This window comes from Cavia porcellus, unplaced genomic scaffold (assembly GCF_034190915.1).
Source record: "Cavia porcellus strain 051 isolate PalLab524CR breed Dunkin Hartley unplaced genomic scaffold, mCavPor4.1 scaffold_25, whole genome shotgun sequence".
In the NCBI taxonomy this organism is placed as follows: Eukaryota; Metazoa; Chordata; class Mammalia; order Rodentia; family Caviidae; genus Cavia; species Cavia porcellus.
Genome location: NW_026947508.1, coordinates 35,109,601 through 35,345,298, shown reverse-complemented (window position 1 = coordinate 35,345,298; position 235,698 = coordinate 35,109,601). Strand labels below are relative to the sequence as shown.

General features: G+C 40.3%; 2 protein-coding genes, 1 long non-coding RNA gene, 2 pseudogenes and 1 gene segment (V, D, J or C); 4 read left to right on the top strand and 2 right to left on the bottom strand.

The window, feature by feature from the left end:
- Positions 1-22,352: 22,352 nt before the first annotated feature.
- Positions 22,353-187,747, bottom strand: LOC101788419 (uncharacterized). Its single transcript, XM_063235128.1, has 7 exons — positions 187,709-187,747; positions 187,060-187,639; positions 156,393-156,537; positions 111,161-111,202; positions 107,953-108,000; positions 87,892-87,934; positions 22,353-24,081 (listed from the first exon to the last, which is right to left on the bottom strand). The coding sequence occupies exons 1-5, from the start codon at positions 187,745-187,747 to the stop codon at positions 107,979-107,981; spliced, it is 828 nt and encodes a 275-aa protein (XP_063091198.1). The 3' UTR covers positions 22,353-24,081; positions 87,892-87,934; positions 107,953-107,978.
- LOC134473037 (immunoglobulin kappa variable 2-29-like) lies at positions 32,141-33,880 on the top strand. The segment is given in 2 exon segments: positions 32,141-32,324; positions 32,715-33,880. Coding segments are annotated over 2 exon segments (465 nt in total).
- Positions 128,934-130,430, top strand: LOC100716854 (cell division control protein 42 homolog). Its single transcript, XM_063236235.1, has one exon. The coding sequence runs from the start codon at positions 129,002-129,004 to the stop codon at positions 129,575-129,577; it is 576 nt and encodes a 191-aa protein (XP_063092305.1). The 5' UTR covers positions 128,934-129,001; the 3' UTR covers positions 129,578-130,430.
- Positions 187,748-187,803: 56 nt separating the features above from the next.
- Positions 187,804-207,632, top strand: LOC134473039 (uncharacterized). Its single transcript, XR_010043121.1, has 4 exons — positions 187,804-188,501; positions 190,300-202,217; positions 206,092-206,166; positions 207,142-207,632. It is a non-coding gene; the product is annotated as an uncharacterized LOC134473039 (long non-coding RNA).
- On the bottom strand, positions 189,821-231,107 carry LOC134473035 (lysine-specific demethylase 4A-like; annotated as a pseudogene).
- LOC134472851 (S-phase kinase-associated protein 1-like) lies at positions 221,570-223,711 on the top strand (annotated as a pseudogene).
- Positions 231,108-235,698: the final 4,591 nt, after the last annotated feature.

Below are 235,698 nucleotides of genomic sequence, written 5' to 3'. Positions count from 1 at the left end.
ACAGCTGTCCCACGGAACCTGCATATGTGAGATTTTGAAGCTCTGGGAGGTGATTGTGCTTGAGATGCAAATATAAGAATAGAGTTGAAGTCACCAAGAAATGAAAGTAAGTAGGTGAGAGCAGATTGGTCCCTACCAGGCAACCCAGTTCTCAGCAATCAGGACACAAAGAGAAACCCACACCGGAGGCTGTCGAATAGCAGTTACCGGTGGGAAGGACAGAGACAGAGAAAAAGAGAGAGAAACAGAGACAGATACAGAGACAGAAGCAGAGAAACAGAGAGATGAGGGGAAAAAAAGAAAAGGAGGTTTTAGAATCAAAACAGAGTTTTAAGAGACCTTTTACATTTCACAAATGTAAAATAAAGTGTTGAATGAATGTAGGAATGTCCTTAGGGCAGAGTGTTATAAATAGCCCAAACATTGTGCCTCTTGGATCACAGCTCTTTCTGGGCAGGGACAAGATTTGAAAGGTTAGCTTTAAAAGAGACGGCCCTTTGCTTCCACCTATTGGTCAGTACTTGAAGGGCAAGTTTCCCTGAAAATTGCTAACATTCCCCTTTCAGGTGTCTTCAAATATTTTTTCTACCATGCTGTTGCAATAGCAAACAGAAAAACCAAAATGACACACAGGTTTAGGAGGCTGATTTATTTATAGTGTTGGGAAGTGACAAGAATCAATCCTTGTAAGAATGTCAGAATACAAAGACTCAGGGAGAGAGGATTTTATATATTGCAAAAGGGAAGTACACAGGTAGAGCACTTGGCTGTCTCTCATTGGTTCTTGCAATATGTATCAAAGTCACCAGCTGTGCATCACAGTGACCATCCTTTGTAAGAAGCAGAAGTAACAGAAACTGACAGGAACTGCTATCTGGGCAAGAAACAGTAACTCAGGTACCCTGGCAGGGAGCGCAGGGCTGTTTCTGCTGCACTGTGATCTGCTTTAATAAGTGCAGATCTCCTTGCCTTAAAGCTGTGAAGAATCTGATACCGCACATGTACCATTATGTCTTCAGAATATGATGTTCAAGCTCATTTGCTTAGTTCAGCAAGTTTCATTCCCAGTGTTCTTCCCCTGATTTGAACCCATTCTCTTGCCTACCCACAACCCAGGCAACTACAGGTCACAAGGCATTCTGTGCCTTGCAGCAACTCTCCTCTCTTGTACCTGATATCACAGGCTTCTTACTCTCTTCTCAACTGATCTGATGGCTACACCTAGTAATAAAACTAATCTCTATCATAAATTCAAAGAGTTGCACAAATACTAATGAGTTCCACATGTACAACAGAGCCCCTCTGACACTTTCTCTGGGATGTTCTCTAAAATAGAAATTATACTTCTCATAGAACAATCTAAAGTGTAGGTAACTGAACTGAAATTATCCCATGCATATTATCAGACCATGTAATAATGAAATTTGAAATCAATGGCAAAAGAAACCAAAGAATTAGCTCACAGGTATAGCTTAGAGGCATAAGTGCCTGCCCGGCCAGTGCAAAGTAGGGAATGCCATTCCAGATATCGAGAAAGAAAGAAAGAAAGAAAGAAAGAAAGAAAGAAAGAAATCACAAGAACTTCATAAACATATGGAAATTAAATAACACCATCCTGAACAACCAAAGGGTCACACATGAAATTAACAAAGAAATTAGACAATTTCTAGACTTAAAAGATAATAGTAGTACACCATACTGGAGCTTGTGGGATATGATGAAAGCAGTCCTATAAAGGAAACATATAGCAGTGAATATACATATCAATAAACAGAGCAAGCTCAAATAAACAACTTACTGTTGAACCTCAAAGTTATAGAAAAAGAAGAGCAGGTCAAGCCTAAGATCACGTGAAAAGAAAATTACATATCATGACAGAAATTAATGCAATGGAAACTAAGAAATCAAAGCAAGATATCAATGAAAGATTAAATAGGATGGAAACAAAACCCTAGCCAGACTAATCAAAAAAAAAAAAAAAAAAAAGGAAGGAATCAAAAGACTAACATCCATGCAATTAGGAATCAAAATGGTGAAACTGCAACAGATCCCACAGAAATTTAAAAGTTATCTATATCTACTTCAACAATTTGCATGCCAATAAGAGACAAATGGAGTAGAAATACACAAAATTTTTGATACATAAGAGGTACCAAAGCAAAGGGTCTGGGGATTTAGCTCAGCAGCATAAGCACCTGCCTTGCAAGCAGGCAGTTGTGAGTTGCATCCCCGGTACCAATAAAAAAATAAAAATAAAAATAAAAAAGAGTTACCAAAGCAGGATCAAGAAGATATAAAAATTCTAAATAAACCAATTTCAGTCAATGAAATTCAAGATGTAATTAAAGATATAAACATACAAAAAACCCCAGGGTTCAATTCTATAAGAAATTTTGACAAGACTTAAATGCCACTACTTCTTAAACTCTATAATGTTCATTGCAGCTAGATATTACCAGAACCTCTCCTCTCTTTGTTGCTCAGTATTTGTTGTAACTATTAGCAAAAAGTTCTAGTCCAACTGTCCTACAACATTGAGCATAAAAACAGAGCAATGAAAAAAAAAAACGAGCTACTAACATGCCTCAAAATTTAATAGTTCCACAGTAGCTATCTGGCAGTCAATAAAGTAAAGAAAGTGTGCAGAAAAGAACTCAGAAAACAAATGGTTAAATGTTTGAAGACATCAAAGAAGAACATGCATATCATGTTCAGAGCTCAAAGAGAAGGCAAACAAGCTAAACATTTTAATTAATAAGACATCCAACAAGAAGACACAAGCACTGACTGTACACCTCAGACAATGCAGGATGTGAATGAGGGACCTAGGGAATAACTAACTGATGGTTATAAGAAAGAAGAAAGCACAATTCCTGGAAGGGAAAAGCACAGCTGAGCACCATACCAGCAGACACCAGCAATTGGAAGAGAAAACATCAGAAATTCAGGACAAGAATGCGGTAGCACATGGTGCAGATATGCTCCATGAAATAGAAGAAGTCATGAGAAGTTGATCTGAGAGTGATAGATTACTGTTAGTTTTTATTAAAAATAAAATACAGAATGAAACAAAAACCAGTAGAAGAATATAAAAAGATAAAAAAACACAACCCCTTAACAAACTGTCAGCATAATAGATTAATATTTTGATTCTTACATTTCTGTAAAAATAAAAGTCCCAGAATAGTCTAAACAACTTCAACGAGGGAGCAAAATTAGAGCTGCAACCCTCCTCCACATAGATGGCTCAGAAGACATAACCTAAGCATTACAGAGGTCAATGAAAGGCTGGAGAAACAAGGTGAAGGTCTAAATATGTTATTCCCCCTGCACAACACTTTCAAATCTAGACACTGAAAAAAAATCCAAATAATGAGGCATTTAAAGCTCCAAGTAGCTACAACCAGAAAAGAATCTCTCCACAACACATTATAGAAAACTCCAAGATATCAGAACGAAGAAACAACACTAACTGCCACTAGAGAAAAATATCAAATAACTTCTAAAGACAAACCTATCCAAATATCACCAGATTTCTTAACACAAATTTGGGGACAAGGGAGCTTGGAGGAGAGTACCAAGTAACAAAAAAAACCAATGCACATAATAATTACCTACCAAAATATATTTCCAAATTTAGGAAGAAATGAAGAATTTCTATGATATAGAGTCATTTAAGAAATTCATGACCAGCAAACCAGTTTTAGAAACACTGAGAAGTTAATCAAAAGAAAAAAAATAAAGAAGTCAGTAACAGAAAAAAGAATAGAATGGTGAGAATGAGACAGTGTCTTTCAGTAATAACTCACAATATAAATAGCTTTACAAATGATTCTGTAAGGGTCATAGACCACAAAGTCAGAGACTCTAGAGATTCAAAAGCAGAGACAGGTGCAGTGACTTCCACATGAAAACAGTGCTGGGAGAGGGGAGAGGAAGGAATTCCAAGTGGTTACAGGAAAATTTCAAACGCTGTACATGTGTTTTCCTTATGACCACTGGGGTGATGTTTTCTATGCATTACAGAGGATGTCTGCCATACAGTCACCACATGCTGTCCTGACTCACTCAACTATGTTTGCCTGAAAATCAGAACTAAACAGGAAAAGATTTGATAGTCTAAATCTGCCTATTGCTGTCTTACCTGATTGATGGATAAAAAGATTCTTACAATCTTAGATAAAGAACAATAAAATAAGTAACCATCCAGATTAATTTAGTATTAAGAGAAAGAATGGGCCATGCAGGAGGGGAGACTGGCTAGGGGGCCTAGGGCATGGAATCCTAACAAAAGACCTCACTCCCTTGGGAACCCAGCCAAACAGAACTTGGATCCCCTGTTACTAGGCATCACAATGTAGTGACAGCAGCCTGCTGAGCTCACTTGGCCAGAGATACTCAACAAGGAGCACACTGAGCAGCTTCCCCACATAGCCTGTGGCCTCAGAACCCCAGGTAGGGAACGTCTATGTGAAAGCCTGTGGAGATGGTTCACTCCATCCAGATGCCACAGGCCACCATGCAAGGGTGATTTGACCTTAAATGACTCCCTAGGGAGAGAAGGCATCCTTAACAGTGACCACGTTTGATGAAGAAAATCCAACAAACCCATGTGAAGTCTCCCAAAGCCCAAATACCTATGGGACAACACAGCAATGGACCCCAGAGGAGATTTCACTAGGCCAGGAGATTCCCAGTAGCTCTGGACAGGTCTGCCAGAACTGGCCACAAAAACCCTAGAACACCAAAGAAGTCCACGCTGGGAGCATGAAGTCACAGCCCCCAGGCCATGGGAAACAAAGAGGAACCTAGTGTCCTTCCATGCTGACCCAGGCACCAGTGGAAACCATTTCATAAAAAGCTGTGCTGAACTCCAGGCACTGTGGTCAGTGCAGCTAGTCAGGCCACATGAGCTTCGTGAGCCCTTGGTGCCAGGTTGGCTGGACAGAGAAACCTATGACCATAGTGGTCCACCCTGAGCACTTCCACCACCCACACCTTCACATGGCAGGCCCTGAATATGGGAAGAGCCATCACAAGACCGTATTTGGGGACTTCCTTCTCCTTTATGGGGCTCCATGATACAGTATGAGATGTGTGGGTTTTGAACAATAAACCGGTGTTCATCACAGAATGGGCAGAGGAGGAAGGAGGAGCATTACTGGGTCTCCTCAGTTGGAACTAGAAGAAGACTTTGGGCTGTGTCACCTGAAGAATATTTACAAAGTGTTAATCCGTGCATTGCTTGGACATCAGAACATCCTAAAATGTCTCATCCAGAAGATGTGTCCATCCCCCACAGAGCCTGGGCCTCTGGAGAAAGTTTTCTTGAGCCAATGGCCATAGGTTTCAAGCCAGATGCAGTCACTCTGCCACTGGCACAGACCATGTAGGGGACTTGAACGCCAGGGAAACTCTTGACTGTAAACTCTTCATGCATAAGAAGGGTAACACACTTGTTACCCTTGAATGTGGGCATCATTCTTTGCCACCAGTTCCCATGATGCCAATTATGGAATGACATGCAGCTCTGGACCCTGCACAGACAGGAAACCCCTTTGGTCCTTCACATCACCACAGTGTGGAACAAGCTGTTGAAGACCAGGGAAAGGCACAAGGTGTCACCTAGGTTAGGTTTCAGGACTTCAATTTGCTCCCTGTGATATGGAGAGGAAGTTATGGGAAAGTATTATTAGTTCCACTACAAAAAGCACATCAAATTTTTGCAATGAAAATTGTACAAAAGAATGCATGAATTTTCATCAGGCAAAGACTGTGAGGTATGTTTTGGAGCATGGATGGAACTATCCTTTTCTTCTAGAGTGTATTCTTGCTTTCAGATAGAAAGCAAACAGATTTTCCTTGAGGACCATGTCAGCAGAGGAGACCTAGGGTTTCACATAGAGCCACAAAGAATCCTCCCTGAGCCATAGGCCAGGTTTTACTCTGCAGAGATCAGCTTGGCTTTCAACTCTCTTCACCATCGAGGGATCCTTTACAGAAACCTGAAACTGGACAATTTATCACTGGACTCAGAAGAAGAGCACATTAACTCACTGACTACTGCACATGTAAGGAAGGACTAGGGCCAGGAGATGTGACCAACCAGCACTTTCTGTGAAGGCACTGCTAATTACTGAAATTATAAGAGGAGAAGATTATAGTTTCAGTGTGGACTGGTGGATTCTCCGGGTGCTAATATTTGAGATGATGGTGGGAGAACCTCCATTTCATATTGCAGAGAACTCTGACATCCCTGACCAACATTCAATCACTTATCTCCTGCAACTCATTGTGGAAAGAAAAGTTCACATACCACATGGTCTGTCTGTAGACCACAAGTGTCCTGCAGAGTTTTCTGGACAAGGACCCAAGGGAACAACTCAGTTGGCATCCTCAGACAGGGTTTACCACGGACATTCAGGACCATCCATTCTTTCGGATGATGACTGGGACATGATGGAGCAAAAGCACCTGGTGCATCCCTTTAAACCAAATCTTTCTAAGAAATCAGTTTGGGCAACTTTGACCTTCAGTTTACTAATGGACCTGTCCAGCTCATTCCAGATGACAAGGACATTGTGAGCAAGAGCGATGCATGTGAGTTTTCAGGTTCTCAGTATATCAGTCCTCTATCGATGGTGAAAAAGAATGAATGTGATCCCCATTTTCCAACTGTGCATTATGCTTATGTTGCAATTTAATGCACAGAAAAGCTTGTTACCAATATGGATTCAGTGAGCCATTTCACAATTGTTTGGTGGCTAATTTTAATGGCTTTTTTGTACATATATTTAGATGTAACACTTGATTCTGTTAGTCTACAATCTATAATATAAAATGCTGTGTATTTTGTTGTTGATAGAGTTGTTTATGATTTGGCTTAACAATGATGCAACTGCTTGTTAACAAAACTTGTGAACACATTCCATTTGTTCAATGTGCAAAGAATGTGTATGATTTTTCTTGTTTTCTATGATACGGGAAGATAACTTGAATTTTCAATAGACGGTCTTTCCTACACTTCTTTCTTTCCAAAGTTTTAACTGTACTTTGGCTACCAGCTTATGTAGTCTTCAGGAAAATCTAAAAGTAACAACAATTTTGAATACATTTGCAAAAAACACATATATTATTGTCTATTCCCTTGTTAAGTTTTTTTTACTAGGATAACAAATATGTCATATGTCTTTTACTAGGATAACAAATGAAATACATGGTAGGATACATTTTATGAGAAGAATTCTTTAAGTCAATTTTATTAAAATCAGAGCTCACATTTTAGGAGAGAGTTGTCATACATAGCATTGAATTTCATATCATATTTTATGCAATGAACTTTAATATTAACTATTATCCTCTAAACAAGTTAATATGGTACAATCTTAGGACAATTCAGTTTTAAGTATTCTATCAAGTTTCAGTGTAGAAGATTTTAACATTGTAGGCATTAAATAAAATATATTTTTATCTTTGATGGAGGCTTCATTTATTGGAAATATTACTTTCCAAAGCTTATAGTCATACATTGTCTATCCTTCCAATAGCTACATTTGAAAGTCATGAAAATACTAAAGGAAAATGTTGAGATACAGTCACATCACCATTTGTAAGATATACATGTTCCCATCCATGAATGAAATGTGTTTTAAAACAAAAAGCATTATTCACAACATGCACTTGTAAAGAATTCTGCCATGCAAGTAATTTGCTTGTTATCTTGCTTTAATGGTTCTTTTTCCTAGAGGGCTTCTCAGAATCTTTAATAGTCACATGGGGAGCTGGTTTAAAATGTTTATTACTCATCCTACATGAGAATTTTTTGAGCCTTTGACCTTCATTTTGAGAAACATTTCCTTCAGGTAATTCTTTTGTCCCTAGTGAAATACTTGACAGCAGATCCATGGCACACAATTTTAAGATGGTATAAGCAGCAATATACAACCTTATGAGAATTTTTTGAACAAATTTTAAATGAATAAATATGTCATATGTCTTCCTTGTTCCCTCACCCAAAATCTTATCAGTCTTCTCATAACGATATACAAACAAGGAACATTTTGCTTTCATAAGGTTTTAACTTTCAATCTGGATACCCTTGTGCTTTTAAAATGTTTAGGTAGCAAGATTTACTGTGTGTATTTTGCACAGAATTGCATTATAAATAAGTTCTTTATTGTGTTCAAGGTTTAGTCCTTAAGTCTCAAGACAGTTCTTTTCATGCTATTAAGATTTTCTCTCAAAAGGAAATAAGGCAGTTTACAGCCATAATGGTTGGCATTTTCATGCTCTAGGCAGTGATTTACTTTGCAAAATCCTGTACTCAGACCATTTCATGTAAATGCAACTTGTATGAAATTTGACCTACCTTGTTCAGTGATGGTATACTTACTTTATAGATTTGTTTTGTTATGATTTTTGTTATATGGAATACTGCCTTGCTCATCCCAATGTAATGTCTATTTCTGTATCTTCTTTTTCTTGTTAAAACATGTAAACAAAGGATTTAACTCATTCACCAAAAATTTTTTTGTAAAAAAATGCAGAAAAATAAACTTCTTTAACTTTATTAATAAACCCCATGAAATGCACATCTTGGGCCATAGATACACCAAGTGGCACAGTGCCTGCCTTACAAGAGCAAGGACCTCAGTTTGATTCTCAGGACAAAAAATAAAACTGTTATCACAACATATTTTGCATGCAATATAAACTGTTCAACTGATGTTGAAAATGTTGCATGAACACATGTTCATTAACATGGTCTTCCCTTTTATTGTGCTTTAAATTGATAATGGCCCACAAATTCTAAAAATCATGAAAGTTTAATCCAAAACTGCTGAAATACCATACTATAACAGTGAAACGCCACACCCAATGAACTCCAAGCAGCTAGCAGGACCTAGAATCCAGTCCAGGCCCTGAATGTGGCTTGAAACCCAGAACACAGAGAAACCTTGGAACATATAACTCCCCGGCAGTGAGACCATGCCCTGCATCTGAAATCACCAGAGGATGGACAGGTTGTCCCTTGTTGGCTTATCTGGTTACATCCAGCAAACTTCAAGCAGCTAGCAGTTGCCTGCAGTCTTCTGTGGGAATGAAAATTGGGTAGATGATCCCCAGTGCATAGTGGAAACATGGAAACATCACTCAAAAATCAGAATTATAGGAAAATAAAAAAAAAAGCAAAATGCAATCTGAAACTTCCAACCCAACCAGAGCAAGCATAGGAGACATGGATACAGGAGAAAATATAAGACATGCACCTGAAATTCCTGAAATGATAACAACTGAAATAAAGAAACAACCCCAGAAAGCTATAAAAGAACTCAAATCAGAAATAGTCTCTCAAGTAAATGAAGAACTGATAAATGTAATGAAAGATACACTAAGCACATCTAAAAACACACAGTTAAAAACTATAGTAACAATGGAAAAAGATGGAAAATCTGAATGAACAATATAAGCAACAAACAATGCATGAAGCAAATTCAAAGAGATATACAGGAAATCAAAAATTCCATTAAAAGCTGGCAAAGCTGCCTCAACAAAAGTAAAGATAGATTTTCAGACTGCAGCTAGTGAACAGGAAAGGAAAGATCTATTAAAAATAACAAGGAAGCAGGAAATAACAATTCAACGACTGCAAGATGATGCAAAGAAAAACAACATATGTTTGATAGGTATAAATGCAAAGGAAGATGACAATACAAGTGATATCAAGAGGTGTCTTAGTTACTTTTTACTTGTCACTGTGGCAAGACCCTTGATGTACAAAGCTGGGAAAGGAAAGGTTTATTTCTTACATTTTTTAGAGGTTTCAGTCAATACTCAGTTGGCTCCAAGTCAGAGAGGTATGGTGGGGCAACAGTTCATGGCAGCTGCAAACAGCAAGGCAGAAACTGGCAAGAGAGAGACACACACACACATTCTTCCTGCCATTACATTACTTGCTGGCTCCATCCCTATGTAGGTGTAGCACTGACACCACCAATCCAATCACTATACAATAAACCAATCACAAATGCATAATGCAATTGCATGAAGCCTGAGGCCACAGACATAAACTGTGACATTCCACTCCTGGCCACTAGGACTTATGTACATCCTTTATACAAAAAACATATAGGCTCTCTCCAAGAATTTCCAAATTCCTAACAGTTTTAGCATTGCTTAAAAGTTCAAGTCCCAAGTCTCCTCCAAGATCTATGGCTAACTCTTAACTGTAACCCCCTGCACAAATGAAACAAGGTTGAACACTTTTGAAATGAAAAGGCACAAGATAAACATTACCATTCCAAATGTTACAAACGGAGGAATATAAAGCATTGGAAACAAAGCAAGTCCAACATCCGGCAGAGCAAACATTAAGTCCTAGAATTCCGTGCTCAGCAATCAAAGTCTCAACTCTGTCTTTACAATCCACAGCTTTACTGGAGTTTTCATTCTGGCCAAACTCACGGTGTTGTAAATTATCCTTGTAGGCTCTTTGCTCTTGATTTGCAAAATAAAGCTGGCTAAAAGCCTCCAACAATAGCCATGCCACGGCCTCAACATTAGACTGCCTTGAAATTTCCTGTGCCAGACTAAGTCAATCAGTTCATTGCCCTTAGTTTCAGTCTCAGACAAAAACTCTGGGCACGAGCAAAATGCAGACATAATTTCTGCCATGCCATAACACACAACATGGGGAGTCTAACCACCAATACAGCCCTTCTTCCCAGCAGAAACCACCCAAGCCTGGTCTTTATCATCAGGCTTTTCTATCAGTCTTCTGGTCTCCTGAGCTCTGATCAGAATCTCCTCTACAGAATAACCTAAGTTGTTCCAGCTCTACACATCCAGCCAATATGTCCTAATCATTCCAAACTCTGCCCACAAGCCATTTCCAAAGCCTCTCGAAAAAACATGGTAAGGTATAGTCACAGCAACAACCTCACTCCTCTGTACCAAATTCTGTGTTAGTTACTTTTTACTTGTCACTGAGACAAAACACCTGATAACTCAAAATTGGGAAAGGAAAGGTTTATTTCTTACAGATTTCGGAGATTTCAGTCTATACTCAGTTAGCTCCAAGGCAGGGTGGCATGGTAGGGTCACAGTTCATGGCAGCTGCAAACAGCAAGGTAGAAACTGGCAAGAGAGTGAGACACACCTGCGTCCTGCCATTACATTACATGCTGGCTCCACTCCTATGTGGGTGTAGCACTGACACCATCAATCCAAGCACTATACAATGAACCAATCAAATGTGCATAATGAAAATGCAGGAGTCCTGTGGGCCACCAACATAAACCATGGAAAGAGGCTATTTACAGAAGTAATAGATGAAAATTTCCCAAACATAAGAATGGAAATTGACATACAGATCAATGAAACATATAAAACTCTAAATAACCATAACCAAGGGGAAATTACACCCAGACATGTAGTAATCAACATCACTGAAATGCAACATGGGAACAAAATATTAAAAGCTGCTAGAGAGAAGAGACAGACCACCTATAAAGCAAAGCCTATCAGAATCACAACAGACTTCTCAACACAAACAGTGAAGTCAAGAAGAGCATGCAGTATTTAAGATACTAAGGGAAAATGACTTCCAACACAGACTTCTGTACCCAGCAAAACTATCCTTCAAAATGGATGAAGAAATAAGATATTTCCATGACAAAGAACAGCTGAACAACTTCATGACCACCACATCAATCCTGCAAATAGTACTGAAAGACATTGTAGATAGGCATAGGAAAAGCACACTAAGGCAAACAGACAGAATGGAAAGGCAAACAGAAAGATAACATGTCAAAAGTAAATCAATATACATCAGTTATAGCCATTAATACCAATGGCCTCAATTCACCAATCACAAGAAACAGACCAGCAAAATGGATCAAGAAATAACATTCAACCATATGCTGTATACAGGAAACCCATCAAACCCAAAAGAAAACTCTTAGATTGAAAGTCAAAGGATTGAAAACAATATTCTGTGCAACAGGATTCACCAAAAAAACAGGTTTAAATATTCTGTGTGCAGACAGTGTGAACTTCAAACCAAGAATGATCCAGAGTGATAAAAAGGCCACTACATACTAGTGTTATAACTCGGGCCCCGGTATAAAATTCAAGGAAACAAGAGTCCAAAAATTTAAGTAGCAAAGGCTTTATTGAGCCAGTCCTGGTGGCACAGTCTCTCTTAGATCGACCCAAAGACTGTGCGCCCAAGACTGGGGAAAGGGGTTTTTAAAAGTAAGGGAAAGTGGGGGGAAACCTGCAAGGCCATTAAACCTGTTGACCTGCATCTGGAAACTGTATTGCTGTCCACTTAGCTCTGACAATCTCGGGAGTTCCTGGTGTTCCTCAAATTACTCCCATCCTGTAGACTGACATTCTATCTCAGAGTGGCACATCTGCAGCAATATTGGAGAAGAAAGTGGAGAGTTAATTATCCCAGGACAGCTTGTCTTCGCTAGTGAGTGTGAAGGGGTCACGAGTTATGAGACGCTGGAACTTAAGTTTTACAAAGATCTGATATATAACTCATTTGATACATACAGAACAAAAGGAAAGCACTGATCGGTGTTTGGGCCATAGTATTACCCAGTAATTTCTTTTAAGTAAGCAGTTCTTAAAATTGTGGCAGGCTCATTTTATGACAGATCATCACCGGGTCGGGGAGAGGTCACCAGAAACCCAAATTCTTTATGGCCCAGATAGGTGGGGGGGGAGGCAATAAGGCACGCTACAGAACAGGAAAATGGCGGGTATCTATCTTGTGGGAAAAGTAACTAAGGTTAGGTAAAAAGGTTAAACTCATACGCAAATCTCCCTGCATATAAACAAGTTACTTCAAACAATGTGTAAATTAGTGGGCCTTCTAGTCTTCTTTAGCTCTTTAGCGAAGAATAGAGGTGCCTAACAGTGATTAACAACCCTTGTTAGCTTGTTTTAGCACCACTCTTCTTGTTTGTAGAGGGCCACTCTGGTTAACATCTCAATTAAGTGAAATTCTTGCAATTCTTTACAGAGGAGAGTATTGCTCAACATATCAATTGGGTCACTTAACATATCAGTTAGGGAAAAAGGATAAAAAGTAAGCCATGATACAGGTTTGCTATAATACACAAAATGATGAAGCTACTTTCTTAGAGTACAACAACTAGTTAGGGAAAACTTCAAGAGGAAGAGATAATAATCTTAAATATCTATGCACCAAATTTGGAAGCACACGGTACACAAAAGAAATATTAACAAAAATGAAATATTTGAATAAACAGTAACAAATATAACAGTAGACCTTAACACACTATTTACACAGGTCAACTGGACCTGTGTAAACAGGTCAACTGGACCTGAGAGACAGGTCAACTGGATAGAAAATCAGCAAAGAAATAACAGAACTGAATCATACTTGTGAACAAAAGGACTTAGTAGATGTAAACAGAGTGTTCCACCCAACATTAGAATATACATTCTTCTCAGCATCACATGAAACATTCTTTAATATAGACCATCTACTAGCCCACACAACATGCTCAAGTAAATACAAAAGAATTGAAATTATCCCATACATGTTTTCAGATGACAGGACCTTAAAACTAGAAATTAGTGACAAGAGAAACTACAAAAACCCCACAAACACATAGAAATTGTATAGTACAGTACTGAGCAATCAGTGGGTCACAGAGGAAATTAAAGAAGAGATTAAATCATATTTACAGGCAATCAAAAATACAAATACATCTTACTGGAACCTGTGGGATGCAATGTAAGAAGTCCTCAGAGGAAAATTTATTGCAATGAACTCTCATGTCTGGAAAACAGAATGATCACAAATAAACAACCTGATGATACACCTCAAATATCTAGAAAGAGAAGATCAAGTCAAGCCCAAAACCAAAAGAAGGGAGGAAATTATAAAGGTCAGAACAGAAAACAATACAGAAGAGACTAAGAGAACAACACAAAAATCAATGAATCAAAGAGTTGGTTTTTTGAAAGAATAAATAAAATTGACAGGCCTCTAACTGACCTTATTTTAAAAAGAAAAGAAAAACCTGAAATTCATGCAATAAGAATGAAAAGGGTGAAATCCCTACAGACCCTATGGAAAGGCAGAAGATCATCAATACCTATTTCAAAAACCTGTACTCTCATAGGCTTGATAACACAGAAGAAAAGGACAGATTCCTAGAAACATGAACTATCAAAGTGAGTGTGAAGATGCAAAACTCCTGAATAAACCAATTTCAATTAATGAAATTGAAAATGTAATTGAATCTTTACCTACAAAGAAAGGCCCAGGCCCAGATGGGTTTACTGTGGAATTCTACAAGAAATTGAAGAAGATTTAATGCTGACCCTCCTCAAACTCTTCAATGAAACTGAAAGGGAGATAAGTCACCTAACTCATTCCTGGAAGCAAACATTATTCTAATACCAAAACACAAGAAAGATCTAACTTAAAAAAGAGAAGAACTACAGGCCACCTCCATAAGGAGCATAGATGCAAAAATTCTCAGTAAAATTTTGGCAAACAGAATGCAACAAATCATCAAGAAGATTAGACACCACGATCATGTGGAATTCATGCCAGGAATGCAAGATTGGTTCAACATATGCAAGTCAATAAATGTAATCCACCATATCAATACAGCCAAAAATAAAAACCACATGATCATTTCTATAGATACAGAAAAAGCTCTTGATAGGGTCCAAAATGTATTTATTTATGATAAAAACCTTACAGAGAATTGTAATAGACGGTCTTCACCTCAATATGATACAAGCCATCTATGACAAACCAACAGCCAGCATCATATTAAAGGGAAAAAACTGAAAGCCTTTACTGTAAAATCAGGAACAAGACAGGAATGTCCATTATCACCACTCCTATTCAATATAATGCTAGAATTACTTGCCAGAGCAATTGGACAAGAGAGAAATAAAAGGATTACAGATAGGAAAAGAAGAAGTTAAATGATCATTATTTGCAGATCACTTGATATTCTACATAGAAGACCCCCAAAGCTCCTATAAAAGATTACTAGGAATAATAAATAAATTCAGTAATGTAGCTGGATACTTAGTCAGTACTCAAAAATCAATAGCATTCCTATACAACTAACAGCAAAGCCACTGAGAGAGAAATAAGAGAATCCACATCATTTACAATAGCATCCAAGAAAATGAAACACTTAGAATTAAACTAACAAAAGAAACAAATGATCTCTTCAGGTAAAATTACAATACTCTGAAAAAGAAATCAAAGAGAACCTCACAAAATAGAAAGACATCCCTTGTTCATGGATAGGAAGAACAAACATTGTGATAGTTGCTGTTCTCCCAAAATTGTTATATGTCCTGACCTGCGGGTAAGTCAATGGAGATCCTAGAGAGGGAGTGGGGATTGCAAGAGACAAGAGATACAAAGAATGGAGAAAAGACAGTGCTCTGATCAAGTCTCATTTATTCAAAGAAAGAGTAATGAATATATAGGTTATTGGGGAAAAGGATAGGTTCTGACACATCAGCAGGTAACTTAGCAACAGCGGGAAGTTCTAGCAAGACTTGAGGCTATAGGGTATTTCGAATCTCCTGCGAGTGGGTCCATAAGGCAGGCTAATTTGCATAATCACTGTACGGGCTGAACCATAGGAACATGTGACAGGGTAGGTGAGGTGAGATGGAAACTTAACTACCAAATAGAAACTTAACATTAAAATGCTTGTTGTCTTATTAACATAAAATGACGGCCAATTGCAGGGTTTCCCACAGTTATACAGACTTATTGCAATCCAAATTAAAATGCCACTAGCTACCTCACAGATCTAGAGAAATCAATGCTGAAATTCATCTGGAACCAGAAGAGAACTAGAGAAGCAAACACAATTTGTGTGTGTGTGTGTGTGGTACCAGGGATTGAACTCATGAACTCTTGCTTGCCAGGGATGCATTTATGCTGCTGAGCTAAATCCCTGGCCTCTCAAAGGCAATTCTAATCAACAAAGGAAAAGCAGAAACATCACAATCCCTGACTTGAAGTTATGCTACAAAACTACTGTTATAAAATCAGCATGGTACTGGATTAAAAACAGACCTGAAGACCAATAGAATAGATAAGAAGATACAACCACAACCACAAACACACTCAGCCAACTTATCTTGCATAAAGTGGCCAAACACATTCACTGGAAGAAAGATAGTCTCTTCAATAAATGGTGCTGGAAAAACTGTCTCTTCATACGCTGAAAACTAAACCTAGACTCATGCCTATCACCATGTATTAAACTAAAGTCTAAATGGATCGAAGATCTAAATATTAAAACAGAAACCCTAAATTTGTTGCAAGACAAAGTAGGTAGAAATCTTAAAGACGTAGGGGTAGGTAGAGAATTAATGAACAAAGATCAAACTGCATGGGAAATACACAGAATCAACAACTGGGTTCATATCCTATTAAAAAGTTTTTGCATGTCAAAAGAAATCTCCTGCATAGTGAAAAGAAAATTCAAAAATTGGGAAAAAATCTTAGTGAATGATCCCTCAGGCAAAGAATCTATGTCCAGAACATATAAAGAATTAAAATACTTCAGATCCCCAAAATTCAAAGAGTCATCCCACATATGGGCATCTGAGATGAATGCAAAGTTCTCAGATGAAGAAATACAAATCTTAAATAAACACGTTAAAAATTTTCAGCATTATTGGTCATTAGAGAAATGCAAATTAAAACAGCACTGACGTTACCTCTCACTCCAGAAAAAAATGACCAGCATAAAAATACTACAAACAGCAAATGCTAGAGAGGCTGTGGGGAAAAAGGAACTCTCCTGCACTGTTGGAGGGAGTGTAGACTGGTGCAACCACTGTGGAGGTCAGTCTGGACATTCCTCAAAAATCTGGAATTGGAAATTCCATTTGACCTAGCTATTCCACTTCTCGCCATATTCCCAGAACTGAAAATATCATACCACAGTGATATATGTGCACCTATGTTTATAGCAGCACAATTTGTAATAGCCACATCTTGGAAACAGCCTAAATTCCCATCAACTGAGGAATGGATGGATAAAAAAGTTGTGGTATTATACAATGGAGTACTACTCTGCTACAAAGAATGTTCACATGGAGAAAATGGATGCAACTTTAGCCCATTTATTTCACTCATAAGTGAAATAAATCAAATTCGCATGTATAAATAACATTTAGTTTCCAAAGTGTAAGAAATGATAAGAGCACATAAGATACAAAAATAATAAGCACAGTTAAAGGACAAGAATCTGCTTAAAAGGGAAAAATAGTATCTCAGGAAAACACGAAAAATAAAGGAAAGGAAAGGAAAAAACACCTAAAATTTTATAAACACACTGAGGATAGCTAAGACAATTGTGCTACAAATTCTATAAGTTCTTGAAACAAAATAGTTAGCATTCCTAGGATTGGAATAATTTTGCATGTTATTGTATGGTGATCTGAGGAACTCATAAAGATTGTTATGTAAAATAATAACCCTAGCCACACTCATACCACCTTTATTTGAAGGCCTATACCGTCAGTGTTCTGGGCTCATTGCTATTGTTGTTTATATTTCTTTTTCGTTCAGTGTTTTTCTAGGAATTTGTTTTGTTTTGTCTTCTTTTGTTTTGTTTTCCCTCCAATACAGAAAAAATAGATATACATGTAGAGACTCATGCATGCATAGAACTTCGAAACAGTTTATAAGAATGTATTATATAATGCACAATGAATGGAACAGCTACTTTGAAGAAAAAGAGACACTAAGGTACCCAGTGCTGATCCTGTAGCATCATGATGTGAAATCCAGCAATATTATTATTCTTTGTTCAGATCAATTTTAGTCTGTTTTGTTTTCTTTAATTTCAACATACATAAAGGTATGGACAGCTATTTAGAAGAGAATGAGAGACACTATGGCAGGCATTGTGGACTTCCCTATTGTTTGCTCTTGAAGACCTAAAATGCATTCGTCATCCTACTCTGATTAATTTTATACTATTTTTTCTTTTATGAATTCGTTGTATGTGAAGGTATGGAAAACTATTTGGAAGAAAACAAGAGACAATATAATAAACAGTGGAGACTTTGGTTGTCTTGCTTTGAAATCTGTGTCTCATACATGGTTTTCTTATGATGTTTTGTTATGTTAAATTTTACCATGATTAAAACAAAACTTAAAAATAAACAGTCAAACTGTACACAGATTTGGATCTCTTCAATTTCCAGTGGCAAGAACATTAAAAACGACTAAATCTGCCCAAGTTGTTTTGCAGCAGGCTTTTGTATCCACTCTACACCTCTGTGAGATATTAGAACTTTGCTCTGTGCCTGTTCTAGTGACCTGCAGCTTACTGTCCTTTATGTTAGCTGCTACTGGTAACTCATGTTAGACACAAAAAAATAGACCCTTAGTAATTTACAAATGAGATGGAGGAGAAATAGGAATTAAGATATGTCCTGAATATGGACCCATTCTCCACGATGAATGCAATCATTATGTACTGCAAGCATGCACTAATAAAAAAGTATGAAATTTTAAAAAGAACTACACCAAGGTCCAGAAAATCCAAGCAAGCCATCATACCAACTTTTCAAAGTGCTTACAGAGATAAAAGCACTCAGAAGACAGAGACATCTAAGCCAGATGGCACATAACTGTAATCCCAGGTTTCTGGAAGGCTGAGGCAGGAGGATGTCAAGTGCAAGCCTAAACTGACTAACTTAGTGACTTAAGGAGATGCTGCATCAAAATACAAAAAATAAGGATAAAAGAGGCCGAGGATATAGCTTAGCATGAAGGCTATGATTTTAACCTCAGGCAAACAGGGAAAGAAAATACAAAGAAGGTAGGAGAGAAGGGAAAGTAGACGTACTGGAGTATTTATTTATAAAGAGAGTAGACAGGAGCTCTGAGAGGATGTGCCAGATTTCTTGGACTGTCATTAAAAAACAAATACCATGGACTTCAGTCTTTCAACACAAGGATTCATCTCCCTGGCTTGGAGGAAGGAATCTGAAATTGAACTCCCGCAGCAGATCGGACCCTGCACCACTCCCAGGATCATCCTGGCCTAAGCTTCTCACTCATTCACACTGCACAGAGACAGGAAGAAGCCTGGGGTCACCCTGATGTCCTCACATGGGCTCCTTTTAACACTGAGGCTACACAGTGCCTAGGAAAATAAAACACACTGATGACAAGGACTTTATGGCCACTTAGAAAATGAATAGTGTTTCCCTGTACCATTTCTGTCATTTTTCTGCAAAATCATCATCAGAGGATATAGGTCCTTGTTCCCACTGGAATCCTCACCCTGTAGACCCACACCTCTGAAGAAGTCCATAATGCAGGCCAAACCTGCCATTCTCACTGTGTTCTGAGCATATCTGGGCATCATGGGGCATCCAGAGCCAACCTGGAAATAAAACCAGCTATAAAATTATACCTCCTCCATCCTGAGCAGGGATTTTTATATTAAGAAACATTTTTATTAATCTGATGTGAATATATACACATCTGACATTTATATAAGGATATATAATTTTATAAGTAAATATATATTAGAGTTTATACTTCAATGAATATAATTTGATAAATATTAATGGAGATAAAGGTGACAGAATATTCACAAATTTTTAAAATATACATTCATGATAGAAGGCATATTTTAAAAAAAATTTCCATTTAATATTCATAAAGTTGTAACCTATTCTTCAGAAAGAAACATAATTTCTTTCAACATGAGTGCTTTTCTTGAGTTTAGCTACCAAATTCAGGAATAATTATTTCTAACATGATTTTAGTCCTCACAGAGTTTGTAAGGGAACAGCAGTGGCCAGAGTCTTTACAGCCTCCGACCATGTTGTTGTGGTGGAAATCTCTGAAAATCACTGTAAGGTGCATTTTCCTTCAGAGCTAGGGCAGACGCTGAGCGGGGTAAGCTTTCCCTCCTGGACCCTGATTTGAACACACATGCATGTGTCCTAGGGCCGGGTGCTGCGCTGGGGTATTTGGGCTCCTGTGGGAGGTGCAGAATTACATGCTATGGACCTCATGCCCACAGCTACACAAAGCAAGGAATGTATCTCTACCAATTCCATCCAAACACAGAAAATATTTTCCATCATTCTGTTCAAAAGAAAGGGCTAGTGCTATGCCCTTCACCACTGCACCCACCAGGGAATTTGCATCTTGCTCCTCATAGAGGAACTGCCCATGCAAGTCTGAGATAAGAGCTCCCTCGTCACCTCACTCTGGGTAATCAGGACTTCTCACTCCAACTTCTCAAAATGAGGCACCATGTTCAGCTCCTGGGTCTGCTCATGCTCTGCCTGCCTGGTAAGGACATGGGGAGCCTAGGGGGAGATGGGGTGACAGGTGGGCCCTGGATGCCCCATGCTGCCCAGGTGTTCTCAGAACACAGTGACAATGGCAAGTTTGGCCTGCATCATGGACTTCTTCATCATGCATCATGGAGGCGTGGGTCTGCAGGATGAGGATGCCAGTGGGAACAAGGACCTATATCCTCTGATGATGATTTTGCAGAAAAATGACAGAAATTTTGCAGGGAAACACTGTAGGTTTCCTTGTGGCTGCTAGTTTAGGGGCCTGTTCTTCAAACTGAATATTTTGTGTGCACATCAAAATGGCAAAAATCATTTAGACGGATGTATATGAAAAAGTGTAAACAATTGAAATGGCTCAAGATGTTTGCATGTGGCCTTGACTTCATCATTTTAGAATCCACAGGAGAGGTGATGACCCAGACTCCACTCTCTCTGTCCATCTCACTTGGAGAGTCAGCCTCCATCTCCTGTACATCCAGTCAGTCTCCTGGCTAGTGATGGAAAAACCTATTTGTATTGGCTTGTGCACAAGCCAGGTCAGGTTCCACAGGAAATGATTTATCAGGTTTCCAATCAAGACTCTTTGAGTCTCTGACAGGTTCAGTGGCAGTTTGTCAGAGACAGATTTCACTCTCAAAATCAGCAGGGTGGAGGCTGAGGATGCTGGAGTTTATTATTGTTGGCAAGGTATGTATATTCCTCCCACAATGCTACAGCCCCAAACACAAACCTCCCTGCCTGGGGAGGCCCAGCTGCCCCCCGTCCTGCTGTCTGGTGAGCAGCACAGCACAGACTTCTCTGTGTGAGAGGAAGGGGCTGAAGAATCAGAACAACAAGTTGCAACTGGGGCCTCTGCCCTGGAGGAAGATTGAGGAAGACAACAGTGTAACAAGAATATGTTCTTTGCTGAGGGATCTGACACAGAGGGAGAAGGATGCAACTGAGCACTACAGTTTCTTTAGGCCTTTAAAATTCTGTTCCTTTGTGAAAATTAATAAAACCAAAAGAAACACATAAACATGAATTTAGCCAAAAATTATTAATAAAATGGAAATGGCTTAAAAGGTTAGTACTTTATCTTTCACTGCCCTTTCTCTCTCTCTCTCTCTTTCTCTCTCTCTCTTGGTCTTTTTTGTTTTTATTGGTACCAGGGATCGAACTCATGACTGACTGCTTGCAAGCAGGCACTTATGCCACTGAGCTAAATCCCCAGTCCCCTTTCACTGCCCTCTTATCATGTTACCCAGGAGGGAATTAACAGCCATACATTGTCTTCTCAGGATGCCCATCACTCCTGGAGATCTGCTCCCAGCTCACAAGGCCAGAGGGGACAGATCACATCTGGGCTACCAAGTGTGGTTCCATTGGCCCTACATGGATCCTGATGCCGGGCTCTCAGTTGTTACAGACTCCAAGATTAATAAAGTTTTCAGCTCAAAAATAAAATTTGGGTGACGCCACATCTTTCTGATCAATGCAGCAAGGGAAAGGTGGACATCCAAAGTGGGGCTCTGCATCATTGTGCACTGGATCTAACCAGAGAAGTTGGAGGGTGTTCATTTGGTGATATGCAGGCATATAGCAACCATGGGATAGGAGCAAATGAGTCCTGTGAGAAAATTTCTCACAGCATTTCATAACAATGGGAAACGGAATTTATAAATGTTTGTTCCTTTGTTGTGCATTATTACTCACTAAGACACAGAAGAGTTTAGTCACTACAAGATTCTTTCTTTCTAAGATTTTTACAAGCTAACAGGAAGTTGCATCCTACTTCTAGGATTAAACAGCCATCAATACAACCTATCCTTGTGACACTTGATAAATCTCTAGGCCCCAGTATCTTCCTTATTGTTAAAATCCCTCAAGATATCTGCTTCCCCAAAATTAAAAGTAGACTGAGAGAAAGCGACAAGTTTGTTTTTAAATTATTTTTAAAGAGAATAAAACAGAACAAAACCAATAAAAATAAACCAATGTAAGTGATACAACATTTTAATACATTACAAAATCAGCAATAATTAACAGAATGCCTTTTGTTGTCTTCAAAATAGCTGAAGAGATCTTTGGACATAGTAAAAATCAAACAGAACAGAGTAAAATACAAACAATAAAAACAATAAATGCAATAAAGAAATTCAAAACAAGCCAATAGTAAATCCAAAATTGCTACCATAATACATACTGCTGTCTTTGAAACAGCTGCTCTTGCCATCCGACTTAACATAATCAAAAAAAAAAAAGAGAGAGAGAATAAAACCTAACCCAACAAAAGAATGGAAATAATATATGACTTTCAAAACTAGACCATAGAGAATCAACAATGGATGGAACCCTCAGAAGGAGATCCTCTCTAGCTGTCACCTTGTGTACAGCTATCCCCTGAACCTACGATCAGACCACTGGCCCTATATCTGCAATATCAGTGAAACATCAAAGCACCACAGGCATCCAATTGCATTTCACATTGATAGCTATCATGACAGCCTGTGTTTCTGGGTTGGGGAAATTGTGGGGGGTGCACTGATACTTCTTGTTTGTCATCCTGCAAGCTGGAAGGGGCTGAGGACTGACTGTCCACAGACCAGTGGCAGCCTGCAAGGCACTGGTTCTCAGATGGTGCTTGTTTCCTGGTGTGGCCTTTCAAAAATGAAGAGTTTGATAATGGGACAATAATATCTGTTCTAAAAGTTGGCCTTTGGGCCCTACTTTCAAAGTAATATTAAAAAGTCCCATTCACCTCCTCTGATACTTTTATCCATGTCTGAATGTGCTCACATGTCAGAGCTTTGACCCATCAGTAGATGTATTGAAAGGCGGACAGATTCTGGTCATATTTTAAAATTAGAGCAAATAAGCTTTACAGACATATTGAATGTGAGATGAGAGAGAAAAGTAAAAGGAGGATAAGTGTCATGTACTTGAATGAGTCACAAGAGAGTTTGTGTTGATGTCTATGGGAGACTGCCAAGCTGTGCTCTCCAGAGAAACAAGCCCCTTTGCCTGTCCTTCAACTCTATTCATTGAGATATGCTGAGCTGGTTATATGGAGCTGGTGGTTTCCTTATCCAGCTAGAAGAATGAGATCAAGCCCAGGTAATCATTATCCACAGTGTTGACACCTGGAATGGGGGCTCCAGGAGTGGCCTCTGCAATTCCAGGGCTAACACATAAGACAGTATCTCAGCAGAAGCATTGGGACTAAGGAAGAATTACACCATCCAAGAAGGAAAGGTTCCAGATTTGCAAGCATCAAATATCCTGTCTAATTGGAGAGCCTCTGTGGCTGGTACAGCCAATGCCTGCAAAGTGTCTCTTTCTAAACGCTCAGCCATGACCCCGACCCACATCTCTGATTGATACTGATAAAAGCCATGAACTTTTGGAATTCATGGCCTCTAGTTCCATGAATAACATTGGTTCCCAGAGCTCCTGAACTGTAGGATTTTCTCTCTTTGTCATTATCTTGCACCAGTGTGCTGTATTGCCGGGTGGAACTGCCTGATAAACTCCACAGGAGATTAATAAATGTACATGGAGTGGCAATAGGCATGAGGAGTGGAACTTCAGAATTTCAAGATGCCATCAGTCTTCCAATCTTCAGTGTTCTAGGGACAGATGAATTGTGAGATTCTGGAGGTCAGGGATTCAGTCTTAGCTGCAGTCTCATCAGGCAATGAATATTCACAGAAGAAGGCAGCCTGGGTCCTGCAATGTAACCCAAAATGCAGAAGTCAAAACAGGAGTTAAAACCTGCACTGGAAACTATAGATGAGGGCTAACAATGTAAGTATTAAATGAAAGCAGGGAAGATTCCTTTTCAGCTCCCAAAGAGTGATATAAGCCTTAAATGTAAAGGCAAACTGCATTTCTTTGAGTTTTCTCTTTCTACCTAGTTCACTAAGAGGATGTCAGTTATGCTTATATCTTTTCTCTAAATTAAGGAGAACTTAAATAAATGTCTGAATTATGATATTAGTTATTGAGATCTTTCTATTTGAAGGCTCCTGTAACATGCTCACTTATAAATACGTTTGCTGGACACATACTTTCTGGTGGGTTCTGCTTCCATTTTCACTATTCAGTTGGTATGTTTTCTATTTTTTGGTTTTTTTGTTTGTTTTTCTTGCCTTCCCTTGATGTTTTTTCAATGATCAACTACTTCTTTCTTTAAAAGTGCATCATTGAGGTCTATTCCAGCTGCAGTCCTGAGGAGTCAGGGAAGGGGAATTGCCCAACAACTAGAAAGGCGGCTTTTGGCGGGGTTCCCCATCCAAGTTCAAGAACAGGACCAGGACTCTGGAGTTCTGGGCCTGCCAGCCTCAACAATTCCAGAGGCTGGGCAGCCTGGGGTGAGTGTGCCCACACCATCCCCTGAGCCCAGCTAGTTTGGGATCCTAGCTTGGCCCCGGACAGGGAACTTTACTGCTTCCTGTGGCACTGGACCAGCTCAGTGCATCTTGAGCTGACCTGCCCCGCCCCCAGTGACCCTTTCTCAATCTGGGGACCTGGGTGGCCAAAGGCCCAGGAGCTGAGGGGATAGAAGAGGATTTCCAACAGGCCCGGGGGAAGCCTTGCAATAACACTTGAAACACAGAAATATAGGAAAATGACAAAACAAAAGACCAAAATACAATCTGAAAAATCCACCCATCCCAAGAAACCCTAGGAGCAATGTACACAGAAGAAAATATATGCCATACACCTGAAATAGCTGAAATAATAGCAACTTAAGTAAAGAAGCAACTCCGGGAAGCTTTAAAGGAATTTAAAGTAGAAATAATCTCCTGAGTAAAAGAAAAAATGACCAGATGCAGATGTCTTTGTAAAACCTCAGAGTCAAAACTGATGATGAAGAACCTGATGCCTCCCATGTACTATTATTTCCTCATAATAAGTTATGCAAGGTCACCTGCTCAGTTCATAGAGCTTGATTTCCAGTGCTCTTCCCCTCATTGAACCCATCATCTCACCTACAGACCAGTGACAGCGTGGCTTTACTCTCTCACAGCTTTGATGGGACTCTCAAACTGACCCCTTTCCACGTGACCACCTCAGATACCCTCCAGGGCCATGTCAGTCACTGGCTCAAATTACTCTGAGATGGTAAAACCTTGATTCAATGGTGACATTCTGACGTTTAGAATATTGCTTTAAACTATGGGCTGTAGCTGTGTAATATCTATTAAAAGGAACAGTAGATATGAGAAGGATATTTTATGATCATTCTGAACAGTAGTACAATTTTTCATTGTATGTTAAAATCAAGAGAAATCTTTCTTCAAGAAAGGTTTTGATAAATCCAGAATGTGTGTGTTTGTGGGCAACTGTGTGTATACATTTCTACAAGGAAACAGGCATCCTTAGAAATTTACAAATTTCAAAACCTATTCACAAGCAAATTCACATCCACTATGTAGGGCATATATTTTTTTCCTTTTCCCTTTTGCGTTCCATGGAGAAGCAAATTTACAACTTGAAGATAAATATTTTACTCTGTATCATACTTCTTTTAACTTTGGTGCTTTTATATCATTTAATTTCTAGATCATATAAAATATTTTTCTAATACTTATAAATATAAGATGATGAGAGTTTACCTGCTCCTATCAGATCTTACATTTAAAAAAATATTAAGATGAGTTCTCATGAAGTGAGAATTTCTTTGTTCCCAAGGCTAAGAAGCACGAGCCTTCCCCTCCCAGAAACTGATCTGCACACGCCCCCATATCCTGGGGACTTCAGTCCTGTCTGGGATGGGCACAGCCCTGAATATTCTGTACCTGATGGAGACTCGGACACAGCATGGACTGTAGCTCTATTGTTTTCCTCCCAATGCAGAGATATTTTATACCACTGGGCTCACATGAGAAGCCTCCCACCATGCTGTTTTCTCTTTCTACACCACTGCACCCACCATGGAATTGGCATTTTGTCCCCAGGGAGGACCTTCCCAAGAAAGTTTCAGATATAAGCTGGCTCTAGCTTTCCCTTAACTGATCAGGACTCTTCAGTTCAGTTTCATGAAATGAGGCTTGCTTTTCAGCTCCTGGGGCTGCTACTGTTCTGGATCACTGGTAAGGACACAGGGATATCAGGAGGGGCATGAGGTAAGAGGGAGAGCCTCGGGGTCCCACTGCCACTCAAATGATTTCTGTCCACACCTGAGATGTGCAGCCCTCACTTGAACCATGGGTGTGTGAGGTTAGATCAGAGTGAAGAAAATTCTTAAAGGACTCAGGACCTGACCTATCAGGAAGACTTCCAAAAAAGAAAGAGAGGGTTGCTCATACCAATTCTAGAGGGATTCTTGTGATTCTTGTGATTAGAAAATATATATATATATTATATATATATAAAGTATATATTTATATATATAATATATATATATATAAAGTATATGACAATACTCTAGCTTGATAATGGCAGGAAAGAGAAAACCATGATAGTTGATTCATGATTTTGCATTTCTCTTTCACCATTTTAGGATCCACAGGAGATGTGATGACACAGACCCCACAATCTCTCTCCATCTCTCCGGGAGAGCAGCCTCCATCTCCTGCAGGTCCAGTGAGAGCCTCTTGCATAGTGATGGAAACACCTATTTGAGCTAGATGTTGCACAAGCCAGGCCAGGCTCCTCAGGGCATGATTTATAAAGTTTCCAGCTGGTTTCCTGGCATCTCAGACAGGTTCAGTGGCAGTGCCTCAGGGACAGATTTCACACTAAAAATCAGCAAGGTGGAGGCTGAGGACACTGGAGTTTATTATTGTTTACAAGATACAAAACATCCTACCACAGTGACACAGCCCTAAACAAAAACCTCCCAGCCAAGAGATGCCCAGCTGCCCTCCTGCACTGCTCTCTGGGGAGCAGCACAGCACAGACTGCACTGTGTGAGAGAGAGAGGTTGAAGAACAAGTTGCAGCTGAGGCCTCTGTCCAGTAGTAAGAGTGAAGGAAACAACAGAGCAGCTGGGATGTGTGCTCTGCTGAGTGTCTGGCACAGAGGTAGAAGGATGGAGAAGACTCCCTTGGGGATATCATGAGTATGCATTGTCCCCTCAGCCTGTCTGTCACTCCTGCAGAGCCATCCCCCTGTCCTGAGACTCAGTGGATCATCTGGAAGTGATGCATCATGCAGATCTCTTGGTCTTACTGCCTCCATGAAGATTAAAGCTCCTGGACAAAACAAACTTCAGTCCTGTCACATCTCTCATCAATGTAGCACAGCATATGTGAGCAGCCAAATTGTGATTCTGCCTCATTATATACTGCGGATGACCTGAGAGAAGCTGAAGGATCTTCATTTGGTGATACCCGGAAATAAAGCTATCATGCGATGATGGCAAACAACTTGTCAGAAAATGCTTCATAACACTTAGCAGCAAGTACACAAGGGTTTTTTTGGGCCATTTTTGCTTCCATTCTTCAGTACCACTCACAAAGACATATGCAGCTTTATTCTCCACAAAGATCTTTCTTTCCATACGTTTTACAAGCAAACAAGACATGCAGACTAATTTCTGTCAAAATTAAGGCATTCATCTCACAACACCACCCATCTTCCTAAGTATCATTAGCCTCCATTTCTTTCTTTTCGAGAAAATTCTACAGGGCCACTTCTTTTCAGAGAGAAAGAGGGAGAGGGAGGAAGGGGGAAAGAGAAACAGAGACAGAGACACACAGAGAGACGCACCAAGAAAAGGAAAAAAAAAGGAGATCCTATAGAGCCAAGACAAAGTTTTAAAAATGATTCTCTTTCTCAAATGTAAAATTAAACTGCTGAATGAACATCAAAATAACTTCTAGGACAAGATATTATAAATGGCCAAAACATTGTGTCTTTTAGGCGGTCACAGCTCTTTTGGGGAAGGGGCCAGATTTCAAACATTACTTTTATAAGAGTTGACCCCACCCTGCCATGTGTTTGTCAGTCCTATGAAGGGCAAGGAAAGTTGCTAACATTCCCCTTTCAATTACCTTGAAACTCTATGCAAGAGGCTCTCACTGGACCTGCAGGAGGTATTTCTTCTACCATGCTGTTGCTATAGCAAACTCAAACACGGCAGCAACACAAGATCCAGAGATAGATTTGTTTGTGTTTTGGGGCAGCGACAAGAAATCAGTTCTTATAAAAATGTGAGATCCAAAGGCTCAGGGAGAGAGGCTTTTGTGAGGTTACAAAGGGGAAGTACAGAGGTAGGGCACTTGGCTGTCTTTGATTGGTCCCTCAATATGTGTCATACTGACCACCTGGGCATCACAGTGACCTGCCTATTCTGAGAAACAAAAGTATCAGGAACTGTAGCAGGCACTGCTATCTGGGCAACAAACAGAAACTCAAGCTGTGGGTATGTGGGCTTTTTCTGCTACACTGTGATCTGCTTTAAAAAGTGCAGATCTCTTTGCAGTATCTCACAGCACTGAAGCAGTGAAGAATCACATACCACGGGTGTACCATTATTTCCGCAGAATAAGTTTTGCAAGATCACTTGCTTAGTTCATCGAACTTCATTCCCAGTGTTCTTCCCCTGATTTGAATCCATCCTCTTTCCTACCCCCATCATCAGGCATCTATAGCACACAAGCCATTCTGTACACTGCAACAACTCTCTTCTCATACCTGATATCACAAGCTTATTATTCTCCTCTCATCAGCCCACTGGCCACACCCCATTAAAAAATCAATACCAGAACATGCATGAAATCAAAATAGATATACTGTCAGACAGTAGAAAGCAGGCAGGGAAGAACACACTGGATCTACTTGCAGCTCAGGAAAATCCCAATTTCAGGCTGTAGGTGTAATTCACAGCAGTGATTAACTAGCAATGCAGTGCAGAGGTCCTGAGGTCTGTCTCAAACACACCACAATAAAACAAAAGAAGCTAGGTAAGAAAAAAGAACAAAAGAAAAGGAGAGAGAGAGAGAGAGAGAGAGAGAGAGAGAGAGAGAGAGAGAGAGAGAGTCTAATGTAGATCCATAGCCAGACCAGTGTTCCCTGAATCTGTGTGCATGGATCATCGCGACATGAGGAGTTTTCAGAGTCCTGCCCCAGAATCCAAGAATGGCAGCCAAGCATGGGGATAGGGACCGTGACAGTAAATCAGGGCTAAGAGATCGCTGCATACTTTAGGCAGAGAGTTAGTTTGATATGAGATTTTTTTCTTTTGTTTTGGGGAGAAAAGAGTTTTTATCATTATTATTCTGTGTTTTACATGAGAGTTGGATCATATCTAACTTCAAATAAAAAATCACGTCATTGGGGAAAATCAGTGACTTACACAGGATGGCTAAGATGATGAGCTGAGGATCTCACCGTGGGTCTGAAGTGATCACCGTACCTCCTCCACAGGGGGAAAAAAAAAAAACAGTGGGCCTGAGAATGACTCCATCATTCTGGTACCACTCAAATTCAAAGCTCGAGCTTGTTTGCACATAGCCTTGGGGCAAAGGTGCCCAAATGACAACCTGTCTGGAGGGGGACATAGCCAGGAAATTACACAGAAATGCTCACGAATCCTATTTAAGGACCACAAAGTCAGACCCTTTGGGAATTAAAAATAGAATAGATAAACTAAGTACCAATGAAAGTATCAGACAGCAAAAGGCTCTTTCCGTACTTCTGATTTGGGACTTCTGAGAGGATAGCAAGGAAATAAATTATAAACCTGATATTACATAAAAAGAGAAGGAAACTACAGGAAAAAAATTAATCAGCTCAATACATTTTATACACATTGTAAATCATTCAAATCATCCTTATAATCCAGCCACACGTATTATTCACAATCAATTGGTGTTTTACTTTTATTTAATCAATGTAATATTATCTGTTATTTTGCTGTCAACAGACTATTGCTTGTTATTTTCTTAGGTATGAAATATTAAAATAAAATCTTATACTCTTTTGTAGTTTCATCTGAGGCATTGGAACACTTCCATAGAACACAGCCAAACTTCATGTGCTGTGTAATTTTTAAAACTTTCCTATTTCCAGGGAAAAAAATGTGAAAGCTGACTTAGTGTGTCCAAGTCTGAACTTAACCACTTGTGGTCTCCTCCGCATATGCATTAAGCTTTAGAACTTGGTATTGTGACTGCTCCAATGAGATGAAATTTATTTTCTTTAATTTCATTTACTAATGATTCTTGTGATACAAATGAGGAATGGGGGTTTAAGATACCAGATCAGTCCAACAAGTGAACTTTCCAACTTCTCAGACTGTTTGGAAAAAGCCCACACATTCAGAAGACAAAGTCACCCAAGACAGATAGTGAATGACTGTCAGCCCAGCACACTGAGGCTGAGGCCCAGGATGGACAGGGCAGAAACTGGGCAGTTGAACAACACAATGAGACCCAGTCTCAGAGTCAGAGAAATACAAAGGACTGGTGACGTAGCTCAGTGTGAGCTTCCTCGATTTAAGCCCCAACACACACACACACACACACACACACACACGCACACGCACACGCACACGCACACGCACACGCACACACACACACACACACACATAGTGATAAGAACATCCAGAGTCCTTATTTACAATAAAATTGCACACTACAGAATCCTTATTTACTTCTTTTACCACAAACACACTTTCCCAAATGTGTGAGAGGCACACTGCAGCTCTTGGGCTGCCATACACAAAAACGAACTTACAGACTAATGACAGCATGGCTTTACTCTCTCACAGCTTTGGAAGAAGTCTCAAACTCACCCCCTTTCCACAGTGACCAACTCAGAAAACATCCAGGACCATGTCAGCTTTTGGTTCAAATTGCCCTGAGACATTAAAACACTGGATTCAATCGTGACATTGTTATTGAGAATGGCTCTTTAAACCATAGACCATGGCTACCCAATATCTATTTAAAAAATGTAGATATGAGAAGGATGCTTTAGGAATATTTAACAAGAGAGTAGCATAAATTATTCCTCATTCATTTTGGATAAAAGCAAGAGAAACAGTACCCTAACAAAGATTTTGATAAATCTGGTGTGTGTGCGTGTGCATGCGTGTGTGTGTGTGTATACATATCTACAAGAGAGCAGTCTTGACCAGATATTTACTGATTTCAAAATCTATTCACAGGAATTTTACATCCACTATGTAAGTTCTATTTTTTTGTCCTTTCCTCTTGCCTTCAAAAGAGTTACTGATTTCCAAGTTGAAGACAGCTACATGTATGTGTATCATAGCTTTTGATTTTACTGCTCTGGTGTCATCTAATTGTTAGGTAAGCTTCAAGACTATTTCTAATACTTGTTTGTAAGATTATGAAAGTTAACTGGTTACAGCAAAATGGCTCCTCATCTCTGCTACCTGCTGCTCAGGTAGAAAATGCTAAAGACGAGTTCTCATGAAGAGAGAATTGCATCTTTCTCCTCCAGGAGGCTAAGAGCCATGACACTTCCCATCCCAGAGACTGATTTGCACATCCCCTGTATCCTGGGACTGCAGTCCTGTCTGGATGGGCAGAGCCCTGAGCAGTGTGTCTGTGTTGCAGACACACGTTTTCCAAGGGATCCTTGCACTCACTGCTGCACACAGCATAAATTGTAGCTCTATTGTTTTCTTCCCCATTCAGAGGACATTTTAGAACAGATTTTGGATTGTTTATTTTTGTTTGGGACCTGGAATGGAACTCACATCTGCATGCTCACAAGGCAGACACTTATGACACTGTGCAAAACACCCAACAAAGAGGATATTTTATACCACTAGGCACACAAGGGAAACCTCCCATCATGCACTTCACTCCTTCTGCACCACTGCACCCACCAGGGAATTTGCATTTTGTCTCCAGGGTGGACCTTCCCAAGCAAGTCTCAGATAAAATCTGACACTAACTTGGCCTTGCCTGATCAGGACTCTTCAGTTCAGTTTCTCAAAATGAGGCTCCCTCTTCAGCCCCTGGGGCTGCTACTCTTCTGTATCACTGGTAAGGACACAGGGGGATAAGGAGGAACATGAAGTGAGGGAGAGTTTCAGGGATGCTCTGCTGCCTGGCTGAATTCTGTACATAACTGAGATGTGCATCCATGACTTGAAGCATGGATGTGTGAGTTTAGATCAGCAAGTGAAGAAAATCCCCAAAGGACTCAGGAGGTGTCCTCTCATGAAGACTGCCATAAAGAAAGATAGGGCTGCTCAGATGAGTTCTAGAGGGAATCATGTGACTAGATATCCTGTCAATTATCTCAAAATTTAAAAATTTTCTTTTTAAATTAATTACAAATATAATGTAGCTCAATACTTACAAGAAAACAAAAGCTAGGTAAATGACTCATGGTGTTTGTATGTGATTTGCCCTTTTTCTTCATCATTTTAGGATCCACTGGAGATGTTGTGATGACCCAGACCCCACTCTCTCTGTCCATCACCCCTGGAGAGCCGGCCTCTATCTCCTGCAGGTCCAGCCAGAGCCTCCTCTCTAGTAATGGAAATACCTATTTGCATTGGGTTGTGCACAAGCCAGGCCAGGCTCCACATGGTGTGATTTACCTGGTTTCATACCGGTATTCTGGTATCTCAGACAGATTCAGTGGCAGTGGGTCAGGGACAGATTTTGTCCTCAAAATTAGCAAGGTGGAGGCTGAGAACGCTGGAGTTTATTACTGTGTGCAAAGTACACATGAACCTCGCACAGTGCTACAGCCCCGAACACAAACCTCCCTGCCTGGGGAGCCCAGCTGCCCTCCTGCACTGCTGTCTGGGGAGCAGCAGAGCGCAGCCTGCTCTCTGTGAGAGGAAGAGGCTGAAGAATCAGAACAACAAGTTGTAACTGAGGTCTCTGCCCTGCCCAGAGAATGAGGAAGACAACACAACAGCCAGGATCTGTGTTCTGGTGAGGAAGCTGACTCAGAGAGAGAAGAATGGAGCTGAACTCCAGAGCTTCTTTAGTGCCTTAAAACTTCTGTTGTTTTATGAAACTGAAAAAAAAATGCAAACCAAATGAACCATGAATTTAGCTAAAATGACCAACAAGCTAGAAATAGCCTCCACAGTTGGAAATTTCTCTTGCAATTTCTCACATCATGCTAATCCAGTGGAAAACGGTCACCATGGACCATCCTTTCAGCCAAGCTGGTACTCCTATGATGCTGCGCCCATTTCCAGAGGGCAGCATTAAAGGGATCACTTCTGGTATTGCAATGTTGGGCTTTGTGTGACTCCATAGATCATCGGAAGTGGTGCCTCATGCAGGGCTCTTGGTCTTACTGACTCCATGGTGAGTAAAAGTCCTGGCCTAAAGAAACCTCAGTCATGTCATGTCTGTCTAGTCAATGTAGCACAGCAAAGGTGAGCATTCAAATTGTGATTCTGCCTCGAGGTACCTGAGGATGACCTCAGAGAAGTTGGGTCTATCCTTATTTGGTGATATCCAGGATTACAGCTACCTATCAAGGAGACAAACAAATGCTCAGAAAATTTCTCACAGCAATTAGTAGCAATTTTCCTTGCTTTTTATGGGCAATCTTTGGCTCTGTTCTCCATCACAAGCACATATGCAGCTTTAGTTTCCACAAGGATCATTTGTAAAAAGATTTTTATTGGAAAAAAAGACATGCAGACCTGACATTTTCAGAATTAAGGCAGATGCCTCTCACCTCCCCTCATCCTCATGAGACATGCTTGATAAATCTCAATAGGCTCCATTTCTTCCATTTGTGATAATCCTCCAGGACCACTACTATCCTCAAAGTTAAATGTTTTTTTTTTTTTTGTGGTGTTCTTGTTTGTGGTTTTTTGTTGTTGTTTTGTTTTGTTTTGGTACTGGGAATTGAACTCATGACCTCGTGTTTGCCAGGCACACATTTGTGCCTCTGCACTAAAACCCCAGGTCAAAGTTAAATGTAAGATAATAGAAATGAAGAGTCTGATAATAGGAACAATTGATATCTCTTTGCTATTTTTGGCCTTTCAGACATCATTGAAAGTGAACATTAAAAAGTTATCTAATCCCATTATCTAAGGCAGCATGTGCTTACTTTTCCAGACCTTGCACCAGCTGTTTCAAAAGGTGGGAAGGCTCTGGTCATGGTTTAAAGGCAGAACAAGTAAGTTTTCTGACATCCTGGACATGAACTGAGGCAGAACAAGCAAATCATAGACTGCCTTATATTTGGAAAGGATCCATCACAGAATTTACAAGAAGCCTCCTTCAATGGGAAGGCAGAAAAAGCAACACTGGGTAACAAGGGGAACTAAGGACTTGCAGGGGAGCATATTTCCAGTGGTGAGATGGCCCCAGGCCTCCACTCAACCCTTGTATATGTGAGATGCTAGATCTCTGGGAAGTGATCTGAACTAGAAGATGCAAATATAGGGATAGAGGTGAGGTCACCAGGAAATGATGGTAAGTAGATGAGGACAGACTGGGACCTAAAAGGCAGCCCAATTCTCAGAAGTCAGGACACAAGGAGAAACCTACAATGGAGGCTGTGGAGTACGAGTAACCTGTAGGAAGGAGAGAGAGAGAGGAGAAAACAGACAGAGACAAAGACAGAAGCAGAGAGACAGAGTGAGACTGAGAGAGGGGGACACATAGGAAGGGTGAGAAATTGAGATCCTAGAGCCAAGACAATGCTTTAAGAATCTCTTTTCCTTTCACAAATGTAAAATTGAAGTGTTGAATGAGCATTAAAATGACCGTTAGGGCGGGTTGTTAAAAACCTTCTAACCACTGTGTTTCTTAGAAGAGCACAGCTCTTTCCAGGCAGGGCAAGACTTCAAACATTACTTTTAAAACAGACAGCCCCTTGCTGACACCTGTTGGTCAGTCCTGTGAAGCACAAGTTCCAAGTAAAAAACATTCCCCTTCCAAGTTGCGTCCAATTGTTTTTCTCCCATACTGTTGCTCTGGTAAGTAGAAAAGCCAAAAGGACACACAAGATTCAGAGGCAGATTTACTAACACTTACAGGCAAAAACAAGAAACCAATACTTCTATCAAGTCAGCCACGAAGCCGCAGGGAAAGAGGTCTCTATCGGGTTACCCTGAGGAAGTACAGAGATAGAGCACTTTGCTGTCTGTGATTGGTTCTTACAATATGCATCACAGTGACCTGCCCTTTTTAAGAAACAGAAGTAACAGGAACTGTAGCAGGATCAGGGCAAGGGACAGAAACTCAAGGTAAAGAGCTTGCGTGGGGGCTGTTTCTGCTCCTCTGCAATCTGCTTTAACAAGTGCAGATCTCTTGGCAGTAGCTCAGAGCACTGAAGCTGTGAAGCATCGGATGCTTTGCCTATGCTGGTATTTCCATAGAATATGATGTGCAGGGTCACATTGTAGTTGTACAAATATTAATGAGAGCCAGTATAAATACAATAGATCCCCCATTAACACTTTTTCTCGCCCATAATCTGAGTTTTTCCTCAGGCAATTGGAAGACTTTTAAGATAACTTTTATAGCGCAATGGCTACGTGTTATGCAAGGTTAAAAAAAAATCTACGCAGGAAAATGCACAAGGGCCGGGGACACCACTCAATGCACCTCTTGTATGAGGCAGGTCCAAGGTCGTGAATTTAATGCAGGTACCCCCCCCCAAATAAACAAAACAAACACTTGTTCAAATACTATAGGGTACCAATATAAACATCCACAGATCTTTCCCAGGAAAGTGGAAGCTTTTTACTTTACAAAGAAATGGGCACATGCTGCCCTTTACTCCTCATTCTCATGCACAGAAAATTCTTAGGGAGATATTTTCTCAGATTTCATCTTGCAAACATACTGAAATATTTTATTCACTATCCTGTTATCCAGTTTAATGACCACAGAAGAGACTGAATGTCTCACAGCACTGAACCTCTGGACTATTTGATGAGTCGTGAGTACCATTATTCCTATTTAACCTGTTGGAAACAGCCTCTGAGGAACATGCCAAACCATTTGCTTTCTTCATCGAGCTCATTCCCAGTGCTTTCCCATTATCTGAATGGCACCTCTGACCTACCTGATCCTCAGAAAATTAGGGCAACCACACCAGATCTCTGCTGCCTGTGCTCTGACATTATAGGCCTGAAATTCTGCTGTCAGAATATTCTGACGACTACGTACAACTACTGACAAAACACACATGTGCACATATGCACACACACCTACAATCAGATGAGTCCTCAGATACTACAAAGCCACAGTGTACAATAGCTAATGATCAATCATTTGCTCATAACTAGAGTTACTAAACAAACCTAGATGCTGAAGTTAAAAACATCAACAGTTTACTTTATCTAAAACATTGCTCTTTTGTATGAAATCTGATTCTTTCATACTGAAGTTGTTGTTATACTAATTTTGGCATTTTTTATTCTTCTATCAAGATTCTAGGCAGCTTTGCTAAGGAACATTGACACCCCTGATTAAATTTTGCATTAAAACAAATGCTGCATGACTGACACACTAATCTGGATCAAGAGCACAAAGGGCAGAGATCATTGAACAGAGCTCATAAAGAGGAGCCTGGAAGGTGATGGGCGGCACGTTGTCACTGTTGCAGTACTCATCCTGGGGGAGGAAGCACTCTAGCCTGAAATCACAGAGTGAAAGCTGGCAACCCAGAGACCTTTGCAGAGACACAGATGCTATAGACTGCACATCCTGGTGAGTGGTATGGATTTGGTCATTTGTGAGAGACTGGTCATTTTCAAGAGAGGCCAACTGAGCTTCAAACTCAGAAAAACCACTGTCTCCTCTCCTGGCTTTCAGTTAAGTTCAAGACCACAGAAGTGACACTGACTGCTGCAGGCTGAAAAAATCTGGTGTCACCCTCATGAATGGAAAGTGCCCTGAACGTCAATGGCAATAAAGTTGAGGCTCACTGAGATTATGCACTACCTCACCATAAAGCAAATTCTGGCTTGTTGGGATAAATCAGCATGGACCTAGATTCTGTCTACACATTTTCTCTACCAGTGATAGCAGAGATGCAACTTGGGGAGGAGAGTTTCCTTCTCTCTCTCTCTCATTATTTGTTTTGCTTTTTATGCTTGACCTTTTCTTTATATGAATGTAAACATGGTTTCCGGTTTTCTGGTGATTGTGTTTCTGTTCTGTTCTTTCTTTAATTTCTTCTTTTCCTTTCCTTCCCAGACTGACATTGCCTAATGGTCACTGAAAACGCTGTGGGCCAGTGTAAAGTGACCAGAGGATGGGCCAACAAGGCAACAACTACTCAACTCATAAATTGAAGAGGTAGGATCTTACAACACAACTGAAAACACAAAAGCGGTCTACACCTGGAAGACACTTTCAGTAGTCATTTCCTAAAGGTTCTAAATAACAGCAATCAGGATATCCACCATAGGCAATTCAGAAGCATCAACTCAAGAATTAAACTAAGAAAAAGAAAATTAGAAAATGAGAAGGCAATTCCACAAGTGCAACTCCAGACAATCAGTGAAACAAAGGCAAGACAAGGGGGAATGGAGGTGGGACCACTCAAAAGCCAGCTACCGTGACTGTCTGAAATGATCACATCAAAATAAATTAACAAGGATCTAGATCAAACTAAATCAGAGATGATTTGATAGAAAACAAACAGATAGTGGCCATAATGGAAAACACCCCTAGGTACTGTACACCAGATACAGATTAATAAATAGAGGAACTTAGGAAAATGAGAGAAACCATGAAGACCAACATAGATACATAATGGAATTCATACAAGAGACTCAGGGAGATATCCAAAATATTGAAACTTTCACTGAATGTATAAACAGCAGAATAAACCAATGTGAGAACAGAATGTCAAATACCAAACACATGTTTTTGGTTAATAATTATGAAAAGAAAGATTTCCTAAAAATAGAAAGGAATGATAAGATGTCCATCCAGAAGGTGCTATATCATGTGAAGAAGTATAACATAAGAATGGTTAGAGATGATGAAAATAGCAGGAGATAGCACAAATAACAAAAAAAGACTTATCAGAGGCACCATGGCAGAAAACTTCTCACCAAGATAAAAGAATCTGACACACCTATAAGTTAGTCAAATAGAACTCTATCTATGACTAGAAAACCCACAGCAAGGCATAAGACGGTCAAGATTCAAGAAATGCAATTCAAAAACACAACATTAAAAGCTCTTAGAAAAAAGAAACAAATTACATACAGAGGAAATCCTATCATAAGCACAATTGACTTCTCAACATAAACCCTCAGGTCAAGGAGATCCTGGAGTGAAAAGTGTCAAGTGCCTTGCTCCAAAAGATCTTAAATCCAAACTGATATCTGTTGCAAACCTATCTTTCAAAATCAATGGGAACATAAAATATTTCCATGACAAAGAACTGATAAAATACATGAACACAAAATTAGGACTTCAAAATTTTCCAAAGGACACTTTAGAAACAGAAAAAAAAGTATAACTCCACGAAATCCACAAAATTAAGCTGTCAGGCAGAGCAAGTGGTAAAGCTCAAGGGATAAAAAGAGAGCCTATTTTAGGAAAATAACATGGTAAGGACAAGTCAATATACACCTGTTATGATGATCAATGGGCCTTCTATTCAGTTCATCAGTCAAAGGAAACACATCGATACAATGGATCATGAAGTAAGAAACAACAGTGCACTGCACAGAAGAAATGCAATGAATTCCAAAATCAACTCATAGACCAAGAGTCAAAGGATGGCAACCAATAATCCATGTGATAGGAACCTGAAAAAAACAGGCTCAGCTACTGTGTCTGCAGACAAAGTTGATTTCAAGCCAAGAAGAATTGAGAGAGAGAAAAAAGGTCCCTACATCCTTGGAAACGGAACAATTCAACAGGAAAGCATAATCAGCACAAAATATACACAACAAACAACATCATAGTCAACTATATGCAACAAATCTTAACAAACCTGAAAAAGCACATAAGCACTAATATGGTTACTTTGAAGATCTCAATCATCCATTGACACAAATAGACAGGTCAGCTAGACAAACAGCCAACAAATAAGTATTAGAACTGAACCAAATTTTGAAAAAGTGAATGTAGTGGATATATACTAGGTGTCCCACCTTACAGCATCACTTTCTTTTCAGCTTCTCTAAAATAGAAAGCATACTTCTCATAATCAAACTTGTGTATATGTAAACAATTTGAAATATTCCATGCAAATTACCAGATCACATAGCAGTGAAATTGAAAATCAATGACAAAAGAAACCAAAACAGGAAATTTTAAGATCATCACTCCCAGTGGTTAAGTCCCTGCACAGCTTCCAGCCACACTAGACTTGGCTCTGAAGGTTTCAGGCCTGGGTGGGCCATGGCCAGCAACCTTTGTTCAATCTGGGAAACTGGGGCTCATGAGGTGAGTTCCAGCACATCAGCACGGGCCCAGCTAGAGTTTAAGATTTTCACTCCAGGGCTGGGGAATTAGTTCAGCAGCATAAGCATCTGCCTTGCAAGTGTGTGGTCGTGAGTTTGATCCCTGGTACCGATAAAAATGAAAAAGACAAAAAAAAGATTATAATTCCCAGTGGATAGGTGGCCACCCAGCGTCCAGCCACACTAGACTAGGCTTGGGAGGTTTTGTGGTCAGTCTAGACCACACCCAGTGAATTTGGTCCATCAAGGGAGCTGAGGGCATATGAAATGAGTTATAGTGCATCAGTGCTTGCCTGGGGAGAGCTTCAGGCTGTAGCCCACAGTTGTTAGAGTCTGCCCAGCTTTCTGAAACACAGGAGGTGGCACAGGAGGTCTTGTGAGTCTGAATAGACAATGCACAGCAAACTCCATTCAGTCCCAGGAACCAAGGGCATAGGAGAAAATTTCCAACAGCTTTGGAACATCACTTAAAACACAGAAATATAGGAAAATGACAAGAAGAATTACCAAAATAATCTCAAAACCCTGGTCCATCCCAAGAAAGCCTAAGAGTCATGCACCTAGAAGAAAATACATGTAATATACTTGAAATACCTGAAATAATAGCAACTGAAATACAGAAGTAACTCCAAAAAGGATTAAATGAATGCAAATTAGAAATAATCTCCCAAGTAAAAGAAGAAATGTTAAAAGTAATGAAAGAAATGCCAAACATATTTGAAGAAGACACAGTTAAAAATTAGAGGAACAAAGCAAAAATAAAGAAACCCTAGATAAAGAATATAAGACATAAAGAGAATAAATGAAGCAGATTCAAAGAGATATACAGGAAATAAAAAATACCATTGAAAGTTGCCCAAACGACCTCAACAATATTGAAGATAGAATTTCAGACCTTGAAGGCAAGAATGCAGCTAGTGCACAGGAAAGGAAAGGTCTTTTAAAAATAAGAAGGAACCAGGAAATAACAATACAACAACTGCAAGATGATGCAAAAAAGAACAACATAAGATTGATAGGGACAAATGAAAAAGAAAGGGACAATACAAATGATATCAAGAAGCCAATTACAGGACTGAAGCTGAAAATTTATAAACATGAGAATGGAAACTGACATTCAGATTAGTGAAGTATAAAGAATTTCAAATAGCCATAACCAAAATAAAACTACAAGCAGACATATAATAATCACCATTCTAGAACTCCAACATAAGAATAGAAAATTAAAAGCTGTTAGAGAAAAATGACAGATCACCTATAAAGGAAAACCTATCAGGATTACAGCACACTTCTCAACACAAACAATGAAGTCAAGAAGAACATGGCGCAAGGTATTGCACATCTTGAAGGAAAATGATTTCCAACCTAGACTAATGTACCCTGCAAAACTGTCTTTCAAAATGGATGGAGAAATAAGATACTTCCATGACAATGAACAGCTGAAGAACTTCACGATCACCAAGCCAATCCTGCAAAGAATACTGAAAGACAGTTTAGATGCACTTAGAAAAAATCAACTAAGCAAAGCAGACAATTACACAGAATGAAAAGGTAAAGATTCAAAAGCAGAAATATAACATGTCAACAATAAACCAATATATAACAGTTGTAACCATTAATATAAATGGTCTCAATGCACCAATTAAAAGAAACAGTCTGGCAGAATCGATCAAGAAACAATATCCAACCATATGCTGTCTACCAGAAACCCATCTAATCCAAAAGGAAACTCATAAACTGAAAGTCAAAGGATGGGAAACAATACTTCACGCAACAGGAACCCCCCCCCAAAAAAAGCAGGGGTAGCTATTATGTTTTCAGACAATGTGAACTTCAAACCAAGAATTATTTGAAGAGATAAGAAGGTCACTACATACGAATTAGTGGAAAATTTCAAGAAGAAGAGATAACAATCTCAAATGTATAGGCACCAAATTCCAGAACCCAAGCTATACAAAGCAAGCATTAATAAAAATGAAAAATCAAGTAAACAATAACACAATTATAACAAGAGACCTTAATGCACCATTGACACCAAGGGATAGATCAACTAGACAGAAAATCAGCAAAGAATAACAGAACTGATTCACAGCTGTGAAAAAATGGACTTGATATACGTATACAGAGTGGTCCATCCAACAACAACATATGCAGAGTGGTCCATCCAACAACATCAGAATATGCATTCTTCTCAGCAGTACATGTGACATTCTCTAAAGTATACCATACACTAGGCTGCGCTTGGCAGGATTCAGGCCTGCCCAGGACACGCCCAATGACATTCTCCCAAACTGGGAAACTCAGCTGGTGGCTAGGGTAAGTCCACATGCCACCATGAGCCCCAGGAGACATTAAGATCATCTCTTCTGAAGCTCAAGGGCCCATTAAGAGCCCAGGAACACTAGACTAGCCTTGGGAGGTTTTGTGGACAAACTACATTACACCACAGTGACCTTCTTCAATTACAGGATTTGAGAGCAAGTGAAGTGAGTTCCAAGGCATTGATCTTTGCCCAGGGAGAGCTTTTAGCTCATCATCAACAGTGGTTAGGTCCCTGCCCAGCTACCTGGAGCACTGAAGGTGGCATAGGAGGGCCTGAGAGCCTAAGTGGACCAGGCTCAGCAACCTCCATTCAGAACCAGGAGCCTAAGGCAAAAGAGACAATTTCCAGCACATCAACAGGAAGCCTTGGAACAATACTTGAAAAACAGAAATATAGGAAAATGACAAAGCAGAAGACCAAAATGCAATCTCAAACCTCCAGCCCATCCCAAGAAACCTTAGGACTTATGTAAATAGAATAAAATATATACCATACAACTGAAATAAGAGCAAGTGAAATAAAGAAGCAACTCCAGGAAGCTTTAAAGCAATTAAAACTAGAAATAATCTCTCAGGTAAAGAAGAAATGATAAAAAAAGAGAGAGATGTTGAACATATTTAAAGAAGACACAGTTAAAAAATTGGAAGAACCAAACAAAAAGGTAGAATCCCTGGATGAACAATATTAAAAAAAAACACAATACATAAAGCAGATGCAAAGACATATACAGGAAATCAAAAATTCCTCTGAAAGTGGTAAAAGCCATCTCAATGAAAGTGAAGATAGAATTTCAGACCTCGAAGACAAGATTGCAGCTAGTGAATAGAAAAAGAAAGATCTTTTTAAAATAACAAGGAATCAGGAAATAACAATTCAACAGCTGGAAGATAACACAAAGAAAAACAACATAAGATTGACAGGGATAAATGAAAAAGAACAGGACAACATAAAGGACGTCAAGAGGATATTTAGAGAAGTAATAGCTGAAAATTTCTCAAACATGACAATGGAGACTGACATCAGGATCAGTGAAGCTTGTAGAACTCCAAATATTCATAACCAAAATAAAACTACATGCAGACATATAATAATCACTATCCCAGAATCCCAATATAAGAATACAATATTAAAAGCTGTCAAAGAGAAAAGACAGATCACCGATAAAGAAAACCTATCAGAATCACAACACACTTCTCAACGCAAATGATGAAGTCAAGAAGAGCTGGGGGTATTTCAGATCCTAAAGAAAATGATTTCCAACCCAGAGTGATGTACCCTGAAAAACTGTCCTTCAAAATGGATGGAGAAATAAGACACTTCCATGACAAAGAACAGTTGAAGAACTTCATGATCATCAAGCCAATCCTGCAATGAAAACTAAAACACAATTTAGATACACTTAGAAAAAAAACCACTAAGCAAAACAGACAATTAAACAGAATGGAAAGGTTAAGATTTAACAGCAGAAAAATAACATGTCAATAATAAACCAACATATAACAGTTATAACCATTAATGTAAATGGTCTCAGTGCACCAATTAAAAGAAACAGACTGGCAGAATGGATCAAGAAACAACATAAAAACCATATGCTATCTACAAGAAACCCATGTAACCCAAAAGGATACTCACAAACTGAAAGTCAACGGATGGAAAACAATACTATATGCAACAGAAACCCAAAAACAAGTGGGGGTAGCTATTCTGTTTGCATACAATGTCAACTTCAAACCAATAATGATCAGAAGAGATAAAGAAGGTTGTTACATCCTGGTTAGGGGTAAACTTCAAGAGGATGAGATAACAACCTTAAATATATATGCATCAAATTCCAGAGCACCCAGTTATATAAAGCAAGTATTAACAGAAATGAAAAACCATATTAGCAGTAACACAATTATAACAAGAGAACTTAACACACCATTGACACCAAAGGACAGATCAACCAGACAACATCAACAAAGAAATAACAGAACTGAATCACATATGTGAAAAAAATGGATTTGATAGATATATACAGAGAGTTCCATCAAACAACATCAGAATAAACATTCTTCTATTAACCCACAGAACATATTTAAGTAAATACAAGAATTGAAATTATTCCATGCATGTTTGCAGATCATAGTACCATGAAACTACAAATTAATAATAAAGAAACTGCAGAAGCTCCACAAATCATGGAAATTGAATAATACACTTTTGAACAATCAGTGGACCACAGGGCAAATTAAAGAAGAAATTTAACAGTACCTACAAAGAAATGAAAATACAAACACAATTTACCAGAATCTTTAGGATGCAATGAAAGCAGTCCTCAGAGGAAAACTTATTGCACTGAGTTCCCGTATTAGGAAACATAATGAACCCAAATAAACACCTTGGTGCTACACCTCAAACATCTAGAAAAAGAAGAGCAAGTCAAGCCCAAAGCCAAGAGAAGGCAGGAAATTATAAAACTCAGATCAGAAGTTAATGCAATAGAGACTAAGAAAACAATCCAAAGAATCAATGAATCAAATAGTTGGTTCCTTGAATGAATAAGTAGAATTAATAAGCCCCTAGCAAAACATTAACAAAAGAAAAGAAAAGTTCAAATACATGCAACAAGGAATGAATAAGGTGAAATCACTACAGACTCTGTGGAAATCAAGAAGATCATCAACACCAATTTCAAAAACCTCTACTCTCATAGGTCCGATAACACAGAAGAAATGGACAGATTTCTAGAAACACATAAACTACTATATCTGGCTCAAGAAGATGCAAAATTGCTGAATAACCCATTTTCTACTAATGAAATTGAAAATGTAATTAAGTCCTTACCTACAAAAAACAGTCCAAGCCCAGATGGGTTTACTGTGGAATTCTACAAGAAATACAAACAAAATGTAATGCCGACACTCCTCAAACTCTTCAGTGAAATCAAAAGGGAAGCAATTTTTCCCAAGTCATTCCTGGAAGGAAATATTTCTCTAGTGCCAAAAACTGAGAAAGACCCTACTATAAAAGAGTACTACAGTCCATTATCCTTAATGAATATAGATGCAAAATTTCTCAGTAAAATATTGGCAAACAAGATACAGCAAATCATCAAGAAGATTATATGACATGACCAAGTGGGATTCATACCAGGTATGCAGGGATAGTACAATATACATAAATCTGGGAATATAATCCACTATATCAATAGAGCCAAAAAGTAAGAATCACATGTTCATTTCTATAGATGCAGAAAAAGCTTTTGAAGGTCCAACACTCATTCATGATAAGAACCTTACAGCAAAATGAAATAGGTGCTCTTTACCTCAATATGATAAAGGTCATCTACTACAAACCAACAACCAGCATCATTATAAATGGCCAAACACTGAAAGCTTTTACCTTAAAATCAGATACAAGGCCATAATATCCCTTATCACTGCTCCTATTCAACACATTACTAGAGATACTACACAGAGAAATTAGACGAGAGAAATTACAGGAATAAAGATAGGAAAAGAGGAAGCTAAATTATCATTATTTGCAGATGATATGATACTCTACATGGAAGAACCCTAAAACTCCTTTGAAGGACTCCTAGATATAGTAAATAAATTCAGCAATGTAGCTGGAAACAAAGTCAATACTCAAAAATCAATAGCATTCCTATACACTGACAACAAAATCACTGAGAGAGAAATAAGTGAAGCCACAACCTTCACAGTAGCATCCAAAAAATGAAATGTCTAGGAATTAATCTCATGACAGAAGTAAAAGATCTATACAGGGAAGATTAGAATCCCTTGAAAAAGAAATTGAAGAGGATCTCAGAAAGTGGAAAGACATCCCTTGGTCATGGGTAGGAAGAATAAATATTGTGAAAATGGCATTCTCTCAAAACTTGTATACAGATTAAGTGCAATCCTAATGAAAATACCATCAACATACCTCATAAATCTAGAGAAATCACTCCTAAAATTCATCTGGAACCTTAAGAGACCTAGAATAGCAAAGATAATTCGAAGCAGCAAAGGCAAGGCAGGAGGCATCAAAATCCCTGACTTGAAGTTATACTACAAAGCTATAGTAATAAAATCAACATGGTACTGGAATAAAAACAGATCTGAAAATCAATGTAAAAGGTTAGAAGATACAAACACAACTGCAAACACACTCTATCACCTTATCTTTGATAAAGGGGCCAAATATGTTCACTGTAAGAAAGACAATCTCTTTAATAAATGGTGCTGGCAAAACTGGTTTTCCATATGCCAAAAACTAAGACTAGACCCATGCCTATCACCATGTACGAAACTAAAATCTAAATGGACCAAAGATCTGAAAATTAAAACAGAAACACTATATCTGTTGGAAGACAAAGTAGGTAAAAAATCTTGAAGATATATCGTTAGGTAGAGAATTCAAGAAGAGGAATCAAATGGTATGGGAAATACTTCCCAGAATCAATAACTAGTATCACGTCTTATTAAAAAGTTCTACATATCAAAAGAAATCTACAGCATAGTGAAAAGAAAACCCATAAACTGGGAAGAAATCGTAGTGAACTGTCCCTCAGACAAAGGACTTTTGTCTAAAACATATAAAGAATTAAAACAATCAAACCCATGAAATTCAAAAACCCAGTCCAAAAAATGGGCATCTGAGATGAATACACAGTTTTCAGATGAAGAAATACAAATGGCAAATACATACAGGAAAAAATAGTCATCATCATTAGTCCTTAGAGAAATTCAAATTAAAACCACACTGAGATTTCATCTCATTCCAGAAAGAATGGCCAGGGTCAAGAAAACTACCAAAAAATGCTGGAGAGGCTGTGGGGAAAAAGGAATTCTCCTGCAATGTTGGTGGGAGGGCAGACTGGTGAAACCATGGTAGGGGTCAGTCTCGACATTCCTCAAAAATTAGGAATTGGAAGTCCCATTTAACCTAACTATTCCACTTCTAGGTATATTCCCAGGGAAATGAAACTATCATATCACAGTGATATATATTCTGCCATGTTTATAGCAGCATAGTTTGTAATAGCCAGATCTTGGAAGTGTCCATCAACTGAGGAATGGATAAAAAAGTTGTGGTTATTTTTATACTATAAAGTACTACTCAGCTATAAAGAATGATAACATTAAGATATTTATAAATAAATGGACACAACTTGAGACCATACTCATAAGTGAAATAAATCAAACTCACATGTATAAATACCGTATGGTCTTCCTAGTGTAAGAAATAGTAAGAGTGCATAAGATTTTATGGTTATCATGATTCCCCATTACATTGCTTTGAAGTCTTATAACGTTTTCATTGATTAGTTGAAACAGTTTTATTCTGTTTTGTTTGATTTTACTATCTGTGATTGTATGAACAGCTATTTTGAAGAAAACAAAACATTATGATATCCACTGATGAGTTAATATCATCTTGCTTGGAAGTCCTATCATGCTTTTGTTTTTCTGTTTCCATTGGTACTATTATGTTGCATCTTACTGGATTTTAAATATGCGTGATAATATAAACTAATTTTTTTGGACAATGAGACAATATAGTAGCCGTTGTTCATTCTCTATTACTTGGTTCTGCATGCCCTGTAATACTTTCATTCTCTTTAATGGTTTTAAACTATTTTGTTATGTTTGATACTATTGTATGTGAAGGTGTGCTCAACTATTTCAAAGAAAGAGACATAATGGTACTACTGTTAATATCATGTTGTCTAGTGGTGAAGTACAGTGTTGCTTACATTGTTCTGTTCTGTTTTGTCTTAGTATCTTTTTAAAAATTTTAAAAAGAAACCAAAACAGCTGGTCCATGGATATAGCTCAGTATATAAGGACCTTCCTGGCAAATACAAGACTCTGAGTTTGGCTACAGGTAGAAAAAAAAAGAAACCACAAGAAGTTCAGGGGCCGGGGATTTAACTCAGCGGCATAAGCACCTGCCTTGCAAGCAGGCAGTCGTGAGTTTGATCCCTGGTACCGATAAAAAGGCAAAAAGGCAAAAAAATGTTCATAAACACATGGAAATTAAATGACACCAAGCTGAATACCCAGTGAGTCAAAGATGGAATTTAAAAAGAAATTAGACAGCTTCTACAATTAAATGATAATGGCAATACAACATACCAGAATTTATGAGACACAGTGAAAACAGTCCTAAGAGGAAAATTTATAGCACTGAAAACCCACATCAGGAAAACAGAGTAAGCTCACAGAGAAAACATAATGCTGAACATCTAGCTTAAGGAAAAACAAGAGCGTGTCAGATTTAAGATCACATGAAGTAAGAAACTTTCAGTCAGAACAGAAATTAATGCAATGGAGACTAAAAAAACAATGCAAAGAATCAATGAATGCAAAAATTGGCTCTTTGAAATATTAAACAGGGTGGAAAAATCCATAGCCAGAGTAATCAAAAGAAAGAAGGAAAAGTCTCAAATCCATGCAATTAGGAAGGAAAATGGTGAAGTGGCAACTGATCTCCCAGAATACATACCTCTTTCAACAGCTTACATGCCAGTAAAATGGAAAATGGAGTAGAAATACACAGATTTCTTGATATAGCAATTACCAAAGCTGAATCAACAAGATATGAATATTAAATAAATCAATTTCAGTTGATGAAATTGAAGATGTAATTAAAGACCTACAAGTAAATAAATCTGAAAGCCCATATGGTTCACACTGAATTGTATAAAAAAATTAGAGAGGACCTAATGCCACTGTTTCTCAAACTCTTTAATGTTCTTTTCAGGTAGATATTACCAGAAACTCTTCTCTTTGCAGTTTGCTGTTGGTTATCTCTAACAGCAGAAGTTTCTAGCCCAACTGATCTACAACATTTATGATAAAAACAGGAATATAGAACAAGTAACTCAATAAGATGCCTAAAAAGGATGTAACTCCTAAAAATCTATCTGGCAGTCAATAAAGTGGAGAAAGTGTCCAGGAAGCAACTCAGAAACCAAATGGTCAAATGTTTGGAGAAATCAAAGAAGAAAATGCATACCATGTTCAGTGAGCTCAAACAGGATGTAAACAAGCTGAACATTTTAATTAATAAGACATTTGGCAGCCTTCAAGAAGACACAGACAGCTGACTGAATGCCACAAGACAATTCAGAATATGAATTAATGACCTAGGAAATAATTGATGGTTGTAAAAATGAAGAAAGCACAGTTCCTGGAAATGAAAAGCACAGCTGAGCACCGTGCCAGAATACATGACCAATTAGAAGAGAAAGTACCAGAACTTCAGGACAGGAAGGGTGTAGTAGATATCTCAGGGATTCTTCTTGTAACAAAAGAAATGATGAAAAATCGATCTTAGAGTTCATCAATGACTCTAAAGACACAACCTGAGCAGTACAGAAGTCAATAAAAGACTGAAGAAACAAAGGAAAGTTCTAAACATTTTCCCCCAAAATTATTGCAGAAAATTTTCAAATCTAGACACTGAAATGAACATCCAGATAATGAGGCATTTAAAACCCCAAGGAGATACGTTCACAAAGGAATCTCTCCACAACACATTATAGAAAAAATCAAAGAAAATCAGAACAAAGAAAGAGTACTAAAAACCCCTAGAGAGAAATATCAAGTAACTTCAAAAGATAAACCTATCAGAACAACAGCAGATTTCTTAAAATAAATTTTAAAGCCAGGAGAGGCTAGAGGAGTTATCAAGTTCAAAAGCATTTCAATGCACATTATAATATCCTACCAAAATATATTTCCATGTTTAGGAAAAAATACAGAAGTTCCATGACAAGGAGTCATTAAGGGAATTCATGACCAGCAAACCAGCAACACAAGAAATTAAAAATAAATCAAAAGGGAAAAAATAAATGGATTAGTGACACAAAAAGAAACAATGATGGGCAATAGTTGGCATCATTCAGTGATAACTCACAATGTAAATAGTTTATAGATAATACTTTAAGAACAAAAGACCACAAGGTCAGAGATTGTCGATATTCAAAATTTGAGCCAGGTGTTGGAGCAACTGCCTATAAAACAGCATTTGAGAGGCTGAGGCAGTAGGGTCACTGCAAGTTCTAAGTCATCCTAGACCACAAAATGAGTTCCAGGCCAACCTGAACTGCACAGCAAAATCTTATATCAACAAAGACCAAAAAATTAATAATTCAAGTATGAATGAAAACAGTAAAAAATACACATAGCAACATGCTCCAACCAGAATTGGGAGTTGGAAAAACTAATTCAAGCAATGAATTTTTAAAAATGTGTAAACAACTAGAATTTTCATTTTGAGTGCTAAAATTTTTGGATGGAGGTGGCAGTTACCATAATGTGCGCCCCCAGAAAATTCCAAAAGAAATTTGTTCTGCACAGTTTAACTTTGTAAAATAGTTTTCCATTTTATTAAGAAAAGCAAGACAATTGTAGATAAGTCTTCTGATCTTTTTAGAGTAGAACTGCTTGACTTACTTTAAATGGCATTTAGGATGTCAGGTGTTTGTCTTTTATTACAAGAAATTCAAAATTTTTCCTTTGATCCAAATAAGTGGATGAAAATACTCAAAGTGTTATTGAGTTATCCTCAGCAAGTATACTCACTTGCTGAGTGAAGGATTTGATGACACCCATATTTCTTCACCGTGAAGCTAATAATCTGCCTACTGAGGGACCATGGTGAGAGATAAGACCTTACAAATCTTTGTTGGTCGTGGGCATGGAGTCCAGAGCCTCCAGTAAGCTCAGGTAAATGTACTCACCCTGACTGACAGCCTTAGTGTTTTCCAATATTTTTCAAAATAATCTTCTTAATTTCTCCAAGTAGCCCCAAAACCCAAATGGAATTATAGGAATGTGCCAGTCTACCCAGCTGGCTTTAGGCTTTTATATAGACAATAAAAGTTGGTGTAATTCTCAGGGTCTGCAAAGCAAAGGAATTAACACAGGACACATAATATACAGCAATATTTTATCATATGCACCCAAAGTTTCAAATGAAAAACTATGCAGGAGATCCATCCATACACTAGACATGCATAGAACCCAGCTAAGGGCTGGGTCTCACAGCAATGCTCTCCACCTGTCCAGTTATATACCTAGAGCCCATGACAGAGTCCACTCATATCCAGCTAATGCTTAGAGGACATGACAATACATCATACAAGTCTGCATCAAGGATCTGCACTCAGTAGCCCAAAGATCAGTGGTGGAAACCAGAAAGACTTACCCAGAAGGGTGAAGGACCAATGCCAGCAGATGTGGGCCTCTGCACTGGAGCCAGGAAGCCACACTGAGGGGAAAGACCCAGTTCTCTTGAAAAGAACCACAGCTGTCCTCAGTGACAGGGAGGACAGGAGCTCCTCTAACAATGAGGACAAGTGAGTTCGTATCAGGAAATCCAGTGTGAAAACCTTCACCAGGAGAAAAACAGCATCTTCCCCTTTAGTTCTGCTTTGATGTTGTTGGTAGTAATCCTCAGTTAGGTGTGCCGCACCCAGAGCCATGCAACTCAGTTCAGCTGGAAGTTTCAAGTGGTCCATTCCTGAGTCCAGCACAAGTGCACTCTCTCACATGGTGTGGACTGAGGTGCTGGGCTGTGTCTTTTCCCTATCATTGACAAGGTCACACAGATTGTATTTGGCCTTCAAACAAGGAAAAGACTATGTGCAGAAAGGTTGCACCTTCCTCATATTGAGAAAAGGCGAAGAACCATATGGGAGAGAGGATGGGAAGGGATTCCAAGTGGCCACAGGAAGGTATCACATGCTATAAATGTGTGTTCTTTATCATCACTGGAGTGATAGTTTCCAGATATTTCAAACAATTTCTGTCTTACAGTCACCACACACTATCCTCAATCTTCTCTACCATGTTATCTTGAAAATAAAAACTACACAGACACACACACACACACAGACACACACACACACACACACACAAACACACACACGCACACACTCAAAATCTGACTGTCCTAATCTGCCTATTGCTGCTTTGCTTGCCATAACAGAACAGCAATCAGCCAAGAGAATGGTGAGGAATCATCTTGTGCACCACACAGGTCATCGCCAAGGTAATCATCAGTGAGGGCAGGTTCCCCTTAGCTTATTCTAGTTTTGGAAATCACAGCTGTATATTTACCCCTGTATTTCAGGTACAGGACAGATCTGGCACCTCGTATATTTTGCAGGTTCCCTGAAGCACTTTTTGCTTAGGCTTACCTCATCACAAACAGATCTCAACTGCACATCCGCATGGACAAAAGATGCAGGCTAAGAAACATGAATTTTCCCCTCCCAGAGAGTGATCTGCACATATCTCTGTATCCTGGGGACCACAGTCCTGTCTGGAATGGGCACGGCCCTAAACACTGTGTCCCTTATGGAGACACAGGTTTTCCAAGAATTCCTTGTACCCACTGCTGCACACAGCATGGACTGTAGCTCTATTGTTTTCCTCCAAATACAGAAGAGATTTTATACCACTGGGCTCACATGAGAAGCCTCCCCCCATGCTCTTCACTCTTTCTGCACCACTGCACCCACCAGGGAATTTTCATTTTGCCCCAGGGAGGACATTCCCTGGCAAGTCTCACATAAAATCTGGCTCTAGCTTTGCCTTACCTGATTAGGATGCTTCAGTCCCAATTCTCATAATGAGGCTCCCTCTTCAGCTCCTGGGGCTGCTACTGCTCTGGATCATTGGTAAGGACACCAGGAGATGAGGAGGGGCATGGAGAGAGGGGGTGAGTTTTGGGGTTCATCTGCTGCCTGGCTAAGTTCAGTACATACATGAGATGCACATCCCTGACTTGAAGCATGGGAGTGTGAGTTTAGATCAGTGAGGGAAGGAAATTCCTGAAGGACTGAGGACCAGGCTTCTCATGAAGATTGCCTCAAAGAATGAGAGGGCTGCCCAGATGAATTCTAGAGGGAACCTTGTGATTAAAAACCTTGGATACAATCTCAAATTTGAAAATTTTCCACTGCACTTTAAAATAAAGATACTAACTTCACTTGATAATGATAAAACAGAAATCTATCAAAATGGCTCATAATGTTCCTTCCTGATATTTCACTTCTCCTTCATCATTTTAGGATCCACAGGAGATGTTGTCATGACCCAGACCCCACTCTCTGTGTCTGTGGCCCTGGAGAGCTGACCTCCATCTCCTGCAGGTTCAATCAGAGCCTCCTACATAGTGATGGAAACACCTATTTGAATTGGGTGGTGCACAAGCCAGGCCAGGCTCCAAGGTATATAATTTTTCTGTTTTCCAAAAAGTTATCCTGGACCCAAGACAGGTTCAGTGGCAGTGGGTCAGGAACAGATTTCACACTGAATATCAGCAGGGTGGAGGCTGAGGATGATGGGGTTTATTATTGTATGCAAGATTTATATATTCATCCCACAGTGCTAGAGCACCAAACACAAAGCTCCCTGCCTGGGGAGACCCACAGCACAGGCTGCTCTGCATGAGAGGAAGAGACTGAAGAATCAGAACAATAAGTTGCAGCTGAGGCCTCTGCCCAGGCCTGAGAGTGAGGAAAACAGCAGAGCAGCCAAGACCTGTGCTCTGCTGAGGCCTCTGACACAGAGAGAAGGCTGAAACTCTCTTCCAGGGGTTCCTTTGAGCCCTCAAATTTCTGGGTATTTTTTTTAAAGAAAATGGATAAAGCCAAACAAGACACACAATAAATTTAGCCTAAAATGACTATTAAATTGTAGTGTCTTATGATTTATAATCGATATTGCACCTTCTTTATACCACATGATAATCCAATGGGTATATGGTGACCATGCTTCTCTCAGCCTGTCTGCAACTCCTGGAGAGCTTCCTGCATCTCAGAATAGCAAAGTTGAGGGCTGGCAATAGTGAGCTCCTGAGACTCCATGGATCATCGAGAAGTGATGCTTCTTGAAGGGATCTTAGTCTTACTGACTCCATGGTGATTAAAGATCCTGGCTAAAAGAAACTTTAGTCCTGTGACATCTCTCTCATCAATGTAGCAAGGCAAAGGTGAGCATCTAAATTGTGACTCTGCCTCATCACATATTGGGGTTGACATGAGAGAAGTTGAATGATCCTTATTTTGTCGCCATCCTTTCCTGCTTCCTGGTATCCCCTCCGCCTGGGTAGCACTTACACTCTCCTATACACCGGGTCATCAAGCCAGGATCAAGAAAATAAGTATGTGATTTAATAGGTAGAACATTAAATACTTTGTGGAATGTTTTTAGGTCTAAGCTTGTATTGTCATATGTTATGTTTATTAATGTGCACTTGCTGTACTTCTATGCACAGTGTGGGTAGTTGGCATTATGTACATAACACATTTTAATTATTTTTAATTCCTCTTGCAACCTTTATCTTCTCTTCCCTGTCTCTCTAGTTTCCCTATCAATTTGCAGAGCATTTAGCAGCTTATTTTGTATTATCTGTCTTATTTTGCTATTTAATCTATTAATACTTTGGATTTCACATCTAAGAGAAACAATGGGATATGTACGGTTGTGTGTTGATATATTTCATCTAACATAAGGGTCTCAAGCTGCATTCATTTTCATACAAATGACTCATTCATTTTTATGGCTCGGGAGTACTCCACTGTGTAAGTACATTTCTTTATATCCATTCATCTGTCCATAGTTATGAGCTGCATCCAATATTGAGTGCTTATAAGTTGTGCTGCTCTGAACATGGCTGTGAATGAATCATTGTAATTAGATGTCCTGAACCCTTTGTGGAAAATAACTAGAACCAGAAGAGTGGAGTCAAGCTGAATTTCTATTTTTAGGTTTTTGCAGGCTCTGCATATAGAGATCCATGCTGGTTGTACTAGTTTCCATCTCTACCAACCAAACAGAAGAGTGTATTTTTCCCCACAGCCTCACCAATATTTCGTGCTATTTGATTTCTATAGGGTGGCCATTTTTCCTGTGAGAAAATGTAACCTCACTGTTGCTTTAATTTGCATTTTTCTCAGAGCTGGTAATACTGAAAATTTCTTTATATATTTACCATTTATTCTTCTTCTTCTAATAACTTATTGTTCTTCTTCTAAAAACTTATTATTCTTTTTCTAAAAACTCTCTGGCCCTTTCATTTACCCATTTTTGATTGACTCTTATTTAGGAGGTCTGTTTATTTTAGAGTTCTTTACATGTTGTCAGCATTAATCTCCTTCCTAATGAGCATGGGGCAAAGAATTCTCCTCGTTCTACATTTTGTTTTTTCACTCTTTCAGCTGCATCTTTAACTACACAGAAGCATTTTAATTTAATATAATTTAATTTGTTGTTTCTTGATGTTATTTCTGGTACACTGGGGTTCTGTTCAAAAAGGCTTTATTTATTCTTATGCCCTCAAAATTTTATCTATATTATTATCTACCTGAAGATTAAGTGCTTCTGTATTAAAGTCCAGGCTTTTGATTCATATTTATTATATTTTACTGTATGATGAGAAATACAGGTTTAGGCTGAATATTCTCACTGTGTAGCCAGTTTTCCTAATGCTATCTGTTAAACAGGCTGTCTTTCCACCAAGCACAGATATTTGAGGAAGCTCTGTACATTTAATCTGTCCAATTATTGAAAACAGGCTCACACAGAACAGTTTTTGTGCAAGATCCTTTCTGTTGTCTTCCTCACATGCTCTTCTAGTCATAAGAATCCAACCTCACACACAACCCTACCCCAGCCAAGTACAGAACACAAACCATTCTCCATGTTACACAAAACCCAGTGTCTAATGTGGGCTAATGATCTTGTGATATCCGCTTATACTCCTGCTCTCAACCCAGCACCTGATCACAACGGTCATGATTAAATGCTCCACTTCCAGATACCACCTTATAAGTGAAAGAGCCACCACACTTTCATCAGGGTCAGAGTCACAATGGGGAGCCTGCTGAGCAGGGGCAATGGTACCTGGCAAGGAAGTGAGGAGGAGAAGAATTCAGCAATCCATGGGTAAAAAGCAGGCCAAGGGAACAGACATTGGGAGAAAGTAGGTCTGGTAAGATGTACAGTTAGTCAGTAGAGAGCAGGCAGGGCAGACCACACAGGAACTCTTTGCAGAGCTCAGAAAAGTCCCAATTCCAAGACTGCAGGTTTAGCTCAGTGGCAGAGTGCTTCATTAGGATCCTGAGAGCCTGGCTTCACTCTTAAATATCCACAAACAGAAGAAACAGATAGAAGAAAGCTCCCATCTTCACCCATCACCAGACCAGTCTCCTCTGAATCTGTGGACATGGATCAGGACATGAGGAGTGTTCAGGGTTCTGTACCAGATTCGAAACTCAGCAGCCAAGGATGGCAACCAGGCTTGGGTCTTGGGGACCACAGCAATAAATCACTGAAAACTTTAAGAACATAGCTGATTTCATGTATTTCTTTATTTTGGGTGAATTATTTTTATTATCATTATTTTGTGTTTCATATGAGAGATGGATCATTCATACATTCAAATGAAAAATCACAGCATTGGGGACAATTCCTTGACTTACACAGGATGGCTAAGATGAACAGCTGGGGATGTCATGCTGCATCTGATGAGATCTCCTCCATACCTCCTCCATTGGGAAGAAAACCTCTGGCCAGAGAAAGATACCCTCAAGCATTCACGCATCAGGATTGTTAAGTTTTTTGCCAGCAAATGAAGACTTCAGCTCTTGAAATGCTCTAATCAGCTCTCAGACAGGTTCAGGACCTTCACATCACCCGAGGCTTAGGAAGTCCACAAATCAAGTGACATTAGGGCTCATTGTTGGGAGACCACACTCTGTCCACTGATGAGATTTTGCACATGAGCTCAGGTCCATATTCCAGTCTCACCATTTAACACTGTGTATGCACTGTCTCCAACTGTAGAGCAAAATACCATGTAGATCTTACTTTTGCATTGTCTACGAAATTATAGTTAAGACTATTACTCAACTCAGTTCACTCCCATGCAATTCCCTGAGAGAAACATGATCCTCAAAATTTTGCACTACAAAAACAATGAGCCAGATTTAAGAACAGGAATTCTTCCACAAATGAGAAATCTATAACATAATACTTTACTTTCTTTGCACTGGGGTCCAAGAAGCTCAGTGTTAGAGCATATCCACGGTCATGGGACTTTTTTTTCTTTTAGGATAGTTATGTAGTATTAAAATTTATGTTTATGAAAAGTAAACATTTCAGGGCATATTTCTATTGATTTTGATACATACATACATACATACATACATACATACACACACACAGACGCACACACACACACACACACACATACATCTTCAAAAACCTATTTGGTCTTTAGAGCAGGTCCAGCATCCTTAGACATTCCAGGGTGCACTCTGTTCACTCACCACAAACACACCTAAGACTCACTGCTTGCCTACACCCTGCATAAACTCTCTGGATGTTTCACATGTTCATATGCAGCTTTCCTGTAATGAGAACATCACAAACTATTTGAATGGTTGTTTTTCTCTATAGAAAAGGTTGTTTTAAGCTTTGTAGAATATATATCAATTATTCTTGTTTTCATAATTCTGTGGGTTTCTCAAGTGTAGGTGAAGCTCTCATCTTGGTGCATCCCCATTACATCTGTGCATGGCACCACCCACATCACCAGGTGCTTTACCTGATACCATTCAACATGTCTGTTATCGCAGTAAACACCTGCATACCAAGCAAGTAAAGAAAGGCCACTTCATAGAGAGACAACTTGAAGATCCAGTGCAGAACTTCAACAATTACAAGTGGTCCATGAGACTCATCTTCATCGCTTCTATGCTTCAAAGAACAGTCAGTGCTTATTTCCATTTGAAAGTGGATGCATGAATGGAATTAGTTAGCACATTGCAAGTTTTTCTTCTTCAGAAACAGACTTCTTTTAATTTGAAATTAACTGACTGTGAAGTAGAATATCTGGGGAACCCTTAATTCCTGTGGACTGAGGATCTTCAGTGCTGACATCTGGAAAGCACACAAAGAGGCAGCACACACAGGAGCAGCCTAGAGAGGGGCCGGGAGATAAAATTCTGACAGATGGAAAGGTAAGGGACACAGTCTCAGGCACACCTCTAGGAGCTGAAGAATCACAGATTCCCTTCTAGATCATCCAGAGTGAGTTCATCCTGACAGCATCCTGGCTCTATCACACTAAGGACTGAGATGTACTTATGACCTCCAGAACTGTAAAATGATGACTTTTGAATGTTCAAGACATAATTGCATACAAAGTCTTACTGTACAAATAAAAAAGTAATGTGAATGTCTTTACTGAGTTTTCCTGTAAGACTCTTCCATAATAAAGGATGTAAGGGACACCAATCATTTAATTTTCTGCTGAACGCTGTCACCTTTCTTATCAGGAGGAATGGGCAGACTCTTTATGTAGACAAAGAGAGTGCAACTCCTGTGTCACATGGTAAGCAAATAGCAAGACAGACACTAAAATGAGTTTGTCCTCCAGGGTGAGTCACATATGGAGAATCACTACAACATTCTTGACAGTCATTATGTGCCATATCTTCAAATTAGAAGTTAATGATGGCAACAGTGAAATCTCTTCCAGACCCACATTCAATGAACTGAAGAGAGACCCCAAACTCTAAGCTATCTGTGCAGCGAGCCAACAGTTTCTGATGGAACCAGGATGAGTGGCTGACCTGCTTGATCCTAGCCTGGGCAACACAGTGAACTCAAGGCCAGCCTAAACTACAAAGTGAGAACCTGACTCAAATGCCCCAAACAAAAATAGATTTTAAAGGACTCACTTCCCTAAGAACAATTTTAATTAACTTAATAAGTGAGTATGTACACATATGCATTTATATATAGCTATGTGTACACATTTATAGGTGTGTATTCACTCATGTGTGTATATAAATACAAATTAATATATAAATACTTATATATGGATACATTTCTGCACATAAATATCTATAATACACACATAAATATGTTAACATGTATTCAGACTTACAGTTAATATCTCCATGTAGAGATAGCTAGGACAGTATATTCACCACCGCCCAGGAACTGCATACTTATTAGCTAAGGCACAATCATTTTCCCCTTCTCCACTTGTCTTCAACAGGACACCTACTTCCCTAGCTAAACTAAGCATTTTTTTAAATCTTCCTTCCAATCCTTTTGAAAGCAGTGCCCTTATGGAGATTAATCACTGGGCCAGGAAGCTTACGGGGGAACACATTTTCTAACATCAAAGTAGTTCACCTGGAAATGACAGTTGCTAGAAATGTTTCCTAGATCCACAGTGTTACTAGCAGAAAGTTGCTCTGATGAGCAGTAATTGTGATGTCGGGGTGGTTTCTCCTACTGGGGAAGAGAACTTTGCACTGTCTTCCAATAGAGACTCAGCCTGTAACAATGGAATCCTTGCTCCCGAGATGGATGCCACTTAGACTTTTTCTCTATTGCTTTTCCCCCAAATACACAGGATTTGGATGAGATGAAATTATTTTCTTCTGTTTCACTTACTGCTGATTCCTGTGAGACAGATGAGGAACAGGGCCTTAAGAGTCCAGACAGGTCCAATAAGTGAACTTTTCCACCTCTTGAAGTATTCAGAAATAACACACACACTCAGAAGGTAAAATCATCCAAGACACTTGGTGCACACTTGTACCCACAACACAGTGGTGGCTGAGGCAGGAGAATAGACAGTTGGAGATGAAGCTGGGTGAGTGAACAGCACAGTGAGATGCAGTCTCAAAATCTGGGAAATGAAACAGACTGGTGTGGCTAATTGTGAATGTCCCAGGCTTAAGCCCCAATGCACAAACACACACACACACACACACACACACACACACACACACACACACACACAGAGAGAGAGAGAGAGAGAGAGAGATGATGATGATGATGATGATGAGCACATCTAGAGATCCTTTTATTTACAATAAAAGCACACATTACAAAATCCTTATTCGCTTATTTTCCCATAAACTCAGTTTCTCAGATATGTAAGGATACACTGCAGCTCTTGAGCTGTCATAAAGCATACCATGTACTTACAGACTGGTATCAGTATGGCTTCGTTTTCTCATGGTTTTAGGAAAAGTCTGAAAGTGACCCTCTTTCCACAGTGACCATCTTACATAAGTCCAGGAAATATCAGCCACTGATTTTAATTACACTGGCACATTAAAAATCAGATTCAATAGTGCCATTCTAATATTTAGAATGTCCCTTTAAACTATGGACCATGGCTGCTCTGTATCTGTTATAAAAGTAGAAATGAAAAAGATGATTTATGATTACTCAGAAAAGAGTAGCATAGTATATTATTCCTTATTCACTTTATATAGTCAAGAGAAATTTTTTTCTTAAAAAAGTTTTGATTGAGGGGAAGGAGCAAAGATGGCAGATAGATAACAACTGGCTACAGATGCTCCCTGAGATAGTCAACTTAGAATTCAACATAATACAGTGTGTGGAGTCCCAAATAGAAGGAGATGAATTCTCTTGTCCCAAGAAGAAATTGAGTTGAGATGAACCAACCAAACATACAATCCCGGTGCTATTATTGGAACAGTAAAGGTTCAGTGTTCCCGCTGCAGCAGGCGACTTACCAAACATCCAGGGTCCCACCACGACTTGCTGAGCTGTCCAAGGTCCCACTGCTTTGACTCACTGGAGGCACACTTACATTGAGTTTGGGGGTCGGTGAGCTGAACAGAGAGCTGAGTAGACAGGGTACCTACATCAACCTGTGGTGAGTGACAGGAGGGGAGCCATTGCATACAAAGGGGGCTCCAGCAGATGACATTCTGGAGCTGTGCAGGACTGGCAAGTACAAGGGGCAGCAGTGACTTCAGTCAGTTGTTCTCTTGCCGAACAGGATTGTTGGAGTGAGCTAGGCCTGGGTCACATGATCTGGCTGAGACCCAATAAGTTATCTGAAATCAAGTCCTTACAGTGGTGGTGCACACTAACCACACTAACCCAGTGGAGCCTCAGAAGTTTGACTGATCCAGAGGGGAGGCGGCGCAAAGTAATATGCAGTTCAGGCCACAGCAGCATGACTGACCTAGGCGGAGGCAGCACAGGGTAATACAGTGCAGGCTACAGCAGCTTGACTGACCTGGAGGGGAGGCAGTGCAAAGTAATACAGTGCAGGCCACAGGAGCATGAATGACCCAGAGGGGAAGGGCCAGCATACGCTGTCCCCGTGTGCAACTCACTAGCACACAGCAGTGGGAAGGGTCATCTAACAAGTGCATTTCAGAAGAATTGCAACCAACAAAGAAAGAAACTGGGGCCTCCTGGAAGAAGTAAAAAATATGGGAAGAGGAAGCAACAACAAAAAGTCCCCAGGTCCCAACCCTGAGAACACTGATCCAGGAAGGGTAAATACTAAGGGAAATGAGAACATCAAACATGCAATATCACACACGGTGCCAGTAGACATAAAGAGACATATTCAGGACCTCATAGACGAGTTCAAAAGTGAAATATTTAGCCAAGTAAAGCAAGATGTAAGAAGACTAATAAAAGAGATATTAAGCACCCCTCAAGCAGACACAGATAGAAAAAGGGAAGAACACAAACAAAGGAGAGAACCATTTGATAAAGAACATAAAAAATAGAATATATGAAGCACATTGAAAGAGATTACCAGGAAATTAAAAACTCTATGGAAAGATGCAAATCAGCTTGTAAGAAACTAAGGATAGAGTATCTGAACTGGAGGACAATATTTTAATGTGGGATTATGAAAGGGAAAACTTTTTTAAAATACAAGGAAGCAAGCAATAACAATACAAAGGCTAGAACACAACAAGAGGATCTATAACTTGAGAATAAAGAATGTGAGTTACTCACAGAAATAATTCAGGAAAATTTCCCAAACATAGGAAAAGGATATGATATTCTGATATATGAGGCATACAGAACTATAGCCACATACACCCAAAGAGAGCTACACCCAGGCATATAATAATCAAGATCCCAGAAATTCAGTATAAGAACAGAATATTAAAAGCTGTTACAGACAAGAAACAGATAACCTATAAAGGAAGGCCCATCAGAACAATGGCAGACTTCTTGACATGAAACATCAAGTTAAGAAGAGCATGGAGCAAAATATTCCAAGTCCTGAAAGAAAATAACCTTCATCCCAGATTGATACACCCTTCTAAACTGTCTCTAGAAATTAATGGAGAAACACGATGCTTCCCAGACAAAGAGAAACTTGGAAGCTCACAAGCACCAATCCAACTCTACAGAGAATACTGAAGGGCATTCTACAGAGAGAGAAAAGTACTAGGATTCCAGGAATAATGAAACAGAGCCTTCAATGAATGGAGCAGAAAACAGAATGAAGAAGATAAGCAGACAACTGATGGCAAAAAAAAAAGCATAACAGAAATGAGGCAAAGAAGATTTTATTCAAAACTGATATGATTGATAATATCAAGTCTGGGAGTCTAAGCAGCTACACTGAAGATGACAAGACTCTACGATACGCATTCTGGTTTGATAAATGCCACTTTTTGAAGTTCTATACTATGTACAAAGTTATGTTTTTATTAATACTGTTATGTACTGATATATACAATTATACTAGGTCTAATGATATAGCCAACTCTATTGGAGACAGCAAGAGGCAACACAGGAACCATGGTAGAACTTTTGTACAATGGTCTTATATGTTTCTTTCATTTCATGTGTTTATAGCAATATGTATGTTTTAAATTGCTTTGTTTTGTTTCTCCCTCTAATATAGAAAAGATAGGAATACATGTTAAGAATCATGCATGTTTAGAATCTATAAATAGTTTATGTGAACTTATCTTATGACACATGATGAAATGAACAGATATTTTGAAGAAAAAGAGACACAAAATTTCTCAGTACTGATCCTGGAGTGTCATAATGCGAGACTCAGGAATAATATTATTCTTTGTTCAGAGTGAAATTAGCCTGTTTGGTTTTATTAAATCTCAACATAATTGAAGGTATGGCTGACTGCATGTGAGTGTATAAGACTAATTAATCATGTTTCTAAGTTTTTGTTTGATAGTTGAACAGAAATGCTTCAATCTCACTGTTTGAATCCCCGCTTTATATGATCTACTTTAGTATCTTAAATAACTATTTGTAAGACACAATCATCAACTAGCGATTTCTTACTCTTTTATTTTTTCTATGAAATTATATATGATTTCCACCCATTTTCTGTTTTGTTTAGTCTTTCTTTAAATTATAATTTTAAAAAAAGACACTACAGTACCGTGCTGATCACGGAGTATCATAATGTGAGATCCAGCAATACTATTATTCCTTATTCAGAATGGCATTAACCTGCTTTATTTTGTTTAGTCTAAGCATAAATGAAGATATGGATAACTGCATGTATGTTTAAGTGTATAGGACTGACCACCATGTTACTAAGCTTTTGTTGGACAGTTGAACAGAACTGTTTTCAGTATCGCTATTTGAATTCCCACTTTACATGTTCCATTTTTGTATCTTGAACAACTATTTGTAACATGACAATATGTAAACATCAACAAGTGATTTCTTGCTGTTTATTTTTTCCTCTGAACGTATATATTATTTCTACCTATTTTCGGTTTTGTTTAGCCTTTCTTTAAATAAAATTTTAAAAAGAAGTTTTAATAAATTAGACAAATAGATAGATAGATAGATATCATAATATATAAACATATATATATATCTACAGAGAGAGAGAGAGAGAGAAACATGACTAGATATTTACTAATTTCCAAATCTACTTATGAAGAATTTTATGTGCACTATATAAGGCATATTTTTTTCCTATTAGTCTTGCCTTCAACAGAGTTACTGGTTGCTAACTGGAAGACAGATATTTTTTCTCCGTACACATTCCGTTCGATTTAGTGCTTTTATGCTATTTAATTTCTAGGTGAAGACAAAGATTGTTTTTCATCTTTTTTCGAGATGATGAGCATTTACCTGGCTAGAAGGACTTCACAGCTCTGCTACTTGATATTAATGATAGAAAAATTTAAAATGAGTTCTTATGAAGAAAGAATTGCGTCTTTCCCTTCAAGGAGGGTAAAGAGCATGAGACTATCCTTCCCAGAGACTGATCTGTAAACCCCTCATATCCTGGGGTCTGCAGTACTGTCTGGATGGACAGAGCCCTGAGCACTGTATCCTTGCTGCAGATGTAGATTTTCCGAGGGAGCCTTGTACCCAATGCTGCACACAGCATGGACTTTAGCTCTATTGTTTCCCCCAGATACAGAGGACGATTTATACCACTGGGCTCACATGAGAAGCCTCCCACAATGCTCTTCACTCTTTCCGCACCACTGCACCCACCAGGGAATTTGCATTTTATCCCCAGGGAGGACCTACCCAGGCAAGTTTCAGATAAAAGCTGGCTCTAGCTGTGCCTTGACTGATCAGGACTCTTCAGTTCAGTTTCTCAAAATGAAGCTACCACTTCAGCTCCTGGGGCTGCTACTGCTCTGGGTCACTGGTACGGATACCGGGAGATGTGGAAGGGCAGGGGACGAGAGGGTGAATTTCTGGATCCCACCGCTCCCTGGGTGAGTTCTGTTCATACATGAGATGTGCAACGCGGACTTGAAGCAGGGCTGTGTGAATTTCCATCAGGGAATTAAGAAGAAAATTTCTAAAGAATCAGGAATAGTCAACTGATAAATATTGTAACAAAGAAAGATATGGATAAGGAGATGAATTCTAGAGGGATTCTCGTTATTAGATATTGGAGTTATCTCAAAATTGAAATGTTCATTGTATATTAAAATACGAAAAAGTTAAGTTTGATATTTGCAAAAAAGAGAAAAGAATAAAAATGCATCATGTTTGTATGTGATGTTGCATTTCTCCTTTATACTTTTAGCATCCAAGGGAGATGTTTTGTTGTCCCAGACCCCACTCTCCCTGTCTATCACACCTGGAGAGCTGGCCTCCATCTCCTGCAAGTCCAGTCAGAGCCTCCTGGACAGTGATGGAAACACCTATTTGCATTGGGTTGTCCACAAACCAGGCCAGGCTCCACGAGGAATGATTTATTGGGTTTCCAATCGGGAATCTTGGACTCCAGGGAGATTCAGTGGCAGTGGGTCAGGGACAGATTTCACACTCAAAATCAGCAAAGTGGAACCAGAAGATTCTGGAATTTATTACTGTTATCAAGGTACACATGCTCCTCGCACTGTGCTACAGCCCTGAACACAAACCTCCCTGCCTGAGTAGGCCCAGCTGCCCTCCTGCACTGCTGTCTGGGGAGAAGAACAGTACAGCCTGCCCTGTGTGAGAGGAAGAGGTTGAAGAATCAGAACAGCAAGTTGCAGCTGATGCCTCTGGCTGGGCCTGAGACTGAGGAAAACAGCAGAGCAGCCAAGACCTGTGCTCTGCTGAGGGCTCTGACACGGAGAGAGAAAGATGGAGCTAGATTCCAGAGGATTGTAGTGGCTTAAACATTCGGTGTTTTATGAAATTGAAAAAAAAAAAAAAAACTAAACCAAATTAACCATGAATGTAGCTAAAAATAATAACAAGGTAGAAATGGATTCTAAGGTAGATACTTTCTCTTGCACTTTCTCGTATCATGTGAAAATCCAGTGGAATACAATCCCCATGCACTGTCCGTTCAGCCAATCTGGGATTCCCAGGATGCTGTGCCCATTTCAGGATGACAGAATTAAAGGGATCACTTCCGTTATTGCAATGTTAGATATTCTATGACTCTATGGATCACTGGGAAGTGATGCTCATTCATGGCTCTTGGTCTTAGGAGTCCATGGTGAGTAAAGATCCTGGCCTGAAGTAACGGCAGTCCTGTGACATCTCTCTAATCAATGTAGCATGACAAACTTGAGCAACTAAATTGTGATTCGGCCTCATCATAACCTGGGCATGAGTGATCCTTATTTCGTGATATCCAGGAATACAGCTACCAATCAGGGGTCAAACAAATCCTCACAAAATTTCTCACAGAAATTAGTAGCAGTTTGTCTTGCATTTTATGGCAAATTTTTGCCTCTGTTCCCCATCACCAACACATACGCAATTTTAGTCTCCACAAGGATCTTTGTTTCCAAGATTTTATAGGCAAACAAAACATGCAGAACTAATACTTCCAGCATAAAAGCAGGTACCTCACACCTCCCCCTCATCCTCATGAAAACTGGTAAATCTCAATAGGCTCCACTTCTTCCTTTCTGTGACAACTGCCATCCTCAAACTTATATTTAACATGAGACAAGTGAAGACTGATAATAGGCAGTGTTGACGCCTGTTTGCTCCTCATGGTCTTCCAGACAGCTTACAAAGTAGACACTAAAAATTTCCTCTAATGCCATATCCCAAGTCATCATGTGATTTTATTTCCCCGTGCTAGATTTTTTGAAACATGGGTACATTCTGGTAATATTTTAAAGTAACAAGAAATAGAATTTCTGTCATCCTGGACATGAACTGAGACAGAAAACCAAATCAAACACTGCTTATAATTTGCTATGAAGCCTCCCTCGATGGGAAGGCAGAAAAAGCAACACTGGGAAACAAGGGGAAATAAGGGCTTGCAGTGGAACATATTTCCAATACTGAGATGGCCCCAGACCGCCACTCAACACTTGCATACGTGGGATTCTGGAGCTCTGGGAAGTGATGTGAACTGGAGATGCAAATATAGGGATAGAGGTGAGGTCACCAGGAAATGAGGGGAAGTAGATGAGGACAGACTGGTCCTTAAAAGGCAGCCCAATTCTCAGAAGTCAGGACACAAGGGGAAACGCACATTGGAGACTGTAGAGTAGGAGTCACCTGTGGGAAGGAGAGAGAGAGGGGAAAACTGACAGAGACAAGGACAGAAGCAGAGAGACAGAGTGACACTGAGACAGGGGGACACATAGGAAGGGTGAGAAATTGAGACCCTAGAGTCAAGATAGTGTTTTAAGAATCTCTTTTTCTTTCACAAATGTATGATTAAAGTGTTGATTGAATTTAGAAATGTCCTTCAGCGCAGGTTGTTATAAATGGCGGAACCACTGTGTCACTTAGAAAATCACAACTCTTTCTGGAAATGGCAAGACTTCCCAAACTGTTTGTAAAACAGATGACTCTTTGCTGCCACCTGTTGGTCAGCTTTTGAAGGACAAGTTTCACGGAAAATTGCTAACATTCCCTTTGTATTCTTTTCAATTTGTTTCTACCACGCTGTTGCTATGGCAAATAGAAAAACCAAATGAACACACAAGATTCAGATGCAGATTTATTTGCACTTATTGCCAATGACAAGGAGTCAATCCCTGTAACAATGTCAGCCACAACGGCTTAGGGAGAAAGATTTTTATGGGGTTACCAAGTGTAAATACAGAGGTAAAGCACTTGGCTGTCTTTGCTTGGTTCTTGCAATACTTATCCCAGTGACCAGCTATGCATCACAGTGACCTGCCTTTTCTAAGAAACTGAAGTAACAGGAACTGTAGCAGGATCTGAGCACAAACAGAAACTCAAGGACACAGGCTTGCAGGGGGCCTGTTTCTGCTCCCCTGCACTCTGCTTTGAAAAGCGCAGATCCCTTTGCAGTATCCCAGAGCACTGAAGCTGTGAAGAGCCCGATGCCTCGCGTGTAGCGTTGTTTTTTTAGAATATAATGTGCAAGTTCACATCCTAGTTGTGCAAATATTGATGAGAAGTGATACAAATACAATGAAGCCCTCATTGACGCTTTTCTCCCCCAGAATCAGAGATTTTCCTCATGTAGTTGGAAGACTCTTAAAATAACTTTTATAAAGCAATGGTTACGTGTTATGTAAGTTTAAAAAAATCTACACAAAAGTGTATGAGGGCGGGGGACACAGCTCAGCTCAGTGGCCCCTTGCCTATGTGACAAGTTCAAAGTCTTGAGTTTAATTTCTGTACCCGCCCACCAAAGCAAACACTTGTGCAAATACTGTAGGGCACCAGTGTAAACTACTATAGAGCCCCAGCTGTTCCTCTTTCTTCCTTGGGATCAGATTTTTCCCAGGCAAGTGGAAGCTTTTTACTTTACAAAGAAATGTGCGCGTGCTGCCCCCTCCTGGTCATTCTCATGCACTGCAAATTCCTAGGAAGATCTTTTCTCAGATTTCTTCTTTCAAACATACTGAAGTATTTTATTCACCATCCTGTTACCAGGTTAATGACTACAGAAGAGATTGATTATCGCACAACATTGGACCTCTGAGTCACTGGATGACTCGAGTGTACCGTTATTCCTATTTCATCTGTCGGAAACAGCCTCAGAAGGAACATAGTGTGCAAGACCATTTGTTTTCTTCCTTGCGCTGGATCCCCAGGGCTCTTCCCATCATTTGAACGGCACCTCCCATCCTCCTCATCTTCAGTCTATTAGAGCATACGCACCGAAGCTCTGCTGTCTGTGCTCTGACATTATAGGCATGGGATTCTGCTGTCACTGAATATTCTGGCCGCGGAATACAACTACTGACAAAACACACACAAGCACACACCCACAGAGAGAAACTCATACACAAACACACACAATCAGATCGTTCCTCAAATACTACATAGCCACAGTGTAAAATAGCTATAACTGTAGTTATTAAGCAAAATATACTGAAATTTTAAAAAAATCAATATTTTACTTTATCTAAAACGTTGCTCTCTTGTGTGAAATCTGTTTTTTCATATTGAAGTTGTTATATTAATTTTGGTATTATTTATTCTTCAATCAAGATGCTAGTCAGATGACCCAAGGAATATTGGCATCCTTCCTTCAATTTTGCCTTAAGATAAATGCTGCATGACCCACACACTAATCTGGCCCAGGAGCTCAAAGCACAGGGATGATTTTACAGAGCTCATAAAGAGGAGACTGCGAGTGATGGGCAGTGCCTTGTCACTGTGTCAGGACTCACCCTGGGGAAGGAAAACTTCTAATGTGAAAACACAGGGTGATTGATGGCAACCCCAGAGACCTTCACAGACACACAAAGTGCATTAGACTGTGGATTGCACTGCCTGGTGAGTGATACAGATTTGGTCATCTGTGTTTGGGAAGGAGACATTTTGCAGAGGAAACAACTGAGCTTCTGACTGAGAAAAACTGTGCCTCCATGTACTGGCTCCCACCTAATTTCAAGCCCACAGAAACAGGCTGAACAAGTCTGGTATCAGCCTCAAGGTCAGAAACCATCCTGAGCTTCAGGGAAAATAAAGTTGAGGCTCGCTGAGTCTATACACCACCTCAGCATAAAGTGACTGCTGGCTTGGTGAGATAAATCAACATGGATCTGGACTCTGTCTCTACATAGTCTCTACTAGTGATAGCAGAGACACAACTGGGAGTAGAGTTTTTATCTCTCTATCTACCATGACTTATTTTTTCTTTATTTTTTGATTTTTTTATATGAATGTAAACATGGTTTCCAGTTTTCTTGGGGTGGAGGTTCTGTTCTTTTCATTCTCTGATTTCTGCTCTTTCCTTGCTATCTTTTGCACCACGTTCTGAAAATTGGAGTGATTCTCCTTTGTCTACCAGCCCTGCTTCTAATCTCTTCCTTTCCATCTGTTTCTCTATTTTTTCTACTAACTGCTCTTACATTTTCTCCTCTGAAATTTACATTAATATATTTAGAGTTTATACACTGCATACATTTTTCTATTCGTTTAAGATTTTGTAATATAAGGTGCTGGGAATTTAGCTCAGCGGTGTAAGCGCCTGCCTTGCAAGCAAGCAGTCGTCAGTTTGATCCGTGGTACTGATAAAAAGGAAAAACAGACACACAGACACACAAACACACAAAAATGGTTTTGTAATATAGCCAAAAATCAAGCTCACACAAGTAAAGGTGACAAGTTTGTGGTTACCTCAAGTTGACATTTTGCTAGGCTTTGTCTGACACTACTGTAAATTGTGAATATACCACTTTAGCCAAGGTGACATAATTGTGCTAACCAGCTGTTCTGCCTGGAAAACCAGGGCTGATATTGCATAAGGGGCACTGAAAACATTGTGGACCAGTGTCAAGGGACCAGGAAATGGGTCAAGTAGGCAGAAACTACTAACCTCATTAATTGAATAGCAGGATCTTACAACACACTCACAATGCAAAAGCTGTCTACACCTAGAAGACACTTCTGAGTAGTCATTTCCTAAAGGTTCTAAATAATAGCAGTCAGGATTTCCACCATAGGTGATTTATAAGCATCAACCCAAGAATTAAGCTGAGAAAAATAAAAATAGACAGTGAGAAGACAATTCCACAAGGTGCAACTCCAGATAATCAGTGAAACAAAGGCAAGCCAAGAGGGAAATGGGGTGGGACCATGCAAAAGCCACCTCTCTTGACTGTCTGAAGTGGTAACAACAAAGCAAATCAACAAGAATCTAGATCAAATCAAATCAGAAATAAATTCACAGATAACCCACAAATAGTGACCATAATGAAAAACATCCCTAGTTACCCCACAGCAGATACAGATTTAAAATGGAGGAATTTAGGAAAATGAGAGAAGCCATAAAGACCAACATAGATATATAATGGAATTCATAAAAGAGATTCAAGGAGATATTCAGGAGATTGAAACTGCCATTGAAAGTGTAAGCAGCAGAATAAGCCAATCCAGATGCTGCTGTATCATGTGAAGAAGAACAAAATAAGAATGATTACAGTTAGTGGGATAAGCAGGAGATAGCATAAATAACAAAAATGACTGCTCAGAGACACCATGACAGAAAACTTTCCTGCGAAGGAAAAAGAATATGGCGTATGTATGAGTCAGCCATATAGAACTCTAGTTATGACCAACAAATCTACAGCAAGGCACAAGAGGGTCAGGATTCAAGAAATTCAGTTCAAGAATACAATCTGAAAAACTACCAGGGAAAAGGAAAAAGTACCTATACAGGAAACCCATCATAATCACAACTGACTTCTCGACACAAATCCTCAAATCTAGGGCACCTTGGAGTGAAGGACATCAAGCAGCTCACCCCCAAAATTTTCATTCCAAGCTAATAGTCTCTAAAAAACTATCTTTCAAAATTAATGGGGAAATAAGATACTTCCTTGACAAACAACAACTGATGAAATACATGATCACAGAGTTAGAACTCAGGATGTTCTGAAGGACACTCTAGAAAAGATTAAAAACGCATCATGTTTGTATGTGATGTTGCATTTCTCCTTTATACTTTTAGGATCCACAGGAGATGTTTTGTTGTCCCAGACCCCACTCTCTCTGTCTATCACACCTGGAGAGCTGGCCTCCATCTCCTGCAAGTCCAGTCAGAGCCTCCTGCAGAGTGATGGAAACACCTATTTGCATTGGGTTGTCCACAAACCAGGCCAGGCTCCAGGAGGAATGAAGCAAAAAAGGAAAGCAGGGAGGAAGAGGCAGGAGAGGGGAGAGAAAAAACCAAAGACAAAAGAAAGGGAAAAATTTGGGATCCAGTTTTATTGTTTGTCACCAAGCCTGCCTGAGCTGCCGTCACTTTCATCCAGAAAGTCCTGAAGAGCACAGCAAACAGGAGCTCCAGTCCCGCCCTGGGCATGGGCCAAGCACCAGAATCCTGGGCCAGAACTCACTCTGTGCAGACTCCTGGGCCCTAAACTAAGCAGGCTCACAAGGACTCTCTGTGAGTGAAGTGAACAGCAAAGGGACAGTAGAAATGACCCTTCCCACAGCAGCTGTGAAGCGAAAAGAGGGCTCTAAGTACACTGGGGAATAAGTAGATTTTTTTAAAAGACAAGATATCTTTTAAAGTCATGAGTGCAGATCAATACAGCCGAATATCTGTATTTCAACAATGTCTGCTTCAGAAGAATTGCGAATTTTTAACTTTGAAAGTGGTGGATGAGGTGCCCAAATGAAACCCTGCCTGGAGGAAGATACAGCCTTGCAAAATCCTCAAGAATGCTCACAGTTCCTAGGTAAAGAGCCATAGATTACAGTCAGACACGCTAGGTACTAAAACTCAAATAGAAAAACTAAGTATCACTGAAAATGTCAGACAACAATGGGCTCTTTCAATGCTACTGATTTGGAACTTATGAGAGGATAGTGAGGAAATAAATTATAAACATGATATCATTTAAGAAGTAAAGAAAACTAAAGGAAAAATAAAGCATTAATGAGCTGTGTAAAACTGACATCCCAATACATTTTATACACATTGTAAAATCACTCAAATCACCCTCATAATCAAGCTAAAAACATTCAGAACTCGATTTGTGGTTTATTAACTGAGTTAATCAGTGTAACTTTACCTTTAATTTTGCTTTCAGAACACTATTGCCATAATTATATTCTTAGTTATTAAATATTAAAATAAATTCTTAAAATCTGATATGAGTCTCACCTAAGATGCTGGTTCACTTCCACAGAACACGGCCAAACTGCATGTGATTTTTAAAGCTTCCTTATTTCCAAGGACAAGAATACGAAAGCTGAAACAATTGTCAAAGTCTGATGCTAACAATTCATGCTCTCCACCTCATTCGTCTTAAGCTTTAGAACTTTGTCATGTGACTGCTCCAATGAGCTGAAATTTATTTTCTTTCATTTCATTTACTACTGATTCTTGTGAGACAGATGAGGAACAGGGCCTTAGGAGCCCAGACAAGTGCAACAAGTGATGTTTTCAACTGCTCAGACTGTTTGGAAAGAGCCCACACATTCAGAAGACAAAGTCACCCAAGATAGTGAACAACAGTCAACCAAACACAGTGAGGCTGAGGCAGGAGGATGGACAGGTGGAGCTGAAACTGGGCAGCTGAACAACACAGTGAGAACAGTCACAAAATCAGAGAAATACAAAGGACTGGAGATGTAGCTCAGTGTGAATCTCCTAGCTGTAAGCTCCAACACACACACACACACACACACACACACACACACACACACGCACACGCACACACACATACACACAAACACACAGGTTGATAACTACATTCCTAGGGGTCTTATTACAATAAAAGCAGACAATGTAGCACCCTTATTTACTAAGTTTACCCCAAACATTATTTCCCAAATGTGTGAGAGGCACACTGCAGCTTTGGGCTGCATAAAAAATAACACAAACTTATAGATTAAGGACAGCATGGCTTTACTCTCTCCCATCTCAGATAAACTCCAGGACCATGGCAGCCACTGGTTCAAATTACCCTGAGGCATTAAAACCCTGGATTCAATGGTGACATTCTGATGTTGAGAATGTCTCTTTAAACTGTGGACTGCGGCTGTTCAACATCAATTAAAACAGAGTAGCTAAGAAAAGGTTGCATTATGATCATTCAGACGTGTCAATTATTTCTCACTTATTTTGTATAAAACCAAGAAAAATCTTTGCCTAAAACATAAAACTGGAGTGGTGTGTGTGTGTTTGTGTGTGTGTGTGTGTGTGTGTGTATGTGTGTGTGTATGTGTGTGTATCTGCATGATAACAAGCTTAAACAGATATTTACCAATTTGAAAATCTAGTCACAAGGAATTTCACATCCACTGTATAAGGCATAATTTTCGTCTATCTCTTGCCCTTAACAGAGTTACTGGTCCCCAACTTGAAGACAGATATTTTTCTCTGTATCATATTCTTTTGATTTCAGTGCTCCTATGACATTTAATTTCTAAGTCAAGGAAAAGATTATTTGTAATTCTTGCTTCTAAGATGATGAAAGTCCCACTGGTTACAACAAAAGGCTTCTCAACACTGCTGCATGCTTTTAATGCTAGAAAAAGCTAAAACTGAGTCCTCATGAAGTGAGACTTGCTTCTTCCTCTTCCAGGAGGCGAAGAGGCATGAGACGTCCCCTCCCAGAGACTGACCTGCACACCCCTATCCTGGGGACTGCAGTCCTATGTGGAATGGGCACAGCTCTGAGCACTGTGCCCCTCCTGCAGAATCAGATTTTCCCAGGGATCCTTGTACCCACTGCTGCTCACGGCATGGAAAGTAGCTCTATTATATTCCCCAAATGCAGAGGGTATTTTATACCACTGGGCTCACATGAAAAGCCTCCCTCTATGCTCTGCACTCTTTCTGCACAACTGTACCCAACAGGGAATTTGCATTTTGTCCCCAAGGAGGACCTTCCCAAGCTAGCCTCAGATCAAAGCTGGCTCTAAGGTGGCCTTGTCTGATCAGGACTCTTCAGTTCAGCTTCTCAAAATGAGGCTCCCTCTTCAGCTCCTTGGGCTGCTACTGATCTGTATCATGAGGACACTGGGAGATGAGGTGGGGTACAGGATGAGAGGGTGACTTTCAGGGTCCCACTACACCTGATCATTTCTGTCCATACATGAGATGTTCAGTCCTGAGTTGAAGAGGGGTTGTGTGAGGTTAGATCAGTGAGTGAAGAAAATTCGTGAGGCACTCAAGAACTGTAGGGAGCAGAGTGACAGACATTGCTGCCTCGATGTCTCTCTCTCTCCTATGGGCACTGCGTCTGCCTACATTAACCATAATCCTCTCCTGCTTACGTCACGTATCCGGATATGATGGTGACCCTGTTGTATTCATCTGTTTAACCTCTTCCTGTCCCAGCTCCTGCCCTTAGCCTATAAAAGGTGTGATTATTTTCTGAATAAACCGGAAGCTTGATCGGATTATTTCATCTTGCTTTCGTCTCTCTTTTGTCTCTCCTATGTCTTTTATTTAATCCCCGTTTCCCCTCCAGGAGTTCTGAACTTGTTGATCTGCAGGCCGGATCAAAGAACAGATGTCTGATAAAGATTGCCACAAAGAAAGAATGGGGTGCAGAAATGAATTCTAGAGGAAAAAAGAATATCCAAATATATTCCTTTCATTGTAAAGGTATCATAAAGATAACCTGAGACCAACAAGAAATTAGTCACAATCCAACTATCCCAACATAACTGTAGTATTAGCATAATCTGTAGTAGTTATTATACCATGTTCAGATATGATTACACGACAGCCTTGAAGATGATACCCCCATGATTCTTGACCTTCCTGTATTAGAATCATCTTGGAGGGAGACCAGGGATATAGTTCAGCTGTGCAGCACCTACCTGGCAAATACAAGGTCCTGAGTTTGATTACTGGTACAAAAAAAAAAAAAAGGAGAGTCATTTAGGGAAACTATTAAACATAAAGCTGTCTAAATAGTATCCCTAATCAACAAATCAGAATCTCTAAAACAGACAATATACTAGCCCATAGAACATGCTTAAGTGAATGCAAAGGAATTGAAGTTATCCCATGCATGTTACCCGACTATACTGCAGTAGAGTTGAAAATTAATGGCAAAAGAAACTGCAAAAACTACATGAACTCACAAAAATTAAATAACACTCTCCTGAACAATCAATGGGTCACGAATGAAATTAAACAATATCTACAATCAAACAAAAATGCAAATAAAACTTACAGGAACCTGTGAGATGCAATGAAAGCAGTCCTAAGAGGAAAATTTATAGAGGTGCATTCTCACATCAGGAAAACAGAACGAGCACAAATAATCTAATGCTGCAAATCAAGCTTCTAGAAAAGAAGAGAAAGTCAAGTGCAAAGTCCATACAAGGGAAGAAATTATAAAGCACAAATTAACAAAATTGAGATAAAGAGAAGCATACAAAGAATTAATTAACCAAAAGTTGGTTCTTTAAAGAATAAATAAAGTTGATAAACCCCTAGCCAACTTTTATCAGCAAAAGGAAAGAAAAAAAAATTCATACAATAAGATATGAAAAGGGTCAAATCACAACAGGTCCTGTTAAAATCCCGAAGCTCATCAATACCCACTTTGAAAATCGTTGCTTGTATAGTATAAAAAAAAACAGGAGAAATGGACAGATTCCTAGAAAGGTATAAATTACCAAAGGTGAATCAACAAGATATGAAAAGTCTGAATAACCCAATATCAGTGATGAAATTGAAAATGTAATTAAAAACATACCACCAAGGAAAAGCCCAGGTCCTGATAGACTCATTGCTGAATTCCACAATAAATTTAGAGAAGATTTAATGCCAGTTTTCCTCAAACTCTTTAATGAAACTGAAAGGGAAGCAAGTCTCCTTAACTCATTCCTGGAGGCGTTCCTGATATCCCAAATTAGAGAAGGACCCAACCAAAAAAGAAAACTACAGGCCAATCTTCCTAATGAACATAAAAGTAAAAATCTTCAATAAAATACTAGCAAACAGAATTAGCAAATTGTCAAGATTATACACCATGACCAAACGTAATTCATCCTAGGAATGCAAGGATAGTTCAACATATACAAATCAATAAATATAATACACCATATCAACAGTTAGAGACAAAAATTACATGATCATCTCCATATATGCAAAAAAGCTTCTGAGAAAGTCCAACATTCATTTATCATAAAACTCTACAGAAAATTGGCATTGACGGTCTTCAATTCAATCTGATAAAAGCCATCTGTGACAAACCAAGACAAAAACTGAAAGCTTTCAATCTAAAATCAAGAATGAGACAAGGATGTCCACTATCATCACTCCTATTCAATACAGTTCTGGAAACATTAGCCAGAGCAATTAGATAAGAGAGAGAAATACAAGGAATAAGAATAAAAAAGGAGGAAGTTAAACTATCATTATTCACAGATGGCATGATAGTATAGATAGAAGACCCCAAAAACTCCACTAAGACTAGAATTAACAACTAAATTCAGTAGCACAGCTGGATACAAAGTCAACACTCTAAATTCAATAGCATTCCCTACACAAACAACAAACTCACTGAGAAAAAATTAGGAAAACCACACCCTTCACCATAGCCTCCAAAATAATGAAATACTTAGCAATCAATCAATGAAGGAAATAAAAGATCTATACATCGAAAATTACGGCCCTCTGAAAAAACAGATTGAAAAGGATATCAGAAAATGGAAAAATATCCTTGCTCATGAGTAGGAAGAACCAACTTTGTGAAAATGGTCATACTCCCAAAACTGTTACACAGATTTAGTACAATCCTGATCAAAGAACACTAGCATACCTCATAGATCTAGAGAAATCATTCCTAAAATTCATTTGGAAACAGAAGAGACAGAATAGCAAAGGCAGTCTAGCACAACAAAGGCAAGGCTGGAGGCATCATAATCCCTGACTTGAAATTATTCTACAAAGCTACTATGATAAAATCAGCACGGTACTGGCATAAAAATAGACCTGAGGACCTATGGAACAGATGGTAAGATGTAGATACAACTACAAACATACTCAGTCACCTTGCCTTTGACAAAGAGGCAAAACATATTCACTGGAAGAAAGATAGCCTGTTTAATAAATGGCACTGGAAAAACTGGGTTTCCACATGCCAAAGATTAAAACTAGATCCAAGTCTATCACCATGCACCAAACTAAAAGTCAAAATGGATCAAAGACCTAAATATTAAAACAGAAACACTAAATGTACTGTAGGAGAAAGTACATAGAAATCTTGATGTAGGAGTAGGCAAAGAATTCATGAACAAAAATCAAACTGCACAGGAAATACTTCAAAGAATCAACAACTGGGATCTCATCTTACTGAAAAGTTTTTGCATATCAAAAGAAATCACCAGAGTGAAAAAACACCACAGAATGGGAAAAAATTTTAGCCAACTGTCCCTTAGACAGACTTTTCTCTAGAACATATGACGATTTTTTTAAAAAATCATGCCCTCCAAATTCAAACACTCAACACAAAAATGAGCATCTGAGATGAATACACACTTCTCAGATGAGGAAGTACAAATGGCAAACAAATTGTGAAAGAATGTTCAACATCGCTGGTCATCTGAGATGTAAATTAAAACAACACTGAGATTCCATCTCACCCCAGGAAGAATGTCCATCATCCAGGAATCAACCAATAACAAATGCTGGAGAGGCTATGGGGAAAAGGAACCCTTCTCCACTGTTGGTAGGGGTGTAGACTAATACAACCACTGGGGCAATCAGTGTAGAGGTTCCTCAAAGGCTGGGATTAAAGGTCCCATTTGACCCAGCTACTCCCCTTCTGGACATTTTCCCAGAAGAATTAAAAACAGAGATATATGTGCACCTATGTTTATAGCAGCACAGCTTGTAATATCTAAATATTAGAAACAACTCAAATACCCATCAACCAAGAAATAGATAAAAAAAAGATGTGGTATTTTTATACAATGGAGTCCTACTCTGCTATCAAGAAGGATAAACTCAAAGCTTTTATAGGTAAATAGATGCAACTAGAGACCATGCTCATAAGTGAAATAAATCAAACTTCATGTGTAAACATTATATTGTCTCCCTAGTGTAAGAAACTGAAAAAGTAAATAAGGTCCAAAACCTACAATAGATATTGTGAAAGGGAAAGAAACTGCTTAAAAGGACACAATAACTCGGATGAGAGAAAGGAGATAAGAAGGGAAAAGAAATATATATATATACATATATATATATAGAGAGAGAGATGTACATACAAAAGACAGCTAAGACAGTTATACTACTGATTGCCTTTAGTTCATTGAACAAAATGGTTTGTGCTTATATTGTTTGATCAATTATGTATGCCTATATCTTGTAATCTTACTAACTAATTTGAAGGCAATACACAATATATTAGCCATTGCTAATTTATTATTTTGAAATTCAGTATCTTTTTTTTCTTTTTAAACAAAAAAGCACATAAAGTGTCTAGTATGGCATTGGGCATATAATATTTAGGTGTGCAATAAGTCCTTTGCAGCCACAGGGAATCTAGCATGTTATTTTCAAATTATATTCATTTTTTAAAATTTTTATTTATAGAAAGACTAAACAAAACAGAAAACAGAAATAAAACATACTTTCAAAGAGAATAAACAGTAAGAAATCACTAGCTGATATTTACATACTGTCCTCTTACAAGCAGTTATTCAAGATACAAAAGTGGAGTATATAAAGTGGGGATTCAAATAGCAAGACTGCAAATAGTTCAACTATAATAATTCAACTATCCAACAAACACTTAGTAATATGGTTATCAATCCTATACACTTAAACATACATGCAGTTATCCATATTTTCATTTATGTTGAGATTGAACTAACCCAAGCAGGCTAAAATCACTGAACAAAGAATAATAGTATTGCTGGGTTTCACATTATGATATTCTGGGATCAGCACTGGGTACTGTAGTGTCTCTTTTTCTTCAAAGTATTGTTCATTTCATCATGTGTCATAAGATCAGTTCTCATAAACTGTTTATAGGTTCTATGCATGCATGACTCTTAACGTGCATTTCTATCCTTTCTATGTTAGAGGGAGGAACAAAACAAAGCAAGACAAACCAAAACATATTCCTATAAACACATGAAATGAAAAAGACATATAAGACCACTGTACAAGAAGTTCTACAATGGTAACTGTGTTGTCTCTTGTTATCTTCAATAGAACTGGCTCTATCATCAGACATAATATAATTGAATATATCAGTACATAACAGTACTAATAAGATCATAACGGTATATAGTATAAAACTTCAAAAACAGGTAGTAATCAAAACAGAATGGGCATCAAAGTTAATCTTGTCATCTTCAGTGTAGTTGCCTATACTCTCAGACTAGATACTATCAATCATATCAGTTTTGAATAAAATCTGTGGATACCAAACAGCAATCAAACAAACCAGATTTAACTAAGATCAGTCATGATAAAACAGTATAAGTCATACAGGGCTCCAGATTAAGTTAATAGGAAATTAAAGATGATTACTGTGCTATATCCTGATGTTTTGGGGATAGCTCTCTGTGCCCTCAAATCTAATGCAGGTAGACAAACTGGGACAGAATAAAATCTATCTAAGCAGAGTGGTGTAAGTAATATGGGTTGTAATTATTGATACACTATTAACAATATCTTCTGCCATCTTTTTAAAGACTATTACTCCCCTTTTGCTTCCCCAGGGTGCACTGTGCAATTTTGGGTCTCACCAAGACCCTCGGTTTTAAACTGGTGGGGGAGGGCAACCTGCTATTTACCTAAGTGGGAACCTTCTCGCTCCTGGACTTGATCTCTAATTGTATTCCTTTACCTACCTATTAAAGCCTTTCTTTCCAACCTATCCACAAATACTGGTCTAGTTGCCCCTATTTCTCTCTGGTTCCCTGTCACATAGAGCATTGTTTTCTCATATTCAATTTTCAATCCATATACCCTTTTTCAGGTTAATTATATTTTCTATAAAGAACATCTTGGTGGACCCTACCTCCTGATCTACTCTACCTGTGATTCTTTTTTTTATTTAGTGTATCAAGACAATCTATATTAAGAGATTATAACTGACCTTCTCTGCCTCATTTCTGTTGTGAGTTTTTTTTGCCATTAATTGTGTGCTAGTCTTCTTCATTCTGCTTTCTGTTCCTTTCATTGAGGCCTCTCTGCCACTGTTCCTGGAATCCTGGTACTTTTCTCTCTCTCTCTAGAATGCCCTGCAGTATTCTCTGTAGAGTTGGATTGGTGGTTGTGAATTTCCCCAGTTCTTCTTTGTCTTGGAAGCATCTTGTTTCTCCATTAATTTCCAGAGACAGTTTTTCAGGGTATATCAATCTGGGCTGAAGGTTATTTTCTTTCAGGGCTTGGAATATTTTGCTCCAAACTCTTCTTGACTTGATAGTTTGTGTCGAGAAGTCTGCTGTGATTCTGATGGGCCTTCCTTTATAGGTGATCTGTTTCTTGTCTCTAACAGCTTTAAATATTCTGTTCTTATATTGAATTTCTGGGATCTTGATTATTACATGCCTAGTTGTGGCTCTGTTTTGGTTGTAGGTGGCTGGAGTTCGGTATGCCTCATGTATCAGAATATCATTTCCTTTTCCTATGTTTGGGAAGTTTTCCTGAATTATTTCTGTGAATAGCCTTTGTAGTTCCTTTGTTTGTACCCTGCTGCTTCATTCACATTCTTTATTCTCAAGTTATAGATCCTCTTGTCGTCTTCTAGCCTTTGTATTGTTACTGCTTGTTTCCTTGTTATTTTTAAAAAGTTTTTCCTTTCATAATCTCACATTGCAAAACTGTCCGCTAGTTTGAATAATCTTTCCTTAGTTTCTTTCAAGCTGATTTGCCAGCTTTCAATAGTTTTTAATTTCCTGGTAATCTATTTGAATCTGCTTCATGTATTCTATATTTTCTTTATATTCTTCATCAAACAGTTCTCTACTTTGTTTCTGTTCCTCCATTCTTCCATCTGGGTCTTCTTGGGAGGTGCTTAGCATTTCTTTTACTAATCTATATATATATCTTGCTTTACTTGGTTAAATATTTATTTTTGAAATCTTCTATGAGGTCCCAAAGCTATCTCTTTATGTCCACTGATGCCATGTCCAATATTGCATGTTTGCTGTCCTCAATCTCTTTTGTATTTATCTTTCCTGGATCAATGTCCTCAGGGATGGGGGCTGGGGGCTTTTTCTTATTGCTTCCTCTTCTCATATTTTTCGTTTCTTCCATACAGGCATATAAAGGAGACCCCAGTCCCTTTTTTTTGTTGTTGATGATTCTGGCTCTTCTGAGATGCACTGTCTAGGTGACCCTGCCCACTCCAGTGTGCTATTAAGGTGCAAATAGGGATGGCATATGCTGGCACCTCCCCTCCGGGTCAGCCAGCCCACTGAGGCCTTCACACCATTGGTGTGCACAGCCCATAGGGAATTGGTCTGGGACACCCTTCTGGTTCCCAGCCAGGGGCGTGACCCAGGCCAAGCATATCCCACCAATCCCATCTGGGAAGGGAACAACTGACTGAAGGCTCTGCAGTACTCGTTTCTGCGAGTCCTGCCTGGTTCCAAAATGTCTTCCCCTTTCCCGTGAAAGGGTTTTATTCCCAACACTCACCACAGGTCACTGCGGGTCCCCTACCAGCTCCACTCTCCGCCCGTGTCGCTGATCTCCAACTTCAGTGTGCCTGCACTTCAGTGTGACTGGGGTTCCGATGAGTCCAAGTGGCGGGAACCCAGTCAGCCCACTGAGTCGCAGCCACATAAGTTCGGGCGAGCCAGCCAGTGCAGTCCTCTGGTTCGCTGCTCCCCTTTGCCTTCACATTTCCCACCAAGGCCTTCAGGCTTGCCTGCCACCAGCTTCACTGTGCCCGGGCATCTCTGGGTTACAACAATGCTTCTGGCACAGTGAGACCAGCTCTGGTGAGAGTGCCACCAGCTACCGCCTTCTTGTGTTCAAGTTTTCTTTTTTATATTTCTTTCTGTGGGGGCTGGGGATTTAGCTCATAAGACATAAGCGCCTGCCTTGCAAGCAGGCAGTCGTGAGTTCAATCCCCGGTACTGATAAAAAGGAAAAAGACAAAAAAAAAAAAAAAAAAAATTCTTTCTGTGGGCTTCAATTCTCACTTTAGATTCTTCTTACATCAAGGGGACCTACGTCTTGCCTGCTTTTCTTCTCCAGAATGCTATATTGCAACATCTGGGCTGTTTCTCTCAGAGAGGCTTTTTACTTTGCTGCTTACTGTTCCGCCATCTTCCCAGACTCCCAGATTATATTCATAACCAGGTATATTTTATTTGCTTGTTTTGTTTGCAGATGGGCTTTTGCTATGTTGTCCATGCTGGCCTTGAACTTGAGATCCTCCTGACTCAGCTTCCTGAGCAACTGTGGCTATCGATGTGTGCTACCATGTTTCCTTTAACTGTATAAACCTGCATTTTCAGGCCTTTCCCAATGGTGTGGAGTACTACTTTCATACTGCTCTGGGGTGAAAAGTTCTTGGCTTAGGCGTCAGTATCTTTGTGTCAACTTAGACCAAGCAATAAACCCACATGCTCTTTGCACACCTGGTAGCTATAAAACACCACATTGTGACAGCAGACAAGAACTTTTCCAGAGCACAGAGCACCTATCCATATCCAACTGAAACAGATAAAACTTCCATTTAATTGAAACCATGCCCAGAAGGCTCATACCTGAACACTAGATCTGGTTCCTTTGAAATGTCCAGATGGTTCTTCTCTCCCTGGGCTAACAGACACATTCCTGGCTTAAGGTGTTATATTGCTCCTGAGACTGAGATTTCCTCCAGGTAAGGGACAGGACTAACCCCTCACTTTCTTTGAATTTCTGTTCAAACGTGACCTTCTCAGTGACATCTTACTTAAACTTGCAATCTCTGGTTATGAAGGAGAACAAAATTGAGTCTTGGTTTCATTGTTTTTTATTGTATCTTTCTCAGCTTAACAGACACTGCTTAGTAAAAACAATCAAATCTCATCTTTTGGCTATTATGATTCTTATCTGCATGTTTGAGTGGGAAACTGAGACTTAGTGGTTAAATAACACTCAAGATTAGGGAAGCAAGTATAGAATGAGTCCATGCAACTCCAGGTCTGACTCCATGGCCTATGTTTCTAACCACCAAAACACACTGTCTTCCCAAATGTCATTTTGTACAGTCGTGAGACAAGATTTTGAACTTCAGTTTTTTGAATTTTCACAGCATGGACAAGTGATTTTATAATATAGATACAAGCAGCAGGGAATCTCAAAGGAAACACAAACCAATCTCCTTATAATTACTTATTATAACTACTTATTATAACCAATCTCCTTATATTACTATATATAATTAAAAGAATATAGTAAAGTTGAAAACTATCTATTTCTAAACTTTTGGAACATTATAAGACATAAAGGTATTTTGACACTATTTTTACACTTTCAAGAGGAAAAAACACCTCATGGAGGGAAGAAATGAGTCTCATGAGATACAGCTGTGCTCCATTCACAATCAGTGGTCAGCCTGAGGTAGGAAGCCAAGTTTGAGTCCAATCTAGGCAGTTTGGGGATTTAGCAAGACACTGTCTCAAAATATAAAATAAAAACTTTAAAAAGCCTGGGGATATAGCCAGTTTGAAGGTCCTGGGTTCAATACCTGCCCTTTGACTGTATACAAAAATTAGTGGACAGCCAACTACACCTTGTGGGCCAAAGCCAAGCTACTGCCTATTTTTTGTAGGAATCCCATTGTAACCCAAGTTAAAGTCTTTGAGTATGAGGGGGATAAAAAAAAAGCAGCATAATATTTTATGACACAAAATTAAAATCTCTGTGTGGTACTGGAATACAATTACATTCACTGATCTATGGATCCTTTCATATCACAACTGCAGAGTTGAGCAACTGTGACAGCTAATAAAAGTCCCTGAAGCCTAAAATAGTTACTGTTTGGCCCTTTTCAGGAAGTTTGCTGATCCCTGTTACAACTTCTTCTTACTTATATTCAGTTCACTAAGACCACCTTCAGTTGTACATACTCTGCTGCTTAATGTTCCTATTTGATTTTGATTTTTTGCCATTGTACTTTTCAGTTCTAAAGGTTTCGATGTTTTAAAATCTAATATTTTACATTTCATAGTTCCCTATTCTATGCCCCTAGTTTAATCTTGTCTTTTATTTCTTTTAGTACATATAATTGCTTTATAAAGTGTGTCTGGTCATTATGGTTTAGATCTAGAAAGTCCTCCAGAAATCTGATGGTTTCAGAGGCGGGGCTTTCAGAAGGTAATTGGATCATGCAGAGTTACACTTACCAGATTCAAAACACTGATAAATACATAACTGAAGGCTTCTGGAAGGTAGGGCCTGGCTGGAAGGAGCAGGACACTGTGTTACTGCAAGGGCAGTCTCTTCAGTCTCTGCTACCAGGCTGCCATACTGAGAGCTGCTGCCCTCTGCCCATTCTGCCTCATAGCCAGCAAAACATGGCCTGAAAACATGAGACAATAAAACTCTAATTTCTGGGTGCTGGGTACTGTATTTTTTCCTAGTAATGAGCAAGTAACTAAGGCATTAGTAATTCTAACTTGAGAAATCTTTGTTGAGTTCTTCTCTGTTGTCTACTGTTTTTCATGGTTCTCATTTATGAGAACTTGTTTCCATGTGTGTTTAGTTATTTTTCACTGTGAAGCACTTACTTCCTTAAAAAGTTACTTGTAGCCAGGTGTGGTGGCACACTCCTGTAATCCTAGCATTTAGGAGGCTGAAGCAGGCAGTTCATTGCAAGTTCAAGACCAACCTAGGCTACAAAGTGAGCCCAAAGCCAGCCTAAACTGCATAGTGAGACTCTGTCTCAAAAAGGCCAAAAAAAAAAAAGTTATTTCTGAGGAGTTCATGTCCTTTTCCAGATGGGGTTTGGATTTGCCTCTGCCAAGTGCTTGGTGGCAAACAGCTTACACTGATCTCAGTGGCTTGAGATTCCCTAGGTCACCCAAATGATGAGAACCTTGACAATGAATATCAACTGCTTTTATTTTATTTATTAACTATTTATCCTAATTCACTCAAGGCCTTGGAAATTGTTTCTACAGTCTTGGCCTGGGGTTATAAATTTAATTCTAGTTTATCCTTACACTGAGTCCTTCAGGGTTACAGTTTCATAAAAAAGGTGGCAAATACTGGAGATGAATTAATAGAACTAAAGATCAAGAAGGTCTAAAATTTAATCAGGTTTTGAACAGAGTAGAGAGTGAAGGAAGACAGAATGAAGCAGAAAGAACATTTAAAAGATAGTTAAAAAATTTCTAGAACTTATGGATTCTTATATTTAAAAAGTTAAATAAACTTCAATCAAGATAAATAAAAAGAAATCCTTACATCTGTATTCTTATTCATAGTACACATAATCCTTTTTATATATCATAAAACTGTAAGAAGTGAATGCTAATTGTCTATATTTTTCACAAAGAAGAACTGGAATTCAGAAAGCTAAAAAAAATTATCGAAGGTCATCTAATACTGGGCAGTAGAAGCAGAATTTAAATCTAGAGACCTAAATTTTGCTAATGAATCCTCTCCACCCCACCAAAAATTAAAAATTAAAAAAAAATTTTTAAAAAGCAGTTTCTTTAACTTGAAATTTCTCCCTAGAAGAAACTCTTTTTACTTACCTGTGTTTTCTTCTCTACAGAACACTGATAGGGAAAAACTTTGTAGCAAGAGAAAGAAAAGCTGTAGTTCATACCTCAGATCATGAGTTAAATTGATGGAGACAAGCCAATTCCAAATACCCGGTTGACTCAGATATTTCATGGAACTGGCTTGGTACACAACACCAACCTACACAATTGATAATTCCACTGTGTACTATTCATCTGTCAAGAAGTAGGGGAGATGCACCCTTCTTGTTCTCCACTGCTGAAGGCAGCTTAAGCACTGCAGTCTTGTCCTCAACAACATATCTTTCATTATTAATGTGATTCAACTTGGTAATTACTATATCTCTTCTGCTCTGGTGGCATTTCACTTGCTTATAGCTTATACTTTTTTTTCCCTCTTTGCCCAGAGCACTACATTAAGGATTTTCTAAGGGGGAAGTCTATGGTTTTCTGGTACAATCAAACCCCATTCCCAGAGATGGCTGACGTCTCTCTACTAGTTGATAAAAGGAGCAGACCATTTTCCTTCATAGTTGCCTACATGATATACAAAGGCAGAGTTATGTCATCTGAACATATAATAAAAGGCACCACAGCCAAGAATCTAGGCTCTAGGAAATGGGACCAGATGTCAGACAATTCAGTGGGAAAATCAAACAGTCCTCAGTTCAAGGTCTTTTGTGTATGTGTCACTGTTACCATCTGAAGAAGCTGTGGTGAAGCCTATGCAGGAGAGGAAAAGAGACACAATTCTGATTTTTCATGGTGTCTGTCTTGTTCAGGACAGGGAATACAGACACACAAAGATAACCATGAAAAAGGCATTAATGGGCTGGGTGTGATGGACAGGCCTGTTATTCCAGCACTTGAGAGGCTAAGGCAGTATTACTGAGAATTTAAAGCCAGGCTGGGTTACAGAGTGAGTTCAAGGCTGGCCAGAATTACATAGTGAGATCTGTCTCAAAAAAAACAAAAAACAAACAAAACAAAACAAGTCATGGGATGTGGTAGGGGAGTTATACAATCACTTAAATGTGAGTGGTCTCATTGTAGGGAAAGAACACTCGAGGGGTGCTGGTCAAAGTGCACAATTCCTCACCCAACGTCCATCCATCCATCTACCCAGTGCTTGCTGAGCACCAAACATATATCTGTGCTAACTAGGTACTAGAGAGACCATGAAGGCCACAACAGGGAAGAATTCTGGATCAGATAGCCTATACTTGAAAGCCCCATATGAATCAAATCCTTAAATCCTTCAGAAAATGTTGTTACATATCTTCATCCTACAGATGAAGCTGAGGCTCAAAGTGGTTAAAAAGCTTGTCTAAAATCAGAAAAAGAATAAATGGCAACCCAGAACTTGAACCAAGCTTTGCCTGGCTCTGAGTCTAAGCCCTTAATAAAGTAATAACCAGTATATAATTCATTATAGTACAATGAGATAATTGCTAACAAAGAAAATTTAAAGGGGACGTAGAGGAAGAGGCAATTTTGTGTAGGGAGAAAATGATCTCTGAGTTTTCCAAGTGGACTAGGAAAGCAAGGGAGTTCGAAGCACAGGTAACAGGCACCTACAACAAGAGTTGAGGGAAAAAGAATACTAACCTGTGGCAGAAGTGCAAGATCTGAAGCTGAAGAGGACAGGGGACTGAGTACAGAAGACTTTGCATGCCAGGTGGAAAAAGCATCAATCTCTGCCTTCTACTCAGTAAGAGAAACCTTTCCAGGGCTTCCTTGTCTCTGGAGCCCCTGGAAGTGATCTCCTATAATGAGCTAGCTGGCTGTGTTAGCCAAATCAAGGGGCTCATGTTTGTACTCCCCACTGTATCCTTTCTAAGCATGGACTGTAACATGCTCAAAGATTCTGCTAACAACCTGATGGACAGAGACACCAAGGGGTTCCCCACAACCACAGGGGTGACAGAGGTGCCCCTTTAAAGTAAGACCCCCAAATCTCACAGACCCTCTACCATAGAGCTAGGGCATTTTCTCGTTCTACTCACAGTTTAGAGTCCAGCTTCAGGAGGAAGCCCAACCGATCATACTCTGAAAAAGAAAAGCAGAAAATATCACAGAAGTCAAGCTACTGCTCACATAGCACATTACAGTCCCCATACCTAGAGCATAGAGATGGAGAGCACTTGGAAAAGAATATAATTCAGCTGTTTTAGAAAACGAACCAAAGTGTAATCCACAACTAAACAAGACACAAATCATCTCTGGAACACCTCTTTTTGAAGATTCAGATTCAATGCAAGGGGATTTCCCAGGTTTTCTAGGACAACTTGTACTATTCTGATAGAATTCCTTCTTGCATAAATGAGGAAACTGAAACTGTTATTAAACCACAAAACTAGACACTGGAGATGGAAGAGGGTGGGAAGCAATCTCTGCTTCCACTTAGCTCTGAGCACGCATTATTTGCTAACTAGGCCAGGATGACTACGAGGTGAATATGTGGCAATCTAGTGCTCTTCAAATCTATGTAATCACAAAGAACTGAAAGCATTACATAAAGAATAGGAAATTTAAAATAAAATTTTAAAAACAAGTCAATAAGACGTTTGCAATAAATGCTAAGTCATCAACATTTAAATATTTTGCCTCATTTTAAAGTGATGCTGAAGCAGTTTTTTATAAAATTGTATTGAAGTTTTTTTAAAAAAGGGGCCTTGGGGGCCAGGAGGGGAAAGCATATAGAAAATAATAACCAGCAACTTGGGGAAGCAGAATACCAAGTAAATATCCTGTGTGCCTGTTACAGTTACATCTCTATTTCCAAGATTTTCCACAGCTAAAACTAAGTGCAAAACGCTAATTTCATGGTTCATGTTGTCCATAAAATAAACAAGCAGAATTGCACCTATTTCCAGTACTAAGTCTTGAGGGAAATTTCCTACGTCCTCAAAAGTATTTGTATAATGAAAATGACACTTTGCTCAGTGACTCTGTGTATAAGGAGATGTGTGTATGTACAAGTGGCCTATGAATATAGTACTCAGCTGGCCTGGTTCACTCAAAAGATCAAACAATACCACAACCAAAAAACGGATGGGAAAGGCCAGCAAGCAAAGCTTTCGAGGAACTTGGGCTACAGTAAGCAATGACTAGAGGGGGAAGTTACACACACTGATAAGCACTGCACAGAAGTCATTCTGCAAGGCCAGTTAAGGCCAGGCACCTGGTTTTCATAATCAGCTGAGCTGTGGTCAGAGAGCAAATTCTCTACTTAGCATCAAAGATGTCATCCAGGACACATAACTCAGTGGAGGGCTTGCCTCCCAAGAGAATCCCATTGGGCAAGCGAAGCCCAGCTCAAAATAATTCTGGCTTTGTTCTGATTCACACAAATAGATAAGAATTTTTTTAACATATATGGAACTCATAGAAAGCAGTAAGAAAAACACATTTTTAAAAGCTAAAAACTCAATTTGTAAAAAAGCCAATTTAACAGTTTAGTACTTTTTAAATGTTTCTACGTTGTCACTCCAGGCTTGTCCCCATGTGGTGACAACCTTGTGGCAGTCATCACGCCACTACTCCTCAGACCTAAGCAAGATTCCTGGATGCACAATGCACCCCATGCCCTCCAGCAAACTTCTTCCAGAGAGACAAACTCAAACTTTAGGGGCCAAGTAAGATCCTAATGCAAATAAAGGAAACAGGAGAATGTAATACCCTTTTACAGCAACTCACACCACAGACTAAGTTATATTAAAAAAAAAAAAAAAAAGCGTTGCAATGTCCTTATTCAATTCACACAGTCACACCTCCTGAACAGTAATCACAATTATATTGGTTTATTTTCATGTAGTATCTTAAGTTTTTGAATGTTACATACACACACTGAGTACATATTCAACGAATAAAAACACTGAATTTCTAAAGTAATTTCCTTCTTTCATGGCTTTCATGACCTTTTCTTTTATGAAGAGACACAAGTATCAGAAACATTCCCTTTTATTCTTTAGGAAAAGGTAGCTTTCTTCAGTCGACCCTTTCTTGGCTTCAGTGCCAGACCCATGCCATGGGAAGGGAGCCCATGGCACGTGCTGGTGAAGGACAGCACCTCTCAGCTCTAGCTAACTTGCCAGGCAGCAATACAGGCACAGCACTACACATGTGAATTTTCAAGATTTTTAAATTTTAAAGTAAAATCTTTCAATCTCTAAATACTGACAGGAGATTCAAGAAGTTGTGGTTATATGACCAGCCACAACATGGCTCTGGGCATGGGCAAAATTTGGCCAGCACCTAACAGTTTGTAAGTAATGCAAGCTGTGGATGCACCACATAGGAGATGCTCAATCAATATCTGTTGACTGTTCTTATTAGGATTACTTGGACACAAAAGTTATAAATCTAAATCAAATCACTGCGTAAAGGAAGGCTTGGTCAACATTCTAAGGTAATACCAAAGTGAAGCTAAGATACAGAATTTCAAAGGAAATACCCTGAAAACTTGTTATATAATTCTAATTGCCCCTCAACCATAAAAGTAATCTATTGTCAGAGGTGAAGAGAGGATTTGAAAACTTTCTTTCGGGAAGCTATGTTATGAACCACTTCCCTTAAAAGGCAGAATAGAAAGTCTTGTCTCTCACTCCAGCCTGACCAGAGAAGCTTAACATAAAGCTCTTAGAGTATGACACCATCGCAGACTGCCTGGAACCTGCCTCCCACCTCGTGGGCTGTAGAATAGAGTTGTGTCAGAGCTGGTCTGCAATCCCAGAGTCTGCAGCAAAACAGGATGCATGAATGAGCTAGGATGGGGTCTTTAGACCCTTCCTTAAACACTGCCTGTAGGGCAGTGGCCCTTAGGTGCCAAAGAAGAGGCAGTCATCTGGATTCCCAAGAGTTGCAAGAGTGAACCGGCAAGGTTAGGCAAGGCCCTCAACACTGACAGGGACCTCCAAAACACCCTCAAGAGCACCCACATTCCATAAGAGCTATGGTAGACACGGGCAGGTCCAGAGAATGCAAACACTATCCCAGGTTTTCCGGTCCATGTTCTCTGTCTCCCTCCCACAACAATCCCAGGGTTCAGAAACAGCAGCCAGCAAACTGGAGAAGTAGGTAAAAAGGCAAGTCAGCAGCTGCCTTCTCCTGGCCACACATGTACAGGTACTGAGTTCTAATGCGGGGAACTCTGAGTGAGTTGAAAGTTACAACTATTAAGTAAGACAGGATGCTCTAATTCTGGAATTGGCAACCCAATGCAACCATAGACCATGGAATTTGTATTTCCTCAGAGATATCAAAAATTTCACTGGGCAGCTTGAGATGCGCCAAGGGAGAGAACAAGTAAGCATCTCCTGAGGATCACTTATGCTGGAATTTGGGGGACCAACTAAGAAAGCAACGAGCTAGCCTCTGTAAGTGGTGTGAGCTGCACATGCACCAGGAAGCAAATAAGTTACTGTGTCCTGTGAACTTACTGGCGTGCAGGCTGAGAATCAAATGTCCCGTGCCTCCCCTTAGCAACTGGGTGGTTTTGAGGTCAGCCACAGTTGATAGCAACTAAGGCACATAAAGCAACTAAGTGCTTGTATTGTTTGGGTTATTATGCTGACCTGAAGCCAGAGGTCTGAGCATCTCTTGGGAGGATGACAGTAAGCAATACAGCAAATATTCGGGATTTCCTTCTATCTTGTTTTTGAAGGCCAATATTGTTTTCACTGTTTTGCTTTGTTATGACTGTTTTGCTCTATTCAATATTCGGTTTTGATTGGTTTTATACTGTTCTGTTTTTGGTTTGATTTTTGCTATACCTGATTGAATGGATAACTATTGTGATGATAACAAGATATACTATGGTATCTATTACTGTTATCCTGAAGTTCTGTATCAATTTCACTGCATTGTCTTGATTGGCTTTATTCTATAGTGCTTTGTTGTATTTTACTATCAAAGAAAGAAAGAAACAAAGAAAGAAAAAGAGAAAGAACGAACAAATTTCACTGAACTTCCATGCTGAAAACAATGTAAGTGGCCAGAGGAAGCCAAGTGAAGGTGATTTCTGTGATTATTTGCCATAAAACCCAGACATACAATGTACTGGTTGTACTAACTATAGTAAATCAAGCAATTTAATGGTTTGCATAACCAAACTGTGGGAAGAGCCAGAGCATAGAGGGTTTCAGCAATTACAGAGGGTGACCAGGATGTCATCAGGTCTCTTCCACTGGGTTTTCTTTCCCCAACTTGAGCTGTCTTTGTAACTTTGGGAACACGGCCACTAATAGCTAGTCCGTATGCATCTTTAACATTGTCATAGAAAAGAGACAGTGACATGTCTGATGGCAAAACCATCAAACTAGGTTGGTTGGACTCTTTCTCTGAAAAGAAAAATTGCTGAAGAACTAGACCATTTGTTCTTACAATCTGGATTCACTGGAATTGCCCTTCATGTCCCTTCTGGATGCCAGATGTGTCGGTGTCAGTTTAATTCTGAGGGCCTCAATTTGATTATGTGGGTATTTAGGTTCTTTTGCTAAATCCCATTAACTTAGCTCAAAAGAGTTCCTATTGCTTAAACATTCCTGACATGCATTTAAGTCCTCTAACGGGTGGAGTTTGCCTCTGTAAATCTAGCACGTAATGGGGTCTGATTCAGAGTCCATATTCCATAAATGAGTTCAATGAGTGGAGTGACCAAGTGACAAGAGGAACCTCGGCAGTAGCCATCAGACCTGGTTTGTCTTCTTCTGCCCTTGCAGTGAAGGGTAATGCTGGCAGTGGCAGCAATGGCAGCTGACAGCAACTGCCAGTCTAGATCACTAGCCTACCATCTTTCACAGCACTGCTTCCCGTGCTGTGGCCATTCCTGGCTCCCAGTCCATCCAGGTGATTACATTACAATCACCTGCCCTTGCTCTCAAAAGCATATCACTACTGGGGGACATCCCTTGCTCTTCTTGGGCACAACTACCTGCTGTTCTATTTAATGCCCTTTCTACTCTGTTTCTGGATTTTGCTTTGGGTTGCCTTCTGAGGACTTTCAATTTGCCAAGATGGTTCATTCCATTCACTTGTTCATTCATTTAGTACGGGGGATTGAGCCCAGGGCCTTTGCACTGAGCTACTATCCTCAACTGTTTATCTCTTTTGAGAAAGGGTCTCACTAAGTTGCCCAGGCTTCCTGTTTCAGCCTCCCAGAGTACTGGGATTATAGGCATGTACTACCACACACCATTCCTTCCATCACTTAGAAAGGTCTGAAATGTAACTCTTCTGCAAAGAATTTTCCTGAACCTCTCAAGTCACCAGCGACTGCTCAGTTTCCATCCCAACCAAGGATCTTACCTGAAAAGACTTTGCTCTCATTCCTGCCACATCTAATCTGTGTGTTACTCCTCACAGAGTTCCTTGACTAGCAGAAATATAGTCTTTGAGAGTTATAAATTAAAAAATAAATCAACCATGAAGGCAGAGATCTAATATTCAGGGCATACAGGGGTGAACCCTTTTGACTGATAGGACCAGGAAAGCCAGTGTTTTGTTTTTTGTCCAAGACAGGATTTCACTGTGCAATTTAGGCTGTCCTCAGACTTGCAGCAATTGTGCCTGAGCCTCCTAAGTGCTAGGATTTCAGGCACATGCTGCCACGCCTGGACCAGATCATCCTATCTTATACAACATATTCTTGGAGTTCCATGTGAATTGGCCCCTACAAAGGAAATGCTCTTTTGAGTGTATCAATAATGCAAGAACAATTCACCTCCAGGGTAGCCACCCGGAAGGTCTGGATCTCACCATCAGTACATGGATCCCAAATCTGCAGTAAGAACAGAAGGCTCTGAGATTCTGAGTCAGCCAGGCACATCAACACTGCAATTTACATGCAGCTCTCCAAGCCTACAAAGATATCTGAGGTATCAAGCAGCAAGTCAGCAGCTACACTGTGCAAGAGAAATGTTTAGTCTGGAGAGTTAAGTTTCTTGCCTCCACAAGGCTGGAAAGCCCAGAATTACAAAAGCACCAACCAAGGAGTAGCTGGCAAGAGTTATGGGCAATGCAGATATCTGTTCCTTTCCTCCTGCACCTGTATCAGGTCTGAGCTGTGAAAGCACAGAGTGCATTTTCAGATGTCCAAAGTCTTTAAAATTAACCATTTTTTTGTTGATCCTTTTGGTCACAGTAAAGGATTTATATAAATCACCAGAAAAAAGTTTGAGAATGCATATAAATTCCTGGAAGGTTTGGAAACTAGACATAAACAAAAGGGAGATCATGCATCAGAGTACAATTGCTCCTAATAATCAAACTTCTCTTACACAAAGCAGAATTACCTAAACTACAAGGACAAATAAGAAACACATAGCCACTGAAAAATTAGGCTCTCAAAATCAGCAAAAATCCAGAAGATTTGAATAAAGAAATTACTAAATCTCAACCATCTGATATACACAGTTGGATACTGACACCAACTGTTTACAAGTATGGAGAGGACATTTCTGAAACCTGGCCATTTTGTAAGCCTTAACATAGGATCAGCCCTCCCATTCTTATCTAATTAAAACTATTAGGAAGTTATTAGGTGGAACCATCTTTACCAAAATTCTGACTTTTCACTTGAATGCTTGCATTTAATCATTGGCCTCAAAATACAATTACTTCCTTTTTTGTAGTACCATTCATTTGCATTACTGAGGAAACGACTGTCAAACTCCAAAACTTCCAAAGCTGTAGTTTGTCAGTTCTTTCAAGTAAAAATGGTATTCTGTGAAAAATGCAGCTCCTTTGGCTGGCAACACAATCCCATAGAGCCTTTCTTCAAGACAACCTCTAAACTGAGTGTGCAGCAAAGGGATCATGTTTATTCCCATTTCATCATGCAGAATATTACAAAGATGTTACTTAGCCAGGCATGATGCATGCCTGTAATTCCAGCACTTCTGGAGGCTGAGGCAAATTTGGGTCTGCTTAGCAATTTAGAAAGACCTTGTCTTAAAATAACCAAAAAGGGGCGGGGGGTCTAGGGATGCAAAGGCCCTGATGCTCAATCCCTAATACCAGAAGGAAAAAGAAAAAGAAAGAAAGGGAAAGAAACTGAGAGAGACAGAGACAGAGAGACAAAGAAGGAAAAAGTTCCTTGAGGGAAGAAATTTAAGACTGCTATGCTGGTGATATAACTCAGTGGCAAAGTATTTTCCTAGCATGTACGAGGTACTTTGTTCCATTTCCAGCACAATAAAATAAATGAACAATAACTGCCACTGCTTCTTCAAGAACTGTTTTCTTTTTTCTTTTAAATTGAATGACCATGAAGAATGTGACAATGACAAATATAGTTCAGTGTCACTGCTTACTTTTATGAAAAACACAAGAAGTTCTATCCACTCTTGCTTTTAAATCATCAGTGGAAAACAGAAACTCTTGGCAGTAGAATGCATATAGCTGTAACCTCAAAGACCCCCTGAAATGGGCCCACGGCTCACATGCTGCAAACAGCAATTCTAAAGTTTGAATTTTGGTTCTCATGCCCCATTTCAAAGAAGACATAGTCACTCCACTGCAGGAGGAGAACTGGTCCTCACCATGGTTAGAATAGTATAGCTCTATTCTATACTACAGAATAGAACTATAGCATAGAACACCTGTGATGGTCCTACTTAAGGGGAGGGAATCAATGGCAGGAAAAAGGTCATTTTCTTATGTTGTACGGATCTGCAATCAGTCCTCATCTTACGTGATATAAAAGCTTCCCAAATGTGCACTGGCTTGTGGGTTTGGGGTGGTGATGGGCACCTCTGCCTGGGGCTCTACTACAGAAAGGCCTGGCAAGGCAAATGTGATGGAGTGCCCTCTGGTCCTTGAAGCAGTGATACAGAATGCCCACTACCTGGGGACACACAAGCCTGCGGAGCTGCTGGAACAGCAAGTCCTTGATGCTTCTGGAGCAGCATCACCCAGGAGGCTGCAGATCAGGGATTACTGACCAGATGAGAACTCTCAGTGAGCCAATTCATTACTTTTAGTACAAGAAATTTTAACATTTACGATGATGATGATGATGATGATGATGATGATGCATTCTGGGGATAGAACCTAGAACAACATTATAATTTTGAGGATTTCCACGAGTTTGAGGCCAGCCTAGACTACATTGTGAGTTCAAAGGTAGTCAGAACTACATAGCACAACAACACAATAAAACAAAACTATTTAATAGACAGCCACATATCATATAATGACATCAAAGTCAATGACAAACCATACAAATGATTATGGCCCCATTAGATTTTACACCTAATTACATCATAGCTGTTAACTTGTATAAGAATACTCTGATTTTTGCTCAACAGCAAAACTGCTTAATGACAGGTTTCTCAGAATTTATCCACTTAATATGACTGTGTTCCTTAATATTTTCTGATTAATTATGCTTATCATAATTCTATGGTATAAGAAATTGTAAATGTTTTCTCCATATCCTACTTGGCTTACCCCATCCACCTTCTGTTGCCGCAGTATGACATGCAGATGTCACCACTGTCTGCCTATATTTGGACCTGAAAACAGTTGGGAGCATTGTGTTGTGCAGCAAAGCTTGTTCTATGACAGAGATGCATCCTGAAGTCCCTGAAACCAAGTGCCTCCCTGTAGTGTCACCTTCAGGGTACGGAGCCCCAAAGTAGCATTATGTGCTAACATGCTATTGTTATAAACCTTGACTGAGCTATTTCCTTTTCTTTTTCTAGTAGTATTTGCATTGTTTATTCATGTGTTCTCTTCATTTGAAGAATTACAAAAATTTTTGAAAAGTTGAGATGCCACGAAATGAGTAGAGGTACTCTGGTAATTTTCAACAAGTGGTCCATGATGCAAAGATTTGATAATTTAACATTCTAGGATAAATGATGTTTTAGGACTTCCAGGAAAATGGCAGAGTGGTGAGCAGAGTGGTGAATTCAGCAACACGAGGAAGAGAAGGAGGAGGGAAGTGGACACAAGAAGGATCTGAACTGAGATTTGAAGTTCATGGAGAGACATAATTCAGGAATTCAGCAAAAATAAGAAAACCCTGCCAGCCAGGAAGAAGCAGCAAGGAAGCTGTGCAACCCCCCACCTCCCCCACCTGTAAGCAACTGGACATAACATAGGCTGAGATGATGATAATTAAAACTAGGGAACCACCTGATATTTGTGTTGTTTGACTGACTGTGCAAACTTGGGACTGGTAGTCTGAGCAACTATTTAAGAGGATAACAATATGCAACATACTAATGATTATGGATTTTCTATTGTCCTATTACTGTTTTGCTTCATTTTACTGTTCTGTTTTATTCCTTTTAAAACAAAAAAGGACATTTTAAGCCATCAACTTCTTTCCACACACATGTCCATATATGAAACAGAAATAACATATTCAAATAAGATTTTGAAGTTTTAAAAAAATATCCCACAGAAACAACTCTTGCAGAAAATCTGGAACATTTTACCAAAAGCTTTAGTTTGTGCTACTGTGATATAATTCTTCCAGTCTCCAGAGAGAAAACATGAAGTACAGTACAACTTAGTTCAGATCTGCAGTTTGATTTAAAGCCTTTTCCATCCTCTGTTCCTACAGTACACCTGCGTGGATACTGTAGCTAACATTATACCAAATGACTAAGGTTTAAGAGACTTTTTTCATTCAACAGAACTAGTGCAAATACCCATCAGCTGTCACAAAATGGATGCTTATTAAGTGACTGCTACTGATTTAATTATGAGTATTTCCTACCAAGACCAATTTGAGGAACATTATCAAGGTGTATTATGGGATAAAAATACATACTTGCTTCTATCAGAAAGTCACAAAGCAGGGCCAGTTTGTGGTGGTGCACACCTGTACTACTAGCACTCTGGGAGGCTGAGACTAAAGGATCACAAGTTCAAGCCTGGCCTGGAAATTCAGCAACTTAGTGGAACCATGTTCATAATGGGGAGAACAGCTGGGGAGGCAGCCCTGGGTTCAGTCCCCCAGTACAAAAAAAAGTCGCAAAGCTTCATATAACTCACGAAAGCTATGTAGACAGTACAGCCCATTAGGCAAGAAAATTCCACTCGCACAAGAGTAACAAATTCTGCTGTCCAATCTTTTTCCCCCCTAGCTACCCAATGCCCTTTTGCCCAATCTTCTTTAATGTGGTGTTTGGCTCCCATCTTTGGGCTGTGAAGAATTCCTGAGTGCAAAAGGCATGCCAATAAGTGGAATGGGGACTTATTCTAACCAAAATAGGTTTCTTATTGCAAAGAAATGACAAAAAAGACACTGTGCAGTCTCCAATAAAATCATGACTATCTTAAAGATAAGCACTATATGCATAGCTCGGGTAGAGGAGGAAGCTGGCAACAGTCTAAGTGGGTAATCAGACATATGGGTGAAGTGAAAGACCAAGGGAACTATCACTCCCTGAGCATCTACCAAGTATTTACACTGCTCTCAGTACTTTCACCTACACTCTGAACTTAATCCTTATACCCTATGAGGCATATATCATCTTCATTTCCAAGATGAGGCTTACAGAGGTGAAGCAACACATTTGAGATACCCACCTAAGGAGGACCAGCTGGGAGGCTGTTGAGCCAGCCCAGGTCGGAGCCTCAAGCTTCTCTTTTTTCTTTCTTTATGCCACACTGGTTATCAGAGAAAATAAAGCAGACCCTCATCTTAGGAGAGCTGTCACAAAAGCAACTGTGTCTTATTCCTTCCCACCCCTGTCACAGGGGTGATGTTAAAAGACCCAAGTCATGGCACCCGCAAATCATGGGAGTCACCAAGGGCATGGGAGGGAATGGCCAAGGCACAAATGGCTCCCACGTCATCTCAAGTCAGGGAAATAAACCATAAACCAAGACCGATTAATCAAAGACAAACTAAAATAGGAAAAGCAGTTTCATAAAGCAAACACAGAAAACCCCACTGACCTAGACTAAATTAACCGGCCGAGAAAAATAACTTATAAAGTACACAAAGTAAAACCCAATCCCAAGGGTGTGTACCGGTGCAGGGGAGGCAAGAATCCTGGCAAGAAGCCCTGAATACAAGGGAGTCCTTGGTGGCGAAGTCCTTCGCAGCTGGCTGGGCTCGGCTCTAATACAGTGACACTAGGGGCCACAGGAGAGTGGAGACTCCTTGGCCTCAAGTGAGGAAACCACAAGCTACGGAAGAGGTCCATGGCCTTGCAGCAGAAGAGGTCACTGTATTCACTTTCCCTGTCCTGGGGAAAGGGTGGCTAGAAGGGTGGTAGGGATAGGGAATGAGGTGAATTCAGTCCTCTTCAAGCCCCCAAATGTGTCCTTAGCACTAACATGACCTATGAGGTAGGGCATACCTCATAGGGCAGCTTGAACTGGACATGGTGGCATACGCCTGCAATCCCAGCACTAGGGAGACTGACGAAGGAGATGGCCACAAGTTTAAAGCCAGCCTGGGCTACATAGTGAGCTCAAGGCCAGCTGGAACAATACAGCAAAACCTTGCCTCAAAAACAAACACTATATTGCTTTCATTGTTTTGTTTTGATTGGCTTTATCTTGTTATGTTTTGTTTGATTTTATTATGTCTGATAGTATAGGCAGTTATTTTGAAGATAACAAGAGACATTATGGTAGTCATTATTGATTTCCTTTTATCTTGTTTTGCAGTCCAATATCACATTTATTGTTTTGGTTTGATTGACTCTTCTATTTTATTTCGCTTGGTTTAATTCTTTTCAAAAAAATAAAAAACAACACAATAATAACAACAACGAAAGAGCAGCTGGGTCAACAAATAGGGGAGAAAATGACTCATTTTGCAAGCTATAGTTGAACCCTGATACAGAATATCACCTACTACCTAAGGCATAAATAGTCACTGCTATGGTCTGAACACTGGTGTCCCCCCCCATATAGTGGTATAAAGATGTATAGCCATGAGGGGTGAGCATTCATTGCCTGGACTAATTCCCTTATAACACAGGCTTCAAGAAACCTGCCTGTCCTTTCTGCCATCTGAGGACACACATAGATAGTCACCAGACACTGAAGCAGCTGGTACCTTCAACGCGGACTGTCAAAATGTTGGCAGTAAATTTCTGTGTTTATAAATTGCACAGCCTAGGGTATTTTTGTTATATGGTAAGCTGAATAGATTAAACTGTCATCAAGCAATTATTAAACAAAATAAGACAGATCCCCCCCCCTACTTTGAACAGAGTTGTAATGAAGGATCTCTACACAAACTGGTCCCCAGTTATAAAAAATAACACATGTTCAATATAGAATTCCAAATGCAAAAAATAAAATTATGAAAAAGAAGTAAGAACCATTTGAAATTTCCATTACAAACATTTTGGAAACTGTTTTCCCTAAAATCTCTTTCCATAAGAATGTGAGTGTAGATATGGAATTTTACTTATATGTGGTCTCAGTGTACATACGGTCTATTCTGGTTTCACTGACTCCACAATATTCTGAACTTCCATGTCAGTAAAAATAAAAACTAAACTGTCATTTTTAATGATCACAGTATTCCACTGCATGGATATGCCATTATTTATTCATCCTTAAGTATTCATTAAGTAATGGACATTACTGCTCTTAATGTTCTGCTGTTCATTCACCAAATATTTTCTAAGCACCTACTATGTGCCAGGAATTGTTCTATCAAAACAGACAAGGCTCTTGGCCAAATGAAGCCTACATTCTACTGGGAGGAGACTGACAGAAAACATGCAAGTACAAAAGCAGATGGTTTGACAGGATGAGTGCTAAGGACAAATGAACACATTCCTTTTAGAGAAGACTGGGTGTTGGGAGAATAGACTGTTCTAGACAAAGTGGTCTGGGAAGGCTTCCTGTGCAGTGACAATGGAATTAGGCCTGAAGACAGCTGTGCAGAGGATGAGGCAGAATTATCTAGGTTAGAGCACAGCCAGTACAAAGGCCCGTAAACAGGGACCCGGCATCTTCTAGGAGCAGCAGGGATGCCACTATAGCTTGAGGGCAGCGAGGAGAAATAAACTAAAGGGAAATCATGGAAGTAAGGAGTCAGTAAATAGAGTCTCATAGAGTTTAGACTTTAATGTGTTCTTTGAGACCACCGGAGTGTTCAGTGGTAACAAGTCAGAGTCTGAATTGTTTCTAGTTGTCTGAGCATTCTGTATTCTAGTATTCTGGCACAATGAGAATGGCCTTCTGGGAGGAAACAAATGAGCACAGAAAGCCCAGTAACATGTTTTCTAGACCAGGGCAGAGAAGATGGTACCTTGGGCAGCTAGAAAGAAAGGGCACGAAAAGGACAGAAGAAAGAAAACAGGAAAGTAGTAAAGAAAGAGGAACAGTTTAAGACATCCCTGGGTCTGTGGCTTGAAGAGTACGGCTAGAAGGGAAGGAACCAGTTTCCAAACAGATCGCATAGATGGATTTATACATACCTATTTTGGACTTGGGGAGCTACCATAAATTGCGTTTTACTGTTTCCCAATGATTTGTTACCAATATATAAAACCACAGTTAACTTTGTGTTTTGACTTTGTATCTTGTCATCTTGTTAAGTTCAGTTTTTAATTTTAGGAGTTTGGTTTTTTCTGTGGATTTCCCCAGGAAATGTTAGCAATCACAATCATCTATGAGGAGGGTTGGTTTAATTTCGTCTTTACACCCTGTCTGCATCTTATTGTTTTCTCTTGCTTTATGTACCTTCTGAGACTTCCAGGAGTAGATCTTGATGTTAGGTGGAAAGCAGTCCATCAGGTTATGATGTCTGCTGAGGGTTCTTTGTAGATTCCCTATGTTGGGTGGAACAATTCGTTTCTGAGTTTGCAGAGACTCTTTAATGATAAATAGATACTGAATTTTCTCAAATACTTTCATCATCAACTGACATGATCATGTAGGTTTTTTTCTGTCTTTAGACCTTTAATAAGGCAGATTACATTCATGATTTTTGAAGGTTGAACTAACCTTTCATTTCCAGGCTAGACCATATTTGGCCACTTAGTTTGGCAAATTTTAGCCATTTTTTATTTAAATATTTCTTCTGGACTACATTCTTCCTTTTTTTCCTCGGACTCCAATAAATAAATAGTAAACTTTTTAGGGTTGCTCCACAAATCTCTGAGGCTCTGTATCTCCTAAAAATCTTTCTATGTTCAGACTGGATTGTTTCTATTACTTTGTTTTGAAGTTGTGTTAGCATCCCTTTACTGGGACCAAATATCTGAAATAACTTAAAGGAGGAGAGGTTTCAGTTCCTGGTTAACTGGCTCCATGACTTTTTTTTTTTTGTCTTTTTGAGACAGGGTCTCTATGCAGTTCAGGCTGGCCTTGAACTCACTTTGTAGCCCAGGCTGGTCTCGAACTCGCAATGATCCTCATGCCTCAGCCTGCCGAGTGCTGGGATTACAGGCGTGAGCCACCACGCCCGGCTGGCTCCATGACTTTTAAACCTCTTACAAGGTAGAAATATCATGGTGGAAGGGTATAGTGGAAGAAAGCTGTTCACGCACAGCATCTAGGAAGGAAAGCAGCAGAAGCTGAGACAGAGAAAGAAAAGCAGAAGGGAAGGGAGAGGGGAGAGGAGAGTAAGAGAAGGTGGGAAGGAGAGGGAGACAGAGAGGCTGGGGCGAGATACAGTCCCCAGGGTGCATGACCCACACCATTCACCCTGATCCCACCTCCTAAGTTTCCACCTGCTGCCAATAATGCCATCAAGTTATGAATCTGTCACTGGCTTAATCCACTGGTGAGATGAGATCCCTCAGGATTGAATTTCTTCTTAAGAAAGCCCATGAGCAAGTACACAAGCCTTTAGCACATGGACTTCAAGAAATATTTAGATCCAAACTATGACGCTAGTATACTAACTCATCTGTCGTATCTTCTGATATTTGCTATATTTTAAAAGTTCAGTATTTTTTTAATTGGCTAATTGATTTTTGCTAAGATTTTCTTCCCATTAATTTCAACAGTATTTGCCTTTATTTGGGGGAGTACTTTTATAATAGTTAAAGTCTCTGTCAAATTATTCCAACATCTGCATCATCTCAGTACTGGCATCTGTTGGTTGTCTTTTTCTCATTGAAGTAGATTGTGTTGGTTCATACGATGATTAACTTTGGCTCATATCCTAGACATTTTGAATATCACATTATGAAACTCTAGGTCTTGGTTAAATCCAGTATAGAATGTTATTTTTTGTTTCAGCAGACAATTGAGTAGGGTGGGTTCAGGCAGCAAGTTCTAACCAGCCCTCTGCAGGCTTGGTTTCAATGTCAGCTTCACTTTCAAAGCCTATTCAAATGTATCCTCTATGTACGCCACCAAGTGTCCAGTCTGGGACCTGGACAGGGGTTAATTCCTTAGTCCAGTTCTGAAAGTCTATTTCCCTAAGTGTTCCTCCCTCTTTTTATCTAACCTGTGCTTTCTGGTTCCTGGGACCTCCCTTTCTTGGTCTTCTGGATAGAAAGTTGGGGCTTTAGTTACCACATTCTACCATGAACTTTCTGTACTGTACCCAAATCTGAGGCCCAGTAACAAGAAGGAAGAAAGGAAAAAGGTAACCAAAATGGCACCTACCGTCTTAGGACTACAGGTTCCCTCATCAGAGGCAAAGGCTCTCCCTTCCCCTTCAGCTTTAGGTGCCAAAGTCCTACTACTGCCAGGTCACTACCACCATCACCATTATGGGACCCTTTCAGGGCAGGGGCCACACAGAACAGACAAAGGGAAGAAACAACCCTTGGGGACTTCCTACATGGGTCTGAGCCTTAGAAGCCCTAACTAGAGATCCTTTCCTGGAGCTGTCTGTCCGTGCCACCATGTTCCTTATTGGGTTTAGCAATGGCTGAGAGTTCACAACATGGGACAAAGGAGGAAAAGTGGGAAATACACCACTAGTGTAAGAACACATAGAATTCTGGTGTTCTTCCCAGTCTATCTCTTACTATTTAAGTTTTAGAGACCTCAAAGCTACAAAGTCCATCTTGTCCTGGTCTTTACTTGCATTCAGTGAAATTCTCCCAATTTTAATGAACCATACTAACAGAAACAAAAATAGAGATTTACTCAAATTATCTTACTAAACCAAATGGTAGTACACCCCTGTAATTCCAGCACTTGGCAGGCTGAGGCAGGAGGATTACAGCGAGTTCAAGAGCAGCCTGAACTACATAATGAGATCCTGTCTAAAATAAATAAATCTTACTAAAATTCTAAAATGTTTTGACAATATGGTATGCCCAATGCTAAGCAAATTCTCTTCAATTAAGAATAAAGAGCTAGGGATTTAGCTTAGCGGCATAATTGCCTGCCTGGCAAGCATGAGGTTGCAAGTTCAATCTCTGGCACAAAAAAAAAAGAGTAAGGAGTGAAGGAGTGCCAGGTACGGTAGCACACACCTGTAATTCCAGCACTTCAGTGGACTGAGGCTGAAGGATCACAAATTGAAGCCCAACTTGTATAACTTAGCAAGACCCTACCTCAGGGGCTGAAGATATAGCTCAACAGCACAGCACCTGCCTCACAAGTGTAAGGTCCTGAGTTCAATTTCTGATACCAAAAAACAAAAAAAAAAAAAAAAAAAGAAAAGACTTGTCTCAAAATTTTAAAAAGGAGGGTAGGAGGCCAAGGATGTATTTCAGTGGGAAGGGCCCCCGTACTAAGAAAACAAAAACAAAAACTAGTAAATTTGCCCATCTCTTCCCCACTATCTTTTAAAACTGAGGTAAAGTGTGAGATAGAAAAACTACTGGCAAATATTCCATAAGAATATGAATAAGGCAGGATTAGATATGCAATCCAGGAGTTCTACTCAGGAAAACAGAATGGTAATTTAAAGTTACTTTGATCAATTTGACTCTATTTTCCAATAAGAGAAAATTAAGTCAAAAAATATCTTGAGTCCTCATTCTTTGCCAACTTTCTTTGGGAACCATGTATAGTCCTGGGAACCATATTCCATGGTCCACAATAATTTGCACAATAAGCCTAAGGTCTTTTTTATATCTCCATGAGGGATGGAAGCTGAGGACCAAAATCCCCTTGAAAACTAATAAGAACAGAGAAAGTAAGATCCGCTTGGATAAGAATACGAACTCTGGAGCCACAGGGCCTTAATTCGAACGCTGCCTCTGCCACTTGCTTGCTGCTTGACACTGGATAAATTATTTCAGTATGTCAGTTTCCCTAGCTGAAAAAATGGAGATAATAATAGTGTCTGTTCAAAGGGCTACTGTGAAACTTAAGTGAGTTCATACATATAAAAGTGGCTAGAACTCAGGTATATGACAAATGTTTCATAGATGTTAGCCATCTTCCTCTTTTTTTTTTTTTTTTTTTTTTGTCTTTTTCCTTTTTATCGGTACCAGGGATCGAACTCATGACTGCCTGCTTGCAAGGCAGGTGCTTATGCCACTGAGCTAAATCCCCAGCCCCCGGTCTTCCTCTTTTTCCAGGCAAACCCCACCTACAGTGTTACTTTCTGACCCTTTTAGTGCCTATAAACAGCTTATCTCACACCTAGCAATTCAAGTCACACCTTCTGCATAAAAAATATGAATCATTACAAATATATACAAAAGCACATAAAAACATAAATGTATAGTGTAACAAGTAACTGTGAAAGGGGACCCTCTCAAGCCCCACTCAGGTCACTAGAGAGAACACACCAACTCTGGAAAATCTCATGGGCCCATCCCTCACCATATTCCTTTGTGCAGTATCTCTGTTGTTTTAACACTGAATTGTATATCTAAACAAACAGTTTAATTTCATTTATTTTTGAACTTCCCCACAGAAAAACTGTATGTATTCTGTTTGAGTGCTTTCACCCAAAAAGGTATTTAAGATTAATCTATGTTGTGGCATCTAAGTATAGTTTATTCATTTTTACTGACCAAAAGGAATATATCAGTTTGCATATTTATATTCCCTTTACTGTTGTTAGGTAGGTGAGCTGTTCATGGTTTTGCACAATTATAAAGAATGCTGTTATAAACATTCTTATACATGTACTTTGCACAAATATTCTGGTAGGGAAGACACCTGGAGGAAAAACTGCCAGATCACAGGGTATGCTCCAAAGTGCCTGCACCAGAGGAGATTGAGAGTTGCCACTATACCACATGCTCATAAATTCTGGAACTATCAAGCTTTTCAAGATAGGCTCTTTTGTAGATGTGTAGTACCTGTGCCTGTAACTCTGAGTTGCATTTCCCTGAGTGTTAATGCAACCAAATACCTTTTCATAGGCTTATTGGCAATGAGGATTACCTCTTTGGTGAAATGTCTATTTTGCTTGCTGGGCTGTTTCTTTTTCCTATTGATTTTTGCAGTTCTTTATTCTAGAAACAAACTTTTTGCATTGCCTTTTTACTCTCTTAACAGAGTCTGGATTCATAGAAGTCCTTAATTTTAATGTCATAAAATTGACCATTCTTTCCCATAGTGAATATATATAACTTTGGGATTTGTTTGCTTGTTTGTTTTGAGACAGGGTCACACTATGTATTGCAAGCTGGCTTTGAACTCACTTATGTAGCCAGGTTGACCTCAAACTCATGGTGATCCTCTTGCCTCAGCCTCCCAAGTGCTGAGATTATAGTGTGTTACCACACCCAGTTTGGCTTACTTAAGAATTGTCCCTATCTAAGATTAGCCCTATCATGAAGTGATGTGTGCTTCCATATTTTGGTGGGGTTACCTCAAGATAGCAAGATGATCAGGGGTCAGAGTGGCTCTCAACTTGCATGGAGATGGATGTCTTGAATGTGTTACTTCACATCACTGAACTGTATGTATCAAAATGTATCAAAATGAAAGATATCAAAGCTTGTATCAAAATGTATTCAAAATATCAAAGATATCAAAGCTCTGAATTATGAGGGACAACTGAGAGGTACATAAAGTTCCCAGCACAGTGTTCATAGTCTCTGAACATCTTTCTTTTTTGTCTAGTCTACTACAACTACCTGAACTTCATGAGCATCCATCTATCACATTCAAAGAGATTGCTAAAGAGATGAACTGTTTCCATAGGCAAGCAGTCTCCCTTGTTTTCACAGGTAGCACACTATCATCTTCATCTCAAAACACAGGACCAACATACAGCAAGGCCAAATTGTTTAGAGGCTACTGTAAGGACAGCAAGCTAAGGAATCAAAGCAGCACCCCTTCCTGTTCACTGCTAGCAAGCACAAAGGCATGTGGCAGAGGGACTGCTTGGATCCAGGACAGCCTAGCTCTCCTGGCCTGGGTGAATCTGAGCCAAAGGGCAGTGTGCTATTTTGTGTGTCCTACACTGTAAAGACAAGGAAGGAGGGAGCTGTTGCCTAGGTGATACTGCAGGAACGCACCATCAGCAGTGATACTTCTCTCCTAGAAGACACTGGTATCTGAGCATGTGGGATGTACATGTAAACACAAAGAGGAGGGTATGTCCTTAGGAAATGGGGGTGCCTTCACAACCTGGCACTCTGCAGGAGGGCTCTGATGGAGAGCTGTGGTCTCTCAATGGCCTCTGTCCCATTCTCACAGACAGAACATAAGCACAGAAAATGGTATCCTTTCCTATGAGCCTGGACCATTCTCCAAGAGGAAGGCACAATTTCTGTGCTTCTTCTGCATGCACCTTTTTGTTTTTTTAAATAGGAAATTAACACTAGTCAATATATTGCACACTGTTATTTTCAAAGTAATTCTTCAGATTACAAGATTTAGGCATGAAAAAATGACCAATCAAACAATGAAAGCACAAATTGTTCTTTTTGAAGAACTAACAAATTAGTCATCTATAATACTAATATATATACTGAGTATATATATACTGAAGATATCTATCTATCTATCTATATATGTATGTATGTATCTATACACACACACTCATCACACACTTTTACCACAATTAGAAAAGTACCCCAGATGATGTGTCTCTCTTCTATTCCCTCTACTATAAGTCCAAGAAGGGGTACATAAGACTATTCCACAATTCTGACATCATCCATTGCCCTCCTCCAATACCCCCTTGCAGGCCCCAGTACAATTATGGTCAGTATTGACAGCTGAAAAGATGACAGAGGGGGAAGAATTGGTACCTGAGCCTAGTGTTTGTCCAGCGGAGTCAAAGGAAAGAACCACTGAATCTGCAACACAAGAGGACAAGTTCATTTCTCCCTCCTTATAGTAACATATCAAGCTCCACACCCTGCCCAGGGGAGAATCAGCCAAGATGGAGCTTAGTGCAGGTATCTCCATAGATCCATGCCACCCATTCACAGGACCATGCCCACCCATCCACTGGGCCAGAAGGCCCTGCCGTGCCTGGCTCCCCCTAACCCGTGCCAATGAAAAGAATGTTTCAAGTCAGGGACAGCCCCCAAATTCTTCAGAGGCATACTGCAAGATTGGGGTATAAATTTACTTCTTTTTCCCTCTTCAACAAAAAAATACAATTAAAACAAAGCAAAATAAAACTTCCCTCCTGCGTCTGGTAAAAGGCACTAACATTTCCCCTTTCATGCCTGCCTTTCTTCTACTAATATACCCAAACATTTATTATTGCTTCTTCCAAGAAGACTGAAAATGCCCGATAGAAATGTATGGTATTACTGGAATAAAAAATTTAAAAAGTCAAAGAAAGAAAGTTATCCAGTGGGGGGAAATGTTAGTGCACAAATGCATGCCATGAGAATTTTATAAACAGTGCAGGCAGAATTAAAGAGTACACAAGCTCGTGAGCAGCCAAAGCAAAAAGTAGAAAATGAGCATTTCAAAGATTCAGTGTCCACATGCATTCATTCTTGCTTTCATTCAAACATTCAGGAAGTATAATCAGGCATCTACTATGTGAAAGATACTATGTGTTTGAGATACAACAGCGAACAAAAATCACGGTCTCTACCCTCATAGATGTCTCTGCCATCAGTCTAGGAGAGAAGAGTTACACAGAAAAAATTAACTGACTAGAAACTGATACACTAGAAAAGAAGAGAGTGCTATGAAAGCTTGTACTGGGAACTGTGTTTAGTATAGAAGCAGAGTGCATAGACAGGGAAGCTTCCCTGAAGAAGCTGACATTTGGGCTCACATAAGTGAGGGTCAAACCAACAAGGCTGAAACAAGTATTCTAGACCGAAAGGCCACCTGCAGAGAACTGAAGCAAGTGGAAATCTGGTACTCCAGAGCCACTCAAAGTTCAATAAAAGCAGTATAAAAGCATATACTACACAGCCATCAAGAGAACTTTCTTTCTTAATAAAAGGGATGCTGTACAATGTTCAAGTTGGTATCTTCTTACATGTCTTGAATAGTTGTGAATGTTTTATGGCTGTGACTGTTTTTTATAAGGTGACTCAATCCAAAATGATAAAATAAACCCAAAGTACAGTGCATTAACTGTAATTATAAGTGGCACCAGATATGGCCCAAGATAACTCAAAAGGGATCAGATTCAAAAGGCTCACTCCACAAAGCAGTGGCAACTGGATGTATGTAAGATCCAAGTTTATAGCCATATCTCACCTGAGCATTATCTTCCTTATTTCAAGGTGCAAGTCATTTTCTCTCAATGCACATAGAAATTCAACACAATAGTTATAACTAAATAACATCTGTTCCTATTAAAAGACTATAAACTCCATAAGAGCAGATACCATATCTGCTTCATTCACTGCTATGTTACCAGCATAACACTTGACAATAATTATTTAATGAATTGTAATGCCTAAAAAAATAAATGGGCCACATATCCTTCAGGTAATCTTTCATAAATACGTTTTCTCACAACCCTGAGTTTACTGAGCAGTCAGTTGTAGCGAACTAGTGCATGCCAATTCTGATAAGGATCTAAAGAGAGATGTTTTACACAGTCAGTTAAGGACACATCTGTGTGCTCTGAAATCTACCAAGAAAAAGGTAGGGATGTTACCTTTCTACAAAAAGGAAGAAGCACAATTAGGATGGCTGGCTGAACACACAGTTGACTATCCTATCTCATACAAGCAATATCTAATTGATAAGTTCTACTCTTTTCATTATTTTTTAATCTGTTCTCTCAATGGAAAAGTCTTCCTCTCCTTTGTAAACAGCTTTACTCAGCTATAATTTGCATATCTCAGAATTCACTCAGTTTAAGTTTACAATTCACTATTTAGAAACTTTCCTATTTCTATCACCCTCAAAAGATCTTCCATACCTAGTCACAGTCAGTCTGGCTGCCACCTCCAGTCACAGGCCATTGCTACTTACTTCCTACCTACCAATTTGTTTCTCTGGACAGCTGCCTGTCCTTTTTTGCTGGGACTACTTGGACAGCCCCTAGCCACAACTCCTGCCTCAGACTTGACCTATTTCTTTCCACACTTTGGATTTCTCCAAAAAGTATAGTGGGCCACTCTTTAGCAAAAGCCCTCCGCAGGTGCTGGGGATGTAGCTCAGGGACGGAATCCCTGCCAAGCATACACGAAGTCCTTGTTTGATCCCTGCATCACAAAACAAACACAAAAAATGAAACAACCAGTAGCTTGTAAATTCAACCTCTGACATGCACATTCTTTACCATTATGTTTACACTTCACGTTTCAGACTTATTAAATGACTTGCATTTTCCCCAAAAGAGACAGCTGCCTTCCTGTCTTTAGGCATTAATATAATGATCTCTCCAGTTTGCATAAAAACTCTCCAACTTTGCCACTGAGACGCAACTCAATTCTTCCCTTTTCTGGATGCCTTCTCTGATCAAAGCTGCTCCCACTCTTCTTCAGGCCATAGGTGCACCTCTGCTAAGTCATTTATTATACTACATTATGACCCTTGCTGGCTGCTCTTTCTCTCTCATTGAGTTGCAAGCTTCCTGAGGACTAGGATTATCTCTTCATCCTGAGGCTTTGGTGTCAAGCTTGGGGACCACAAAGTGGTCCATGTGCTTATCTAAACTAAGAATAAACTAGTAAGTATCCTTGTTTTCTTTCAAAGCTGATGTTATTTGAGGGACATTTCACAAGTGAGGGGAAATCTATCCTGGGGATCGGCTCTTGGCTCTGGTCAATCCTGAGGCTGAACTGTCCTTGTTCTATGAAGCTACACGGATTCAAGCTGGACCACATCCTGAGAAGATAAAAATGTACACACAGAGTAGTGCCACAGGACAAATAGAAAAGTCCCAGGTGAGGGGTCACATTCACCTGGAGGAAGTGGGAACAGATGTCCAAAAAACTGACTTGCCAAAAGAACATCAATAAAAAAGTATCTCAAATTTGTATTGCAGCTGGTAAAAATTATTCCAACTGTAATTTACCTTCTTACCTCACAAGCAGTTCTGATTTAATCTTTTTTAATCTCTTCAACCTAAATGTAAAGAAGGAATAAATAAATGTGAAAGTCTAATATTACCTAACACTAAAAAAGGCTAAATGTTAACAATGGTTGATTCTGGATTGCAGAATTATAGGTAATGTCTATTTTATGTAATTTTACAAAATTTTTGAGTAAAAGTGTATTATTTTTCATGAGGGAAAAAATAGTTAAAAGTCAGGTATGGTGCTACACAGCTTGTAGTTCCAGCTACTCAGAGGGCTGAGGCAGGAGGGGGAAAAAATGAAAGTTAAAAAAGAACTTTCTAATGCAGATCTAGGATTTTAGCGTCTCACACACTCTGCAGTGATGCGAAAGGATGGAAGGTTCTTGCTCGCCTTCATTAAGCCTTCGTTAATCACTGTAAGTGCAGAGACTGTTCAGCTTTTCTCGTTACTGAGATCGTCTTTATGCTTCATACTAACTGTATCAATCCTTCAACAAACTGGGCTTTCCCACTTCTTCTTTCTTCCTTCCCAGAAATATTATCATGTGCCAGGCTAAGCCAGGTACACAAATATGTAGCTCAAAAAGAGCTTTCCAACAATCTTGCTTTCCAACCAAGGAAGACAGACAAGTTAGAGGCACTTAAGGTACAGTGAGATAAGGGTGTTCAGGAGGCAATAATAGCCCAATGCTTCTAAAAGCATGGATCTTTAATAAGACAATGTAACTTCTAGAGGAAGTTAGTGAGATAATGTTTCATAGAGCTGAGATGAAATTTTGTTCTGAGCATTAAAGGCATGGACTTCGGAAATAGTTTGGCTGTTCATTATTTGGGCTTATTCTAAAAGACTTAAGATTATTTTAGTCATAAACCATACTGACAGCTAGGGAAAACTTAGTGTTGAACAGGTTGAGAAGTTTGCTTTGCAAGATACAGTGTAAGAATATGCAAACTTTTCCCTTTCCACCTAACAAGTAAGTAATTTTTACTTCAAGCATCCCAGGCTCCAGCTGTTCTGGCTCCTAAGCCAGAGGCAGCCATGTGGTGTGTTGCACAAGTGACCAAACAGAATCCCAGACCAAGTATGACAGAACCTAGCCATACATGACTGTTCAATGAGGAAGTCTAGAATTTACTGGAGTCTTTTATTATGATCAGATGTTTCCTGTGTCTGGTTTCTGAGGCAGAAAACAAGGAGTAAAAAGAATGGGGCTCAGTCTTCTTAGCCATTGCAGAAGTTTTCAAAGCACCAAATGTGCAGTGATCAAGTTACATTTTGCGGTACTTCCTCTCATAGTATACACTTTACATATATCTTTTGCTGTCTACCATCTGTAAGCCCCAGAAATGCAAGAAGGAATTTTAAAAAGTATGTTGCAAGCTAACAGGTAAAGTAAAAATACATATGAAGTGAACATATTCTTAGGATACATAAGGAGCGAAAAATTAGGGAGATTTCATTGTTCATTAATGTAACACATTTATTGAGCAATTACTGTACATCATACTTCAGGGTACAATGGTTAAGAATAAGAAAGATCCACTGGACAGCCGTGGACAGCAACTGCTTATTCACATACTGCTTATCCACCTAGAGGCAGACTGGCTCTACCATTAAGAGATGTGGACTGGGAAGTACAGAGCGTTGGGAGTTGGCAGAGACACAGCAGACAAGAGTAGAGACAGGGCTGTGAATCAAGCTAGTGACAGAGCATCAGAGGAAAGAGCACAAGACACTTAAAGAGCTGCCTTAGACTTACAGTGCTCTCGCGGTTCCTGTCTCTATGGCAACCAGCCATAACTTGGACCATTTTTCTACAAGGCCTTGTGGTGCATCTCTTCCTCAGTTCCCATGAGGCCTAGCCTAGAATTGCTCTTTTCCTTATTAATGCTACCTTGGCGGTTTCTAGGTTCTAAGTAGGCTTACTTCTCTCCCACACCTCATATCTTAATATCCTAGAACCTGATGATTGGGTCTAACATTTCCCCCTCACCAGTCACAATTCACCCACTGGGTCTGAATCTCAGAAGAGGACAACTTGAACCGTGAGCCTAAGCTGTGTTCTCCATTGGTTTGTTAACAGAACTTTAATGGCCACGTAGCTTATTTATTTATTTATTTATTTATTTATTTATTTATTTATTTTTGGTAGTTTCCTCATTGGTTAGCTGCTGTAAGAATCTAGTTATAGTCTCTTTAATTTCTTCTCTGAATCACAAACTCAAAGAAAACAAAATTTGAGTAAATGAGATTCTCAAAGAGAAGAAAAAAGTATGAAGTGAAAAAATACAAATATCCATTAATTTAGAGGAATGGGAGAATATGAAAGAGACAGGAGTAGCCAGAGGAGTGAGAACTGATGACAAGAAGGTGGTATCCAAATACGACAGAGGTGGAAGAGCTGATGGCTGAAAGACAGGAGGAAGAACATGTGCAATTTTAATGGAACTAATTATTTCTCTCCAATGATTTGGTTGCAAGGACTCAGTAAGTAGAGGCTGCTGAAGTTGTAGATTTGTTCCATGAAGTTTTTCCTTATATTTAGCCCATTAATTTAACTTACCAGACTTAATAATGGAGTTCTTACTAAGCTCAAGTGACTAAATGAAAAGATTAGATCAGACATAGTCTTGGACATCAGAATGCATTCACTATCACTATGGTCCCCACCACAGAGAGACAAGTAATGGTATTACAAGCCTTAAGAGTTGCAGTAGGAGCTCAGATACAGTGAAAGAAACTGGAAGACACAGAGGGGATAATATCTGAGCTGGCATGAGGCGACCTTACAGGCCAGGCTACCTTGGCAGGGTTCAAACAGGTACAGAAAGTCACTGATGGGCTGGGGATTTAGCTCAGTGGCATAAGTGCCTGCCTGGCAAGAACAAGGTCATGAGTTCAACCCCCAGTACCGCAAAAAAAAAAGAAAGAAAAGAAAAGAAAAGAAAGGCACTGATGCATGCAAAGTGAGAGGTGTGAGGTTTCAGGAAGGTAAAATCAAACATAATTAATATCACGGGGTTTCTTTCAGGAGTAGAAATGATGTGACTAAAAGTGAACCAGTCAGATGACACATCAAAGACTATTTTTAAAAAGTGAGTCACTATGAAATTGAGGAAAAAACTGCTATGTCATACCAGGAAACAAAAGGCACTTGGCTGAAGATCAGGGCGAGATACTCCTGGGGCATCAGCATGCAAAGGGAGACAGAAAAAATCTGGGAGGAGCTAGCACTCATTGAGCTGCTGCCCTCCAGAAGGCAGGGAGCGGGCATCATTTACATACCGTGTGTGTGGAAAGGAAGCAGACAGTAAGGCCAGATCTAAGCACTGTGCTGAAACAGGGGTGAGGTGTGGAACTTCTGGGCAATGGAAAGTTTGGGCCAGCTGCCCTGGGAAGAGGAGGGAAGCTCATGAAAGAAAGATAAAAGCCAACACCATGAGATCACTGTGAGAAATCCTTGCACTGGGTCTCAAGTGGAAGACAGCCCAAGAGTATGATCCCAGAAGCAGATAGGCAGATTCAGCCTAGGTAAGGGGTATTTTGGGGACAAGGGTTGAAGGAGCTGAAGCTACTATTCAAAGACCCAGTCTGGGTGCTTAGGGATGGAAAGATGCAAAGATCACTGAGGGAACAGAGAGGGAGAAAAGCCATCAACCTGAAAGCAGTAAAGGACAGGATTTTGCTGGTAGCTAACAGCAACGACATGAGCTTTGAGTCAGGCCATCACAGTGCTAATCTTTGTGCTGCTGTTTTTACAACAATGTCACTTTGGGCCTTATTTCTTCATTTGCAGAAACAATAATCCAAGTCCAAAATCTCCTCTCAAATCCTAAAGCTCTACAGTTAGTATTAGAGTTTGAAAATGTTTACCCTTAAAAAAACAAAGCAATAAACCTTATTACTTAACACACTGCCCCCATGATGGGCGTTCGGGTGGCATCCTGTAATTAAACATTCATAGTTGTTCCGTGAAATAAAATCTTTCACTATAAATGAACTCATACCATTTTAGAACAGATTTTGTAGCCAAATGAACTTCAACACCAACTTTTTTTAAGGTTTGTTTAGACAGCTTCTCAATATGCACTTCAGGTTGGCCTTGAAGTCACTTTGTAACCCAGGATGGCCTTAAACTCGCAGCAATATACTGCCTTAGCCTCCCAAGTACTGGGACTATTTACCACCAATCTTATGGGGGAAAAAACTTTTAAAAATGTTTTAGAGTTCATGTTTACAATGACAGTGGATTTTGAAAATAACCCAATTCTGAAGGTTAAGGATTAAATGATTCTGTTCACATAAAGAGTAAGACCTGGTATAGAACAGGACCTTGATACGCACTGCTATTAATGCTTTCCATCACCTTCGACATTATCATCACTGGTGGTGGAATGGCTGAAGTGAAAGGCAGGTGCTGAGTAGGGAGAGTGAAAGAAGAAAGATACAAGGTAAAACTAAAGTAGGAAAATGGACTAGGCATGGCCTTTTATGGGGGTCTTTTTGAGAGAGGGTCTCACAATGTAGTTCAAGGATGGCCTTAAGCTCCATTTGTAGCCCAGGCTGGTCTCGAACTCACAACAATCCTCCTGCCCCAGCCTCCTGAGTGCTAAGATTATACATACGCACCATCACAACTGGCCCGGGTGTGATTTTGAGTAACATGTTAGAAGTTATTTCATCAGATAGCAGAACAGAGGAAAGAGAACGGTACTATTGGTTTTTCAGAAAGTTAATGATATCAATAAACTCCTGTTTCAGGAAAAACACTCCGGAGGCAGAGTGACAAGACTGAACATACACAGAGAAAGACATGTTAGGAGAGCTTCCTGCTCTATACATGAGAGACAACAAGGAGCTAGCATGAGACTGGGGAATGGGATGGAAAAAAAGGAATGAAAGGCCAGAGGGAGGATCTGGAACTGATAGGAAATAGGGTGGCAAGCACTAAGAGAAAATGGCATCAGTGTTCTTCAGAGGATCTCCCACTTCCGGGCAGATGGCAGGGTAGTAAGCAGCAGAGAAGATGGTGTCTGACAGACACCATCTAGATGTGGGAATACACCATCACGAGGAAGACAAGAAGGAAGGAAGTGGGTCCCTAGGACTCAGGAAGGGTCTGAAGTCTGAATCAAAGCCCACAGAGACAGGAAAGAAAAACTTCAACAAGGAAGAAGGCGGTATCTGATAGCACCTTTGCCAGGAGCCGGACTCCCTGTGGAGGGGAGCTGCTGGAACCTGGGGACAGGTGGTCGCGGTGACGGTGGTGGCCGGTGACCCCAGAGGCCTCTGTGGAGACTCAGCAGTGGAGGGCAGCGGCGGGCCTGGAGGACTGTGCCGGCTGGCGGTGAGTGCAGAGGACTCGGTCCTCCTGCAGCAGAGGCTGACTGGCCGGCAGCCACTTTGGAGTCAGGCAGGATAACCTGGAACCAGAGCGGCTGCCGGCTTCCTCAGCAGCTCCTAGCTGGGCGCAGACCCCTGGAAACTGCCTGGACTGCAGGGAGCCCAGACTCTCTCGGGACAGGCCTGCTAAGGTGGTCTACTAATCAGTCCCAAAGCAACTCCTGGCTTGTGGGGATACAGTGGCACGACTCGGGAAGATGTCTCCACAGGCTACTAGTGAAGCCAGAGACAATCCTGGAAGCGGACCTTTTGTTTCTTTCTTTCTTTTTTTTTTTTTTTTTGGTACCTGGGATCAAACTCACGACTGCATGCTTGCAAGGCAGGCACTTATGCCGCTGAGCTAAATCCACAGCCCCTATTTGTTTCTTTTATTCAGTTTGTTTTTTAATTTCTCTTTCTCTTTTATTGTTTTCCTTTTTTTTCCAGTGTGAAAGTGGTTCCTAACCTCCTTGTGGGTCTGGTTTTGTTCTGTTCTACCTTTTATCTCTTCCAGTTCTCTTTTCCTTCAGTCTTCTGCATCAGTTTCCCCAAGTTGATAGGATCCATCTTTGTCCTCCAACCTACTTGTAATTGTAATCTCTTTCTTGTTTCCTGCTTTGTTTTCTCCTTAACCCATTTTGAATTTTAAGCCTTGAGGACAGAATTTACATTTTACAGATATACAATGTATATAATTGTTTTGCATTTTGTTATATGATCAAAAGTTCAGTCCATATAGTTAAAAAGTTGCAAATCAGGGGTTGGCCCAGTTTATTGTTTTATAGGATGTGTTTGATGCTATTGGTACCACTACAGCCAAAACTGACATAACTGTTCTAAACAGCTGTTTAACTGTTCTAAACCCTGATAATCTATGACTCAGATTGACTAAGGGCCACAGAGAATACTGTGGCACAGTGCCAAAGAACCAGGGACTGGGCCAGGCAAGCAATAGCTGCTCATCTTCAGCAAACTGAGGAGGTCAGATCTTCCAATAGACTCAGAGCTCAAAAACCACCTACATCTGAAAGATACCTCAGAGAAGTGATCATCTCCTGGGTGTCCTAAATACCACCAATAAAGCAACCTACCACAGGCAACCAACAAGTATCACTCTAACAATTAAACTAAAGAAGAAAAGAAATGAGAAGATACTTAAACAAGACACAACCTCAGACACCCAGTTCACCAAAGGCAAACCCCAAGGGGCAATCAGGTGGGAAAAATCTAAAAGCCCTCCAGCAGGTCTCTGAAGTAGTAACAACAAAGCAATTGAATGAGGCTCTGGAAAAAATGAAATCAGAAATAATCTGTCAGATAACTACAGAGATTATCAAAATTCACACCATGCTTCGTGATGTTAGAGCAGATACAGACAAAAAATAGACAAGCTTAAGCAAATTATGGAAGCACAACATAGGTAACAAATGGAATCCATAAAATAGATTCAAGCAGATACTCAGGAGAATGAAAACTCCACTGAAAGTATTCAAAGCAGATCAGGCCAGTGTGAGAACAGGATCTCAGAAACTCTAAAGAGGCTTGCAGTTAGTGAACAAGAAAAGAAAGAGTTTTCAAAAATAGCAAGGGGAAAAAAATAGCAAGAGACCATGAGAAATCTATCCAGCAGCTGCTTGATGAGACAAATAAAAGAATAACTTACGATTAATCGGAATCAATGAACAAGTAAAAGATACCACAAATGACATTTAAAAACATGTTCACAGGTATCATGACAGAAGACTTTTCTGATAGAGAAAAAGAATTTGACATGCAAATAAGTGAGGCATACAGAACTCCACTTAGCAAGAATCCAAAAAAAATCTACATCTAGGCATATCACAGGCAACAGTCCAGTAATTCAACACAAGAATACAATCTTAAAACGTATTAGGGAAAACAAAAAAATTACCTGTAAAGGAAAGCCCATTAGAATCACAGCTGACATGTCAGCACAAACTCTCAAGTCAAGAAGAGCTTGGTGCCAGTCGTGGTGGCTCATGCCTGTAATCCCAGCACTCGGGAGGCTGAGGCAGGAGGATCGTTGCGAGTTCGAGATCAGCCTGGGCTACAAAGTGAGCTCAAGGCCAGCCTGAACTGCATAGTGAGACCCCGTCTCAAAAAGACAAAAAAACAGAGCTTGAAGTGAAGTATTCCAAGTTCTAAAGGAAAACAACTTTCAATCCAGATCGATGTACCCTGCAAAACTTACTTTCAAAATTAAGAAACAAGTAAGATACTTCCATGACAAAGAACATCTGAGGAAATTTATGACCACCAAACTAGGACATTCTAGAAAGAGATAATAAGGACTACAGCTCCATGACCCTAACAGAAGGAATCCACCGTGGAAGGCAAACAATTAGACAGAAGGATAAAAAAGGGGGCAGGATAGCCAACAACAGGAAAATAATGTGATAAGAATAAGTCAATACATTTCAGTTATAACCATCAATATTAACGGTCTCAATTCATCAGTCAAAAGACACAGACTGGCAGAATGGATCCTATTTTGCTTAAAAACTCTTTTAAAAATGTAATAACATTTTAAATAAGGTCACTCTAAAGCAAGCTGTGGGCTGAATCTGGCACAGAAACCATAATTTGCTGACCCTGATTTACACATGTAGTTTACACGTGTATCTTTTCTTTTTCCTCAACCCCCAAAAATGATAGAAAAGATTGTGAACTGTACAGCAGCAGCAAATGGGTCAAAGAGAACAGGAGAGGAGACACCAGAACGTAGGAAGCTTGGAAGGTAAGAAAAAAGCAAGTAGAACTCAGTAAAGCCAAAAAAGCTGAACCCCATACTGTACTTCAGGAGAAAAAGTGAGCTGTAATGCGCAGCACGCCATGAGATTCCCTTCCAAAATCTCACCTACCACTGGAAATAGGAGAGCAAATGAGAGTGAAAGCACTTCTTAAATATGACCCGCTACTAACCACGATCGCAAGGCATTAGTGAAAACTATGTCATATGAAGACAGGAAACCAAAATAAGCAAAAAATTAATACGATCTGGAACAACACAAAATACACAGGAAAACAAAAACTTTACAGATGTTTAAATCATTAGCAAGAAAACATTTACTCCTGAAACAGGTAGAAAAAAGTAAAGAGGTACATTCAGTGAACAAGAACAATAGAAGTTCTTAAAAATACAATTGCTGTAATAATTAACTGATTGTGTGCATTTGAGAAAGAAACACCCAACTAGATTGGATCAGTGTAGTTCTGAGTGTTGCTACAGGGATTTACTGAAGACAGAAGACTCGCTCTAGGTTGGATTTTCCCTTGAATGGTATAAAAGGAGAACAAATAAGAAAGGCAAGCTGCACTTTCTCTGGAGAAGTGCTGGCTGTCACCTTCACCTAGGACATCATCAGCAACCTTCCATCACAGACCCTTCAGTCTTCTGATAAGGACTCCCATGGCAGAACACAGTGAGCTCCAGGTCTTTGATTGGATCCTTTAGATCTCCAGTACACAGACCTTTTGCACTCTTCCTCACCAGACTCTGTGAGCAGCCACTGGTAGCCAATCTTGTAAATTCTTATATATTTGTATATCTTGCATTAAATCTTTTTCTCTAGTAAGCACTGACTGATACAATTATAGTAATAAAGAAAGACTGAAAAATAAACTGAGGCGATCTCTCAGAATGTATAGCAAACAGTGTACATACCTGGAATCCCAGTACTCAGAAAGCTGAGGCAGAATACCAAGTTGAAAGGCAACCTAGGCAATGTAGGAATACTTTATGGCAAAATAAGGAGAAGGAGGGAGGGAGACCGAGACCAGACACTTGGGAGGCTAAGGCAAGAGAAAGGCAAGTTCAAGGCCAGCTTGGGCAACTACCAAGATCCAGTCTCCAAAACTAAAATAAAAGCGACAGGGATATAGTTCAGTGGCAAAGTGCTTGCTTACCAGGGGCTGGGGATTTAGCTCGGCGGCATAAGCACCTGCCTTGCAAGCAGGCAGTCGTGAGTTCGATCCCCAGTACCGATAAAAAGGAAAAAGACAAAAAAAAAAAAAAAAAGTGCTTGTCTACCAAGTACAAGGGTCTGGGTTCAATCCCAAGTACAGTGAGAAAAAAAAAGGAAAGTGACTACCTGTCTGAACATAAGGAGAGGAAATTTAAACAACTGGAGACAGTTTAGTTCAGAATCAGCGATAAATACATTTTTTTAAAAACTATGCAAAGCAATAAGCAAGACTTCTATTGGCTTCAGAAAAACAAATTGCACAGTGAAAACCAGCAATCCCAGTGTCTTGCGGGAGGAACACGCTCACTCTCACAGTAGAGGAAGCGCCGCTCCAGCTCACTGAGGACAGGGACTACAGGCTGCGCATCTGTGGTGCAATGCCATGAAATCATCATCACCCACTGCAGGGCATCAACACATAAAGTAGAAAATCAAGAACTAGCAACATAAGCTTGTTATTGAGAGATGTAAAGGTTAAAAATACAACAAGCAACCTAAGCAGAAAAATTAAAAATGAATGTCTCTTGGAGGTAGAAAATCAAGTAGTGGTAGTAACAGATAAGTGCTTTGTATGTTGTCAGTAACAAGCCTTGCTGAACTGTCTTTTCAAACTATGCACACGTGTAACTTTTAATAAAAACTAAAGTAATTTGCCTGAGATGACACAGCCTACAGCAATGGTGTTGGAACTTCAAATCTAATTATCTGGCATATATGTCTTCCAATGGGGCTGAAGAGTTTTACAAAGCTCTTTAATCACATTCTGTTTTACATTACTAAATATTGTTTTACATTAATTTAGATTGTTTTGTTTATCCAAATATGATCTGTCAAAAAGAATTAATCTAGGAGAAAAGATAATCAAAAGACTAAACAATCAAATGTGTGAACCTTGTTTGTACTCGGATCCAAAGTGCTATGAAAGGCATTTTTAAGATAATCAGGGTTTACGGACTACATACTAGAAGACATGAAGAAATTACTGTTAATGTGCCAGGCATGGGGGTGCAGGCTTGTATTCTCAGCACTGAGGAGGCTGAGGCAGGAGGATTATTGTGAGTTTGAGATCAGCCTGAGGTACAAGGTAAGTTCAAGGCCCCCCTAAACTGCATAGTGAAACCCTTTCTCCAAAAGACAAAAAATAAAATAAAATAAAAAATAAAAAAAGAAAGAAAAAGAAAACAAAGAAGTGAATCACACTTAATATAAGGCAACCTACGTTCTGTGTATTAGAGAAGGATACTGCAGTGTTTATGGGCAAAATGATACAATGTCTGGCTTTGCTTCAAAAATCCAAATTATAAGAAAGATCAGAATGTCATCCAGAGCAGGACCCGTAATAACACATATGTGTCAGATCCTTGGACAGGATCAGATTCTTAAGTCATTTGCCATATGACATTCCTTCCTTCATCTGGGAAAAAGATGTACTCCACAGACTGAGATTAAGAGAACACAGGGCCACTCCACTCCAAACAGGGAACTTGACTAAAACAAAGAATAGAAAAAGGCTCTCAACTGGGTTTTATATTTTGTCCTAAGAAATTTTTCTGTTTAAAAAGAGAATGCACAGCTCTGAATGCTTTAACTGAGAAATGAAGAGTCGTAGGAGGTGCTCATCGCTGTCAACCGTCTGAAGTATCAAGAGTGGAAGGCAGCCGGTGTGTTGGCGCCCTGCAATCCCAGCACAGGGAGGCTGCTGAGGCAGGAGAACCTCGAGTTTATGGCCAGCCAGGATTATACTGTGAGACCCTCGCTCAAGAACAACAGCAAAAACAGTGGAAGGCATAGGAAGAAAGGGGCCCTCTTATACTGCAGGGAGGAAGTACGATGATGCAACAGCTCCAGAAAAGAGTTCAGTAGTTCTACAACTGGTTAAACAGTCATCACATGACTCAGCAATTCTACTGCTAAGTACTTACCTTAGAGGAAAGAAAACACTATACCCCCCAAATTTTGCACATAATGTTCATAGTCATTATTATTTCTTAGAGTCAAAAATTTGAGAGGTTGAGACAGGAGGATTGCAAGTTCGATCTCAGCCTGGATGACTTAATGAGACCCTGATTCAAAAGTAAAAATAACAATAAAAACAGGAAAAGGGCTGAGAGTGTAGCCTAAGAGTGAAGGCCTTGAGTTCAATTCCCAATATCCACTCTTGCCCTCTGCATGTGCTTGCACACACACGTGTACACACACACACTCAAAAGTAGAGGGAATCTAAATACTGAGCAACTAAATTTGGATAAATAAAATGTGGTATTTACCTATAATGGAATATTATTTGGCCATAAAAAGGAATGAGGTATCGATACACATATATATATAAATGTTTTATTATGAGTGAACCTTGAAATTCTATGCTAAGTAAAAAAGGGCAGTGGCAAAATATTACATACTAAATGATTCCATGTACTATAAATGTAACATTGAGAACAGACACATCTATAGTGACAAAGTGGATTGTCATTGCCCAGGTTAAGGGTGTTTGGGACAAAAAGGGACATGACTGCGTATGGCTACAGGATTTCTTTTAGGTTAATGAAAATCTTTAAAAGTAATTATTCAGTTAGCCATGCATGATGGTGCAAGCCTGTAATCCCAGCACTGGGGAGGCTGAGGCAGGAGAATCATTGTGAGTTTGAGACCAGCATGAGCTACAAAGTGACCTCAGGGTCAGCCTGAACCATATAGCGAGACCCTGTCTCTAAAAGACAAAAATAATAATAAAATAAAATAAAAGTAATTGTCCTGGTATTTATGTAACTGTAAATATACTAAAAACAACTACATTTTAATCTCTAAATAGTGAATTGTATGATATTTTAATTACATTTCAAGAAAGCTGTTATCTACAAAAAGAAACAAAATGAAAAAATGAGTGTCAAATGAGTTTTCCAGCCTCCAGGGAAACACTGATCCAGCTATGGTCCTGGGCTGACCATGGACGATCTTGTAAGGTAAGGGGATCTTTTTCTTTTTGGTACCAACTCACAGCCTTGCGCTTGCCAAGCAAGTGCTTATGGCGCTGAGCTAAATCCCCAGCTGATAAGGGGATCTTTATTGTTGTGATTATGGGAGCGAGGAAAGGAAAAAACCCATAGCAGTTTATTATTTAATATTATATAAACAAACTAAAAAAGAGTTTGTTAAAACAAAAATGACCTGGGTCAGGGATGTAGCTCAGGCATAAAGTACTACCTGGCAAGTGCGAGGTCGCAAGTTCGATCGCTGGCACCAAAAAGAAAAAAAAGAACTTTTTGGTTTGTGCCCTTGATATTCCTGCTCTTTGTTTAGTTACAGATGACTTTTTCAAAAATTAGGGCTATATGAGAAGGGAGCTTCCCCAAATCTTCAAATTTGAATGCATGCTAATTCAATAACTAAACTTCTGTGGTCCCTCAAGAATATGTTGCAAACTGGAGGCTTACGAACATACCAAGTTAAACCCACAGAGTATTTGGAAATTTTTAAATTTAACATTTATAAGTCAAGAGATTTCACACAAAAATTCATATTTGCAGTTTCTCTGAAAATCAGGGAGATTCTGGCAATAGTGATGAGTGCTTCTTTTAAACTCAGCAAAGATAACAAGTTACCTTTATAAACTGATATCCAAGGTATTTATGGCAGATGTTAGCTTGTTGTTGCTCTAAAACTTCGGAAGAGAATGTTTCAGATTCCAGCAAAGAGGGCCTGGGTGGAACCAGGGGCAGAGGCCGGAGGTGGAGGTGAGGGCAGATATGTTGCTGCGCTTTGAGGCAATCACTCACTCAGGCAGGCAGTCTCCTTGCCATTCTCTCCCACTGCACCTCTATCTCTTCTCTGGAGCACTGACTACACACCTAACTGAATACAGCATTTGCTTGTATTTAGTGTTGGTTTCTGCATCTAGATTGAAAACTTGAAGTGACAGAATGTGTTTTTCACAGAGGTCTCCCCATACCAGGGCTTCACTTGCCCGTGGTTAACTGCAATTTCAAAATAACCAATGGAAAATTCCAGAAATAAATAATTCACAAGTTTTTGTGTATCATGCTTTTGTTTAGGTTTGGTGCGGTTTTTTGCAGTGCTGGGAACCAAACCTAGGGCTTCATGCAAGCCAGGTAAGAGCTCTAACTCTGAGCCATACCTCCAGTCCAACGATTCCCAGATTTTAAAATGCATGATGTCTGGAATACTATGATGAGTTCTTCTGCATCTAATTCCATTTCTGTACTGTACTGCCAGAGATATGAATTATTCCTTTGTCCAGCATATTCATACTGAATGGGCCACCAATGCACTAGTAACTGAGCTATCTGTCCCGATTATCAGCTTAACTGTTGCAGCACTGCAGTATGAGAGTTCAAATAACTCTTATGCATTGCAATGGCCCCAAAGTGCAGTAGTGATGCTGTCAATTTTAATACAGTATACTACTGCAATTGCTCTATTTTATTAGTTTTATTATATCTTACCATATCTAATTTATAAATTAAACTTTATCATAAGTATGCATTTATAGGAAAAAACATAGCGTATAAAGGGTTCAGTACTATCTGCAGTTTCAGACAGCCACTAGGCATCCAGGCACATAACAGCCATAAAGAAGGACAACAGAACTCTTCACTGAGCACAATACCTGTCACAAAGTAGGCACTCACAAATGTTTACTGAATGATAAGTGAATGAACAAATAATGAACGGTTGGGAACCAGGAAACCATTAGAAAATCAAAATCTTACCACCACCACCCCCCTTTGTAAATGAGAGAATTGAATGTTGGTATTGCCACAACTTTTTAAAGTCTGTATTCTAAAATGTTCACAACCCTGGAGAGGCTTGGTTCTACCTTTTAGAGGAGTCACCTGTCCCTCCTTATAGGGCTTACCTATCCTTAGCCTTTACCCTGCTAGTCCTTCTTCTGGGGCTGTTTCCTAAAACCTGCCGTGTATGATCAGCAAGGCAAAGGTCCTAAATATCCCAGAGAGGCAAACCATTTCAGTGACACACCCAACACTTAAGTAAGTGCAAAACTTTCCACAAGAAGGTAAGACAGAAAATCGTTCTTTTCTACATAAAAATGTAAGGGCTTTGGGTGTTAACTCAGAGGCAAAGTGATGCCTAGTAAGCACAAGAACCTGAGTTCAATCCCCACTGGCGAAAAAAATAAAAAGTTTTAAATTAAAAAATATTCTAAGGCACCCAGTTCAATATGCTCAGTGAAAAAAGAGTAAAAATATCAAAAGAAAAAAGAAGGACTCAAGATCATCAAATACGGTCCACACTAAAATGGTCAAAATGTACCCAGTTATCTCCCAATGTCTTATATCTTTTGTTTTTTAACCTCATAGTAGAGTGTGATCAAATTTCACTATTTTGTCTTTTTAGCTCCCTGAATTAGGAAAACTCCACCCCTCCACTTTTGTTTCTCATGTCATTTTTTTTTTTTTTTTTTTTTTTTTTAGGAATCAAGTCTAGCAACTGGCTTGGAGCATGTTCTGCATGTTGGATTTATCTGCTTATTCTTCATGATTAAACCCACATTAAATATTTCTGGCACAGAGGCTATGAAAATTTCATACAGTCTCACATTAAAATGCACAGAATGACAAAACTTCTTACTACTGGCAACAATACATTGGATCATCAGGTTAAGGGAGGTACTGAACCACAAAACATTTTTTCCTTTCTGATGAATAAGTTAATTATTTAAGTAATTAACGTAAGAAATAATGAAACAATTTCCTTAGTATGGTAGTGATATATGGCTATGTAGAATATCCCTGGGCATTTGGGATGTGTGTGTTTGGCTTTAATGATAGGGAGTGAATTCTAGACTTTACATACAGTAGGCAAGCACTCTACCACTGAGCCACACCCCTAGCCTACTCTATCTATCTATCTATCTATCTATCTATCTATCTATCTATCTATCTATATCTGTCATTATTAGGAAGTGAACCACCCAGGGGCACTCTACCAGTGAGTTTCATCAGGATGGTTTCAAACTTGTGCTTGCCTCAGATACCTGAGTAGCTGGGATTAGAAATGTCCCCCATTGAGAATACCCTTCTTTTTAGGAGATGCAAGATCAAATACCTGAGAAAGCATTAAGAGTCTGCAAATTGTCTCCATAATGTAAAGAAATATGTCTATCGATAACTTATGTATCTACCAAGATAGAATTTGGCAAAATGTTAAAATGCAAAATGAGGATCTAGCAGAAAGGATCTGAAGGCTCATTCTGTTGTTCTTGCTATTTTCCACTGATTTGTAATTTCTCCAAAGCAAAAAGCTGAAAGGGACAAACAAAAAACAATTAACAGGCCTGGAGACACAGCTCAGTGACAGAGCGCTTGCCTAGTACCGCAAGGCCCAGGGTTCAGTTCTTAGCAACACACCAATATACATACTCATGCACACACAAAGGATTAACGATGAGTCAGAATTGACAGCCCACATTTCTCCATTTTACTGGAAAAATTTACCAAATGAAAATAAAACCTTTTAAAAAAAATTACTAGGGACAGGAAGGGGCACCAAAAATACAGATGAGAAAAATAAAGACTTAAGCAACAAGTTTAGAAAGCAGGTCAGATCTGCCATAAGAGCTCTGGATTTCAAGACATCTGCACATCATTACAAAAACTATTATATACCCAGGGGAAAACAAAAAAATGCCTCTACTGGATACCTTCAGTTTCAATTCAACCAACTGATCTTTTTCTTTCAATGCCTCTGCTTTTGAAGGAGAGAAAATGATGCACAGCTTTCAAACAAATACTGTTCCATAAAGTAAGGAGAAGAATTTCTCTAAAGAATTTATTTTCCCGAAATTAATAGCATAAGCATCCCAACTATTACAAGCATGGTCATGGCCTGGATGGTCCAGGTTCTGCACCTGAACGCACACACCCATGCACATGCACACATACATGCACACGCACACACATGTAGATTTTGTTTTGTGGTAATGCTGGGGCTTGGAACCAGGGCCTCCCACATGGTAGGTAAACACTCTGCCACTGAGCTACATCCACACCTAGCTTTCTTTAAGAAATTATAACTTCTGATCTAATTTTTAGATCCTGGGTCAAAAGTTGTTTCCAAGAAGATGACACCCAATGTCTCGTTTATGAAAATATGATTTCCAAGAATCAATTTTATAGCACATGGAAGTCTCTAATTTATGTTTTCTAAGTCAGCCAATCCTGTTGATGGCAGACAGAAAAACACCGATTTTGAATATAAAATACATTCAGTTTTTATTTATATGCCATGAGTAAGCATGTTTATTGTCCAAAGGGAAGGAAATAGCAGATAAAAAAGAAAATTTAAATGTAGACGAGACAGGGATAAAGGATACAAGAATGACTAAAGAAGTCCATTACAGATCTGGCATGACACCTAGAAGAGTAAGGATCTTGTCAAGGTAGGAAACGCAGGTAGAGCTATTAAAATTCAATAGATAGCGGCGATTTTTATTATTTTAGAAGATGCAGCTGCAAAGATAGCCTGAGACAGGGATATAAAGGTGGTATGCCACAAGAGGGAGCTTTGGATTCTTCCTGTTAGATACAGCACCAGGGCACTCTTCCAACTCAGACACTGAGCTTTATTGGATTTGGCAAATTACCTGGCAAGCCGTAGGAATTCAGCAACGTTTGCTAAATTGAGTAATTTTTTTCTCCATTGAAGCAACAAGAAGCACGACAAGATTCCTTCAGATGCTTTGCTTCTAACATTAATAGTCAACAACAGCTTATTTCATTTTTTCTCCATTAAACATTGTCTTTGAACAGGAGACACCCTTTCATAATCACAAAGACATTATTATGAAAGGGTATCGCCTGTTCAAAGACAATGTCAGCAACATCTTACATAGATTTTTTTTTTTTGTCTTTTTGAAACAGGCTTTCATTATGCAGTTCAGGTTGGCTTGTAACTCACTGTGTAGCCCAGGCTAGCCTCAAACTCATGGTGATCTTCCTGTCTCAGCCTTCCAAGTGCTGAGATTACAGGCATGTGCCAGCACACCCTACTAAAGAGTGTTTTTTTCAACTAGGACTCAAACTCAGGACCCTATACTTGCCAGGTAGGTACTGTGTCACTGAGCTAAATCCCAGGCCCTCTGCCATAGACTCTTTTTTGGTACCGGGATTCAAACTCATGACCTCGCACTTGCCAGGGAGGCCCTGTGCCGCTAAGCTATACCCTCAGCCCCTCTACCATAGACACTTTTTCTTTTTTTAGTTTTTTTAATTTTAAAGAGGGGAAGAAAAAACAGACAATAAAAACAAAAAGCAAAAGAGGCAAACAAACAATAAAAACTCACCACAATAATATAGGCTTTCAAAACAAGATGGCAGTAATTTAACAATGGTTATTATATTGCATATTATCTTTAAGAGTTGCTTAGGGCACTGCTGCCAACGCCCCGGCGAAGAAGCTGAGGTCAACATCAAATTCGAAATATTTAAACAATTTCCACAATGCAGACAATTAAGTGCGTTGTTGTGGGCGATGGTGCTGTTGGTAAAACATGTCTCCTGATATCATATACAACAAACAAATTTCCATCTGAATATGTACCAACTGTTTTTGACAACTATGCAGTCACAGTTATGATTGATGGAGAGCCATATACTCTTGGGCTTTTTGATACTGCAGGGCAAGAGGATTATGACAGATTACGACCACTGAGTTATCCACAAACAGATGTATTTCTAGTCTGTTTTTCAGTGGTCTCTCCATCCTCATTTGAAAATGTGAAAGAAAAGTGGGTGCCTGAGATAACTCACCACTGTCCAAAGACTCCTTTCTTGCTTGTTGGGACCCAAATTGATCTCAGAAATGATCCCTCTACCATTGAGAAACTTGCCAAGAACAAACAGAAACCTATCACTCCAGAGACTGCTGAAAAGCTGGCCCGTGATCTAAAGGCTGTCAAATATGTGGAGTGTTCTGCACTCACACAGAAAGGCCTAAAGAATGTGTTTGATGAAGCGATACTGGCTGCCCTAGAGCCTCCAGAACCGAAGAAGAGCCGCAGGTGTGTGCTGCTATGAACATCTCTCCAGATCCCTTTCTGCACAGCTGGTGTCAGCATCATACTAAAAGCAATGTTTAAATCAAACTAAAGATTAAACATTAAAATTCGTTTCTGCAATAATGACAAATGCCCTGCACCTACCACATGTACTTGTGTGAGACAAGGCCGGTAGGTATGCCCCGCCCCTCCCAGTACTAGTTAATTTTGAGTAATTGTGATTGTCAGAAAAGTGATCAGTACTAGTTTTTGTTTTGTTGTTTCAAAAACTTTTTTTTGTTGTTCAAAAGTAAGGCATGCTTGTGAGGACTCTGTAACAGACTAATTTGAATTGTTGAAGCTGCTCCCTGGTTGCACTTGAGAGTAATCTGGGACATCTTGGTATTTTTTTTCCTTCTTTTATTTTTGGGCAGGGGGGGGGTATTTTTTAGTTTTATTTTTTAAAATTCATTAACCAGTGGTCAGCCCTTAGAGGAGGAGGACGGATTGATTCCACATTCCACTTCCTAGATCTAGTTTAGAAGAGCATGTTCCCCACCTGGTGCTCTTAGGAAGGAGTATAGTAAATGCCTCATTTAATAACATACTCCTTTTTGAAAGTTGCCTTTTTTCTCTCTCCACCCTCGAGTGGATCCAGTATTTGATAAAATTTGTGAAAGTGGGTGGAGGCTGTCTTGTCCCTCCTCTTTTCTAGGATGCACTCTATATGTGACTGTGACTTTCAAGGAAATTTGTTTACCACTTGCTGATTTTTTTTTTTTTTTGGAAGTTAATTTTTACTTCTTTCACTGATAAATGAAGAAAAGTATTGCACCTTTTGAAATATACCAAATGGATTGAGTTTGTAATTAAAATTTTTTTCTCCCCTGTTAGTCATTGTCTTATTATGCTTAGCATAGATTTGCCATTCAGTAGCGTTGGGCGTTCCTAGACTCCAGCAGAAGACCTGACACAGAGGAAATAGGAGTGGTGCTACAAGACAGATGCCTACGGGACAATTGGCATCCTCTTTCAGGTTGAGAGGATGCAGGCCTGCTTCATTAAGAAGCTATGGGTGGGTGGGCGGGCTTGGGGAGAACACTTAGCAACATGGGGACCAGCTAGGGAAATCCCCTTATTTCTGTTTTCCATATGAGGAACCCTATAGCAATTGGTTGAGGCTCTCTAGTTTAATAAAAATCATGCAAGGAGTCTTATGAAGACTCAGTGTTAATAGAGACTTTATCAGCTTATTTTTGTTGCAGTTTCTAGTTTTTAAAAAATGTTTAGGTAATTTTTTCACCATCCCAAGATCCTAATTCTTGTAGATTTCATTAGTGTTGAACCAATGCTTTCTCATGTCTCAATCTTTGTATATGCATTCTTTTCAGATGTATTAAACAAAAACCCTTCAAAAAAAAAAAAAGAGTTGCTTAGATTACCAGATATAGACATGCCAAATTGATCTAACCATATGAGTATTAACTGTTCCTTTCCAAGAACTAATAGAATTAGTAGTATAACTGTCTCTTATGTACGTATATTCAAATTTAATATACTTTCTTTTCCTTTCCTTTTCTCCTTCTTCCTATCACAGTTATTTTCCCTTTTGAGCAGTTTTTACCATTTCACAATGTATATTTTAGATCTTACAGTTTCATTTTGTTACACGAGGGCAACAATATACACAAGTTTATTTCACTTATGAGTATGATCTCAAGTCGAATCCATCTACCTGTAAAAGCCTTGATGTGATCCTTCTTTGAGACTGAGTAGTATTCCATTGTATAAAAATATCACATCTCTTTTTATCCATTCTTCAGTTGATAGGCATTTGGGTTATTTCAAAGATCTGGCTTTATTACAATTGTGCTGCTATAAACCTGGGTGCACATTTATCACTGTGATATGTTTTCAATTCTTCTGGGAAAATGTCCAGAAGCAGAATAACTGAATAAAATGGGGCCTCTATTTCTGGTTTATCAGAAATAACCACACTGATTTCCACAATGGTTGCAACAGTCTACACTCCATCCAATAGTAGAGAAGAGCTCTTTTTTGTCCACAGCCCCTCCAGCATGTCTTTTTTGATTTTGTCCATTGTTTCTGGAGTGAGATGGAATCTCAGTGTTGTTTTGTGTTTCTCTAATGATCAATGATGCTCAACATTTTTTCATGTATCTATTTGCCATTTGTATTTCCTCATCTGAGAACTGTGTATTCTTCTCAGATGTCCATTTTTGGATTGGGTCTTTAAATTTTGGGGACCTGTTTTAAAATTCTTTATATTTTCTACATTGAAGTCCACTGTCTGAAGGCCAGTTGACTAAGATTTATTTCCCAATTTGTGGGGTTTTTTTTTTTCACTATTGGAGATTTCTTTTGATATCCTAAAACTTTTTAATAAAATGAGATCCCGGTTGTTGATTCTGGAAGTATCTCCTATGCAGTTTGATTTTTGTTCATGGTCTCTCTGCCTATCCCTGCATCTTCAAGATTTCTACCAATTATGTCTTCCAGCAGATTTAGGGTTTCTGTTTTAATATTTAGATCTTTGATTCATTTTCACTTTAGTTTAGTGCATGGTGGTAGACATGGGCCTTGGTTTAGTCTTCAGCAAGAGGAGAGCCAGTTTTTCCAGCAGCAATTATTAAAGAGGCTATCCTTCTTCCAGTGAACATATTTTGCCCCTTTGTCCAAGATAAGGTGACTGGGGGCTGGGGATTTAGCTCAACGGCATAAGCACCTGCCTTGCAAGCAGGCGGTCGTGAGTTCGATCCCTGGTACCGATAAAAATGAAAAAGACGAAAAAAAAAAAAAAAAAAAAAGATAAGGTGACTGAGTGTTAGTAGTTGTGGATAGATCTTCGAATCTGTTCTACTGATCTTCAGGGTTTTTTAATGCCAGTACTATGCTGATGTTATCACAGTAGCTTTGCAGTATAATTTCAAGTCACATTGTGATGCTTCCTGCCTTGACTTAGTTGTCCAGATTGTCTTTACTATTCTAGGTTTCTTTTGATTCCAGATGAATTTTAGAAACAATTTCTATCGATCTGTGAGGTATGTTAATGGTATTTTGCTTGGAATTGTATTATCTGTGTAACAATTTTGGGAGAATGGCCATTTTCACTATGTTTGTTCTTCCTATCCATGAACAAGGAATGTCTTTCCATTTTCTGAAATCCTCTTCGATTTTTTTCAGAGTACTGTAATTTCCAATGGATAGCTCTTTTACTTCCTTTGTTAGATATGATTGTTAATACTTCATTTTTTTGGAAGCTACTGTGAAGGGTGTGGTTTCCCTTATTATCTCTCGCAATGAGTTTGTTGTTTGTGTACAGGAAATGTTGATTTTTGAGTGTTGACTTTATCAGCTACATTACTGAATTTGATTATTGGATTTAGACTCTTTCAATGGAGTTTTGGGAGTCTTCTATGTAGAATATCATGTGATCTGCAAATAATGGTAATTTAACTTCTTCCTTTCCTATCCTTATTCCCTTTGTCTCTCATGCCTAATTGCTCTGGCTAATGTTTCCAGAACTGTCTTGAATAGGAGTAATAATAATGGACATCCTTGTTTTGTTCCTGATTTTAGGTTTAAAGTTTCCAGTTTGTGTTCATTTAGTAAGGTGTTGGCAGTTTATCACATACAGCTTTTATTAGAGTGAGGTAAAGACCATCTATTCCGATTTTCCATAGGGTTTATATCATGAGTGTTAGAGTTTATTAAAAGCTTTGACTTGCTCTCCTTTTTCTAGATGATTGAGGTCCAGCATCAGGTTTGTGTTTGTTCTGTTTTCCTGATATGTGAATTCACTGCAATAAATTTCCCTCTGAGGACTGCTTTCATTGCATCCCACAGGTTCCAATAAATTGCATTTGCATTTTTGTTTCTTGTAAATAGCTTAATTTCTTGTTTAACCTTCCCTGTGACCCACTGATTATTCAGGAGGGTATTATTTAATTTCCATGTGTTTATGTCATTAACCTCCAGTTTAACAGCACTATGATCAGATAATATGCATGGAATAATTTCAATTACTTGCATTTATTTGAGCATGTTTTATGGGCTAGGATATGGTCTACTTTAGAGAATGTCCCATGTGAAGCTAAGAATATTTGTCCTGATGTTGCTGGGTGAATACTCTATATACATCTATTAAGTCCATTTGTTCACAAGTTTGATTCAGTTCTGTTATTTCTTTGTGTCAAAGCAATAACTGTGTTATTGCTTATTTCATTTTTCGTGTCTATTCATTTGTTTTATATAGTTGGGTACTCCCATATTTAGTGCATATATATTTAGGATTGTTATCTCTTCCTCTTGAAGATTTCCCTTAACTAGTATGTAGTGACCTTATCTCTTTTGATCATTCTTACTTTGAAGTTCACATTGTGTGCAAACAGAATAGCTACACCTGCTTTTTTTTTTGGGGGGGGGGTGTTCTGTTACTTGAAGTATTGTTTTCCACCCTTTGACTTTCAGTCTATGGGTTTCCTTTTGGGTTAAATGGGTATCTTGTGTACAGCATATGGTTGGATGTTGTTTCCTGACCTATTCTGCCAATCTGTTTCTTTTAAATGGTGAGTTGAAGCCACTGACATTAATGATTATAACTAATAAGTCTTTATTTTTGTCATGTTATCTTTCTACTGTTGGTTCTTTACCTTTCCCCTCTATTTACTTGTTTGCCCTGCTTGGTTGTTTGTTTGTTGTTGTTGCTTTTTTCTGTTGTTATTCTTGAAATCATAGTGATTTTTATGTTTATTTAGAATATCTTTCAATAGTCTTTGTAGTGTTGGTTTGGGGGTGGTGACGTTCTTCAGTTGTTCTTTGTCATTTCTCTATTGATTATCTAAATAATATCTTCGTTATTTTCTCTATCGATTTTGAAGGATAGTTTTTCAGGAAACACCAATCTGGGTTGGAAGTTGTTTTCTTTAAGGATTTGAAATACTTCACACCATGCTCTTCTTGAAATAATGTTTTGTGTAGAGAAGTCTGCTGCGATTCTGATGGGGGTTCCTTTGCAGGTTATTTTTTTTTCGTTAACAACTTTTAATAGTCTGTTCTTATGTTGGATTTCAGAGGTGTTGATTATTATATGTCTAGATATAGATTTATTTTGCTTATGGATAACTGGAGTTAATATGACTAACAACATTGATGGATTTCTATCAAATTAAATCCACTGTTTATATTCCTTGGGTATAAGCCAAACTAAATTGTGATACATTACCTATTATACGTATTGTAAAATTTGCTAAAACTTGGTTTAGAATTTTATGCCTACATTTTGAAGTGCCTTGACCTGTAATTTTCCTTCCTTGTATTGTGCTAGGTTTTTGTATGAATGTGACACTAACCTCAAAAAGTGATAAGGGAGCTAGCTGGGTATGATGGCACATGCTTGCAATCCCAGCACTCAGGAGGCTGGAGGAATACCATGAGTTTGAGGCCAGCCAGGACTACATAAGTGAGTTCAAAGTCAGCTTGTACTATATAGTGTAACCCTGTGTCCAAAAAAAAGGGGGGGGGGGAATAAGGGGTGTCCTCCTTCTGTTTGTGTTCTCTGGAAGAGTTTCTTAAGAGGCTGGAATTATTTATTGTCATGGATCTTCTGAAGAAATACGTGGCCATCTGTGCCTAGATTTTTGTGGCATTCAGTAGAAAGACTTTTGACTATAAATTCCATGGCTTACCCATTTAACAATTTGTCCCAAGTGTTGCTTGCATACTGACTATCCTAAGTGTCACTTGGCAGGTGTCATTTCAATTGGTTGATTTTTATTTGCACGTTTTTGTTTTTCCTTTTTTGGTACTGACAATCGAACTTAAGACCTTGCACTTGCCAGGCAGGCACTGTGCCACTGCATTTTTGTTTTACACTGTCAATTTTCCATATACTTTTTTATTTAGAACACTGTATTCACCTTTGATGGTTGTTTCTAGTGAAACCTAATAGCAAGTTCTAGTTATTTTCTTTTACTAATTCATGTTTGTGAAAAATAACCTATAATGTTTGTGCTATTATCTACATTAGATATAATTTTTATACTTCTCCAGAACTCAGTGATATTCTCTTACAATACAAAACAGACATGTTTGTGACACTGAGACTGAATAGGAAAGAGATGCCAAAAGATCTGCCAAAAAAAAAAACTGAAAAAGGGAGAAATATTAGTATATTAGAGAGGAAAAGTTTGTGTTATGACTGGAAAGACAAAAAAGATATCGTACTGTCAACTATTCACAATACAGAAATGATAGAACTTGAAAGAAACAAACCTAAAAAATTCCAATAGCGGTCAGCGATTGTAATAATTCTATGGTGTAGGTAATATTGACAGAGTTGACTAATATCTAACAATATCCTATAATCAAAAAGCAAGGGGGAAATGTTATTATAAAATACTTAAGTACCTTCTGAACCAAACAATATGAAACTCATTTGTTATTTATTCAAAGCAAGGGGGTTCAAGAGTCATTTACAATTTCGATTAGGTGGCAATTTAAGTCTTTAAAAATGCTGGGGAATTTGCAACATACGGTTTTCAGTGTCTGTGGTCATCAACTGTGACAAAACGGTACTACAGCCAGAGGTAGTAACACAGCCACAGTGAGAGCCAGATGTCCTCTGAAGCCCTCCCTCAATTAGGCAGGTCATGTGATGGTTCTGACCTCTAGGCCCAGCCCACACAGATCTACACAATTCATCTTACTCCTGTGCTTTCACCTCTGACAGCTGGCTTGGAAGATCCAGTAGAGAACTGTCGGCCCAACATCACTAGATAGAAGGAGTGCGGGTCCCTAAAAGAATCAAGGAAGAACAGAATCTTCCTCAACCACACAGACCCGCACCAGACTGGGACAGGAGATAAACCTTTACTGTATTAAATCATTAAAATTTTGGAATAATTTGTTATAATAGTGCCCACCCGAACTACAATATTACCCCAAATCCTTTAAAGTTAAAAATAACCATTATTCCCAAGTATTACTTCCAAACAATTCCATATATAGCTATCATCTCTGATCCTATACTAGCCTTGTGCTGTGGTTTGGATATAACTTGTCCCCAAGTTCATGTGCTGGATGTTTATTCCCAATGGTTCTGAAAGGAAGTGAGACCCTTAAGAGGTAGGCAATAGAAGGTAATTAGGTCACGATGGCATATACCTTCAGAAGGATGGCTGCCCATCTCAAGGGACTGGCTTAGCTATTATGAAAGCAGGCTGTAACAAAGCAAGCTTGGCTTTCTAGGCTGGCTCTCTTGCTTCTTCCCTTGCCATGTGATATGCTATGACACAGCCAGGGTGTCCTTGTCAGATACTGGTGCCACGCTGTCTGGACTTTTTAGCTACAAGAATTGTGAGACAAATAAATCATTTTCTTTACATATTACCAGATATTTTGTCATAGCAACACAAATGGCCTAACATACCATCTTACTGGTTTCCTGGTTTCCTTTCAGGTGATTTGGGCACTATGGTATGCACGTGCCACTCTCACCTTCCCTGGAGAAAGGAAGGATTTATTATCCAGCTGCTGGGATCACAGTGGACAGAAAGCCCTCAGCTGCCAGCCTGTTTCAGAAAGTATCTTGGCTGAAGAGCACTGCGTGGCCCCGGGGCTGCCCTCACCCAATCACCAGAGGTATTCAATGACTGGTCAGATAACTATAAAAGTACAACCCCAACTCCATCCCAATTTATGGTCTCCATCAGGTGGACTAAGGCTTTTATTGAGCCTGAATCAGCTCTATTTCTCCTTCTGTGTAATCTTCTCTTCCCTTCCCCAACCTCTTCTTTTTCTTCCAGAGCCGTTGATCCCATAACCACTCTAGCAATCTTGTCACATACTAATCCTATGTTAGAATTTGCTTCTCCTGATCTCAACCTGAGACAGGCACTATTCCTTAATGTGATATCATGCTGCCTAACTCTGCCTTAGTATCTGCCGTAAGTATCTTATTTTCCCATCAAAAATACACAAAAATCTTAATTGGACAGAAGACTTAAGATTGCAACTCTGTAAAAATTCAGAATGTACTATTAAATGACTATTTCAAAAACAAAAACAAAGAGAGAGGCCATAGATTTTTGTGAGTTCTTCTGGAGAAAAGCTTTGAAACTGTCTCAAAGAAAATATCGTATCTCGCTTATAATTGAACAAAGAAATTATGAAGTACATAGCTAAGAGCCGCATATCAAGAATCACTGTGGAGCTATTATTTATTTCTGCTGGTTCCTGGTATTATTATAGCAGTTATTCTTGAGTACTCACTATAACAAGTGCTAAGAGCTCTGTTTGGATTATAAAATATAGGTTCATGGTAAGCAAATACATGACCCAAAACCATAGAGCCAGAACTCAATGGTGGATGGGGAGGACTTCAAACCCTCAACTCTTATCTCTATTATACCATAATGCCTCCAATGTATTTGCATACTCAAGCTCCAGAGGTTAACTAGTATAGTTCACTAAGTAATTGCAGGAGGTGAGAACAGAAGGCAGGTATACATGCCACATTTTTCTCTTTGCTCCTCTACTGCCTCTGATGATGACTAGGACACTGGGCCTGCCTTCTAGGTGCTTAAGGACTCATACATGCAGTGGCCAGAAGTGACATACAGCACAAACCTGGGCTAAGGCAATGGAAAGGTTCTTCTGCCCTCTTGTGGTTCAGTGTGACTATTACATATCCAAGCCCCATGAAAACGCACTGAAATACCTTATAAAGGCACTTGGCAGCAGGCACAAAACCACAGGAGATGACTCTCTCTGGCCTGAAGAGGACATTTAATAACGTGACGTTCTGATTTTGAAAAATATTACTTATGATAAGAACGCTCATCCTAACTACAGCTCAGAAAAAAAACAAACTAAAAACCTGTATTACACAATAATAAAGAATATAAACACCCTCAATATCCATCAAGAAAAGTGATGAAGGTTTAAAAATATTCTAAGCCCCAAATAAAACTCCTAATCCTTGCTTTTTATACTCAGTGATTGTAGAACTCTTTCCATACCAGCAAGATATTTAGTTCCTCATTCTGCAGGTGCAGAGCACTCATTGGACAGGGGAACTACCATGGAGTAACTTGTGTCCTACAAATGACAACTTCAAACTGCTTCCAAATGTTTACTATTAAAAACAATGCTGCAGGGGCTGGGGATTTAGCTCAGCAGCATAAGCGCCTGCCTTGCAAGCACATGGTCAGTCAGTTCAATCCCTGGTATCGATTAAAAAAAAAAAAAGTGTTTAAAAACAATGCTGCAAATAAACAATGAGATGAATTCCTGGGAGTGGACATGCTGGGTCAAATGGCACATCCACACTTACGCACCACTTCCCCTTTGAAACTTTTTCCCTCTGACTCTCTTCTGTCTCTCTGGCTGCTCCTTCTCAGCCTTCTTCCCACACTGCCTTACTTGCTCCTTCCTTAGTTGTCAGTTTACTGGGATTTGGTCTCCATCTCCCTTCATCCTACAGTCCTTTCTTCTTTTCAGCATTTGTCACCTACTCTTGTTTCCAGCTATGAGTTTTCTTCCTGGAAGGCACCTAAGGTCATTACATCTTTTAAGTCCACAGTTTCAGAATTATTTTATATACTTACTACTCCTGTATGTAAGTACAGATATAATATGCATGCATACATATGTTCAAATATGAATATATATATAATGTCCTGCCCCTTTCTACAGTAATGGTGGCATCACACCCTAAATTGAAGCAGTTTTAAGGGAATTCTGCAAGGCAGCAGTCTTTAAAGGAGATAAGTGTGACCCTTGGTAGAGGATAAGGCACATGCCTGTAATGTCGGCACTTGGGAGGCTGAGACGGCAGAATCGTTGCAAGTTCCAACCCAGAATATCTTTTCGTATGCTATTGACTTTGTCAGTAAGTTCCCAATTTAGGAAGGAGTTCCGGGGGGACATTCATATGTTGGATTCATTCCTAGGTCTGACAAAGTGAGTCTTGTACAACACACTAGTGAAAGTTTGCAACCCAAATATTGCTAGGTCAGGGATTTATATATGTTCTTTGAAAACGTAACTATTCATATTCTTGGTCCATTTGAAAAATGAGGTTGTCTTCATATCGTGTTATAAGAGTTGTATTGCTTACTTTTTCCCATATTTTCAATTGAGAATAAAAGATTCCTAACTACCTAGGAAAGCACTATCTTTTCTCTCTTGGGTGGTGACAGTGGTATGGTACTGGGGATCAAACCCAAGAACCTGCACATACATACAAGGCAAATCCTCTACTACTAAGCTATATCACTAGCCACCATTATTCTTTTCCAGTATCAAGAAGTAACCATCAGAACTATGGATGTTCTTCAATGTACAATAAGGTTACAGCGGGGCTAGGGATTTAGCTCAGCAGCATAAGCGCCTGCCTTGCAAGCAGGCAGTCATGAGTTCAATCCCTGGTACTGATAAATACGAAAAAGACAAAATAATAATAATAATAATAATAATAAGGTTACGGCATGAGACACCATAATTAAGCTAAAAATATATTAAGTTAAAAATGCATGTAATTTACCTAACCTAACCAGGCATGATGGTGCACATCTATAATCCCAGCACTTGGGAGGCTGAGCCAAGAGGATTACTGTGAATTCGAGGCCAGCCTGGAACATCTCAACAAACAAACAAACAAACAAACAAACAAACAAAAAACTACACACACACACACACACACACACACACACACACACACACACATAAAACTTTATCTCTTACCAAATATCAAAGCTTAACCTAGCTTACTTTATTAAACATGCTCAGGAGACTTATACCACCCACCAAAGTTGGGCAAAACTATCTGACACAAAATTTATCCAGTAATAAAGCACTGCATATCTCATATAACCTAGTGAACACTACACTAAAAGTAAACAACAGAAATGTAGTATACGTATATTTCTGCACTCTTGAAAACGTTGGTATAGACAAAGACTTTATGAACAAAAGCCCGACTGCACAGTAACTATCACACAGGATCAACAACTGGGATCTCACCCTACTAAAAAGCATTTGTACAGCAGAAGAAACCACCAACAGAGTGAAGAGACAAACCCACAATGTGGGAGAAAATGTTTGCCAGCTGTATCTCAGACAAAGGATTACTATCAAGAAGATATAAAGAACTCAAAAAAATCAGTCCTCCCAGATTTAAAGACCCAATAGAAAGATAGGCATCTGAGATGAACACACACTTCTCAGATGAAGAAGTACAAACAGCAAATAAATACAGGAAAAAATGTTCAACATTACTGGTCATTTGAGAGCTGCAAATTAAAACAACACTGAGAATCTACCTCATCCAGAAAGAATGACTGTTATCAAGAAATCTACCAATAACAAATACTGGAGGGGCAGTGGGGAAAAAGAACCCTTCTCCACTGGGGGTGGGAATGCAGACTGGTGCAAGCACTGTAGAAATCAGTGTGGAAACTCCTCAAAAAACTTTAGGATTGAAGGTCCCATTCAACCCAGCTAGTCCCCTTCTGAGTATCTTCCCAAAAGAATTAAAAACATCATAGCACAGTGATATATGTGCACCCGTATTTACAGCAGCACAATTTGTAATAGCCAGAACTTGCAAACAATCTAAATTACCCATCAACTGAGGAATGGATAAAAAAAAAAAAAAAAAAAAAAAAAGATGTGGTAATTCTTTTGATTGGTTTTACAGTGTTTTGTTTTTGGCTTGATTTTGCCATACCTGATGGGATGGATAACTATTGTAAAGACAAGATATACTATGGTAGCTATTATTTTTTTTTTCAGTATCCTGCTTTAAAACTCTGTACTAATTCTGCTGCACTGTCTTATTGGCTTTGTTCTGTCTTGTTTTGTTGGATTTTACATCATTAAAATAAAAAATTTTTTAATTAGATAAAAAAAGATGTACTTTTATGCAACAGGAATACTACTCTGCTATCAAGGATAAACTGGACACTTTTACAGGTGAATGGGTGCAACCTGGGACCATACTCATTAGTGAAATAAATAAGACACATATATGTAAACACTGTATTGTCTCAGTGTTAGAAGCTAAAAGAAACAACATGTATATACGTATGTATGTAGAAAGAAGATAGTTATACTACTGATTTCTCTGAGTTCACTGAAGAGAAAGATTTGTGCTAGTATTGTTCAGACAAGAATGGCATTTTACACTTTTGTAAATCTTTTTTATGTCCAGTTTACTGAAAAAAATCTGGGCTCAGGGCTGGGGATTTAGCTCAGTGGCATAAGCGCCTGCCTTGAAAGCAGGCAGTCGTGAGTTCAATCCCTGGTACCGATAAAAAGGAAAAAGACAAAAAAAAAAAAAAATCTGGGCTCTATTTGCTTCCACATGCAGTATGTCATAAATTGTTTGGAACAAAGTACAGAATATGTAAATTTTGTCCTCTCATAGATTAAACAAAAAAGGAAAGCGCATTATACTAACCTCTTCAAATGATTCTGGATACCCTGCTTAGATACTAACCAAAACTCAAACACTAATAGTTTCCTATAGGTTAGTCATAATACGGAATCTAGAACAATATTCAGACATCATTACTTGTGGACTTCAGGACTCATCAAATCTTGTACCTGTTAAATTTTGATGAGAAAATGTTTTAGCACTTGGGACCAGCATCAGTCTCAGGGTCACTCAGTAACAGTGCAAAGCCCTGACACAGCCCTCATTCTTCTTTTGTTCTTTTGTGCATTTGAGATGCTAATCATGGGTCACAAGGTTAGGAATGTGCTGCAAAGCCTAAAAGACTTATATTAGTTGAGTAAAAGACCATATTATTAGTCCAGTAAAACGTGAAAGTCGTGAGGAACTTTAATGAGTTATTTCTAATTACATTTTTTCATATGGGAAAAATCTGTTCAGTACTTGTCAGTCTGACACCCATCACAAATTCTGGAAAGAATTAACTACAATCACTGAGGAATGACTGTACACGGATGAACATTTTCAGACCCTGTTACATTAAAATCCACTGCCCTCAAAGTATAAATAACTTAAAGAGTAAAATAAAAGACAGATAATAGCTATAGGGAGGATAGGTCTTTTACAAATGAGAAAAGGACTAAGCAATGAAGACAGCAGGAGGGAAGAGAAGAGGAAGCAAAATGAATTAAGGTATGTTACATACATGTATCGACTCCCCATAATGAATGTAATCATTATGTACTGTAAATATGAACTAATAAAAATTTTTAAAATCCATTGCTGGGGATGCCTCAGGGAGAGAACCAGCTAGCATCTCCCAAGAACACACCATGTTGGAACTTGAGGCACTGGGAAAGAAAGCAACCCGCTCACCTCCCTGGTAAGCAGCTGTGAGCCTACTGGCACACGGGCTGAGAATCAAGCATCCTGTCCTTCCCTTTACCCCCACAGTTAGCAAATGGGAGCCAGAGGCCTGAGCATCTCTTGGGAGGTTGACCCTATGCAATACAGCAAATACGGGGATTTCCTTCTACCATCTCTTTGAAGGCAAATATTTGTTTTTGGCTTTGTTCTGATTAATTGTATTGTTCTATTGAATATTGTTTTGATAAGTTCTATAATGTTTTGATTTGACTTTGCTATACCTGATTGAAAACACAACTATTGTGAAGGTAACGAGATATACTACGGTACCTGTTACTGTTATCCCGGTAACCTGTTCTGAAGTTCTGTACCAATTTCACTGCATTGTCTCAATTGGCTTTGTTCTGTCTTGTTCTGTTGTATTTTACTATCTTCAAAAATTTAAAAAAAAAAATCTATTGCTTTATCTATACTTTGGCTCTTTCATCCATTCTAATTTCACAGTATCAAAAGAGTAGTTATTTGGGTATCAGTGATTCACTGAGTTACACAATCTTCCAATGTTTCACATAATTATACACTAGCAAAACAACACTTTTGTTAACAGTGCTACTGATATTATCAGAAAAATATTTAAATATTGAGACATCAAGCTCGTGGCAGCAGATACAAGTTTTTCAGAATTCTAATTTTCACTTGTAAGCTCAAATGTTGTCTCCACAAAAAAGTCAGTTGTTCCCTTTGAAGTGGCAACTAACTTCTTTCGTTTTTGTGAAAAAGTCTGCAAATACACATACCTAGATAAGCATAAGCATACCTATCAATCATTTTAAGTAAAAATTATGTTTTCAAAAGAGCAGCTAAGCTTTTAGTACAATTCAGAGTGCTTTTCCTTGAGACAAAAAAAAATTACTATGAGTGCTGTAGTACTTTATATATATTTCACATTTCATTGCATTTGAATAAAATGATCCATATTCACAAATCAAATTTTAATAAAATGTTTCATCAATAGTATTCTTAAGTAAAACTGGCTTTAAAAAAAAACACGTGTGGGGGTTTAGCTCAGCAGTATAAGTGCCTGCTTGGCAAATGCAAGGTCATGAGTTCAATCCCCGGTACAAAAACTAAAAACAAACAAACAAAAAAAACCACCTAAAATAGGAAAAAAAATACAATGACAATTAATACAATTGGGGGCTCCTGGTTTGATTAGTCCTATGGTGCTAGCAGATAGCACCACAGGCAGTCAGCATCTCATTACTAATGTACGAATATGGTACTTCTAATCAAATTTTAAGAACCACTGTTGCTATAAAAGATAGTGCCCTGTTTTGTTTTTATTGGTTTTATTCTGTTGTTTTATTTGATTTTATGAGGTCTCATGGATGGGCAGATATTTTGAAGAGAACAAGAGGCATCAAGGCAGCCATTGTTGATTTCTTATTATCTTATTTTGCTTTCACTGTTTTGTTTTGATTGGCTTTATTCTGTTTTGTTTGGCTTTATTCTCTTAAAAATAAAAACATTTTTTAAAAAAGACAGCACTCTGCTTGGCTCAGAGATTCTGTCTCTGACGAGCACAGCTCCCTGACTACAGCACCGTACATTCAGCTTTTAGTTTCACATGTTACTCACTGGCCTCATCCTTCAACACTTTTTCTCTTATTGACTTCCTGCCTATTTTTTCTCACAATACTTTCCTTTCACTAGATTTTATATACTTGATATAATTATCTTTCTTGTAGTAACTAGCCTAGACATCTCATCTGCATATTTACCTTAACAAAGCCTAACTGAATTGATACATCTCACCATACTAACAAATGTAAGAAAAATGCTTTAACTCGATACCCCTCAATTTGGCAGGTGGGGGGATGCATGACTGGGGATTGAACTCGACACTTTGCACTAAGCAACATGCCCAGCCCTTGTTTTATACTTTAAAACAGGATCCCACTAAGTTACCCAGTGTCTTAAATCACGTATCGCTGGGACAAAATACCAACACCCATAATTTAATGGAGGTGAGGTTTATTTTGGCTCATGATGACAGTCCATGATGTCATGACATCCCTAGCAAAAGGAGAAGCAGGAAGGGAGATATTCCCTTCCAGGTCACAACCTCTTCCAGGTGCCACCACATAACAGCACAGTCAGCTGTAAACTCATCAATGGATTAGCCCACAATCCATTCAGAAGTTATAGCACACCATGACCTAGTCACTGCTTCCAGACGCCCCGCTCTGAAACCTTAAGATGTCTGGGGAACACTTCTGGTCCAAACGATAACACTCAAGCTGAGTTCCAACATGGGACCCTTCTGCCTCAACCTCTCAAAGTGCTGAAATTACAAGTAAAGTACGTCCCACTGTATCCCTGACTTCTTCATTTACATTCTATCACCAACTAGTAGTATAGCTCCATCTCTTGGCTTTTATGATGCCAGATGCTAACTGAGTAATACTGCCTTTTGTGGCATACAGCCAATATTATGCAGGTTTACTCAAAGGTTTACCAGTTTATCATTCCTTCCTGTACCTTCCTTTGAAGGTCCTTTTGCTGGTAGTGAATTTTCTTCAGTATCTGCCTCATTCTCAAAAGATGGTTTCATGGCACGTACAGATTCCAGCTGACAGCTGTTTTCTTTAAAAATAATAAAAACAGTTCACTGACTTCCAGTTTTTATTGCTACTCTTCAGAAGCCAATTACCCATCTAATTGTTGTCCTTTTGAAGGTATTATTTTTCCCTGGCTATTTTTACCAAATTATAATAACATAAATTGCCCCTATCCAAAGTGTATAGACTTGGTGAATTTTGATGTATTCATCAGTATCTGTAACATACGTACATTAATCTGTGAAACTGTCACAACTAAGCTAGTGAACACACTGTATTAGTCATTTTCCTATCACTGGGACAAAACACCCAACACTTAACAAAATTTAAAAGGTTTATTTGGCTCACAGTTCAGGGAGTTCACTCCATGGTCAGCTGGCTCTGAGGCAGAAAAATCATGATGGAAGACTGTGGTGGAGAAAAACTGCTTCACCTATAGCAGGCAACAAGTAGAAATAGGGAGGAGCCCAAGAGGACACATCCTTCCAGGTCATGGTCTCAGTGACTCACCTACTCTGGTCAGGCCCTACCTTCTAACAGGACCTTCAGCTGTAAACTCATCAATGATGAATCCTGTGGTGGAGTCTAGAATCATCCATGATCTAGTCCCCTACCAATAAGCCCCACAGCTGAATACATGAGCTTTGAGGAGCTTTTCAGATTTAAATTTTAATATCCATCAATCTCATATTCCTTCATGCCTTTAAATCCACCCTTCCTCTTTTCACAACCTATCACTGGGCTGCTTTTATCATTTTAAGTTTGAATTTTATGGAATTCTGCATAAATGGAATCATGTATTATGAATGCTTATGCCTGGTTTCTGTCAGCATAACTGAGATTCATTCACGTTCATATGTGTATCAATAATTCATTCATTTTAATAGCAATGTTCCACTATATGGATAAGTCACAATTTGTTTATCTATTTACCTATTGATGGATCTTTTGAGCTGGTTGAGCTATTGTAAATACAGTTGTTAAAATCAAGGTTTTGAAGAGACAAGGTTTTGAACAGACGTACGTTTTTACTTCTCTTTGAGTGCAGTGACTAGCAGCATACTGGGTGAATATTCAATGTTCAAAACATTGTCAAATGTTTTTCAAAGTTGTTGTACCATTTTACATTCCCATCAGCTGCATAAATCTAGAATGGTTGCTCTACATCACCCCCAATACTTGATATAGTCTTCTCAGTGTAATATCTTACTGTGGCTTTAATTTGTATTTTCTTCCAATTTCTAATTATGTTATCCATCTCTTCACTTACCTATTTTTGATCTGTGTAGCTACTTTGTGAAATGTCTTTTGTATCTGCCCATGTTTGATTTTTTTTATCTCCTTCTGAGTTGCATGAGTTCATTACATACTCAAAATATAAGTCCTTTGTGTATATGTTTTTGCAAAACTTCCTCTCAGCCTTTGGCTTGTCTTTAAAATTTTGTAGCAGTGTATTTTGAAGAGCTAAAACTTCTACTTTATTTTAAAAGACAGGTCTCATTATATTACTTGGTCTGATCTTGAACTCCTGGGCTCAAGTGATCCTCCTGTTTTGGCATCTGAAGCTGTTGGGACTACACAAGTGGGCCACCACACTTAGCAAGGTTTTATTTTTAATAAGGTACAATATATTAATTTTTAAAATTCAGTAGAGTGTGCCGATATATTCTGGAGACTAAGGCAGCAAGATCATTGCAAGTTCCAAGCCAGCCTGAGCTACACAGAGACCCTGCTTCAAAATTAAAAAAAAAAAAACAAAGAAGAAGAAGAAGAAGAAGCTTTTTGTTCCCCATTTAAGAAATCTTTTTCAAATTTAAGGTAACTAAGATTTCTCTCCAATATTTTGTTCAATGAGTTTTATAGTTTTAGCTCTTTTTAGGTACTTGATTCATTTTAAGTTAATTTTGTATATGGAGAGAGATGATGAGTCAAGGTTCATTTTTTTTGTTTGTGACCATTTGTTGAACACAGTTATATTGTTCTATTAAACTGCTCTGGCATATTTTCAAAACTCAACTGGCCATATATGCCTGGACTCTTTTCTGACCCACAGATATATACATCCACCTTTATACCAATACCATTCTATCTACTATAGCCTTACAATGAATTTTGAAAGCAGATGCTTCAACTTGATTCTCTTTCAACATAGGTTTAACTATTCTAAGTTTCCTATTCTAAATTTTAAAATCAGTTGTCATGCTCTACCAAATTAAAAAAAAGGACAAAAACTGAGATTTCTGCAATTTTGGTTGAGAATATAAGTTCTAAAACAAGCTGGGAAGATTCAATATCTTAACAATGACATCTTCTGACCATGAACGTGATATGGCTATTTGAATACTCTTTAATTTCTTACAGCAATGTTTCATGGCTCTTAGGGTACATGTTGGCCATTTTGCTCCCTGAGGGACTTATTCCCCTGCTAACAAAGGCCATTCTCCTAATTATCATGCAATTTAGAGGTATACAAAAACAATTATCTAATCATACTGAGTTGCAATTTTTATTTCCTCTCTTTACCATTTACCTTTCTTTTACAAAGGCAATCATCCTATTTGTTTAACATGTTTGTATACATAATTCTTTTATACATACAAGTTTAATTCTTACCAATTGAAAAATAACAATTTCATTAATTTGAAGAAATGACAGTTATATACATTCCCAAAACCAACACCACAATCAATATGATATAAGGGCATTTCCATCAGTCTCAAAAAATTCCTGGTGCCCTTCTAACAATCCATTACTCTTCACGCCAGGTAATTACTGATCTGTTTTTGAATTACTAATAATTAGTTTCCATTTTATATAAATGGAGCCATAGAATATGTACTCTTTTTGTCTTGGGGTTTTGGTTTTTGGGGTTTTTTTGCTCAGAATATGAGTTTCATATTTATCCATGTCTCAAGTTTGTTTTTTTAATTGCTGAATAGTACTCCACTGTATGGATAGATATATCACATTTTGTCTGTCCATCCACTTAGTGATAGACATTTAGAGTATTTTCTAGTTTGGGGATATTGGGAATAATGCTGATATCAGCACTGACGTACAAGTCTTTATGTAGACGGATATTTCTTGCATAAATACTTCTGACTAGAGCAACTGTATCATTTGGCAAGTGTATGTTTACTGGTTTGAGAAACTTCCAAGCCAGTTTCCAAAGTGGGTGTACCATTTTACATCTGCAATCACAATACACAAGGCCTTCTACTGGTTTCACACCCCTGACAAAAATTTGTTATCATGTTTTTAAAATGCTAGCTACTCTGATGAATGTGATGTTGTGGTTTTGTACTTCCTGATGACTGATAAAGCTAAGAATATTTTCAAATCTTTGAGTCATTCTTCTATCGTGTTCTATAAAGTGTCTTCAAATCACTCATCTTTGATTAAGGTGCACAGAGTCTTACTAAAGTTGTAAAAACTATGTACCTTGGATACAAATATATACAACTGTTGAAGGTACTGAATACTGTAATTTAGAGCACTGAATCTTTTCCTATTCTGTGGCCTGCCTTTTCATTCTCTGTATAGTACATATTTTAAGGAGTAGAAAATTTTAATTTTGGTTAAGTTTATCAGTTTTTAATCTTGTGGCTCATGGTTTTTGAAGCCTATCTAAGAATCTTGATGTTTTCTGTTACTTTAGAGAAATAAAACTATTTTTTTTTTCCTTTTTGTTCATTTGAGACAAGGTCTCACTCTGTAATTCAAGCTGGCCTTAAACCCTATGTAGCCTGGACTGGCCTCAAACTCACATCGATCCTCCTACCTCAGACTCCTGAGTCCTCAGATTACCCGCATCCACTCAAACTCTGAGGGAGATGGGGTTCGGTTTGTTGTTTGTTCTTAATATAGATACTTGCTATCTAGAGTCCAGTCTGATACATAGCCCAGGCTACCCTCAAATTTGTGATGAATATAAAGGAGAATAGTCATATTCTGGGCTAAAGCATATGCATATACTTAAGTTAATTTACCACTAGAAGGCTCTCCAGAATGCTTATATCAGTCTATCTTCCCACCAGCAGAGGACAGAGGTTACAGTATTTTTACATTGCTGCCAACATTTGATATTATCCAGCTTTCTAGTTCTTGTCAATCTAAAAGGTATAAAGTGCTATTTGTTGTTGTTGTTAATACTGGGAACTGAATGCCAAGTCAGGCCAGCACTTCACTACTGAAGTACATCCCCAGCCCCCCCCCCCCTTTTTTTTTGTCTTTTTGAGACAGGGTCTCGCTCTGCAGTTCAGGCAGGCCTTCAGCTCATTTTGTAGCCCAGGCTGGTCTCCAACTCACAATGATCCTCCTGCCTCAGCCTCCTAAGTGCTGGGATTACAGGGGTGAGCCACCACGCCCAGCTAGTCCCAGTCCTTTTAAAGAACCTTTATTATGATATAGGATCTCATTAAATTGCCCAGTCCTCCTGCCTCAGCCTCCCAAACAGCTAGGATTATAGTGTGTACCAGCACAACTAGCTACTATTTTAATTTCTGTATTTCTTATTGCCCACGAGTTTGTTTTTTTTTTTTTTTTTTTATTTAAGGAGAAAAGAAAAGAAAGAAAAAAAAAACAGTGAAGGGGTACAAGTTATACAGATTTACAGGAGAAAAAAATGCGCAGTAGGAAATCACTAGTTAATGGATTAAATATTGCCATCTTAGAAATAATTGTTCAAGTCACAAAATTAAAGCTTGTAGAGTGGACATTCCAACAATGATACTGCAAACAGTTCTGTTCAATGATCCAATAAAACTCTGTGATATCATTTTCTATCTTATACATTTAAATATACATGCAGTTATATAGTTTAGAGCACTTTCTTTTCCTCTCTTTTGTACCGTGACTATTACACATTTTGGGTTTCATTGCTCCCACGGTTCTTACTGCTTTTTTGGAAGAGAGTAAAACCAAATGTGACATAACAGAACAGAATCGGTCAAGTCAAAAGGGTGGACACAATAGATAATATAAAAACATAATACAAGGTGATCAACAATGGTTACCATAATGCCTCCCGCTATTTCTAATAGAATTGCCTATATCATTAGTTGTAATACAATTGAACAAAACCGTAAAGAATAAAACCGACAAAACCAAAACATTGGAGATATTGTAGGTCTTCAAAAGTAGATAAAAGTCAACGAGAATGGGCGTTATAATGAATCTCATTATCTTCTCAGCTGATGCCTAAACTTTCGAACCTGATACTATCCAGCAAAACAGAATAGAGGAACCTCAGTCAAAAACAAGATGGTGAGAGTAATACAGGGCTTCAAATCGAGATAATAGAAAGTCAAAGTGGGTTACTATATTATATCCTGCTATATTTTTCCCTTTAATTAAATGGATAAAAATAAAAAAGTAAATAATGGAGTGGAGATTGAGAAAAAAGAGGGCATAACAGCGAAACAGGGCAGATCAAAACATAACCATTTAAACAGAATAGTGTTTCACCACCAGATAATCCTGACCCAAAAATAGTTACCATATTGACTCCCTCCCTGAAGTCCTTGAGTACAACTTCATATACTGTAGCATTAAGTATATCAAAACAATGTAAAACCATTTAAGAGAATGACAGCATTATAGAGCATTTAGAATCGACTAACAGAAAATGAACAATGGTCTCTGTATAATCTTGTCTTTAAAAGGTTTTTGCTTATACTATCGTACATAACAAAATCCAATAAGATACAACCTGTTTAGACCATTGGAGACAGAAGAACAAAAGCTAGATGAGACTTCAAAACCAGATGGTACTAAATCAGCATTACCTATTAAGATGTCATTTTCTCCAAAAAAAGCTGTTCCTATCATCCAATCTTCTCTGTCTCATTTCTGTTGAGCTCTTTTTCTGTCAGTAGCTGTCAGTTTGTCTTCTTCATTTTGTTCTCTGCTCCATTTGTTGTGGCCTCCCCGCCACTATTTCTAGGTTCTTTGTATTTTTCTTTTTTTAGAATATCCTGCAATACTTTCTGTAGGGTTGAATTGGTGGTTGCAAATTCCCCCAGTTCCTCTTTATCCTGGAAGCACCTCGTTTTTCCATCAATTTCCAGGGACAGTTGTGCAGGATATATCAATCTTGGCTGGAGATTATTATCTTTCAAAGCTTGAATTATTTCTCCCCATGCTCTTCGTGATTTGATGGTTTGTGAAGAGAAATCTGCTGTAATTCTGATGGGTATTCCCTTGTAAGTGATCTGTTTCTTGTCTCTTACAGCTTTTAATATTCTGTTCTTTTATTGAATTTCTGGAATTTTTATTATTATATGCCTGGGTGTTTCTCTGTTAGGGTTGTAGGTAGCTGGGGTCCTGTATGCCTCATACATCTGAGTATCTTTACCTTTTGCTAAATTAGGAAAATTCTCCTGGATTATTTCTGTGAGTAGCTTTTGTAGTTCACTTGTTTGTGTCCCTACTTCTTCTTTTATGTTCTTAATCCTTAAGTTATGGCTCCTCTTATCATCTTCTTGTCTTTGTATTATTGCTGTGTGTTTCTTTGTTATTTTTAAGAAGTTTTTCATTTCATTCTCCCATGTTTCAAGTCTGCCCTCCAATTCAGATAGTCTGTCCTTAGTTTCTTTCAAGCTGTTATGCCAGTCTTGGATAGACTTCTTAATTTCTTGATAGTCCCTTTGAACCTGCTTCACATACTCAATGCTTTCTCTGTTTTCTCCATCAAGCAATTCTCCCCTCTTTTTCTGTTCTTCCATTCCACCATCTGCTTTTTCCTGGGTGGTGCTTAGCATTTCTCTAACTATTCTGCATACTTCTAGCTTCAGGTCATTGATAACTTCATTCCTGAATTGGTCTATGAGGCTCTCTATATGGTGCTTAATGTATATTGGTGCGGTGTCCACTATTGCCTGATTCTCAGGATTGGGGGCCGAGGAGCCTTTTTTGTTGCTTCCCTTCCCCATATTTTCTGTTCCTTATAAAATGCAATCTTACATAGGAGGCCCGGCTTCCCTGCCTGTCAGCCACAGCCTGATCAAATTGCGCTGGCTAGTTGTTCCCGCCCACCGCTGCGCCCCAGGGAGTTGCGGAGGAGGCAGCCTACGCGGGAGTCGGTCGCTCCTCCGGGCCACCGACAGGCTCTGGGATCTGGGTTAGGCCAGCCTAGGGAGTCCGCCAGCAGCGTCACTCAGGCCAGGCACCTTTCACCAATCCCGTCCGAGAGGGGAATGTGCGGCTGGGGTTGCCACCGCGCCCTGCTCTTACAGGACTGCCCGAGCCCAGAAAAACCTCCGCTGGAGTCAAACTGTGGTAGGGAGTCAGTTTCTCGCTCACCTCACCACCAGTCAGTTTTCCTCCTTGTCCGTCCTGTTTCCGACTCCGTTCGCAGACTCCCGTTCCCAGAGCTCGGCGCGTCTCTCCTTGCCGAGCCGCTGTGGAGGCAGCCAGCCGCCGGGCGGCGGGAAACCCAAATCGCGGTTTCCAATGGCGCGCGGTCGAGCCTCCACACCGAGACTTCTCTGTTCCTATTTTAGCGCCAGGACCGCATTCTAAGTTGGATTCTCTCAGCCCAGTTCGTTCCTGAGTCAGCAGAGTACATCTCTACTGGTTCGTATCTCCTTAGTCCGCATCATTCCTGGCCTCTGAGCCGAGCGTTTCAGAGAGCCTTCAGTAGCTGCTGCTGTCTGTCCGCCATGTTCTCCGATCCCCCCTTGCCCACGAGTTTGATTGTATCTTCATATGCTTAGTCTGAATTTTCCAATTCTATAAATTACCCATCAAATTTTTTTCTACTTTTTACTGAGATTGTTGCCCTTTGCTTCTTGACTGCAGAAGTACCTTGTATATTATATACCAACCCCTGTGAATTTTAAATATTGAAATTTTTTTTCTCCTAGTATAATTTTGCCCAGTGTCCTTAAGAACACCAAACCCTTAAATTTGACTTAATCGATTAAATCAATTCAAATCATTCACCTTTCAAGGCTATGATGATTTTGAAGATAAGTCAGGAATTGCAAGGTGTCAGATTTGGTGACTAAGGTGGATAAGGACCCACAGGTCCTCAGAACTGCTTTGGAAAGTAGCAAAGACCATGGGGTAAGTGTGTTGAAAACTTAGAACAGATATTTTGAAGAGAATGTGTCTTTGTTTGTTTGTTTCTTTCTTTGTCTGTCTTTTTGAGACAGGGTCTTACCACGCAATTCAGGCTGGGCTTTGAGCTCACTATGTAGCCCAGGTTGGTCTCGAACTTGCAACAATCTTCCTGCCTCAGCCTCCCGAGTGCTGGGATTACAGATTACAGGTGTGCATCACCACACCTGGGCAATGCGTCTTTTACTGTAATAAACTTTAACAATTTAAAGCCAGATGAGGTAGCACACAAGTATAATCCCAGCACTCAGGCAGCTGAGACAAGAGGATCACCATGAGTTCAAGACCAGCATCAACTACATAGTGAGACTGTCCCCAAAAAACAAAACAAAACAAACTTTAAATATTCACCATATACTTCAGTCACAGTGGGTATGTTCATCTATATCCAGTTTACCTGGGACAGTACATGGACTATCAAAGGAATGAGTACTGGATAAATAATGTAGTAAATAAAACTCTAGTTTCCTTTCTCATCATAGAAGAAATTCAATAGGAAATTTTATTATTATAAAAAAGAAAAAGTACCTCATAATGTTAAGAACATTTATATTCAAACTTCAAAGTGTCTTCTAAGGTCCTCAGAAAAAAAAAGGACAGCATCACATCTTCAATATTACTAAACCATAACTTAAAATTCACAACATAGCAATCATCTGGGTCCAGAATCTCCTTCCTCTTGATCTTGTTTGACCCTCTCTGACACTAAGCCACCCAGCATTGCTCCTCTTATTCTGTCCTGATACTGAAGCACAGAAATACTGCTATAGAAAATCTACTAGGGGCCAGGGATATGGCTCAGTGGCACAGTGCCCGCCTGGCAAGCTTGAGATCCTAAGTTTGATTCCCAGTACCACCCCTAAAAAAGATAATAATCTACTCAAAATCAAATATCTAAGAGGCTTAACAGACAGAATAACAGAAATGCTGTGAATATTGGATAGTTAGCTAACACTACTAAAGACAGCAAGGAACTAGTAATAAACTACTGAAGCTTACCTACAGCACTTCTCAGTACCACCTCCTCACCTCCAAAATAACCTCTCAAGTCCTCTTGTGGACGACTTTCTTCCTCTCTTCCCTTCCTCTTACGTTCCTCCTTTTCCTTTCTCCACCCTCCTTCTGACACTTCCTACCACTCCTTCTCTGAGCTCCTTTCTTCTCTTTTTATCAGGTGGAACAGAAAACCAAATCCTCTCTTCATCATTTATCATACTCTTCAAAAAAAATGAGTGTGGGTTTTAAAGCTAGAAATTCAGTTTTCAACTCCATTCCCATTAGCTTTAAAAATAATTATCTGTATAACCTTGATAGATTAAACTATGCGCTACAGTTTGCTCAACTAGAAAATGGGAATATAATCACATCTTCACAGAATTATAGCAAGAATTAAATCAGATAAGATAAAACTTGTGAATTGTCTGCCTAATACCTGCCACCGCAATCATCTTCCACAATGTGAATTTCTTTCCCTGCCTAGGAAAATGTTATCTAAACCTTTGTTATATTTTCTATGAGAAAGGAGACCTTTGTTCCTTGCACACATTTTCTACACAGAGGAATCACCATTCTGAATACAGAAAACACCATTATACACAGCATGGCTCAAATGGCTGCTTATCTTGGGTAGTTTCCTTGACTTTAAAAACAAGTGAAGCCAGGTGTGGAGGCACATGCCTGTATTCCCAGCACTTGGGAGGCTAAGACAGGAGAAGCAGGTGTTCAAGACCTCTTTAGTTTACACAGCAAGATCAAAGCCAGCCTGGATTATACGATGAGTCCTTGTCTCAAACAAACAAACAAAAGTACAGAGAAATTTGAATACATTCTTGAAACATAAAGTAATTAGTGATAATTATAAGCTAAACATTAAAGAAGCACTTAAAATTCTATGTAAAACAATAAAAGATAAGACATTGTAAAAAAAAAAAAGACACTATTTTAAAACTTGGCTTGAAGTTGCTTAGTAGTTTGGGCCATAAGAAATAAATGAACTATCTCACAGGACTAATTCTCTAGTTAGGGCCTAAGTTATGGCCTCAGCATAGCGGCAGGCTAGTGCCAGTGTACATTGTGTAACACACGAAATCAAACACACAGATGGAAGAAAAAGGATCGGAAGTCACTGAGTAGGAAAAAAGAAGCCAAAATTTGGCTGGGGATTTAGCTCAGTGGCACAAGCACCTGCCTGGCAAGCGTGAAATTATAAATTCAATATCTGGTACCAAAAAAAAAAGAAGAAGCCAAAATTTTAGTTAGATGTAGATTCAACACCAAATATTAAGACAAAGTTTCATTAAAGAAAACAAAAGACAATATTGAAATGAAAACAGAAAATTCAAAAGTAAAGATACATGTTTTGAGAGCAGAAGAAAAAAAAAAAAAAAACTTCAACATCAAACCCTAAGGCAATAAATGCAAAATTAGAGTGTATTACAATACGGAAATTAAAAAGAACAAAAACCTCAAGAACTAGAGTTATGGGTGTAGTGCAGGTTTTTAACTGAATAACAGCACAATCTCACTGGGCTTAAAAAAGGAATTAAGATTTGCCATGCATGCAGTTAAAAAAAGGAAGGAAGAAAAAAAAAAAAAAAAAAGGTGCTTTCAGCCTGCAGCGACTAAAAGGTTAGGCAATCTCTAATCAAAAGTCCCAGAAATGTTCAGATTATACTCACCGCCCATCTCTGAAAACTATGACAGCATTCAGCTGCATGACAAACTTGCATAACAGACCTGCAACAGGCTGTTCCTGTGACTATACTTACTGGAGTCTTCCCATTGGAGTAAGTGCAGCTTCCACGCAGAATAATACAAAAATCCCAGTACCAGAAAGAGGCAGAGGGCTAGCAGCAGATTGCGCACAAATACCAGGAGTCCCATCTTCACATGATTTACAATTGTCTACATGATCTAAAAGGGAAAAAATAGATCTTAGAAGTTAAAGTAATCAAGGCATGGAGGTCATGCCATGGCGTCTTCCAAGCCACTCATCTTCATCAAGGCCTCAGCATCAACCAGCAGCCAAGCCAGTCATCCGGGCAGTCACACAGGCAGCCTCCTTCATCCCAAACATCCAGCCATTGGTCAAGCAGGCAACTGTGGCCCCCCAAATAAACCTCAAATTCCAACCCCTTCCCACCATCACTATGCCAGTCCACACCATCACTGTACTCCCAGAAAACCAGTTTCCTTGCCTCCAAATTTACACTGTCCAGATCCATTTTGTGCACAGCACACACAGTTATCTCCTTAATAACACAAAATCCCATAAAGTTATTCCCCTGCTCAAAGTTCCTTGTATAACTTTTCCACTACTGCTGAAACAAGGTACTGAATACCTAATAGTTTAACCAACACAGATTTCTTATGTTAGGGTTCCAAAGCCCAGTGTCTGGGTGTAGTATGGCTTAGCAAGGTCCTTTTGCTTAGAGTCTTACAAATCCAAAGCTAAGGGACGGTGGGGCTGGGCATCTTTCTCAAGGCTTTGGAGAAGAATCCACTCTATGCTCATTCTGGCTACTGACTTAGCTCAGAGGCTCCCGTAACAATGCTGGTTCATCAGGCAGGGGCCCATAACCCTCTCTGACTTTCCACACAGCTCCCCCTCACCCATGGCATACTGAGTCTCTCAGTCTTTGAATCTCTCCAATTTACCCTTTTATAAGCATCCTGCTTTTGCTTTCAGACATCCGTTCTTTGTTTTTTAGGGCTCAAGTGACTGCATGGATCCATCTGAATAATCCAGAATAATCTGCCTATAAAGGGTCACAGCCTCCATTACATCTGAAAAGTCCCTTTTTGTATGTGAGGCAACATAGTTACATGGTCCAGGGGTGGATGCCTGGACATCTTTAGGGGGCCATTTTGCCTAACACACTTCTCATTCAATTCTCCATTCCTCTGAATAAAGTAATTGCCCCAAAGCCTGGCAGCACCTGACTGAACCCTGATTTACTCTTTAACTCATCCCCTACTTCTCCTTGCCCAGTAATGGCAAACTTTTAGAGCTTTCAATGACACAAACGGCCACCGCAGCACACTTGCCATAGATTTGTCACCTAACCTCACCTGTGCTACGCACAGGTCATTCTCAGCCTCACTGAAGGCTGCCTTGTTTCTCTCCCTGAGGCTCTCTGGAATCCATCCTCCACTCCCACTCCATGATGTGGGACATCTTGTTGTGCACACTCTGAAACCTACCTTAAGTGAACCTTGAGCCAAGGAGACCTCCGATAATCAGATTACCACCTCCACCCCCCAGCTAAACCAGATGTCCTGGCCCAAAGAAACTCAAGAAAAATAATAATAATGAGGTGAAAAGTTATTGTCCATCTAGAAAAATCAAGAGGATCCCCTGAAAAACCATTGGACCTAACAGGAATTGAGAGGACTGGATGCTTCCATTTCTAACCTTGGAATTTTGTTGTTTTTATGAAAAGACCTTACTATGTTGCCCAGGTTGATCTAAAATTCCTGGGCCCAAATGATCCTCCTGGCTCAGCCTCCCAAGCAGCTGGAAATAAAGGAGTGGACCACTATGGTCAGCTTAGAATTGATAGGAAATTTAATAAAGTAGGCCTTCTCCACATCCAAATAGAAAATATAAGGTGAAAATATTGCATTTGGATGATAATAAAATCTATAAAATACTTAAAACTTGGAAAGAAATGAGTAAGGCTTTCGCCAAAGACAAATCTGAGTAAACAAACATAACAGGTTACTAAAAATATTCAATACTGGAAATGTGTCTGACCTCCTAAAATGTTAGTTCCCGATAAATTAGTTCTTGTCAAAATCCATGATTTGAGGATGGACAAGGTGGTGCACACCTGTAATCCTAGCACTCAAGAGGCTGAGGCAAAAGGATCTTTGCTAGTTCAAGGCCAGCCTGAACTGCATAGTGAAACACTATCTTAAAAAGACACACCACAGGGGCTGGGGATTTAGCTCAGCGGCATAAGCACCTGCCTTGCAAGCAGGCGGTCCTGAGTTCAATCCCTGGTACTGATTACAAGTTAAAAGTTAAAAAAAAAAAAAGACACACCACACACACACACACACACCACACATACACACAAATCCATGATTTGTTTTATATAGTACTTGGTCTGAAGATTATCTGAAGAGGGGCTGAGGATTTAGCTCAGTGGTCTCCCTGGCAAGCGCAAAGTTGTGAGTTCAAACCCTGGTATCAAAAACAAAAAACAGATTATCTGACGAGTTCATACCTAGGCCAAGAAATTTTTTTCATTGAAAAATAATGAAATAATCTGGAAACAAGTAGAAAAAGTGTGGTGGTAGTCGGGGGAGGCAAAATTCAGTTTCCTCTACATGTTCACAATACCTTTTTTTTCTTTTTTGGTACTGGTAATTGAACTCAGGACTTCAGGTTTGCCAAGCAGGTGCTGCACCACTGAGCTAAATTTCCGGCCTCAACAATTTTTTTCTTTTACATTGACCAGGCTGGCCCCAGACTCCAGACCCTCCTGCCTCAGACTGCGAAGTGCTGGGCTTACAGGTAGATGCAGGTACACAGGTAACAACACATTTTGACAGCAGGCCCTGTGTATGTGGGTTTGTCCCCACCCATCAAGCAAGCAGTGACCCAGTCACAGATACCAGTTGGGTGTCCTCTAACCCAGTTCTCTTCTGAAATCATCCACCTGGAGTTTCCTGTCTTAGTTACTTTTCTCATTGCTAAGACAAAGTACCTAACACCCAAAGTTAAAGGGAGAAAGGTTTGTTTAGGTCAGTTTGTGGAGATTTCAGCGCATAGTTGACTGGCTCCAAGGCAGGGTGGCAGAGAAGAAACAGTTCATTGTGGGCACAAGCAAGGGACAAGACAAGTCTCTTTCTGTTCCTTATACTGTGCCCAAGCTACCAGGACTTGGGCAGTGCCAAATCAACCAGTGGGCTGATTTAGTAATCATCCACCCTTAAACGTAGCACCCTCAATCCTAGCAATTATGAATCAATCACACACTCTGCATTAGCCACCTCTGAAAAGCCCCACCTATGACCTACAGGAGGCTTTGCGGGGACACCTAGATACAAATCATAAAACATGAGATCCCACAAATTGAAAGCTCAGTTCCAAAAGACTCTCCAACCACTTCAGATGCCAGTCACAAGTCCCAGGTCACTAATCTATAGTTCTGACCCACTTAAAAAAAATCAATAATATCACAACTCCTTCTAGGTTTAACCAATTTGCCAGAGCAAATCACAGAACTCAGGGACACATTTATTCATATTTACTAGCTTATTATAAAAGGTATCACGAAATACACACATTAAGAGATATATAGGGTAAGGGCTGGGACAAAGGACCCAGAGCTTCCATTTCTTCTTTGGGGATGCCAACCGAGGAATCTTCGCGAGTTCTGCCATCTGGAAGTTCTGTGAACTCTGTCCTTCTTTATTCACAAAGGTTTCATTACTGATTACATCAGCGGTCATGAATGACTGACTTAATCTACCTTCCTTTGCTGAAGACTGGGCAATGGGGAAATTTCCAGCAATGACTGCTACCTAAGTCTTTCAGATCAGCCCCTAACGTACTCAAATCCTTACCTTGCCCTGACCCCATCCTGCCCTAACCCTAACCCTTGGGGCTGCCAGACCCAGTCAACTCTCTAGCATCCAGAAAGAGATCACTCTGGAGATCCCAAAAGTCTTAGGAGTTCTATGCTAGGAAAGAGGATAAAGATCAAATACGTATTTCACAATATCTTACAAGAAAATTTGTCTTCTCAAATTCAAAACCAACTAAAAGCTGTAACTATTAAGATAGTGTGTACTGAGACAGGCACAGACAATGGAAGAGCCTAGAAATTAGCTCTCGCATATAGATACACACAAATATATGCCAGAATACTTGATATACATATATATCAATTCATCTTATGATAAGCATATAAGTATAAAAAAGGGCGAGGCAGGCCTGAGAGGCTACATAGCTAACCTCAGCAGGTTGCTCTGGGGAACAGGATGGGAATATGCGAAGTGATCGTGATCTTGGGGAAAACTTCACCTTCCCTTATACACTTTCGTGCAGTCACAAGTATTACCTCCATAATTTTTTTGTTATTAAAAAATAAACAACACATTGTAAAAGTAGAAGTTGGTAAATTCTTTGGGGAGCAATTTGGAAGTTATCTATTGAAATTTACAGCACTCATCACCCTGACCCAGCACTCCTATGGCTTTTCCCTCAAGCAATACTTCAACACGCAGGAAAAGGTGCATACAGGGTGCTCCTTAGTAGCCCTGACTACGGGAGCAAAACAATCTGACCAGTGTGAGTGCCCACCAACTGGGAGCCAACAAACAAATGACAGTGCGTCTCCCCAGTGCTGCAGTGGCAGTGCTGACGGCAAACCACAAACAGAGAGATACTGGAGGAAGTTCAAGGACAGCAATTTTATACCCTTGTGATCCGCTTGTGAGCAGGGTTTAAAGGCATCACAAGGAAAAATCAAGCACCCAGAGACTAGCAGTGGTAAGAAGCTGTTTCTAATCTTTGGACTGAAAGGGCAAGAGGAGAGAAGGGTGTCATCCCTGCAGGCCAACAAAAGCTGACTGGGGAGAGAGAGACAAGGCTGCCCAGCGGCAGCAGTGGTAGGCGGAGCATGGCTGCTACTAGGACTGTGGCAAGGTGCACAGCAGGGTAAAGAGTACCATGATCTCTCCCACCTCTTGTCCTCTTATAAACTGTTAGTGCATTTTATCAACTAATTCAAGTGGAAGCAAAGGATAAGGGAGTTGGATGTTGCTGTTTGCAGGAGGTCAGTGCCCAGTGCATAGAGGAAAGAAGTTTGATGATGACTCTGAGGTCAGGGAGTACAGAAAATGATGCATTAGTCAGAAAGCATGAACTATGTACCAACAAGGAGAAAATGCCTAGCACAGACTGCTAAGCAAAAAAGTTAGTTCTGGGCTAGTATGTCTGGCAACAACAAGGACAACAGCATCATTCAAAACATAAGCACAAAGCACATATATACAAGAATAGGTACCAAACTACTGAAAACAATTACTGCTGAAAAGTGGGCTTTGAAAGGATGCTTTTCACAATCTATTTACTAATATATTTAATTTTTATATTTATAAAAAAGCTAGGGCTATGGATTTAGCTCAGCAGCCTAAGCTGCCTGGCAAGCACAAGGTTGAGTTTGATCCCCAGTACCTAAAATAACATAACTTAATGTAACATAAAAAAATAATATAAAGTAACTTAAAAGTAAAAAACATAACGTAACAAAATAACAACATAAAATGAAATAGCAAATGTACAATGTTTTCAAAATAAAATAGAAATCAGAGAATTGCATTTCCAACAAGACAAAGGATCAGGTATTTTCAGGATCAAACTTTTGAAAATAACTAAAAATTTAGGTAGAATCAGACTGCCTACAAAAATGCAATGGTTCTTGGAAAGTTTTTACTTTCCCTGTAGAACAGGGCTGAAATGGCTGGTGTCACCTTCTGTCTTGAATGCAGATGTGACATCTAAACTGTCACAGTCTGTTAGTAACCATAGCCCAAGGCTCTAGTGGACACACAACAGTCAATAAATTTACTCATTCATTCAACAAATGTGATCGTGACATGGCTGAGCCAATCCACTATTTTGTCTTTTCCACTTAGAAATGGGAACTTTAAATGAAGCAAGTAGAAGAAACAGATTTTCAAAAGTGGACAATATATAAAGGTACAAATAAGAACGCAGAAGTTCAAGCCTCTAAGACAAGAACAAGAATATTCAAAGATTTTTTTTTAAATCTCATTTCTGTCAGGCATGGTGGCACACACCTGTAATCTTAGCACTCAGGAGGCTGAGGCAGGAGGGTTGCCACAAATGTGAAGCCAGTTTGGACCACTTAATGAGTTCAAAGCCTAAAATACATAGTGAGAACTTGTCTCAAAAACAAAACAAAAAAGAGGAATATCATTTCAAATTCAGTACTAGGCCAAACTTTTGACAAACTTTCTAGTGATGGGATTATGACAGAGAAAAAGATAATTATGCACTGCTAGTGGTAGAAGAGATTTAGTAACAACAGAATTGCACAGGCTTTTTATACTTTAACCAGTCTCACTTCTAAGAAAATATTCCAAAGTCCACTGACAAAAATACAAAATCTTATCAAAATGACTATTTATTACATACAGCACTTTTTGCAATGTAACAGAGTAAGTCTAAGTCTTCCAACTGTCCTTCAAGAGGATCATGAACTATGGTACACCCACAAAATGAAGTATTATACAACCACAAAAAGCACAGAGCCCTTGCCTTCTCCTTTCTATATAACTCAATTTCAAAAGCATTAGGCTTGAGGGACAAAACAAGGTAGGCACACATGCCTAGGGCAAAGGGGCAGGGAGGGCATCTGACCATGTGAGGGGTCAGGATATGGACTAACAGGAAATTTAGGGCTGACCACAGAAATAATTAAAATGGCAGGAGGATTTCCCAGTGATGGGGAAGGGAGTTACAAATATGGAAAGGGAAAAACTAGAATTCATTCTTGGTATTTACCAGAATTGGAGGTATCAGTGTAAACTGATGGTTTGGTTGGTTGCTTGCTTGCTTGGTTTTGAGACAGGGTCTCACTCTGTAGTGAGATCAAGGATGGCCTTGATCTCACTATACAGCCCAGGCTGGCCTCAAACTTGTGATCCTTCTACCTCAGTCTCCTGAATGCTGTGTGTGTTCCACCACACTTGCCTTGATGGTTTTCAATATATAAAGACATAAAAATAAAAACAGACGCAGGTAGCATATGTGCACATATATGGATACATTCAATCTGTCCACTAAAAGGACACAAAATCAGTCGTTATATCCAATAGCAATGAGCATATACAGCATCAAGGTGTTGGGCTTTAAATCTCATTCACTGTTACAGAAAGCAGGGATCCCCAAAAGAATGGCTGGCTTCACACTTGATGCAGAACAGGCATGCGATAAGCCTGGATCATCTTCTGTCTAAAAGTAAAAAAGTGCTCAGAGCAAGAATATGTCAAAAGAAGAAAAAAGCCAGCTTTGAGGGTCATATTCTGGCCAGATCTAGAACAATTGAACATCAAGATAAATACTCATGATAATAATGAATTGCAATCCATTAAATAAGAACTTCATAAATATTAATAGAAAGTTCTCTTTGGAGTGAAATGCCAACTAATGAATGTAGAAGGAACAGTATAATGACATGTAAAGTTACCATTTAGCCACAATTAGAGTAATAATGCAGCTAAAAACACCAAAATTAATGGGTAAAAGTTTTATGAGAACTAGTATATTATATGGTTTTTAAGTAACTCCTCAGAAAATATTTATTAGTTGCAAAGGGGAAAAGAGTAACTTCACAATAAGGAAATCTGCAGGTATCATCCCAGACTAGCCAAAGGATATGTGGGAATTATTTGCAATGTCTCTGCAACCTTTTTTGTAAGCTTTAAATTATTTCAAAATGAAGAATTAAAAAGGAAAAATAGTTTCAAAGTAAATGTTCAAAATAACCTGTTTAAATACTTAAACAAATGAAAGTTTACATGGTTACTTAAAATGTTGCTTATGAAAAAATTTTAATGATATAGGGAAAAGGTTTTTTGTTTTGTTTGTTTGGTAGGCACCAGGGATCAAACTCACAAACTCACAACCTCACAGTTGCCAGGCAAGTGCTTGCACCGCTGAGCTAAATTCCCAGCCCTAAGGGAAATCTTACGATAGTGTTGAATGAAAAAGCTGATGTGCATCGGTTGAGGATATGGTTCAGTGGTAGAAGGCTCTCCTAGCATGAATAAGGCTCTGGATCTGACCCATAGCACCAAAGAAAAGAACTGATCTACATATAATATGCTCAACTATGAAAAATAACAGTGGATCTTTTACTTACAAATCAATTCATCACGAGGGCTGGCTGTAACTCAAACTGGTTGTAAGTCAAGACTGTTTTTCCCATAATAATGGAAATACCCATAATTTTGTTGTGTTCTACAAAGCAACCCTTAACCTTTTCATAATAAACAAAAGGGTGTATGTGTGTAATTTAACAGAAACATCAATAATTTTCCTATTATAGTCACTAAAAAATTATAAAATATGCCTAGTTTACCAGAAACAACAATTTCATACTACACTCACCATTCAAGTTGACATCTTTGGGTTGCAGAAAGACAGGATAAAATGGCAAGTGCTTAGTGTTTGAACAGAGAATCCCCATCCATAAGAACATCAGGAATCTGGCTCTCTGGTGTCCTTCCTCTCTGTAGCCCACTAGGATCTGCTTCTGGCTCACTAAGTCTCAATCTTTTCAGAACTAGAAACTTGTTTAGTTTGTCTGTTTCTACCTTTTCTTCAACACTGCTCTGTAGTATGACAGGACACTGTCAGTAAGCAAGTGAACTCAATGACTGCTTTTTCTCTGGGTGAGTCTTCTCTGCAAATGTTTGTAGCTCTGTCCATTTTTTCAGGATTTCCTTTATTTCAGAAGAAGAGATTGGCTACACTGACTGTTCATGCTCCCCCTCCTCTTCAGAAAGCTCCTCAGCTGCCATTCTCTGCTGCTCGGCCAGAAGTTGCTGAAGTTTTTCTGTGGATTATTCCTCAGTATTCCTCAGCCAGTTCCCCACCATCACTGTTACCTGCAAGCCTATGGACTCTGCTACAGTGACCATGTCATCAACCACAGGGCCAATTTAAAGCTGAGGTGCCTCTACACAGCCTTCAAAGTGCTTCTCTTGTATAATTTTAGACCACACTTTCGCCCAGGCAGATCTCAGGGTCCTTAGAGACAGACTGGCCTAGGATTTCTCAGTTAACCCTGTACAGGAAAGAATATTGTAATGTTCCTTCCAGAACTCTTTAAGTGTTAACTCTGTATCAGAGACCATCTGGAACACCTCAGGTGTATAGCATCTAAAAGACTGCAGTAGAAGAGTTTTATTAGGTTGGAGGAACTTGACCTCAAGCCATAGGAATTTTTAGCCAATTCTTCCAAATCTTGTGAGTGAGCAGGAGCACTGCCCATGATGAGAAGAGCCTTGAGTGGTAAGCCTTTGTCCTTCTACAAATCTTGGCTCTATAAGACTGCTGAGGTGGTAGGCCGGGGATTTAGCTCAGTGGCACAAAAGTTTGCCTGGGAAGTGTTAGGTTGTGAGTTCAATCCCCAGTACCCGCCCCCCAAAGAAAGATTATTGAGATGGTGAATTTCAACATGCTGTGCATATCAGCAAGATGGGTCACATGAACACCATTCATACTTCTCCACAATTCCCTTCTTTTTTATTGTGATTGCTTCCTTTACCTTCCCTTCCCTACCTTCTTTTCCAGCTTTTTGGGGGCTATTTTGATAGCAATAATCATAGCGATTAAATAAAGCACTGACCAAAATCACATCTACAAACATGCATGCAGGCTCAGACTGATGTTTACATGCACTGACATCCTTTTCTAGCCTCATGAGTCTTTGTTTGCAAATGCACAAGTGACTGACATTCAGGTTGTAATTCAAGACTCTGGTCCTAGGTTAAACCTAAAATTCCAGTTGCAACCCAAGGTATTTGTGTATGAGGCCAGTGGTAACTTAAGGATCCACTGTAGTAAAGACCAGAAAACATAAAAATGCTGACAGATGAAAGAAGAGCAATTCAGCTGCTCCTCTTCATTCTCACCCACTACATATGTATTATTCAGCTTTTCCACTGCTGAGACAAAATATCTGACATATGCACTTTAAAGAAGAAAAGACTTAATTTGGCTAATAGTTTCCGAGACTTCAGCTCATGGTTGAGCAGCTCCAAGGCAGAATGTCACCATTTTTGGATCAGGTCTTTAAATTTGAGAATTCTGATTTTTATGAGTTCTTTATATATGCTAGATATTACTCCTTTGTCTGAGGTATACAGCTGGCAAAAAAAATTTTCCACACTATAGGTTGTCTCTTCACTTTGCTGCTGATTTCTCTTGCTGTGCAAAAGCTTTTTAATAAGATGAGGTCACAGTTGTTGATTCTTTGTAATAGTTCCTATATGAACAGAGTTTGGTCATAAACTCTTTGCTTAAAAATATGTAGAACAAGAGTTCTACATATTCTATCTTCTAGCACTGTTTCGGATTTAATATTCAAAGCTTGCTCCATTTCGATTTTAGTTTAGTATATGGTGAGAGATAGGGGTTTAGCTTTAATCTTCAGCACCTGGAAAGCCACATTTTCCAGAACCATATATTAAGGCTACCTCTCTTCCAGTGTCATGGTTGATGTCTGTATCCCCCAGGCCTCATGAGTTTACACTGTGCACTTGTGATGGTTCATTGTCTAGTGCTTGGATTGATGGTGTCAGTGCTACAGCCACATAGGGGTGGAGCCAGGATGTAATGTAATGGCAGGAAGAAGGTGTGTCTTACTCTTTGCTGGTTCCTGCTTGCTGTTTGCAGCTGCCATGAACTGCCGTCCAGCCATGCCAGCCTGCCTTGGAGCCAACTGAGTGTGAACTGAAACCTCCAAAAACTATAAGAAATAAACCTTTCCTTTCCCAACTTGGGCTTCAGGTATTTTGTCTCAGCAACGAGTAAAAAGTAACAAGACATCCAGTAAAGGTGTTTGGCTCCTTTGTCAAAGACAAGGTAGCTGAGTGTGTTTGGAGTTGTTTCTGTGTCTTTTAATCCATCAATCTGCAGGTCTGCTTTTTTGCCAGTACCATGCTATTATCACAGTAGCTCTGTAGTATAATTTCAAGTCAGAGGCTATGATGTACCCTGCCTTGACTTTATTGCCCAATATTGTTTTTGCTATTCTAAGTCTCCCCAAGGTCCAAATGAATTTTAGGATTGCTTTTTCTAATTCTGTGAAATATGCTGTTGGAATGTTGATCAGGATTGCATTAAATACGTGTAACAATTTGGGGAGTAAGACCACTTTTACTATACTGGCTCTTCCTACCCAAGCACAAGGGTTAGTGTTCCTTTCCTTTTTTTTTTTTTCTTTTTTGTACCTGGCATTGAACTCACAACCCCGTGTTTGTCAGGCAGGCACTTAACTGCTGAGCCAAATCCCCGGCCCTTATTTCCCATTTTTTGATACCCTTTCGAACTCCTTTTTCAGAGTACTACAGTTTTCAGTATAGAAGTCTCTTACTTTCTTCATCAGATTGATTCTTCCGTGCCCTGAAGCCCTCCATTCCTCCGCTTCTCTCCATCATCCTATTTCAAAACTCTATAATTCATTTGGACTCATGAAACAGCTTCCTAATAAGTCTGGTACCTCCGTTCCTGCCCCTCTCTGTGAGCACAAAGCAATCAATATATGGTTTACTCCAAACTTAAACTTCACAAACTTCACACTACCCTTACAATACAGTCCTAATCCCACTTCAGACTTATCTTTCTTATACCTCACCTCTTATGAACTACCAATACTGCACCTCTAGTGTTTTCAACTTACCATTCTCTCCCAAGCTCAGATCATGGTCCCCATGACCTCACTGTTTCCACTAACAAACTCCTATTCCCTTTTAAATCTCAGCTTAAAGGTTCATCCATTCCACAGGGAAGCATTACCTGTCTACACATTTCAGGTTAGGTAAGAATTTCTATTGGTAATGCCTGCTGTGCCTAATATAGCCCTATCCATTTTGATAGCACAAAAATTTTTGAAGCATTTACAAAAATTTAGCATTTACTTTCTGACTCTTCCAGGCAAGAAAAGTGTGGCTTACCAGTTTACTCCTGGTAGGTGCTCAAAAGCTACCTGTTTACTAACTGATGATTCATTTATAGCATGCTTAAAGAGAGCTAAAAAGCTACATGAAGCTAATTACCTTAATTTCCCATAAAAAGAAAACTCTGCTAGTGGCTGGTGAAATCCCAGCTTCCTGAGGACTGCTGCAAGTTTGCGGCCAGCCTGGGCTATACAATGAGTTCACGGCTAGCCTGGAGCACAGAGACCCTGTCTCAAAAAACAAAAAATGGGGCTGGGGACACAGCTCAGCAGAATGGTGCCTGACTGGCAAGCATGAGGTCCTGAGTTCAACTCACAAGTCAAAAAAAAGTGCAAGAACCTAAACCAATATAAACAAACCGCACTAACAAGTCTTGCTATTCCTAAAATATCCTACAACATGATTATTTTCTGAACTATATCTGGCAACAACAATTTCTAGATTAGTCTAAAATATCAGTTTTGCTTCTCTTCAAATGTCAGCCATAATGGATATGAACTCAACTATGACAAAATCATGTAGAGCAAAAAATCACAAAGGACTTCTAAGGTATACCTTTTGTGAATATTTCTGAGGCAAGGAAATTAGAAGTTAGGGTCCAGGGTGGGCAATGCACACCTGTAATCCCAGCACTCAGAGTCCAAGGCAAGAGGCTCACCACGAACTCAAGACCAGCCTGGGCTACAAAGTGAGTTCAAGGCCAGCCTGAACTGCATAGTGAGAGCCCGTCTCAAAAAGACCAAAAAAAAAAAAAAAAAAAAAAGGAAAGAAAGAAAATTAGAAGTTCCAAAACAGTTACTGGAATGTTTTTTCTTTTATTTATTTATTTATTTGGGGGGGGGGTACTGGGGATCAAACTTAGGACCTTGCCAGGGGCATTTGTGCTGCTAAGCTATTTATCTCCAACCCAAAATGCTCATGTTTAAAAAAATTTTTCTTTGTTTTTGCTGAACATACCACTGCTATTCAGACTATGCATGACCAAGCAAACTTAAGCAGTTAATTCACATGAAATTCTTTTACTCAGAAGAACTATAAGCTTTAATTACAAGTAACTGTGAGGAATAAAACAATATTGCCAATATTCATATAGCACTTACTATGGATCAGCCTGAGCTTTAAGATTTTTGTATGATTTAACTTGCTAAATCTTATCAAGCCTATAAAGCGATTTCCCTTTTTTACAGTTAGAAAAAAAAAAAAACTTAAGGAACAGAGAAGTTAAAGTGACAGAGCCATGACTCAAATTCAGCTGATCTGACTTCAATCACATACACTATGTTGCAGCTCTAAAATGACAGACTGTGGGGGTTAGAGAGTATGGGGCCTCAATGGCAGAGTTTGTGGTTAGCAGCATGCGTGAGGCCCCAGGTTCAACCCCAGCATGGGGGAGAGGGCAGGTTTTTCAGAGAGAGGAGCAGTTATATCTAAGTAATAAGGAATCAGTACACACATCATCTATATAAAAACACAGTAACAAAAGTAGAAGAAAGAAAGAGAGCACAGGAAATGAAGACTACACAACAGAATTTGTCACTGAATTGGGTATCATGATGTATCTCAGCAGCCGAGCACTTGTCTAGGGGCAATGACAGCCCTACCCGGCCAATGGTTCTATACAAGAACCAGGGGCAGAGACTAAAGGAAGATCTCCAGATAAAAAGAGTAAAACAACACAATTATTTAAACGAAATTAGCCTTCAATAAAGTCAATAATGAAAATTAACACCATCAAAAAAGTAAAAGTCTGAATGGTACAGAACAAAGTGGACATTGCTATAAATATAGTAAGAACCTTAATTTTAAATGATGTAAGTAAATGAAACAATTAAAGAAGCAAGTAAGCTACATGAAGCTAATCATCTTAAGTTTAAAAGGCTGTCCAGAACAAAGTAAAAACTATAAAGGCAATAAAAGTTACAAGAGATCCAGCATCAGTTGCAAGAGACCATCCAGCAAATGGAATAGAAAAAGGTACAAAAATGGACAGAAAGAGCTGGGATGCTAGAAAATTGGCCCAAGGATGCCCTCCCACTTTCCCCAACCCACAGTAGCAAAGGTGGCAAAAATAACCTTAAATTCTCCAAAGGGAATGGAAAACCTAAGCAAACAAATGATGTCCCAATTAACCACTGTAGGCTTACAGATTTATTGCCTCTTGGCTTTAAAAAAATTGTTCCTTTTTGCCTAACCTGCATAAATGAACCTGGGCCCCATTTTCCTTTGCTAGCTGGCCAGATGTGAGGCCTTGTCTGTATAGGGCCATAAAGAGATAAGGCAGGAGGGAAAAGGTTTGTTCGGTGTAGGGTCCAGCAGCACCTGTATCTTTTCCAGCACTCACACTTTTTCCAGCATGCAGCACTTGGCAGCTTCCATGAGCACCTCTGTGGAGCAGTTTTGCAGGAGGAGTGGGTTTGGTGAGATGCCCTGTAAGCAGCTTTTCCTAAGCAGCCTGGAGGGCAAATTTCTGGCAAAGATTTCTAGCAAGTTTTGACACGCAGCGAACCCACTACAACAGATCTAGCTCTTGGCTAGGGCAGTGCCAGAGAAGAGAGGCACTCAACTGGTATCTTAGCCTTAGGTGGTGGCTGCTCTTTATATGTGCTACTTCTCAATTCTTTGGAGCTCTCTTTACTTCTTCTTAATATCTTTATTTGAGATATCCCTTACATATCAAACAATTCACCATTTAATATATACAACCTGATGGCTTATAGAATATTCACAATCTTACAGAATTGCACAAATATCACCACATTTTAGAACATTTTCATTGCCCCAGAAAAGATACTCTGCAACTTTTCTGTGTCACCACTCTGCTGGATCTCCTGTTTTTCCAACCCTAATCTAGTTTTAGATTTTACAGATGAGCCTACTCACAATACAAGGTCATTTGTGACTGCCTTCATTCAAAATGTGTCTGAAGTTCATGCATGCTGCAGCATGTATCAGTGCCTCATCACTTCTTACTCCCACATAAAACTCCACTGCAGGGCTGTATACTGGGACTGCAGTCACGTAGCAGGGCCAGTCTCACTATGTAGTTTGAGCTAACCTTGAACTCACTATGCAGCCCATGCTGGTCTGGAATTCATGGGTCTGCCTCAGTTTCCCAAATGCTAGAAGTGTGCACTGCTACACCTGATTGACCCATTTTTAAATAGTAGACTAGGGGTAGCAAAAGTCAACCTCTCCGAGATCCAGAATCCAGACTCTGAAAAATAACAACTTAGTAAAGAATGAAAAAAAATGTAGCTCACTAGGAATTGGAAAGGAACAGACAATAAAGAACAGAAGCTACAGAGAAGTTGGAAAGACAGCCCACAACACAAAGTAAAGGACTAAACAATCTGATCTCTTTCCCCAGTTCACAGGTTATAGGGAGAGGACTCTGGCTCCCCAGAAGTAAGCATGGATCTGAGTTCTGACTGCCTTCCTCATCCATCAGTGACAGCAAGGATGTCAACAAGGACACTGCCACAGCCTGGGGAACTGAGGGGCCTTGGGAATGGGGTACATCCAACAGACCCACAGTCTGGATTGCTAGGCAGAGAAAACTGTGACTTGTTAAACTCCAAACTGTGGATCTTGGAAGGAATTCACTCACTTGAAAATACAGAACAGGGGCTGGGGATTTAGCTCAGCGGCATAAGCATCTGCCTTGCAAGCAGGCAGTCGTGAGTTCGATCCCCGGTACCGATAAAAAAGGAAAAAGACAAAAAAAAAAAAGAAAAGAAAAGACAGAACATTCTGTTTATGGACTCAATTTCTTTCTTGTTTCTTCATTTTCTTTTTAATTTTTTTCTTTCATTTCTCCATATTATTTCTTTTTTCTCCTTTTTTTCTTTATCTTCTATTTCTCATTTGTTTTTTGACTTATCTATATCTAATTCTAAAATATCTTTCTACTTCTTATAGTATCTTTTGTCTCATTTTCCTCTCCTTAATTCCTAGGAACCCATTTAACCTAATAGGCTAAAAACCAAAGAATGAAAAACAATATCCCATGCAACAGGAGCCTATTTATTCAGACAAAGTAGACTTTAGCTGAAACTGATCAAAAGTGGCAAAGGTCATTATATGTTGGTCAGGGGAACAATATGTGCCAAACAATGGCACATTCAACTTTATAAGACAAATACCACTGGACATAAAAGACCAGACAATGTTAGACACAATTATAATGAAAGACTTCAATATGTCACTAACATTAAACTAACTAGAAAAAAAAATCAACAAAAAATTAGAATTGAACAAATCCTTCAAAGAAATGAATTTTATATTTATTTTTCTACCCAGCAACAGAACACACATTCTTTTCAGCAGTACATGCAACTTTCTCCAAAACTCACCATATATTAGCCAGTAAGTCAGCCTTAACTAAATGTGAAAGAATTGTCACTATCATAGTCCTGCCAGCTTAAACCACCACTGCTATACGCATGACTGTTTCACTGAGCAGAAAAGAATGAAACTGAGACCCAAATACCCCAAAAATTAATGAATCAAAGAGTTGATTCTTCAAAAGAATAAACAAAATAAACAAACCCTTAGCCCACCTAACCAAAAAAGGACAGAAAAGACCTAAATCAATGGGATCTAAGAAGTGAAAAAGGTACAATTACAATGGACACTGCCAAAATAAAAAGCTGGGTATGGTGGCACATAACTGCAATCCCAGCACTTAGGAGGTAGAGACAGGAGGATTGCTGCGAATTTGAGGCCAGCCTGGGCTACAAAATGAATTCAAGGCCAGCCTGGGTATAGTGATACCCTGTCTCAAAAAAAAAAAAAAAAAAAAAAAAAAGATTATTAACTACTGCAAAACCTGTACGCCAATAAATTAGAGAATTCAGAAGAAATGGACAGGTTCCTAGATATATATTAATTACCAAAACTGCGTCAAAAAGATTTTAAAATGCTGAATAATCCTGTAATAGCAAATGAAATTGAAAATAAATAAAATCTACCAAGAAAAGCCCCTGGATGGGTTCACTCCTGAAATCTACAAAAATTTCAGGAAACTTTTAAGCTTAATATTCCTCAAGCTTTTTTTTGGAGGGAGACAGTTGGTACTGGGGATTGAACTAACTACCTTGCACTTGCCAGGCAGGCACTTATGCCGCTGAGCTACATCCCCAGCCATCCTCAAGCTTTTTTAATGAAATTAAAAGGGAAAGAGGACTCTCAAAGTTATTTCTGAGAGCTAGCTAGTATTACTCTGATTCCAAAACAAGACAAGGATCCAACCAAAATTGAGAACTATAGACCAATTCCTTTAATGAAGATAGAAGCAAAAATCCTCAACAAGATACCGACAAACAAAATGCTAATGAATCATCATTTCTGTTCTTTGTTTTTTGGGGGTTTTTTTGGTACTGGGGATTGAATTTATGATCTCATACTTGCCAGGCAGGCACTGTGCCACTGAGCTAATATCACCAAGAAGATCAAACACCATGACTAAGTAGGCTTCATCCCAGGGATGCAAAGATGGCTCAACACACACAAATCAATAAATACAATACATTACAGGAGAGGGGGAGTCATATGATCATCTCAATAAAAGGCAGAAAAAAACTTTGACATAATCCAACATCCTTTCACAAAATTTCATTTGAATAAGCTATTTCTCTTCTCTATGTCTTTCCAAAAGAGTTAAAGACATCATGGCCTTCCTGGCTCTATGCTGATCAGCAAAGGCCTCAATCACAAGAGAAGCCAAGCATTCCATTCCCATGAAGCAGGCTCTGCCATGCTGATGGGTAAGAGCTTCCACCAGAAGTATTACATCATATTACAGGATACATGCGTATCCACAATTACAGCAGAACAGCATAATCTTGGAAGCAGAAAATATGTCCATCAACACATGAAAGGATAAAGAAAACATATTTCTGGACATGGTGGCACATGCTTGTAATCCCAGCACTTGGGAGACTGAGGCAGAAGGACTGCTGCGAGTTCAAGGACAGCCTGGGCTATGGGAAGGAAGGAATGTAGTACTACTCTGCCATAAGGATAAATTTGAGTCATCTGTAAGAAACTGGACATATTCTGGTCATAATACTAAGTGACATAAATCAGACACACAAGTTTAAACATCACATGGTTTCTCTTATATGAAAGACCCAACGTATAAATAAAGAGCAAAATAAAAGATAAAGAGAAATGGTGAGCTAGACCTTTTATATGAGATAGGAATCAAGAGATGGACAGAAAGGAATGGGCCAGGAAGGGAATGAGATTTTTTTTTTTTAATTAAGGTATGTCGTGTACATGTACTAACTCTCTCAAAGAATGTGGTCATCATGTACTATAAGTCTGTACTAATCAAAAACATTTTAAATATCTCATTGTACAGATTCCTTATCTATTCACTAGCTCATAGGCATTTGGTTGTTTCCACCTTTGTGCTGCCTACTGCTGCAATGAATGTGTACAAGTTTTCATATAGATGTAACATTTTCACTTCTCTTGGGTACATACCTCCAGTTAATATTCGGCATATACCATATTTATAGCAGCACAGTTTGTAATAGCCAGATGTAGGAAGCAACCTAAATGCCCATCAGCTGAAGAATGGATAAAAAAGATGTGGTATTTTTATGCAATGGAGTACTACTCAGCCAAAAAGGAGAAACTGGAGACTTTTATAGGTAAATGGATACCCCTTGGGAACATACTCAGTGAAATAAATAAGACGCACATGTGTAAACACTGTATTAGTGTGGGAAGCTAAATCACATGTGTATGTATGTGTGTGTGTGGGTATATATATATATATATATATATATATATATATATATGAAATAGCTAAGATATTTATCCTACTGATTTCTCTGAGTTCACTGAAGAGAAAGATTTGTGTTGGTATTGTGCAGATAACTGAATGCTCTGAGTAAATGATTTGTGTACGACAGTGTGCAATATATGTACCACTGCTGTTTCCTCACTGATATGTTTTGAAATTTTGTTTTAGCTTTTTCTTTTTCTTCTTGAAATAAAATGAATTCAGGAAAAAATATATCAGATATTTATTCAAGGGAACGACATCCTCATAGATCATGTGGTAATTCTGGGTTTAACTGAGGAAATGCCAGACTGATTTCCATGGCAGCAACATTCATTTTACATTCTCACCAACAGCATATAAAAGTTCTGATTTTGGCACACTTGCTTCAACATTTGTTATCAATCCTGTAGATTATAGCCTTCCTAATGGGCAGGAAGTGGCATGTTACTGTGGTTTTGATTTCCTTTTTTGTGATTGCTGATAATGCTAGCCATGTTTCCACATGCTATTTCTTATATACTTTTTACTAGTTACTTTGAAGTTACTTCAATTATTTGCTGTAATTAATTGTATCAAACTTTGCTCAAATTGCCAAGTAGTTTCTTTCTCCTGATTGGACTCTGGCTCTCAATATGAGAGGTCAGTGGTTTATTAAGCAGAAACTCAATGTCTAACAGGATTTTTTTCTTTTAGTACCAGGGATTGAACTCATAACCTTGCACTTGTTAGGCAGGCACTTATGCCACTGAGCTAAACCCTCCGCCCTTCTAACAGGATTCTGAAAGTAGGAAATAGCCAGGCGTGCTAGTGCAGGCCTATAATCCTAACGCTTGGGAGGCTGAAGAGGAGAACTGCTGGGCTACACAGCAAGTTCAAAGCCAGCCTAAACTACACCGAGAAACTCTGTCTCAAATAAAACCAAACAAACAAAACGACAAAAAAAAAGTAAAAATGGGAAATAAAAAAGGAAGCTAAAAAATGTTTATAACTGGTTAGATACTCCTTTTACAAAGAGCTAAGGAAAAGCCTGGAAGGGTATGGGAAATAAAAAACCCCTGGAACAGGGGCTGGGGATTTAACTCAGCGGCATAAGCGACTGCCTTGCAAGCAGGAAGTCGTGAGTTCGATCCCCGGTACCGATAAAAAGGAAAAAGACAAAAAAAAAAAAAAAAAAAAACCCGGGAACAAGACTTTCAGTTTTGCACATGTGAGTTCATATGTGTTTTTACAAAGGAAACTTTTTTGAATAGGAACTGTTAAGGTCTCTGGTTTTATAGGGGATTTTTACCTTTTTCTTTTCTTCAACGGCATTCAAAGGACAAGTCCTAGACATAATTTTATTTGGAAAAGGTGACCTCTATGTGGAAGATTAATAATACTCAATGCACTCTGGCAGGCTGAAGCAGGAGGATCAAAAGTTGCCTGGGCAACTTAGCAAGAGTGGGTCAAAAAAAATAAATAAAAAAGGCTAGGAATATACTCAGTGCAAAGGCCCTGGGTTCAACTCCCAGTAGCACAAAAACTGAATATAGCTGATTTTTTTTTTTGGGGGGGGTACCGGGGATTGAACACAACCTCACACTTGCTAGGCATGTGCTTATGCTGCTGAGCTAAACCCATAACTGATCTTAAGAAAACTCAATAGCAGTATTTGAAAAGACAATTTCCTCTGCCCAGGCCAGCTAAGGTAGAATAGAGACTGCTCTGAAAGGCAACTGAGAAATGGCACTCTGCCCAGAAAAGATGGAAAGCAAAATTGTAGCTTGAAAATAGTAACCTGCAATATATAAATGAATGTGTACTGCTGTGTGCAATAAAACTGGTATGCCAGTTTGCAGGTCCTCTGTTCTGTATTGTATAGGGACACAAACATGTAGCAAAAGTATAAAAATATATATGAGAAGAAAAGAACTTCAAGTCAAAACTAGTGATTCTCTCCAGTAAAAAAAAGAGGAGACTGTGAGGGAAAAAACACACCGGGCTTTATGAAAAATGTAATGTCCTATTTGTTAAGAAGTTTTTTTAAAAAACTGAAATAATATGGCGTACTAAGACTTAATGATGGGTATCATATTATTGTGCATGTATGTGTAAAATAATATATCATTAGAAAGTTGAGATAAGGTACTCTTTTATTGCTACTCTTTGAGACTCTAAGCTTTAGGTCAATGTAGCAGTTCCATACTGTTTACTTGCCCATATCTTTAAAAAAGGCAAGGGAAGGAGCATAATAATAATAAAGCTATGCTGCACTCCTGAAAAGTAACTGTTTGACTCTGCTAGAAGCTGTCTTCTCAATGCAGACAAAAGCCATTATTACACAGCTGAGAAAAGCAGTGGGCACACACAATACCTGCTCCCAGCAGCAGTGATAAATGAAGCTCAGACATGATGATGGTAGTGATTAGTCACTGCCCATAAGCTTCCAAAAAAAGGCAAAGCCTGAACTAAACTGCCTCTGGGAAGCTGAAACCGTGGAAGGATAGGAGCTAAAGAGTTGAAAACTCATCCTACTGGCAGTGAGAACCACACGAGGGAAGAAGTAGAGAAATGGGGTGGATCTCATTTCACAACGATGCCTATTTGCTCCAGTGGTAACGCAGAGGACAGACAGGAGAGGGCTGTGCCAAGAGCCAGGTGACACCCTGTTAGCAGCCTGGGCCATCTACCTTCAAACAGGGAGAAACTGACACAGGTGTTCGAAGTGATTCACCAGGTTACTGAAAGAAACACCAGAATACCCATGTGCAACTTAATGTTTAATTGTACTGGCACTGCCTCCCCAGCTGAGCAAGGCACATGAGGTCCCACGCTACGAGGGCTGGTGGCACCACCCTCTTCCGTGCCTTTCCTAATGTCTGCAGCTTCTGTGGTACAAAAACACATCAATGTGGCTAAGCTTGTGAAAACGATCTTTTTTTTTTTTTGTCTTTTTTTTTTCTTTTTGTCAGTACCAGGGATCAAACTCACGACCACACACTTGCAAGGCAGGCACTTATCCTGCTGAGCTAAATCCCCAGCCCCTGTGAAAACGATCTTTTAAAGCAGAATCATCACTCTACTTCATCATGAGATACTAAGAAATCATGAAATTTGCACCTCAAAATTCTCCAGCTATCATAGAGCAAGATCTTAGGCAATTTCCAGAAGTTAAGATAAGGTGAGTATTTTTCTTTTTTTTTTTTTTTTTTTTTTTTTTTTTGTCTTTTTTCTTTTTATCGGTACCAGGGATCAAACTCACGACTGCCTGCTTGCAAAGCAGGCGCTTATGCTGCTGAGCTAAATCCCCAGGCCCTGGGTGAGTATTTTTCTTTAACAGAAGTACTGGTGTTTCCAGTTTGCTATCTTTCCTGGAATGGCAAATGTCTGTCAGAAGCATGGAATCTACCTGATATTCCCCAAACACAAACATCCACCCTTCCCAGACACAGGAAATGGTGCAACCAAGGCTGAAAACCAGCTACTTTTCAAAGAATGCACTATGTTGAGTGCATCTTGAACAAGTTTTTAAATGTTGACATCGACGTTTTCTCTAAAAAAATAGAAGTACGATGTAAAAGTTATCATAAACAAAGCTTTTGTAAATGGTGAGGAGAGGAGGGGTTGAAGGGAGGGGAGGAGAATGGGAAAGAAAAGGAACAGGTTATATCATGTACAGGTACAAATTCTCTATGATGAATGTGATTATCATGTATATCTAAAATGTAGCAAAAATTTAAATTGAATTGCAAAATAAAATGAAATAAAAGCTGTCATACAGTAGCAACAGTTCTCAAAGTAGTCTGAGGTCCTTAAGAGTCACCAAAACCCCTAAAGGGGATCCATGAGTTTAACACTTTTCATAATAATTCTAACATTATTTGCCTTGTTCACTCTCATTCGCTCGTAAGGGTCCAATAGGGTTTTTTGGAGGTTACATAACATGGGAAGACATGGAATAACACAGTTGTTATGGCTAATAGAATATGTACTGTGTATTCTTTTGATTTAAAATTTTCTCAGCATTTAATCATTTTAATGCATTAAATACATTACCAACAGACAAACCCATAAAGATGAAAGTCCTGAAGGTATTTGGTAATTTTTAAGCTTTAAAGCACCCTTGAAGCCAAAAAGTGGATACTACAACACATTTAAAAAAACAGAATTTTCCAAACTGCATAACCTCTTTTTTTTTTTTTTTGGTACCAGGGATTGAACTCATGATCTCACACTTGCCAGGCAGGTGCTTGTGGCACTAAGCTAAACCCCCACCCCCTCTTTTGGTCTTTTTGAGACAGGATTTCTCTAGGCAGTTCAGGCTAACCATGAACTACTACATAGCCTAGGCTGGCCTCAAACTTGCAGCAATCCTCCTGCCTCAGCCTCTCACGTGCATACGCCACCATGCCTGGCTTGTTTGACATATTTAAAACAAAAGGTTTCAATGGTTTCTTAACCCATGTTAAAAAACATAATTCTGCCACTCTTCAATTATCTTGGAAGAGAGACTGACATCAATGAAAAGGAAATTTAGTGAAATAGAGACATTAAGACAAGACAGTAGACGACATTTAATCAGAAAAACATGAGTTCAGAGAGGAGGAACTCCTGTCAAGTCAGGATGATTAGGGAGGAACCCAACAGAAAACAAAACTAAATTAAACCCTCATTACCATATTTTTTAAAAAAATATCATCAGATGAAAAAACAGTAAAATACCAGAAGGGAAGAAGCCAACAAGGACAGGCCATGGAGAAGCTGTTACGTTTTTAGCAGCCCAAGCTGTGAGCATACTGCAGTAACATCAATGACAAGAAAGCAGATGTACACACATGTAAGTGTCATTTCTGAGGGGTGGAAACAGCTGGATGGCCACATATGAAATGCTAACACTTAAACACTATTTTCATGTGTTTTTTGCAGTACTAAAGATTGAACCTAAGCATGGTGGCACATACCTGTAATCTCAGCACTCGGGAGGCTGAGGTAGGAGGATTGCCATGAGTTTGAGGCCAGCCTCAGCTACACAGTGACACCTTGTCTCAAAAAAATGAAAATGAAAAACGAAAAGACTGAACCCAGGTGAACTCTATCACCAAGGTAGAACCCCAGCCTATTTTATATTTAGAGACAAGGTTCTCCTAAGTTCCCCAGGTTGGCCTTGGACTTGAGACCCTCCAGGTCCCAGCCTTAAACACTGTTTCACTGGTTACAATATTCCTATCAACTTTCCTTTCCTGCTATCAGAAAAGGTCCCTTATGCCTTAACCTCACAGATCAGCATCATCAATCATCTTTTTTTTTTTTTTTTTTTTTTTTTTTGTCTTTTGCGTTTTTATTGGTACCAGGGGTCGAACTCACGACCACCTGCTTGCAAGGCAGGTGCTTATGCCGCTGAGCTAAATCCCCAGCCCCTTCATCAATCATCTTAAATGCATAAATAAAACCACAAAGTTGGCAGTGGTTATCTTTAGGTGGTAAGCATTAAGGCTAATGATTGCCCACCATAGGCTAGAAGCAAGAGGCAATATACTAAACATTAGGAGTATTAAAACTATTATTTTAGTCAGAGGTGGTGGCACACGTCCATAATCCCAGCTACTAAAAACCATGAGGCAGGAGGATAGCAAGTTTCAGGCCATTTAGAGTAATTTACCTAGATCCTGGCTAAAACAACAAAAATAGAGAGGGCTGTGGGTACAATTCAATGTCAGAGTGCTTCCCTAGCATATATAAGGCCATGGATTCCATTCCCAGTATTGCTAAATATAAAAACTATCACTTTTATTGTAAGAGGTCCTTTATATATCTAAAAACACAGGGCCAGGTTTGTCTGTCTGTTTTTCAGTACTGGGGATCAGACTCAGGACCTCTGCATTGAGCTGCACCCTCAAGAGTATTTTATTTTGAGACACAGTCTCACTAAGTCACTTAGCTGCCCAGATTAGGCTTGAATTTGCAACCTTCCTGCCTCAGCCTTCCAGAGTGCTAAGATTACAGGCCTGTACCACCATACCTGGCAGGACCAAGCTTTTTACGTTTATTCCCTCCAATCTGCAGAGCAACCTTGCAAGATAGGGATTTTTATCCCTATTTTCCAAATTTGAAAGCCAAGAACATCAAGAAAGCAATTCTACAGTCTACTCAAGGTCATACGATAGAAACTGGTGAAGTGACTAAAATCCTTTTCTGCTATTGAAAGCAGGACACATAAACCTCTCATCTTACTGCACCATCCCAACTATCACATCCTTCCCTCCAGTCTCACCTCATTCAATCTCTCCTCTAAATGTAAATATGACTTTAGTGTAGCAGGCATGGGCTATGATTGCAAACCTAGAAATTCCCATGCCAGGAAAACAAGACACATACTTACTCAGCCACCTCCTCACACAGTTCTCCTCAAAGGCAAAGCTGACGACAGTCATTTCCTACCTTCAGCTCTGTCAGGGGCTCGAATTACCTTGAGGATAAAGCACAACTCACAAAGCCCTTCTCAAACTCTTCTACAGCACCAATGCTACACACTGCCCAAACACACTCCGCACTCCTGCCCTGCAAGCCTCCTCACTCAGGAAGCAGCAAGATTTGCTCTTCTGTCTCTAGGTCCTGGCACTCACTGTTTCCTGCATGACAAGCCTTGAAAGCCACATCCAACCAGCTAGTAATTATTGGTTCTTCAACACTTAAACTAGGTGTGAGCTCCTCTAGAAAACCGTTACTTATATTCCTGACATGACAAGACAGTCACAAACCTTGTTATAAGGTAGTCAGGCCTCTGCAGATTCAATCAATAACAGATTAAAAGTGTTTTTTTTTTTAAAAGTGCACCTGTACTGAGCATGCACTTTTTTTCTTGTCTTTATTCTCTAAATATAACAACTGTTTACATAGCATTTACATGGTGTTAGGCAGTACAAGTAATCCAAAGCTAACAAAGATGAAGGAACTCTTTTGAGTGTTATATGCAAACACTCTGCTGTCTGAACATGAATGTCCTTGAGTTTTGGTATTCCTAGAACCAAGTGTCCTAGAACCAAGCCTATAAGCATGTTGTGGCCTGACAGTATTATAACTACTGGTTTACTTCCCTCAGGTCCTCCCAAACTATAGGCTTTCTGAGGCCAGAGCCGTATCATTTACACTTCCAGTGCCATAACACATAGTCTAGCACAGAGCTTGTGTCCAATAAATATCTGGAATAACTAGACTACTTAGTATAGTGGGATAGGCACTTAAGTATACAATAAGATATGAAAATTTTAAAAGGCATGGCAGGAATGTGGTCCAAGGAAGAGGGAGGAAAGAAAAAGAAACAGGAAAATCTGAGAGAATTCATATATTTCTGGGGCTTCCTTATCTGTTCTTTTGAAATGTCTTCAAATCCTGCTATTGTTGCTGCTGCTGCTACTCTGATTTTGAATGTTTACTTTGAGCTAGGTATTTTACTGTGCAAAGCACTTTACCGGAACTAATTCATTTAGTTTTACAACAGCGCTATGTATGCCATAATCCCAGCATTCTGACAAGGAAACTCGGTCTGGAAGAACCTGGGGCTGGAGATGTAACTCAGTGGTACAAAACTTGCCTAACATTCAAGGCCCTGGGATCAACCCCCAACACCACACACATATACACAGTTTCTTTCTTTCTTTCTTTCTTTCTTTCTTTCTTTCTTTCTTTCTTTCTTTCTCTCTTCCTTCCTTCCTCTTTCTTTCTCTCTCTTTCTTTCTTTCTTTCTTTGTCTTTTTGAAACAGGGTCTCACTGTGCAGTTCAGGCTGGCCTTGAGCTCACTTTGTAGCCCAGGCTGGTCTCAAACTCGCAACAATCCTCCTGTCTCAGCCTCCCGAGTGCTGGGATTGCAGGCATGAGCCACCATGTCTGGCTCTCATACACACACTTTCAATGTCAGTTAGTAGTACAGACAAGCTCTGAAGCCAGATCTTCTGTTTCCTGAACCAGGGCTCCATCCAACCTTCTCTGCTTATTCTTTGTCAAAAGTGCAACCTCCCCAAATAACAACTTTGCTAGTCTCAATTCAACTGTAAGTTCTTTATTTTATCCAATCATATGAAAATGCATTTCAAATAACTACAGATTTCTTAAATCCAGTATCTTGAATGTAATTCAACTTTTTAAATTTTTGGATGTCACAAGGTCATGCTTTGTTGATTACGAAGGCCAGAAAAAGTAATGCCTTCAGGAATAACTATGTTATATATGGAACATATTATCCTCGTATAATTGGCCTTGGCATTTATAAATTCTTGTTATAGACTTTTAACTCTGAATCTACCTTTCCACTATGCCTAGAGCTATTAATTCTTGCTATTATCAATGTTTGTATCTGATAGTAGTACTTCTTATTCCTGCTCTCTAAATCTTTTTTTTTTTTTTTTAAAGGAGGGCCATCTCTAATCTTTGACAGTCTATGACACCCATAGAAGATGTAGTCTTTATTGCTGTTCATCAAATCGTTTTGGTCCTTTGTTGCTAGGCATATGCTAAGAGTACAATTCCTCAACCTGCTTTAAAGTTAGGTCTAGGGGCTGGGGATTTAGCTCAGCGGCATAAGCGCCTGCCTTGCAAGCAGGCAGTCATGAGTTCGATCCCTGGTACCGGTAAAAAAGGAAAAAGCCAAAAAAAAAATAAAATAAAATAAAATAAAGTTAGGTCTGGCCATGTGACATGCTTTGATCAATGAAATATAAATGAAAGAGACAGAATCTGCCACACTGAGACAGAATCTTTTAAAAAGCCAGCATTCACTTGACCACCAATTGTCTTGGTTCCTGAGTGACCCCTATGGAAGCAGAGTCCCCTAGTAGCATGAAGAAGAAATCAATTTCAGTTCTGTTAAATCACTGAAATCTTTAAAACTTTTGTTAGTATTGTTTAACCCAAGCTATCCAGACCAATACACTGTCTCTCAGTAAGGGATTCTCTCATAAATAACATTATTTACATACTTTATGGCAGCATTTTCTTTCCGCATAGCATTTTTTTGTATCCATCTAGTTCAAAGCTTTTCTCAATATATTTGCTAAGTATCTACTAAGTAAAAAAACTTTGCTAGAGACAAAGATCATGATTCACATCTGGAGAAAGCTTCAGTCCTATGTCGTGACTGAAAGTTAAGACAAAAAGACTACAGAGTTATAGTCATTTTAAGGAGAGCACTAATTACGTGGGAAGAAAAGCACAGAAACAATTCACAGAAGTTTCCTACAAACAGCCCTAAACATATGTAAGAATAATTCAAGAGGGTCACTTAAGGTAGAAAAAGCCAAGATAAGTACAAACAGTAAAGCACACAGAGCAAGCAATTCAAATAATCAGGAAATAACAGTAAAATCTGAAGGTGTGGCCAATAAAAACATTTGCCCATACTTTCATGCCAGCTGTTCTATGGCTAGTTCAACATACCCAGAACCACTAAAAGTCTTGGCAGAAGTGACGCACCTGGAAGAGATGGCAGCACACCTGGCAAGTGGGAGGAAAGAAAACAATCCTGCAAGAGAGGAGTGTTCTGGGTTAACTCCCGGAAGTTTTATCAATGGCCCAAAGCAGTGTGATGACATCAGGAATGGAGAGAAAAGTGGATGCAGGATCAACACGTCCTGGCAAGCAACTGCACACAGGAATTAAAAAGCAAAGTAAAAAGGAACCCAAGGTGCCAGTCTGTGATGGCTGAGAACTATTATCCCAAATGTCTGAGGCTAATCAGAAAATGACAGTGGCAAAGTATTGTTGAGTCTCTTTCCTGATGCTTAGTTCTGTCTTCACTTGAAGAGTATCAGTTAACGTTAACTATGTTCTCTCCTGGGGCAAAGGTACCTCGGCTTGATTCTATCCACTCACTCACTTTCTGTACGACCTCATCTCCCACTTTCTTCAGAAAGAATCCCTGGAACCAGCCAGGTACATTTCAAGTTCCCCCTGCTACCTTTACCATCCACACTTTCTATCAGCTCATTTATCTTCTTCCAGACAGGCCAGACACACTCTTGGGCCCCAACTCAAGCTTTAGCTCCCCTGTGAAGCCTTCCTCAAATGGATAAGTTTCCCTTTTTCTTGATTTCTATAGTTCTTACTGTACTAGAATTCTAGAGACCATATCATTACCATTATCACATTTTCATATGTGTCCTTTATGCTCTCTACTCTATTACAGGCCCAGCAGAATAAATTTCATATCTTAAATGTCTTTCAGTTCCCTTCCACAACACTTTGCACAAAATATGCACTCAACAGACACTTGAGGGAGCTAGGCATGGTGCCACACATCTGCTATCCCAGCACTCAGGAGGTTGAGGCAGGAGGACTGCTATGAGTTCAAGGCCAGTCTGGGTCACATAGTGAGTTCAATGCCAGCCTGAACTACATAGTGAGACCCTCTCTCAAAACAAATAAAAATAGACACTTGGTTAAGCAAGGCAATCTAGACTCACGTGAGTCTTGTTCCATAACCACTGTTCTGTTAAGCCACAGTTAGACATTAAGTCTTAAGAAATTCACCACTTTACTTCAAACTATACTTGAGTTATTAGTGTTGTGGGTTGACATAACTAACGCCATCTTGTGCCCTGTATTTGACAGAGAAGAATGGAAAAATTATTCAGGGTACAAGTCCCATGAGAAAAGCAGAATGAGCTGCACTCACAAGAGAAAAATTAACCTGCTCAACAAAGAAGCAGGACACAGGTGTCAATTAAAAATTAATGTAATATTCTAGCTAAATTGTTTCCAACAGGATTTTTTTTGTTTCAAAAGCCCTGTAACCTTTTAGTTCGGTGCCATTCGTTTGGACTCTAAAACAGGGCTCCAGCTGAGCACAGCTAATACAATTCCAAATTTATCAATTTGGCTCCTTAGATTCCTACACCACTAACGAACCCACTTCAATTAGTACTTCAAGAGATTATTTGAAGCTACCATTGGGTCACCAACTTCTATAACAGCTTTCTTTCAATTCCCTCACTGCTGACTTAAAGACATATCAAACAGTTCAGTGATCATCATTCCAAAGTGATTCTGACTTAGAAACAATCTAAATTGTCATGAAGACTTACTTTCAGTAACTTAGTGTTTCTTTTATCCTTCATGTCCAACATTATAGAACTCAAAATACTGAAATTGGGCTGAGCGTGTATCTCAGTGGGAGAGTGCTTGCCACGTTATGTTTGAGGTCCTGGTTTTGATCCCATCTCACACACACACACACACACACACACACACCCAAAGAAGTGTAGTGTCACAGAACAATCTGTAAATATTCTTTATTTCCTAAGACAACAGCTGACTTCATTGATCCCTCCCTCCTATGTGACAAAAACAAAAAACAGAATGAGAAAAACGGGTACCGGTGTAAAAAAGGAATTCAACATACTAAACACGCAGTCTCCTAACCAAACGCAATCTCTTCCCGAACATGTTTACTCTTGCAAACCAGATCGCCGAGGAGAAGACAATGAGAAGAAAGCTCCAGATAGAAAGGAAGAGTACTTGGCAATCAAACTGCCCCCTGTCGCCTCTGAAGACCTAGCTCCTGACAGAGCAGTAAGCAATGACAGCCGCTAAGCTCGCAAGGCTGACTCCCTAAACTTGTCCGTCTTCCCACAGCAATGCCCGAAGGACTGCATCCTTCCTCTGCGCCAAGGGTCGCGGCGCCGCGAGATCCCGCAAGCGGGCAAGCTCGGACTGCTTGGCCCCCGCCTGGCCGGCCTTGCTCCTAGGCCTAGCGGCCCCACACCACGAGGTCGTGCAAAACCCAGGCCGACCCCTGGGCCACGCCGCCAGGTCGCTCTCGGCACAGGAGCGCGGGCTCGGCATCGGTCCATCCCCAGACCCGGCCTGGGGGAGGGGCGAGGCGACAAGCCCTCATCCGCGATCCCAGTCGCGCCCATAAGCGCACGGGACAAGTGCTTACCGCAGCCGAGAGGCAGGCCGGGGAGAGGCAGCGCCCAGCCCCAAGCGAGGGAGGAAGGCGCAGGCAGCGGCCACAGCCGCGGGGAACCCCGGCTGGCGCCCACGAAGCGCTGGACTGTATGGGCGCCGCCATAGTGGGGACGCAGCGGCGGGCGGAGCGTGCGACTGCGACCCGGGACGATGGGACCACCAATCCGGCTCTCCGCCTCGGAGCCCTCGTCGGGGGTCGGGCCTCGGCCGCCAATAGGCGTGCGGGGGCCGGACGGGCCGCTGGGGTAACCAATGTGGGCTGCGCCGCAGTTAGGGCGGGCGTGGAGGCGGACGGCCCAAAAAGGCGCTGGAGCCCGGAGCTCTCCGCCTGGCCTCCTCCGGGCGCGCCGAGGATGTGCCGCAAGAGGTACAAGTGCTGCTCCTTCACCCAGCTCCCGTCCCCTCGGCCCAGGAAGCTTCCCGCCGATTGCAAAGCAGGAAGGGCGCTCAGGCCTTCCCGAGGACCCAGCGTCTTCGCGAGCTCCTTGTCGAAACTTGGGGCACAGAAATGTAGATTGGCCACGGTGATTCCCCGCCGGTATACGCCCCTCCTAGTCCTCAAGGCGGGAGAGCCAACCGGGCCGCTGAGGCCCAGGGCTCCGGATTTCCGGACTTTTAACGTGTCTGCGCAGTCCCGCGGGGTACGAGGGTATGGGCATCCAGGCCGCCGGCCTCTGTCACCAACTTAGAACCTCGATACTCGGTGGGTGCACTAGTTAACCCTGCTCAACTGCTTAATTTTGCAATTCCAGAGTCCTCTTCTCTCTCCTACTCTGCTTCCCTCATTCCAGCAACTGAGTCCTGGTGATACACTGATACAATTTAAGGATGGATTTCTGCCACTTTTGGATACCAACCCTAAGACCTCACCCTATTAGAGGAAGGCTGTTAACCTTGGCAAACATATTTTGGGGGGAACTCGCCTAAGATGCGGCCTTTGTTTGGGCCTGACTGTACTGGCAGCGAGAGGGAACCACAGGACAAGGATGACCGTGTGACTCAGTAATAGAGCAGCAGGCTTGTAGGATGTTCAGGTCCTGTACCCAGTCCCGACAGCGTTTTGTGAGTTGGAAAGCCCTATCACTCACCTCTTTGAGCTTGGGTCTCCTAAAGGACATTACACTGCCACAAGTTAAAATTGCAACCTTTTTAGAAAAATGGCTGGCTTAAAAGTCTCTGCCGCACAGCGGGAGAGTCACAGCGGCACAAACCTGTAATCCCAGCGCTCCGGAGGCTAAGGCAGGAGTACAGCAGTTCAAGGCAAGACCACTCTTAATTACACAGCGATACCTCGTCAAAAAATAAAATGTCTCAGTTGGGATTCGATCAGGCAGCCTGCCCTGTAGGTTCTAAAGCAAGGCTGTAGGCTATAATAAGGCCAGTGGAGAGGCCTGGGACCCAGTCATCAAACCAGTAAGTCCTGGCCTTGCCCGACCTCACCAGAAGCCCCCAAATCCCACATAAGTGTCAACTTTCTTTTCTTGGCCCAAGTAGTGTTAAAAACAGCATATCTGAAATCTTTTGCTCCTCCATTCCCCTCAGTTTGTACCAAGTGGCAACCACCTCCCAAAGCCCAGGAACACAAAGTACTGAGTGAGCTGACCCAAGCCTCTTCTAATCCTGCAGCCACTGCTCCTCTCTATCCCAAAGCACCCCTACACTCAACTACTCAGCCCTCCGAGACCCAATAGGCAGGCTTCTTAAGGAACCACAGGTAGCTCAGCAAGCAGCTTTAGGACATCACTGGGGGATAAGTTGCTTGGTCTTCAAGCACTAACACTTTCTTTCCTTTCAATTAGTTCCATAATGTGTGTGGAAGCTCGCATAGACATAGCTCAGTAAAGATAAATCAGATAGAATGGAAGTGAGAGTTCAATGTTGAGATGACTCAGAGTGGTTTGGTCCTTCCCATTACCTTCTCTTGGCCATCTATAAAACCGGGGAAGCAAAAAGGTGATCCTAGCCAGAAGGGCCCTTCTTTCATAACTCACCATACTTTGTCTCTTTCTAGGCCTGACTGATTCTTAAGATACATAGTAGCCCTCTCCAGAGCCTATGACTCTGGATACACCCCTGCCTGACCCTGGGCCCTGTGGGCTCCTTGGGGCAGACACAACCAATCGTCTGCTCAACATACTTTATTGCTAAGGACAAGGTGATGCACCAGTTTTCAAAATAATTTGGTTTATAGCGTTCATACGTAACAAAAAAAGGGGAATTATAAATTTGTTTCTTGTATACATAGGGAATAATTGTGACCCCCCTCCAATCCCGGGCCCAGGCAAACAAATTTGTGAGGAGCAAAAACCTGTTTAACCCCCTCAGTATTGCTCCCTTATCCCACCCCCCCACCCTGAAATCAAGCCCCTCCCACCCACCCCCCAGACCAAGGGCATACCTATAATTGCCCTTGGCCTCCAGTGGCCCCAGTTCATCCTAACCCTCCCTGCCCTTGCATGATTGCAATTTTCTTTTAACAGATTCACCCACCAGGCTCTGCCTGCTTCCATCATTAAAGTCCTCCCTTGAGGGTATTCCCCACCCACACCCTCTAATACTGTGCCACTGAAGCTCTGTCCCCTAGAATGTTTAGGGCACATGACCATGTTACCCCTATGTTCTCCTTCAAAGGAGGACAAAGAGATGGCATCAACTCCTTAGCATCTCAATACTGCAGCTCTGCCAGCATTCTCTTGGGGCCATTCCAGGCCTAGACAGATGTCACATCCACCTCCAGCCAACTCCCAGGGGCCTTTACTCAGCTTAGCCGAGAACAGAATTTCACATTTTGTTTGCCCTGCATAGGCAAGGAAGAAAGTAAAGGCCAGGGGCTTGCAGAAGCTGATCCAGACCACACACACACGCCCACACACACGCACACACTCGAGCACACACACACATATAAATACAAAAGGAATCGGGAAAGTACCAGCACCTCTGCCTAGAGGGTGGTGATTAATTGGTAGGAAACGAAGTCCTAGGCCAGGAGCAGGGCAATCTGCCCAACTGGCACAGTTGACTCCTTTTGGAACCTGGGTCAGTACAGCCACAGCATTCCAGTGCTCAGCCTCTCAGCTGAGAGATCAGCAGCTGCTGCCACATGTCCCAAAATGGCTTGTCCTTTCACTAGGGCAGAATGTGAAGAGGGCGGATTAAGAAGGTGATGGGGTCGAAGATTTCATTCCTTTTCTTTTTACAACTTCACTTTTAGAGACTTCAGAGTTCTGTGTGTCTGCTGTGCTGTGGAACACCAGAGCGCTCTCGCCTCCATGGCTGGGAACCTGCTGGACGCTGGAAGCACCTACTCCATGATGGCCCGGTACAGTGCAGGCTCTATATAATCTTCCCGGTATCTAGAGTTGATGACCCGCTGCCGTTTCTTTTCTTGCTTCACCTCTTTTTCCGTGAAAATCTCATTGAAGCGCATGTCTGAGGCCACTGACTGCAGAAGAACAGGGAAACCAAATAACTTTATAGCCAACTCTCCCAAGGGAGAAAAAGTGACATGCCCCAGCTCTGTTCCCTCCTGCTCCTGGGATCCAATGGCACACAAAACACACTCACCAGTCTAGACTTGACTCTTTTGGGAAGCTCTTCATCCAGTGTATACACATCATCTCTCTTAACCACAAGCTGTGAGCCATCCTCAAACTCCACCTGCCAGTGACACAAAGACCTTTGGGCTAGGGTACCTTGGAGTTTCCCTTGTCTACCCCATGAAAATAGCAGTTTTCTTCATCCAAAGGAAATCACTACAGCACTGAAGTAATAAGGACTGCCACTTCCGCACACTAGGAAACTAGATGTAGGACAGAGCTAGCTCTACAAAGTTTATTACCAACCTATAGTAGTTCTTTGAAAAGCAGAGAATCACCTGACCCAAGAGACAACACTGAATGAATTGACTATCACGCACTCCTAACAGGAACCTTTGACTACCTGGTACATTTGGATGGGGTGAGAAGCCACAAATTTAGCTCCATAGACTTGGCCATCTGTCCATCTCACTTGGACCACTTCTCCTTCAGCAGGAGGACCCAACTGGAGACAGTCCTGGCTCTGAAGAAAGAAAAAAGGACAATGAAAGGTCCACTTCAGCACAATGGTAACTGACATCTACTCAGGGAAAAATAAGTTATAGATTATGCTTCCGCTTTGACATTCCTATAGACTACTTACTCTGGGCTGAAAGGTTATTTGCAAATCAGAGTCTACCCTGTATCTCTTATCTTGATTCTAGGTGACAAAATGAACAGGCATAATGAATTTAGCAAACTCAGTAAGCATAGGAGCTAAGTGCCAAAATCAGTGATCTTCACATCCACTCACCTGTTTTCTACAACTCTTCATAAAGAAATGCTAGAAATTTACTCAGAATTTAAGAACGGTGTTTTTAAAACACAGGCAAGTTACAAAAAGTAGTTACCTACGATGGGTCATGGCACAATACATTAGAACCTTTACTCCTAGAAAAGGATACTTTAAAATGACTGTTCAACTATATCCCAGCTTAAGGTGTGGTGCACAATCAGTGATGGTTGAATGAAATGACAGGCCTGGAAGAAGATGGCCTAGCGAGGTTCCCACCAGTTTTTCCTTAGCCCCAAAGCCCTCAACTGTAAATAGCAAAGAGCAGATTCTACATCTGCTAAGATGGCATGGTAGAAAAAATAGCTGGATAGTTCTGTAAAAGTCATACATCTTTTGGAACAGCAAAACGTGCACAATTTGATACTAAAGAATGGGCTTTTTCCACTCTATTAGGTGCCTTCAGGATAGTCTGGCCAAAACATGTGTAGTTTAGAGAACTGGAGAAAATACTGATTCCCATGAAATTTTAGGGGGAGCACAGTAACCCATTAGCACAGTTTTCCTTGCAAGGAAAAACCAGTATAAATGTCTTTTAGGGAAAATTAAAGAACTCACAGGACCTATTAATAAAGGCAAGCATACCCACAGGCAGTCTACCAACTAGGCCTAGAAACTCCTAAGTCCCAAACTGCCAGAGAAGCTGCTTGCAGACATTACCACTATGTCCTCAGGATACAGATTGTCACTGAAGGAGCCATCATCAAAATTGACTTCATAGAAGGTCTCAGTGGTGAGCCTGACCACTTCACACTGGTAGAAGCGCCCATTCTTATGTTTGCTAATGACCTTCTGGCCAGCAGTAATACTCTGCAAGGCCCCTTTGGCACGCTGAAAGAAACAGAGGCTTGGGTTATTTACACATTGTACTCATGGGTCTGGCAAACAAGAACCAAAATCAATGCATTCCCCTTTATCCAAAGAAGATAAGCGTCAGAATAAAAAGCTAACAAGGAGAGAAGAAACAGGAGCTGAATCATTTCTTTCCACATACCCACATCCCAGCCAGTGTCATATTCGCCTACATAAATTTCACTTCCCCTGAGCTTCTAACCCGGAACTGGTCCTTCTGCATAAATATACCCTGTGACTTCCCTGGACCCAACCAAATCGTACCCACAATGTACATGGCTTACTCTTACCTATCAGAGTCTCAGAGTAGACTCATGGGACCAGAGGCCTTGGCCCCAAGCATTGCTACACTCTAAGCTGAGCACTAGCCCTACCCTCAGGGACAGGACACAGAGACTGAAGTTTGATGAATGTTCTCAGCTATCTGCAACAACCTACTTCCCATTATAAGGGCCCTGCTATCTATGGTGCCCTCAATTCAGATTACTCCTTATGAACTCCTTGATGCAATGGTATCAGAAACTATGTATTAGGCTCACGGCCAAACACTTCCAATAACCTGCCCAAGTACTCTACTCCAGCCACAGTTCTCAATATACACGCTACGTAGATCCCAGCCCAGGGCCTTTGTACTGCTATTCTACCTGAGATGCCTTCCCCAGTTATTTGCTCCCTGGTCTCCTCACATCTCAAGATTCATCACTGACAAAATTACTCACTGTCCACTCCTCTACCCTCTTTATCCACCACAGTTCTGTCTAATACACTGTGTACTACTAGCTTCCTGTGTGTATCTTTCAGCTATAGCATATGCACCTCACATATACTCTATGAGGGCAAGGACTTTCTTCTCTTTTCTACTAGTCAACTTCTAACATCTAGAACTGCTTGTCACATAGCAGGTGCTTAAAAAAATACTTAAAACAATAAATCAGTCAAAGAAATATTCAGCAATACCCCAGTTACCTCTCAGCATCAGCAGTCTACAGCTACCAAACGAAGTATATCAACTACTGATAATCATGAAACAATCCTGTTCCATTGCCAAATGAATTTATCTGCCAGAGGTGGGCCTTGATCATAACTTAGACCTTTATTCCTCCAAAGCTTTGTTTTCACACTGAACATTTCTCCATTTCCCTAAGGTACTACCCATATGTCTGACAACCACCTCTTATGATCATAAAATGGTTTCATGAAAAAGGAAAATCCAGGCAACTATTGAGGTCTGTTCTGTGATCTCAACAGCAGAGTGCAAAACTCTCTCCTCTAGACTGGCTCCTAACACATTCTTCCTTGATTATCGTGCTCACCACAATGGGGAAAGTCTCTTCTATTAGCCTGTTACTCAATGGTGGAGCCTCCTCCCACCTTGTGTGGCTGCTGACTGCAACCCGAGGGCTTCCTAGTTTGGAGTACTCAGAGAGCAGCATACCTCAAAGGTTTGCCTACGTATTCCGATTTCAAAACTTACTCTCTCTTAGGCTAAATTATTTCACTGCCTCAATTTCTGATTTCTGAATCACTCTTAGAGCCATTACCAGAATCACAATTTAAAAATATAGTTCAACTGGGCATGGAGGCACACACCTGTAATTCCAACACTTTGGAGGCTGATGCAGGAGTATCTCAAGTTCAAATCCAGCTGGAGAACATAACAGTACCTCCTCTCAAAATAAAAAGGGCTGGGGATGTAGCTCATTACAAAGGCCCTGGGTTTAATCCCTAGTATACCCCAGTATCACCACCATCAAAAGAAGGAAATACAAAAGGAAAATACATAAAAAGGAAATTTTAAAAATTTTAAACACAAGCTGGATGTGGTGGTGGTACACCCATGTTACTGCAACACTTGTGAGGCTGAGGCATACGACTGCCATGACTTCAAACCAGACTGGCCTATTAACTGAGGTCCAGGCCAGCCTAAACTTAGTAGTGAAACCCTGTCTCAGAAATTGCAAGCCAGGTATGGTGTCACATACGTATAATCCTAACTACACAGAGGACTAAGGCAAGAATTTTTAAGTTCAAGGCCAACCTAAACAATCCCAGATTCTATGTGAAAATTTTAAACTGGACTAGGGATATAGCTCAGTGGCCGAGTATTGCCTAGCAGGCTGAAGGCCTTGGGCTCAATCCCTGATACCACATGCATGTGCACACACAAACACATACTTTAAAATCTTTTGTTTGTGTGTGTGTGTGTGTGTGCGCGCGCGCGCGCGCGTGCATGCGCAGGGAGGACCGGGGATTAAACTCACAACGTCACGCTTGCCAGGTAGGCACTAACACTGCTGAACTAAACCCTGGCCCTATGCTTTAAAACCTTAACACCAAAGAAAGTCGTCCAACAGAAGAGTAGTAAAGTGCAGCACAATCTTCATTATTTAGTGCTGCTTTCCTCTCAGTTCCGATCCCCTGCTACGGTTCTAGAACCAGTCTTGTATGTGCATTTTTTAAGCTTTGATCTTGTGCTTCTGAAGCCAAGCCTTTTCTGCTTACAATTTCTTATTAAGAACCACTTCAAATGCCAGCTTCGACCCAGACTCTTTCCTAACTCTACTACCTCACATTCCATGTATCTCCCTATACTTCATCAAAGAACTACATAAACCCCTAGTGAGTATCAGTTAATGGCAAACTGTCAGTTCTCTCCAGTAGTTCTCATATTTACAAAGCTTCTACTATGTCCCTGACACCAGATGAAATAAAAAGGACATCCAGGGTAATAAAATACGGATCCTCAGCCAGGCATGGTGGTACACACCTGTAATCCCAGCAATCTGGGAGGCTGAGGCAAGAGCATCACAAGTTTTGAGCCCAGCCTGGGCAACTTAGCAAGAGCCTGTGTTAAAATAAGAAATAGGCTGGGAAACAGCTCAGTGCAAGGCCCCAGGTTCAATCTCTAGTATTGCTCAAAAGAAAGATATGGGCCCTCCCCTCAAAGAGTTTATCCTGGTGGACAAGCAAGCAAATAAAGATAATCCAAAGGAATCACGCAGAAGCAGTTTGGTGCCACTACATTATGAAATCCAAAGCAGGAGTAGAGACAGTTGAGGTCTTCTCTTAATGACTTACTCATTAGGATCTCCACCAAGCATACTACTTGAGGAAATATGTGCTGGCATGAAAAATGGATAGCACAGAGAAAGAGAGTCTTCACTTTGTCAAAAGGATTCCAGAATGGCACCCTCCCTTACCTCCAAACTGGGAATCCTATGCCGAAAGCAGGTAATAAAGACAACAAAAGGCCAGTCATCTGGCTGCATCATCACTCCAGCAGCCTGGGCACAGCTCACGTGGAAGGCAGTTGGGCACCGACCATGGGAACACTGCACACAGCAGCCAGCGTTTCTTTTCCTCCGCTTCTTACAGAAGACACATTTCTACACACAGTAGCAGAAAACCAATGAATGATTCCAGGAAAGACATTCCAGCCTTTTTTATTGATCGACTCCCCAAATGCACTGAGCCAGGTTAAAAAGAGCCAACCCTCCCCTAAAACATGAGGGTATACAGCCTATTCTAATCTCACAACTGATCATGGGTCTCCTTAGTAAGTAATCTGACTTGAGTGAGAACCAGAAAGTGAACAAAACTAGGGCCAAGCAGATATACACTGTCCCCCTCTACTCGGAGACCTAAAAACAAGGTAATTAGGAAGCATCCACAAACCCATCTCTTCTTACTTACCAGTTTGAAGCGGGGCAAGGGGATTTTGCTCACATCCACTGGACTTCTCTCTGCAATGTTGACAAATCTTGCTTCCAGAATTGCCACAGCACATGAAACATGGACCCACCTGCCAAAAGGGTCTCAGTCACCTCTGTCTTCCTTTCTAGGATAGACCTCCAACAGCACTGGCTCCCACACCCACAATGACCAATGACTTCCTCCACAAAGTTCCCAAAGCCCAGGAAGGTGAGAGCCAGAAATATCACACCGCACTGTCCCAGGTTAAGGTAGGATCACACTTCTTACACTGCTCCCTCAAAACTGTAGCAAAATAAGTCGGACCAGAACCTGACTGTGGTGGGTTTCAGAGGTGAGAATAAACTCAAGTGTCACAGGGTTCTCTTCCCAGAGGACCCAGGCACTTCTGGAAAATAGCTTCACCATACCAAGTTTGCCGGTGTTGTGGAACCCCTAGTCTCTGCTCAGAACTCTTTCCCAGGCTGAAACAATCTCTTTTCTGCTCCCTTTATCTAAGGCGGATTCAGACGTTAAGATCTGTCCCAAGTCGCACTTTCCATGAGAGGTCTGCCCAACAGACATCCACAGAGGATTAAATTAAGTTCTGGGCATTTTGAGATGACATGCACCAAGATAAAAACTAAGCTGGTAAAAGTTCTTAATATCAGGGGAGGGGTATGGAACAGTGCTAAAGCATATATCTAACATGTACAAGGCCCTGAGTTCAAACACCAGACCTGCAAAAAATAAAGAAAAATCAGGACACATGAAGGCCTACAGATAACACTGATGCTACATGGAAGCGGTCAGCCGTATTGATGGGGCTGTCATGCCCTGTGCGGTTAGAACAGGGATTAAAAGGACCAGTGAAAGGCTTCAACAGAGAAATCCTCACCTCCAAGAAGGAAGACTGTGACCAGCCCTATCTTGCAACTGGGAGGAACACAGTAACTTCAAGTAATGGCAGCCAAGTGCCTTCAAATGAGTGTAAATGACAGCAGAAGGGCCATCTATCAGAAAGAGCATGCCAAGCATGAGGCAGGACACTCATTCACTGCATGCCGCTGCCTGTATGCACAACCCTATAAAAAGTTTCCCGGTATTCATGGGGGAAAAACCTCAGCAACTTACATTTCTGCCTCAGGAGTAAATAAAACAGGACACAAAAAACAAAGATGCAACTATATAAAAGTGAGCAACCCAATGGCTGAGAAGCCCAGAATCTTCTGTAGATTTATAGGTGGCATGGCTGATCTCTCAAGTGTCTCATTTTCTTGCTGCAGGACTCCTATTATCTCTAAACATTAGGTCTGGGCTAGGGAGTTTCCTCTGTAGCAAAGTCCTCACTACCCAATGCCCATGGCCACCTCCAGCCCACAAAGGCCTTGCACCACCATCTCAGGTGTCCATACCCTTCTCTGAGTCCATTCTCAGCTCCTCCCAAGAGAGGATGTTACTAAAGGAAAGTAGAAGTGGAAAGATCCAGGACTGCTTGGCTCCCCTCAGCAATCCACTATTAAAATTAGTTCCAAAAATGCTGTCCCTACTCCACACAATGCACTTCCCAAACCCTCACCAGGTGCTCAGGAAAAAGAGTCATGGCCCCACACTGTTGCTATACTCTGCGTCAGAGTTGAGCAGGGGCATTCCAAGAAATGGGTCTGAAAACTCACCTATCATCATTTGCTCTCTGCAGGGCCCCTCCTCGTAAGGAGCATAAACAACAGTCCTGTCCAAAAAAAAAAAAGGTGGGGGGGCGGGGAGCAGTTACCATCAAGTCAATAACACCGTATCTAATCTCCATTAATTTCTTGTGGACAGCTCTGACCTCAACCTAAGAAAGCAATATAATGACAGGCAGGGCTTCAAAATATAAGCCTTATAAAGCAGAGACGCCCCTATAGGATACAGAGACCACTGGGGCCAAAGTGCATCAAGTATCTGCTTAAAATAATCCTCTTTGTTGTTATTGTTCCTAACAACAGTAAGTCAAGTTACAAAAGCTGCTCTGTGTATAAAGTGGAAGATTTATGGAGCCTTGACTGTTTCCTAGGCAGGTTATTGCCAGGCTCTGGGGGTGACGATCAAGAGATATCTGCAAAATCAACTATCTGAGCCCAATACTGAGGCTCCAACCCCATGGTTAACTCTTCAGTGGTGTTACAGACAATCACCTTGGTCTTGGCTCAGTGAAATGAACAAAGCTTCCAGGTCTATTCATGCCCTGCTGCAAATGGGCAGAAACTACTCTTCAGTGATGTTAGACTTATTCTCACATTACTGACATCACTAGTACTGGGCCCTATGTAGATTGCTGGGCACATCAAGTCTAGCCTAAAACAGCCTGATCCTGACCCTGAACGTATTCGAAGTCTCATGGAGATCACAGAAAGAGTGTGGCAATACTTACTTCCTCTAGGGCATTGGCTGAACACCGAGAACACATCCAGTCTTCAGAAGCCTTTGCAGGGGGTACACCGTAGCAACCTAAAAGAGACACCAAGAAGAGCAAATTAAACCCAGAGGTCAGAACAGGATATGCCTATGCGTGTCTTTCCTCCCAACGATAATAAAACTTACCAAAGCCCTGAAGTCTAGATCAGAGTCCCCAGGGCTCAATCACAAAAAAAGACAGGAGCTGCAGATTCATTAGTAACTGCAATACCAAGTGTATAGCAGAGTCTAATCTACTGTGGATTATCTCTAACTGTGCAATGGAAGAATTGACTGGTAAAACTACCGATGCTTCGAGTCATGCAGAAACTCATCACCAACAACAAACTCCCCAAGGACTTATAAGCAGCCTGTGCACTTAAAGAAAGGAAAGGTCAGCAGGCAGCAAGGACATTCAGTGAGCAGACCCTGTTCCTGAAATAAGATAAAGAAAAAGGTAAGAAGCACTCACTAGCATGAACACGGACACTGCATTTCTTGCAGGAAACTAGCATGCTGGTACCATCTTCCTCAAGATAAGGAGTAGACAGGTTAATGTCTGTACTGCAGCCAGTTGAGGTGAAACACATTTCTGGAATCAATGGCTTAGTCCTCTGCTTTTGGGAGGCTAATTCCGAAGCATTTCCGCAGTTCTGGCTAAGGCCTCCAAATTCGACCTAAGGGAAGAAGAAAAAGTGCACACCAGTGAGCCCACGCCTGTGCTCTTAGCTTTCCACCTGCTCCATCAGCAGAAAGCTGAGTCTCTTACTCATATGACCATGGCTACAACTCCCAAGTGTATAACCATTATCCCAGAGCTACTAATTGAAGTTACCTCTAATGACTCAAATTCAATTTCTCACAGCAGCATCAAACAAAGGCCCCTGGGGGACAACTGGGAAGAGGGAGCGAGGTAAGAGACAACTGGGATTTCAGTCTTCCTACTCCAAATGGTAATAAAATGCAGAGATGCTGCCAGTGGAGCAGCCACTGTGGGCTCCCCTATGTGCTGCACCACATGGTGGCCTCACTCAGGGACAGCACCCAGAACAGGTGCAGCTAATGGGTCAGCACTGATTGCCTCTGAGACTCTGTGTCAGCAAGTCACCAGGACTGCAGCACTGTCACCTGGCTGGGATCCACCTGTGGTTTTTGGCTGAGGGGCCCCTCCAGAAGAACATCAAATCCACATACCTCCCTCGGCAAATGATATTGACTACAAATACCAGCTGGCTTTACCACTGGATGGCAACATTATTCCTATTCCAAGGAGGGAGAGCCCAAAAACATGTTAACCTCTAAGGCTACGCCATTCGTGAAACTCTATATAGGTAGCACATGCTAACTAACTTCACTACTGGGGTGCCAGTCATTCATGAAACTACACCCCACTTAATCTGTTGGAAGTAACAACCAGAACAGACACTTTCCTCACTGACAACGGCATATACAGTTCTTTGGTATTGTTTTTCTGTCAATAGAAAGAATTTGTGAGTTACTAACAAAAAAAGTATTGGTCTGAGGTTCCATCCTTCAGCACGTATGAAACTGGGGCCTTGCCAGACTCACAGCGGCCATGCTGCTTTAATCTCCAGAGTGTGATAGCTTGCTTACTTCCAAGTCCCAGCAGAGCCTGAGCTGGTCACCTGGCACCTAACTGATCTACTAGAGAAGCCCTTAGTGTCCCAGATTGGGAAGGGCACATCTGAGTTCAGCAACCGTGCTTCTCTACCTGTCGCTGAAAGGTTCTTACCCTAGTATAAATTACTATACAATTATGGCGGTGGTCCACCGTGATGGAAGGCCAAAGTGGGAACGCTTACCACTTCCTGCTTCTTCTTCAGCCCTGATTGCACCTCCCCTTGCTGTTTGCACACAAAAAAAATTCCAATCGGTTCCTCACATGTCATCTTTATCCATCCCGTGCACCACTTCGGATCAGCAATCATATAGCTCTCATAACTCTGTGCTTCTCTGTATCCAGTCGAGGCAGACAGCCCAACCACCACGGGTTCTGTGCTCTTTTCCACGTCCTCAACTCAATAAACCTGTTCATTTTATACTTTTTGCTTCTCAATTGTGCCAGAATACTCCAATCCAGGCCTCTACTTCCACCTTACCCTAGTTATTTCTGGCCACCAGCAACATCCACAACGGAACGGGTATAAAGAAGCCAACATGACAAGATCTAGCTTTTCACCCAGAGTGTGTGAGAGTGTGCTTAAATAACTACGGTCCTCTACACTGACTGGTCAATCCTACACTGCCTGGCAGGGACAACATCCGACTAGGATGCTAGGAAAAACAGAGAGCCCTGAAAAGTCAAGATTGTGACTAGCACTGGTGCCCAAAACAGCCTGAGCCACATGGTCTCCAGACCATTTTCAAGTGAAAATCTCTAACTCAGGGTCATCTGCCTGAAGACTGAGCAACTTCCATCAGGCAGAGAACACCAGGAAAACACGTACTTCACCTAAGGGTACCAGTGACAAATTACATACCCACAATCAAATCTAGCGACTGCTGGTCCTGGGTCAAGGCAGGATAAAGTGAACCTACCTGATGATATGTCTGGAAGATCATACAGACAGCACAGTGAGGGGGCTGCTGGGCCAAGCTCTCATTGAATTCCTTTTCAGCCTCAAAGTTTGGGGGTCAGTTCTGCCACAGTTGGCTCAGGGGCTTGGCCCAGGCCTCTGTCTCCTCAGCCTCCTCCTCGGGGGTCAATTGCTCAGAGGTCTCTAGGAGAAGAAACAAGAATGTAACACAATACCAAGCACACCATATGTGGTTCTGCCTTGAGAGCAGGAGCACTCAGCCAGGAATCCTGGTCCACACCAGATCCTAGGAGCGATAAAGGCTACAGGTAGAAGTGACGGTCTGATAAGACTCCTTCAACACTGGAATGTTGTTGTGGGGAGACCTGCCTTACTCCGCACTCTGTGGAGACTGACTCATGGTCTCTACTGTTCCTCTTACATGGGAACTCCGCCTGCTCCGCCCCCCTCGCAGCTGCCACATTCAACCCTCTGCCTCCTCCAAAGGCAGCAAGATGAAGCACTCTCTTGGCAGAAACCATCAAAAATGTTAGCATGGCTAGGCATGGTAGTACACACCTGTAAAAGCACTTGGGAGGCTGAGTTAGCCTGGGCTACAAAGTGAATTAAGGCCAGCCTGAACGCGTAGTGAAACCCTATTTCAAAAACAAAACATAAAAATGCAAAAAGAAAAAAAAAAAAAAGGTCAGCATATTAAACCTTTGCTTTTTATGGATTTTCTTCAGTTGCACTGAAGGGAAATGGGAAAGAAAATAACAGCGAATTAGCAAAGCTTAAAAGTTGTTAAACCAGGGTCTTCCATCAGGAGCTGCCAAGTGCTCCCTCTGGAAAAGCCTGTAGGACACCTGCCTCTTTAAAGCAGTGCACCCCAGTCCCTCCAGCCTATATCTCAGAGGAGGGCGGAGTCACATGGCCACAGTGAATCCTTGTTTCCAGCCATAACATGCAGGAACCAAAATCTATCCCACTCAGGGCACCAACAATTTTTTTACATTTTTAAACAGTTGGGGAAAACAAAAATGTGATGGCCTCAGAAATCACTAAGGGTCATAAAGCCCAAAACATTAACTCTCTGTTCCTTCACAGACTCCTGGTCATTATGACAGACACAGCCCTTGGCTTTACTAGCTTAGAGGGGACACACTTAGCAGATGTCACAGGGACCGGGGAAGAACTAAGCAAACTGCTGAAAGGAAAATCACCACACTGGTTCACAAAACAAAATGTAAGTAAAAAAAGGTGCACAGCCTACCAAGTCCCAGTGCACTCAAGGTAAAGGAGTAAGACAGACCCAGAATAACTGTAAAAGTCTACAGTGAGTGTGGGATCTTTGGTACAAGCACAGGTAACTATCAAAATAAAATGTAGGCCAGGTTTGGTGGTACACATCTGTAACTACAGTACTCAGTTTTTAGTTGAGGCAGAAGGATCGTTGCAGGGTCATTACAGGGTTTGTAGCCCAGCCTGGGCTACAAAGTGAACTCAAGGCCAGACTGAACTGCATAGTGAGACCCTGTCTCAAAAAGACAAATAAAGGAATAATAATAAAAAATAAAATGTTGTCTCAGGAGGCTGAGACAGGAATATGCTGCAAGTTCAAGGCCAGCCTAGACTACATAATGAGACCTTGTCTTAAAAAATAAATAAATAAAATAAAAAGAAACACGCAACTAATGTCACAGTGCTTCTCCAGGTGCTCCTATGTATGGGGGAGTAGCATTTAGAAACCACTTCCTTGTCAGATGTGGCCAAAGCATGCAACACAGGACAGGAAACTCTATATCCACCCTACCACAAGTATCTCAAGAATCACTGCTTGTGGCACAGTCCCTTGTCATAATAACCACTCCAATGATCTCATTTCTTCCTAGACAAAAACACTTTCCAATTGGCCCTTGAGGATTTTGCCAAACAGTCCAAGGAACACTCAAATGGACAGATTTGTCCTAAGTGCTCATATTTGTTCATTTCTGTCAACTTGGGCTTAGCACAGACAAATCGTTTTCTGCCCTGCCTAGACAGTCATGTTTAATCTAAGGCGATGTGGCAGCTGCCATTGTGCGTGGCTTCAGTGAAAGTCATTGTAGCATAAGGAGGCCAACACAGACCAGTAAAATCAATCCCAAAAAACCCATTACTGAGATCCAGTTCATGGTGCCCAAAACCCAAGCAGAGATTTGTTTCTTTACCTTGGGCCATACAAGAGTCACTGAGCTAGGACAGAACAAACAGAAACAGGCTCATAATCAACTAAAAACTTAACGCACTGACAATACATTCTACTCATATAGTGAAAAGTGGACAGAATCATTTCCACATGTGAATACTGGATGATGTGAAGCAAAACACGCACTAACAATAACTCTGTATGCAGAACTTCACAAAGCCGTGCAGTTAAGCCACGTACAGCTCACTGCAAGCGCTGGCTCAAGTGAAAATATTGTTCTGTTGGGGGGGACCAAGCTCTGCACTCAAAAGCCTAAAGAAACCTAACTTCAAAATACAATGTGTAGGGGCTGGGGATTTAGCTCAGCAGCATAAGCGCCTGCCTTACAAGCAGGCGGTCATGAGTTCGATCCCTGGTACCGATAAAAAAAAAAAAAAAATACAATGTGTATGGTGGTACACACCTGTAATCCCAGCACTTGGGAAGCTGAGGCACTAAGATCACCCAAGTTGAAGGACTACAAAGTGAGTTCAAAGCCAGCTTAAATTACAGAGTGAGTCCCTGTATCAAAAAGATGAAAAAAATAAAAACAATGTGTGAGCCTGGCTTGGCTATAATCCCATCACTCAGGACAAGCAGAAGAACACATTTGAGGCCAGCCTGTCCAGCCAGTCTCAAAAATCCCAAAGAACCAGGCGTGGTGGTACACTCCTGTAATCCCAGCACTCGGGAGGCTGAGACAGGAGAATTGTTGCGAATTCGAGACCAGCCTGGGCTACAAGGTGAGCCCAAGGCCAGCCTGAACCAATGTCTCACAGACAAAATAAACAAAGAGCAACTATTCTGGATTCCTCCTGTCTCTCAGGAGCTATTCCTATTCCCCACTGCTTTTCTCCAATAAATTTCCCTACTCTCTTTCTCTCTCTATATATATATACTGGAGCTACTGCTTTTTAGGTATGACAACATCCTGTTTACTTGACAGTCCTCCTTAGGCGATTACTACTAGCGTATCAAAGTGAAGTAATCTGACAACTACAACTAACTTGCTTTTTCTTATTCAGGCTGGCCTCAAACTCATGGCAATCCTCTTGTCTCATCCTCCCAACTGCTGGGGTTACAGACATGGACCATCATACCCAGCTACAGCAAATGTTCAAAGGATGTATAAAGAAAGTATTGAAAGCCAAGTAGACAGTAAGACAGACTTACAGTGACAGTGTTCCTGTAATTGACAAATACATACAGACACAGCAAACAGTGTCTCCAAACACTTCAACTAGCCAAATCTGAGCATTCTTGTCACAAATTCAGAGGTTATATTACAATCTGAATTACATCCTTTTATTATTTTTATTTATTTTGTTGCTTTTTTTAAGACAGTTTTGCTATGTGCTTCAGACTGGTCTAAACTCCTGCCTCCTGAATGGTTATATAGGCATGCACCACAACAGCTAGCTCAATTACATTATGTCAAAAAGACATACATGGAAAAACACACACATGGACATAATTTACATATGTCTAGAAAAACCAGGGATGGAGGATACGTGTACAGGTAACTTTTTGGGATTTTCAAATTTTCTACAATCTGTGTTACATCAAAGCATTAAAGGGAAAGGTTCATGCAGCGAAGATGAAGCTCCAGCTAGACTAGGGTACAAACTCAGGGGACTTTCCACCTACAAACCAGGGAGTCCATCAACATGCTCTTACTGATGACTCTCACAGATCCATAGTCGTTTGTGTGCGTGTGTGCATGTATCAACATCTGGCACTGCAGACCTTCACACTGATATGTATTCCTTTGCTTATTTAAAAATAATGTTTGTTGTTGTTTTAATTTTGAGACAGGAGCTCACCAGTTGCCCAGGCTGGGCTTAAACTTGTAATACACCTGCTTCAGCCTCCCAGAGTGCTAAGATTCCAGACTGGCCTTAGAAACTCCTGCCTCAGCCTCCTGAGTGCTAGAATTATAGGCATGTGTATCATGCCTAGCTCAATTTCTTTATTTCAAAAAGACAGAACACCCAGCACAAATTCAGGTAGCTTTCTCCATACAACATTCCCTTCTGTTATTTCTACCAAAGCCATCCTATTCAGATCACCGTATCTCAAACACACCATTATGAAAGCCCATGGTCTTTTCAAAGCATCCTCCAAGGAGCCAGCACTAGGGGTGATCTTTCAAATGTCAATCTGCTTTTCTACTTCTCTACTTAAAATACTTCAATGGCTCCCGAGTCCTGTGAAAAATGTCTCCACTCGAAGCACCATGGTCATGACCCATGACACAACCTTTTTCCACTCCTCCTACCTCAGTCAGTCCCTAATCGTGTCCTTGAATTCTAGCAAACGAGCAGAGGACAGTTCATCTGCACAGATACACACTCCTGTTTCTATTCACCATGGTGACTCATGGTGCCCCTCTGCCTACACTGGCATTTCTTCTTTCTTTAGTTTGCCCGTAAGTTGTATCACTCCCCTGTGAGGACTCTGACGCCACTATCATACCTTAGTTTTGCACCTACAAATTCAACATGGTCTTGACATGGTTGACAGAACTTGTTATCCTGAAAAGTCAGTCTTGTGCCTCAAGAAAGGAAAGAACCTGCATGCAGTCATCCTGCAGCAGGTATTTTCTATGATACTTAAGCTAATAATGAAATCTGATGAGCAAATGAGATATAAAAGGAAATCCTTCCTCTATGTGGAGTATCTAGAAGAACAGCCACGCCACAAGGCCGCTCTTACCCATCTGTTTGGCCTTGTTATGTCCTATAAGCCCCAGATGGTGCCTGCTTTCCTCCTTATGGAGAGGAGACCCCCACTTACCATCGTCACTGATGCACTCCTGCAACACAAGCGGATGATGCCTCGGGAGCTTGCTTAAGGGCTGACGGCGACCCTTGGACTTCTTATTCTCCTCCAGGGAAAACATGTATTCATCTGCAACCTGGGCAAAGCAGAGGACATCAACGTGAATTCAACTTGGCATACAGGGAAGGTCAGTGTTACAGAAAAAAACACAGGGAGAGACAGAAGCACAGAGAAAGAAAACCAAACACAAAAACACCTGTCTTCACAAAAGCCATATGACAGTACCATGCAAACTAGTCTAGTCTACACCAGGCTAACTTAAAATTTTTAAGGCAAAACCTGTACCTAAGTGTGGGTTCTGGAACAGCCTTAAACAAATACACCAAAAATAAACCTAAACCAGTTCCAGCTCTAAAGGAAAGACACAGATCTTCGCTGGTTGCCATGAGACACTTTGAGAGCCCCCAAAGAGCCCAGCTGTCCCTTACTTAGACCAGACAGTAACAACTGAAACAATGTGGCAGGCAGCAGGGCCATCCAGGGGCAATATACAGACATCCACAAGGGTGGGGGTACCTCAACTGTTTCAAGAAAAACAGACCAGTTTCTCTCTCCTTACACAGAGATCAGCTCTCAGGGATCTCGTTTATTCCTCAGTGAATCATGGCAAGATATCAAGCAGGAGAGTATTATCTAAAACTCTGGCCTACCTGCAATGTAGGCTGACTTAACACTGCATTTATGTAACACCACAGCAAATACAATTAGGTTTAAGCCATATAGGATTGCTCAGTGATACTACATAAGAATTTCTTTTTAATCAACATACTTAAAACTCAGTTATACTGACATTAGGAGACACAGCGTTGGTAAAACTCATTAAGTGAGGAAATAAGGCCTGGAGGGAGGCCACTTTGCAGTGGTGACAAACATTAATGCCTCAGAGTGCTACACACAAGGATGGCACTGCAGTGTTATTTCAGAGAAGGTTCCTAGGCCCAAAGACTCTCCTATGTGACTGAACCATACCCCAGGGCTTTAGGACCCCACTAGGGATTTCAAGACAATAAAAACTGCGCTAAGCCATTCACAGACTCAACAGAGCCTGTACATGGCATATATATACTTTACCCGAAAAATTAAAAATAGACTTTACCAACAGGTTTCTGTGCTCACTTGCCAGTCCATTCAACCAATGTCTACTGAGCACCTATGGTAAACAAAGGCCTGCTGGGAAAAGGCAGGCATTCAGAAATGACTGATACACTGACAGGATGTGATCTGGGTTCACAGAAGCCACGTGACGCAACAAGAATGTAGGAACAAGATGAAGTGAAGCTTTAGGAATCTGCTACTACTGCTGGCCACGAAGACTTTCAGCTCTCGGTGAGACTTGCAGTATTATGTACTGTCTAAAGTGCCAGCTTGTAGCTCAACAGCACAGCACTTGCCTAACATACAGGAGATGCTGGGTTTGATCCCCACGATGGCAAAAAAACAAACAAAAAATGTGCATCAGGGAGGTCCCCCAGGAGCTTCTCCTGGAATAAACAGAAAAGGATCTGGGCACCGCACCCATCCAACCAGAAGATCTTTGCTCTTCATTTCTATTCTTCAAATGAGTAAGGCTTCATTTAAAGGGTTCTTTGGCTAGAACACACTAGAAACCCTTATTTGTCAATGGTTTTTGTTTTGGGGGGTTTTTGGTGATGTTGGAGATTGAATTCAGGGCCCCACATGTGGGAAACAACCCCAGTGACTCCGACTTTCGTTAGTGGGAGACTTGTTTCTTTTTTTTTTTTTTATTTTTTTTTTTTGATCGGTACCGGGGATCGAACTCATGACCGCCTACTTGCAAGGCAGGTGCTTAGGCCATTGAGCTAAATCCCCAACCCCCGAGACTTATTTCTTTATACTGATATGAAGAAAGCAGGCTATGGTATTTTCTTCTCTCTTCAACTGGCTCTAAACATTGCAAATAAGGCTAGCCAGGTACTGGTACGTAATCTCTAAAGCCAACAGTCAGTCTCCTGTTTCCTCGCATAGTGCTCTGTAAAAGATATGATGATAGAGCCAATCAGCTGCAGGAATGTCAACTGGGTATGAGCCTCAAGGTAAAGAGGCTATGACTCCCCAGGGCATGAGAGTTTACATATCAAAAACTAAAGCCATAGCCTTCCACAACAATTTAGTTGCTACCTTAGATTATGTGAATTGATCCTTCTGCATATCTTAATCCCTGCAATTTACAGAGATGCCTTTCTCCTACCTGGCTGGCCAGCTCAAGTTACTCACCTAATCCCTGTCATGCTCACTGTCACTCACCCCTGAGCCACCCCCCTTCTTCACAAGATAATAAATTCTGGGAGAGGTCTAGGATCAAGGCCTTTGTCCCCATGTCCTCATGAGGACTGGACCTAGGACTCCTTGGTTGCCCTTAACTTGGAACATGTCCTGGTGACTTTACTCTTGCCGTGGGTTGCACTGGTGGCGTTAGATTAAAATTAACTTGCTGGGATTCCAATGACGTCTCAATGGGATTACAAATACAACCTTTTGGACTGTAAAACTAGAAAGAAGATTACAATACTTACGATGACTAAACTCAATATTTGGGATTATAATACTACACATGCCAGACACACGCTCTACACTGAGCTACATCTCCAGCTGTTTGGTCTAGGCTAGTCTTGAACCAGTCCCAAACCACCTGCCCCACCTTTGCAAGTAGCTTGGACATGTTTCTATCAAATTTCTTTGATGGTGTTAACATGTGAATGAATTTAGAAGCATATAACCCAACCTACACAAGCCAGTAAAGCACATTTACATATTTACACTTGCTGGCTGGCTTTCTTTTGTTAACTGAGACAATGGCTCCTGTTAATGTCCTGAACTTAGGAACCCAAGAATTGTAAAGTGATAAATATGTGTTGTCTGAAGCCTTAAGTTTGTGGTAACTTGTTACAGCAGCAATAGACAACTAATGCAGGATGGGAGAGTACACAGAACATTTTCTAGATCCAGGTATTAAAAGAGATCAAGAACAGCACACTGCAGCTTGGGGAAAGGACCCTAGGCCTTCACACATTATCTGCTTGTTCAAACTGCCTCCCATCTACCCAGCATATGGACCCAGGGCACTGAGTATAGTCCCCTCAAAGCACACTGATGGATGAGAGATAATCTCTAACTTCAAGGAGCATGCAGTCCAGCCAGAGAGAAACCACGTGTCCCAGTGTGAAGCCAGGTGCTCTGACCTCCACCATCCTGCTGCCTCTGACTCAGATGGTTAGATCTATTCCATATTTCTTCTGCAATGACATCTTCTTTCCCCCTAGAATGTGCTCCAAACTCTAAATTCCCTCAGTATGTAACAGGATGTGCTGGTTCAAATCCTTGTTCAAGTACCTAACTATGTGAGCCTGAGTCACTATGACAACACCACAGTAAGCAGGGCTCAGGAGCCTGCCCCCATAGCTCCTTGTGCAGATAGGATCAGGGAGGTGTAGGATATTTCAGGGCCAGCTCTGAGGGAAAGCTGGAGCTCAAAGCTCCAGTATTCTCTGTTCCTTCTTGCAACATCTGGTACCCAGAGTCAAGGTCTATGTCCCTGATGCTTTTTTCTCTAGCCTTGTTTTAGAAACTTAATTCTCCAAAGTAGCTCAAACTATCAAAATCTTCAGCAGCAGCAGTAGCTCACTCTACAGATGAAAACCCTACAGCTCTAATGCTTTAGCAGTGTATCACCAGGATTTTCTCACCCAAACTGCAATTGACCACACTGCCTTAAAAAAGGCCCTTGCCACAGACAATGGCCCTCACAGCACATAGCCCCAGTTACAGTTTGGGGATCCTACAGTGATAGGAAGAGGAATGCACACACAAGGGTGCTCTAAGGGGCCCAGCTGCTTTTAAATAAAGACAAACTATCAGATCTCACCACGGATGGAACAAAGTTGTTCCACTTCTGACCCCATGCCTGTTAGTCTCCCATTCTACATTCCAGTCCGGAGCTTAGTATCTTAATAAAACAAACCTGGCCTTCCAGACACAGTTCACAATTACAGAGTGCTCACGGGCTAAGCCTGGAGGATCATGCTGATGTCAAGAAAGGAGAATGGGGCTGGGGATTTAGCTCAGCGGCATAAGCGCCTGCCTTACAAGCAGGCAGTTGTGAGTTCGATCCCTGGTACCGATGAAAAGAAAAAAGACCAAAAAAAAAAAAAAAAAAAAAGAAAGGAGAATGAAGACAGTACAGAGTCTGGCTTCTACAGTCTCTCTCCTTCACAAGCCTACAAACACTTCCACTATACACATCTACACCTAAAAGTAAAATACTGCAGGTTCTTGAAAGAGAAATGTAACCAGACAGACAACAGTAAAGAAGCCTAGTGTGGCTTCTGCCAAGGACTGAGTCACACAGAGGTATCTGATTATCAGGAGACCATCAGAGTCAATCCCTGTGTTTCTTCCCACCATAAAACTAAACATATTCTGGTGAAGGTCACACAAGGGCATAAAACACTGCCACTGATTGGCACACCAAAAAATAGGCTAACTAAAATAATCCATTGTTTATCATGCGTATTCTACCACATTTTTAAAAATACCCAAGTGAAGATGGAACTCAGGGGAAAAGGACTTTCCTAGCATGTGCAAGGCCCTGGGATCAGTCCCCAGAATCACCAATAACAAACCAAAAAAAGCCCTTTCTGTGGTTCTCCCCTCTTGTCCTATCCCTCTGGGATTCTACTCCCTTTTCACTACCTCCTTAGAGATCCACGATCCAATCCCACTATCTTCAGTTCTCCACTTGGCACATGTGTCCTTTCAAACAAGGTCTCACTGGCCATAACCCCCACCATCTTAATCATTTTCCTCCCCAGAAAATACTGCCCACACCACTCTCTCTTCATTCACGCAATGTCTGGCTGCTGCTTCTCACTCTCATCTGAACCATCTGCCTCCATTAATCCTGTGGACACAGTTCCACAACCAACGCACGTGCTCTTCCACACACACCTTCAGGTTCCTTCTGAGAATCAAGTCCACATACGGCGGCCTGCCTACCTCACAGGTCATGAACCAAACCTTCTTACTGACCAGCACACAAAGCCCTTCACAGTCACATTCTACCTTTTTTTCTTTGGTACTAATAATTAAACCCAGGTTCTCTTGCATTGTAGGCAAGCACTCTACTGACCGATACCTCCAACCTTTCCAACCTTTCCTGGTTTGAGACAGGGTCCTACTTGTGATCCTCCCACTTCAGCCTTCTGAGTAGCTGGGATCAGAGACATGCAGTAGCACTGTGGTCCACTTCATTCAGTTCTCTTCCAACCTCCACCCTTTACAGATCCCAGCCAAAAACTTGCTGGTCTGAGTCAACCCTCACAACAGTCCCCAGCTCCATGCTGCTGCCTTCTAAGCTCTCAAGTCTGTCTGGCACCTTCATGCTTGTTACCACTGCCCCGCTGGGTTCTCACTACCTCTCTAAGCTGAGGAAATAGTTCCTAATTGATTTCCTTGTTTTATATCTTTTTTTTCTTCCTTTCCTGAAGTAGAAGTATTTAATTATAAAAATAAGCTGGGCTCCAAGTGTAGCTTAGTGGACAAGTGTGTGCTTGGCATCTGCAATGCCCAAGATTCAGTCTCTAGCACCAAACAAATATTAATGAAAAAAAATAAAAGTTAATCCAATTTAAAATGTTCAAATAATGCAGACAACACAGGAGATAAAAACTGTAATTTCACCTATTTAATGTTTTTAATTTTTCCTCCCTTCTCTCTCCAAAAACCTATACATGCTTCCAGAATGAACTCCCAAAACACTAGCACAGAGCTTTAAGACAGTTTGAGCAAACCAACAGTCTGGGGAGCAAAAGAACACTGTCCTAAGATTAAGGAATATGAAGACAAACATGAACAAATATAAGGAGTGAGCTTTGACTTAATTCAAATGAAACAATGTAACTATATTTTAAGACAATTGGGCAAAATGCATTATGAGCTAGATATTACATTATGCTAAAGAATTTTAATAATTTTTTTAGGTATAATAATAGCAGCATGACTAAGAAAATGCCCTTGCTTTTTGAAATACATACTAAAGTAGGGAAGAAGGACTGGGGATTTAGCTCAGCGGCATAAGTGCCTGCCTTGCAAAGAGGCAGTCGTGAGTTCAATCCCTGGTACCAATTAAAAAAAAAAAAAAAGATCCCACTAAAATATCTCGGCAGAGGCCAGGTATTTAGCTCAGTGGCTTAAGCACCAGCCTGGCAAGCATGAGGTCATGAATTCAAACCCTGTTACCACCAAAAATATAAATAAAATAAAATATTTCTGCAAGCTAGGCACAATGGAGCACATCTTTGATCCCAGCTACTTAGAATGCAGAAGCAGGAGGATCACAAGTTTGAGGCTTGCCTAGGAAACTTCATAACATCCTGTCTCAAAAAAATAAAAAAGGGCTGGAAAAGTAACTCAGTGGTAGAGTCCCATACTTGATCTCCAGTACCATACACACAGGGAATGGTAAAACCACATCAGGGAATAAAAACAGAATGAGTAAAGCAATCATGGCAAGATCTTGACAACTATTAAAGCCAAGTGATGAGTATTTCCACTACTCACTTAGCCTTTTTTTATTTGCACTTAAAACCATGTAGCATGAGGTTTTCAATTCCAAAATGCAGATGGAGGGAAACCTTTGGCTCCTCCCCAACCCTAAAGTCAAATTGTTTTGAGCACATAAGGCAGATTCGTCCATAGTCCAGCATTTGACACCCTCTTTGTCACAAGGCTCCTTCCAGTACTATATGCTGAAAACAAAACCTTTACCATCCAGATGTGGTGGTGCATGCCTGTCATCCCACTTGTCAGGATCTTGCCATGATTACTTATTCAGGAAGCTGAAACAGGAGGACCATCCCAAATTCAAGGCCAACCTGGACTACATAATGAATTCAAAGCCAGACAGAAATTACAGAGTGAGACCCCATCTCAAACAAAACAAAATAAAAAACACTAAAACCTTTGTAAACTCCCATTGTGCTTTAAAACTGGCATGGGCCATCATCAATACATAAAGCATCCTCCTCTCCCATTCTTGCTCATTTCATTCTATTCACCTTGCACAGTAACCTCAGGCCAGACCACAATGCTCCTTCTCTAGCCTTCCCAGACTCCTCGCCAGTCACAAGCTAAACTTCCAGCTCTGCCACCTTGTGCTACACATCACCCATCAGGAGGGGATGGTGTAGTCCTGTCTGTCCACTCTTCTAGTTCTCAAGGGCCTTCTGAGTTTGACAGCACAGTAACAGCACACAGTAGATGGGCAAAATATGATTACAAATGAGCGTAAATAGGCCAAAGAGCTAAGACCTGGAGAATGTTAAACAGTATGAAGCAGGCAGCCCATGCTGGGGTGTAGGGATGGCTGGTGATGGAGCGAAGGAGGGCAATTCCATCAGGCTATAGCTAACAAACTCACACAGAAAGGAAAAGAAATCAGGAAAGTGGGGGAGACCTAAGGAGAAGCCCCCTCTCCCTGCAGATTTCCCTATGAAAGCCCTCCTGGCTTCTCCTCCTAGACCACCAAGCTAAATGTTCATTATTTAACCATGACCTGCCCTTTGCAGAAGAACTCATTCTGGGGTGCCCTTCCACAGGAAAGCTATGTGGCAAATGCTCTGCCCTATAAGGCCCTGAGAACACCAAAGAGGGCCTAGGACAAGGGAGACCACTTATACAACTGAGAGTAAATGAGTACCAGGGCCATTTGGTCACAGGTTAAAAGACACTTTGTTCAATCATACTAACTGTTAATGAAGTGACAGTCTAAGCTCTCCATGCCCAGTTCTTGTAACTATCACTTAAATGGGTCCAAACTGGGAAGAAAAAAAGAGATGGGTGTTACTGGCTCTTGGCATCATCGAAAAAAATTTTTTTTAGTCTAATACAATTAATTTAGCAGTAATGCGCTAACTAAGTATGATTCCAACGAGCTGAAGGAAGAAAGTCAGGAGGATGTAGCAACAGGATAGGATATACTGAGGAACCACAGATGATCAACAAGGTAGCTGTGAGGAAGAAATGTCAGGTAACAGCTATAAGCATAACGAATGGAATTTACAAGCAGAAATCTGCTCTCTTGTGGAAACCTCCACAAGAGGTGAGAGGGCACCAATCAGAGGCAATGAGAAAGAAACATGATGGTTACCAGCTCATTAGCCTGCAACCATTGTGTAAAGGGAAGAACATTCACATGGTAAAAAGGACTGTAACAGAAACTCAGCCCTTACAGAGACAAGAGACAAAAAGAAGTCTACGAATATTAAAAACAAGTGGGGAGTCAACTAGAAAACAAGGATTATTGGAAACACTAGAAATACGCAGATTTTTAGTGTCAATACATCTGTCACAGGACTGTGGCTATCTACAGCTGTCACTGAGACACCTGTAATGCAATCCTTGGGACCAACTGCTGGCAAAGAACAAGCTGTAAGACAATGCATGTCATCAGGTTTCCTGTCTGACACAACCAAAGTGGCTGGGGGCACTGAAGAGAGGGGTCGCTCTGGCTTCCTGGACAGCTGCAGCAACTCCTTGCCACAGGCCCACCTCCCCTGCACTAGGTGCCTCTGGGCAGCTGCCTCCACCCGAGTGCCGAGAGACTGTACCTCAGCCAGCTCCCGCTCGCTGATACTTCTGGGGGCACTGCCTTTCTTCCTTGTGCACGGCTGTGCCACGGTGACCCTGCCATCGCCTCTGGCATAGCTGTGCACAGTAAGAACTCCCGTTTGCCCTTCAGCTTGGCAGGAGAGGGGCTCACTGGTTTCCGAATCAGAAGAAACAGAATCCCGAGAACTGGAGCCCAGGCTAGAAGATGATTTCTTTTTGGAACCCGAGAAGACCAGGCGTCCAGTTATAGAAGCAGGATTTACAGAAAGATCGAGGGCAGCTGCCTCTTGTTCTTCCTCTTCATCTTCCTCTTCTAGTTTGACGTTCTTGAGCTCTTCGAATTTGACTTCAGCAGAGTCAGAGTAATCTGAAATAATGAACACATTTCCTCTTGTATATGTCAAGTTGACAAAGATGCAGTGGGAAAATACAAAGAACATGGGACAGATGCAAGTGAGACCTGGCTTCAAATCCTAGCTCTGTATCCCAGGGTGTGATCATGGCTCACTGGTCTGTCTCTGCCTCCAGTTTCTTCCTGTCTGTGAGGATACTGCCACATTACAGCACTCCCAGGCACAACCCTTGGGTACAAGACGGGGTAGCACTTCCACATAACAAGATTCAGCAAGCAGAGCTTGCCACTTCCTTCCAGGTCTCCTGCAGGACCTACAGTCCTGAGCCTGGCACTGACCTAGCTACTCATGCTAGTAAGCCTGCTCAGGAGCAGCCAGTCTGAACAGGCTCTGAGAGCACAGTGCTACCTGGCTGACAGCAGATACACTCTGTGGTACAGTCAGCAGCCACACCACAGCATCGGCAACTCATTTCTCCAAGCCTGAATAAGAATGAGGCAAGCCTCTCCCTAACAAACCTAGTCTCAATGACCATCTGGTGGCCACGTTTTTTTTCCCTCTAGTATTAGTCATTGAACCTAGGTGTTCACACTAAGCTACATCTCTGGTCCTTTTTAAAATTTTAAGACAAGATCTCATTAAATCACTAAACTGCCCAGATTGAGCTTAAATTTTACTTTCAATTGTCTTATCTCAACCTGGTATTCCAGCTATGAGCCACTATGCTTTATACTACTCTTCTTCTTAAAATACAAATGTCTCAAGTTTTCAAGAGACCAAACTCTTTAAAATGGCAGGCCAAGGCCCGGGATATAGCTCAGTGGCACAAGTGCCTGCCTGGCAAGCACAAAGTTTGATTCCTGGTACCCCCTCATAAAGCAGACTACTCTGCAACTGCCCAGGCCATCTGCTAACAGTGACCAGCAAAGCCATCAGCATTCCCCCTGCATACTTCTTTTTTTTTTTTTTTTTTTTTTTTTTTTGGTCTTTTTCATTTTTATCGGTACCGGGGATCGAACTCACGACCGCCTGCTTGCAAGGCAGGTACTTATGCCGCTGAGCTATATCCCCAGCCCCTTGCCCCCTGCATACTTCTAAGCAAAGCACTTCTCACAATCCACTTCTGAGTCTGCTCAGATGTGGCTCTCTCAATACAATAGACAAACGTCAGCATTGTGATGACCACAGTTTTAACTCACCTGGGAAGGGTAGACCATCCTCAACTTGCCACACAGAGTTGTGGGTGGGCCTCACGGGAGCAAGTGTGGCCTGGCACTCCGTCATCTCATACTGGCCAGAGCTCAGCTCCTCCTTGAGGAACAGGTCACTCTGACTCACCTCCTGTGGTATTTCCAGACAAACCCGGTGCCTCTTTGTTCCTATACGATGCTTGGCCAGGCTGTGAGGGAGAGGGTAAATCCTGTAAGACCCCACATACCAAAACATTCACACATGTCCACACACAACGCACAATAAATGGCCAGGTCCTGAGTGGTCTGACTTGAAACTCAAGCTGCCTCTTATTGCTAATTCCATCACATGCAAAGTATAAGATTTGCTGTGAGGATTGAAAAAAGGCACACAAGGTATCCCATAAATAGCCCTCCTACCTTTCCAACATGGCATGGCCTAGGTCAAACTCTTCTCAGAACACAGATCTTCTGCCTCAGACTCTGACAACGCCAACTTATAATCTCTTTTGAACACAATCTATTACTCTTACACAACTGAGTCTTGTTCCTGGCACCTCTCTCTCCTTTAAAAAAAAAAAACTGCGCCAGGCATGATGGCACATGCCTGTAATCCCAGCACTTGGAAAGGTAAGGCAGGAGGATCACTGTGAGTCCAAGACCAGTCTGGGTTACAAAGTGAGTTCAAGGGCAGCCTGAACTCCATAGTTTCCATAGCAAAACTCTGTCTCAAAAAGACAAAGGAGGGGCTGAGGATTTAGCTCAGCGGCATAAGCGCCTGCCTTGCAAGCAGGCAGTCGTGACTTGGATCCCCGGTACCGATAAAAAGGAAAAAGACAAAAAAAAAAAAAAAAGACAAAGGAAAGGGTCAGAGATTTAGCTCAGCAATACAAGCGCCTGTCTGGCAAGTACAAAGTTGTAAATTCAATCCCCAGTATCGCGCCCCCCCCCCCCAAAAAAAAGACAAGGAGAAAAAAAAAACACCAATATGAAGTGAAAAATGGCCTTTTCTGGCATAGGAAGAGTCTTGCCCCTTGCTCCCAAAGACTGCAGATTTACTGTCCTCATTCCTGCGTAAGAGTTACAAGGAAGCAATGGCAAATCACTGGCTCTACACCAAGAAACCCCCCTTGGACAGGATTCCAACACCCCACTTTGGAACAGCCTCTCTGGAGCTTGTGGGAGCTGTCCCAACCCCTTCGCCAAGAGCCAGGCCCAAAACGGGCTGCCTGTTACCTTCTCTTCAGGTCTCCCTCCTCTCCGTCCTCCACCCCTTCCATGTCCTCTTCAGGGCACTCCTCTTCACTCCCGGCTCTTGGTGGTAGTTCACACTCTTTGAGAAACTCAGCGGCTTCTGGAGTAGGCAGAGTGTGGTCGATGACCGCGCTGTCCTTGCCAGCTTTCCAAAGTTTGTACCTTTCTGGCTGGAACTTCCTCACAAACACATCCATGGAGATCTTCACCATATCCTTTCTGCAGGAGCACTGTCACAAACAACCTTCAGGTGAAGGCTACCTTGTTGACTTCCACCTCATCCCATGTGGCACCTCCCCCTCCAAGCAGAAAAACTACGATCTGGCTTAAAAAGCTGTTTTCGTTCAGAGGTCAGGGTACTGTGCACCATCCTTGCATAGCCCTACACATCAGAAAGCAGCAACCAAGGACACAGACTGCATAGCACAGAGGCGACGCCACCTGGCACCGAGGAGATATGTGGAGAACGGTTAGACACTCGGCTCTGCACTTAGGTGCCTTCATGTTCGTCAGTCATCTCAGGGCCACACATGCAACATCATTATTCTGGGTCAAAGATCCAGCCCCATTGCTTCTCACAGTTAAAAGTAAAACCCTAAGAATCGCACAACAGAGAAATATCAGAATGCCCACTGCAAGAAATACTGTATGTATGTACAGCTTAAAGGCAAATGAACTTAAAAGTATAACCTCACTTTATACTTCTCAAAGCAAAACACATTTTAAAATAAAATTTTTTAAATTCTTTTGGTGGTACTAGGAGCAAACCCAGGGCTTTTGCATAAATTACATCTCTAGCTGTTTTTAGGTTTTTTTAAATTTTGAAACAGGATCTCAATAAACATTACCAGGTTGGGCTCAAACTTGTAATACTCCTGCCTCAGCCTCTAAAAATGATGGGATTACAGGTAGGTGTCACCATGGTCAGCCCATGCCTAGACTCATTTATATTATTTATAAACACAAACTACTCACACTTTATACATTCCTGGCCTATTTTGTTTTCAAATTCCAGCAGCTCTAAGAAATGTTTTGATACTATTCAATATACCCAACAAGCATTTATCCACTAGCACACACACTCAAATATGTTTAAAGTCCCAACACTTGTGAGGCTGAGATAGGTGGACTGCAAGGAGTCCTGCCTGGGGAACTCAGTGGGAACTTATCTCAAAACCAAAAATGAAAAGTGCTGGGAAGAAGTTCAATGTGAAGTTCAATGTGTAAGTTAAATCACCAGTACTGGGGAAAAAACAGAATTTGTTCAACTACACTGTCTTAGTTGTAGGGTTATAGGAAGCTATCAAGTAAACTTACCAATACAGCTTGTTTGCCATATTCAATCCATCGACGTGTAGCAAAGTTGGTAGATTCCGCACAGTTAAAGCCATGGTTAAAACCAGCATGGTAACCATAAGGGAAAGTGATCATAAACTCGCCAGCTTCTTGAGTCACCTGAACAAGAACAGATTTAAAAGAGCTCCCCCACACAGGAGAAATCTACAGAACTCAACTCCTGAATTCCACGTCTGCACCACATAGCTGGGCAACCAAGGGCAGGTTCTAAAATTACTGGGGTTTTCGGCTAGGGATACAGCTCAGTGAAACAAGTGCCTGCCTGGCAAGCACAAGGTCATGAGTTTGATCCCCAGTACAAAAAAAAAGAGAGAGAGAGAGAGAAATCACTGGAGTTTTGCTGCCTTGTATAAAACGCAAAGCCTCACACATCACATGTACATCACAGCTATAATCAACAACTCCTTCCAATTAACACACTGCAGAGAACCTGACTCTTCCCTTTGCAGTGTGAAGGCACACTAGCCACTTTAGATCAAAGTCTCCCCTTGCAGATCAGAGGGAAAGAGTGATGAACCAGAATAAAGTCCAAAGACCAGAAAGGTGGTTTCTATGGAAGTCTAAGGACTCTGTCCGTCACACCAGCTCACCTTGTCAAAAGGAATGCCGTATTTCTTCAGCATTAAAGGGGATATCAGGGTCATCTTATGGCGAAGAAAAGCCTCACAGCTTTGAGCACTTCCTGGGAAAAAGCCTGTTTAAACAGACCAGAGGACAGAATTAACATGGTGTTCCTCCACTGACTGTAACACTTCCGTCACTTCATCTGTGGATTTCATCGGGCTGATAAACAGGACAAATCATCAACCTGATGTGCAAGGAGGCTTCTGGCTCTGGGTGGGTTCTAATATCCGCCAGTGGAAACTGAGATCATTCAAGGTCCCTCTATTCTTACACAGCTTTGAAACTAGGACTTTCTGCAGTCCTAAAAGATTGAGACTGTGTCCTCCGTCTTTTGTCAATAACATATCTACAACACAATCTAACCTGACGCGTGAAAAAAAATTCTGAATGTACAATTCTGTCATGGTCCACTTTAAAAAAAAAAACAAACACTAAGTCAATTTTTACTTTTAACATCTGAGGTTTTGGCAGAGAAACTATACTTAATACAACTTTTGCCAGGGGTTTACCTCAACGGTATAAGTGCCTGCTTGGCAAACATCAGGTCGCGAGTTCAATCCCCGGCACCAAAAAAAAGAAAGAAAGAAATTATATAACTCTTGTACTTTTCTGGCCAAAGAAACCGATGCTCAGGGGAACTCAGGTGACCGTCAAAGGAAGGACTAAATCCCTTCTGGGAAAGAACACAGAAAGGCTAGGATTGAAGCTGCTCTGTGACAGGAGCAACCTGCAGCTGTACTCAGTCCCTCCTGGTGGCCTATGAAAGACCACACTGACCACAGAGAATGGGTATTTTGGGGCCAGCAACACGGCTTCTTGGTGGGTCCTACTTAACATGTTGAGGAAAAATGGTACCTTTGGCGAGGCGCTCCAGGCGTTTTCCATGCTCGGGTGGAACAGAGTACCTGCAATGACATGAGAGCAAGAGATGCTCAGAAGAGGACCAGGGAAAGGATCCAAGGGGCTTGTCACTACATGCAAGACACCTCGACGACAACACAGAACGTTCTCCAGCATCTCAGCACCAAGAAATGGTTATGTCTGAGGTAAAGGTTGTATCAACCACCCTGATCTGAGCACTGCATGTGGATTATTCACTACACACGTGCACACGCACACACCTGTAAATCTACAGCTGGATTGCTGGGATTAATCAACCTGGATCTGTTCTCTGTGTGGTCTAGCAGTAACAGCAGACCTGTGCTTTGAAGTTGACATTTTTCCTCATTTTCTTCCTTTTTAAAATTTTCTTATTTCTGTTTGGCATGGTTTTCATTTTTGTTTCTTTTTCTATGAGTGCAAACACATTATGGTTTTTTGCTGTCCTTCGGTTCTGCTGGGTTTTTTTCTTTTTTTCTCTACTGCCTTCTTCACCAGTTTCCCGAAGTTTGTGTACTCTTCCTTTATCCTACTGCCTTGCTTCTAACCTCTTCCTTTTCTATTCCTGTATTTTTCCCCTTAACTGCTTTTTAAATTTTCTCCTCTGAGGTAAAATCACCATACTGAAAAAATATTTACTGTATACAATTTTCTGGTTTGTTTTTGATTATTATATAACCACACATATAGTTCACAGTTAAAGGTGGGAAATTAATGCTTATCATGGTTTGGTTATTTTCCAGCCTGTGTTTTATGCTATTGTTACTGTTCCTTGTAGTACTTTAGCCAAGGGGACATAATTTTTCTAATCAGCTGTTCTTCCTGGTATGCCAAGACTGAGATGTCCTAAGAGTCATAAAAAATACTATCTACCAGTGCCAAAGAACCAGGGCTGGGTCAAGCACGCAGCAACTCTTCATCACCAATAAACTGAAGAGGTAGGATCTTGCAACAGACTCAAATCCAAAAGCCAGTTACGCCTGGAAGACATCTGAGTAGTCATTTCCTAAAGGTTCTAAATACCAGCAATAAAGATACTTGCCATAAGCAATTTACGAACATCAACCCAAGAATTAAACTTAAAAAAAAAAAAAAAGGCAAGACACATAATCAAGATGCAACCCAAGACTTCCAGCTCACCAGAGGCAAACCCAGAGGTCAATTCAATTACCTGAAATGGTAACAAAGCAGATGGACAAGGTTCTAGAAGAAAATCAAATTAAAAATAATTTCTCAGATAACTTCACAGATGGTGACCATAGTGAAAGATATGGTAAGTGACTCAAGACACAAAGCTAAAAAGAAAAAAAAGGAGCTTACAAAAATGATGAACATCATTAACTCCCAACATAGCAAAAAAGTAGAATCCATGAAAGCAATTTAAATAGATGCCCAGGAGATTACAAATTGCACTGAAATATGCTTAGCAGAATGAGCCAATGTGAGAACAGAAGATCAGGTATAGGGGCTAGGGATTTAGCTCAGTGGCATAAGCACCTGCCTTGCAAGCAGGCAGTCGTGAGTTCAATCCTGGGTACTGATTAAACAACCAAAAAAAGATCAGGTATAAAAACAGGACTGTGGTTAGCAATCATAAAAAGAAAGATTTCTGAAAAGTATCAAGGGATCACAAAACATCAATTCAACAACTGCTAGATGATGCAAACAAGATTGATCAGTCAATGAAAAAGCAGGAGATAGCGCAAGCAACATAAGAAAACCTGTTCACAAAAGCAATAACAGAAAAACTGTCCAAAAATGGAAAAAGATTTTGACATAGAGATAAGTAAGGCATATATAAAAGTTCAATTAGCCATTACCAAAAAAATTTTAATTTACACTGAAGCAAATGATAGTGAAGATTCTATAAACTCATACAAGAACAGAATATTAAAACCTGTTACAGGAAAGAAACAAATCAACTATAAAGGAGCCCATCAGAATCACACCACACTTCTCAACACAAACCCTCAGTGAAGATTGCAGTGAAGGATATCAAATCCTTATAGAAAACCTCCTCCAACCTAGATTGATGTATCCCACAAAACTATCTTTCAAAACTGTCGAAGAAATAAGACACTTCCATGACAAAGAATACTTGAAGAAATTAGTGACCACCAAATCAGCACTCCAAAATGTTCTGCAGGACATTCTAGAAAGAAATACCAAGGACAACTCTGCCATGAAGTCCAACATAATGAACCTACCAAACGCAAACAGCTAACTGAAAAGAATAAAAGGGAAAATAACATGACAAAGATAAATCAGATTTTAAAATCATCAATGTTAATGGCCTGAATTTCACCAATCAAAAGAAAGAGATTGGCAAAACTGATCAAGAAGTAAGATCCAATAATATGTTGCATACAAGAAATACATTTAATTCTAAAAGAATTTCATAGACTGATCGTCAAAGGATGGAAAACAACGCTCCATGTGATAGTAACCTAAAGAAAAGCACAGATAGCTATTCTATATGAAACAAAGTGAATTTCGAACCAAGCCTGATTAAGAAAGAGTAAAGTTTTAAGGCAACAATCCAGGAGGAAGATATAACAATCGTAAATATATATGCACCAAATACCAGCACACCCAATGACATATAAAACAAAGATTAATGGACATGAAAAATCAAATACAGGCTTTATTTGCTACCTCAGGCCTGCAGGCCTCTTAGAGAACAAACACCAGAAGGTCGACTGCTCTAAGACTTTCTTCGCTGAGAAGAATAAATGCATTACTCGTAGGCACTAGGTACCTTCAATTAAGCTGCAGAGTTCTAAAGGAGATATGTGAAGTTGATGTTGAAATTGCCAAACAATCTGTGACAAGACTACACTGCAAGATTTGGGAATGGATGATGAAGGAGATGACCCAGTTCCTCTACCACATGTTAATGCTGCCATATTTTACAACAAAGTTACTTATTGGTGTACCCACCACAAGGATGACCCTCCTCCTCCCAAGGACGATGAGACCGAAGTGAACAGATGATATCCCTGTTTGGGACCAAGAATTCCTGAAAGGTGACCAAGGCAGTTCTTTTAAACCTATTCTAAAAAAAAATAAAATAAATATAAACTTATTCTGGCAGCAAACTACCTAGACACCAAAGGACTATTGTCAACATGGCCAGTGGAAAATTCCTGAGGAGAATCACTTTGATATCAAAAATGACTTTACTAAAGAAGCAGCAGTCAGGTAAACAAGGAGCACCAATGGTATGAGGAGAAATAAAATGCTGTGTCTCCTTGAAAACATACTCAATAGTGAAATAAATAGGACACACATGCATAAACATCATGTTTCATTAGTGTGACAAACTGAAAGAAAAAACGTATGTGTATGTATATGTATATATAAAAACACTAGTTAAGGGGCTGGGGATTTAGCTCAGCAGCGTAAGCACCTGCCTTGTAAGCAGACAGTCGTGAGTTCGATTCCCGGTACTGATAAAAAGGAAAAAGACCAAAAAAAAACACTAGTTAAAAGAGTTACACTACTAATTTTGAAGAGACAGATTTGTGCTGGTATTGTTCATACAATTAAAGGCAGATGTCTTGTGCTCTGGGTGAATGACTTGGGGATGACAATGCTCAATGTATGTTCTTATTGTTCCCCCCCATTGATGTGCTTTGAAATTTTGTTGGAGTTTTTTCTTTTTCATCTTTTTTTTCTTTCTTTCTATATTTGAATAAAATGGTTTTAAAAGAAAAAAAGGAGGGGCTAGGATTTAGCTCAGTGGCATAAGCACCTGCCTTGCAAGCAGGCAGTTGTGAGCAATCCCCGGTACCCATAAAAAGGAAAAAGACAAAAAAGAAAAGAAAAAAAAGGTTGTGCCTGACAACATAATACTATAAAAAATGTCCAAATATTAGTTGCACTGCTGTTTATTAAAAATCGACAAGAGACAAATGCAGCAGCAAATCAACTGTATTAGCATAATACTGTCCTCACTGCATGTGTAGTTAGTGCAGATTCCAAAACAATGCCTGAATTTCTTCTAGTCTGAGCAAAGTTGTTGGTACTTTAAGTCTTGAATGAATTTTAAGCAATCAATACTCCCAAAGACATTCTTGGAGGCAAGCATTATCCTGATACCAAAACCAGAGAAGGATCCAATCAAAAAAGTGAACCACAGTCCTATTTTCCTAATGAACACAGACAGAAAAACCTTCAGTAAGATACAGGCAAATAGAATGCACCACATCAGCAGCTTTCCTGTACATGAATAACAAATTCACTAGAAGAAATTAGAGAAACATCTTTCACAGTAACATCCAAAAAAATGAAATAACTAGGAGTCAGTCTAACAAAGGAAGTAAAAGACTTCTACACTGAAAATTACAGTACTCTGAAAAAGGAGATTAAAAAGGGTATCAGAAAATGGAAAGATTTTTTTTTTAAATGTTGCACGTAGAAACCTACAAGACATTGAAAATGGCAATGGTACAGGGCTGGCAGATAAAATCTCCAGGAAATGACCTTCTAACTTCTAGAGATAAAGCTCAGCCCAGACTCTGGAGAAGGCCCCTGAATAGAACCAATTCCTTCTTGTTTCAGATTTATCCATTGTTGATTTGGGGAAAAAAAAAAATCAGTAAAAACTGGAAAGAAAAAAAAAAGTGCCTGATACACACAGTAAATGTTCAATAATAAATGTTACTTTAAATGGAATTGTTAGCCTACAAAGAGTTTTAGACAGTGCCTACTACAATTTTTAAACCCAGGAAGGCTTACTCATCCTCAACTTAGGAGACAAGAGCTACCCTTAAGGCATGTTAGAACATCTTTCTTCTCTCTGCAGGTATGAAAATAATATGAAGGTACCATGCCTGTGGGTTCTGAACTACATTTGATAATCTCTCTTAAAAAACTGTACTAGAAATATCATTTGTGAGAGAAAAGATACACAACCTATCTAATGAAGATTTTAGATACACACACACACACATACACACACACAAAGATTTATCCATTGTGGAAGAAACTGCCATGCAAGAGTCTTCCAATGAAGACATTTCTAACCACTGCATACTCACCGTGAGACTTAGTGATCTGCAAGAACTTGAAAAGCTACATCATCAGACCCAAAGTGCCCCTTTGGAAAACATCTGGGCCGCGCCCACTGAGAAGAGTTCTATGGAGCTCACATTGCCATAAAAGCAGAGTAACAAACACCTCTCAAAAATAAATGACAGCCAAATGTTAATGAATTACCTAGAATTTGACGTTTTAGATAAACCTAAAACACTTGCAAGTTTCTTTCCAAGAAAAGCAAGAAAGCACATCTTTTCAAACATATCAACACTGGGCACATTCTTTGGATCCTGAACAAATAAGTCAGTTTGGAAAAACTTTGAAGGATACAAGTTCAATTTCCAAAGAAATTCTGTATTCAGTAAAGAATGAAAAATTGACAATGGAAATATTAGATTATCTAGCTGCAGAACTACTAGCTGTTATAAAAAGATAATAAGTCTTGCCAAATAATAGCAAGTAAGAGGTACTGAAAACTTAAATTGTGTCCTGAGAGGAGAGGAAATACCAAAAAAGCATTAGAAAGATGACAAATACCACAATACACAGGTACAGTAATGGGTTCAGGGTATGTGAGGAGAAGGAATTTCTGACCTCAAATGAAAAGAGGATGTTTTCTGAAAATAGTTTGAAGCATGAAGAATCTATCCTGTGGACCAAGGGTGTACTTTAGTCTCACTAGCCAAGGGCAGTTAATAGCTGTAAAACAAGTAACTCTGGACACCTCTGATAAACTGGCTTCTGAAGAAAAGCAATACCGAAAACTTCAGGAAGAAGTAGTTTTGCTCAAAGCGCTGAAACATGTAAACATTGTGGCCTATCTGGGGACGTGTTTGGAAGAGAACACTGTAAGCACTTTCATGGAGTTTATTCCTGGTGGCTCGATCTCTGTCGCGGTCGCTTCTGGCCGGCAGGAAGGACACACGACAAAGTCTGGTAGTGGACAACCTTTTCTTTTTATTTTCCTTCTCCGTACAGCCTGCCCTGGGTTCTCCCAGCTGAAGCCTCCTCTGGTCCGCTCCCCGCGGCTCCTTTTGTGCTTCAGTCTGCCCCAAAGCCTCTACCGGTCCGCTCTCCGCGGCTCCTTTTGGGCTTCTACTTCCGGGCTTCTACCTGGCTTCTACTTCCTCCCAGGGGTGGCACCGGTATATATACGGGTACAGTGTCCAATCATGTTAAAGTAAGCAAGGCAAGCTGATTGGCTAACATCATCAGTTGCCAGGCAGACTATATTGTTGAGCGGGTTGTTTACGCGGTAAGCAGGAAACTAACATATTCGATGGGAGGGGTAATCTACCTCAGGCTTTGCTCTTTACCACAGGCCGCACGTCCGCCGAGTAAGGCGAACTATCACAGACGCGGCTCCCAACAGATCTCTAGCATTAGAGGCCGTTTTGGGCCACTGCCTGACATAATATTTACACATAGTAAATATACAAAACAAATCCTGCAAGGTGTTGCTAATCTCCGTGAGAACTGTGTGGTACATCAAGATATCAAAGGAAATAATGTTATACTGCTGCCAACTGGAATAATAAAGCGGATTCTGGCTGTGTCAAGCTTTTGGCCTGGGGGCAGGCTTAAATGGCACTCACAGTGACATGATGAAGTTCACGCATGGACTCCATACTGGATGATCCCAAAGTCATCAATGAGCCCGGCTACAGCAAGAAATAGAGTGATCTGAAGCACTGGTTACACTGTTTGTGACAGCCACAGGTAAGGCTCCGCTGGCTTCCGTGGACAGGATGGCAGCCATGTTTTATAGTGGAGCACACCTCCTTTGCCAGGCCACTTCTCAGGAAATGCAGCAGACTTTGTGTGCCATGTGCCCAGCAGTGGGCCAGCATGAGTGGCCTCTGCCTTCCGGCTTCTGAAGCACTCTTTTGTGACGAGAAATAAGTGAACACACAAGGTTCTTCCCAGGGTCTACAAATGATGTTACTGCTTACCTGTGGGAAATGATGGTTGAGACCCTTGTGTTCCTACTGGAAATTCAATGTCTTAACCAGATTCTGCAGTGTCACTAAAAATCTTACCTATTAGCACCCTCAAGCTTGAGGTACTATCCGTATGTATGAGAAGAATATTTTAAATAATGAGAACCTATTCTAGTGTTTACAGTTTTGATTAACCATGAACTATAATATCTATCTCTATTACTTTATATATTTCCATTTTCAGTTTCCCTGTTGTTAGTTTTAAATAAACTGTATAAAGAAAAAAAAATGGAAAGATGTTCCTTGTTCTTCAGTAGAAAGAACCAATATAGTGAAAATGGCCACACTTCCAAAACTGTTACACAGATTTAATGCAATCCCAATCAAAATGTCAATAGCGTATCTCACAGAATTAGAGAAAACAATCCTAAAATTCATTTGGAAAACAAAAGACCTAGAATAGCAAAGGTAATTCTGGCCAACAAAGGGAAGGCAGGGGACATCACAATTTCCAACTTAAAACTGTACTACAAAGCCAGGCCTGGTGGCACACACTTGTAATCCCAGCACTTGGAAGGCTGAAAGTTCAAGACCATTGGAAGTTCAAGACCAGTCTGGGCTACAAAGTGAGCTCAAGGCCAGCCTGAAATACATACCAAGACCCTGTCTCAAAAAGACAACAACCAATAAAAAAAAAAAAAAAAAAAAAAAAAAGACAACAACAACAACAATAAAAAACTGCACTATAAAACTACTATGATAAAAACAGCATGGTGCCAGGAAGAAGAAAAAACCCAGATCTGAGGCATCAATTAGAAGATAAAGAAGCAAGCCAGGTATGGTGGCATGTGACTGTATTCCTAGCACTTGGGCAGCTAAGGCCGGAGGATCACTGCAAATTCAAGACCAGGCTGTGCTACAAAGTGAGCTGCAAAGTGAGCTAAAGGTCACCCTGAGCTGCAAAATCAGACCATCTAAAAAGATACAAAAACAACTCCAGACACAGTCAGCCAGTTTATCTTTGACAAAGGTGCCAAACACATTCACTGGAAGAAAGACAGCCTCTTTAATAAATGGTGCTGGAAAAACGGGGTTTGCACATGCTGAAGATTAAAACTGGACACTTACTTTTCACTGTGTACTAAATTAAATTTGAAATGAATCAAAGATCTAAATATTACAACAGAAAGTAAGGCAGAGACAGAAGAGACATGGAGGGTTCTGGCCCCCAGCTGCTGCTGCTGCTGCTGCTGCTGCTGCTGCTGCTGAGCCCACTGTCCTTCATCTGCATAAATGTTACACTGTAACATTTACACTGTAAATTAATTACTCAGTAATTAATTACTCCTTCACCCACTAGGGTGTATAGACATCACAGAAACTGCTCTTCAAAAAGTCAAGTAAAGGGGCTGGGGATTTAGCTCAGCGGCATAAGCGCCTGCCTTGCAAGCAGGCAGTTGTGAGTTCGATCCCTGGTACCGATAAAAAGGAAAAAAGACAAAAAAAAAAAAAAAAAAAAAAAAGTCAAGTAAAGTGGGACAGTGCCTTCTCCAAAACTATTAAACTTTACATTGTGAAACACAGAAACTTTTTAACCTTTATATAATCCATCCAAGACAGTCAGGTGTGCTGGCACACTCCTATAATCTCAGTACTCAGGAGGCTGAGGCAAGAGGATCACTGCAAGTTTAAGATTAGCCTCGGCTGCCCAGCAAGCTTGAGGTTGTGAGTTCGATCACCACTTCAAAAAAAAAAAAAAAACTAGCCTAGGCTACAAAGTGAGCCAGGCCAGCCTGGACTACATAGTGAGACATTATATCAAAAAGACATAAATGAATGAATGAATGAAAGAAGAAAAGAAAGAAAGTATCCAAGAGATTATTTTGGCCAGGTGCAGTGGCCCAATCCTGTGGTCACAGGGTTGGGGAGGCTGAAGCAGGAGGAACTGCTTGATCTCAGGAGGTGGACACCAGCTGGGCAATACAGAAAGAGCCCACCTCAAAAAAAAATTACTCGACAAAACAAAAAACCTGTCATCCTAAATAGCTTCATTAGGAAAAGGAAACAGGAGGAAAGTCAACTTGAGGGCTTTGAGATCCATCAAACAACTTTGCAGAAATCTCTAGAGTGCCCATCTCATTATTTTTTGTTTTATCTTGTTTTTTGAGACCCAGTCTTGCTACAGAGGTTAGCCTGGTCTTGAATTTGGGCAATCCTCCTGCCTCAGTCTCCTGAGTGCTGGGATTATAGTGTGTACCACCAAACTCAGGTTGGAGGTCTCATTTCAGATGCTCAAGGAAGTTTGTGTAACAACTGGATAATCTTTCTTGATATGCAATCCCAAAGGCAGGGAATTTGAGGAGCAAACAATGGTGAGAATGCAAAAGCAACATTTACAGACTCTCCAAATCCAGCCATCTAGTGGAAGCAGTAAGACAATGTCAGTCAGTAGGCACAGGCTCAAATGGCTCTAGAAGCTGCAAGTGCTAGGGATTTAGCTCGTGGCTTAAGTGCTTGCCTAGTAAGCGCAAGGTCATGAGTTCAATTCCAGGTACAAAAAAAGAAACTAGAAAGCACCTGAAAAAAAGGAAAATCCCGGGGAAGAGAGGAGACTGAAGATGCTGGAGCAGCAATGCTAATGGTTATGGTTTCACTAATGCTCTTACTGGTCCACGGAGTCCCATCCAGCCTAGCACTCTCTTCCTGCGGGCTCCAGCTCCTAAACAACTGTGCCCTCCGCTCTCAACCAGGAGCTCTGCTCTTCTGCTTCCAGATCCCAGACTCACTTCTCTCGGCTCTCTCTCACAAACCTTCCCCCATTCACCATCATCCCAGTTATATCCGACTCAGTGTTCAGGACTCAGCTTTGCTTGCTATCCCCCGTCACGGCTTCTCCATTTCCCACATGCTCCACCCACACGCTCTTCCTAAGTGGCCCTGCGTACCACTGCTTGCCCTTCAGAGCTTTGCTCACACTCTACTTTCTGCTTCCTGTCTCCTCCCGTGGGAAGATGAGGACTTCATCTGCCGGGCTTGCTGTGAGTGCAGCACCTTCAGTAAAAGCCCGCGGACACTGGGGACAGGGCAGAGCAGCAGAGAGCAGAACCATCTGTCTCCCAAGACTCGCATCATCCCGGAGAGCAGGAAACACTTGCTGAGCCTCTTGGATCCACAGTTGTGGTAAGTATCCTGCTGCTCATGAAAAAATGATGTTTCCAAGAGGGAAAGAAAGCTTTCTATCATCAGAAGTAATGACTCCAGCCTGAGAATCTATCTCTTAGAAATCCCTCGAGGGGCAGGGGATTGAGCACGGCAGCACAGCACCTGCTTGGCAAAGTCCTGAGTTCAATTCCCAGTAGCAGCAAAAAAGAAAGGAAGGAAGGAAGGAAGGAAGGAAGGAAGGAAGGAAGGAAGGAAGGAAAAAATTCATCCCTCGGAAGTCAGAGAGCAGCGGGTCAGCCGAAGCTCCATGGCTCCCAGTAACTCAGCTGACACCAGCTCTCCCAATGCCGTACAGCTATTCTTGAAAGCCTTGCTCCCACAAGCATGTCCAAGCTCCAACACCATCTTATTACCTGTCTCAAAAACAGAATGCCAGCTCTACCCCAAAAGTTAAGCAGTAGGATCTGTGTTTTAACACGCAAAGAAGTGTTTTCCAGGTACAGGAAGGGAGAAAAGCCCATTTCCAACAGCAGGCTGAATTTACCAGGACTTTGGCTCTCCGAAGTGCAAGTAGTTGATGCTGTACAGGTCCATGTCTTCCGTATGCCAGGAAAAGGACGTCTTCCACATGCCAAAATACAAGTATGGGGTGTTCACTCCCTCAATGGTGATCCCACTCTCCTTCTCCACCAAGTCCAAGATGGTCTTCAGCCGGCCAATATTCCACTCATCGACGTGCTGCAAAAAAAGGGTAGGCCGGGGCAGTTACGTCATAGGGTAAACTGGCACTCTGAACCTGCAAACCACATAGAAGGCCTCAGGTGAGCAGCCACCTCCAACAACACAGCATGCCTGGTCACTTTCACAGCTGCATGGGGAAGGATCTATATGCCTACAAAGGGAAAATGCTGCCTTGAACAAACAACACCAGCATGAGGGAAGATGAGTAAGGGGGACGATCACTTGTTCTGAACTCCAGGAGGAAGACTGCATGGAAGCTAAAGAAACTGAACTCCAAAAGAAATCTTCAAACCATTTGTAACTTTTTAAAAAATCTAAAAAAGGAAAACATAGGAATTAACAATAGTGTGGCTTTTTTTCACTTCAATTTCTTAAAGCTAAGTCTTTAGGGTCATTTTATGAGCAGGTCCTGGATTACTGTGCCCTCTTTTTTCATTTCCCTATCTGTGGATCCTCACAGCACCTACCCAACATTCATCCCTAGAAGCTTCACTCCACCATTCCCCAAAATGGTTGTCACAAACTTCAAATTTCATTTGGTAAATAAATTCTTTCAGCCAAGCGTGGTGGCAAAGGACTATAATCCAAGCACTCAGGAGGCTGAGGCAGGCAGCTGCTGCCAGAATAAGGCCAGCTTGGGTTACATAGCAAAATTCTGTCTCTAAATAAACAAAGAAATACTTTCCACCCCATAAATTGTGAAAAATTATTCTGTGCGATAATTCAGAAATGCCCCTTGACTGATCATGCAAAGGCAGTGCCAATTATTTGCCTACTACCATCCTGAGGCAGTTCAAGTCAAAAAGAATTCCACTGCAAGCCAATGCAACTAGCTAAAATAGCTTTCACTACAGAATCTTTTTTTTTTTTTTTTTTTGTCTTTTTCCTTTTTATCGGTACGGGGGATTGAACTCACGACTACCTGCTTGCAAGGCAGGAGCTTATGCCACTGAGCTAAATCTCCAGCCCCTCGCTACAGAATCTTGCATGAGAGTTTTGAAAAGCTAAATGCTTCCCCTCTTAAATACATATCCCTTTCATTAGCTCAGGCAGGGATCTGTTTTTCCTGCAGAAACCACACTGCTTCTGTCATTTCATGAGATCCATCACACTCTTTCAAGAATTCATCACCCACCACCCACAGACCATGCCTCACAGCCCCAGAAAAGAGCACCACACCGCCCCATTCACATGCAAAGAGGGAGAAAGAAAGTGCAGTCACATGCAAAAGCACCAACCATTAAGTCAGTAAGTGTATCAGTCAGGGGTAGGCCTTGCATTTGTTCCTCTACCCATTCACCAGAAAGCTTTTAAATGCCTACTATGTGCCTGGAAGGGCGATATTATTATATTACAAACTCCGAAAATGCAGCCTGGAGGGTTTCAGGAGAGGCCCACCTTTTCATAGAGAGTACCATTCACATCTGCACCATAGATGGGAGGATTGAATGTGAGGTTCTTCCAGTATTTCTGCTCAAGCTCTTCAAACTCACTGTAGCGTGGGGTACAGTACCTTTTAAAGTAAAAAGCAGTATTAGCCACTTACAAGAAAGTCAATTTATTAAGTATTACCAACGGTGTAAAATACAATCCCCCACTCCCTGGGCTTCCCTGCAGCAAGACATTTCAAATGAACAAGACATGATCCTGACCCCCAAGCCTTCAGAACATCCCTGTGGGCCCTGTGACGACTTGTAGGTAAAGACCTAAACCCATTTATTTGCCTTTAGGGAGTGTCCTTTAGGAACTCTCTGAAAACAAGCCACCTAAACTACACCCTGCTATTTTCAGGTGTAGCCTGGCTACACGGGAAGAAAACAAGCTTATAAACATTTGATAATGAGGACACAAATCCCTACATATCCACAGACAACACAGCCAGCATCAACTGGGTACACTATGGCGCACACCTGTAATTCCAGCACTCCAGGAGACTGAGGCAGAAAGACCCCAAGACTGAGTCCATCTTGGGCAACTTAGCAAGACTTTGTCTCAAAATAAAAAATAAAAAGAGATAGGAATTTCAATCCCCAAGACCACCAAAATGGAACAATTCCAGTCAGAATGTAGAGTGGAGACTGGCGGAGCCTCTCCAAGCTTCCTGCCATGGTCCTAACTCCCTCTGCAGTAACTATCAACAGAGAATTATGACTAAAACCAAAATATTTCAGTAAAAATGTAAAACCATACTTACAACACAAAATATATTTTTGCAGATCAATATTCTAATTAGGGAAATACATATATATTTAAATCTACCTATGCAAGATATATACATGGAGCCATAAAAATAGCTACACTTTTCAGTTTAATAATCACATACCAAGTATTCCAAAACATTTTCTTAGATTTCACACAATTTGAAAGTTATTATGCAACCTTTTTCCTCACTATTGGAAACTGAACCCAGGTCCTTCATACTCAGCTATATCCCTAAACCATTTTTTGAGACATTTGAAGTAGGGTCTCCCCAAACTGCCCAGGCTGGATTCATCCTGTCTCTGCCTCTCAGTCTTGGAATTACAAGCTTGTACCCAGGCCCAGCCTATGCAGCATTTAAACAGTAATAAACAAGCCTTATGATACATGAAAAGTTGGGAAGAACTAATGTAGACTGTTACTAAAATAGAAAAAAAAAAAAAGAATTATGAATGGATAAAAAGTAGACATAAAGACAAAAATGAAACTGAAAAATGAAAAAAAGAAATCTTCAATATTGTGTTCCTTCTTGAATTTTGTTGTTTATTTTTGGGAATCAAATCCAGAGCCTCATTCATGCTAGACAGGTGCTCTACCACTGCTGACACACCCTGAGCCCACACAATTTTATATATATATATACACACACACATATATGCATGTATACATGTATATTTTGTGAATTTTTTTTTTCCGACAGTCTCACTATGTAGTCCAGGCAGGCCTCAAACTTACAGTGATCCTCCTACCTCAGCAGGCTACCTCAGCCCCTCGAGTACTGGGATTACAAGTGTGTGCCACCACACTTGGCAGTCTTTATATTTTAATATTAATCTATTTTATTGTATTTTTATTTTATTTGGTACCAGGGATTGAACTTTTGACTTTGCGCTTGCCAGTCAGGTGCTTATGGCACTGATCTAAATCCCCAGCCCCATAATATTAACCTAGTAATTAATAAGTTTTAGAAAATTCATGTTCTCTTTTAAAGTAACTCCTCTACTTTCAACCAATCGTTATAAATACATCTTTCTATCTGTCGGTTCTCTTAAAGCTGGCTGGTTATACAGACTAAAATAGTGGTAAAAATCTCATTACAGGGGTTGGGGATTTAGCTCAGTAGCATAAGTGCCTGCCTGGCAAACACAAGGTCATGAGTTCCATCCCGGGTACTGCAAAAAAGGAAAAAGAAAAAAAAAATCTTGTTACATATCAGGGTGTGGGGGCTGGGGATTTAGCTCAGCGGCATAAGCACCTGCCTTGCAAGCAGGCAGTCGCAAGTTCGATCCCCGGTACCGATAAAAAAAAAAAAAAAAAGAAAAAGACAAAAAAAAAAATTAAAAAAAAAAAAAAGATGCTAAGGTAGAAGGACTGCAGCCAATGTGGGCAACTTGGCAAGACCACACTCAAGATGAAGTTAAATAAAGAAGGGGGAAGAACAGCCAGGCGTGGTAGCAGACACCTGTAATCTCAGCACTGGGAAGGCTGAGCCAGGAGGACAGTGAGCGCAAGGCCAGCCTGAACTACAAGGGGGAAAGAGTGCTGATGATGTAGCTCGGAGTTCTGCTTCAATCACCAGAACTGCAAAGCAGAAAAAAGAAAAGGCTGCTGAGGCATGTTGGGTGCACCTGTAAATCCAGCTACTTGGGACTCAGGAGGCCATAAAGTAGAAGGATCAGAAATTAGAGCCCAGCCTGGACAATGAATTTAGTAACCTAACAAAACCCTGAATAAATAAAGAAGTATAACTTGGAATGTAGCTATTGCAAAGACTCACATTTCAAACACCAATACTGCAAAAACAAAACCAAAAAAAAAGGCCAAATGAGGGACACAAAAACACTCACTGTTAATCTACAATGGGGTAAGAGCTAAATATTAAAAACAACAAAGAATGGGCTGTAGCTCAGCAGCACAGTGCCTGCCTGGCAAGCACAAGGTAATGAGTTCGATTACCGGTACCAAAAACAACAAAGAAAAATGATTGAAAACAGGGACTAAACAAAAACAATTTGAGACAATACTGTAAGCATGACAAAGAATGGGGTGATAAAAAACAACTAGCTTGGGGCTGGGGATTTAGCTCAGCGGCATAAACACCTGCCTTGCAAGTAGGTGGTCGTGAGTTCGATCCCTGGTACCGATAAAAATGAAAAAGACAAAAAAAAAAGTAAAAAAAAACAAAAAAAAAAAAAAAACAAAAAAAAAACAACTAGCTTGGTAATTATTTCTTATTTTGTTAACGTCAAAGTAGAAATGACAAACCATGATGATATATGATTATAATTCCAGCTAC

What these genes read in the sequence shown, in the direction of transcription:
- LOC100716854 (XM_063236235.1), top strand. Translation starts at nt 129,002, where the DNA reads ATGCAGACAATTAAGTGCGTTGTTGTGGGCGATGGTGCTGTTGGTAAA.
- LOC101788419 (XM_063235128.1), bottom strand. Translation starts at nt 187,747, where the DNA reads ATGCCCATACCCTCGTACCCCGCGGGACTGCGCAGACAC. An exon ending in CGGCCTGCCTCTCGGCTGCG is followed by an intron (nt 156,538 to 187,059) that starts GTAAGCACTTGT and finishes TTTCCCTTTTAG; the next exon opens with ATCATGTAGACAATTGTAAA. An exon ending in AAATCAGAACTGCTTGTGAG is followed by an intron (nt 108,001 to 111,160) that starts GTAAGAAGGTAA and finishes CTTGTGTTGCAG; the next exon opens with ATTCAGTGGTTCTTTCCTTT.